The sequence below is a fragment of the Trichomycterus rosablanca genome, chromosome 22, assembly GCF_030014385.1.
Source record: "Trichomycterus rosablanca isolate fTriRos1 chromosome 22, fTriRos1.hap1, whole genome shotgun sequence".
Lineage (NCBI taxonomy): Eukaryota > Metazoa > Chordata > Actinopteri > Siluriformes > Trichomycteridae > Trichomycterus > Trichomycterus rosablanca.
Genome location: NC_086009.1, coordinates 8382501 through 8656271, shown reverse-complemented (window position 1 = coordinate 8656271; position 273771 = coordinate 8382501). Strand labels below are relative to the sequence as shown.

Genomic DNA, 273771 nt, shown 5'->3' with positions numbered 1-273771 from the left:
TTTCTTACTAACAATTAAAATCAGAAGGTCTGATTGGCTCAGAAAGCGGTTCTTACAATCATTAGCGCCAATTCTGTAGGAGCGTTTCATTCACATTATCTGTTACTGTGAAGTGCACTACGTAGGGTATTCCACCATATTGAGTAGGGAGCGACGCTTCATCACTAAGCCGGTTTAGCCATTGCGTGCGTTGTGGGTTAAGACGACCGGAGCGTTATTAGAGAGCAGAAAATGACAATCAGAATGATGTCGGATCGTATACACATATATATAACTGTCACACGTAACTAATGCTGCTGACTTTTGTTGTCCACAAGTCATTTTATGCGAGTCACGAGTCGAGTCCGAGTCATTTGAAACGAGTCCGAGTCGAGTCTGAAGTCGCTTTGTGTGCTCCACACTATCCCAGATATAACCAACAGCATGTTTCAAAAATAGGCAAAGGGCGGCACGGTGGCTCAGTGGCTACCCTAATTGGATAAGCGGTTAAGAGAGTGAGTGAGTGAGTGTATTCAAATATTCAAGAAAAATCTAAATTGGGAGTTTTAAACTTATAAAGAGAACAGAATGACACAAACCCATGTCATCAAGCACAAAAACACATTTTAACCACTTAAGTCACTGATTAATCTTAAATAACCAGCGTACTAGCACGTGTCCTCTTAACATTATTTGACATGTAAGGAAAATCTGTCCTGCTCGACTTTGTAATGAATGGGAGATAAAAGAAGTGCAGGCAAGTATTTCCAGGAAACACTCTTAAAACAGACAAGTTCTTAATTAAAAACAGGAAAAACAAAGAAAAAAAAAGCCCAAAACAGCTGGAATAAAGACTTGCAGACTAAACACAGAGCGTAGAAGAAGGGTATCTTTCAGTTATACTAGTGATGCAAGACCTTACAAAGCACTGAAAAAAATATATGTAAATGACTTCATGAATCAAGAAAGAAGAAACGGATGCAGGTGGAAATAATTAAGCTCATCCAGGACGGATCTGGATTTGGTCTAGACCGAAATAGAAGGGAAAACTGTTGTGGAGTCCACCAATCTCAAACAGATTAATGTATTTTTATTTATTAAGTATTAAGTAATTGCGGTTTATTCAGATATATAGACTGATCAGCCATAACATTAAAACCACCTCCTTGTTTCTACACACAGTTCCACTTACCATATAGAAGCACTTTGTAGTTCTACAATTACTGACTGTAGTCCATCTATTTCTCTACATACCTTTTTAGCCTGCTTTCACCCTGTTCTTCAATGGTCAGGTATTTTTTAGGTGGTGGATCATTCTCAGCACTGCAGTGACACTGACATGGTGGTGGTGTGTTATTGAGTGTTGTGCTGGTATGAGTGGATCAGACACAGCAACACTGCTGGAGTTTTTAAATACTGTGTCCACTCACTGTCCACTTTATTAGACACTCCTACCTAGTTGCTCATCTATTGCTGCTGTTTGAGTTGGTCATCTTATAGACCTTCTAGACCACGGGGCACTGTTGGCTGGAAATTTTTTTTAGATTGGTGGACTATTCTCAATCCAGCAGTGATAGTGAGGTGTTTAAAAACTCCATTAGCTATGCTGTCTTATCCACTCATACCAGCACAACACACACTAACACACCACCACCATGTCAGTGTCACTGCAGTGCTGAGAATGATCCACCACCCAAATAATACCTGCTCTGTAGTGATCCTGAGAGTCCTGACCATTGAAGAACAGCATGAAAGGGGGCTAACAAAGCATGCAGAGAAACGGATGGACTACAGTCAGTAATTGTAGAACTACAAAGTGGACAGTGTAAAATGGACAGTTAGTGTAGAAACAAGGAGGTTTTTATGTTATGGCTGATCAGTGTATATTGTTATAGATCCTAATAGCATTGTTAAAAAAAATTGCCATTCACATCTGAAACCTGTGCCTCCAACTTTACATTTTACATTTCAGCCTGTAAACAACAATAAAAAATATATAATATAATATATAAAACACTATATAGATACTATAAGATAAAATGAATGTATGCTTGATATGAATTTGATGCCTGCATAATTTCTGCAAAGCTGTGACAACTTTACCACTGTGTTACATCACATTTTTATTCTTCTTTTAGCAACAGTAATCATTTAGGGACTGGAGATACCAATAAATGAGGTTTTAAAAGTTGTTTTAGTCATTGTTACGCTGAATAACTAATGTCTTAGCAACAACAACAACAATAATAGTAATAATAATAATTTCATTTTTTATGTTTTACCACTGCTTTTTCCAGATCAGAGTCACAGCGGCTCCAGCCACCCCTATTCCCACCTCAGATATAGTCAATCGTGTCTGTATGCAGATACCCGACTGGCCAATAGCAATAGTAATATAATAATAGTAATGATAATAATAATAATGATAATAATAATAATGATAATAATAATAATAATAACAACAATAATAATAGTAATATAATAATAATAATAATAACAACAATAATAATAGTAATATAATAATAATAATAATGATAATAGTAATAACAACAATAATAATAATAATGATGATAACAACAATAATAATAGTAATAATAATAATAATGATAATGATAATAGTAATAACAACAATAATAATAATAGTAATAATAATAATAATAATGATAATAGTAATAACAACAATAATAATAATAATGATGATAACAACAATAATAATAGTAATAATAATAATAACAATAATAATAATGATAATAATAATAGTAATAATAATAATAACAACAACAATAATAATAGTAATATAATAATAGTAATAATAATAATAATAATGATAATAGTAATAACAATAATAATAATAATAGTTATAATAATAATAATAATAATAACAATAATAATAATGATAATAGTAATAACAATAATAATAATAATGATAACAATAATAATAGTAATAATAATAATAACAATAATAATAATGATAATAATAATAGTAACAATAATAATAGTCAGAGCGGCTCCAGCCACCGCTATTCCCATCTCATATATAATCAATCATGTCTGTATGCAGATGCCCAACCGGCTGATAGCCATGTCGGGTATTTGAACACTTTGTCCTAGCAGTAGTGGGTTAGCGTAATTCAGCAATGCTCTACCCAGTTGCCATAATAATAATAAAGTCTTTAAAGTCTTTAATAAAGTCTTCTTTAAATGGTTGGATCATCTTGTTTTGTCTAAGTAGGAGTTATAAATTTGTGCTGACTGTCAAACTATCTACATTACATTTAATTTTAAATGGATGTGATGGATGTCTTGTGTCCATTTTTCCTGCTCATACATATCTGCAGATTTAATCAAAACTCAAACACAGGGAATTAACAATTAGAAAAAGCAGATGGCGGGTGTAACAAAGTAATCACACAAATGAGAACAAGTACTGTAATGTGTCATGTCCAGTTAGAAAAATAAAACATTGCTAATTATTATTTATTTAACATTTTTTATTTATTTATTATTTATTAACATTGCTAATTAATTTATTAATTAATAAACGTGCTAATTATTTAGTTATTATATTCTAGCTAGTACATATTGGATTTCAAATACATTTGGTTTTACAGGCAAAAAACAGGTGGGCTAACTGATAGCCGAGGAGAAATAATGCCCCAGCAAAAAAAAAAAAGAATAAATAAATAATTTGCTCTAAAGCAACATCAATTCATTAATTATACATGCAATGAAAAAGAGGCCACAGCCATCAGGGATACTGTTTCCATGAAAGGGTGTACGTGGTCTGCAACAATGCTTAGGTAGGTGGTACGTGTCAAAGTAACATCAACATGGATGGCAGGACCCAAGGTTTCCCAGCAGAACATTGCCCAAAGCTTCACACTGCCTCCGCCGGCTTGCCTTCTTCCCATAGTGCATCCTGGTGCCATGTGTTCCACCCGCCATCCACGTGATGTAAAAGAAAACGAGATTCATCAGACCATTGCTCCTTGGTCCAGTTCTGTTGCTCACATGCCCATTGTTGGCGCTTTCGACAGTAGACGGGTCAGCCTGGGCACCCTGACTGATCTGCGTCTATGCAGCCCCATACACAACAAACTGTGATGCACTGTGTATACTGACACCATTCTATCAGAACCAGCATTAACTTCCTCAGCGATTTGAGCTACAGTAGATCGTCTGTTGGATCGGACCACATGGGCCAGCCTTCGCTCCCCACGTGCATCAGTGAGCCTTGGCCGCCCATGACCCTGTCGCTGGTTAGACGACTTTTGATAGATACTGACCACTGCAGAATGGGAACACCCCACAGGAGCTGCAGTTTTGAGATGCTGCGACCCAGTCGTCTAGCTATCACAATTTGGCCCTTGTCAAACTCACTCAAATCCTTCCTACTTGTATTATGATGCCACCTCAGTCTAATTAAAATTTCACTGACCTGCTCAGAGCCCTGACCTCAGCCCCAGTGAACATGTTGAATGTACTGGAACATCAACTGAGGCTTTCTTGGCCCACATAATTGCCCAGCCATATAAAATCAGTTTTGAATAAATGGGCACAAATTCCCACAGACAAAATAAGTCTCATGAGAAGCTATTTTGATCTATGTTAAGTGTTTTTCTGGCTGTTAAAGCTGCCTCATAATACCCAACTTACTGAAACACTCTAGATAGGTTGTGTTAGTGCATCCTGTGGGAACTTTGATGTCTTTGAATGTCCTAAATCTACCCTGAACCAATGGCATTGCAGCCCTCTCTCCTTCTCTCTCTCTGTGTATGTGTGTGTTTTGATTCTTTATCTGCTGTTGCTTTGTTGCCAACATGGGACGTCATAGAGTCTGTGGAACAGGATGTGGTCAGATTTTAACCAGTACCACTGACCATGCGAGGTTGGCACCGCATCAGATTTTTGATTAAATTATTCTCACCAGCTCCGTGCTTGAGTAATGTTCTCTGGCTTGCACACACTGCCACATTCATTCTGGTGTCTATAAAAGAATAAGCCATAAAAAAGCTAGGCACAAATATAACACAAAGTCAAGTCCAAAGGGCATGTTGGTAAAGGGAATAGAACTGATGTGGAGGTTGTGGGTAGATACAGGTGTTAAGGAAAGGAATACAATGTGACATATACACCGACTAGGCATAACATTATGACCGTCTTCCTAATATTGTGTTGGTTCCCCTTTTGCTGCCAAAACAGCCCTGCAACTGTGATGCACTGTGTATTCTGACACCTTTCTATCAAAACCAGCATTAACATCTTCAGCAATTTGAGCTACAGTAGCGGGTCTGTTGGATTGGACCACACGGGCCAGCCTTCGCTGCCCACGTGCATCAATGAGCCTTGGCAGCCCATGACCCTGTTGCCGGGTCACCACTGTTCCTTCCTTGGACCACTGCAGACCCGGGACTGCGGGAACACCCCACAAGAGCTGCAGATTTGGAGATGCTCTGACCCAGTCGTCTAGCCACCACAATTTGGCCCTTGCCGTGATGAAGAGATAATCAGTGTTATTCACTTCACCTGTCAGTGGTCATAATGTTATGCCTGCAGGAAGGTGCACACATATCGACTATATCCTATGCAGAAGACACACACAAATAGACTAGAGATTGTAAGATGGTGGCAAAGGAGAGTGGAGTTAGACAGCAGTGGACACCTCACTGTCACTGCTGGACTGAGAATAGTCCACCAACCAAAAATATCCAGCCAACAGCGCCCTGTGGGCAGCGTCTTGTGAACACTGATGAAGGTCTAGAGGATGACCAACAGCAGTAATAGATGAGCGATCATCTCTGACTTTACATCTAGAAGGTGGACCAATTAGGTAGGAGTGTCTAATAGAGTGGACAGTGAGTGGACACAAACCTCCATCAGCATTGCTGTGTCTCCACCCATACCAGCACAACACACACCAACACACACACCCCCATCAGTCCAATAAATAAAATTAATTACAAGTGTAAGGATCCACAGACACATTATTAAGTTACAGATGTTTATTTAAAATTTTAACTTTAATTTAAATTCCACACACCAAAAAACAAACAAACGCAAATAACAACAAATGGATCATGGGGGTGGGGACAAGGAGGGGGGAGAGGGGGTGGACTCACCAATCAGATGGGTATAATAACGGGTCAAGGGTTCAAAGGGGATGGTCAACAACAAATTGCCATGGTAACTTGACCCAGTCAGGCAGCCACAGTGGCACCAAAACAAACAGTCAATACATTACCATGGGGGAGAGGCTATGATACTCCTTAAGTGGTACAGTCCTAAAGTAGCCTATAAGCAGCAGTTTATTAATAATAATAATAATAATAATAATAACTATATTTTGTTGTTGTTTTGCTTACAAGAAAATATGCTGCATTACTAATCTATACCACAACTACTGATAATAATAATAATAATAATAATAATAGCATGTCCATAAAATCAGCTACATAACGAACACCAGTGTGTAAACCCGCTTGTTTATTGGAATATTTAACTATTACTTAGATTCATGGACTGGAGTGAAGCCGGTTTAGCCAAATCATCTGAGTCCATGGTGTTTCCAGTGAGTCTGCTCACTCGTCTTGTGTACTTAGCAGCAGCCAGTCAGAGGACTCATAGAATCCGGGTTAATTGAGACCTCGGACTCGTGATTTCTGATTCAGTGCGAAGATTCGAATCATTTATCCAGGTGATTCAGGAACCGCCCAGCTCTAATATGCCCCACACAGTTTAACTCTCAGACTAGCCACTACTCCATCATGCATCACTGCATCACAGAGTAAATAAAGCATACACAAGCTATGCATTTTTGAGATTTTCCCCATCGTGTGAAAGCCCTCGGCCCAATGATATCCCAACCGAACTATGTGCGACATCTCACAGGAAGCTAAGAATATCCAATAAAGGAAGTAAATGCAAGGCATGTAAATCTCACTAGACAACTGTGACAGACCATGACCAACAGCAACAGACTGTAATAAACCAAACAGTCCTCCAGCACTGAGGCTACTAATAGGCTTGCTGTCAGAGAAGAAGGCTTACAGTGTATTGGGAAAACAAATACAGTAGTGAGCTCCAAAATACACAAAAAGCCAAAAGTATGCGGACACTTCACCATGAGATAATTGGAAATAAAATACACTGATCAGCCATGACATTAAAACCACCTCCTTGATTCTACACTGACTGTCCATTTTATCAGCTCCACTTACCATATAGAAGCACTTTGTAGTTCTACACTTACTGACTGTTTTTCAATGGTCAGGACCCCCACAGGACTACCACAGAGCAGGTATTATTTAGGTGGTGGATTATTCTCAGCACTGCAGTGACACTGACATGGTGGTGGTGGTGTGTTAGTGTGTGTTGTGCTGGTATGAGTGGATCAGACATAGCAGCGCTGCTGGAGTTTTTAAACACCATGTCCACTCACTGTCCACTAGACACTCCTACCTAGTTGGTCCACCTTGTAGATGTAAAGTCAGAGACGATCGCTCATCTATTGCTGCTGTTTAAGTTGGTCAGCTTCGAGATCTTCATCAGTGGTCACAGGACGCTGCCCACGTGGCGCTGTTGGCTGTCCAGCAGTGCTGCTGTGTCTTATACACTCATACCAGCACAACACACACTAACACACCACCACCATGTCAGTGTCACTGCAGTTCTGAGAATGACCCACCACCCAAATAATACCTGCTCTGTAGTGATCTTGTGGGGGTCCTGAACATTAAAGAACAGCATGAAAGGGGGCTAACAAAGCATGCAGAGAAACAGATGGACTACAGTCAGTAATTGTAGAACTACAAAGTGCTTCTATGTGGTAAGTGGAGCTGATAACATGGACATCTGCCATCACAGGACATCCAAGGAAAATTAGCCTAGATCTCCAGCAGATCAAGTCTGATCCCTTACAGATCTCACATCTCACCATCACAAGCAGAGGACGCCAAGTTGAAACATTCAGTGCAGGTCAATCTCCACTGAATAACCAGTGAACAAAGAAAGTCACTATTAATCCCCAGGATTGTAGACTCCACAAAGGCCAAGGCTGACATGAATTGCGGCTTGGCTAAGCTCTATGCAATATGCACATGGACCGCTGTGAACCGAGTCGTAACGCTTTCTATGAAGACTAAACAAGCAGACTGCCGTAATGACATAGCCAGTTACAGATTATGTATGAGATGGACAAACATTGTCAGATACAAATCCAAAAAAGTTGGGACAGCATTAAAAATGCAAATAATAAAAAAACACAGAGTTTCTTACATTTACTTTGACTTTTATTTGATTGCAGACAGGATGAACCTGAGATATTTCATGTTTTATCTGCTCAACTTCATTTCATTCATTAATAAACATCCATTCCTGCATTTCAGGCCTGCAACATATTCCAAAAAAAGTTGAGACAGTAAAGCATTTACCACTTTGTAATGTTGCCATTCCTTTTCACCACATTTAAGACGTTTTGGCACCGAGGAGACCAAGTGATTTAGTGTTTCAGCTTTTATTTTGTCTCATTCTTCATGCAAACACGTCGTCGTTGTCGCATTTTTCCTTTCAAAATTCTCCACACATTCTCTATTAGGGACAGGTCAGGACTGCAGGCAGGCCAGTCCAGTACCCGTACCCTCTTCTTCTGCAGACATGCCTTTGTAATGTGTGCAGCATCTTGTTGAAAAATGCATGAACGTCCCTGGAAAAGATGATGTCTTAAAGGCAGCATGTCTTCAAGGGCAATGACACAGCTCCATACCAGGACAGACCCTGGCTTTTGGATGGTTCTTTTGGTTTTTGGCCCAAAAAAGATTTAGAATGCTGATTCATTTGTCCACAATACACGTTTCGACTGTGTGATGGTCCATCCTAGACGCCTTAGAGCCCAGAGAAGTTGACACCGCTTCTGGACATGGTTAACATAAGGCTTCTTTTTCGCATAGTAAAGTTTTAAGTGGCATTTGTGCATGTAACTCTGTATTGTAGTGCTCGACAAAGGTTTGCCAAAGTAATCCCTCACCCATGTGGTTATATCAGCTATTGTTGAGTGGCGGTTCTTGATGCAGTGCCGTCTGAGGGTTCAAAGATCACGGGTTTTCAGCTTAAGCTTGCGCTCTTGGCCTTTATGCACTGAAATTCCTTTCGATTCCTTGAATGGTTTAATGATATTATGCACTGTAGAGGGAGAAATATGCAAATCCCTTCCAATCTTTCTTTGAGGTACATTGTTTTTAAACATTTCAATCATTTTCTCACACATTTGTTGACAAACTGGAGATCCTCTGATCATCTTTGCTCAGTAAAGACTCAGTCTTTCCTGAATGCTGCTCATTATTTAGTTTTTTCACCTCATTACTAGCCCTAAATTGCCTCCGTCCCAACTTTTTTTGGAATGTGTTGCAGGCCTGAAATGCAGGAATGGAGGTATATTTACATCTTATATTGGGTTCAAACTGTCTTCAATCAAATCACACTATTCAAAATGAATCAATACCGGTGTATTTAATGTTATTTTTGAGTTTTTCTTTTTTTTTAATAACACTTACATCATGACTCCCAGTGGTTTCCAAACAGCTCTGTGTGCCAGCATTGGAACTGTGAAAGGTAAGTCTTACTTTGCGAAGGCTACGTAAGCTACTAGAGCAGTAAAAGGGTGCATTTGTTATACATGTTAAATAGACCCCATGGGATAATATCTTTCTGCTAATGGCCTGTGTGACACACCAACATTGCTGCAATGCGGTAATGGAAACTGAGTAACCAAAACATAGACTTTGTTTGCTAATTGTTTTTAACTTGTAATGGCTCGCTGGGATTTTTTTTTTGGAAGCAAAGAATAAAGATGCCATTGTATGTTTTCTATTCCATTTTAGCTGAAATGCTATTGGTAGGAGAGACGGTTCACTGGGTTAGATACAAAAGGGATAACAAAACCAAACTATTAGTGACTGTAGTAATAGTACTGTATACTATGTGTGGTGTATTACATCTCTTAAGGACACCCCCCATACACACACTTATCTTTAGTAACTCATTTACAGTGTATATAAATCACTCATATATTCACAGACCCTTACTTACTATTCACAGACCCTCACTCACACCAACAGTATGGGCACATGACAACAAGAGTCTTGGGGACTACCTTAAAATCATCCCCTGCAGACACCGAGAAAACATGAGAGTCCAGAATTGAACCCAGGTTCCCAAGACTCTTGTTGTCATGTGCCACCCACACTACCAGCTGTGTCACTAAGATGGCCAACATTTCATGCATGGCAAACCACCTCCTTGTTTCTACACTCACTGTCCATTTTATCAGCTCTACTTACCATATAGAAGCTTTGTAGGTCTACAATTACTGACTGTAGTCCATCTGTTTCTCTGCATGCTTTGTTAACCCCCTTTCATGCTGTTCTTCAATGGTCAGGACCCCCACAGGACCACTACAGAGCGGGTATTATTTGGGTGGTGGATCATTCTCAGCATTGCAGTGACACACATGGGGGTGGTGTGTTAGTGTGTGTTGTGCCGGTATGAGTGGATCAGACACAGCAGCGATGATGAAGTTTTTAAACACCTCACTGTCACTGCTGGACTGAGAATAGTCCACCAACCAAATATATCCAGCCAACAGCGCCCCGTGGGCAGCATCCTGTGACCACTGATGAAGGTCTAGAAGATGGTCACCTCAAACAGCAGCAATAGATGAGTGATCTCTTACAAGGTGGACCAACTAGGTAGGAGTGTCTAATAGAGTGGACAGTGAGTGGACACGGTATTTAAAAACTCCAGCAGCATTGCTGTGTCTGATCCACTCATACCAGCACAACACACACTAACACACCACCACCATGTCAGTGTCATGTCAATGTCAGGGCTGAGAATGATCCACCACCTAAATAATACCTGCTCTGTGGTGATCCTGTGGGAGTCCTGACCATTAAAGAACAGCATGAAAGGGGGCTAACAGAGCATGCAGAGAAACAGATGGACTACAGTCAGTAATTGTAGAACTACAAAGTGCTTCTATATGGTAAGTGGAGCTGATAAGTGTATTTCATTCATTTAGTTATTATAAATAATTATTTAAACATCAAAACTGCCATAATAGGCATAAGGCACCACCTACACCCATTAATCATTAATCACTGTAGACGTAGGTGGAAAACCAGATCAGGTGGAACTGCTGAGACTCGAACCCGTGCCGTAAACATGACCATGTAATGAGGTGTTTGCAGTGACAGCTCTGCATGGTCATTTGTTGTCTGGCAAACAACTGTGCCAGCTAATGGCCATTAGTGCCAGTCATTGGTGCCATACCACTATAGTTTTCAGTGCTTATTAGGTGCTTATTTTCACCTATGTACAGTGTCACTGTGGGTCTGATTCATCTGGCATGAGCATCACCCCCATCATGGGGGTGTTTCTCATCAGCAAGGGCAAACAGACTGTTTAGAATTTAGAATTACTATCAAAGGAAACATAGACTGTGTTGACAGTTCCCCTTTTAACACACTGACAATTACCCAAAACGTACACCCAAATGGCCCAAAAAGCGGGCACATTATGAGAAAAGCCAATACATTGGAAAAGACAATTATGCTTGGACGAGGTGAAAATAAAAGGAGGAGAAGTAAGATAGATGGCTACAATTAGAGGGATCATTAAGAAGCCAGAAGACCCAAACAAAGGACATAACGTTCTGGAAAACCTTATCTATTAGGTCAACAGGAGTTGTAATTATGATAATACTATACAGCCAAAACAACACAAGGAATTTGGGTGACCCAGCCAAAGCCCTTAAGACTTAAACCAAACCGAATATCTATGGTAAGACCTAAAGATGGTGGTTTACAGATCCTCATCCTCATAATGTGGATCCTAATTGTTGCTTAATACAATACTTTAGCTGCTAAACAATCTGTGGTCACAGTTGTCTAACTGCCCTCTTCATGATTTACCATTCATATTCAAAAGAAGATCTGAACTGCAGGCAGGCCAGTCAAGCACATGCACTCAATCTACAAAGCCATGCAGAATGAGGTCTGGTGTTGTCCTGCTGCAATAAACATGGACAACACATAACATTAAAACCATCTCCTTGTTTCTACACTCACTGTCCATTTTATCAGCTCCACTTACCATATAGAAGCACTTTGTAGTTCTACAATTACTGACTGTAGTCCATCTGTTTCTCTGTATGCTTTGTTAGCCCCCTTTCATGCTGTTCTTCAATGGTCAGGACTCTCCCAGGACCACTACAAAGCAGGTATTATTTGGGTGGTGGGTCATTCTCAGCACTGCAGTGACACTGACATGGTGGTGGTGTGTTAGTGTGTGTTGTGCTGGTATAAGTGGATAAGACACAGCAATGCTGATATAGTTTTAAACACCTCACTGTCACTGCTGGACTGAGAATAGTCCACCAACCAAAAATATATCCAGCCAACAGCGCCCCGTGGGCAGCGTCCTGTGACCACTGATGAAGGTCTACAAGAAGGCCAACTCAAACAGCAGCAATAGTTGAGCGATGGTCTCTGACTTTACATCTACAAGGTGGACCAACTAGGTAGGAGTGTCTAATAGAGTGGACAGTGAGTGGACAAGGTATTTAAGAACTCCAGCAGTGCTGCTGTGTCTGATCCACTCATACCAGCACAACACACACTAACACACCACCACCACGTGCTGAGAATGATCCACCACCTAAATAAACTACAATTTTGACTGAATACAGTGCAAGCAATCGCAGGTCAGTGGCCTTGCTCAAGGGCCCAACAGTGGCAATTTGGTAGTGGTGGGAACCTTCAACCTTCCAATGACTAGACCAGTACCCTAAACTCTGAACTGTCACTGCCATACCATTGCCAGACTCTAAAGCAATAGAAATAAGGCAGTTTAATCAACAAATCTCTGATTGACAGATGCCAGGTGAATGCCACCTTCCCAAATATGCAATACAATTGTAGTCCTTTTTAAGGTCAGGGCTCTGTGGGTGCCCGTCAAGTGCCTATTACTTTTGATCAACCGATTTCAAAAGAGCAACTTCAGTATAGAAAGTAAAATGTACCACCTAAACACAGTGGTTCTCACCCAGCGTCTGTTAGCTCAGTACCTTAGTTAATCACAACAACGATTGAGGTGAGTATTTATAGTGTCTCCCTGCTGATTGAATCCTCGCCCACTGCACCACCTATTCATCATCCATCACTCCTGCTGGTGGGCTGTAAAAGTAGCTGATGCAAAATTCAGGATTAGATTTACAAACCCTACAAAAAATAAGAAAAAATGAAAACCTTTCTATATTTAGCAAGGGTGTAAAAGAGGGGGTAGGTGTGGGTAGGTATGAAATCATTCTTCATGAGGTATAAAATCTGTTAAACTCGTCCATCAATAGAATGTGAGTTTTAATAGGGGAACATTGACCTTCCTTTCTGATTCTCAATAATGGCTAATAAACTTGAGTTTATAATACAGATTGAAGGTTAATAGTGTCTGATTCTTACCCTGGACCCTCAGTGAGGCAGATTTATCTAAATGAAAAATGGGACTATGGGGGATCATGTGAAAGGGTTCCTCTAATGAGTTTCTGTTTAATGGTGACCTTAGTTTGGTGGGTTTAGCTCCACATACAGCAAAGCAGGTTTGATACAAACACACAAAATAGTCAAATTAATCATACAGAAGAGCTCAGACTATTAGGTTGGAACTGTCAGATGAAAAAAAACACACCCTTCAAAGGGCAAGGCCAAAAAACTATATTTACCTTAAATTAAATAATGCAATATCACTGTTGTGTTTAAAATGTAAAAAATATTACTAAAATAGGTGCTAGTGTCTTTGAATTATGGACACGAGGAAGAATATGTGCCATGTGTATACTGACAAACTAAGTTTGAGCAAAGTGAACAAAGTTTTCATCCTTATATTGTAATATAATAGAAATAATAAAAAAATAATAATAATAGTAACAACAACAACAACAATAATAATAACAATAATATTAACAATAAAATAACAATAATAAAAAAATTAATAATAACAATAATAATAATAACAATAATAATAACAACAAAACAACAACAATATTAATATAATAACAATTGTACTACTACTACTACTACTACTAATAATAATAAATAACAATAATACTAATAATAATAACAATAAAAATTATAATAATAACAACAACAACAATAATAATACTACTAATAATAACAACAACAACAACAACAACAATAATAATAATAACAATACTAATAATACTAATAACAAAACAATAATAATAATAGTAGCAATTGTACTACTACTACTACTACTACTACTACTACTACTACTAATAATAATACAATAATAACAATAATAACAATAATAATAATAACAATAATACTAATAATAATAATAACAACAATAATAATGATAACAATAATAACAATAACAACAATAATAATAACAATAACAACAACAATAATAACAATAATAACAATAATAATAATAATAGACTCCCCCCAAAACTCAAATTTTTTATTTACCAGCGCAGTCAGCTACTCGGCTGATTGATTCATTAGTGGTAGGCACCCGCCATAAAAACTCTGATTAAAGGGCAAGCGCCTTATTAGAAAGCTCTATGCAGGTCCTTTGGTAGACCTGCCCTAGACGTTAAAATCAGGGCTTCACAAGTCGCTAGGGTAAGAAGTTTTTATAATGGATGTTAATGGGAGGCTTAGATAAGTCAAACCTCCCTACAGTAATTTTCTACTGCGGTTAAAAGGTGCTTTTGTTATATTAACACGGGGAGATGCTTTTTGTAACTTTAAACTAATAAAATAGCATTTTTTTATTAGATTAACAGATTACTTTAGTACACTTCTGTGTGTATATTTTTCTTGGTAATTTTAGAGAGGATTTTTGCTCAATGGATGAGCCTCCTCTGGAAGAAAACAAGGCTTAGTAATGTTGGAAAATGCACTGAAAAGTAAACAATGAGACTCTAATCAAGTCAACAAGACACAGGTGTGCACAATCAACAGGACAAACGTGAGTTGCAACATAAAGAGGGAAGAATGTGACACTATTAAAACTAAACTAAATAACAAGAACCTAGGATTCATTTATTTATTTACTATTTTTTTACCAGGGTAAAAATCCTGCCCTGCACATATTCAGCTCTCCTGCCAGCCCGCGTGAACATGTGTCAGTTTTTCATGTTTACCTTCAGAGTACCTCATCACAAATCAAACCAAGGCATCAAGCTATCAATCAGGACAAGCGGTCTGAATGATGGTCAGTTCCACTTCACTGGTTTCTGGAGAGGCAGGCAACTAATCAAAAGCTGCAGTCAAGAAGAGAGTGCTGAGAGTGGAGGAGGGGAAACACCGAATCCAGGAGTGTACCACTTTCAAACCAAAATGCTTATTATTATGACTGAGACTAGTTATATGATGTCTTTATTCTCTTAACGATATTTGACATCTGGCGTGGGTGATTAAAAAAATAAAATGTCAATGTGTCTTTAACAAATCTAATGCCATTATCTTCATAATTACTATAAGTGGTTTAAACGTCGTAACTGATACTGGTTTCATTTATGAAAATAAATTTGATTGAATCATGTAGTAGGTAAATTAAGGTAGGCAATATGTCTGACTCTGAGGTGTGATAGCACAATCTGTGAAGGTTTTAAGGACCACCCCAGTGTCCAACTGAGTATAAAATTACAGAATGTAATTAGCCTGTCAGTAAGAGGTCCAATTTACTGCCATTTAGGCTCCACATCGAATTAGGTGCCTGGATCTCTAAGGCAAAAACACATTCTGGTGACTTCTAGTAAAACACAAAACAACAAGAGACAATACAGAATACAGTAAAATGTAATACAATACAATGTAGTACAATACAGCAGAAGTACATATTACATAAAGAGTAGAACAACACAGGAACTGGACAGAAAAAGAACAAGTAATTGTAAAAAATAAAGAAATAAGTATAAAATAAAATATAAAAAACAAAACAGATCAGAACAAAATAAGACATGACATGAAAACACTGGGGGAATAGTCAGAAGGGGAAAGCATAAAAAAAAAATAATAATGAAAAAGAAATAAATAAAAAATAAATTAATTAAACAAACGAACCATAAAACAATAAAAGGACCAACTAAAATAGAATCCATTACTTATGATTCTGTATTCCAGGGGTTTAAATTTGTGGATGACACTGTATATAAGAAAATCACACCAGACAAAAAAAATTAATAAATAAAATAAACAAAATAAAAATATAAAACACTTTTATAATACATTAAATAAAATAAGGGAAAAAAAATAAAATTGCAATAAAAAAACTCCATTGTGTAGTCAATAGTCTGTCACATTCTCAATTATTGAACATAATAGAACAATATGGAAAAATATAAAACATATTTGAATAAAATGTAATAGAAAAGAATAGAATTAAATAGAATAGAAAAGCACATGACACTGTAGTTTAGATCAGACTTAAAAAATTGAAATACATGAATAGTATTGAACATAACAGAACAATACTGAATAATAAAAAGCACATTTGAATAGAATAAAATTGAATAAAATTAAAAATATCAGACACAGCAGTGCTGCTAGAGTTTTTAAACACCGTGTTCACTCACTGTCCACTCTATTAGACAATCCTACCTAGTTGGTCCACCTTGTAGATGTAAAGTCAGAAACGATCGCTCATCTATTGCTGCTGTTTGAGTTGGTCATCTTCTAGATCTTCATCAGTGCTCACAGGACGCTGCCCACGGGGCGCTGTTGGCTGGATGTATTTTAGGTTGGTGGACTATTCTCAGTCCAGCAGTGACAGTGAGGTGTTTAAAACCTCCATCAGCGCTGCTGTGTCTGATCCACTCATACCAGCACAACACACACTAACACACCACCACCATGTCAGTGTTAATGCAGTGCTGAGAATGATCCACCACCTAAATAATACCTGCTCTGTAGTGGTCCTGGGAGATTCCTGACCATTGAAGAATAGGATGAAAGGGGGCTAACAAAGCACGCAGAGAAACAGATGGACTAAAGTCAGTAATCAGCTTCTATATGGTAAATGAAGCCGATAAAATGGACAGTGAGTGTAGAAACAAGGAAGTGGTTTTAATGTTATGGCTGGTCAGTGTATATATGTAATAATAAAGAAAGGTTTAGTTTTTCTATGTCGTTCATTTAATTCATTAAACCACATTAAGCTTTTTTTTTAATGCTTCACCCAGAGCTACAACACAAGTTTAAAAGTGAAACAGTGAGGAAAATCCAGCTAAACATAAATATACTGTATGTGGACGCTTTCAGAGTGGATTTGACGGTACGTTTTACCACACCGTTCGAACCAAGCACTGAGCAATGTGAATGTGCCCTAAAAGTTAATAGTTTGAATAGTGAATGTTAACGATTGTTGTTTAATATCAAACCATTCATTTAACATTCAAATCGAGCTTGCATTGTGCAGAAGAGACCATCGGGTCATTTGCGTCCGATTGCCGACACGACAAGGTGTTCATTACCTGGACGTTTCCTCTGTCTTTGATCTCTTCCTTCTCTAACAGAACACATTGTGTTCATTAAAAAGCCATTCGGAATTGATTAACATTTGAAAAATAGTTTCATTACGCTCAGTGACAGGGCCGTGCACGGACGATGGGTCATTTCGGAAAAAAAGTGAGTCATCCCTGGGTGTCCACATTTTAACAGAACTTCACCTTTGATTATTGAGCTATTTAATCATTTCTAGTTGAAGTGACCTCTCAAAGCTTCATCAGCAAGGACGATGCTGATAGCTTGTGAGTGCTGACACTTGCTACTGGCCCGGTAAGTGTAAATGAATCGAATCATACTTTTAAAGTGCTGACGCCGAGCTCTCTTGGCTGCAAATCGCCTGATTTACTCCACGCCGGGATGCGAAGTCACATTCTTCCACTCCGAATGAAGCCTTTTTATATAAACAGTTGCTGCATAATAAGACTAAACAGTGCTTATTGAATCCAGTGACTTGGCCCGTGTGGTCCTGCCAGCTGTGATGGAGCTACTTCATGCATTTACATGCCTAGTGCACGGTAAAAGACCGCGTTTGTACTGCGTGTATTGATCATTCCTCCAGCTTTTTTTTTTGGAGTGTGCATAAAGATAATTGAGTTCCTGAAGACGGCGCGAGGGAGGCTATAACTCACAGGCCGTGTATAGCATAGTTATGTTCCCGCCATCAGCCAGCTAGTATTTATGACAGGATCTGTTTCCCAGGGCCAGTGGAGACCTTGCAAATTGACTTTAGTGTGTCTGCAAGCTGTGTGCTATTTTTGTTCTATTCTATTAACGTTCTATTTAATTCTATTCTATTCAAATGTCTTTTATATCATTCCGTATTGCTTAGTTATGTTTAATACTATTCATTTATACACACTGATCAGCCATAACATTAAAACCACCTCCTTGATTCTACACTCACTGTCCATTTTATCAGCTCCACTTACCATGTAGAAGCAATTTGTAGTTCTACAATTACTGACTGTAGTCCATCTGTTTCTCTGCATGCTTTGTTAGCCCCCTTTCATTTTATATATATTGAGTTTCATTTTATATACGTATATGTATATCAGTTTTCATTCCATATATATCGAGTTATATGTGTGTGTTTTCATTCCATATATATCAAGTTTCATTTTGTATATATATCAGTTTTCATCCCATACACATCGAGTTTCATGTTATATATATATACTGTATATATACTGTATATATATACTGTATATATACACATATACATACAGTTAAAAAAAATAATATATATATGTTTATGTACTTTCTCCCCTTTTCCCCCCGACTTTGTGCATTATGCTTTCTCTCTACTGATGCCGATCCCCGCTCTGCTTGAGGAGAACGAAACTAGCACCCTCCCCCCCCGACACGTGTGCAGTAACCAACTGCATCTTTTCACCTGCATGCGGTGAGTTCATATGTGGATCGGAGAGCCACACCCTGATCAACGCATTCTTCCTCGACTCTGTGCCATCAATCAGCCAGCAGAGGTCATAATTGCATCAGTTATGAGAGAGTCCCTATTTGGCTCTCATCTTTATGAACAACAGACACTTCAGCCAGATGGCAAAGCTGAGTTTTGAACCGATAAGTTTGAAATTTCAGCTCTGGTGTGCTACCGTGTTTTACCACTGCACCACCTGAGCGCCTAAACCTCTCTTAATTATCACTGCTCATAAGTTCTCTCCACTAATGGAATTCCTTGGTTGTTGGTTTTCTCCCCTTTTTCTCCCTTTTAGCACGTCCAATTGCCCGATTGCATCATGCTTCATCTCCACCAATGCCGATCCCCGCTCTGATTGAGGAGAACAAAGCTAACCCAGGCCCCCTCCGTCACGTGGGCAGCAGCCGTATGCATCTTATCGCCTACACTTTGACGAGTGCAGTGCAGCTCAGCGTTGTGTACAGAGAGACACACCCTGGGAGCACTCTTTTCTCATCTCTGTGCAGGCGCCATCAATCAGCCAGCAGAGGTCGTAATTGCACCAGTCATGAGAGAGAGACCCCATCCGGCTTAATCCCGCCCATATCTGAACAACAGGTCAATCGTTGTTCATGTGGCCGCTCAGCCTAGCCGGCAGGCAGAGCTGATATTCGATACGATGTATTCGAGATCCCAGCTCTGGTTCCAGCGTGTGTTTTTACTGCTGCGCCACCTGAGCTGCCCCTTGGTTGTTGTTTTAATATAATAAGTCACGTTACGTGTTGTTCGTACCGCCTGAGTCGCTTTTACCTTGTCATATCAAACAGTTCGTCTCATTAGAGGCGCTTTGAAAAGGTCAGCGGCAAACTGGGTCAAAGTCTAATCAGATAAAATCACGAATTGGGATTGCACAGTATTAGACATGAATGCTCTTCAGTCTCAACGAGATGACCGCCTTACTTCGACTCTCGGTGCTAGGTGGAACCGCAACCATGGCCAGCAAGCTAGATACTCTGTCCCCCAACCCACTGACACACAAAGTCCCAAAGCTTCTCTCTCAAAGTTACTCAAAGAATCAGGGAGCAAGAATCAGTAATCGTTTGCACACTGAAGATTTTAAATGAGTAAGCAATGGCTTCCAGATAATGCGGAAACGATTTGCAGTGTTTACAATAAGCACCTGGAACAGCCAAAGTAAAAAGTGCAAACGCACACCGGCCATCTACCTTACGGGCTGAGTATAGTTAATAACTCAGCACTTTACTGCTCTCTGGGGCTTGCTTAAGTAGCTCAGATTTTAGGTGTGGTGCATTACTGCTGATTAGTGCTGCAGGTCCGGGGAACAGTGGTTTGTTTTATACTATAAAAGGCTGACCTGTGCTTCTGCCACAAGATGAGGTAACTAAGGTAATGGACTTATTACAAAGGGCACACGTATTCAACACTTGTTTCTGTGTGAACCTTGATTTAACGGACTACATATACACCGATCAGCCATAACATTAAAACCACCTCCTTGTTTCTACACTCACTGTCCATTCTATCAGCTACACTTACCATATAGAAGCACTTTGTAGTTCTACAATTACTGACTGTAGTCCATCTGTTTCTCTATATGCCTTGTTAGCCCCCTTTCATGCTGTTCTTCAATGGTCAGGACTCTACCAGGACCACCACAGAGTAGGTATTATTTGGGTGGTGGGTCATTCTCAGCACTAAGTGTGTTTCTAAACACCTCACTGTCACTGCTGGACTGAAAATAGTCCACCAACCAAAAATATCCAGCCAACAGCGCTCCATGGGTAGCGTCCTGTGACCACTGATGAAAGTCTACAAGATGACCAACTCAAACAGCAGCAATAGATGAGCGATCATCTCTGACTTTACATCTACAAGGTGGACTAACTAGGTAGGTGTGTCTAATAGAGTGGACAGTGAGTGGACACGGTATTTAAAAACTCCAGCAGCGCTGCTGTGTCTGATCCACTCATACCAGCACAACACACACTAACACACCACCACCATGTCAGTGTCAGTGCAGTGCTGAGAATGACCCACCACCTAAATAATACCTGCTCTGTGGTGGTCCTGTGGGGGTCCTGATCATTAAAGAACAGGGTGAAAAGGGGGCTAACAAAGCATACAGAGAAACAGATGGTCAGTAATTGTAGAACTTTAAAGTGTTTCTATATGGTAAGTGGAGCTGATACAATGGACAATGAGTGTAGAAACAAGAAGGTGGTATATATATACATATACAGTGTATCACAAAAGTGAGTACACCCCTCACATTTCTGCAGATATTTAAGTATATCTTTTCATGGGACAACACTGACAAAATGACACTTTGACACAATGAAAAGTAGTCTGTGTGCAGCTTATATAACAGTGTAAATTTATTCTTCCCTCAAAATAACTCAATATACAGCCATTGATGTCTAAACCACCGGCAACAAAAGTGAGTACACCCTTTACTGAAAGTTCCTGAAGTGTTAATATTTTGTGTGGCCACCATTATTTCCCAGAACTGCCTTAACTCTCCTGGGCATGGAGTTTACCAGAGCTTCACAGGTTGCCACTGGAATGCTTTTCCACTCCTCCATGACGACATCACGGAGCTGGCGGATATTCCAGACTTTGCGCTCCTCCACCTTCCGCTTGAGGATGCCCCAAAGATGTTCTATTGGGTTTAGGTCTGGAGACATGCTTGGCCAGTCCATCACCTTTACCCTCAGCCTCTTCAATAAAGCAGTGGTCGTCTTAGAGGTGTGTTTGGGGTCATTATCATGCTGGAACACTGCCCTGCGACCCAGTTTCCGGAGGGAGGGGATCATGCTCTGCTTCAGTATTTCACAGTACATATTGGAGTGTGGATATGTGTCCCTCAATGAAATGTAACTCCCCAACACCTGCTGCACTCATGCAGCCCCAGACCATGGCATTCCCACCACCATGCTTGACTGTAGGCATGACACACTTATCTTTGTACTCCTCACCTGATTGCCGCCACACATGCTTGAGACCATCGGAACCAAACAAATTAATCTTGGTCTCATCAGACCATAGGACATGGTTCCAGTAATCCATGTCCTTTGTTGACATGTCTTCAGCAAACTGTTTGCGGGCTTTCTTGTGTAGAGACTTCAGAAGAGGCTTCCTTCTGGGGTGACGGCCATGCAGACCAATTTGATGTAGTGTGCGGCGTATGGTCTGAGCACTGACAGGCTGACCTCCCACCTTTTCAATCTCTGCAGCAATGCTGACAGCACTCCTGCGTCTATCTTTCAAAGACAACAGTTGGATGTGACGCTGAGCACGTGCACTCAGCTTCTTTGGACGACCAACGCGTCTGTTCTGAGTGGATCCTGCTCTTTTAAAACGCTGGATGATCTTGGCCACTGTGCTGCAGCTCAGTTTCAGGGTGTTGGCAATCTTCTTGTAGCCTTGGCCATCTTCATGTAGCGCAACAATTCGTCTTTTAAGATCCTCAGAGAGTTCTTTGCCATGAGGTGCCATGTTGGAACTTTCAGTGACCAGTATGAGAGAGTGTGAGAGCTGTACTACTAAATTGAACACACCTGCTCCCTATGCACACCTGAGACCTAGTAACACTAACGAGTCACATGACATTTTGGAAGGAAAATGACAAGCAGTGCTCATTTTGGACATTTAGGGGTGTAGTCTCTTAGGGGTGTACTCACTTTTGTTGCCGGTGGTTTAGACATTAATGGCTGTATATTGAGTTATTTTGAGGGAAGAATAAATTTACACTGTTATATAAGCTGCACACAGACTACTTTTCATTGTGTCAAAGTTTCATTTTGTCAGTGTTGTCCCATGAAAAGATATACTTAAATATCTGCAGAAATGTGAGTGGGGTACTCACTTTTGTGATACACAGTATATATACAGTGTATCACAAAAATGAGTACACCCCTCACATTTCTGCAAATATTTTATTATATCTTTTCATGGGACAACACTATAGAAATAAAACTTGGATATAACTTGGAGTAGTCAGTGTACAACTTGTATAGCAGTGTAGATTTACTGTCTTCTGAAAATAACTCAACACACAGCCATTAATGTCTAAATGGCTGGCAACATAAGTGAGTACACCCCACAGTGAACATGTCCAAACTGTACCCAAAGTGTCAATATTTTGTGTGACCACCATTATTATCCAGCACTGCCTTAACCCTCCTGGGCATGGAATTCACCAGAGCTGCACAGGTTGCTACTGGAATCCTCTTCCACTCCTCCATGATGACATCACGGAGCTGGTGGATGTTAGACACCTTGAACTCCTCCACCTTCCGCTTGAGGATGCGCCACAGGTGCTCAATTGGGTTTAGTCCATCACCTTTACCTTCAGCTTCCTCAGCAAGGCAGTTGTCATCTTGGAGGTTGTGTTTGGGGTCGTTATCCTGTTGGAAAACTGCCATGAGGCCCAGTTTTCGAAGGGAGGGGATCATGCTCTGTTTCAGAATGTCACAGTACATGTTGGAAATCATGTTTCCCTCAATGAACTGCAGCTCCCCAGTGCCAGCAACACTCATGCAGCCCAAGACCATGATGCTACCACCACCATGCTTGACTGTAGGCAAGATACAGTTGTCTCGGTACTTCTCACCAGGGCGCCGCCACACATGCTGGACACCATCTGAGCCAAACAAGTTTATCTTGGTCTCGTCAGACCACAGGGCATTCCAGTAATCCATGTTCTTGGACTGCTTGTTTTCAGCAAACTGTTTGCTGGCTTTCTTGTGCGTCAGCTTCCTTCTGGGATGACGACCATGCAGACCGAGTTGATGCAGTGTGCGGCGTATGGTCTGAGCACTGACAGGCTGACCTCCCACGTCTTCAACCTCTGCAGCAATGCTGGCAGCACTCATGTGTCTATTTTTTAAAGCCAACCTCTGGATATGACGCCGAACACGTGGACTCGACTTCTTTGGTCGACCCTGGTGAAGCCTGTTCCGAGTGGAACCTGTCCTGGAAAACCGCTGTATGACCTTGGCCACCGTGCTGTAGCTCAGTTTCAGGGTGTTAGCAATCTTCTTATAGCCCAGGCCATCTTTGTGGAGAGCAACAATTCTATTTCTCACATCCTCAGAGAGTTCTATGCCATGAGGTGCCATGTTGAATATCCAGTGGCCAGTATGAGAGAATTGTACCCAAAACACCAAATTTAACAGCCCTGCTCCCCATTTACACCTGAGACCTTGACACATGACACCAGGGAGGGACAACGACACATTTGGGCACAATTTGGACATGTTCACTGTGGGGTGTACTCACTTATGTTGCCAGCTATTTAGACATTAATGGCTGTGTGTTGAGTTATTTTCAGAAGACAGTAAATCTACACTGCTATACAAGCTGTACACTGACTACTCTAAGTTATATCCAAGTTTCATGTCTATAGTGTTGTCCCATAAAAAGATATAATGAAATATTTGCAGAAATGTGAGGGGTGTACTCACTTTTGTGATACACTGTATATAGGGATTTGAGTGTTCTTCACAAATCAGTATAATTTTGTAATTATTTATTTCCTTTTTATTACAGTAGGGTTTACTGCAGTTTAAAAAGGAATTGGATGCCCACTACTGTATCACAGTCCAATAGATGACTGCACATTCAGCTTGAAAGCCACAAGTCGATACATTTCTGGCAGATCCAGATTCTTTTGTTTGAACTAGAAGCTTCATCATTGTAAGATGACGCCATTTGGAATCCCAAAAATATGCATTTAAAATTCTACCCCAATTCCAGGCACCAGACTTACTACTATTTTATGAATTCCGTTTCTGCCAAGCTCAACTCAACCATCACATGCGTTACAAACACTAACAAGGGAGAAGGATCTGTTTTCATGAAAGTGGTCCATTTTTTTTAGATTTCGAGCTAATGCTTTGTTCTTATTCTTAATAATTCCTTTTCTTGTTTGTCTAAAGAAGTCTTTGACATGGTAACTGTCAAAGTATGCAAAGTGTGCTCAGTTATTGGCACCTTTTGTGTCAAATAAACCAGTATATTTTAAACATGTGCACTGGCAGGACACTATGCCCCTAATCTGGACAAATGGTTCATCATGGTTTTTTTTTCATCATTCACTTTTATGACTTCTTTATTTCTTTTTAAGAAAAATAGTGAAAGGTAGTGAAGGTGTGCTGTGGTATCTGGCACCAAGATGTTAGCAGCAGATCCTTTAACTCCTCTAAGTTGTGAGGTGGGGCCTCCATGGATCTGACTTGTTTGTCCAGCACATCCCACAGATGCTCGATTTAATTGAGATCTGGGGAATTTGGAGGCTGAGTCAACACCTCAAACTCGTTGTGCTCCTCAAACCATTCCTGAATCAGTTTTGCTTCCTGCTGAAAGAGGCCACAGTCGGGTGTACATGGTCTGCAACAATGCTTAGGTAGGTGATATGTGTCAAAGTAACATCCACATGGATGGCAGGACACAAGGTTTCCCAGCAGAACACTGCCCAAAGCATCACACTGCCTCCGCCGGCTTGCCTTCTTCCCATAGTGCATCCTGGTGCCATGTGTTCCCCAGGTAAGCGACGCACACACACCTGGCCATCCACGTGATGTAATAGAAAACGTGATTCATCAGACCAGGCCACCTTCTTCAATTGCTCCGTGGTCCAGTTCCGATCCTCACGTGCCCACTGTTGGTGCTTTCGGCGGTGGACAGGGGTCAGCATGGGCACCCTGACTGGTCTGCGGCTATGCAGCTCCATACGCAACAAACTGTGATGCACTGTGTATTCTGACACCTTTTTATCAGAACCAGCATTAACGTCTTCAGCAATCTGAGCTACAGTAGCTCGTCTGTTGAGCCTTCGCTCCCAAAGTGCATCAATGAGCCTTGGCAGCCCATACCACTGTTCCTTCCTTGGACCACTTTTGATAGATACTGACCACTGCAGAGCGGGAACACCCCACAAGAGCTGCAGTTTTGGAGATGCTCTGACCCAGTCGTCTAGCCATCACAATTTGGCCCTTGTCAAGTTTGGCAGTGGCAATCAATACAAGTCTGTGGAGAGTGTAGCTTGGTTTTAACAGCTTTTAATTTATGACAGCTTGGTGCGTTACCATAATTGACAAAACCATTCATTTTGCTCTTTACTATAAAATCTGAAAGGACAAGGACAATGTCCAGTGGTCAGTCCAATTCCTGAAGCTATAGAAAACTTGAGTTTAAAGACCCTCACTCACTTTCTATGCCGCTTATAGGGGGCTATGGCGGGTGCTGGAGTCTATTTCAGCTCTCAGTGGGCACAAGGCCCATTGCAGGAACTTTAAATACCCTCTGAAGTGTATTTTTCTATGAACCTCTACAGCACTTCTTCTATAGCACTATCCTAAAGATATCAAACATCAGTCACCCATCCTTTGAGACCTACTCACCTCAACTTGTCTTTGACAAACCACTATGATGTTCATATCTTTCTTAAAAAAAAAAGAACATCTAAAGTTTGGTCCTTGTTGACAGTTTGTACCTAGCTGACCTTCACTGATTGGTGCACGACTGCATAAACACACACAGCACACACAGCATCATGTGGGAAGGTTAGTAGCACTTTCAAAAAGTAAAAAAACACACAACCCTAATATGTTACTAATATGAATGAGGGGTGGTGAGTGTTTTTTTACAATACTTGAATGTTAATCTGCATTCACGCTCACCGGTGAGTTCAATGCCGAGGTTTCGCAGTCGGCGTCGTGTTCTGCGTGTCTGACGTGGGTTCAGAGGTAGGTGGTGCGTTTGTCCACGTTTCAAAGGTTGAGTAGCTCTTTACAGCTCTTTACAAAGTGTTTGCTGTCATTCATTCATAGCACAGTGAAGCCACAATGAAATGCATTGAATTATACACCGTACATGGTGTTTGAGCGAAGGCTGTAGCAAATGGATCGTAGCTATGGGAAAATATGGACATAAATAGCTTTAATCTATGGATGCAAACTACCTTCTACTGTATATACCTATTAATTATCATTCAAATGTCTAAGCCAGTTAAAATACAGCCAGTCATAGGAATGCAAAAAGCACTGGGCTCAAGCTCATCTAAAATAGACTAATGCAAAGTGGAAACAAGTGCTATGATCTGACCTGTTCCAAGGAAGGAACGGTGGTAAACAGCCAAGGCTCATTTATGCACGTGAGGAGCAAAGGCTGGCCCGTGTGGTCTGATCCAACAGCTCAAATTGCTGTAAAAGTTAATGCTGGTTCTAATAGAAAGGTGTCAGAATAAACAGTGCATCACAGTTTGTTGCGTATGGGGCTGCATAGCTGCAGACCAGTCAGGGTGCCCATGCTGACCCCTGTCCGCCACCGAAAGCACCAACAATGGGCACGTGAGCATCGGAACTGGACCACGGAGCAATGGAAGAAGGTGCGTGTGTGTCGCTTACCTGGGAACACATGGCACCAGGATGCACTATGGGAAGAAGGCAAGACGGCGGAGGCAGTGTGATGCTTTGGGCAATGTTCTGCTGGGAAACCTTGGGTCCTGCCTATCCATGTGGATGTTACTTTGACACGTACCACCTAACTAAGCATTGTTGCAGACCATGTACACCCTTTCATGGAGACGGTATTCCCTGATGGCTGTGGCCTCTTTCAGCAGGAAGCAAAAATGGTTCAGGAATGGTTTGAGGAGCACAACGAGGTTGAGGTGTTGACTTGGCCTCCAAATTCCACAGATCTCGATCCAGTCGAGCATCTCTGGGATGTGCTGGACAAACAGATCTGATCCATGGAGCCACACCTTGCAGAGTTGAAGGATCTGCTGCTAACATCTTGGTGCAGGGGTCTAGTGGAGTCCATGCCCTGACGGGTCAGGGCTGTTTTGGCAGTAAACGGGAGACCAAGACAATATTAGGAAGGTGATCTCACCCCTATTAAACCCATATATGGAATGCACTAGAATGTGTCGTGTCCAACATCAACACCCCACCTTACAAACGCTGTTTTGACCGAATGGGCACAAATTCCAACAGACACACAGTGCAAAATCTAGTACTCAGGTGTCCACATAGTGTATCTTTACAGGTTTTTAGTCAATAAGTTGTACATATCATGGCCGATCTCCAGTAAATCAAGCCCCTGTTAATCAATCAGACATTATCAGGTTTACGATGCTCAGCTGTCATTCTAGGAAGGAAGGTTCAGGGAAGCGCATATATCAAAGGCTTTAAAAACAGGCGTCTGGTAGGGGAATAGTCAGGTTTGAGGTGACATTTACAACCGATGCAACCTTGTTAAACCCTGTCATGCTTCTGCTTACAGGCCCTTTTACTCCATGTTCCATTCATCACATGTAAAGGTCAAACAAGCCCCAGGAATGTGAACATACCTATAATCATAAATGAAGTGATGTTTATATGACATATGGGCAGCATTAACCTAGGTCGTTTAAAGACGTGTATACTGTATGGCCGTAAGTATTTGGACACCTGATCATACTACTTCTCACAGGACTTTTAAGTATGTCTGTGGGTCAAAGACCACTGATGCTGGTCCAGAAAGCCATTCCAAAGCTGTTCAGTGGGGCTGATGTCAGGGTTCCAGGGCAGGCCACTGGAGTTTCTATAAACCAAGCTTTTCTTCATGCCTTTATAGGCCTTGCTAAGTTGAGAGCATACACCGATCATGCATAACATTATGACCACCTTCCTAATATTGTGTTGGGGCCCCTTTTGCTGCCAAAACAGCCCTGCAACTGTGATGCACTGTGTATTCTGACACCTTTCTATCAGAACCAGCATTAACTTCATCAGCAATTTGAGCCTTCGCTCCCCACGTGCATCAATGAGTCTTGGCCGCCCTTGACCCTGTCGCCGGTTTACCACTGTTTCTTTTTCCTTAGACCCCTTTTGATAGATACTGACCACTGCAGACCAGGAAAACCCCACAAGAGCTGCAGTTTCGGAGATGCTCTGACCCAGTCGTCTAGCCATCACAATTTGGCCCCGTCAAACTCACTCAAATCCTTACGCTCGCCCATTTTTACTGCTTCTAACACGTCAACTTTGAGGATAAAATGTTCACTTGGTGCCTAATATATCCCACCCACTAACAGGTGCAGTGATGAAGAGATAATCAGTGTTATTCACTTCAGTGGTCATAATGTTATGCCTGGTTGGTATATAACTTCCTTAATATAACTGATTTATTACACGGGTTGGCCATTGATGTGGAATTAAATGTAAGGGGGTGTCCCAATACTTTAATCCATTTAGTGCATTTCTATCTTTCTGTAAATACCTTTTGCATTTTGGAGAATACTGTGGTACCTTGTAACTCAATGTCCCCTAAACTCAAACACTTAAACACTTAAATTTTAAATTAACAATTGCTTGAGAGGTGCCTGAGAATAATTTGGCAGTGTTTGCTGAAGGGCGAGTGCACTCGACTAATTGAAGCTGTGCCCATGATTCGTCTAAAAGGGCTTTCAATGTCTCTGTAACTGGAACTCTGCCGAGCACCACCGCTACAAGCAGCAGCACTATTGGTGGGCCTGGCATGCAAAAGCAGTTCTGCTAGGTCCAAAAGCCTTGGGAACACTGCAATCCTGCAATCTATATATATATGTGGTCTGGAAGGAGCGTTTTTAGGAGCATTTTTAAAACTGAATATCCAAGGGCATTCACATCAGGCTTTGGGCGATGCTGGTAGTGCAAGACATCAGGTAGTCGGTGAAGGATAGAAGTTAAGTGTGTTCTTAGAGATGTGCACTTTTATCCATTGGTTCACCCTAAATTTAAATATATGAGGGACAAACACATAGTGTAAAGGTAGAGGTAAGTCCCCACCTTTACCCACTTAGTGATGTTGGTGACCAGTTGGCCAGGGTTCAGCCAACTGATGACCAACATTAGACTTGGTGGGTCCTAGCAGGCAAATAGGTGTGTGGCTATAGTCATGGCTTGCCTTCTTCCTATAGTGCATCCTGACGCCATGTGTTCCCCAGGTAAGCGTTGCACACGCTCCCGGCCATCCACGTGATGTAAAAGACAACGTGATTCATCAGACCAGGCCACCTTCTTCCATTGCTCCGTGGTCCAGTTCCAATTTGCCCATTGTTGGCGCTTTCGGCAGTGGACAGGGGTCAGCATGGGCACCCTGACTGGTCTGCGGCTATTCAGTCCCATACGCAACAAACTGAGATGCACTGTGTATTCTGACACTTTTCTATGAATGAGCCTTGGCCGCCCATGACCCTGTCTCCAGTTTATTACTGTTCCTTCCTTTTCTCCCCTAATCTAGTCGTGTCCAATCACCCCGATTGCGTCCTCTATACTGTTTCGACCCTTCACCGCTGACTGAGGACGCCTCTCAACTGACATACGCCCCCTCCGGCACGTACAGTCAGTACAGACTGCATTTTTCACCTGCACGAGTCGAGTTCATACACTGACGGGCACTGTGTACGGAGGGCCACACCCCCATCAGCATTATTCTTTAGCCCTGTTCAGGCGCCATCAGTCAGCCAGCAGGGGCCGCAGTTGCACCAGTTATGAGGACCTACGATCCGACTTTTTTACCCCCATGAACAACAGCCAATCGTTGTTAATGCAGCCGCCCAGCCCAGTCGGAAAGGCAGAGCTGAGATTCGATACGATGTATTCGAAACCCCAACTCTGGTGAGCTAGCATTCTCTAATTTGATTTTTTATATATGTACAGAGCTCTTTAGACATTCCTATTATAATAATTGTGACAGTGTTATAAGTACAGGCAAACTGGCCATATTATTAGGAAAACCTAATAGTGGTAGCAGCTTATTGCATTAAAATTATATCCACATGGCCTAAGAGCTTTAGTTCATGTTTATTAGGTCTTTCGATTCTCACTGTGTCATGGTTGTTGGTGCCAGGCAGGTTTGTTTTGAGTGTGTCAGAACCCGCTGAATCTTTGTGATTCCCACAATATCTATCAATCCACGTATTGTTACTGACCATGTGTTTCACCTTATGCGTACCATGTCATAAAACACTGCCTTCAGCATGTTAATTGAGCACAACAGAACACAAGTCATCCTAAACAGGTCTCATAAACTTTACAATGCGTTTGTTGTACTTTAATGACCTCTCTGGTCACAAGATCATAATATAACAGAGCACTTTTGAGATGTAAAATAATGGGGGATTCTCAGCATGAATGTGCAGCTGACCAATTTACCAAAGGGTTACATGATGTAAATGATTTCAGCATGAACCCAAACCTTAAGGGAATGTTTCCGACCACCTTATCAACAAATCTATAAACTGCTCTGAGAGCAGAAGAGATCCACCCAGTATTAGCATGCTGTTCTTAATAAATAGGAAGGCGAGTGGATATAGACACAGAGAAGTCATCAACTGTAGTCAATTATATTCTGAAATTTGGTATCATGACAAGTTAAATAACTAAAAAACAACACCCAATAATTAACTAGAGAGGTGCATTTCCTAAAGAAAATGTGAGTCTGATTGCAGTTTAGCAGTGGTAAAGTATATGGTGTTTGAATACTTAGCTCAGGCAGGTAAGTGTGTGTGTATGTGCAAGCATGCAGTTGGTGGTGTCTGAATACTTTTGGTCATGCAGTTGGTAGTGAATTTTGGGCAATAAAAATAAAAAACTACCACTACTACAATTACACTAATAATAATAATAATAGAAATAATAATAATAATAATAATAATACAATAATAATACAATAATAATAATAATAATAATAATAATAATAATAATAATAATAATAATAATAATAAATAAAACTACCACTACGGCAATCACACTAAATAATAATAACACTAATGACAATAAAAGTGTCATTGCCTTCTACAATCACACATAATATCATTAATAATAATAAAAATACGAATAATAATAATAATACTAATAAGACTAACAAGACTGCAATTACATGCAATTAAGAATAATATTAATAATAACAACAATAATAATTATAATAATAACAATAATGATAACAATAATAATACAACTAACAGATACCAATAGTGTGATTACCTACTTCAATCACACTAATAATAATAATAATAATAATTATAATAAGACTAACAGACAACAGTGTTATTGCCTACTGCAATCACACTGCTACTACTACTACTACTAATAATAATAATAAAATTAATAATAATAATAATAATAACACTAACGAATAACAATAGTGTGATTGCCTACTTCTATCACACTAATAATAATAATAATAATAATAATAAAATAATAATAATAATAAGACTAACAGATAACAAGTACATAATAATAATAATTATAACAATAATTATAATGATAATAAGACTAACGGATAACAATTGTGTGATTACCTACTGCAATCATACTAATAAATAAAGTTGCTTTATGTACGTATATTTTGTAACCAGTCAAAAAGGGTTATGATATTGGTGTGCAATGTCTATTTGTTCTACACATACTGCATTGAGCATATCTATTTTCCCCCAGTTTGGTCATTTGTCATTTTAAATGTACTATTTTTAATTCCTCAGCCACATACAATACACCCATGCTGGAACACCAACTGCTGAACATTCTACAGTACATATGAAGAAGCATGATATGCTCTCTGTATTCCTCCACCACTTGTGCTGGTGCATTAACCGGGCAGAATGACTTACTCACGCAGCAGCAGGGAGGTGGTTTCTCATCCGACCTCTCCAGACATGGCTGATTGTTTCTGTAGCGTGCTCAACCAGGCCAGTCGGGGCACTGAGATTCGAATTAGGGTGTTTACTGTGCTTTACTAGCAAAATAGACTGCTGAGTGTCGCTGCACTACACTTTCTATCTAAGTTTTATTGTTTTTCATACCTAGCAAATGTGGTTCTTGACAACTGCTTTTGTCACTACCCCTTATATCATATTTAGCTCTCACATCAGAGCTAGCTTCCCTGTGGAGACACTGTCATTTGTCATAATCGTTTGTGCTCGCTTCGACGGCACCCACTCAGAGACGCTCTTTCAGCTCTGAACTTGATCATAATTGATGGCTCACATGACAGCTAATTGGTCATTAGTGCAGTCTGTTAGTCTGATCATCAGTGAAGTCGCTTCAGATTATACGTACATCATGCCAGGTCACACGGAGTTAAACAACTGCACATAGACACACTGTGGATTTAGTACAGGTTTAGGGCCAGTGAGCTCTCTACATAGGCATCTAGTGTTTGGATTCCCAATTGCTTGCTTGTAAATGCAATGTCTTTATTAGACTTAGATAGATCTGCAGATAAAGTTAAGGCATATAGTAAGAGTGTACTGGCCAGGCAACCTATTATACAGCAAAATAATGTTTTACGTGCACTGATCACCCATAACATTAAAACCACCTCCTTGTTTAGAAGCACTTTGTAGTTCTACAATTACTGACTGTAGTCCATCTGTTTTTCTGCATGCTTTGTTAGCCCCCTTTAATGCTGTGTTTCAATATTCACAGAGCAGGTATTATTTAGGTGGTGGATCATTCTCAGCACTGCACTGACACTGACATGGTGGTGGTGTGTTAGTGTGTGTTGTGCTGGTATGAGTGGATCAGACACAGCAGCGCTGCTGGAGTTTTTAACCACCGTGTCCACTCACTGTCCACTCTATTAGACACTCCTACCTAGTTGGTCCACCTTGTAGATGTAAAGTCAGAGACAATCGCTCATCTATTGCTGCTGTTTGACTTGGTCATCTTCTAGACCTTCATCAGTGGTCACAGGACGCTGCCCATGGGGCGATGTTGTCTGGTTATTTTAGGTTGGTGGACTATTCTCAGTCCAGCAGTGACAGTGATGTGTTTAAAAACTCCAGCAGCGCTGCTGTGTCTGATCCACTCATACCAGCACAACACACACTAACACACCACCATCATGTCAGTGTCACTGCAGTGCTGAGAATGATCCACCACCCAAATAATACCTGCTCTGTAATGGTCCTGGGAGAGTCCTGACCATTGGAGAACAGCCTGAAAGGGGGCTAACAAAGCATGTAGAGAAACAGATGGACTACAGTCAGTAATTGTAGAACTACAAAGTGCTCCTGTATGGTAAGTGGAGCTGATAAAATGGACAGTGAGTGTAGAAACAAGGAGGTGGTTTTAAGGTTATGGCTGATCAGCGTATCGAATCACTGTCACCTTACAGCAAAGATGTAAAAACATACAGTTTGCATGTTCTCACTGTGTCTGTGTGGGTTTCCTCTGGATGCTCAGGTTTCCTCCAACAGTCCAAAGACATGCAGTCAGGTAAATTGGAAATTTTAAAGTCCCCCTAGGTGTGTGTGTGTGTTTACCCTGTAATGGACTGGTGACCTTTCCAGGCCTTTCGCCCAGCGAATCGCACCCACTGTGCCCCTGAATAGGATAAAGCAGTGGTAAAAGAGTCAAAGAATGAATGAATGCTGTAAGCCAAAATATTTACAGCATTGAACCAGTGATCTGTCCATATATCTGTGTTTCTGAATGGCACGCCAAGTCACCACATCTGGAATCCAATAGCGCACCTTTGAAATGCAGTTAAACAGGAAATTAAAGTAATGTTTCCATGCTGCAAAGATAGACTGTTATTAGAGCAAATGAGGGTCTTAACTAGTATAATTATGGAAAGTAAGTGTACATGCTCCTTGCTGTGTTTACTCCTTGAAGGTAAACAATGACTGTGGGGAGTTTTGCATGTTTTAGAAAGGGCTATATGTGTAAATACACTGATCAGCCATAACATTAAAACCACCTCCTTGTTTCTACACTCACTGTCCATTTTATCAGCTCCACTAACCATATAGGAGCATTTTGTAGTTCTACAATTACTGACTGTAGTCCATCTGTTTCTCTGCATTCTTTGTTAGCCTCCTTTCATGCTGTTCTTCAATGATCAGGACCCCAAGGTGGATCATTCTTAGCACTGCACTGACACTGACATGGTGGTGGTGTGTTAGTGTGTGTTGTGCTGGTAAGAGTAAATAAGACACAGCAGTGCTGATGGAGTTTTTAAACACCTCACTGTCACTGCTGGACTGAGAATAGTCCACCAACCAAAAACATCCAGCCAACAACGCCCCATGGGCAGCGTCCTGTGCCCACTGATGAAGGTCTGGAAGATGATTAACTCAAACAGCAGCAATAGATGAGCGATCATCTCTGACTTTACATCTACAAGGTTAACCAACGAGGTAGGAGTGTCTAATAGAGTGGACAGTGAGTGGACACGGCCATTAAAGAACAGGGTGAAAGCAGATGAATTACAGTAAGTAATTGTAGAACTACAAAGTGCTCCTGTATGGTAAGTGGAGCTGATAAATTGGACAGTGAGTGTAGAAACAAGGAGGTGGTTTTAATATTATGGCTGATCCTGTGGTAGCCACCTTGCGTCAAGTGTTCTGAGCATGTGTGTGTGTGTGTGTTGTGCAGAAACCTCAGCTACACAAAATCATATATTCTAAAAGGGCAGCTCACATAATCAGCCTCATCAGTGCAAAATTACTGCCGGTCAAGTGTTCGACATTATCCAGAAGACAGAGATGTGATTATATGGCACATTATCACCCATCAAGAAATTAACAATAATAGAAAAAAGACTTTAATGCATCAAGATAGAGCAACGCGGTGTACGAAGTGCTGCTCCAAAAATAGAGGCGCTATTTTTGGATCGTCGCCCTAATGCCTGTCTGAAAAGGTCCCTGTATGATTTTGCATTCAGAATATGAGCTCAGCATAACTGATGCAGAATGTTGGCAGCCACCCTTGGGCAATTCTTGATAATTAATGGGCAGGACGTAAAACCAGATATTATATGCTATATGGCCGAAAGTATGTAGACACCCCTTCTATTCTTTCGCCAGTACATCACAGGGCAGACATACACAAACACATTCACGCTCACACTTAGGGCAATTTAAGAAGCTCCAGTTGGCATGACTGCATGTCTTTGGACGTGTGGAAGGAAACCAGAGCACCTGGAAGAAACCCACAAGTGCAAATTCCACACATAAAGGAACCTGGCTGCCAGGACGGAAATGCCAACCAAGGCCCTTTTGCTATGAGGCAACAGTGCTACCCACTGTGCCACTATGCTGCCCCGCTTAGAACGTCCCCAAATCAGAAAACTAAATGGCACTGTAGTAACGTGACGGCTGCTGAATCAGTTCGGCAATGTACTTCATTAAGATTTTGTCCTTTTGCATTGCCGTTTTGCGCCTTGTAAGCAGTATATCACTCCAGGTGAAAGTTTTTCTATATATCATGGTTTCTCATTCTCACACTTGTCAGCTCATTTGTTGGCACATCTGCTTTTCTCTGAAGTTGTGATACTGAGACACTCATAGCATTTTTGTAGCTTTTTGGGAGCTCCTCCTGGTCCTGTGGCACAACAGAACTGTCCTGGGAGAGGCGATTGTCCCAGAGGTGGCATAATGTAAATGTAAAAATCTAAGTTTTCGGTCTCTTGTTGTACCATCCCTGTTGCAAATTGTGTATATTAACTTTATATTGTTCTTGTGCATAAACACAAAGCATGTGTCTCTGAGACTCACGTATCATCACAGCCTTTTGTTTTGATAATTGCAGACTGAAAAATCACAAAATACAGTGTTGTTGTGGCTGGGGGCCAGGAGCTGATTGCCGAAATGATTTAGCAGCTGCCACATTACAAAACAGGACCAATATTCCACACTAAGATTTGCATCCTTTTGCTTTGCTGATTTGCGCCTTGTAAGCATTATATCACTCCAGGTGGAAGTTTTTCTATACATCATGGTTTTTCATTCTCACACTTGCCAGCTCATTTGTTGGCACGTCTGCTTTTCTTTGAAGCTTTGTAGCTTTTTGGAAACTCCTTCTGGTGTTGTGGCATTTTGGGCATCATGTCAGAACTGCCCTAGGGAAAAATATTACCCCAGAAGTGATGTGATGTGATGTCCATTACCGAAACCAGTCGAACCGGCAAAGTTCTAGTATTGGTGGATAGATTCCCTGTTAATGAGATCTGGGTCAGATAAAAACAGGGTTATAAATGAGCCATAAATAAAACAATAATGAGGAATAGAGTAACAAATAAGCTAATCTGAGAAGTAATGATTCATGTAGAAACAAATTTATTAAATGGAGATCTGTTTTGTAAACATGCCTATTATCTCCTCTCAAATGACATTTTCCAAATCTGCATAAACAAAGCTTGAGGCTAAAGCCAGCAAATTAAATATGAGCAATTTCATCATGAATGTCTATTCTATTATTTAAGATTTGAGGGAAAATATACTTGTATTTATAACATAAAAGACCATTTAAGACATTAGAGAGGTTAGGTAAGGGGGTGGTTTGGGGGGTCTGGCACGGATTAATTCTGTTTACATTATTTCTTATGGGAAAAATAGGTTTAACTAACGAACATTTTGACATAAGAACAGCTCTTTGGAACCAATTAAATTCGTAAGTCAGGGGTCTACTGTACTGTAATGCGGGTGAGTACTAGGGTCACGCACACTGGGCACTAATTGGACAGTTGTCTCAATATGCAAAGAGTTCCACATGCGAGGTTTAAGGGTAGTCTAGCTTCACCAGGGTATACAGTGAATTCGGTGGGTTTAACTAATGAGTGTCTTTGTAAGGTTGTGAATGTATTGTGATGCATAAAACAACTTTATTAATGCCACACTAGGTATCTTTTCATATTTCCTTACTTCGGTATTTGTAGTACATTTCATTTATTTATTTATTTATTTATTTTACATTAGGAACTTGTGCTATTTTGTACCCTATACCCATACCAATATAAGTGTATAACTGTTACCCACTCTCACCCCCAACCACTTCCAAAGACGTAAGTGAAATGTAATGTATTTTCTCTAGGTTAATTTAGCTGCAAGCTTTAGTATACGTTTACCGATAAGGCATAACATTATGACCACCTTCCTAATATTGTGTTGGTCCCCATTTTTCTGCCAAAACAGCCCTGGCCCATTGAGGCATGGACTTCACTAGACCCCTGAAGGTGTGCTGTGGTATCTGGCACCAAGATGTCAGCAGCAGATCCTTTAACTCCTGTAAGTTGCGAGGTGGGGCCTCCGTGGATCGGACTTGTTTGTCCAGCACATCCCACAGATGTAACCAGTGTAAACTGATTTCACCTATGACGTAATGTACAAAACGTAGGGTTCCTAGTTAGAATCCTTAGTTTGTTGACCCATTGGCTTCCTAGTACTATCTATGCTTACAAAATACAGTATGTTACCATATACATGAAGAACATTGTATACATTAGATAGCTATAAATACTTATTAAAAACTATTCATCCCAGCCCTGCATATAGGTCTAGCGATATAACATCGATGTCTGCAGAATGACCCTGTTAATATGAAGGTAAATTGTAGATACCCAGATTCATTAATTTTTTTTAAAAGGCACATTCGGATCCTGTCAGCACAGAAAGCTGAAGTCCTAAAAAAAAGCATCAGCTCAGCTCCTCAGAATTGATTCAATATTCTCGTGATTGATGCACCAGCCTTGCTGAAAACTGTGGAAAATGAGGTCCAGGGTATTGAGCCAGAAGAGTAATGACTACCCAGTATTCCTGTTTTTGTGCAGAGAGAGGCAGAACGACAGGAACCCAACATCCCTGACCACCACAAATCTGTATGACCCTGAACCTCCAAGCTTTGTTCCATTGGGGTGGACAGTTTCGGTCATAGGGGTCGTAGCCAGGTGACCCAACGTATTATAACTGGCCGGCAATAATGACAGAACCCGAGACCACTAGACCGCCCGGAGCGCCAGGATTGCAAGATACCAATTTTGTAGAGTAGAATGAGACTCCAGCACCCCTAATTATTACAGCATAACTAAAAGGGAGAACTATCATGTAATACAGCCATGAGGGCTTCAACAAACTTGAGTGATCGCTCGAGAGGGGCAGAACAACATCCCTGACCACCACAAATCCCTATGACCTTGAACCCCCAAGATCTGCGCCTTTATAGGTAGGGTGGTCAGTCATGATCCTAGGGGTCAAAACTAGGTGTAGCCAGGTGAATATATTATAACTGGCCATCAATAGTCTTCCTTCACATGCTTTTTCATGATTTCCGTTAAGCACCAGTGTAAAGACATGCTTACCAGTAGGTGTATTGTTGTTAGGGTCAAATGTCTCACCTTCACCTGTTTAAACATACACTGATCAGCCATAACATTAAAAAATGAGTAAATTGAGTAAATGGGTAATTTGACACATTATATTTATTTAAAATCAATTCCACAACACAATAGGGTTCACAAAGCTATGGGGTCTGTACACTTTGTGTCAATGTGTTTGTGTGTCTGTGTGGGTGTGTATATTTGTAGAAGCCAGGCCACGAGCATGTCCCTGAATAGGACATTTCTGTTACGCACAGGACACTCATAAACTAAAAAAGTTACCCTGGTTGTAAATATAGTCCAATAGCATTTGCTACGAGCCAGGGTAGAAAGCACGGTGCTTTCTCGCCTCTCCCCCCACCCCGTGTTTCAGGGAGAATAAGTGCACCCAGCAGGACTCTAAAATCAAAGGGGCATGCTCAATAGAATCAAGGAGCTCAATAGAATCAACAAATTGAATTGTAGTCAATAGTGCATTTGAGCTTTGATAATCTAAATTGCTGTTGGTTGTTGAGATCTGTACCTGGACTGAGCCTTTAAAGCAAAGAGCTCCTCAAACCAAGATGATTTTCAGTAGCAGTAGATTGGCATCATATTTTTGGGTGGCATTAGCCCTAATGTGACATTACATTGAAGTACAGTATAATTAACTTAAAAGGATTGCTTAAAATGTATGAGCTTTGTTCCTGTGATGGACTGGCAACCTGTCTGGGATGCTTCCTACCTTTCACTTTGTAGTTCTACAATTAATGACTGTAGTCCATCTGTTTCTCTGCATGCTTTGTTAGCCCCCTTTCATGCTGTTCTTTAATGGTCAGGACCCCCACAGGACCACTACAGAGTAGGTATTTTTTGGGTGGTGGATCATTCTCAGTACTGCAGCGACACTGACATGGTGGTGGTGTGTTAGTTTGTGTTGTGCTGGTATGAGTGGATAAGACACAGCAGCACTGATGGAGTATTAAAACACAAAATATTTCCAGCCAACAGCGCCCCGTGGGCAGCGTCCTGTGTCCACTGATGAAAGTCTAGAAGATGACCAACTCAAACAGCAGCAACAGATGAGCGATCGTCTCTGACTTTACATCTACAAGGTGGACCAACTAGGTAGGAGTGTCTAATAGAGTGGACAGTGAGTGGACACGGTATTAAAAACTCCAGCAGCGCTGCTGTGTCTGATCCACTCATACCAGCACAACACACACTAACACACCACCACCATGTCAGTGTCATGCCAATGTCAGGGCTGAGAATGATCCACCACCTAAATAATACCTGCTCTGTGGGGGTCCTGACCATTGAAGAACAGGGTGTAAGCAGGCTAAAACAGTATGTAAAGAAATAGATGGACTACAGTCAGTAGTTGTAGAACTACAAAGTGTTTCTATATGGTAAAATGGACAGTGTGTAGAAACAAGGAGGTGGTTTTAATAGTATGGCTGATCAGCGTATATGTGTTTAGACCAATTAAATTCACTTTCCATACATCCCAGCTTGTTTGGAAGCTGGGGTCAGAGCACAGGGTCAGCCACTGTAGGGCACTATAGGGCTGCATGGCTGCATGAACGGTACTTGTCTGACTGCATTGTGCCAAGTGTAAAGTTTGGTGGAGGGGGGATTATGGTGTGGGGTTGTTTATCAGGAGTTGGGCTCGGCCCCTTAGTTCCAGTGAAAGGAACTCTTAATGCTACAGCATACCAAGAGATTTTGGACAATTTCATGCTCCCAACTTTGTGGGAACAGATTGGGGCCGTCCCCTTCCTGTTCCAACATGACTGCGCACCAGTACACAAAGCAAGGTCCATAAAGACATGGATGAGCCAGTTTGGCGTGGAAGAACTTGACTGGCCTGCACCTCAACCCGATAGAACACCTTTGGGATGAATTAGAGCGGAGACTGCGAGCCAGGTCTTCTCGTCCAACATCAGTGTCTGACCTCATAAACGCACTCCTAAACCTTGTGGAAATCCTTCTCAGAGGAGTTGAAGCTGTTATAGCTGCAAAGGGTGGGCAGACACCATATTAAACCCTATGGATTAAGAATGGGACGTCACTCAAGTCCATATGCGTGTGAAGGCAGACGAGCGAATACTTTTGGCAATATAGTGTATAATAACAGTGGTTCCCTTGAAATAAAAGAATGCTCTCTGTTGCTTGCATCTTTGTGTCACGCAATCCAGTGGCAGCAAGCAGCATAAAAGTAAACTCTTTCCCAGTGAATTCCCAGTTCGACTTTGTGCTTTCGGCTGGACAGGTGTAGAGGGTCGAGTCAGAAAGAACCAGAAAAGCAAAGTCACCTGCCCGAGAATAGATGCCAGCCCGCAATGCGATGCTATTCCAAAGGGTGCAGCGGGCATGAGGGGGGTGCTGTGGAGAATTCTCCTGTAATGAGCACTTCTGTGACAGCGGATTTGCCGGGGGTGCGAATGCAGAAATAGTCTCTACTGTAGGATGTGACAAAACACTGACAAACTCTGACAGTGTGATTGGAACAAGTACACTAGATGGCCAAAAGTATATAGACACCTGACCATAACCCATAAAACCCCGGGCAATGATACGGCATTGATAGGTGCACATTCAGTCAGACACCGGTGTTGGATGAGAAGGTCTGACTGACAGTTGACGTTCCAATCTATCCTAAATGTGAGGTCAGGTAAGGGGTTTGTGAAGGTCATCCGAGTTCCTCCACACCAAACTAATTAAGCAACGTCCTTTTGAGCAATGTCATGCTAAAACAGGAAAGGAGGGGTGGTCCTAAAACTGTTCTCAGTAATGTAAAATCATCTAATGAGCAATTTTTGCACATCAATCAATTGGTTGGGTTCCGAACCTGCTGTGCTAAAGAGCAGATCTAATTAGCAATCTACTGCTGGTATGGGTACACACTGTGTTGATGTACGTGTATGACACCGATCAGCCATAACACTCCTTGTGTCTACACTCACTGTCCATTTTATCAGCTCCACTTTGTAGTTCTACAATTACGGACTGTAGTCCATCTATTTCTCAACATACCTTTTCAGCCTGCTTTTACCCTGTTCATTCTCAGCACTGCAGTGACACTGACATGGTGGTGGTGTGTTAGTGTGTGTTGTGCTGGTGTTACAGGATAGCCCATCGGTGATGGAAAAACTAAGTCCGAATCAGGAACTTCAAAAACAGGTGCAAAATATTAAAGATAAAAATAAATTTTACCGAGATATTCCAACACTCAAACACGGCCTAAACTACTAAACAAACTTTAAACTAAACTTCAGTGCTTCTCAATTACAGCACCACCATTACAACTCCCACATGCCCAACCAAACCCCCCCCCCCCCCCTTCCTTAAATACTCATGAGGGATTGGACCAAACCAATTACAGGTAACATAGCATTTCCTAAGTTCACCACTATCAAAAAGTCATTGGTCTATGACAAACAAAGACATGCCATTATTATACCGTTAAACCAGTTTATATTAATTACATTGAGACAATGTCACAATCACAATTATATAACAACACCAAACAAATAATAAAAAGACTTCCCCCCCCCATAGGTACAAAATAGTCCATTCCCAAAATGGTGCAGTCCAAGGACTTCAAATCCCATCAACCGTCAGTGCTCGGGTCCTTCAACTCCCAGCACAGCTGCCTGCATGCCTGGTGCAAACCTGTAAGTAAACTTAACACTGCTAACCCTACAAACACTAACCTCACTTCTTACCATCATCCCCCTTCAATTAAATAACCAGTAAATGATTTAAAAGGTAAATGATTGTGGTGTTTGTACATTACAGTACCTCAAAAAAAAGTGTACCAAACTTTTACATGTAACCCTTGAAACGACATTATCTTCATTACAGCTGGTACTGTGCCCACTCTATTACACATTCCTACCTAGTTGGTCCACCTTGTAGATGGGAAGTCAGAGACGATCGCTCATCTATTGTTGCTGTTCGAGTTGGTCATCTTGTAGACCTTCATCAGTGGTCACAGGACGCTGCCCACGGGGCGCTGTTGGCTGGTTATGTTTGGTTGGTGGACTATTCTCAGTCCAGCAGTGACAGTGAGGTGCTTCATCAGCACTGCTGTGTTTTATCCACTCATACCAGCACAACACACACTAACACACCACCACCATGTCAGTGTCACTGCAGTGCTGTGAATGACCCACCACCCAAATAATTCCTGCTCTGTAGTGGTCCTGGGAGAGTCTTGAACATTGAAGAACAGCATGAAAGGGGGCTAACAAAGCATGCAAGTCAGTAATTGTAGAACTACAAAGTGCTTCTATATGGTAAGTGGAGCTAGAAGGTCTCAAAAAGCAGCACATGATTTACAGATGTAAATCAAAGCTATTGCTAAGGTTATGGGATTCCAGTGAACCACAGTCAAAGCCATTGTCTACAAAAGGAGAAAAATTTGAAAATGTTACCAAGAATGGATCAATGACTCAAGCTGAACATCTGTTGAACCATAAGCCTCACTTGCCTCATTTATAGTTAATGTATACAATTCCACAATAATAAAGACACACGGCAAAATGCCATCCATTGGCGAGTTGCAAGGCCAAACCCCAGCTGACATCTAGATGACCTCCAAGACCTTTGGTATAAGGATGAACGTTTTAGAAGACATGGGTCTTCAACACCATATTCCACCATTATGGTCATGGTAGTGTGACTGTCCTTGCTTCTGTTGAACCTGTTTGACTTGGTCTAATTGATGAAATCACAAATTCTACTCTCAAGGGAGGTTCAAGGATATGCTAAGCTCCTTGCATGTCTAAATTATTGACACCACTGTTGTCTTGGGAACGCTCCGAGCCTGATTGTTCTACGTCCTTGGTGCAAATTGATCACGTAGATCCACAGACAGTTCCTTGGACTTTGGCCCTTATAGACCCAGGTGTGTGTACGACTATGTCCAATTAATTTAAATTGCAACAGGTGGACTCAAGTGAGTTGTTGACACATTGCATGGATAATTGAATATTGAGAACAAAATAAGGTCAAGGGGTCTGGATGCTTGATATCATTAAAATGTATTCACACCATTGCCTGTTGTTGTAAATTGAAGCAACTTGAAACAGTTGTAAGGTCAGATAGTTTGTTAGGAAAATAATAGATTCTCGAGTGCCCATTGTTTTGGCGCTTTCGGCGGTGGACAGGGGTCAGAATGGGCACCCTGACTGGTCTGCGGCTATGCAGCCCCGTGCGCAACAAACTGCGATGCACTGTGTATTCTGACACCTTTCTATCAGAACCAGCATTAACTTCTTCAGCAATCTAAGCTCCCCGCCCCTGTCGCTGGTTTACCACTGTTCCTTCCTTGGACCACTTTTGATAGAAACTGATCACTGCAGACTGATCAGCCATAACATTAAAACCACCTCCTTGTTTCTACACTCACTGTCCATTTTATCAGCTCCACTTGCCATATAGAAACATTCTAGACCTTCATCAGTGTTCACAGGACGCTGCCCACAGGGCGCTGTTGGCTGGATATATTTTTGGTTGGTGGACTATTCTCAGTCCAGCAGTGACAGTGAGGTTTTTAAAAACTCCATCAGCGCCGCTGTGTCTTATCCATTCATACCAGCACCATGTAATTGTCCCTGCAGTGCTGAGAATGATCCACCACCCAAATAATACCTACTCTGTAGTGGCCCTGTGGGGGTCCTGACCATTGAAGAACAGCATGAAAGGGGGCTAACAAAGCATGCAGAGAAACAGATGGACTTCTATATGGTAAGTGGAGCTAATAAAATGAACAGTGAGCGTAGAAACGAGTCGTGTGGCATCTAACAGTCTGACTGCAATGTAATGTCATGTAAATTAGCTTCCCAAGCCACTTTATATTCTGAGAACAATTGCCTCAAATATATGCTATATTTACATTTACATTTATATTCATAAAGGGGAGGTTAGATTAAGAAATAAGCAAAGAGCTACAACCAAAATGCAACTTGCCATTACTACATTAAATCAGTAGTAGCTTAGTGGATAAGATACTGAACTATTAATCAGAAGGTCACTGGTTTAAGCCCCACCACTGCCAAGTTGCCACTGTTTCCACAGTTAGATCCCGAGAAGGCTCTGATAGCTCTTAACCCTTAAACCCTTGCTCAACAACAGTAGACAGATATGATAAATGAGTAAAGCTGGCCAGTGGTTCTGTTTTAGCACGGCTTTTTTTCAGCACTTCCCTCACAAATCCATCCTCCAGGAATGCATTTAAATCAGGATGTTCAGGAAGGACAGTAGATACTTCACAAGGATTTACAATGCTGTCACTAAGCTGGGGGCAGGTGGCTATTTAATCAATACTGACCTCTAATGCACTTGGGAAAAACAGCTGTTAACACTTACAAAGAATAAACCCGGTTGTATCTTGCATTAGCTACTAGCATGTAGTCTGAATAAACTCGTTAGGCTTGCTGTGAAGTAAAATAAACTTTTTGGAAATGATTCCAGTCTGGACAAATATACAGACAATGATTTAAATGGGCTGTGCTTAAAACTGCACCTTAGTGTTCTTAGGTCATAATGTTATGCCTGGTCAGTGTATAATAAATAACTGCTGTACTCATAAAAATCTGAACACAACTTTGCTTTTACTCATTAATAATGATCTGTATTTGATGACAGGGATTTCCTAAAGTATTTTCAAGCATATGTGGTTATATTTATAACAGAGGCTTTCTGAATCTTTTGATAATATTAAGGACTGTAGATGAGGAATTTGCTAAAGAATTCTATTGCAATATTTTATTAGTGCAATGTTGCACTATTTCCTTAAACAGCATATGGATGTAGTCAGATTGCACCCAATAAAAAGTAAGCAGGTGTCTTTTGTCAAAGTGGAATTTTTTTTTTATTTTTTTGAATATTTAGATGTAAATAAAAAAAACACTTTAAAATACATGCTAGGGTAACAAGTCCACAGCCAAGCAAGCTTTAGATCAATTATAGTTACTATAATTATAATAATAATTATTATTATTTTTAGATTAAATATTTTTTAGTTTTATTATTATATTATATATTCTAATATAATATATTTTATTATATTATTAATATATTATTATATTATATTATATTATTATATTTTTTTCTTCTTTCTTTTGTTATTATTATATTTTTATTATTATTATTTTTTATTATTCTATTATATACTTTTATATTATATATTTTTTATTATTTTGTTTTATTATTTTAAATTTTATATTATTATTATTTCTTTCTTCTTCCTGTTTTTGAATAAATTTATTTAAATAATTATTTATTTGTTATTGCGATCAGCAACAAACTTTAGCCATGCTTAAGGATGCTGATTTTTGAGGTGAAGATTTCCTTTCTTCTTTCCTTCCTTATTTATTTATTACTATTATTATTTTATTAGATTATTAATATATTATTATTATTATTCTTTCTTTCTTTTTCCTCTTTATCTTTTCTTCTTCTTTTTTTGTTAGTATTATTATTATATTTTTATTATTATTTTATTTTATTATTATATATTTTATTATAATTATTACTATTATTAGTATTTTTTTTATTATTCGTTCTTTTTCTTTCTCTCTCTTCTTTCTCTGTTTTTTATTCTTTTTCTTCTTATTATTATTATTATGGTGAATTCTTCTTTCTTTTTGTCTTTCTTTATTATTATTATTTTTAATAATTATTATTATTATTGTTGGTTTGGGTATCATTATTAATCTGGGTTTGAATCCCAGCATGCTATCAGCATGATTGGCTATGTCTGAGTGGGTGTGGCTGAAGCACTGTGATGGATTAGCGCCCTGTCCAGGGTATTTCTGCCTTGCACCCAGCGTTTCTAGGTAAAATAGATCCACCGTGACCCTAACCAGGATAAAGTGGTTCATAATAAATAAATGAGTATTAAGTGCTACAGTCCAAAAATAAATGTAAACATGTGTAGAACGTTGGCTATGACACAATTTATAATCACATTATTTTGCCCCATCCCTGACGCATCATAAATAAAATGAAAATTCAAGGATTCATTTCATACATAGTTAATTGGTGCAGATGGTAAGGGTACCTTAGGCGGTAACCTGTAGCTTTTATTACAGGGAAGGGTGAAATAGACTGTGCCTCTCAATCTGTGCTAATGGGGCATACAGTCAAAGCAGATAATTAATTTTCAACCCTCAAAACATCTCATAATGATAGTTAGAGAGAAATAAACTGCTGAAAATTCTGCTGTAAGCTTTACCAAGCAGCACGGTGCAGAGTAATTCATTTTATAGGGTAGATTATAATATCCTGTATGATTTTTTTTTATTGGCGTGGTGTTTATACTGTTTATACATCGATTGTCAGGTCCACATTTTGGCGATGACCTGGCAGTGGTGGGGTTTGAACCAGCAGCCTTCTGATTACGAGGCCAGTACCTTAACCACTAGGCTACGACTTGCAAGATACTCCAATGGACTTAGATTTGATTACTTGGAAAGTCATTTAAGCACACAACTATACCATCCTGTTACTATCATGTGCAAGAAGCAGCGAGTGAGTTTGACGAGGGCCAGATTGTCATGGCTAGACGACTGGGTCAGAGCATCTCCAAAACTGCAGCTCTTGTGGGGTGTTCCCGGTCTGCAGTGGTCAGCATCTATTAAAAAGTGGTCCAGGGAAGGAACAGGGGTTAAACCGACGACAGGGTCATGGGCTGCCAAGGCTCATTGATGCACGTGGCGAGCGAAGGCTGGCTCGTGTGGTCCGATCCAAGTTAATGCTGGTTCTGATAGAAAGGTGTCAGAGTACACAGTGCAACACAATATTAGGAAGGTGGTCATAATGTTATCCTCGAACCAGGATGTTCAGAATCTCAGCGCTGGCGTGCTAGTGGAATATCCCGCTGTGCCACCTGGGCAAAGGTTAGTCTTTTTGTAAGGCTTCTCTCATCAACAAGGCTTTTCTGCCGGAGAAACCTTTGCACATTTGATGTTGTTATTATTATTTCTTTTTTACTTTCTTCATAAACTTTGGCTATTATTATTATTAATCATGTCAGAATCTTTATTTTCACCAAGTACCACATGTACCAGATGTCTCAGCACTGCAGTGACACTGACATAGTGGTGATGTGTTAGTGTGCTGCTGTGTCTGTTCCACTCATTCCAGCACAACACACACTGATCCACCACCCAAATAATACCTGCTCTGTAGTGGTCCTGTGGGGGTCCTGACCATTGAAAAACAGGGTGAAAGCAGGATAAAAAAGTATGTAGAGAAACAGATGGACTACATTCAATAATTGTAGAACTACAAAGTGCTCCTATATGGTAAGTGGAGCTGATAAAATGGACAGTGAGTGTAGAAACAAGGAGGTGGTTTTAATGTTATGTCTGATCTGTGTATATACCCCACCCACATAGTCTGGTCATCCCGCCCTAGCAGAACCATGTCTGCTGCAGGCACTGCCAATTATGCCTGCCAGATGGTGCCCAGCCGACCGGTAGCAGAGCCGAGATTCGAACCAGGGTGTTCAGAACTCGGAGCTGGTGTGCTAAGGTGCATTGGCTAATGAGCGGAGGGATGTGGGTATAGTCCTTGTTATGTATGGTAATGGCCTGGGGAGAGAAGCAGTAGAGGTGGTGGTTGGTTCGAGTCTTAAAGGCTCTCACACACTGTCTCTGCTGGGATGAAAACCACTGGAAAACAGAGTGACCAGGGTGTGAAGAGTCAGCCATGATCTTCCCTGCCCTCTTTCTCATCCTAGATTAATGAGGAAGTCCAAGTAGTCCTATTACAGAAGTCCAAAAATGTATTGGACTAATGTAATGTTTACTGTGTTTGATAAGTTAAGAATTAAGTGTAATGTGATAGTATTTTTTACATCACATCAAAGTGACAGTGTTTCATTTAGTTTGAGCCTATATTATAAATTTTTTGGGGTATATATATATATATATATATATATACACACACTTCTATTATTTATGTTTAAAAATCACTTTTTGTTGATTAGAATGTTCAAGAGTTCTAATTTTACCTTAAATTTGGATTTATTTATACTTCAGGATGTACAGACTTGACCCCAACTATACTATTGCCTCCCAATTTATCCCACCAAAGACTAAAACTACCTAAAAGTAATTTATTTTATAATTATAACATTAATAATTTTTGTACTTTTTCAACCAGTAGCTTTACTATATGCTGGCATAAACATGCCCTCTCTAACTTGGTGCCCTTAACTTAAAGAAAAACCTTTAAATGCTACATTTATTTCAAATAAAAATTGAAGACTACTAACAAACCTTGAATAAACACAAGCCACACTTAAAAGACAATAAAATCATAAATAAAAGACTGTAATTTAATGGTATAATCAGAGTAAATAACATCAACCTAATACAATATTTAAATATTTATTTTTAAAGGACTGTGGTGACGTTATTATTCATGAAGACAACTACTGTGTTGATATACAGTATACTAAAACATGTTAAGTTGGTGGGTTTCTCTGGGTTTCTAAGAATTAAAAATAAGCTTAGGTGATTTAATACTGCAATTGTCCGATTACTTTTGTCCCTTGTGTTTATGACAAAGTGAGTGTACAGAAGATTAGATGCTGCTCGGCCGTTGTTTTGGTACATCAATCCACATTAGAGGATTAGTATTAGTTACAACTATTTATAAATTTTTTGGGGTAAAGTGAACTACAGTGAACTTCGGAGACTGAAGATGAGACCTTGTACCTTGAAATCACTTTGCCAATGTACTACTTTAATAATTGTTATTTAAAGTATTAAATAAATTATTTAATACTTTAATAATTTAATAATTGCACCACAATTGCTGTTGTATACCTTATACATTTTAAAATTAGGTTCTTTTTAAAGCAAAAATCTATAAACATCAGGAGAACATGCATTCTATTTTCTATTCAGCGAGCAATCCAGGGTCCTTACACAGCGTTTGAAGACCCCACCTACATAGTCGACCCTTTCCCACCCAGCAGCTGCCAATCAGGGTGTTCAGAATCTCAGCACTGGTGTGCTAGAGTAATATCCCGCTGTGTAACCTTTGCACCTGGGCAAAGGTTAGTATATTTGTAAGGCTTCTCTCATCAACAAGGCTTTTCTGCCAAAGAAACCTTCTGCATAAACTATGGCTATTATCTGTATTATTATTAGACTAATTTAATGTTTTACAGTGTTTTAAGTGTAATTGCATGGTATTTTTACATCCCATCAAAGTGATAGTGTTTCATTTAGTTTAAGTCTATATTATCAATTTTTAGGTAAACTATAGTGAACTTTGCATGGTACAAAACTGTCTAATCTTCAGTTTCCAATCACTTTGCCAATGTACTACTTCAATAATTTAAAGCAAAATCTATAAACATCAGGAAAACATGAATTCTATTTTCTATTCAGTGAGCAATCTTTATTGTAACAATGAAGGTAAAGTATAAAGCTTACTGCAGTGATTATGCCCCCCCCTTCCCACCCAGCTGTGGCTGTGAATCTTTAAGCAGCTGGGACACTTTCCAAAGTCATAGTCAGGTTGTAAGGCTCTATACAAACCTTGGTTTTTGGATGTATCTATTTGGATGCTGGTGTGTATCTAATATGCATAAATTTAGCAAGATATGTTGCTTGGTTATTGAATTTTACTTCAACAATAGAAATGGCACCAATCCATCGCATGGTTATTTATCTATTTAGACCATGTACTACATACTTTTTAGAAGCCTCTCTACAAACGTTGTACATACACTAATCAGCCATAACATTAAAACCACATCCTGGTTTCTACTCTCACTTTCACTGTCCATTGACTGTAGTCCATCTGTTTCTCTGCATGCTTTGTTAGCCCCCTTTCATGCTGTTCTTCAATGGTCAGGACTCTCCCAGGACCTCTACAGAGTAGGTATTACAGTATTTGGGTGGTGGATCATTCTTAGCACTGCAGTGACACTGGCATGGTGGTGGTGTGTCAGTGTGTGTTGTGCTGGTATGAGTGGATACGTTTTTAAACACCTCACTGTCACTGCTGGACTGAGAATAATCCACCAACCAAAAATATCCAGCCAACAGCGCCTTGTGGGCAGCGTCCTGTGACCACTCATGAAGGTCTAGAAGATGACCAACTCAAACAGCAGCAATAGATGAGCGATCGTCTCTGACTTTACGTCTACAAGGTGGACCAACTACGTAGGAGTGTCTAATAGAGTGGACAGTGAGTGGACGCAGTATTTAAAAACTCCAGCAGCGCTGCTGTGTCTGATCCACTCATACCAGTTTAATTATAGATTAAAGATTAATCACTGTCACTGCTGGACTGAGAATAGTCCACCAACCAACCCTTGTGGGCAGCATCCTGTGACCACGGGCTAGAAGATGACCAACTCAAACAGCAGCAATAGATGAGCGATCGTCTCTGACTTTACGTCTACAAGGTGGACCAACTAGGTAGGAGTGTCTAATATTTAAAAACTCCAGCAGCACTGCTGTGTGTGTGTGATCCACTCATACCAGCACAACACGCACTAACACACTACCGCCATGTCATTGTAACTGCAGGGCTGAGAATGATCCACTACCCAAATAATATACTCTGTGGTGGTCCTGTAAAGGTCTAAAAAGATATGTAGAGAAACAGATGGACTACAGTCAGTAATTGTAGAACTACAAAGTGCTTCTGTATGGTAAGTGGGGCTGATCGGTGCAGCTGATACATGTTTTTATTGTTTTTCTATATCCACCCTGTGTGTATGTTGTGCAGAAGTGATGTGATGACGGTGAGAGAGAGGGTGGTGGGATGTATCTCAGCGCACAAGTTAACACAGCACAAACCACAGAGCTCTCCAACTGCACACGGACCGCTGGAGATACAGCTGAACCGGTTATTCCAGAGAAAAGCGCTTTAACTTAACAAAATATGTGCACGGATCTTGCGTTTTTACTGACCAGGTATAATTGTTTTGTTTACGCATCTCCTGCTTTTTGCGCATCGGGTCGGTCGGGTGTCGGTGGTGCGTTTGCACACATGCGGTGCGTCGTTGCTTGTGTACGCGGTGGAAAAGCTCATGCGGTGTGAGGAATCCTTGATGGTGCGACACGTTACTGGGAAAAAAGGAAAACAAGCCAAACTGGAACGGAATCAGGGACTAAAAGTTTAACTGAACTAAACCGGTTCAAGAGAGAAGCTCCACTGGTGGAACTGGGCGCATTAATTGCGCTCTCAATTCAATCACGGATACTGATTTCCATCGGAGAGAGATTTTGGAAGCCTTAAATTTTATTTAGAACATGTATTTTAATTTAAAAGCACTATTTTGTACTGTACTGGGGTCTTTTTGAGCAGAAAAACATGTGGAACTGACTAAAGGACGAGGAGCGGCGTTTCTTCTGGAGAGTTTCGTGCGGATAAGCGCAGCTAGTGGACCGATTTCAGGCACCATGCATTACATCCTGCGCCCTCAAGTAAGTCTGCTGGGTCTTAAATATTATATATATATATATATATATATATATATATATATATATATATATATATATATATATATATATATATATATATATATATATACATATTGTTCATCTATTTAGGCTTTGCTTTGCTGTGCATACTGTGTACAACATACCACGCACGCGCAATTAAAACCAGTGAGCGCGTGAACAGTCGCGCGCGTGTAGCCGCTACATATTTACAATGCTAAGAAAAACAAATATTTTAAACACTTTATTTTAACACTTTATTAACATTTCATCTTTTTCTAAAACTCATAATCAAATCTAAAGGTTTTATAATCAGAAATGACATAAAGTGGGAGATGTTTGAATCGAAAAACGCCTCAATGTTACACGAACACTAATTAGCAATTTTTTGCTAATTATTAAAACAAAAACAAGTCTAACTTCTATTATTTATGTTTAAAAATAACTTTTTATCGATTAGAAAGTTCCACAGTTCTATTTTCACATTAAATTTTTTTTTTTTTTAAGCTTTAAGCTGTAGAGACATGACCCCAACTTCAATATTGCCTCCCAATTCATCCCACCAAAGGCTAAAACTACCTAAAAGTAATTTTTTTGATGATTATAACGATTATAACGTTAATAATTTGTACTTTTTAAACCTCAATATTTGTACTATTTAATACATTTGTACTTTTTAATCCTCAATATTGCACGAACACTAATTAGCAAATTTTTGCTGATTATTAAAAATAAAAACTTCTATTATTTAAGTTTAAAAATCACTTTTTTTTCTATTTTCACATTAAATTTGGATTTATTTGTACTTCAGGATGTAGAGACATGACCCCAACTTCAATATTGCCTCCCAATTTATCCCACCAAAGGCTAAAACTACCTAAAAGTATTATTTGTTTTATGATTATAACGATTGAAACGTTAATAATTTGTACTTTTTAAATCAGTAGCTTTACTATATGCTGGCATAAACATGCCCTTTCTAACTTGGTGCCCTTAACTTAAAGAAAAGCCTTAAAATGCTACATTTATTTCAAATAAAAATTGAAGACTACTAACAAACCTTGAATAAACACAAGCCACACTTAAAATACAATAAAATCATAAACAAAAGACTGTAATTTACAGTCTTTAATGGTATAATCAGAGTAAATAACATCAACCTAATACAATATTTAAATTTTTATTTTTTTATTTTTTTATTAAGGACTGTGGTAAAGTTATTATTCATGAACTACTGTGCTGATATATATTAAACCAGGTTAAGTTGTTGGGTTTCTTTGGGTTTCTAAGAAGAAAAAATAAGCTTTTTAGAAAGGTAATTTAATACTTCAATTTTCCGATTACTAATTTGTCCCTTGTGTTCATGACAAAGTGAATGTACAGAAGATTATATGCTGCTCGCTCATTGTTTTGGTACATCAATCCACATTAGAGGATTAGTATTAGTTACAACAAGTTTGAACACTGTGATAGTTGAGGATCCTCCAGGTGGTAATCCAGATAAACATGATGAATGTGCTGCCTGGGAAATGTAATAATTAAAATTTATAAACACTTCATCATAATTAAAAGGAACAGATGGTTGAAAATAACAATGCCATCTTCGATGCATTAGAGACAACTGTGCAGGATGATGCATAGCCATGCTACATTTGGTTTTATTTCTAAGCTTTGCATCAAAAATGTGCAAAAAAGTGGCAAAAATTAGTGATTTACAAACCCTGTTTGCAGAAGGGTTGGGACATTTTGTAAAACGTGAAAAACAAGAATCTTTTATACTTTTGAACCTTTATTTAAATGACAGAAGTACAAAGAAATGACTTGACAAATGTATTAGTTGACCAACGTATTATAATTTTTTTACATTTTGCCTGTAACAAACACAGAAAAGTTGGGACAAGGGCAAAATTAGGAGTAAACAGTTTGTAGTAGAATATTCAGTGTACACATGGGGTGGGGCGTTCCGGGTCCTTTCAGTGTGGAGTTTGCATGTTCTCTCCGTGTCTGCGTGGGTTTACTCCGGGAGCTCGGGTTTCCTTACTGAACTTTATAGTCATCACTGTCCACACAGGCTAGTATGAATGTGTGTCTGTGTGTTGTGCTGAGGATTTGGTTAATTCACTGGTGGAACTTGCTTGCTAGTAATTGTCAGCATGTCGGTTAATTGTTTGATGTCTAAGGTCCTGGTGTTCAATACATTTTTATTGATCTCTTTTTTGGGCGGCACAGTGGCTCGATGGGTAGCACTGTCACCTCACAGCAAGAAGGTCCTGGGCTCGATTCCCAGGCAGGGCGGTCTGGGTCCTTTCTGTGCGGAGTTTGCATGTTCTCCCTGTGTCTGGCGCTCCGGTTTTCTCCCACAGTCCAAAAACGTGCAGTCAGGTTAATTGGAGACACTGAATTGCCCTATAGGTGAATGGGTGTGTGTATATATATGTGTGTGAGTGTGTCTGCCCTGCGATGGACTGGCGGGTCCAGGGTGTTACTGTGTGCCTTGCGCCCATTGAAAAGCTGCGCGACCCTGATTGGGTAAGCGGTTAAGAAAGTGAGTGAGTGATCTCTTTTTTTGACCAGTTACATTATACATGCAGAGGGGCGTTACTTTAAACACCTTTATTTGCCATATATACTGTACATATACAGGTGTACAGTATTCTTTCCTCGCATATCTACTGTCCCTACTTTGTTCATTCTCAATGCTGCCACAAGTATGATCAGGATAAACAGTTATTAAAAAAATGAATTAATAAGCCAATGGTTAATAACACAGATATCTCTAAGCATGCAGCTAAATGAAACACTATGTCATATTTACATTAGTGATCACAGCCGGTGGTTCATATCAGAACTGATGCTTGTCCTTACTTGCTATCTTGCTTTTAAACAGCACCAATTTGTCAGTAAGCTACAAGGGATGCCAGCTATGTCTGACAAAAAATCTAGACCAATGAACCACTGTTGCGGTTTTGCCCTCATATTTAATCAAACGTCTAAGTGAGCATTTGGAACAGGTAGCAGAAAGTGAATCACCTAGGGCTGGCTTTGTACTTTTTATCCAGTCATTACTAAAGTAAAATGAATGTTTTATTCTTTTGGACTGGCCTGGTCTGTCAGATTCAGTACACAAGTCTCATCCTGGTCCTCCGTCTCGCATCCCATGTTAATGGACTTTCTTCGAGGATAACGTTACCATTAATTAGTAGATTTAGCGCAATTAGCTATGCGTAAGGGTCCTTGTGGGTTAAGGAGTTGGGCATCAAAGCAGATGATTTTGTGCATGATTAAAAATGTAGGAAGCAACAACACTGTGCAACAGAAATTTTAGCCCATAAAAAAACAGGACATTAAGTGTCCTGGAAGAGAGCTAAAATATTTCGGGACTGACATTTAAAAAGAAGGACAATCCTGGACAAATCAGGACAGGTGGCATGTCTATAAGCTACAAATTATAAAACTGTATTTCACTTTAATTTTAAATTGCCAGAAATATGTAAACAAGTTTTATAAACATTTGGAACATGCCACTTAGGTGGCGCAGCAGTAAAATACCAGAGCTGGGATTTCGAATACATCATATCGATTCTCAGCTCTGCCATCCTGATGGGCTGGGCGGCTACATGAACAACGTTTGGATATTGTTCACTGGGTGGGTAAGCCGGACCAGGGTTCCTCATAACTGGTGCAATTACGACCTCTGCTGGCTGATTGATGTGTGCCTGCGCAGAGTTGGGGAATAATGCTGATCAGGGTGTGGCTCTCCATGCACAAGGCTGATCCGCATATAAATTTGCGGATCAAATATGTGCAGGTGAAAAGATGCATCGGTACTGCACACGTGTCGGAGGGGGCGTGTGTCAGTTGCGAAAGCGCCTCAGTCAGAAGTGGAGGGTAAAGTCAGAAGAGGGGAACATGATCATGTGTTCTATTTTTTATTTTTTATTTTGCTTGTCTGATAGTATAGTTAATTGTTAGTTGCCATTTCATGTTTCAGAAAGATTGTTCTGCATTACATAAAGATGAATGTTGAAAATAATTAGAATGCTGATTGCCTCCTACGCCAATACAGTAAACCCGAACATTGCCAATCATTTCTCAAGTCAAGTCAAATTTATTTGTATAGCACTTTTTAAGCAACTTTACAGAATCCAGGACCAACAGACCAAAAACCAAATTTCTGTATGTAGACGCCCAACTGGGCGATATTACCATTGCGAATTGGGTTTTTGAATCCTTGGCTAGCTATTGTAATTTACTGCTGCACCATCTGAACACCTGATCCTGTTTCGAAAGCACAATACTTTACCATTCGTATGTTATGGAAATAAAGGCTTAGCAACCATTAAGCACATTTGTTGTTGTACTTGGTGACTTCTTATGAATCAGATGTTTTCAATAGTAAACAGATCTGGACTTTATTTAGGCCAGTCTAATGCCGCATTTACATGAGAAGCGGCAAATCCGCGAATCTTTGCTTAGCGTTTGGCTTGTGCGGTGCAGTAAAACATCATCAAAGTACGACCACAACATGAATAGGCATTTGTGTGGAATAACCGTCAAATCCACTCTGAAAGCATCCACATACATCTGTGTATCTGTTTCACTTTTAAACTTGTGTTATAGCTTGGGGTGCTGAGAAATTGCAAGAATCAGCTTTTCCGAGAGAGTCTAAAATGCTTATTGTTAAAAAAAAAAAAGCTTAACGTGGTTTAAAAGAACGACACAGGAACACTAAACTTCTCTCAGTTATTACTGGTCATAAGTTCTCTCCCTAAATTGAATTTCTTGGTCGTTGTTTTAATACAGTAAGTCATGTTAAGTGTTGTTCAGTTCGTCTCATTGGAGGTGCTTTGGAAAGGTCAGCGGCAAACTGGGTCAAAGTTTATTCAGGTGAACTTTGAGCGCCGCAGCAAGCGCAAAAATCGCAAACCCAACACTGCAATAGTGCCACACTCTACAGGAAAAACGGTTTTGCCGCTTCTCATGTGAAAGCGCACTAATACTTAAATATCTGCACGTGCTGTTTTACTATGCAAAATGTGGCATCATGTTGTCATGTTAGAATAAGCATTAATACACGACTAGATGTATACTTGAAAGTAGTAGATGTTGCACCAACAGACAGTCAACATACCCTTGCATTAGCAGTAATGGTGGTAAATTTGATTCATTTTATGGACTCGGGTTAATCTGAGTCAGTCAGTAATGTGATCCGGTTCACTTGAGTAACTTGCACTGACATCTTGATTGCAATTGATTTACTGCATGAATTTACTGCATGCATCCGAATATCACTTGTCTTCGGTGCACTCATCTTCTGTAAATAAATCCTTCTCTCTTAATTCTCTTGGCACCTCACACTTCTCTTCTCAGTGACAAGTTGACACTTTTTTCTAAGTGGAATCTTGATCATGGGGGAGAAGGGGGTGGACTCACCTACCAATCAGATGGGTATATTAATGGGCCAAGGGTTCAAGGGGGATGGTCAACAACAAATGGCCATGGTAACTTCACCCAGTTAGGCAGCCACAGTGGCACCAAAACAGCCAATAAATGACCATGGGGGAGAGGCTATGATACTCCTTAAGTGGTACAGTCCTTAAGTAGCCTGTAAGCATTTGCATTTTAATAATAACAATAATAACTATATTCTGTTGTTGTTTTGCTTACGAGAAAATATGCTGCATTACTAATCTATACCACCACTACTACTGATAATAATAATAATAATAATAATAGCGTGTGCATAAAATGAGCCACATAACAAACACCAGTGTGTTTAACCTCTTGTTTATTGGAATATTTAACTTATTACTTAGATTGACGGACTGGAGTAAAGTCGGTTTAGCCAAATCTTTTGAGTCTGCGGAGTTTCAAGTGAGTCTGCTCACTCGCCTTGTGTACTTAGCAGCAGCCAGTCAGAGGACTTATAGGATCCGGGTTAATTGAGATTTCTGACTCGTGATTCCTGATTCAGTACAAAGATTCGAATCATTAACCCGGGTGATTCAGGAACCGGCCAGCTCTAATTAGCAGTAATACACAGCCCTACTTTGATAGACCCTGTCCTCCAGATCTTATGTATTTTGGTTAATGAGTCAAACCAAAAAACACATTTCATAGGACGTTGGTGGCATTTCTGGACGTTGTTGATGCATGGCTTCAGCTTTGTTTAGTACAGTTTTAATTTGCATTAGCAGTGACGATGTTTAATGGAAATCCATGCCTTATGTCATACAGTATTATACCATAAAGACGAACATAAATTAGGTTAAACTTTTTCCAGCTTTATTTACACATTATAACCCTCATCATGGAATATTTAAAAAATCTACATTTAGAAATCTGATTAATTATGTAATTTAATGCCCAGGTATGACCGATCACTGTCCAAATAACACATTAGTCTAACTGGCTCCCACCTCACATAAATTGTAGTTTTTTATTACATCAGGATCAAAAACAGCTGTTCCTTAAGGATTCCACTACTAGTAGTGCCTGGTAACACAAAAAGTCACCATATTTCAAAAGGTTCCTTTAAAAGAAGAAGAAAGCCTTTATTTGTCATGTATACATGTACATACATACAGTACAATGAAATGCTTATTCCGGCACCCCTGGAGCTGAGAGGATAAAGGGCCTTGCTCAGGGACCAAACAGTGGTTGCATGGCATCCCTGGATTTAAACTGCCAATCTTCTGATTGATAGCCCAAAGCTCTATCCACTAGACTACCACTGTCCCTCTAAAGTGCTCAGTGATAAAGATGTGCAAAGGCAAATACACCAACCAGGCATAACATTATGACCACTGACAGGTGAAGTGAATAACACTGATTATCTCTTCATCACGGCACCTGTTAATAGGTGGGATATATTAGGCAGCAAGTGAACATTTTATCCTAAAAGTTGATGTGTTAGGAGCAGGAAAAATGGGCGAGCGTAAGGATTTGAGCGAGTTTGACAAGGGCCAAATTGTGATGCTAGACGACTGGGTCAGAGAATCTCTAAAACTGCAGCTCTTGTGGGGTGTTCCCAGTCTGTAGTGGTCAGTATCTATCAAAAGTGGTCCAAGGTAGGAACAGTGGTAAACCGGCGACAGGATCATTTATGCACGTGGGGCGCCAAGGCCCATCCAACAGACGAGCTACTGTAGCTCAAACTGGTTTCTCGCTACGCCTTTGACTAATGCCAAGTTCACAATACAGTACAGTTAACACTACACGACTGGATCTCTCGCAATCGGGAGTCTTTTAAGTCATTGTTTATTTCACACTACACAACAGATCTGCGATAGGGGGTTTCACACTACCCGATCTACCATCAGGAGGAATCACAGGCGAGTCTATCTGGTCTCCCGAACTACGTTTTGTCACGAAAACACACGTGAGAAGTGACAAGGGGTTTAATGATACCACGTCCAAAAATGCACGTCAACAATAAGCGAGCGATCAAAGTTGTTGGTGCACTGATGTGCAGCGTAAAATCAAGGAGAAAAATAGATGAATCTGAGTGGATTGGGCAACGTGTCCAGCATGGATCGTCTGTTCTGTAGTGAGTTGGAGGTTAATAAATATTTTTTGCAATGCAGCGTTGGTATTAGGTCAGAAATACTGTAAAACTGGCTATTGCACAGGTATTCTCCCCTTTTTCTCCCTTTTAGCACGTCCATTTACCCGATGGCGTCATGCTTCCTCTCCACCAATGCCGATCCCTGCTGTGATTGAGGAGAACGAAGCTACCCCACGCCTCCTCCGACACGTGGGCAGCAGCCGTATGCATTTTATCACCAGCACTTTGACGAGTGCAGTGCAGCTCAGTGTTGTGTACAGAGAGACACACCCTGACAGCACTCTTTTCTCATCTCTGTGCAGGCGCCACCAATCAGCCAGCAGAGGTCGTAATTGCACCAGTCATGGGAGAGAGACCCCAACTGGCTTAGGCCCGCCCATATCTGAACAACAGGCCAATCGTTGTTCATGTGGCCGCTCAGCCTTAGCCGGTAGGCAGAGCTGAGATTCGATACAATGTATTCGAGATCCCAGCTCTGGTTCCAGCGTGTGTTTTTACCGCTGCGCCACCTGAGCAGCCGAGTGCACATGTATTCTGATATAAACTATATCATGCCCCTGTCTCACTCCCCTGCGTTTCCCCTCACCCCGTATCTTGCATTCTCATTGGATATAGTTCAACACCGCACTTATTGCCAGTCGCCCGACTGATCCAGATATTTAACATGCTAGATATTTTTCTCGAGTCTGCTGAGCGCTCAGCGTTGAACAGTCCACACAAAGCGATCGAGAGCCGAGTTTCGATCCCCGAGCGAACGCCGAGTTGCTCCCGAACTGCCACATCTAGCGGCGACCAGTCGGCGTGTAGTGTGAACTAGGCATTAATCTGTCCTTAATAGGTGGAAGATCTTTCTGTGCTGTTGCTCCTAAGCTCTGGAACTCTCTGCCACAATCCCTATTCAAGTCACATTTTGTGAGTGTGTAAATACACACTAAGTGTGTGATTGTTCTGGCAAAACGTCAAACTCCAATCCAACCTTGTTCAAACAGGTGAAGGACTGAATTGAAACATATCCCAGCGTAAGAGAATCATCTGTTCAAGATTCTGAATTTTAGCCCTAAATCGTCCCTTGAGGAAGATGTCTATGCATAGGCTGTTTCACCGTGCTTCTGTCACTTATCTATTCCCTCAGGTGTACAGAACTGACACAGAAATATGACAGGATTCGTGGGGAGGAAAAAAAAAGCTTAGTAAGAGCATAAACAAACAGACATATGTGATCAAATGTGATCTTCAAGTCCTGTAGGATCTGTTATAGATTATTAACTTTATATGGATGGCTAAAAGCGTTAGAACTTCTCACCAGTTTCATGAGATTAAGTGATTGACCGGTGAAATCAATATACACCGAATAGGCAGAACATTATGACACTTTCCTAATGTTGTATTGGTCCGCCTTTTGCTAGACCACTAGACTCCTGAAGGTGAGCTGTGGTATCTGGCACCAAGATGTCCTGTAAGTTGCAAGTTGGGGCTTCCATGGATGGGATTTGTTTGTCCAGCACATCCCACAGATGCTCGATTGGAGTGAGATCTGTGGAAACCATTCCTGAACCATTTTTGCTTTGTGGCATGGGCACCCTGACTGGTCTGCTGCCATGCTCCTTTCTATCAGAACCAGCATTAACTTCTTCAGCAATCTGAGCTACTGTATCTCGTCTGTTGGATGGGACCACACGGGCCAGCCTTCGCTCCCCACGTGCATCAGTGAACCTTGGCCGCCCATGACCCTGTCGTCGGTAAAAGTGCACCATTTTTGATAGATACTGACCACTGCAGACCGGGAACACCCCACAAGAGCTGCAGTTTTGGAGATGCTCTGACCCAGTCGTCTAGCCAAATCCTTACGCTTGCCCACTTTTCCTGCTTCTAACACGTTTACATTTTAACAGACGCTTTTATCCAAAGCGACTTACAGTACTGTGACAGTATACAATCTAAGCAATTGAGGGTTAAGGGCCTTGCTCAAGGGCTCAACAGTGGCAACCTGGCAGTTGTGGGGCTTGAACCGGCAACCTTCTGATTACTAGTGTAGTATCTTAACCACTAGGCTACAACTGCCCTAACACATCAACTTTGAGGATAAAATGTTCACTTGCTGCCTAATATATCCCACCCACTAACAGTTGCCGTGATGAAGAGATAATTAGTGTCGCCTGTCAGTGGTCATAATGTTATGCCTGGTCGGTGTATATGATTATTATATTAATTTAATAAATAAATAAAAACACAAAATGGGAACGAAAACACGAAGGCACTGACATTTGTGCCCGCTCGGGGGCGCCCAGCCGACCAGTTGCAGAGCTGGAATTCTAAAAGTAAAAGTAGACGCAAGTAAAAGTGCAAGAGAAACCCTCGCTCCAGGTGGACTGTAGTTATCCTCCTGAGCTCATCTTTCACCTAAGACAAAGATAAAAAAAATAACATAAGTATTTAAAAAAGTAGTTATAAAGTTTATGTAGAGCTCAGAATGTTATGTTACATATTACAAATCAATTTTACTTTCTCAAGGTTTGCTCACAGGTCGCCTAATAATGCACATTTGTATTTGAAAGACCCGGGACTACAGCCTCAGACAGATTTATTTTTAAGTAGCAAAATGGACTTTCATAATCATGAGACAAAATAACTATTTTAGAACCAACATTTTACATTAAACAGAACAAGTTATCACGATTATCATGAATATAACTACATAACATTAATTCTGCCATGCTAACAGACGCTTATTTGGAGTCAATAGTGTAGAAAGTTAAACGACTTTTTAAATATTTATAATATTAACTGGCACGGTAATATAATTTCTTAAAAAATGACAACTTACCATAAAACAGTCCACTTTGGCCAAAGTATGTCCTCAACAACCGAAAAACTTTGTGGTGAGAAGACTTCAGAAGATTCAAAAATCAGCAGCTCCTTACTTTGCACTTTGTGTGTGAAACTAGTGATGGGTCGTTCACGAACGATCCGGCTCTAAGAGCCGGCTCTTTAAAGTGAACGACGGGATCCGGCTTCTGATTGGGAGCCGATTAGTTTTTTGCCGGTTTTTTTTCTGTCACACACACACACACACACACACACACACACACACACACACACACACACACACACACAGCATGCACATGAACAGGAGGGAGAGAGAGAGAACTCAGCGCTTTACAGAGCCAGACATTACATGCTGGAAAGGTGAGGAAAATGAGTGAGAGGAAACATAGTAAAGTTTGGACACGAGAAGCCCCTTTTACAGAGAAGTTCAGACCCACTTGGGAGACCAAGTGTTCAGTCTAACCACATCTTATACATGTGATGGCACATAGACTGTGTATCTGTCCCCTCTGAGAGAATCTTTTTTAACAGGCAGATCATAACAGAAAGGAGAAACAGGATCAACCCATCAAAGATGAGCTCCTTGGTTTTTCTGAATGCCAATCTTCACTAAATACTTACAAATACTGTCACCTGGATGCTGCTTTTTCTTTTTGTTTTGCACATTTTCATTTATATTTTGTTGAGTGTGAGTGAGTGATGCTTCGTTGATGTTGTGTTGTTTCACTCTAGATGCTTGTTTATTTTGTTTTGTTTATTAGGATTTTAACGTCACATTTTACACTTTGGGTACATTCATGACAGGAACATTCACCTCACTTGCATGTCTTTGGACTGTGGGAGGAAACCGGAGCACCCGAAGGAAACCCACGTGGACACGGGAAAGACATGCAAACTCCACACAGAAAGGACCCGGGCTCTTCACCTGGGGATCGAACCCAGGACCTTCTTGCCGTGAGGTGACAGTGCCAACCACTTAGCCACCGTGCCGTCCCACTCTAGATGCAAATGTACAAATAATATACACAATCAGACCTTTTTGTCTAATTGAGATGGGTCTTTGTTTTTGTATTTTATAATTTATTGTTGGAGCACTCCGTTCCATGTTGAGTATATAAATAAAGCAATTTAAATAATAAACATTTGATACAATGTTTTTTTACATTAGTAATTCATTTTACATGTAATTTGGTAATAAATTAATTTAAGCAACAAAAAAAATCTAAGGAGCCACTTGGGAGCCGAAAGAGCCGGCTCTTTTTAGTGAGCCGAGCCAAAAGAACCGGCTCTCTAAAAGGAGCCGAAATTCCCATCACTATGTGAAACGTCCGGACTTGCCAGGCAATGCGCATGCGTGGAACATAAAGTAATATTTACTAGGAGTTTTCAGTTTTGCTTTGCTTCAATCCAAGAAATAAAAAACATAGTTAATTTTACTTGGTATTTAGAATAAAATTTACTAATGTATTTGATAACAAATAATTACAAAGAAACACCAAGTGACTCACTAAATTATATGTGAAATTCTTAAGTAGCAAGACTGTACTAGAATATTCTTGTATAAAGTACTTTAAAAATCTTCACTCTATTTACTAAGTGAAAAAATCATTTTTTGCAGTGTACCCACTGCGACCCTGAATAGGATAAAGCGGTAGTAAAACACACAATGAAGAAATTAATGAATGAATATTTAAGATGACTGCATTAGACTTTACATTTACATTTACACAACTGCCAAACAGACATGTTATTAATGCTTTTTCGGGTGGCACGGTGGCCCAGTGGGTTCAATCCCAAGGTGGAGCGGTCCGGGTCCTTTCTGTGTGGAGTTGGCATGTTCTCCCCGTGTCTGCGTGGGTTTACTCTGGGTGCTCCAGTTTCCAGTTTTCAGGCCTGCAACACATTCCAAAAAAAGTTGGGACAATAAAGCATTTACCACTTTGAAATGTTGCCATATTTTTTTTACCACACTTAAACAACGTTTTGGCACCGAGGATACCAAGGGCGCAAGCTTAAGCTGAACGCCCGTGATCTTCGATCCCTCAGACGGCACTGCATCAAGAACCGCCACTCAACAATAACTGATATAACCACATGGGTGAGGGATTACTTTGGCAAACCTTTGTCAAGCACTACAATACAGAGTTACATGCACAAATGCCACTTAAAACTTTACTGTGCAAAAAAAAAGCCTCATGTTAACCATGTCCAGAAGCGGTGTCAACTTCTCTGGGCTCGGAGGCATCAAAGATGGACCATCACACAGTGGAAACGTGTATTGTGATCAGATAAATCAGCATTCCGGGTCTTTTTTTTTGGAAAAAATGGACGCCTTGTGCTTCGGACCACAGACGAAAGACGAAGTCCAAAAGCCAGGGTCTGTCATGGTATGGGGCTGTGTCAGTGCCCTTGGCAAAGGTCATTTACACTTATGAAACATTAAATCACTTGGTATCCTCGGTGCCAAAACGTCTTTTAAGTGTGGTGAAAAGGAATTAAACATTACAAAGTGGTTAATGCTTTACTGTCCCAACTTTGTTTGGAATGTGTTGCAGGGATGAAATGCAGGAATGGATGTTTATTAATAAATGAAATTAAGTTGAGCAGATAAAACATGAAATATCTCAGGTTCGTTCTCTCTGGAATCAAATAAAGTCAAAGTAAATGTAAGAATGTTTTTTTTTTTTATTATTATTTGCATTTTCCATACTGTCCCAACTTTTTCTGATTTGGCCTTGTAAATATACGTATATTTGTGATGCCCTATGATGATGTTTTTGACTGGAAGGTTCTGTATAGAATCTGTAATGACCTCGAAAAAGCCACTTCATACGCAAGCATTGGGATTTAATAATGTGGAAAACAAGCAGGGTTATTGAGGCACAGAACGAAAACACAGGGGACTGGATGTCACGCTGAACGTCAGAGTACAAACAAGCTCTCGGAGACGCGGAATGCAAACAGGATCCGACGCAAATTAGCCAGACAGGAAATAAGCAAAGTTCAGCCTGCACAAAGGCCATGACAATCCTGAGACGCTCTTTATATCGAGTCGGAATATGTGAAGCAGGTGCCAGCTGTTCTGAGGTGGGTGATCGTGAATGCTGATTGGTTGTTAAGGAAGGAGGCATACTCATGGGGCGTGACACAGATCGTCATTGGCTTCTGAATAACCGAGCGGCGTTGGTCTCGGTGTGGGAGAGAATACACCATGCCTCATTAAAATCTCAAGTGGGTGGTGAGGCGGGAGTATCCGACCACACTCATAACTGCTCGGTTTATATCTCTGTACCAGAGATGTTCACAAATCACAAAATACAAGTCAGAGTCGAGTCACGAGTCTTTAGGCTAGAGTCCGAGTCGAGTCACGAGTCTTTAGGCTAGAGTCCGAGTCGAGTCACGAGTCTTTAGGCTAGAGTCCGAGTCGAGTCACGAGTCTTTAGGCTAGAGTCAGAGTCGAGTCACGAGTCTTTAGGCCAGAGTCCGAGTCGAGTCACGAGTCTTTAGGCCAGAGTCCGAGTCGAGTCACGAGTCTTTAGGCCAGAGTCCGAGTCGAGTCACGAGTCTTTAGGCCAGAGTCCGAGTCGAGTCACGAGTCTTTATGCTAGAGTCCGAGTCGAGTCACGAGTCTTTAGGCTAGAGTCTGAGTCAAGTCACAAGTCTTTAGGCTAGAGTCATGAGTCTTTAGGCTAGAGTCACGTGTCTTTAGGCTAGAGTCCGAGTCGAGTCATGAGTCTTTAGACTAGAGTCCAAGTCAAGTCACGAGTCTGTTGGCTAGAGTCTGAGTCGAGTCACGAGTCTTTAGGCCAGAGTCCGAGTCGAGTCACGAGTCTTTAGGCTAGAGTCGGAGTCGAGTCATGAGTCTTTAGACTAGAGTCCAAGTCAAGTCACGAGTCTTTAGACTAGAGTCCAAGTCAAGTCATGAGTCTTTAGGCTAGAGTCCAAGTCAAGTCACGAGTCTGTTGGCTAGAGTCTGAGTCAAGTCACGAGTCTTTAGGTTAGAGTCACGAGTCTTTAGGCTAGAGTCCAAGTCAAGTCACGAGTCTTTAGGCTAGAGTCCAAGTCAAGTTACGAGTCAATATAATCTACACAAAACATATATTGGAAATGTAGCATAGAAATAAAAATAATATGAAAGTTCAGATAAAAAACAACAACAGATTAGCGACTGTATTTTGCCGTTTTACTTTGTGCCTTTACTTTTCTAGGTACCAGTTAAAAGCTTAAACTGACGGTTTTTTTCCATTGCAAATTACGGCACAGCGGCCAAAATCCAAAACAAAACAAAAAATCCATAACCACTGCTTACCTTAGCTTATGTTCTTCCAGATGCTATTAAATGTATAACCGTGTGTTGTCCCATTAGGAATATAATCCGTTATTTTGTAAATGTGCTTAAAATTCAAAACCTCCAAACTTTTCTCGGTTGTGAAGTAAAACACGAACTCGTTAGAAAGCCAATCAAACGTTTGATTGACAATCATCTGTGTGACGCAAACTGAATAAATATGCATTTCTTACAAAATATTTACATCAGAAGGTCTGATTGGTTCAGAAAGCGGTTCTTACAATCGTTAGCGCCAATTCTGTAGGAGCGTTCCATTCACATCATCTGTTACTGTGAAGTGCACTACGTAGGGTATTCCACCATTTTAAGTATGGAGCTTAAGTATGGAGCTTCATCACTACGCCAGAAGCTGGCTGGAGCATTTAGCATTGCGTGCGTTGTGGGTTAAGACGGATGGAGCGTTATTAGAGAGCAGAAAGTGACAAGATCAGATCAATGACAGATCATATATACAGTGTATCACAAAAGTGAGTACACCCCTCACATTTCTGCAGATATTTAAGTATATCTTTTCATGGGACAACACTGACAAAATGACACTTTGACACAATCAAAAGTAGTCTGTGTGCAGCTTATATAACAGTGTAAATTTATTCTTCCCTCAAAATAACTCAATATACAGCCATTAATGTCTAAACCACCGGCAACAAAAGTGAGTACACCCCTTAGTGAAAGTTCCTGAAGTGTCAATATTTTGTGTGGCCACCATTATTTCCCAGAACTGCCTTAACTCTCCTGGGCATGGAGTTTACCAGAGCTTCACAGGTTGCCACTGGAATGCTTTTCCACTCCTCCATGACGACATCACGGAGCTGGCGGATATTCGAGACTTTGCGCTCCTCCACCTTCCGTTTGAGGATGCCCCAAAGATGTTCTATTGGGTTTAGGTCTGGAGACATGCTTGGCCAGTCCATCACCTTTACCCTCAGCCTCTTCAATAAAGCAGTGGTCGTCTTAGAGGTGTGTTTGGGGTCATTATCATGCTGGAACACTGCTCTGCGACCCAGTTTCCGGAGGGAGGGGATCATGCTCTGCTTCAGTATTTCACAGTACATATTGGAGTTCATGTGTCCCTCAATGAAATGTAACTCCCCAACACCTGCTGCACTCATGCAGCCCCAGACCATGGCATTCCCACCACCATGCTTGACTGTAGGCATGACACACTTATCTTTGTACTCCTCACCTGATTGCCGCCACACATGCTTGAGACCATCTGAACCAAACAAATTAACCTTGGTCTCATCAGACCATAGGACATGGTTCCAGTAATCCATGTCCTTTGTTGACATGTCTTCAGCAAACTGTTTGCGGGCTTTCTAGTGTAGAGACTTCAGAAGAGGCTTCCTTCTGGGGTGACAGCCATGCAGACCAATTTGATGTAGTGTGCGGCGTATGGTCTGAGCCCTGACAGGCTGACCCCCCACCTTTTCAATCTCTGCAGCAATGCTGACAGCACTCCTGCGCCTATCTTTCAAAGACAGCAGTTGGATGTGACGCTGAGCACGTGCACTCAGCTTCTTTGGACGACCGACGCGAGGTCTGTTCTGAGTGGACCCTGCTCTTTTAAAACGCTGGATGATCTTGGCCACTGTGCTGCAGCTCAGTTTCAGGGTGTTGGCAATCTTCTTGTAGCCTTGGCCATCTTCATGTAGCGCAACAATTCGTCTTTTAAGATCCTCAGAGAGTTCTTTGCCATGAGGTGCCATGTTGGAGCTTTCAGTGACCAGTATGAGAGAGTGTGAGAGCTGTACTACTAAATTGAACACACCTGCTCCCTATGCACACCTGAGACCTAGTAACACTAACAAATCACATGACATTTTGGAGGGAAAATGACAAGCAGTGCTCAATTTGGACATTTAGGGGTGTAGTCTCTTAGGGGTGTACTCACTTTTGTTGCCGGTGGTTTAGACATTAATGGCTGTATATTGAGTTATTTTGAGGGAAGAATAAATTTACACTGTTATATAAGCTGCACACAGACTACTTTTGATTGTGTCAAAGTGTCATTTTGTCAGTGTTGTCCCATGAAAAGATATACTTAAATATCTGCAGAAATGTGAGGGGTGTACTCACTTTTGTGATACACTGTATATATATAATTGTCACACGTAACTCATGTTGCTGACTTTTGTTGTCCACAAGTCATTTTTTGCGAGTCACGAGTCAACTCCGAGTCATTTGAAACGAGTCCGAGTCGAGTCTGAAGTCGCTGTGTGTGCGACTTACGTGCAAACCCATCTCTGCTCTGTACTGTCAACTTTCTTAGTACTGTTTTTGCTACGGCTTGCCACCAGTATGGGCCTATTTTGTATCGCTACAATAACAATTCATAAATTATGCAGCATTTGCAAATAACGTGTGCAATACGGCATAAAAACCATGATTGTTATGATATCTTCATTCCCCCAGTGACCTCAGTGTAAATTCCATGTTTTGTTCTGATCTGCTTGGTTTATCAGAGGTAATTGAAGAAGCATTTTATGGCACTGGAGTGTCACAGGCAATTTCAAAAGGAGAATAAAAACCTCAAATTATTTAGACAGGCGAATAAAAAATAGCATTTTTATAGCACAATTATGATAATATACACTGATCAGCCATAACATTAAAACCACCTCCTTGTTTCTACACTCACTGTCCATTTTGTCAGCTCCACTTATCATATAGAAGCATTTTGTAGTTCTACAATTACTGACTGTAGTCCATCTGTTTCTCTACATACTTTTTTAGCCCCCTTTCATGCTGTTCTTCAATGGTCAGGACCTCTAAGGACCACCACAGAGCAGGTATTATTTAGGTGGTGGATCATTCTCAGCACTGCTGTTACAATGACATGGTGGTGGTGTGTTAGTGTGTGTTGTGCTGGTATGAGTGGATATAAATACCGTGTCCACTCACTGTCCACTTTATTAGACACTCCTACCTAGTAGGTCCACCTTGTAGATGTAAAGTCAGAGATGATCGCTCATCTATTGCTGCTGTTTGAGTTGGTCATCTTCTAGACCTTCATCAGTGGTCACAAGACGCTGCACACAGGGGTGCTGTTGGCTGGATATTTTTGCAGAGAGGTCAAGAAGGATGAGGACCGATGACAGTTTGGCTGCTTTGGCTGCATGAAGCTTCTCAGTAACTGCCACAGGAGCTGTTTCTGTAGAATGTGCTGCCTTGAAGCCAGACTGATACAGATCGTGAAGGTCATTCTGAGTGAGAAAGAGAGATAGTTGGTTGTAGACAAAGAAGACACATTTTAGTTTTAATTAAAATAGAACAAATATGGCCGCTCAGGTGGCGCAGCGGTAAAAAGACACGCTGCAACCAGAGTACATCGTATCGAATCCAGCTCTGCTTTACTGGTTCGAGGCTGAGTGGCTGTATGAGCAACGATTGGTCGGTTGCTCAGTTGGGGGGCGGGACAAAGAACCGGATGTGGGTCTCTCTCTGTCAGAATGCGATTACGACCTATGTCGGCTGATTAGAGGCGCCTGCACAGAGATGAGGAAGAGTGCCCTTAGGGTGTGTCTCTCCGCATGCAACGCTAGGTGGAGCCACACTCATCAATGTGTGGGTGGCAAAAATGCATCCGGCTGCTGCCCATGTTTTGGAGGGGATATGGGTTAGCTTCGATCTCCTCGGTCAGGGCAGGGTTTGGCATAAACAGAGAGGAAGCACGATGCAAATTGAACAACTGGATGCGCTAAAGGGGGAGAAAAAGGGGAAAAAAAAAAAAAAATAGAACAAATATAACGATTTGTGAACAAGATTTGGAAGCATATCAATGTCTTTGATGCTGGAGAAGCGATTTGAGAGAATCAAATCAAATAGTTCCTTAGTTAATTCGAACCTAAACTCTCAGTCGAAGCCCTGATAACTTGACTTGCTTTGGACAAATTAAGAGAAGACTATAACAGCCTCTATTTTTTTAGAATGGCTCTTCTACGAGTGTCTGAGTGTCTTTAGTCAAAAGAGCTTGACAAGAGCTCTTAAGATTTTGGACAAGTGGGCTGGCTTGCAATCACCAATCCAATTCTTTCCAAAGGTGTTAAGTGGGATTAAGGTCAAAGCACTGTGGGACATTGGAGTTCCTCCACATACACTTGCTTTTTGGACAACAGGGGCACAGTCTGGATGCCGGAACACTAAAGTACTTTTCCCACAAAGTTGAAAACATGAGTGTTTCTGAGACATATTAAGTCAATATATTAAGCAGAGATGTCAAAGACCAGCCGATCTATGTTACCCCTTTTCCACCGACGCGGAACGGAGCCCGTTCTGGTTCCCAAACTTGACTTTGTTTCCACCGAAAAAAAGAGGTTCCAGACAGCAAACTAGCGGGCCAATCTGGCACCACAGAATACTTGGTTTTTCAGCACGAACCATGACGTCACCTGTGGGCGTGTCATGTTGTACAGCATAGCGACAGCAACAATGGCGTCCGCTGGTGTCTCGTATGGAGCTTATCGCTGCATTTTTATCTTTTAAACTTCACCTGATTAAACTTTGAGCCAGTTTGTCGCTGATATTTTCAAAGCGCCTTTAAAAAGGTGAATTGTGTTATACGACGTGGTAAAAGTGACCCGGACAGAACGAACAACGCTTAACGTGAAAAATAAAGCGTGAAGCTTTTTCAACTCCCCGAGCTGCACAAACACCACACGTGAAGTAAATCCAGCTAACACAGATATATGTTGTTTTTTAGAGTAGATTTGATGGTTATTTCACACAGATGGATGTTCGTGTCGTGGAACTTTAGTCTTTCACCGCGCAAACCGAGCGCTGAGCAAATCGGCTATTTGCGCCGAGAGTCGCGGTGAGAGCGAAGCGCAAAACGCTTCTCACGTCAACAAACTAAAGAAAACAACAATGATGTCGGATCATATACATGTGTATATATAATTGTCACACGTAACTCATGTTGCTGACTTTTGTTGTCCACAAGTCATTTTTCGCGAGTCACGAGTCAACTCCGAGTCATTTCAAACGAGTCCGAGTCGAGTCTGAAGTCGCTGTGTGTGCGACTTACGTGCAAACCCATCTCTGCTCTGTACTGTCAACTGTCTTAGTACTGTTTTTGCTACGGCTTGCCACCAGTATGGGCCTATTTTGTATCACTACAATAACAATTAATAAATTATGCAGCATTTGCAAATAACGTGTGCAATACGGCATAAAAACCATGATTGTTATGATATCTTCGTTCCCCCAGTGACCTCAGTGTAAATTCCATGTTTTGTTCTGATCTGCTTGGTTTATCAGAGGTAATTGAAGAAGCATTTTTATGGCACTGGAGTGTCACAGGCAATTTCAAAAGGAGAATAAAAACCTCAAATTATTTAGACAGGCGAATAAAAAATAGCATTTTTATAGCACAATTATGATAATATACACTGATCAGCCATAACATTAAAATCACCTCCTTGTTTCTACACTCACTGTCCATTTTATCAGCTCCACTTATCATATAGAAGCACTTTGTAGTTCTACAGTTACTGACTGTAGTCCATCTGTTTCTCTGCATACTTTGTTAGAACCCTTTCATGCTGTTCTTCAATGGTCAAGACCTCCAAGGACCACCACAGAGCAGGTATTATTTAGATGGTGGATCATTCTCAGGATCAGAAACAGCAGCACTGATGGAGTTTTTAAATACAGTGTCCCACTCACTGTCCACTCTATTAGACACTCCTACCTAGTTGGTCCACCTTGTAGATGTAAAGTCAGAGACGATCGCTCATCTATTGCTGCTGTTTTAGTTGGTCATCTTCTAGACCTTCATCAGTGGTCACAGGATGCTGCACACGGGGCACTTTTGGCTGGATATTTTTGCAGAGAGGTCAAGAAGGATGAGGACCGATGACAGTTTGGCTGCTTTGGCTGCAGGAAGCTTCTCAGTAACTGCCAAAGGAGCTGTTTCTGTAGAATGTGCTGCCTTGAAGCCAGACATACAGATAGTGAAGGTCATTCTAAGTGAGAAAGAGAGATAGTTGGTTGTAGACAAAGAAGACACATTTTAGTTTTAATTAAAATAGAAGAAATATAATGATTTGTGAACAAGATTTGGAAGCATATCAATGTCTTTATGCTAGAGAAGTGATTCTGTCTGTCTGTCTGTCTGTCTGTCTGTCTGTCTATCTATCTATCTATCTATCTATCTATCTATCTATCTATCTATCTATCTATCTATCTATCTATCTATCTATCTATCTATCTATCTATCTATCTAATCTTATGCTCACCAATTTTTCCTGCTTCTAACACATCAAGTTTGAGGATAAAATGTTCACTTGCTGCCTAATATATCCCACCCACTAACAGTTGCCATGATGAAAATATCAGTGTTATTCACTTCACCTGTCAGTGGTCATAATGTTATGCCTAGTGGGAGTATATTGTAGGTTTGCCAAAGAATCTCACAGAAGGGGCCTACCAAGTGCTGAGGCATGTAAAATATCTGTCCGTAGTAGTGGAACTAACTACCGTATGTGGGGTCCATATGTCCATTGGGTCCATATGTGGGCTCCTCTCCGGAAAGGGTGGTCATGCTGTACTTGGGGCAATTTGCTCTTCCAAGAGGTTTCATCTTGATGTATGTGCCACACAAATGATAACAGTATGCTGGCAAACCACATTAGCAGTGTAGTTATGATTGACTACAACTGATGAGTTCTCTGTGCCCGTATATCGTGTATTGACTGCACTCGTTAAAAAGTACATAAAACAGCCGCTTCTTTGCCAAGACTGGATAGTAAAACACAGTCACCTCAGAATCAAATGGCGAATTAAATTAGGTGCCAGTGTTTAGAAGCTACTGGAACATACACCGACCTGGCATAACATTATGACCACTGACAGGTGAAGTTAATAATATATTAGGCAGCAAGTGTGAACATTTTATCCTCAAACTTGATGTGTTAGAGCCGCTCAGGTGGCGCAGTGGTAAAAAGACACGCTGCAACCGGAGCTGGATCTCGAATACATCGTATCGAGTCCAGCTCTGCCTTACCGACCGAGCCTGAGTGGCTATATGAACAACGATTGGCCTGTTGTTCAGATGGGCGGGACTAAGGTCGGAAGTGGGTCTCTCTCTGTCAGAATGGTGCGGTTACGACCTCTGCTGGCTGATTAGAGGCGCCTACACGGAGATGAGGAAGGAGTGCTCTTAGGATGTGTCTCTCCGCACGCAACGCTAGGTGGCACCACACTCGCCAATGTGTGGGTGGCAAGATGCATACGGCTTGCTGCTCACGTGTCGGAGAGGATGTGGGTTAGCTTCGATCTCCTCGGTCAGGGCAGGGATCGGCAGTGGCAAAATTGGGCAATTGGACGGGCTAAAGGGGGAGAAAAAGGAGTCCAAGAAAGGAACAGTGGTAAACCAGCGACAGGGTCATGGCGGCCAAGGCTTATTTATGCATGTGGGGAGTGCAGGCTGGCCCGTGTGGTCCGATCCAACAGACGAGCTACTGTAGCTCAAATTGCTAAAGAAGTTAATGCTGGTTCTGATAGAAAGACCTCAGAATACACAGTGCATCCCAGTTGCGGGGCTGTTTTGGCAGCGTAAGGGGGACTGTAATGACACTGAAGCAGGAAAAACCCCCTGCTTTAAAATTAGGATCTTAATTAAAGCATGTTGTTGCTGTTGTTGTAAAGTCGTAACATTTAGTAGCAATGACACCTCAGTCTGAAAGCAGACAACCTTACAAGCAAGCAAAATTGTACTGCTGAAGCATGTTGTTGTCCAAACTGTCTCTGTAAGCAACATCAGCATAAAAAATGATTTTTATTAAATGCTTTTAATTCCAGAACAGTCATGTAGAACAGTAAGATCACCTCACACAACATCAAGCATGAACGAGAGCGCTAGAACAAGCTATTTTGTAGTCATAAATCATGCTCTTCATCTGGCAGTCTGAAGGATGAATCTGGTTCATGGATGCCAGAAAACACTTTTTTTTTTATCCTAAATGCTGAACAGCTGACATGTTTCTATATTAAGGGTTTGACCCTACCACCAGATGTCACTGTAGAGCAGTGCACATCAATCAACAATTCAGTAATTCAGTAACGAGTTACTCGCTGTCCGATACAGTCCAAAAATCCTCCTGTACCTCTTATGTAAAGGACAATACATCTCAAGGGCACTGACACAGCCCCATACCATGACAAACCCTGGCTTTTGGACTTTTGGTTGCTAATTAAAGTCTGGATGGTGCTTTTCGTCTTTGGTCCAGAGCACACGGAGTCTATTCTTTCCAAAAAAGACCTGGAATGCTGATTCATCTGACCACAATGCACGTTTGATGGTCCATCCTAGATGCCTCCGAGCCCAGAGAAGTCGAGGCCGCTCCTGGACATGGTTAACATAAGGCTTCTTTTTTGCACAGTAAAGTTTTAAGTGGCATTTGTGCATGTAACTTGTAGCTCTTGTTGTGCTTGACAAAGGTTTGCCAGAGTAATCCCTCACCCATGTGGTTATATCAGCTATTGTTGAGTGGCGGTTCTTGATGCAGTGCCGTCTGAGGGATGAAAGATCACATCACAAATTTATTTTATTTGCATTTTCCATACTGTCCCAACTTTTTCTGACTTGGGTTTGTAGTATCGTAACTGCTGTGCTATCACTGCCACATCAAGCATTAGCTGTTAAAAATGAACATACTTGTGTTTTTAACTTAAATACTGAATGAGTGAACAATGTGCATTAATCTTACATTTACATTTTCAGCATTTAGCAGACGCTTTTATCCAAAGCGACTTACACAGTGAGCGGAACACGATGAGCAATTGAGGGTTAAGGGCCTTGCTCAGGGACCCAACAGTGGCAACTTGGTGGTGGTGGGGCTTGAACCGGCAACCTTTTGTTTACTAGTCCAGTACCTTAACCACTGAGCTATCTTCTGCACATTAGTGCTTTATCTGAACGTTAGCAAATGGAGCTTGGGTGCTGAATTAGTCGGATGATGTACACCAACAGTCCTCGCGACCCGGCATCTTGGAGACAAATGATCACCTCTGGTTTTATGAGTCATAAACACGAGTCTACTGTGAAACTATGGCATATTTGTAAGAAGCAGTTGTACATCGTTGGGCAGGCAAGTGGCACTAATGGGGTGGAGGCAGTTAAGCCTGTTTTGCAGCCGGTCTGGGGAGAGGAGGATGTTTTATCTGCAATGGATCATAGCCGTTTATAAACTCATACGGACTTCATAGCAGGAGGACAGCAACTCCTTCTCCTTGTCTATACACACTGTCCATGTTATCAGCTCCACTTACCATATACTACCCCTGGCAAAAATTATGGAATCACCACTCTTGGAAGATGTTCTTTCAATTGTTTAATTTTGTAGAAAAAAAATTAATCACAGACATGCCACAAAACTATCATTTCTCAAACTGTCAACCCTCTGGCATTAAGAAACAATAAAAAAAGAAACAAATATAATAGTTGTGGTCAGTCACAATTGCTTTTTTTAGATCAAGTAGAGGAAAAAAATATGGAATCACTCAAATCTGAGGAAAAAATTATGGAATCATTAGAAAACACTGCACCATTATTACTTTGTTGCACCACCTCTGGCTTTTATAATGGTTTAAACTCTCTGAGGCATGGAGTTAACTAATGACAAACAGTATTCTTCATCAATCTGCCTTCAACTGTCTCTTGCTGTTGCCAGATCAGCTTTGCAGGTTGGAACCTTGTCATTGACCATTTTCTTCAATTTCCACCAGAGATTTTCAAATGGATTGAGATCCGGACTATTTGCAGGCCATGCCATTGACATTATATGTTTTCTTGAAGGAAAGTTTTCACGTCTTTTGCCCTATGGCAAGATGCATTATCATCTTGAAAAATGAAGTCATCATCACCAAACATCCTTTCAACTGATGGAATAAGAAAAGCGTCCAAAATTTCAATGTGGACTTTGGCATTTATTGAAGACCATCTCCCCTGTGCCTTTACCCGACATGCAGGCCCATATCATCAACAACTGTGGAAATTAACATGTTTTCTTTAGGCAGTTATCTTCATAAATTTCATTGGACAGACACCAAACAAAAGTTCCAGCATCATCACCTTGCCCAATGCAGATTCGCGATTCATCACTGAAGATCACTTTTATCCAGTCACCCACAGTCCACGATTGCTTTTCTTTAGCCTACTTTAACCTTGTTCTTTTCTTTTTAGGTGTTAATGATGGCTTTTGTTTGGCTTTTCTGTATGTAAATCCCATTTCTTTTAGGTGATTTCTTACAGTTCAGTCACAGACAGGGATGGACTGGCCATCGGGAGGGTCGGGAGTTTTCCCGGTGGGCCGCTCTGTATTTGGGCCGCTGAGGGAGTGAAAAATAAATTCAGTTTTAAATATTCCTGAATAATAATCCTGAAGTGTGCATTGGCCCACCACAGTATCCTCACTGCATGTCCATTGGCCAATCACAGAAATGTCCCTCCCCCAGGATAAACCGTAATCACAACCACCAGTACAAAAACTATGAATGAGTGCGAGATAGAGATAGGGTCGAAAAAGCGTAAAGGAGGTGCAGAAAAAGCCCGTGATAAAAAAACAGAAAAAGCTGCAAGCAGATGCAGAAAAGTGCAGGAAACTGGACAACCTGTTTGGCAGTGAGGAACTACAGCATAGCCAGAGAGCAGAAAAGGAAAAGTTAGAGTTCAGAGCCTCTGCTTTGTTAGTAACGATGTTTAAGAAGAGACTGTGGGCCCATCTCAAATGTCGCCTATGCCCTACTTAGGGTACTTCCTAACAGTACAAAACATTTCTTTTAACAGTCGCTGAATGATTAATAAGTAGTTATCTAAGCTACTGTTGGATATCAGGGGCTTTAAACCAGCCGTTTTAAGGACGATTTTTGTAAAAGTTCTATGATATCATGTCCAACATAGTGCACTACATAGGGCGGTGGATATAATTTGAGACGGTACCATTAGTCTCTGCTCTTCAGAAAAAAGTAAACACTATCTTGTCCTCTATAATACAGAAAGGACAATGCAGTTGTTCAGGACATTTTTTAGAGTGATTATGTGCAGAGCTCACATGGTTCATTTCCCTTGTCAACATATAAAGTATTTATTTCTTTGCTCATCGGAGCAATGCACTAATTTGGAACAAACGTGAATCACGTGTGAATAAAAGTGCGAAAAAAAGCATATTTACCAGTGTTGAAGGTTTAATGAAAGAAAGGTTTAATTTTATTTCTTGCGGTTTAATGAGACAGGATGGGGAAATCCAATAGAACCATCTAAGAAATTGTAAATTTTATGTGTGTGATAGATGGATAGAACTATTAATCCCAAAGGAAAGTGTTGGAAATATATATATTTGTTTGTAGTTATTTTTTTATTATTTTAATTTTTATTATAGTGAGTTAACTTTAGTGGTAAGATAAATGAAAACTATTAATATCAATCATCTAACATTTGATTAGGGTGTGATATGTGTGGCGCGATGTGCTTGTAGTGGGCTGGTCAAGAAAAAAGTCCAGGGCTGAATTTTGTTCCCAGTCCAGCCCTGGTCACAGACATTGACTCCACTTTCCGGCCACTTGTTTCTCATTTGTTTTGTTGTGCATTTTCTGTTTTCAAGACATATTGCTTTAAGTTTTCTATCTTGATGCTTTGATGTCTTACTTGGTCTACCAGTGCTTCCCTTTTACAACCTTCCCATTTTGTTTGTACTTGGTCCAGATTTTAAACACAGCTTACTGGGAAACAACCAACATCTTTTGCGACATTCCACAATGATTTATCTTCTTGAAGGAGTTTTATAATCCTCTCATTTGTTTCAACTGACATATCTTGTGTTGGAACCATGATTCATGACAATCTGCTTTGTGCAACAGCTCTCCGAGGTGTGAGCACTCTTTTTAAACTGAAGAATAATTAGCAAATCTAATCTGCTGCAGATGTTTTGTTTTTAAACTGCAAATTACAGAGTGATTCCATAATTTTTTCCTCAGATTTGAGTGATTCCATATTTTTTTCCTCTACTTGATCTAAAAAAAGCAATTGTGACTGACCACAACTATTATATTTGTTTCTTTTTTTTATTGTTTCTTAATGCCAGAAGGTTGACATTTTGAAAAATGATAGTTTTGTGGCATGTCTGTGATTAATTTTTTTTCTACAAAATTAAACAATTGACAGAACATCTTCCAAGAGTGGTGATTCCATAATTTTTGCCAGGGGTTGTAGAAGCACTTTGTAGTTCTACAATTACTGACTGTAGTCCATCTGTTTCTCTGCATGCTTTCTTTGCCCCCTTTCATGCTGTTCTTCAATGGACAATACAGTATCTAGTGCTCTATGTAAGGAACACAAATCATCATCTAGTTATACTTTCTAGTGCACTATGTAGGGAACATAAATCCATTATCTGATATACAATTTAGTGCACTATGTAGGGAACATGAATCCATTATCTGATATACAATTTAGTGCACTATGTAGGGAACATGAATCCGTTATCTGATATACAATTTAGTGCACTATGTAGGGAACATAAATCCGTTATCTGACATACAATTTAGTGCACTATGTAGGGAACATAATTAATTATGTAATACACTATCTAGTGCACTATGTAAGGAACACAAATCATTGTCTAGTTATACTTTCTAGTGCACTATGTAGTGAACATGAATGCATTATCTAATACACTATCTAGTGCACTATGTAGGGAACATAAATCCGTGATCTAATATACAATCTAGTGCACTGTGTAGGGAACATAAACCAATTGTCTAATTCACTATCTAGTGCACTATGTAGGGAACATAAATTCATATCTAAAATACTATCTAGTGCACTATGTAGGGAACATAAATCCCTTATCTGATATACAATTTAGTGCACTATGTAGGGAACCTAAATCCATTAACTAATATGCTACCTAAAGCATTATGTAAGAAACATAAGTGTATTATCTAGTACACTATCTAGTGCACTAAGTAAGGAACATAAATATTTTTCTAATATACAATCTAGTGCACTATGTAGGGAACATAAATCTAGTATCTTTCACACTATGTAGTGCACTATGTAGTACACATTAATGTGTTTGTGACGCGAAACAGTTAGCTTAGTAGCTCAGTTAGCAGCTCCTAGAAGTTCTGTTATCACCCATATCCTTTGGTGTGTGCGAGAGGTTTTCTTTGCTTTTCTTTGGGTTTTTTTTGGGGCTTGGGGGGTCGGGGTCGACGTCCGGGTCTGGAGGTACCTCCTTGAAATGAGTTTTTGCAACTTGGGATGTCTGCATTCATCATAACACAGCCTGGCTAACGTTACCCTGATGGGAATTGCTAATAGACACATACCATTTTTTTTTTTTTTTTTTAATGACAAAATGCATTAACAGTGTAAAAGGGTTTATAATGCATTAAGCACTTAAGATAATATATGCAAATAGGGTTCTCATCCAGATGGCTTTAGTAGATATTCATTCTAATCACAAACAATAGAGCCAATTAAAATATACTGCTTACTCATCCCCTCACGTCTGAGCGCAGAATTAATCCTTACTTATTCACACATGAAGTGACACTCTTTATCCACACACATCGACCCCCGCATGCATTATACCGAGGGTTTACTGCGTCAGAAGTACGGCCTAGCGACAAGACGGGCGCCTCCGCATCGCGCCCCCGAATCCTCATTAATTATGTCCCTACTCTTCGAGAATGCCGGATAAAATATATCGACCCTCGGTGCTCCCTCAACAGCAAATGTCATCCCTAATTTATCACAATTAGCGACTCGGTTTTAAAGCTACCCCCGCGGCACTGCCTCAAGGTCAGGAAACGACACGGAACCCGACGGATTCGGAGCCAAGTGCGTTGAGTTCAGATCAAGGTTGAAATCAAAGTTTGGAATCAAAAACAGGGCATGTTTAGCTCTAGGCATAGCCTGTGTCATAGGTCAAGGGCAGAGCATGGCATGTCTTAGATAGATAGATAGACAGATAGACAGATAGACAGATAGATAGATAGATAGATAGATAGATACAGTGTATCACAAAAGTGAGTACACCCTTCACATTTCTGCAAATATTTTATTATATCTTTTCATGGGACAACACTATAGAAATAAAACTTGGATATAACTTAGAGTAGTCAGTGTACAACTTGTATAGCAGTGTAGATTTACTGTCTTCTGAAAATAACTCAACACACAGCCATTAATGTCTAAATGGCTGGCAACATAAGTGAGTACACCCCACAGTGAACATGTCCAAATTGTGCGAAAGTGTCAATATTTTGTGTGACCACCATTATTATCCAGCACTGCCTTAACCCTCCTGGGCATGGAATTCACCAGAGCTGCACAGGTTGCTACTGGAATCCTCTTCCACTCCTCCATGATGACATCACGGAGCTGGTGGATGTTAGACACCTTGAACTCCTCCACCTTCCACTTGAGGATGCGCCACAGGTGCTCAATTGGGTTTAGTCCATCACCTTTACCTTCAGCTTCCTCAGCAAGGCAGTTGTCATCTTGGAGGTTGTGTTTGGGGTCGTTATCCTGTTGGAAAACTGCCATGAGGCCCAGTTTTCGAAGGGAGGGGATCATGCTCTGTTTCAGAATGTCACAGTACATGTTGGAATTCATGTTTCCCTCAATGAACTGCAACTCCCCAGTGCCAGCAACACTCATGCAGCCCAAGACCATGATGCTACCACCACCATGCTTGACTGTAGGCAAGATACAGTTGTCTTGGTACTTCTCACCAGGGCGCCGCCACACATGCTGGACACCATCTGAGCCAAACAAGTTTATCTTGGTCTCGTCAGACCACAGGGCATTCCAGTAATCCATGTTCTTGGACTGCTTGTCTTCAGCAAACTGTTTGTGGGCTTTCTTGTGCGTCAGCTTCCTTCTGGGATGACGACCATGCAGACCGAGTTGATGCAGTGTGCGGCGTATGGTCTGAGCACTGACAGGCTGACCTCCCACGTCTTCAACCTCTGCAGCAATGCTGGCAGCACTCATGTGTCTATTTTTTAAAGCCAACCTCTGGATATGATGCCGAACACGTGGACTCAACTTCTTTGGTCGACCCTGGCGAAGCCTGTTCCGAGTGGAACCTGTCCTGGAAAACCGCTGTATGACCTTGGCCACCATGCTGTAGCTCAGTTTCAGGGTGTTAGCAATCTTCTTATAGCCCAGGCCATCTTTGTGGAGAGCAACAATTCTATTTCTCACATCCTCAGAGAGTTCTTTGCCATGAGGTGCCATGTTGAATATCCAGTGGCCAGTATGAGAGAATTGTACCCAAAACACCAAATTTAACAGCCCTGCTCCCCATTTACACCTGGGACCTTGACACATGACACCAGGGAGGGACAACGACACATTTGGGCACAATTTGGACATGTTCACTGTGGGGTGTACTCAATTATGTTGCCAGCTATTTAGACATTAATGGCTGTGTGTTGAGTTATTTTCAGAAGACAGTAAATCTACACTGCTATACAAGTTGTACACTGACTACTCTAAGTTATATCCAAGTTTCATGTCTATAGTGTTGTCCCATGAAAAGATATAATGAAATATTTGCAGAAATGTGAGGGGTGTACTCACTTTTGTGATACACTGTAGATAGATAGATAGATAGATAGATAGATAGATAGATAGATAGATTAGATAGATAGTTAGATAGATAGATAGATAGATAGATAGATAGATAGATAGATACTTTATTGATCCCGAAGGAAATTAAAGCCCCAGTAGCATAATACAACAAATAATTAACAGTACAAAACAAAACAAAAGCAAACAGAAAAGTAAAAATAGAACCGAGTCTTTCTTGTGATTAACATAAAATAAATAACTGGTAACTGTAATGATGCATGAGGTATATTGCTAGTGTAAAAATTGAATAGTAATTAAATTATTAAATTGTTAAATAGTAAAGTGACATGTGACAATATTGCACAATGAGGCCAATATAGCCAAATATATACATACACATATACACTCATATACATACATATACACACATGCAAATACATACACATATATACTCATGTACACATATGCAAATACATACAGTGTATCACAAAAGTGAGTACACCCCTCACATTTCTGCAGATATTTAAGTATATCTTTTCATGGGACAACACTGACAAAATGACACTTTGACACAATGAAAAGTAGTCTGTGTGCAGCTTATATAACAGTGTAAATTTATTCTTCCCTCAAAATAACTCAATATACAGCCATTAATGTATAAACCACCGGCAACAAAAGTGAGTACACCCCTTAGTGAATGTTCCTGAAGTGTCAATATTTTGTGTGGCCACCATTATTTCCCAGAACTGCCTTAACTCTCCTGGGCATGGAGTTTACCAGAGCTTCACAGGTTGCCACTGGAATGCTTTTCCACTCCTCCATGACGACATCACAGAGCTGGCGGATATTCGAGACTTTGCGCTCCTCCACCTTCCGCTTGAGGATGCCCCAAAGATGTTCTATTGGGTTTAGGTCTGGAGACATGCTTGGCCAGTCCATCACCTTTACCCTCAGCCTCTTCAATAAAGCAGTGGTCGTCTTAGAGGTGTGTTTGGGGTCATTATCATGCTGGAACACTGCCCTGCGACCCAGTTTCCGGAGGGAGGGGATCATGCTCTGCTTCAGTATTTCACAGTACATATTGGAGTTCATGTGTCCCTCAATGAAATGTAACTCCCCAACACCTGCTGCACTCATGCAGCCCCAGACCATGGCATTCCCACCACCATGCTTGACTGTAGGCATGACACACTTATCTTTGTACTCCTCACCTGATTGCCGCCACACATGCTTGAGACCATCTGAACCAAACAAATTAATCTTGGTCTCATCAGACCATAGGACATGGTTCCAGTAATCCATGTCCTTTGTTGACATGTCTTCAGCAAACTGTTTGCGGGCTTTCTTGTGTAGAGACTTCAGAAGAGGCTTCCTTCTGGGGTGACAGCCATGCAGACCAATTTGATGTAGTGTGCGGCGTATGGTCTGAGCACTGACAGGCTGACCCCCCACCTTTTCAATCTCTGCAGCAATGCTGACAGCACTCCTGCGCCTATCTTTCAAAGACAGCAGTTGGATGTGACGCTGAGCACGTGCACTCAGCTTCTTTGGACGACCAACGCGAGGTCTGTTTTGAGTGGACCCTGCTCTTTTAAAACGCTGGATGATCTTGGCCACTGTGCTGCAGCTCAGTTTGAGGGTGTTGGCAATCTTCTTGTAGCCTTGGCCATCTTCATGTAGCGCAACAATTCGTCTTTTAAGATCCTCAGAGAGTTCTTTGCCATGAGATGCCATGTTGGAACTTTCAGTGACCAGTATGAGAGTGTGAGAGCTGTACTACTAAATTGAACACACCTGCTCCCTATGCACACCTGAGACCTAGTAACACTAACGAGTCACATGACATTTTGCAAGGAAAATGACAAGCAGTGCTCAATTTGGACATTTAGGGGTGTAGTCTCTTAGGGGTGTACTCACTTTTGTTGCCGGTGGTTTAGACATTAATGGCTGTATATTAAGTTATTTTGAGGGAAGAATAAATTTACACTGTTATATAAGCTGCACACAGACTACTTTTCATTGTGTCAAAGTGTCATTTTGTCAGTGTTGTCCCATGAAAAGATATACTTAAATATCTGCAGAAATGTGAGGGTTGTACTCACTTTTGTGATACACTGTATATATATACACCTGCACACAAGTGCATACAAGTACATACACACATGGCTACACTAGAAACCCTCACTACAGTCAGCCGTCCCTACCTGGTAGAGTTGTAGAGCCTAATGGCTCTGGGTACGAATGACTTTCTAAGCCTGTCCGTGGAGCAGCTCTGAGACAGCAGCCTGTCACTGAACATGCTCCTCTGTTTAATAATCACTGTATACAGTGGGTGACTGACATTGTCCATGATAGAACAGAGTTTACACAGTGTCCTCTTTTCTGCCACTGTTACCAGTGGTTCCAGTTCAATGCCTACCACTGCACCAGCTCGTCTAATCAGTTTGTCCAGTCTTGCTTCGTCTTTCTTTTTAATGCTGCCACCCCAGCACAGCACCGCATAAAAAAGAACACTGGCCACAACAGATTGGTAGAACATATTCAGGAGTTTGTTGCATACATTAAAGGACCTTAACCTTCTAAGAAAATAGAGCCGGCTCTGTCCCTTTTTGTATAGAGTGTCAGTATTCACTGACCAGTCCAGTTTGTCATCCAGTTGCACCCCTAGGTATCTGTAGCTTCTGACAACTTCCACAGCATTCCCTTCGATGGATACTGGTTGCGTTGGCCAATCTGACCTGCGAAAGTCCACTACCATCTCCTTTGTCTTTGATGCATTGAGTTGTAGATGATTCACATCGCACCATCCAACAAAGTCTCTTACCAGGTTAATGTATTCCTCTTCCTGTCCATCTCTAACACACCCAACAATAACAGTATCTTCCGAGAACTTCTGCATATGGCAGGTTTCCGAGTTGTAGTTAAAGTCTGATGTGTAGATTGTGAAAAGGAAAGGGGAAAGTACAGTCCCCTGTGGTACTCCTGTGTTGTCTCTCAGTCAAAATGCATTTCATTCACAGTAAGGCAATCATTCCAAGTTGTTCAATTTGCATCGTGCTTCCTCTCTGTCTATGCCGAACCCTGCCCTGACCGAGGAGATCGAAGCTAACCCATATCCCCTCCAAAACATGGGCAGCAGCCGGATGCATTTTTGCCACCCACACATTCATGAGTGTTGTGCCACCTAGCGTTGCATGCGGAGAGACACACCCTAAGGGCACTCTTCCTCATTTCTGTGCAGGCGCCTCTAATCAGCCGGCAGAGGTCGTAATCGCATTCTGACAGAGAGAGACCCACATCCGGTTCTTTGTCCCACCCCCCCCCAACTGAGCAACCGGCCAATCATTGCTCATACAGCCACTCAGCCTCGAACCGGGGAGGCAGAGCTGGATTCGATACGAGGTACTCACAATCCAGCTCTGGTTGCAGCGTGTCTTTTTACCGCTGCGCCACCTGAGCGGCTTAAAACCACCTTCTTTCTACACTCACTGTCTGTTTTATCAGCTCCACTTACCATATAGAAGCACCTTGTAGTTCTACAATTACTGTCTGTAGTCCATCTGTTTCTCTGCATGCTTTGTTAGCCCCCTTTCATGCTGTTCTTCAATGGTCAGGACCACTACAGAGCGGGCGGGTATTATTTGGGTGGTGGATCATTCTTAGCACTGCAGTGACACTGACACTCATGGTGGTGGTGTGGTAGTGTGTGTTGTGCTGGTATGAGTGGATCAGACACAGCAGCACTGATGGAGTTTTTAAACACCTTACTGTCACTGCTGGACTGAGAATAGTCCACCGACCAAAAAAAAATAAAAAATAAAAAAAATCCAGCCCACAGTGCCCCATGGTAGCGTCCTGTGAACACTGATGAAGGTCTAGAAGATGACCATCTGAAACAGCAGCAATAGATGAGCAATCATCTCTGACTTTACATCTACAAGGTGGACCAAGGTAGGAGTGTCTAATAGAGTGGACAGTGAGTGGACACGGCATTTAAAAACTCCAGCAGCGCTGCTGTGTCTGATCCACTCATACCAGCTTAATTATAGATTAAAGATTAATTATTAAACTTTGCATCTAGAGGACCTACTGTACATGTGTACACATTTCTATTGCCTATGTTTTGCTTTACATGTCAAGTTGAACACATATTAGTTTCAGCTGTAGTGTTGTGTTAAAAATACCATGCTGCATCATACCAGCTTAGTTTCCATGGCATCCCGCTGCCAGGCCAACAGCGTACGGAGGATTACAACATGAAATGTGAGCTGATTGATGAGCTGCTCTTTAACGTACCATGTAATTAGAGCTTATCATGACATCCTGATCACCTCAGTTTCACTGATCAAGCGTCTGTGCTGAAGTCGGGGCTTATTCAGGGAGCCCTCATGTTTGGGAACCAGTTTATGTTTCATTTTCCACCAGTTCAGAAGCTCAGTCATTGTACATTGTACAACCGCAAATCAGAAAAAGTTGGGACAGCATGGAAAATGCAAATAATAACAGGATGAACCTGAGATATTTCATGTTTTGTCTGGTCAACTTCATTTCATTTATTAATAAACATCCTTTCCTGCATTTCCGGCCTGCAACACATTCCAAAAAAAGTTTGGACAGTAAAGCATTTACCACTTTGTAATGTTGCCATTCCTTTTCACCACACTTAAAAGACGTTTTGGCACCGAGGAGACCAAGTGATTTAGTGTTTCGGATTTTATTTTGTCCCATTCTTTCTGTAAACACGTCTTAACATGTGCAACTCGTCAAATTTAAGGAAGACGTTGAGTTCAAGGGTACAAGTTTCTCGACGGAAGGCGTTAAGTCTCAAATATTTCGAGTTTAGGGGACGTCGAGTTACAAGGTACCACTGTATTACATTATGAGCTTTTAAGTCAATAGAAAAGTGTGCTTCTCTACACATGTGATCATCTCTGTGTAGTCTGTGCTGCACCTTAAAAAAACAAGCCAGTAGAGTATTATGCTCCTGATTGTTTGTCTATGTACGGTTTACACCTCCTTGTTTCTACACACACTGTCCTTTTTATCAGCTCCACTTACCATATAGATGCACTTTGTAGTTCTACAATTACTGACTGTAGTCCATCTGTTTATCTGCATGCTTTGTTAGCCCCCTTTCATGCTGTTCTTCAATGGTCAGGACTCTCCCAGGACCACCACAGAGCAGGTATTATTTGGATTATTGGTGGATCATTCTCAGCACTGCAGTTACAATGACATACATGGTGGTGATGTGTTAGTGTGTGTTGTGCTGGTATGAGTGGATAAAACACAGCAATGCTGATGGAGTTTTCAAACACCTGACTGTCACTGCTGAACTGAGAATAGTCCACCAACCACCAAAAATATCCAGCCAACAGCGCCCTGTGGGCAGCATCCTGTGACCACTGATGAAGGTCTAGAAGATGAGCGATCATCTCTGACTTTACATCTACATTTACATTTTCTGCATTTAGCAGACGCTCTTATCCAGAGCGACTTACAGAAGTTCTTCCATAGTAAACATTTCATTTCTCTAGTTTAAGTAAACAACAGTCGAAGAACACAAATCTGCTGAAACCTGTTAGAACCAAAGTGTTTTTTTTTTATTTTGGAAATGGAAAAATAATGTTTGTAAATAAGTACAAGTCAGCTTAAGTGCTTAGTAAAAAGGTGGGGTTTTAATCGTTTTTTAAAGACAGCAAGAGACTTGTATGAGGAAATTCGTTCCACCACTTGGGTACCAGAACAGAGAAGAGCCTTGATGCTTGTCTTCCTCTAGTCCTGGGTGGAGGATCAAGTCGAGCGAGACTAGTGGCTCGGAGGTTGCGCGGTACAGAGCGGGGTTTGATTAGACCGCGAAGGTAGCTTGGGGCTAGTCCATTTTTGGCTTTGTAGGCGAGCATCAGTGTTTTAAACTGAATGCGTGCAGCTACAGGAAGCCAGTGCAGAGAACGCAGCAGTGGGGTGACGTGGCAGTGTTTAGGTTGGTTAAAAACCAGACGGCAGCTGCATTTTGAATGAGCTGCAAGGGTTTAATAGTGGACATAGGAGCTCCTGCCAGGAGGGAGTTGCAGTAGTCCAACCATGAGATTACAAGTGATTGGACCAGAATCTGGGTAGCTTCCATGGAGAGAAATGGTCGAATCTTCCTGATGTTGTAGAGGAGGAACCGGCACGATCTTGTCATGTTGGCTATATGAGGAGAGAAGGTCAGCTGGTTATCCAGGACAACACCAAGGCTTCTTACCTTATCAGATGGTCTGATCTGGGAGTTATCAAGAGAAATGACTTGGGTTGGAGACTGATCTCCGGGATCATTTACAAGGTTACATTTACGGGATCATTCCAACTAGGTAGGAGTGTCTAATAGAGTGCACAGTGAGTGGATCCACTCATACCAGCACAACACACACTAACACACTACCACCATGTCAGTGCAGTGCTGAGAATGATCCACCACCTAAATAATACCTGATCTGTGGGGGTCCTGACCATTGAAGAACGCAGGTTAAAAAAGTATGTAGAGAAACAGATGGACTACAGTCAGTAATTGTAGAACTACAAAGGGCTTCTATATGGTAGGTGGAGCTGATAAAATGGACAGTTCAAAACGGTCCCTCCTTTCTATAAAGCGACCATGCCTGGCGGGACAGTCCCACCACTCAGATGTAAAAATCAATTATCAAGTCCTGTGTTTACTCAAATCTTAACAGCGAATAAGACAACCTGTGTTTCAAAAGCTTCGCGTACAGTTCACCATGTTTACTCTTGGCATTAGAGCTCACATTATTCACCAGATGGTTTCTCAGCATGCCCGATGACACTCGCAAGTGGCATCCCATTTCATTCTTACACTATCTGACTGCTCTTGGAACAACCTGCTGGCCTGAGAATGCAAAAGTTATTTCAGTCTAAGTGGCACGTATTACCATGCTGCAACGCAAGTCTTTTCTGCTATGCTTTAATTTCTTTTTAATGATTTGTTTGTGTCATGCTGAAACAAAATAATTCGGAGCGAACGCGGCTGAGCCACGAGGCTGAACGTCAGATCGTCAGATCGTCAGATAAAATCAACGCTCACAGTGGATGCATTATCTCGTCTTAAACGCTTGTTTGTTTCATTTCCAGTACTTATTTCCAGTTTCCCATGCTATTTCCAGTTTCCCATGCTTATAGCTTGTGTTATCACGAAAAGCCTGAAGCATGAAAATAAATGAGTAAAAAGTTACAACGTTAAATAATTCATGTTTTTCTTTTCCCCCAAGATGTTACGTTTAGCAAGTAAATAAAAACCGAAATAAGTAGTTTATATATACGTACGTATATACACCAATCAGCCATAACATTAAAACCACCTCCTTGTTTCTACACACATTTGTAGTTCTTTGTAGCACTTTGTAGTTCTACAATTACTGACTGTACTCCATCTGTTTATCCACATACCTTTTTAGCCTGCTTTCACCCTGTTCTTCAATGGTCAGGACCCCCACAGGCCAACACAGAGCAGGTATTATTTAGGTGGTGGATCATTCTCAGCACTGCAGTGACACTGACATGGTGGTGGTGTGTTAGTGTGTGTTGCGCTGGTATGAGTTTTTAAATACCGTGTCCACTCACTGTCCACTCTATTAGACACTCCTACCTGGTTGGTCCACCTTGTAGATGTAAAGTCAGAGACGATCGCTCATCTATTGCTGCTGTTTGAGTTGGTCATCTTGTAGACCTTCATCAGTGGTCGGGGCGGCACGGCGGCTAAGTGGGTAGCGCTGTCGCCTCACAGCAAGAAGGTCCTGGGTTCGATTCCCAGGTAGTGCGGTCCAGGTCCTCTCTGTGTGGAGTTTGCATGTTCTCCCCCGTGCCTGCGTGGGTTTACTCCGTGTGCTCCGGTTTCCTCCCACAGTCCAAAGACATGCAAGTGAGGTAAATTGGAGACACTAAATTGTCCATGAGTGTGTTCGATATAACCTTGTGAACTGATGAACCTTGTGTAATGAGTAACTACCGTTCCTGTCATGAATGTAACCAAAGTGTAAAACATGACGTTAAAATCCTAATAAACAAATAAATCATTAGTGGTCACAGGATGCTGCCCATGGGGCGCTGTTGGCTGGGTATTTTTGGTTGGTGGACTATTCTCAGTCCATCAGTGACAGTAAAGGTGTTTAAAAACTCCAGCAGCGCTGCTGTGTCTGATCCACACACTAACACACCACCACCATGTCAGTGTCACTGCAGGGCTGAAAGATCCACCATCCAAGTAATACCTAAGTAATGCAGAGAAACAGATGGACTACAGTCAGTAATTGTGGAACTACAAAGTGCTTCTATATGATAAGTGGAGCTGATAAAATGGACAGTGTGTAGAAACAAGGAGGTGGCTTTAATGTTATGGTTGATCGTGTATATACTGTATATATACAGTGTATCACGAAAGTGAGTACACCCCTCACATTTCTGCAAATATTTCATTATATCTTTTCATGGGACAACACTATAGACATGAAACTTGGATATAACTTAGAGTAGTCAGTGTACAGCTTGTATAGGAGTGTAGATTTACTGTCTTCTGAAAATAACTCAACACACAGCCATTAATGTCTAAATGGCTGGCAACATAAGTGAGTACACCCCACAGTGAACATGTCCAAATTGTGCCCAAAGTGTCAATATTTTGTCTGACCACCATTATTATCCAGCACTGCCTTAACCCTCCTGGGCATGGAATTCACCAGAGCTGCACAGGTTGCTACTGGAATCCTCTTCCACTCCTCCATGATGACATCACGGAGCTGGTGGATGTTAGACACCTTGAACTCCTCCACCTTCCACTTGAGGATGCGCCACAGGTGCTCAATTGGGTTTAGTCCATCACCTTTACCTTCAGCTTCCTCAGCAAGGCAGTTGTCATCTTGGAGGTTGTGTTTGGGGTCGTTATCCTGTTGGAAAACTGCCATGAGGCCCAGTTTTTGAAGGGAGGGGATCATGCTCTGTTTCAGAATGTCACAGTACATGTTGGAATTCATGTTTCCCTCAATGAACTGCAGCTCCCCAGTGCCAGCAACACTCATGCAGCCCAAGACCATGATGCTACCACCACCATGCTTGACTGTAGGCAAGATACAGTTGTCTTGGTACTTCTCACCAGGGCGCCGCCACACATGCTGGACACCATCTGAGCCAAACAAGTTTATCTTGGTCTCGTCAGACCACAGGGCATTTCAGTAATCCATGTTCTTGGACTGCTTGTCTTCAGCAAACTGTTTGCGGGCTTTCTTGTGCATCAGCTTCCTTCTGGGATGACGACCATGCAGACCGAGTTGATGCAGTGTGCGGCGTATGGTCTGAGCACTGACAGGCTGACCTCCCACGTCTTCAACCTCTGCAGCAATGCTGGCAGCACTCATGTGTCTATTTTTTAAAGCCAACCTCTGGATATGACGCCGAACACGTGGACTCAACTTCTTTGGTCGACCCTGGCGAAGCCTGTTCCGAGTGGAACCTGTCCTGGAAAACCGCTGTATGACCTTGGCCACCATGCTGCAGCTCAGTTTCAGGGTGTTAGCAATCTTCTTATAGCCCAGGCCATCTTTGTGGAGAGCAACAATTCTATTTCTCACATCCTCAGAGAGTTCTTTGCCATGAGGTGCCATGTTGAATATCCAGTGGCCAGTATGAGAGAATTGTACCCAAAACACCTAATTTAACAGCCCTGCTCCCCATTTACACCTGGGACCTTGACACATGACACCAGGGAGGGACAACGACACATTTGGGCACAATTTGGACATGTTCACTGTGGGGTGTACTCACTTATGTTGCCAGCTATTTAGACATTAATGGCTGTGTGTTGAGTTATTTTCAGAAGACAGTAAATCTACACTGCTATACAAGCTGTACACTGACTACTCTAAGTTATATCCAAGTTTCATGTCTATAGTGTTGTCCCATGAAAAGATATAATGAAATATCTGCAGAAATGTGAGGGGTGTACTCACTTTTGTGATACACTGTATATTACACACATACACAGTATAGAATATGCCAATGAATCTAATCAGAACAAATTCATGATGATGTTAGTTTTATTCATTGTTTTTACTGGTATCCAAGAAATCTGGATTATTGGTTGCATGAACCTGTCCAAAATCTTTCTTAATGTAAATTGCTTTAGACAGAACGTTTTTTTTAAACTTTTTAAAAGTATTACAGGGTGCTTGAAAGACTACCAAGTGCCTGTCAACACCATACTTAGGATTCTTGTGCTCGGGCTAAACATTGACTTTGTTGTTTATTAAATTACGTTTTATCTTTTTTTTAGATGTCTATGGTTAAAATATCCCAAGTATTACAATACCAATTTTGTTTCTGTACTGATTGACAAGGTCAGAGAGTGGACAGGAATGTTAGTGGATTTGTCTTGAACAAACTTTCCCTGTGATGGGTTTCTCCTACCGAGTCCAAACACTCAATACAGAGCAGCCTGACGCCAACTGATAAGTGAGCTCCAGAGAGTACGGGTAAAGCAACTCTTTGTTCTGACCTGTTCCTGGACTGCAATTTCTCTGCCCTAAACTGGGTTTCATAATTTATTAGGGTTCGGTGGACCATTTTATATGAGGAATGAAGCTATTTTTATCGCGCTTTTGAACCGCCAATATATTTCTTGCTTTAGGCGCATCAGCAGGTCAGCAAATCATAGGACAGTTCAGATATGATATATGAGCTATATATGACCTGGATAAGGTGAGAAGAAGCCTTATTTATAAAGTTTTATAAACTTTTATGATTCGATTGTATTAAAGAAACACTCCAAAATCTTGTAGAAAGCCTTCCCAAAGGAGTGGAAGCTGTTATAGCTGTAAAGATGGAAATAATGACATATTAATACCTATGGATTTACCCTATATTCGGATTGGGAGAAATTTTTCGCCTCCTGTCGCCCGAACTGCTGATCACTCATAACCCTGTGTTCACACCAGAAGCGTCATTATTGCATGTGTGTTTGGTTGCCATGGTTTAACTGATACAAGCAAAAAAAGCAAATGTTATGGCATTACAGCAGCTTTACTAGCTAGTATCTACAGTTTTTTTTTTTGTGATCACTCCTGTCTAGTTGACGAAGTTTGTTACCCCAACAATCAGTTTGTCTTCCATCTTTAGGAGGAAATGCTATCTAGGTACCAAAAAGACCTAGAGCGTATTACCTACCGGTAATCGCCACATTGCTTTGCTCTTAATGTGCACATAGTTAAACTTGCTCAACTCTTTTGCATTGCTGACATCGCCCACTTTGCGTCCTTAACTTTAGCTCAAGCACTAATTGAAAATCAATAACGGTCGGTCGCTTTGACGCATTGGATCGCTGATGGTTTGATCGTAGGGTTAGAATGGAATTAGGGCTGCCGCGATTGGTCAACCTAGTCGAATATTTTAAGTCGATGCATCATTTTTAAAACTATGCTTATAAATTATCCTTTAATTTCTACAGCGTTTGCATATGATTTCCCTCAGCGCTACTTGCTGCGTGCATGACCTAAGACGTATTTGGCCAAGTCACTGGTTGCCGGCATTAAGCGCAGTCTTTAAAAAAATGCCGTCTGCACAGTGGCGTAACTACCGGGGGTGCAGGGGGGCAGGTGCACTGGGGCCCGTGGCGTGGGGCCACTCAACCCCCACCGCACTCATTGGCTGCACTCGCTAGGTTGTTATTATTATATTACAATATTGTAGCGGCGTTATGCGAATGACTTTCAGCTCAGCCAATCAGAATGCAGCACCCGGTTTACACATGTGCGTTCGGACGTTCTGCAGTTAGTTTTGTATATGACCCTCTAGTAGCAAGTGGCTAATGCTAGCGGTAAAGTGCGGCGATAAGGAAAGTAAAAACACGACAATAATTTCGTTAAGTAAAATATTTAAATAACAGAAAGACAATATCAGAATACTGATATCAAAATATACAGTGAGTGCACAGCAAGGGATTTTGGGAATCTGTGTAACCTGCTTAACGTTACTAGACCAATATACAGTGTATCACAAAAGTGAGTACACCCCTCACATTTCTGCAAATATTTTATTATATCTTTTCATGGGACAACACTATAGAAATAAAACTTGGATATAACTTAGAGTAGTCAGTGTACAACTTGTATAGCAGTGTAGATTTACTGTCTTCTGAAAATAACTCAACACACAGCCATTAATGTCTAAATAGCTGGCAACATAAGTGAGTACACCCCACAGTGAACATGTCCAAATTGTGCCCAAAGTGTCAATATTTTGTGTGACCACCATTATTATCCAGCACTGCCTTAACCCTCCTGGGCATGGAATTCACCAGAGCTGCACAGGTTGTTACTGGAATCCTCTTCCACTCCTCCATGATGACATCACAGAGCTGGTGGATGTTAGACACCTTGAACTCCTCCACCTTCCACTTGAGGATGCGCCACAGGTGCTCAATTGGGTTTAGTCCATCACCTTTACCTTCAGCTTCCTCAGCAAGGCAGTTGTCATCTTGGAGGTTGTGTTTGGGGTCGTTATCCTGTTGGAAAACTGCCATGAGGCCCAGTTTTCGAAGGGAGGGGATCATGCTCTGTTTCAAAATGTCACAGTACATGTTGGAATTCATGTTTCCCTCAATGAACTGCAGCTCCCCAGTGCCAGCAACACTCATGCAGCCCAAGACCATGATGCTACCACCACCATGCTTGACTGTAGGCAAGATACAGTTGTCTTGGTACTTCTCACCAGGGCGCCGCCACACATGCTGGACACCATCTGAGCCAAACAAGTTGATCTTGGTCTCGTCAGACCACAGGGCATTCCAGTAATCCATGTTCTTGGACTGCTTGTCTTCAGCAAACTGTTTGCTGGCTTTCTTGTGCGTCAGCTTCCTTCTGGGATGACGACCATGCAGACCGAGTTGATGCAGTGTGCGGCGTATGGTCTGAGCACTGACAGGCTGACCTCCCACGTCTTCAACCTCTGCAGCAATGCTGGCAGCACTCATGTGTCTATTTTTTAAAGCCAACCTCTGGATATGACGCCGAACACGTGGACTCAACTTCTTTGGTCGACCCTGGCGAAGCCTTTTCCGAGTGGAACCTGTCCTGGAAAACCGCTGTATGACCTTGGCCACCATGCTGTAGCTCAGTTTCAGGGTGTTAGCAATCTTCTTATAGCCCAGGCCATCTTTGTGGAGAGCAACAATTCTATTTCTCACATCCTCAGAGAGTTCTTTGCCATGAGGTGCCATGTTGAATATCCAGTGGCCAGTATGAGAGAATTGTACCCAAAACACCAAATTTAACAGCCCTGCTCCCCATTCACACCTGGGACCTTGACACATGACACCAGGGAGGGACAACGACACATTTGGGCACAATTTGGACATGTTCACTGTGGGGTGTACTCACTTATGTTGCCAGCTATTTAGACATTAATGGCTGTGTGTTGAGTTATTTTCAGAAGACAGCAAATCTACACTGCTATACAAGCTGGACACTGACTACTCTAAGTTATATCCAAGTTTCATGTCTATAGTGTTGTCCCATGAAAAGATATAATGAAATATTTGTAGAAATGTGAGGGGTGTACTCACTTTTGTGATACACTGTATATTTGGACCAAAAAAAAAGGATTTAAATCACCACCTGGATTTAACTAAGCAAATAATAGGTAAGAGTATAATTGGATAATTACTGCATGGGTGATTATGTTTCAGCTGGCAACAAGTTATTTAACCCTAACTGATGCAGTGAGTAGCTTCTCATTTGTTAAACAACCATGTCGAAAGACACATCCTGCGGTCATGGAAAAGATGTTCATCTGTTTTAGAAGGGTCAAATTATTGGCACGCGTCAAGTAGAGAAAACATCTAAGGAGATTGCTGAAACTACTAAAATCAGGTTGAGAACTGTCCAACACATTATTAAAAAGTGGAAGGACGGTGGGGAAACATCATCTTCGAGGAAGGAATGTGGTCAGAAAAAAATCTCGAATGATCGTGATCGGCGATCACTTAAACGTTTGGTGAAATCAAATGGTAGAAAAACTCCAGTAGAACTCAGGGAAATGTTTAATAGTGAAAGTAAGAGCATTTCCACATGCACAATGCGAAGGGAACTCGAGGGATTGGGACTAAACAGCTGTGTAGCCTTAAGAAAAACACTTGTCAGTGAGACTAACCGGCAAAAACGGCTTCAATTTGCTAGGGAGCATAAAGATTGGACTCTGGAGCAATGGAAGAAGGTCATGTGGTCTGATGAGTCCAGATTTACCCTGTTCCAGAGTGATGGGCGCATCAGGGTAAGAAGAGAGGCGGCTGAAGTGATGCACCCATCATGCCTAGTGCCTACCGTACAAGCCTGTGGGGGCAGTGCTATGATCTGGGGTTGCTGCAGTCGGTCAGGTCTAGGTTCAGCAACGTTATGTGCCCAAAGAATGAGGTCAGCTGACTACCTGAATATACTGAACCACCAGGTTATTCCATCAATGGATTTTTTTTCTTCCCTGATGGCATGGGCATATTCCAAGATGACAATGCCAGGATTCATTGGGCTCAGATTGTGAACGAGTGGTTCAGGGAGCATGAATCATCACATTGGCCACCACAGAGTCCAGACCTGAACCCCATTGAGAATCTTTGGGATGTGCTGGAGAAGACTTTGCGCAGTGGTCCAAATCTTCCATCATCAATACAAGATCTTGGGGAAAAATTTGTTGAGGGGGCCCCCAATTTTTTTTTTTTGCACTGGGGCCCATGAGCTCCTAGTTACGCCACTGCGTCTACAGCAGTCAGAGATCCTAGAATGCCATATTCAGATGGACTACAGTCAGTAATTGTAGAACTACAGAAAGTGCTTCTATATGGTAAGTGGAGCTGATTAAATGGACAGTAAGTGTAGAAACAAGAAGGTGGTTTTAACGTTATGGCTGATGTACAGATGTGTGTGTGGGAAATGCTAGCAAATCCAGTACGTTCGCAGAACTTTTACACACATCACCGAAGTACAAAACTGCAATTAATTATATTTCCTGGTGAGAACATGGGAAGAATATACTTTCAGCACAGCACACTGGGCCACCACCTCCACCATTAAATCTGTGGTGAGGTGCAAAGGCCACGTCTGCCGAACGTGGGCGGCCTGCATCACTTTCATCAGAAGAAAAAGTCTCACACAGACCTCTCCCCCAGATTTCTAGGCATTCTTACATCAATCCCTAATAGATTGTGAAGAAACCAGTGTCTGTAACTTTGCTGTATGGGTTTGAGAGATCGTAGGTAGACAATCACCATTATATTTGACTTTTCTTACAGACACACAGTAAATACCAAGACTCAAAGCTCGCAGATCTCATTTCTCAACATCTGTATCTCTGAATTTGACGTGCTGTGGCTTGTCTCTTGACACTGACAGCACAGGGAGCATTTTATTCAAAATATTTGTTAATCCTGTTTAAGAATGTTTGCCTTTTAGCTCCCCTGGACCATCATGTGGTAGACCATTCACAGGGCTGTAATGACACTAATGCAAATAATGACTTTTATTACATTGCAGACAGGATGAACCTGAGATATTAAATTTTTTGTCTGGTCAACTTCATTTCATTTCAGGCCTGCAACACATTCCAAAAGTTGGGACAGTAAAGCATATACCACTTTGTAATGCTGCCATTCCTTTTCACCACACTTAAGACGTTTTGGCACCGAGGATACCAAGCGATTTAGTGTTTCAGCTTTTATTTGGTCCCAAAATAGATGTGCAACAGTACGGGGTCGTCGTTGTGACTTTTTGGTTTGAAAATTCTCCTCACATTCTCTTTTGGGGACAGGTCAGGACTGCAGGCGGGCCAGTCCAGTACCCGTACTCTCTTCTTCCTCAGCCATGTCTTTGTAATGTGTGCAGCATGTGGTTTTGCATTGTCTTGAAAAATGCATGGACGTCCCTGGAACAGACGACGTCTTGAAGGCAGCACATGTTGCTCTAAGATCTCAATGTACTTTTCTGCATTAATGCTGCCATCACAGAAGTGTAAATGACCTTTGCCAAGGGCACTGAAACACCCCATACCGTGACAGACCCTGGCTTTTGGACTTGTTGCAGATAACAGTCTGGATGGTCCTTTTCATCTCTGGTCCGGAGCACACGGCATCCACTTTATCCAAAAAAGACCTGGAATGCTGATTCATCTGACCACAATACACGTTTCCACTGTGTAATGGTCCATCCTAGATGCCTCCGAGCCCAGAGAAGTTGACGCCGCTTCTGGTTAACATAAGGCTTCTTTTTTGTACAGTAAAGTTTTAAGTGGTATTTGTGCATGTAACTCTGTATTGTAGTGCTTGACAAAGGTTTGCCAAAGTAATCCCTCACCCATGTGGTTATATCAGCTATTGTTGAGTGGCGGTTCTTGATGCAGTGCCGTCTGAGGGATGGAAGATCACGGGCGTTCAGCTTAAGCTTGCGCTCTTGGCCTTTATGCACTGAAATTCCTCTTGATTCCTTGAATCATTTATTGATATTATGCACTGTAGAGGGAGAAACATGCAAATACCTTCCAATCTTTCTCTGAGGTACATTGTTTTTAAACATTTCAATCATTTTCTCACACATTTGTTAGGAAAGGTATTCAGTCACTACATTAAAAATGTAGATACTCTATAAATCTTAGAGTTACATAATAAATCAACTTCAGATATTGATTAAAACAAATCGTATGCAAATTGCACATGTATCCACTGGTTGGGAACGATCTACGTTATGAATAGCACTTATGGTATAAGAGCTTTCAGAAAGTCTCAGGGACAGAATGATTAAGCAACACTTGAACAGTAAGAGCTTAAAACATTCTCGTCAGTACAAATGATGTAATAATTTGTAAGTGGGAAGTTCACAGAACTACAAATTATCCCGGGGGTGGGTGCACCCACACGGTATCACAACATACTCTCAAATTAACAGTATGGAATGTAAGACAGAAGTGATAATTATCTTCATTTCTAGACCATTCAAAAAAAAATGTTTTCTGCTAGACCAGAAAAAAAGATGCACAAAGATGTGTGTGGGACGTATCAAAACAACAGTCAGATTATACTTTGATTTAATTGAAACAAAAATGGAGTGATGTACCAGAACATAGTGTACTAGTGGCGTATGTATTCTCATCTGTTTAGCATCTTAATGAAAGAAGAAAGAAAGTTAAAACAGATAAGATCAAAGTGTTTTCCCTCCTAGTCTAGTCAATTACTGATGCTGATCTCCACTCCTGATTGAGGAGAGCGAGACTGACTTAGTGGCCGACTGCATCTTTTCACTTGCACGAGGCGAGTTCATATGCGGATCAGCTTTGTGTACGGAGAGCCACACCCTGATCAACGCATTATTCCTCGACTCTGTGCAGGCACCATCAGCCAGCCAGCAGAGGTCGTAATTGCATCAATTCTGAGGTCCAATTACCTGATTGCATTACGCTTCCTCTACTGATGCTGATCTCCACTCCTGATTGAGGAGAGCGAGACTGTTTGAGGAGCACAACAATGAGTTTGAGGTGTTGACTTGGCCTCCAAATTCCCCAGATCTCAATCCAAACGAGCATCTGTGGGATGTGCTGGATAAGCAAGTCTTATCCATGGAGACCCCACATCACTACTTACAGGAGTTAAAGGATCACACCACAGCACATATTTAAGGGTCTAGTGAAGTCCATGCCTCGACGGGTCAGTTTTGGGAGCAAAAGGGGGACCAACACAATATTAGGAAGGTGATCATAATGTTATAATTGCCTTGGAAATATATTTTATCACAAAAACAAAAGCAGCATACTTGTTTTACCCTGCATTGTACCATACAGTTTTACTGCAGTATTTAAAAACCAGTAACATTTCTTCTTTCTTTGTGAGCTTCTCGAAAGCAATATTTTCTAAACTAATAAAGTCTCCAATTGTGCAAAGTTCTCGGCACTTTTTAAACACTGTCTGCACACCATCATATCGGCTGGCTGGAGAACCCGCAGTTAGGATACATTCCAACGTGTGTAATGAGCTGAATCAGCCCCCCAGAATGCAATTTACCCCGCAAATAGCTGAATTAGAACAGAACTGGCATTAACACCGAGATGAGGTGAGGATAATTTACTAGCTTTCATATCTTTTTAAGTCTGAAGCCGAGGCTTTTCCTCATCATGGTAAATGGATAAAACCCTCCAGAGGAAAGGAGGCTGCACACAGATGCTGTGTGGTTGGCAGGGCAGGCCTGGAGGAGCTGCTGATGTATGGGGGGAAGGGGGGGTATGCTATGCTCTCCCTACAGTTTTGATAGTCTGTTTGACTTAACTCCATCCAACATGAACGGTATTGTCAGATGACCCTAAGCGATTGTGACAGCTTTTATGCCAGGGGTTCAAAACCAAATTCTTAGCAGTTCTGCCTCTTGGATGCCAGGCTCTTTACTGGAAGCCCTAGCCCAGTAGAATAATCCAGACCCTGATGTGTTATAACTTTAGAACTAAGAGCCCCGGGCTTCTGCCAATCACTCTTTTTTTCTCCCAGAAGCAGGCTAAGCTAGCGGCTCTGGCATGTTTGTGGTGTGCTTGCATGTTAGGGCCTATTGTAAGGGAAGGATTAAACATTAAAAAGCTGCTGGCAGGATCATTTTTTCTGCACGTCCTCAAAAGCTGACCACACACCAGTGTCTGTCTTTACCCAATTAGAATAAGTGTACCATGGCTTTTTTGTGGGGGGTGGGTCCGGCTTTATTGTAGCTTTACTACAATCATTGGGTGCAATGCAGTAACACATCCAGTAGAACAGGATGCCAATCTATCGCAGGGACTGGGCCACCCCTTCTGATTTTAGTCAATCATGTGTGTATGTAGACGTGCAACCGACAGCACAGCTGGGGATTCTAACCCTAGATCCCAGCGGCGCACCTTTGGCAGCAATAACAGCTTCATTGCGTCTTGGGAAAGAAGCTATGAGCTTGGCACACTTGTTTCTGGACATTTTGCCCATTCCACTTGGCATATCCTTGCAAGCTCCGTCAGGTTGGATGTGGAACGTAGGTACACAGCCATTTTCAGCTCCTTCCACAGATGGTCTGTCGGATTCAGGTCTGGGCTCTGGCTGGGCCACTCCAGGACATTTACAGACCTTTGTTCTCTTGGCTGTGTGCTTCGGTCGTTGTCATGTTGGAAGGTAAACCTTCACCACAGTCTGAGGTCCAGAGTGCTCTGGAGCAGGTTTTCTTCAAGGATCTTGGTGTACTTAGCTGCATTCATCTTTCCCTCTATCAGGACTAGTCGCCCCGGTCCCGCTGCTGAAAAACATCCCCACATCATGATGCTGCCACCACCATGCTTCACTGTAGGGATGGCATTAGCCAGGTGATGAGCAGTGCCTGGTTTCCTCCAGATGTGACGCTTGGGATCAATTTTGGTTTAATCAGACCAAAGAATCTTGTTTCTTCTGGTTTGAGAGTCCTCAAGCGGGCTGTCATGTGCCTTTTACTAAGGAGTGCCTTCCGTCTGGCCACTCTACCATAAGACGTGATTTGTGGAGTGCTGCCTGGATAGTTGATCTTCTGATAGCTTCTCCCATCTCCACAAGGATACGCTGGAGCTCTGTCAGAGTGACCCTCGGGTTCCTGCTCACCTCCCTGGCCAAGGCCCGTCTTCCCCGATGGCTCAGTTTGGCCGGGCGACCAGGTCAAGGAAGATTTTTGGTGGTTCCAAACTTCTTCCATTTATGAATGATGGTGGCCACTGTGCTCTTTGGGACCTGTAAAGCTGCAGCAATTTTTCAGTACCCTTCTCCAGATCTGTGCCTTGACACCATGAGTCTGTAATGTAATAAAACGTGGAGAAGGTGAAAGGGGTGTGCAGACTTTCCATCTGTGAGAATTTGCAGCCATTTAGTCTGTGCAGATTGTCTTAGGTTAGGCACTGATGTATCCCAAAGGTGTTCACTGTGTTTGAGATCAAGGTTCTTTGAAGTCCAAGCCAACGTTGTTAAACTTTGCTGAATTGGAAAATGATCTTCCCCAAATTGTTGCTATGGACTGTAAAGAACATCTAATGAACTTCAGGCCTCATTTGCCTCAGTTAAGGTCAATATACACGATTCCGCAATAACAAAGACATTGTTCAAAAATTTTATCTATGGGACAGTTGCAAGGCACAAACTACTGCCGACCAAAAATAACACAAAGGTTCATCTTGCATTTTTCGGAAAACATCTAGATGACCCCTAAGAGTGTTTTATATAACAGTATGTGGACTGATGAGTCAAAGCTGGAACTTTTTAGAAGACATCTGGCGTAAAGTCCCAGAGTTTTTTAGTTTCTACCGGTTTACTTGTCAAGTACCACAGTTCTTAAGTTGTTACCTGTTTACTTAGTGTCCCTGAGTTCTTTAGTTGCTACTTGTTCAGGTACTGAGTACTTGAGTTCTTTAGTTGCTACCTGTTTACTTAGAGTTCTCAAGTACTCTAGTTGCTACTTGTTTTCTTGCCAAGTCCCTGAGTTCTTTAGTTGCTACTTGTTTTCTTGCAGAGTCCCTGAGTTCTTTAGTTGCTACTTGTTTTTTTGCAGAGTCCCTGAGTTCTTTAGTTGCTACTTGTTTTCTTGCAGAGTCCCTGAGTTCTTTAGTTGCTACTTGTTTTCTTGCAGAGTCCCAGAGTTCTTAAGTTGTTACCTGTTTTCTTGCCTAGTTCTTTAGTTCTTTGGTTGCTACCTGTCTTCTTGCCTTTTTCTTGAGTTATTTAGTTGCTACCTGTTTACTTACTGAGTTCTCAAGTTCTTTAGTTGCTACCTGTTTACTTGCAGAGTCCCTGAGTTCTTTAGATGCTACCGGTTTACTTGCCGAGTCCCTGAGTTATTTAGTTGCTACTGCTTTTTCTGTAGTTTCTCCATGTTTACTTGCCGAGTCCTTGAGTTCTTAAGCTGCTACCTGTTTATTTGCTGAGTCCCAGAGTTCTCTAGTTGCTACCTGTTTACTTGCCGAGTCCCTGAGTTCTTTAGTTTCTACCTGTTTACTTGCCGAGTCCTTGACTTCTTAAGCTGCTACCTGTTTACTTGCCAAGTCCTTGAGTTCTTAAGCTGCTACCTGTTTACTTGCCGAGTCCCTGACTTCTTTGGTTGCTACCCGTTTCTTGCAGCATCTCTGAGTTCTCTAGTTGCTACCTGTTTACTTGCAGAGTCCTCAAGTACTCCCGTTGCTACCTGTTTACTTGCTAAGTCTAAAGAACCTCACTTGCTGTGTCCCGGAGTTCTTTAGTTGCTACCGGTTACTTACAGAGTCCTCAAATTCTTTAGTTCCTATGTGTTACTTGCAGAGTCCCTGAGTCCTTTAGTTACTACCTGTTTACTTGCAGAATCCCCGAGTTTTTAGTTGCTACCTGTTTTCTTAGAGAGTTCTCAAGCTCTTTAGTTGCTACTTCCAGAAAGCTTCTAGGCTGTAACTTGCCAGTGGACTGAGTAGTTGTTTAAATTACACCCAAGTGTTCTTTTGCTTCTTTTTTGAGTCTTCCTGTGCTTTCAGATTTTTTCTCTTTGTGCTCTCATTCCTGGGGCTTAGGCAAGTGTCTCATGCTTTTACCATTTGTCAGCTAGTGCCTCATATCTTTATTGATCTATAACTGCTGCTCCAGCTTTGATGTGGGTTGCTTGTTTTTTATTTCTTTGGTTTCTTGTTTCTTACTCATTTCTTAAGCTTTAAGCGTATTTATTTTAGTTTCTTTTCATGGTTTTCTCAAGAAAATGATTTATCTTGGTCAGTGGTCTTAGTGCAGCAGCCTCTAAGTACCAATGCTTGCTCAATATCTGACACCTTTGATCCCTTTGCCCCAACAGCTTCTTGTTTAGCAAACGATGACTACAATGGGTCTTGGCAAAGGGACCAGTGTTCCATGTATTTAATTCTTACAAACAACAGTTTGTTGAACAGACATAAGGGACCTGAGATTTCTAAGTAAAATAACATTTATTCTTGAAAATCCATGATCTATTTTCTAATAAGTGTAAAGCATTACCCAGAACGCCATGTACTTTGTGCATTCTGTACAAAAAACCTTTTTATTTCTTAGACGTCTGTGCAAAAAAGGAATAAATAAAAGATTGAAGTGTTGAAAGTGCAGCTTATTATGTACTCCATTTGATTTAATTTAGAATCAGAACACGGTGTGATGTGATGCTTTCACTTCCAAAAGATCAAAAATTCATGTTTAAATGCAGCTTATCTTTAAATGCAGACTTAAAACATTGTATTAAAAGTTGCTTTTCAATTTCTTAAGGACGTTTGCTGCTCTTTAAGCAGCAAATTTCAATTCTTTTAAGTTTATAATGTACCAATGCTAGCTGAATTTATTAATAATAATAATAATAATAATGTTTTATTTATATAGCGCCTTTCTTATACCCAAGGTCACTTTACATGCATATCGTAATACAAATCAAATTAAAAGGGGGGGGGGGGGGGGGGGGGGACACTTAGGACAAAGGGGGAGAGAGGAAGTACTAAGACAAAAGGTAGGTTTTTAGCTGAGTTTTAAATGAAGTAAATGAATAGCAGAGGTGGAGAGTTTGTGGTAAGGCATTCCAAAGTTTTGTGGCCATGACACTGAATGATCTACCACCAACAGTAACTAATCTAAATTTTGGAGCAGACAAGAGACCAGTATCCGAGCACCTAAGTGTTCGTAAAGGGGAATATGCGTGTAGTAGTTCTGATAAGTAAACCGGGGCCAGACCATTGAGGGATTTGTATGTTAGCAGTAAAACTAAAAATTGAATACGAAGTGGGACAGGTAGCCAGTGTAGTTGATAAAGAATTGGGGTGATAGGAGCTGGTATGAGTGGATCAAACACAGCAGCACTGCTGGAGTTTTTAAATACCGTGTCCACTCACTGTCCACTCTATTAGACACACCTACCTAGATGGTCCACCTTGTAGATGTAAAGTCAGAGACGATCGCTTATTTATTGCTGCTGATTGAGTTGGTCATCTTCTAGATCTTCATCAGTGGTCACATGACGCTGCCCACGGGGCGCTGTTGGCTGGATATTTTTGGTTGGTGGACTGTTCTCAGTCCAGCAGTGACAGTGAGGTGTTTAAAACTCCAGCAGCGCTGCTGTGTCTTATCCACTCATACCAGTACAACACACACTAACACGAATGATCCACCACACAAATAATACCTGCTCTGTAGTGGTCCTGGGAGAGTCCTGACCGTTGGAGAACAGCATGAAAGCGGGCTAACAAAGCATGCAGAGAAACAGATGGACTACAGTCAGTAATTGTAGGACTACAAAGTGCTTCTATATGGTAAGTGGAGCTGATAAAATGGACAGTGAGTGTAGAAACAAGGAGGTGGTTTTAATGTTATGGCTGATCAGTGTATATGAATCATTGTCTTATTTACAATGCAAAGGGGTCGTTGGGGGTGCACGTTTGCTCAACCAAAGATGCTGGTGCTGCAATCTGGTCATGTTGCACATCATGAATTAGTACACAGTGCTGACAAACTGTTAATATGTTGAGGAGTCCAGCACAGCAGAGTACAGATCACAGTTGACATTCGATCGCTCAGGAGCCCTGAAAATACTGATATGTCAATTTATCACGCCAGGTTTGCCCTTGTAGAGCAAATTATAGGGCTCAGTGCTTCTGGAAGTTTTATTACATTAAGAGTGACATATCAGGTTCTGTCAGACACCCATAAAAACGCCCTTTATTTTATGAAGATGCTGACATCTCAGGGACACGGACCACATCAAACATCAAACTGCTGAACTATTAAAGGTCTGCTGTTAAACTTTTGAAAGTTCTTGCTAATGTATGACTGGAATTCAAAATAAATAAGACGGAAGGTAAAATGTGAATAAAAACAGAAAGTAGAGATGCTGTGAAATGCTTATTACATGTAGTTCATTTAAAACAGGGCGTGTTTGTATTCAGTGTATTCGTAAATAGATGCTAATTACTAATTTTATGCTTGTAGAACTCTGCCGTACGGCTGAGCTGGGCGGCTACATGAACAACGATTGGCTTGTTGTTCATACAGGGTGGGAGCCAGACAGGGATTCGTCATAACTGATGCAAGTACGACCTCTGCTGGCTGATTGAGGAAATATCGCATTAATCAGGGTGTGGCTCTCGGTACACAAAGCTGATCCGCATATGAACTCGCCTCGTGCAGGTGAAAAGATGCAGTCGGCTACTGCACACGTGTCGGAGGGGGCGTGTGTCAGTCTCGCTCTCCTCAAGCAGCAGTGGAGATCAACATCGGTAGAGAGGAAGCGTAATGCAAACGGGTAATTGGATACGACTAGATTGGGAGGGAAAAAAAAATATGCAAACAAATTTACAGTCCATAACATTAATAAAAGATTTAGAGTATTCCAAATAATTCTATACTATTAAAAAATAAATAAATAAAAATAAAAGGAGACATAACACAGTGATAAACACACCAGTGTAATTTTTGGGGACTGGGATGTGTAAAAAAATAAACCAAAGATAAATAAATAAATAAAAAATTATGTCTTTATATTGTTTTTATTTGTGAATAACTGACGTTTGTTTTGGATTTTTATTTGTAATTAAATATCTTGATTAAAAACAGTTTAATCAAATCAGCTGTATCATGTCACAAATTAGACCGCTGTGCTTCTGGAGAATGTTTGTGTGCCATGCCCCTTTCTCCAGGAGCACATGGTGAAGAGTTTCAAGCGTCAGGCTGACCCCCTTCATCATGATAGGTCTTCTGCTGATTATCCACAGCTGCACCTCATCCCAGGTAGATTGCTCATGGCATATAAGGGTGCAGCTGTGGATCAGTCAGCGGAGACTATTTTAATTTGGCGTGGTTTGACTTTGTCAGGATTTTGATGCTCATGCTCATGCTCATGCTCATGCTCATGCTCATGCTCATGCTCATGCTCATGCTCATGCTCATGCTCATGCTCATGCTCAGAAGCCTCATTTAGTGTTAGTCTTGTTCATGTTTTGTTGATGTTCTGGTTTATGTTTCTAGTATAAAGTCTTGTTTAGTGAGGATTGTCTAGTTCCTGTTTTGTTAGTTTTTGTGTTAGTGTGTACGGCTTAGCTTAGCTTAGGGTTTAGTATAGTCTAGTCAGATTCCATGTGTGTTTAGTTTAGCATTAGCAGTAAGCTTAGCATTTAGCATAGGTTGTGTGTTTGTGTCTCGTCTTGTGTACCCTTTCTTGTGTTTTGTTTATCATTAAACTTTGTTTATACATCTCTGCGCGTGTCCACCCCTCTTGTCTCGTCCTAGCGCAATACGCTACATATCACAAGTATGAATAAACAGCATTCGAAAGACTCAACAGTTTGCTAGTTTGCTCGCTAACAAAAAATAGATGTTGTTGCCGCTCAGGTGGCGCACTGCTGAAGTACGCTAGCGCACCAGAGTTGGGGTTTCGAATACATCGTATCGAATCCCAGCTCTGCCTTTCCGACTGGGCTGGGCGGCAGCATGAACAACGATTGCCGGATCATGGGTCCCCATAACTGGTGCGACTGCGGCCCCTGCTGGCTGACTGATGGCGCCTGCACAGGGCTGAGGAATAATGCCGATGGGGGTGTGGCCCTCCATACACGGTGCCCGTCAAGTGTATGAACTCGACTCGCGTGGGTGAAAAATGCAGTCTGTACTGACTGTACGTGCCGGAGGGGGCGTACAGTGTATCACAAAAGTGAGTACACCCCTCACATTTCTGCAAATATTTTATTATATCTTTTCATGGGACGACACTATAGACATGAAACTTGGATATAAGTTAGAGTAGTCAGTGTACAGCTTGTATAGCAGTGTAGATTTACTGTCTTCTGAAAATAACTCAACACACAGCCATTAATGTCTAAATGGCTGGCAACATAAGTGAGTACACCCCACAGTGAACATGTCCAAATTGTGCCCAAAGTGTCAATATTTTGTGTGACCACCATTATTATCTAGCACTGCCTTAACCCTCCTGGGCATGGAATCACCAGAGCTGCACAGGTTGCTACTGGAATCCTCTTCCACTCCTCCATGATGACATCACGGAGCTGGTGGATGTTAGACACCTTGAACTCCTCCACCTTCCACTTGAGGATGCGCCACAGGTGCTCAATTGGGTTTAGTCCATCACCTTTACCTTCAGCTTCCTCAGCAAGGCAGTTGTCATCTTGGAGGTTGTGTTTGGGGTCATTATCCTGTTGGAAAACTGCAATGAGGCCCAGTTTTCGAAGGGAGGGGATCATGCTCTGTTTCAGAATGTCACAGTACATGTTGGAATTCATGTTTCCCTCAATGAACTGCAGCTCCCCAGTGCCAGCAACACTCATGCAGCCCAAGACCATGATGCTACCACCACCTCCTTGACTGTAGGCAAGATACAGTTGTCTTGGTACTTCTCACCAGGGTGCCGCCACACATGCTGGACACCATCTGAGCCAAACAAGTTTATCTTGGTCTCGTCAGACCACAGGGCATTCCAGTAATCCATGTTCTTGGACTGCTTGTCTTCAGCAAACTGTTTGCTGGCTTTCTTGTGCGTCAGCTTCCTTCTGGGATGACGACCATGCAGACCGAGTCGATGCAGTGTGCGGCGTATGGTCTGAGCACTGACAGGCTGACCTCCCACGTCTTCAACCTCTGCAGCAATGCTGGCAGCACTCATGTGTCTATTTTTTAAAGCCAACCTCTGGATATGACGCCGAACACGTGGACTCAACTTCTTTGGTCGACCCTGGCGAAGCCTGTTCCGAGTGGAACCTGTCCTGGAAAACCGCTGTATGACCTTGGGCACCATGCTGTAGCTCAGTTTCAGGGTGTTAGCAATCTTCTTATAGCCCACGCCATCTTTGTGGAGAGCAACAATTCTATTTCTCACATCCTCAGAGAGTTCTTTGCCATGAGGTGCCATGTTGAATATCCAGTGGCCAGTATGAGAGAATTGTACCCAAAACACCAAATTTAACAGCCCTGCTCCCCATTTACACCTGGGACCTTGACACATGACACCAGGGAGGGACAACGACACATTTGGGCACAATTTGGACATGTTCACTGTGGGGTGTACTCACTTATGTTGCAGCTATTTAGACATTAATGGCTGTGTGTTGAGTTATTTTCAGAAGACAGTAAATCTACACTGCTATACAAGCTGTACACTGACTACTCTAAGTTATATCCAAGTTTCATGTCTATAGTGTTGTCCCATGAAAAGATATAATGAAATATTTGCAGAAATGTGAGGGGTGTACTCACTTTCGTGATACACTGTATGTCAGTTGAGAGGCGTCCTCAGTCAGCGGTGAGGGGTCGAATCAGTATACAGTATGACTGCGTAGTCAGGGTAATTTTACATGACTAGATTAGGGGAGAAAAATTGGGGGAAAATAGAAAAAAAAAAAAAAAAGATGTTCTTAACTAAATAAAAAAAATTTATGAATAAATAAAACACAGAAATGAAAGAAAAAAGAAAAAAAGAGTATGTATATACAGTAAGTAATATAAGCAGTGTTTGGAGTGTGACGTAATCTTAATAGCATTATCTGTTGATGCATGCTCAATAATCCAGGTACACAAATCCACAAAGTTGAATCAGTTCATCTGGACACAAGTTTGTTGTAGAGATACGTTCCGTCACTCAATCTGAATGACTTCTTGAAGTCATTCAGATTGAGTGACGGAACGTATCTCTACAACAAACTTGTGTCCAGATGAACTGATTCAACTTTGTGGACTTAATAGCATTACTTTTTACGTTAAACACCTACCAATTTAATCATAACGTCCTGCTCATTGTGCTTTTTCCTGCATACAGGTGTTCTCCATCTGGATTACACTTATCTCTGGAGCCACGGCCGAGCTGACATGTGACACCCTGCTGTTGCTCACCACCAACCTCACAGGTAAGTGTGCACTCTTGCTGCTTACCTCCAACCTGTTTCCCTTCTTTAATATTTATGTTAACTAAATCATAGAGGCTGGGAGAAACATTTTGCACAGTATATACACTGATCAGCCATAACATTAAAACAACCTCCTTGTTTCTACACTCACTGTCCATTTCATCAGCTCCACTTACCATATAGAAGCATTTTGTAGTTCTACAATTACTGACTGTAGTCCATCTGTTTCTCTACATACCTTTTTAACCTGCTTTCAACCTGTTCTTCAATGGTCAGGACCCCCACAGAGCAGGTATTATTTAGGTGGTGGATCATTCTCAGCACTGCAGTGACACTGACATGGTGGTGGTGTGTTAGTGTGTGTTGTGCTGGTACGAGTGGATCAGACACAGCAGCGCTCCTGGAGTTTTTAAATACCGTGTCCACTCACTGTCCACTCTATTAGACACTCCTACCTAGCTGGTCCACCTTGTAGATGTAAAGTCAGATGTAGAGACGATCGCACATCTATTGCTGCTGTTTGAGTTGGTCATCTTCTAGACCTTCTGGCTGAATATATTTTTGGTTGGTGGACTGTTCTCAAGCCAGCAGGGACAGTGAGGTGTTTAAAAACTCCAGCAGCATTGCTGTGTCTTATCCACTCATACCAGAGTCCTGACCATTGAAGAACAGGGTGAAAGCAGGTTAAAAAAGTATGTAGAGAACCAGATGGACTACAGTCAGTAGTGTTTCTATATGGTAAGTGGAGCTGATAATATGGACAGTGAGTGTAGAAACAAGGAGGTGGTTTTAATGTTATGACTGATCTGTGTATGCTTTACATTTGATGAATGACACATTGATGCCACATAAATCTATTTGATTACTACCTAAAACTCTATTATCTCTATAAATCAAAGCAGTAATAGGTTCCAAAACTAATGTGTACTTATGACTGCAGTCTTATCATGGATGATGCATCACAACATAAGGTGCCAGCATCTCCCTGAAAACACAGCTGTCTTCCAAATGTCAGCTGACAGAAAAAGAGCTGATGTTACACTTTACACACACATGTACGGGTGTGCAAAGCTAGACGACTGTGTAAAAGTGAAGTTAATTACAATCTGTTTGCAGCTACTACAATCCGCCAGGCAAGATGTTTTATGTGGCGGGTTAAGGGGCTGCCAAGTGAAACTATACGTGTGAAATAATGAGTACACACACACACACACACACACACACACACACACACACACACACACACACACACACACACAGAGGGGATGAAAATAAATAACTCAAACGAGCAGTAACTACTTGCCAGCAATGTTAACAACAAAACTATGAACTTTCTCCTAGCTGCTTTACAGGTGCTGAATAATCAAACCCTCATTGTACAGCCGCAGTGTTTTAGTAACTTCATGTCCTACCTCATGAGTTTCTTACATTTACTTTGACTTTTATTTGATTACAGACAGATTTATTAATAAACATTCATTCCTGCATTTCAGGCCTGCAACACATTCCAAAAAAAGTTGGGACAGTAAAGCATTTACCACTTTGTAATGTTGCTATTCCTTTTCACCACACTTAAAAGACGTTTTGGCACCGAGGATACCAAGCGACGTTCCACACGTTCTCTATTGGGGACAGGTCCGGACTGCAGGCAGGCCAGTCCAGTACCCGTACCCTGTGTGCAGCATATAGAAAATGCATAGACGTCCTGGAAAAGATGACGTCTTGAAGGCAGCACATGTTGCTCTAAGATCTCAATGTACTTTTCTGCATTAATGCTGCATCACAGAAGAGTAAATTACCTTTACCAAGGGCACTGACACAGCCCCATACCATGACAGACCCTGACTTTTGGATTTGTCACTGATCCTTTTCGTCTTTGGCATCCATTTTTTTTTTCAAAAAAGACCTGGAATGCTGATTCATCTGACCACAATACACGTTTCCACTGTGTGATGGTCCATCCTAGATGCCTCCGAGCCCAGAGAAGTCGACGCCGCTTCTGGACATGGTTAACATAAGGCTTCTTTTTTGTACAGTAAAGTTTTAAGTGGCATTTGTGCATGTAACTCTGTATTGTAGTGCCTGACAAAGGTTTGTCAAAGTAATCCCTCACCCATGTGGTTTTATCAGCTATTGTTGAGTGGCGGTTCTTGATGCAGTGCCGTCTGAGGGATCGAATCCTCCATAAACCTTGAATTGTTTAATGATATTATGCACTGTAGAGGGAGAAATATGCAAATCCCTTCCAATCTTTCTTTGAGGAACATTGTTTTCAAACATTTCAATCATTTTCTCACACATTTGTGGACAAACTGGAGATCCTCTGATCATCTTTGCTCTTCAAAGACTCAGCCTTTCCTGGATGCTGCTTTTGTACCAAACCATGATTACAATCACCTGTTTGGAATCACATCATTATTTCGTTTTTTTCACTTCATTAATAGCCCTAAATTGCCCCCGTCCCAACTTTTTATCTGTATGGTCAGATCTAATCCCTAGCAGAACTGTTTATTTTATTTATTTATCTATTTTCATTATTTATTTATTTGTATTTTTTATTAAACCACCATGTGCTTAGAGAGAATCCTTGTAGAAAAGAATTCCTGCTGATGTTCTTTTTTCCATGTCCTCACTAACAAACGATCAGAAGTATGTGGTTGCCTTTCCAAATGATTGTTTTATCCACAAAATGTATTATATACAATAAATTATATATATGTATTTGTCATGATTTCAGCTTCATCTGGCTTTCTGAACACATAACTCCTGTGCTTTGTTTATGTGCCATGACCCCTCTGTCTCCGCCCCTGCTTTCTGATTTGCCCTCTTGGTTATGATCACCACCTGTTCACGGCTATCCAATGATTGTCATGTGTATAAGTTTCTCCTGTTTGTCAGCCACTTTGATTAGCCTAGCCATAACCTAGTGAACCTGTTCTAGCCTAGCCATGGTAAAACCTTGAGATCCTGGTTTTAGCGTAGCCATGGTACATCCTTGAGATCCTTGTTTTAGCGTAGCCATGGTACAACTTTGGGATAATTGTTTTAGCCTAACCAGAGTATACCTTTGAGCTCCTTGTTCTAGTCTAGCCTTGGTATAACATTGAGCTCCTTGTTCTAGCCTAGCCACAGTATAACCTTGAGAACCTTGTGATATATAACATTTAGATCCTTGTTTTACCCTAGCCATTGTGTGTGTGTATACCTTTAGATCCACTGTATACCTTCATCCTTGTCTTAGCCTAGCCTTTGTATAACCTTGATTCTTGTTCTAGCCCAGCATTGGTATAACCCTAGTCCTTGTTGACTCAGACAAAATAGACAACACATTGACTATGTCCTGGTTTTCCTACAGTTCCTTGCCCTGTGTATCCTTGTTAGCCATTAGCTTAGCTTTAGCTTAGAGGTTAGCATTCTTGGTTTCATCTAGTTTAGTGTTCTGATAGTTTAGGGATACGAGTGTTTCCAAGTCATGGTTGGTTTTAAGCATTAGTTTAGCTGGTAGCCTAGCATAGCTTTAGCCTAGAGATCTATGCTCATAGTGTGTCTCTTTGTGTGTTAGCCTTGTCCCAGCATAAACAGTTTGGCGTTTAGGACCAAACCATCATCTCCCTACTACATAATTCCAGTGAGGGTTCACTAAAAATGCACCAGTCTGCTCTTTTACTCTTCTGTTCTGTACATCCTGACAGGCAATGACACTGCGGTGGTTTCCTTTACTTTATGTGCTCACTGTGTCAGTGTTCAGTCATCTGCACCATCACCATCTGTTCCTGCTGCTCGCCACTCATCCATAATACCGTGGCCCAAACTACAGCATTTGGAGAAAGCGGTGGCATGCAGGGTTCTGAATTACCTGATGTTTCGGGTTTCCTGTGGATCGGGGTTCTGTTTAATAGTATTCCTGCCTGAATATGAATGAAAGAATAAATGAATGAATGTTTTAAAGTCATGGCTCAAGGCATGACAAAGAGGGGCAATGCCAATCTGTCCAAAATGCTAGTGTGAAGTTATTAAAATGGTAAATTAAGGAGGGTAAATTGCTTCTCACACGCCCTCTGACGTGTGCTCACATGAGGCTCATTCACTTTCTACACAGGTGCCTCGGTCTGCTAATCAGGGTCCTTACACAGCGTTTGCAGACCCCACCCACTTAGTCCGGTCTTTTCCACACCCAGCAGACATGGCGACAAATTGTGCCCACTAGATGGCGCCCAGTCGACCAGTAGCAGAGCCGCATTTGGAACCGGTGTTGCGGAATATCCCTCTGACTTTTACTGCAACCCTGGCAACACAAACAATGGATCAAAACGAAACACAATACTAATATACAGTGGGGCCAAAAAGTATTTAGTCAGCCACTGATTGTGCAAGTTCTCCTACTTAGAAAGATGAGAGAGGGGACAGGACGACTGATTCGTGTTAAGGAAAGAATGAACAGGGCCATGTATCGTGAGATTTTAAGCCAAAACCTCCTTCCATCAGTGAGAGCATTGAAGATGGAACGTGGCTGGGTCTTCCAGCATGACAATGATCCCAAACACACCACTCGGGCAATGAAGCAGTGGCTCCGTAAAAAGCATTTCAAGGTCCTGGAGAGGCCTAGCCAGTCTCCAGACCTCAACCCCATAGAATATTTGTGGAGTCCGTGTTGCCCAGCGACAGCCCCAAAACATCACTGCTCTAGAGGAGATCTGCATGGAGGAATGGGCCAAAATACCAGCTACAGTGTGTGCAAACCTGGTGAAGACTTACAGGAAACGTTTGACCTCTGTCATTGCCAACAAAGGTTATGTTACAAAGTATTGAGTTGAACTTTTGTTATTGACCAAATACTTATTTTCCACCATAATTTACAAAAAAATTCTTTAAAAATCCCACAATGTGATTTCCTGGATTTTTTTTCTCATTTTGTCTCTCATAGTTGAAGTGTACCTATGATGAAAATTACAGACCTCTCTCATCTTTCTAAGTAGGAGAACCTGCACAATCAGTGGCTGACTAAATACTTTTTGGCCCCACTGTAGTTACTTAATAAAAATGGCAATCTGTTCCCTGTGTGGTCTACAAGATGTATCGTAAAGCCTCCACAAGGGGGCGTTTGTGTACAAGTTCATTTTGTGTTAATGTACCTTTAAAATTCAACTATTTTTTAATATGATATACACCAATTAGCCATAACATTAAAACCACCTCCTTGTTTCTACACTCACTGTCCATTTTATCAGCTCCACTTACCATATAGATGCACTTTGTAGTTCTACAATTACTGACTGTTGTCCATCTGTTTCTCCACATACTTTTTTAACCTGCTTTCACCATTCTTCAATGGTCAGGACTTTCCGAGGACCACTACAGAGCAGGTATTATTTGGGTGGTGGATCATTCTCAGCACTGCAGTGACACTGACATGGTGGTGGTGTGTTAGTGTGTGTTGTGCTGGTATGAGTGGTCCTGGGAGAGTCCTTCCCATTTAAGAACAGCATGAAAGGGGGCTAACAAAGCATGCAGAGAAACAGATGGACTACAGTCAGTAATTGTAGAACTACAAAGTGCTTCTATATGGTAAGTGGAGCTGATAAAATAGACAGTGTGTGTAGAAACAAGGAGGTGGTTTTAATGTTATGGCTGATATATGTGTAAAATATATATGTGGCTCAGTGGGTAGCACTGACGCCTCTCAGCAAGAAGGTCCTGGGTCACATTCCCAGGTGGAGCGGTCCGGGTCCTCTCTGTGTGGAGTTTGCATGTTCTCCCCATGTATGCCTGTGTTTTCTTTCCAGGAGCTCGGGTTTCCTCCCACATTAAAAACTTGAAGTGATATAATATTGTGTAACCAGTAACTACCTGCCCTGTCATGAATGTTACCAAAGTGTGTAAAACATGACATTAAAATCCTAATAAATAAATAAATAAATATATACTTTTGTTTTCTTTTGCAGCACGCACTTTAATACTGTGGAACCAGACCAGCTTCAGCTCTAGTAATACAACAGGTAAGACCTCCCCCTTCCCCCCCATCTAACATCCTTGCTATTAAAAGTGTATTTAAGTGAAAAATAACCTAACATTAAAACCAGTTTTATTAAAATATTACCTTGTTTAATTTTTAAAGTTGACAATTACTCTTGATAAAGTACTATAATCTTTGTCAAACAGGTAACATTATCTCCCATGCTTTATTATTTATAAAAATATATATATTTATTATACAACCCCAAATCAGAAAAAAGTTGGAACAGTATGGGAAAAGTAAATAATAAAAAAAACATTACATTTACTTTGACTTTTATTTCATTGCAGACAGGATGAACCTGAGATATTTTATGTTTTATCTGCTCATCTTCATTTCATTAATGTGTTTGTTTGTTGGAATTTGTGTTTATTCATACTGTATTTATAGGCAATTTAGAATTTATGAAGTCCTGCACTGACATTCTAATTCACCCCAAAGTTGGTTAGTGTAATCTAAATACCAATCAGCCAAAACATTAGGGCTACCTCAATGCCCATTTGGTAGCAATAGTGCATATATGAAATGTTGGGCTGGAAGTTATTCATAGTACACAGGTTAAATGCAACAAATATGGACAGGCCTGAGTTACTATAATAAGGGCCAAATTGTAATGACCAAACTAGTTGAAGTATCTATGAAACAGCTATGGTGTGTAGCCACCAACAATGGTCCGATTGGTTGATCAGGTTGTTGGGTAACCAAGGCCCAGTTATGCCAGAGGGCGTACAGGCTTTGGCGTCTCATACAAACCAACAGAAGGGCTACCGTACCTCAGATCGCACAACTTAAATACTGGTTATGAGGTGAATTGGTTATAACACACGGTGCGCTGAACCCTTCTGTATATGGGGCTGTGTAGTGGCAGGCCAGAGTGCCCATGCTAGCTCCGGTCATCCATTATAAGTAGCTACAATGGACACACTGACGTTGGAACCAGACATCAGAGCAGTAGAAGAATAAAGACCCATCACCAAACCTACACTTTAATTTACAGTTTACAGTTTAATTTACAGGCACAATGCAGTCAGGCAGGTGGTGCTTTCCTGGCATATTCTTGTCTCAAGAATAAGAATAAAAAAAAATGTCTGAACAACTGAACTACAACTAAAATTCATTAAAATATGTGTAAACTAGAATGCATTCACTAAAACATACTATTTATTTATTCGTGTATTTATTAATTTATGCATTTATTTGAGGTATTTAATTGAAAAACTGAACTACAACTAAAATTTATTAAAAATATTAAAATATTAAATAAAATATTAAAAACATTTAAATATTAAAATTATAAAATATTAAGCATATTAAAATATTAAAAACATTTGTAAATTAGCACCAAAACATTTATTTATTTATTTGTTTGTTTTAGAGGGTCCCAATTCATTTTAAGAATAAGAATTGAAAGCATTTCTGAAATACTGAACTACAGCTAAACTTCATTAAAATATGTGTAAACTAACATGCATTCACTAAAACATTATTATTTATTTATGTATTTATTTATGTATTCATTTAAGGGCTATTTAATTTGTTTTAAGACTGAAACTGCAACTTCGATTAATTAAAAAAATGTGTGAACTAGCATGCATTCATTAAAATACACTGTCATGCTAAACTAACTAAAAATAAACTAAAATGCAAAGAAAATTTAAATTAAATGTAAAAATCTAAAAATGCAACAATCATTAATTATTTAAAAGAACTCAATATTATACTGACATGGAATGTATGCATATCGTTTATTTCAATGGCTTATGGATGCATTTTTTACCAGACGTACTACATCAGTAGTAAGTAATTTGCAATATGTGTGTGGTTATGCTATTTACAGATTACACATTTGCCATCAACACATCCATTGAGGGTAAATAATGAGAAAATTAATAGGCACATAGAATCATAATTAATGCTCAAACTGGGTCATGCATCTCTCTCTCTCTCTTTCTTTCTCTCTCTCTTTCAGGTTTGTTCTGTAATATATCAGTTGATGGCATTGGGACTTGTTGGCCCAGAAGCAGCGCAGGTGAGGTAGTAGCCCGGCCGTGTCCTGAGACCTTCCTGGGTGTCCGCTACAACACCACCAGTAAGTCCATCTCTGATTAACAGCACCATTAAATAGGTATACTGTACTGCCAAAAGTATTTAGACAACTAACCAGGAGGCTGTATTTAATACAGAGTTGTCATTTTGTTTGTAGCTTCTCTGGAAAGGCTTGTCCCAAGATTTAGGAGTGTGTTTGTTTGAATGTGTGCCTATTTAGTTAAATCATTACTAACGTTCAGTAAGAACACCAGGTTTGCGATTGACATTCTGATAAACTCCATAGATTTTCAGAAGGGTTAATATCAGGGCTCTGTGAGCCATTCGATTCTCTGCACATGAAACTTGTCAGCTTGCTTCATCAGGGAAAAAGCCATACTGGAACAAGAAAGGACCTTCCCAAACTGTTGGCTCAATTCTACGTACATATCCAAGGGTCAAAATAATGTAAACCTGTTTTAATTGTTGAATTCAGGTATTTTGGGTACATGAATTGCAAACAGATATATGATACACTATATTGCCAAAAGTATTCGCTCGTCTACCTTCACACGCATATGAACTTGAGTGACGTCCCATTCTTAATCCATAGGGTTTAATATGATGTCGGCCCACCCTTTGCAGCTATAACAGCTTCAACTTTTCTGGGAAGGCCATTTTGACCATTCTTCCAGAAGCGCATTTGTGAGGTCAGACACTGATGTTGGACGAGAAGGCCTGGCTCGCAGTCTCCGCTCTAATTCATCCCAAAGGTGTTCTATCAGGTTGAGGTCAGGACTGGTGCGCAGTCATGTTGGAACAGGAAGGGGCCATCCCTAAACTGTTCCCACAAAGTTGGGAGCATGAAATTGTCCAAAATCTCTTGGTATGCTAAAGCATTAAGAGTTCCTTTCACTGGAACTAAGGGGCCGAGCCCAGCTCCTGAAAAACAACCCCACACCATAATCCCCCTCCACCAAACTTTACACTTGGCACAATGCAGTCAGACGAGTACCGTTCTCCTGGCAACCGCCAAACCAAGACTCGTCCATCGGATTGCCAGACGGAGAAGCGTGATTCGTCACTCCAGAGAACACGTCTCCACTGATCTAGAGTCCAGTGGTGGCGTGCTTTACACCACTGCATCCGACGCTTTGCATTGCGCTTGGTGATGTAAGGCTTGGATGCAGCTGCTCGGCCATGGAAACCCATTCCATGAAGCTCTCTATGCGCTGTTCTTGAGCTAATCTGAAGGCCACATGAAGTTTGGAGGTCTGTAACGATCGACTCTGCAGAAAGTTGCCGACCTCTGCGCACTATGTGCCTCAGCATCCGCTGACCCCGCTCTGTCATTTTACGTGGTACCACTTTGTGACTGTGTTGCTGTCGTTCCCAATCGCTTCCACTTTTTTATAATACCACTGACAGTCGACTGTGGAATATTTAGTAGCGAGGAAATTTCACGACTGGACTTGTTGCACAGGTGGCATCCTATCACAGAACCACGCTGGAATTCACTGAGCTTCTGAGAGTGACCCATTCTTTCACTAATGTTTGTATAAGTAGTCTGCATGCCTAGGTGCTTGGTTTTATACATACGTGGCAATGGAAGTGATAGGAACACCTGAATTCAATGATTTGGATGGGTGAGTGAATACTTTTGACAATATAAAATCAGATAGATTTGTGAGGCCAATCAAGACCTGGTTTGATGAGTTTCAATGAACCTAACAGACCACTTAACTCAACCCCATTAAACACCTGTTAGTTAAACTGGAACATCAACCATGAGGTCTTCTCGTGAAACATTAGTGTTTGACCACAGAGAGCAAGAAGGTCCTGGGTTCTCCCAGAAAGGGTTGCACAACAAGCTCATGCCTGGGCGACCGCATACTTTTGCCTATATAGTGCTTTCCCCCCCCCAGAGTCCTCTATACCCCCTGTTCCAACAGCTGTATAACAGCAGTAGAGAAAGTAGCACACACCTGCTCCCTAGGGAACACATGCGGATGCCTATTTAGCCAGTACCGTGCTTAGCGCCAACAGAAGAGCCAGACCTTTCTTTTGACCTTTCGATTGCATCAGAAGTCAAACAGCCAGAGCAGTTAGAGGCAGGCGAGCATTCTGGGTAGTTACGCACGCCATTGTAGACACCGGTGTCCCTGGCGCGGGGAGATAAAGACGGAAATAGCGGGCCACGGCTTGTGTAATCTGACAGACAAGAAGCAGGTGGGGAAGCTTTACATACGTGTGTACCGGACTCAGTATTTATACATGTGATGTAAACAAAGAGCAACAATCGATCATACGTCACTGAGACTGAAGTACTTTCTTTTACGAGGCAATAATAACAAAGAAAATGAGTTTTCCGCAGTAGATGCATCTTGAACTTCTGTTATTTTTTAGATAAGGGATCTCCACGCATTCACAGGCGTAATTCCAACTCTAAACTATGATAATGACTATTATCCAGAGCTGGCACTGTGTTATTAGACTGCTACACTGCTGGAAATGGTGCTAAACATTCTCTCGGATATATAGTGCAGGGGATAATGTGTAAACACAAGTTGGGCAGTTAAATTTGAGACCAGGGATACAAAATTTAGAAAGAAGCCTTTATTTGTCATATACTCTGACCAGGCACAACATTCTGACCACTAATAGGTAAAGTGAATGGCATTGATTATCTCTTCATCACGGCACCTGTTAGTGGGTGGGATATATTACTCAATTGTATTAAAAGCCAAACAGCCAATGGGTTGATGAGCCTTTATGTCATTTAACTTTGTCCCATTGAGTTCTAAATGATCATTGATGACTATAATTTACTCTAACTGATGACTTTCCTGTGCCTATAGTTAAATAGATTGACTGACCTGTAATTATTGGACTTGTTGGCCAAAAGCACCACAATTGGAGAGTATAGAACGCTGTTAGAGATCTCAGAAAGCAGATTATATTAAAAGCCATGTCAAAGCAAGTTAAGGTTCCAAGAACATCTGTACAAGCAATTAAATGAAGACAGAAATTTAATGGAATAGTGGAATTTTTTGCCAAGGTTGGGATGATGTGTAGTGAGTAAAAATATCCTAATGCTCGGATGTAATACAAGAACAAAGCCATTTGTTACCAACCCAAATGTGTCCCAGAAATACCTGAAACTCACTCTAGTATGGAAAAAGACTATTCAATTCTACGCAGAAACGGCACCAAGTTCTATCAGCACAAAATGATCTGAAGTGGTTTGAAAGATGGAACCAGACCTTGAAAGGAACCAGACTCAGCAGGGACCCTCATCCTCCTTGGGTGGCAATTATTTAGTCCAGTCTGTATGAGTTCTGGAAATTTTTTGGTGCAGCTCGCCAGGGTTCCGTCACATCTAGGAGGAGCAGCACTGTTGGCACAACAGTCTTGACTTGCAGGCTTCAACCTCAGATGAAAGTGAGCTTTACATCAATATGTATCATCAACTGTACGTCTTTGGACTGTGGGAGGAAACCGTAGCTCCCGGAGGAAACCCACACAGACACGGGGAGAACATACCAACTCCACACAGAAAGTACCCGGACCGCCCCACCTGGAGATCGAAATATATGTAAAATAAATTCTATATATTTTTTAACTTTGTGGCAACAGTTTGGTGAATGCTCTTGCTCGCTCCAGCATAATGACTTTAATGTGAACTCCAGTTGCCTGCACAAAGCCCAGATCTCATTTCCACTCAGAACCTTTGGGATGAAATGGATTATTGATTGCTAGGCAGGGCTTCGTGTCAAGCATCTGTGCCTATCCTCACAAATGCTGTATTAACTAAATGGGCACAAAATCTCTCAAGAAATAATGTAGAAGCAAAGGCAGTCGGTACAGAAGCAATAACTTTTTTACAACAATGTATTTGTTTAGGGCTTTATTTATTTATTTTATTCATTCATTTATTCATTTGTTTTATTTATTCATTTATTTATTTATTTTATTTATGTATTCATTTATTTTATGTATGTATTAATCAATGTATTTATTATGTATTTATTTATTCATTCATTCATTTATTTAATGTATTTTATTTATTTTATTCATTCATTTTATTTATTTATTTTATTTATTTATTTATTCATTTATTTCATTTATTTATTCATTCATTCATTTTTTCATTTATTTTATTTATTGTATTAATTTATTCATTTAATTATTTTAATAGAAAGATTGTGTTTATCATACAAGTAAAAGTTTTTTTTTTTTTTTTTTTTTATAAATACATTTATTATCCATTAAAATCTATTTTTATAGGACCATTAAATAATTAAACAAACCTTTTACACATATTTAAAGTCGAGTGTCTTGTTAACAGTAATGGATATTAAGGCAGGAGGGTCAGAAGAAACAAGGGCATATGGGAGAATTTAAACAGAAATATGGTTGTTTACTTGGTTATGACTTAAGTTCTACTTTCCCCATCCCAATTCCCAATCTGCCCCATCCCAATACCTTCTATTTTTGTATATTTGTCACATTTGTATGTTAAAGATCAACAAAAAAATGTTATTATAAGATTAAAAAAACATGAGCAAACACAGAATGCAATTTTTAAAATATCAGTTTATTCATTAAAGATCACCCATGTAAAAAAGTTATCGCCCCCCTTGAACCTAATAACTGGCTTTGCCTTCTTTGGTAGTAAACAACAATCAAACGTCTGCGTTAACTTGCACTGAGTCTCTTCTTCACAGAATTGTTTATCAATTGTTTACCTGTATATTTTTAGGATGAACTGCCCATTTAAGGTCTTTCCACAGCATCTGAATAGCATTCAAATCAGGACATTGACTCTGCCACCTTAAAAACTTTAAGTTTTTTAAGCTTTAAGCTGTTTAAAGTTGGACCTTGTATGTATTGGAATACTGGTGGTTCAGTGGGTAGCACTGTCGCCTCACAGCAAGAAGGTCCTGGGTCCGATCCCCATGAGGAGTGGTCCGGGTCCACAGTCCAAGGACGTGCAAGTGAGGTGAATTGAAGACACTAAATTATCCATGACTGTGTTTGACATTAAACATGTGAACTGATGAACCTTGTGTAATGAGTAACTACCGTTTCTGTCATGAATGTAACCAAAGTGTAAAACATGACATTAAAATCCTAATAAATGAATAAATAATACATTTTGGAACACTGTACTGGTGCATAACCCAACTGCTCTTGAGGTCACAAACTGAGGAGTAAATTCAGGATTCCTTGATACATGTAGTAAAACTCATCATCCAAGTCCTGCGGAAACGTTCATGGTGAAATTTTGATAGGCCAGCCATTACTGGCAAGGTTCATAATTGCTCAAAGTTTCCTGCATTTGGGGATAATAGCTCTCAGTGCGCTTGCTGAAGTCCTAGAGCAGGGGTGTCAAACTCATTTTCACCATGGGCCACATCTGCATTAAGGGCTGATGTGTGTCCACTCTATTAGACACTCCTACCTAGTTGGGCCACCTTGTAGATGTAAAGTCAGAGACGATCACTCATCTGTTGCTGTTGTTTGAGTTGGTCATCTTCTAGACCTTCATCAGTGGTCACAGGATGCTGCCCACGGGGCACTGTTGCCTGGATATTTTTGGTTGGTGGACTATTCTCAGTCCAGCAGTGGCAGTGAGGTGTTTAAAAACTTCATCAGCATTGCTGTGTCTTATCCACTCACAGTCTTAACACACCACCACCATGTCAGTGTCACTGCAGTGCTGAGAATGACCCATCACCCAAATAATACCTACTCTGTGGTGGTCCTGTGGGGGTCCTGACCATTGAGGAACAGCATGAAAGGGGGCTAAAAAAGCATGCAGAGAAACAGATGGACTACAGTCAGTAATTGTAGAACTACAAAGTGTTTCTATATGGTAAGTGGAGCTGATAAAATGGACAGTGAGTGTAGAAACAAGGAGGTGGTTTTGATGTTATGGCTGATCGGTGTATATGTGTAACAGGACTAGAAGAAATTGGGAATACTGTCTGTAATAGAAGCATAATTTACATTTTTGGATGTTTTCCCCCTCAATAACTGCAAACTCTTCATGCCCGGGGGCAGCCAAGCAGCTGCAAACACTTAACAGCTGGGATGAGATTTTGAAAAATGATTCTTTCCTTTCAAAGAAGTGTTGTGAAACATCAAGGTGGTCTTGAACAAACTTGGAAATGTAGGCGTACCCCCCCATTGGAATTTTTGCAGGATGGCCATGTTTTAGGGAATGAACATGCACACTTTCCCAATTCAGGTAGTCTTTATCTCCTTTTTATGCTTTGCTTCCCCCGTTTTCTTCCAAATTAGCATAGCAAATCTGCTGCTGGAGACCCCAGTGGCATCCAGGGAGGGTGTATATTCGCCTGAAGCACACTCCCTCCTTCATATTTCTACTCACAAAGAGGAGCTGCTTACTAAAGAGCTTTAACATTCACACACGTATCCTTCACAGATAAGAAAAAAGGACGTATTGAAGATGGGGTTTGTTAGTGCAACCTTGAATTCTCTTACGGCAGCTCTAAACATGTTGCGACGATAATCGTAAACGACACATATGAACTTGAGTGACGTCCCATTCTTAATCCATAGTGTTTAATATGATGTCGGCCCACCCTTTGCAGCTATAACAGCTTCAACTCTTCTGGGAAGGCTTTCCACAAGGTTTAGGAGTGTGTTTATGGGGATTTTTGACCATTCTTCCAGAAGTGCATTTGTGAGGTCAGACACTGATGTTGGACGAGATGGCCTGGCTCACAGTCTCCGCTCTAATTAATCCCAAAGGTGTTCTATCGGGTTGCAGTCAGGACTTTGTGCAGGCCAGTCAAGTTCTTCCACACCAAACTGGCTCATCCATGTCTTTATGGACCTTGCTTTGTGCACTGGTGCGCAGTCATGTTGGAACAGGAAGGGGCCATCCCCAAACTGTTCCCACAAAGTTGGGAGCATGAAATTGCCCAAAATCTCTTGGTATGCTGAAGCATTAAGAGTTCCTTTCACTGGAACTAAGGGCCCGAACCCAACCTGATACACAACCCCACACCATAATCCCCCCTCCACCAAAATTTACACTTGGCACAATGCAGTCAGACAAGTACCGTCCTCCTGGCAACCACCAAACCCAGACGGAGATGCGTGATTCGTCACTCCAGAGAACTTGTACATGAGTAGATCTAAGTCAGGCGTTATGTGCTATTTTATAAAGCAGGGCAACCCCAGATCACACTCTTACTGTGAATAACACTGATTATCTCTTCATCATGGTACCTGTTAGTGGGTGGGATATATTAGGCAGCAAGTGAACATTTTATCCTCAAAGTTGATGTGTTAGATGCAGGAAAAATGGACAAGCGTAAGGATTTGAGCGAGTTTGACAAGGGCCGAATTGTGATGGCTAGACGACTGGGTCAGAGCATTTCCAAAACTGCAGCTCTTGTGGGGTGTTCCCGGTCTGCAGTGGTCAGTATCTATCAAAAGGAAGGAACAGGCGACGGAACTGGACCACGGAGCAATGGAAGAAGGTGGCCTGGTCTGATGAATCACGTTTTCTTTTACATCACACGGATGGCCGGGTGTGTGTGCTTTGCTTACCTGGGGAACACGTCACCAGGATGCACCATTATAAGAAGGCAAGCCGACAGAGGCGGTATGATGCTTTGGGCAGTGTTCTGCTGGGAGACCTTGGGTCCTGCCATCCATGTGGATGTTACTTTGACACGTATCACCTACCTAAGTATTGTTACAGACCATGTACACCCTTTCATGGAAACAATATTCCCTGATGGCTGTGGCCTCTTTGGTGGTGGATGGTTTGAGGAGCACAACAACGAGTTTGAGGTGTTGACTTGGCCAAATTCCCGTCAAATTCCCCAGATCTCAATCCAATCGAGCATCTGTGGGATGTGCTGGACAAACAAGTCCGATCCATGGAGGCCCCATATCACAACTTACAGGAGTTAAAGGATCTGCTGCTGACATCTTGGTGCCAGATACCACAGCACACCTACAGAGGTCTAGTGGAGTCCGTGCCTCAATGGGTCAGGGCTGTTTTGGCAGCAAAAGGGGGACCAACACAATATTAGGAAGGTGGTCATAATGATCCAAAGCGATGTACAATTATGACTGATACCATTTTGAGCAATTAAGGAGTGAAGGGCCTTGCTCAGGGGCCCAACAGATGTTGCATAACTAATTAATGCATCAATCCAGGTAATTCTAAAGGTTCACAAACTGCATTTAAATTGTTATTTAGATGATCGTGTATATTATTGCGTCGTTTATCACGAAGCTGAACTGTGATGCATAATTTATCGGCATTTTTACCTAATGGTGCATTCCTGACGACTGTAATACGCACTTTAGTGATTATTCAATGATTCTCAGAGTGTGTGCTGGCATTCTGGCATGTGTGTGTGTGTGTGTGTGTGTGTGCGCGTATCGAGCAAGATGAAAGAAAGTTGTGTGGGCGTCCACAATCGGCAGAGCACCCAAAGTCACGCTGCTGATGAATGCACGGTGGCTAATGCAGCACTTTAATCAACAGCTCATATTTCTACTCACAAAGAGGAGCTGCTTACTAAAGAACATTTACATTCTCAAAAGACGGTCATAAAAGATGATTCACACACGTATCCTTCACAGATTAAAAAAAAAATGGGACGTACTGAAGATGGGGTTTGTTAGTGCAACCTTGAATTCATTTAGTGCAGCTCTAAACATGTTGCTATGATAATCGTGAACCTGGCTGATTGAAAATGACTGATTGAAAGTGAGTGCACTTATATTATATATTATACTTACCATATACAACCCCTGGCAAAAATTATGGAATCACCACTCTTGGAAGATGTTCTGTCAATTGTTTAATTTTGTAGAAAAAAAAGAAATCACAGACATGCCACAAAACTATCATTTTTCAAAATGTCAACCTTCTGGCATTAAGAAACAATAAAAAAAAAGAAACAAATATAATAGTTGTGGTCAGTCACAATTGCTTTTTTTAGATCAAGTAGAGGAAAAAAATATGGAATCACTCAAATCTGAGGAAAAAATTATGGAATCACTCTGTAATTTGCAGTTTAAAAACAAAACATCTGCAGCAGATTAGATTTGCTAATTATTCTTCAGTTTAAAAAGAGTGCTTACATCTCGGAGAGCTGTTGCACAAAGCAGATTGTCATGAATCATGGTTCCAACACAAGATATGTCAGTTGAAACAAATGAGAGGATTATAAAACTCCTTCAAGAAGATAAATCATTGTGGAATGTCGCAAAAGATGTTGGTTGTTCCCAGTAAGCTGTGTTTAAAATCTGGACCAAGTACAAACAAAATGGGAAGGTTGTAAAAGGGAAGCACTGGTAGACCAAGTAAGACATCAAAGCATCAAGATAGAAAACTTAAAGCAATATGTCTTGAAAACAGAAAATGCACAACAAAACAAATGAGAAACAAGTGGCCGGAAAGTGGAGTCAATGTCTGTGACTGAACTGTAAGAAATCACCTAAAAGAAATGGGATTTACATACAGAAAAGCCAAACAAAAGCCATCATTAACACCTAAAAAGAAAAGAACAAGGTTAAAGTAGGCTAAAGAAAAGCAATCGTGGACTGTGGGTGACTGGATAAAAGTGATCTTCAGTGATGAATCGCGAATCTGCATTGGGCAAGGTGATGATGCTGGAACTTTTGTTTGGTGTCTGTCCAATGAAATTTATGAAGATAACTGCCTAAAGAAAACATGTTAATTTCCACAGTTGTTGATGATATGGGCCTGCATGTCGGGTAAAGGCACAGGGGAGATGGTCTTCAATAAATGCCAAAGTCCACATTGAAATTTTGGACGCTTTTCTTATTCCATCAGTTGAAAGGATGTTTGGTGATGATGACTTCATTTTTCAAGATGATAATGCATCTTGCCATAGGGCAAAGGATGTGAAAACTTTCCTTCAAGAAAACATATAATATCAATGGCATGGCCTGCAAATAGTCCGGATCTCAATCCATTTGAAAATCTCTGGTGGAAATTGAAGAAAATGGTCAATGACAAGGTTCCATCCTGCAAAGCTGATCTGGCAACAGCAAGAGACAGTTGAAGGCAGATTGATGAAGAATACTGTTTGTCATTAGTTAACTCCATGCCTCAGAGAGTTTAAACCATTATAAAAGCCAGAGGTGGTGCAACAAAGTAATAATGGTGCAGTGTTTTCTAATGATTCCATAATTTTTTCCTCAGATTTGAGTGATTCCATATTTTTTTCCTCTACTTGATCTAAAAAAAAGCAATTGTGACTGACCACAACTATTATATTTGTTTCTTTTTTTATTGTTTCTTAATGCCAGAGGGTTGACAGTTTGAGAAATGATAGTTTTGTGGCATGTCTGTGATTTCTTTTTTTTCTACAAAATTAAACAATTGAAAGAACATCTTCCAAGAGTGGTGATTCCATAATTTTTGCCAGGGGTTGTAGAAGCACTTTGTAGTTCTACAATTACTGACTGTAGTCCATCTGTTTCTCTACATACTTTGTTAGCTCCATTCACTTTGTTCTTCAATGGTCAGGACCTTCACAGGACCACCACAGAGCAGGTATTATTTAGATGGTGGATGATTCTCAGCACTGCAGTGACACTGTTTGTTGTGCTGGTATGCGTGGATCAGACACAGCAGTGCTGCTGGAGTTGTTAAATACAGTGTCCACTCACTGTCCACTCTATTAGACACTCCTACCTAGTTGGTCCACCTTGTAGATGTAAAGTCAGAGACGATCGCTCATCTATTGCTGCTGTTTGAGTTGGTCATCTTCTAGACCTTCAGCAGTGGTCACAGGGCGCTGTTGGCTGGATATTTTTGGTTGGTGGACTATTCTCAGTCCAACAGTGACAGTTAGGTGTTTAAAAACCCCATCAGTGCTAATGTGTTTGATCCACTCATACCAGCACAACACACACTAACACACCACCACCATGTCAGTGTCACTGCAGGGCTGAGAATGATCCACCACCTAAATAATACCTGCTCTGTAGTGATCCTGTGGGGGTCCTGACCATTGAAGAACAGCATGAAAGGGGGCTAACAAAGCATGCAGAGAAACAGATGGACTTCATTCAGTAACTGTAGAACTACAAAGTGCTTCTATATAGTAAGTGGAGCTAATAAAATAGACAGTGAGTGTAGAAACAAGGTGGTTATAATGTGTTATATATATATATATATATATATATATATACAGTGTATCACAAAAGTGAGTACACCCCTCACATTTCTGCAAATATTTTATTATATCTTTTCATGGGACAACACTATAGAAATAAAACTTGGATATAAGTTAGAGTAGTCAGTGTACAGCTTGTATAGCAGTGTAGATTTACTGTCTTCTGAAAATAACTCAACACACAGCCATTAATGTCTAAATAGCTGGCAACATAAGTGAGTACACCCCACAGTGAACATGTCCAAATTGTGCCCAAAGTGTCAATATTTTGTGTGACCACCATTATTATCCAGCACTGCCTTAACCCTCCTGGGCATGGAGTTCACCAGAGCTGCACAGGTTGCTACTGGAATCCTCTTCCACTCCTCCATGATGACATCACGGAGCTGGTGGATGTTAGACACCTTGAACTCCTCCACCTTCCACTTGAGGATGCGACACAGGTGCTCAATTGGGTTTAGTCCATCACCTTTACCTTCAGCTTCCTCAGCAAGGCAGTTGTCATCTTGGAGGTTGTGTTTGGGGTCGTTATCCTGTTGGAAAACTGCCATGAGGCCCAGTTTTCGAAGGGAGGGGATCATGCTCTGTTTCAGAATGTCACAGTACATGTTGGAATTCATGTTTCCCTCAATGAACTGCAGCTCCCCAGTGCCAGCAACACTCATGCAGCCCAAGACCATGATGCTACCACCACCATGCTTGACTGTAGGCAAGATACAGTTGTCTTGGTACTTCTCACCAGGGCGCCGCCACACATGCTGGACACCATCTGAGCCAAACAAGTTTATCTTGGTCTCGTCAGACCACAGGGCATTCCCGTAATCCATGTTCTTGGACTGCTTGTCTTCAGCAAACTGTTTGCGGGCTTTCTTGTGTGTCAGCTTCCTTCTGGGATGACGACCATGCAGACCGAGTTGATGCAGTGTGCGGCGTATGGTCTGAGCACTGACAAGCTGACCTCCCACGTCTTCAACCTCTGCAGCAATGCTGGCAGCACTCGTGTCTATTTTTTAAAGCCAACCTCTGGATATGACGCCGAACACGTGGACTCAACTTCTTTGGTCGACCCTGGCGAAGCCTGTTCCGAGTGGAACCTGTCCTGGAAAACCGCTGTATGACCTTGGCCACCATGCTGTAGCTCAGTTTCAGGGTGTTAGCAATCTTTTTATAGCCCAGGCCATCTTTGTGGACAGCAACAATTCTATTTCTCACATCCTCAGAGAATTATTTGCCATGAGGTGCCATGTTGAATATCCAGTGGCCAGTATGAGAGAATTGTACCCAAAACACCAAATTTAACAGCCCTGCTCCTCATTTACACCTGGGACCTTGACACATGACACCAGTTAGGGACAACGACACATTTGGGCACAATTTGGACATGTTCACTGTGGGGTGTACTCACTTATGTTGCCAGCTATTTAGACATTAATGGCTGTGTGTTGAGTTATTTTCAGAAGACAGTAAATCTACACTGCTATACAAGCTGTACACTGACTACTCTAAGTTATATCCAAGTTTCATGTCTATAGTGTTGTCCAATGAAAAGATATAATGAAATATTTGCAGAAATGTGAGGGGTGTACTCACTTTTGTGATACACTGTATATATATATGTTTGTGTGTGTGTGTGTGTGTGTGTGTGTGTGTGTTTGTGTGTGTGTTTTGGTGTGTGTTTTATTCATGTTACAATGTAACAACTGGACTATTTACCTTAAATGTGACCTATAATCCTATAATCTATGCAATTCAATGTATAATTTTTATTTTATTTGTATTTATTTTTTGTTGGGGTGGGTTAACAAATACAGTTAATTGGTTGCATAAATACTCACACCCGTAAACCAATACTTTTTTGAAGCACCTTTTGCTTTGTAACAGCATTCAGTCTTTTCAGCATGGCATGTCCTGATTTGACACATCTTTGCCCATTCTTCCTTGCAAAAGTGCTCCAATCTCATGGCATCTCCTGTGCACAGCCCTCTTCAGCTCACCCCACAGATTTTCATCTGGATTCAGGTCTAGGCTCTAGCCAAAATTCATTCCAGAATTCTGATCTTCCTCTGATGAAGCTATTCTTTTGTTGATTTGGAGGTATGCTTTGGGTTGTTGTGCTGAAAGATGAAATTCAGCAAAGGCTTGAAGGTTTTGTGACAAATTTGAATGAAAAACAGCCCCAAAGCATAATGCTGCCACCACAATGCTTTACTGTGTGTATGCTGTTCTTTTGGTGATGCACCAAACATACCTTTTGAAATTATGGCCAAAAAGTTTAACCTTTGTCTTATCAGACCATAACATATGTTCCCTCATGAGATCCCTTTGATACTTTGTAATCTCTTTGCAGACTGTGGTGTCTGCTGTAAGATGCAACTAAGTCAATGTCAGGAAAATCCAACTAGAACAGTTGAACTTTATATGGGGTTCATTAGGGTAACTTTAACTAACTGGAGATGTCACTGACTAATATTTCTCTCCAGATTCCAATCATAAGAGGTGTCTGGTTTTTTTTTTTGAAATAATGTAATACCTCTAATGTGACAAATTAAAAGTTGCATAGCTGCATATAAGTAGTTACTATTTAGTATTTAAATGCACTATTACAGACTGAATGAACACCAGTAGCACTACACTGACTACTAAATATATAAATATATTTTAATTCCCAATAAAGATGGATGGACGGACAGACGGATGGATGAATGGACGGATGAATGGATGGATGAATGGATGGATGGATGGACTGATGGATGGATGGATGGATGGACTGATGGATGGATGGATGGACTGATGGATGGATGGATGGATGGATGGAAGGAAGGAAGGAAGGAAGGAAGGAAGGAAGGAAGGAAGGATGGATGGGTGGGTGGGTGGATAAATGGATGGATGGACGGATGGACGGATGGACGGATGGAAGGAAGGAAGGAAGGAAGGAAGGAAGGAAGGAAGGAAGGAAGGGTGGGTGGGTGGGTGGATAAACAGATAGATGGATGGATGGATGAACAGACAGATGAATAGATGGACAGATAGATGGATAGATGGTTGGATTAATGGATGGATAAACGGATGGATGGATGGATGCATAAACAGACAGATGAATAGATGGACGGATGGATGAATGGATAAACGGATGAATGGATAAACAAATGAATGGATAAACGGATGGATAGATGGATGAACGATAGACAGACGGATGGATGAATAAAAGAGACAGATGGACTGACCGATGGATAAAGGCATTAATAATTACATATATTGCAACTAAACAGTTAGCAAGAAAAGACAAACAGGCCAACTTACTTTAAGAACAAAATGTATTATCGCAAATAAACACATTTAAGGTGTGTGTATGATCAGGGCTAAATTGTGAAGGTGTGAATAAACAAACTGTTAACAAAATAACATGAGCAACATGAACAGGATAAGTCAAGCTTATTACAGTGCTAGATAAAGTCTTATGAAGGGGGTTAATGTGATGTCCCTACTTTCTACTAACAAAATGAACAGCATTCCCAACTGCGTCCCAATGGTACCAAAATAAACGAAGTGCCAAATTAGTACATTAACACTGGTTTCGCATGCATAGATAAATAAATAGATTATTATATGGAGGAGAGGGTAATAAAAGGATAACTGAGGGGATAATATTGGGAAAGATTGTTGACACTCTGGTTCTCATCCACATGTGCATCATTAAAAGTCTCAATGGAAAATTATACATATGTAGAGACTCTAGGAGGTGGAGCTCATGGGTATTTTATCGCAGTTCTACCTGCACTGGCATAGGAAGCTCTAGCTTGCTTTGTTTAACACTATTTATAGTGTTAGAGGTCGAATATTGATGCATTGTCCAACGTGAGCTAAGAATATCATCAGGTCACATATTGAACGTGGCTCAGGAAGAATGTCCGCTGAAGCAATTCATAGTCATAAATCTGCTAGGTGGACAGAATGCCAGTGCAGTTTACAGCTGTGCCATGGTTTAAACTTAGTATTATCTCAGAAATGAAAAACAGAGGCCAATTTTAGTCACAGCATTGATCTCACATACTTGTGACATTGTTAACGTGTGATATATTTGTCCTATATTTGTGTTCATGGATTATAGATAGTCTTGGGCAAGAGTATTTGTAGTGTGATGAGAACTGCCATATATGGTGGTGGTCATTGTGTTTTTATCAGTATTTAACTAACATTTCTTCTTTGTGGTTTGCTTTTTAGATAATGTCTACAGAGAATGTCTCTCAAATGGAACGTGGGCAAAGAAAGGGAACTATTCTCAGTGTCAGGAAATCCTCAATGAAGAGGTAAGAGCGTTCGCTTACAATATGACTCCAATGACTCTTGTTTATAATATAAAGATACATTCCTGAATTTCAGGCCTGCAACACATTCCAAAAAAAGTTGGGACGGGGCCAATTTAGGGCTACTAATGAGGTGAAAAAATGAAATAATGATGTGATCCCAAACAGGTGATTGTAATTATGGTTTGGTACAAAAGCAGCGTCCATCCGATTGCCTGGCGGAGAAGCGTGATTCGTCACTCCAGAGAACACGTCTCCACTGCTCTGAGTCCAGTGGCAGCGTGCTTTACACCACTGCATCCAACGCTTGGTGATGTAAGGCTTGGATGCAGCTTCTCGGCCATGGAAACCCATTCCATGAAGCTCTCTACACACTCTTCTTCAGCTAATCTGAAGGCCACATTAAGTTTGGAGGTCTGTAGCGATTGACTCTGCGGAAAGTTGGTGACCTCTGCGCACTATGCGACCCCACTCTGTCATTTTACGTGGCCTATCACTTCATGACTGAGTTGCTGTTGTTCCCAATCGCTTCCTGTGAAATATTTAGTAGCGAGGAAATTTCATGACTGGACTTGTTGCACAGGTGGCATCCTATCACGGTACCACGCTGGAATTCACTGAGCTCCTGAGAGCGACCCATTCTTTCACTAATGTTTGTAGAAGCAGTCTGCATGCCTAGGTGCTTGATTTTATACACCTGTGGCCGTGGAAGTGATTGGAACACCCGAATTCAATTATTTGGATGGGTGAGTGAATACCTTTGGCAATATAGTGTACAGTGTATCACAAAAGTGAGTACACCCCTCACATTTCTGCAAATATTTTATTATATCTTTTCATGGGACAACACTATAGACATGAAACTTGGATATAACTTAGAGTAGTCAGTGTACAACTTGTATAGCAGTGTAGATTTACTGTCTTCTGAAAATAACTCAACACACAGCCATTAATGTCTAAATAGCTGGCAACATAAGTGAGTACACCCCACAGTGAACATGTCCAAATTGTGCCCAAAGTGTCAATATTTTGTGTGACCACCATTATTATCCAGCACTGCCTTAACCCTCCTGGGCATGGAATTCACCAGAGCTGCACAGGTTGCTACTGGAATCCTCTTCCACTCCTCCATGATGACATCACGGAGCTGGTGGATGTTAGACACCTTGAACTCCTCCACCTTCCACTTGAGGATGCGCCACAGGTGCTCAATTGGGTTTAGTCCATCACCTTTACCTTCAGCTTCCTCAGCAAGGCAGTTGTCATCTTGGAGGTTGTGTTTGGGGTCGTTATCCTGTTGGAAAACTGCCATGAGGCCCAGTTTTCGAAGGGAGGGGATCATGCTCTGTTTCAGAATGTCACAGTACATGTTGGAATTCATGTTTCCCTCAATGAACTGCAGCTCCCCAGTGCCAGCAACACTCATGCAGCCCAAGACCATGATGCTACCACCACCATGCTTGACTGTAGGCAAGATACAGTTGTCTTGGTACTTCTCACCAGGGCGCCGCCACACATGCTGGACACCATCTGAGCCAAACAAGTTTATCTTGGTCTCGTCAGACCACAGGGCATTCCAGTAATCCATGTTCTTGGACTGCTTGTCTTCAGCAAACTGTTTGCGGGCTTTCTTGTGCGTCAGCTTCCTTCTGGGATGACGACCATGCAGACCGAGTTGATGCAGTGTGCGGCGTATGGTCTGAGCACTGACAGGCTGACCTCCCACGTCTTCAATCTCTGCAGCAATGCTGGCAGCACTCATGTGTCTATTTTTTAAAGCCAACCTCTGGATATGACGCCAAACACGTGGACTCAACTTCTTTGGTCGACCCTGGCGAAGCCTGTTCCGAGTGGAACCTGTCCTGGAAAACCGCTGTATGACCTTGGCCACCATGCTGTAGCTCAGTTTCAGGGTGTTAGCAATCTTCTTATAGCCCAGGCCATCTTTGTGGAGAGCAACAATTCTATTTCTCACATCCTCAGAGAGTTCTTTGCCATGAGGTGCCATGTTGAATATCCAGTGGTCAGTATGAGAGAATTGTACCCAAAACACCAAATTTAACAGCCCTGCTCCCCATTTACACCTGGGACCTTGACACATGACACCAGGGAGGGACAACGACACATTTGGGCACAATTTGGACATGTTCACTGTGGGGTGTACTCACTTATGTTGCCAGCTATTTAGACATTAATGGCTGTGTGTTGAGTTATTTTCAGAAGACAGTAAATCTATACTGCTATACAAGCTGTACACTGACTACTCTAAGTTATATCCAAGTTTCATGTCTATAGTGTTGTCCCATGAAAAGATATAATGAAATATTTGCAGAAATGTGAGGGGTGTACTCACTTTTGTGATACACTGTATGTGTAACGCATGGAGACCACTCCTGGCAGCACAGTGGTGGAATTTTTTGTGGAACCCTACCAATTTTCCAGGAGCTTCCCTCATTTGCAGAGCAGTATTTGAAATATAAGCTCCACAAATGGTGTTCTTATGCACTTCAAGTGTTCACAACATGCAGACCACAATGTCCTTGGAAGGTGGATGGACTGGCTGAGTTGGGGTGAAAGATTTATCAACTGTCATCTATTACACCAGTGGTTAGAGGAAGAGCAGATAAATAATGGATGACTTCTCAGCTTTCTCCTGTCTGTTGTCTGCTAAGTAAGCATTTAACCAGGCACAGTGGGAGTCCGTCTGCAAGGAGGCTTTCAGAAACGGCTGATAGGATGATATCGTGTAAGGTTCAATAATACATGCGCCGACAGTTATACAGCAGGGGGGTATGAAGGTCTTGTAGGTCATCACATCATGTACTGTTTTACTCCTTCTGATCTCATTTGTGGAACAGTTGGTGGGTATTTGTGGGTTCAGGAAATCAGGATATGATTTATAGAGCTTCAGAGAGCAGGAAGCAGTTGTAGCCTTTGAAGTAGTGAATTTTTTGGGAGTGCCGTTTGTTGTGATGAACAGAACACTTTGCCAGCCTATGTAAGGTATATTGTTTAGACAGACAGACAGATAGCAGACAGACAGACAGACAGACAGATAGAAGACAGGTAGATAGATAGACAGACAGACAGACAGACAGACAGATAGAAGACGGACGGACGGACGGACGGACGGACGGACGGACAGACAGACAGACAGACAGATAGATAAAAGGCAGACAGATAGAAGACAGACAGACATACAGACAGATAAAAGGCAGACAGATAGAAGACATCGATAGATAGATAGATAGATCAATAAGGACAGACAGACAGATAGAAGACAGATAGATAGACAGACAGACAGATAAAAGACAGACAGAAGATAGAAGACAGACAGAAGATAGAAGACAGACAGAAGATAGAAGACAGATAGATAAATGACAGGTAGATAGATGACAGGTAGATAGATAGATAGATAGATAGATAGATAGATAGATAGATAGATAGATAGATAGATAGATAGATAGATAGATAGATAGATAGATCAATAAGGACAGACAGACAGATAGAAGACAGATAGATAGACAGACAGACAGATAAAAGACAGACAGAAGATAGAAGACAGACAGAAGATAGAAGACAGACAGAAGATAGAAGACAGATAGATAAATGACAGGTAGATAGATGACAGGTAGATAGATAGATAGATAGATAGATAGATAGATAGATAGATAGATAGATAGATAGATAGATAGATAGATAGATAGATAGATCAATAAGGACAGACAGACAGATAGAAGACAGATAGATAGACAGACAGACAGATAAAAGACAGACAGAAGATAGAAGACAGACAGAAGATAGAAGACAGACAGAAGATAGAAGACAGATAGATAAATGACAGGTAGATAGATGACAGGTAGATAGATAGATAGATAGATAGATAGATAGATAGATAGATAGATAGATAGATAGATAGATAGATAGATAGATAGATAGACAGACAGACAGATAGACAGACAGATAGAAGACAGACAGAAGATAGAAGACAGACAGACAGAAGATAGAAGACAGACAGACAGAAGATAGAAGACAGACAGATAGATAGACAGATAGATAGATAGATGACAGGTAGATAGATAGATAGATAGATAGATAGATAGATAGATAGATAGATAGATAGATAGATAGATAGATCAATAAGGACAGACAGACAGATAGAAGACAGATAGATAGACAGACAGACAGATAAAAGACAGACAGAAGATAGAAGACAGACAGAAGATAGAAGACAGACAGAAGATAGAAGACAGACAGATAGATAGATGACAGGTAGATAGATGACAGATAGATAGATAGATAGATAGATAGATAGATAGATAGATAGATAGATAGACAGACAGACAGACAGACAGACAGACAGACAGACAGACAGACAGATAGGCATAGCATTATGACCACCTTCCTAATATTGTGTTGGTCCCCATTTTGCTGCCAAAACAGCCCTGACCTTGCCTTCTTCCCATAGTGCACAGGGAATAGCGTTTCCATGAAATGGTGTACATGGTCTGCAACAATGCTTAGGTAGGTGGTACATGTCAAAGTAACATCCACATGGATGGCAGGACCCAAGGTTTCCCAGCAGAACATTGCCCAAAGCATCACACTGGCTCCACCAGCTTGCTTTCTTCCCATAGTGCATCCTGGTGCCACGTGTTCCAAAGTTGTTGTACTTAATAAAATCCCCCATTAAAATTGGTGATTTAATTTTGGGGAGTTGGTAAAGATTACAGTACATGACATTTCCACCAGGCAGTGCAGCAGGATATTTGAATCTCAGCTCTGCTACCGGTCGGCTGGGCGCCCTCTAGCAGGCAGTACCTGCAGCAGACAAAATTGGTCACTAATCTGCTGAGTGGGAAAACCCCAGACTTAAAAAGGGTCTAGGGTCTTCAATGCCGTGCAAAGGCCCTGGTTAGTAGCCTGAGGCATCTGTGCAGAAGTGGATGATGGGGATGGGGGTCAGTGCATGACTCTCCTTGCGCATGACTGGCCTCACACGCATAACCTATGAAGTATGGGCAGATTAAAAAGGGTTGGTGGACTGCACAAGCGTCAGAGAGAACGTGTTAGGCAAATATACCCTCCTCGGATGCGCTCCCCAACATCAGAACACCAATTGGCTATGTTAAATTGGAAGGACAAGGAAGAAAATGCATAGAAAAATCATAGACAATATGATAGAGTTGTCCTGTGGAAAGGCTTGTGGGAATTGTCCATAGTCCATAGCAAAGCTCAATTCACAAGTAGTCAGAGTACTCAGACACACGTCCATGCACAGGTTAGACGCTGGGAGATCCAAGGAACGGAACAGGAAACCAGAACCATGAATACAAAACAGAACACTGATCAGTATCAGGACATGGATTAGAAACAGGATGTAGAGAAACAAGATACCAAATATTAGAATCACTTCTTAATGCATGGATAGACCCGACTAAACTTCACACAGGACGAAAGGAAACAAAAGGTATAAATACACATGCTAATTAAGGGCTGATGGGGAACAGGTGGTGGCAGTAAACAAACCAATAACTCATAGAAGTGGGACATGGACACAGACACGGAAAAACAAAACAAGGTACACATCAGCATTGTAATGGAAATGGCAATGCTAGAGGAAAGCATGGTTTGTGGTAGTGTATCATGGCACGAACAAAGGAGATTTCCGAGGACCTCAGAAAAAGAATTGTTGATGCTCATCAGGCTGGAAAAGGTTACAAAACCATCTCTAAAGAGTTTGGACTCCACCAATCCACAGTCAGACAGATTGTGTACAAATGGAGGAAATTCAAGACCATCGTTACCCTGCCCAGGAGTGGTCGACCAACAAAGATCACTCCAAGAGCAAGGCGTGTAATAGTCGGCAAGGTCACAAAGGACCCCAGGGTAACTTCTAAGCAACTGAAGGCCTCTCTCACATTGGCTAATGTTAATGTTCATGAGTCCACCATCAGGAGAACACTGAACAACAATGGTGTGCATGGCAGGGTTGCAAGGAGAAAGCCACTGCTCTCCAAAAAGAACATTGCTGCTCATCTGCAGTTTGCTACAGATCACGTGGACAAGCCAGAAGGCTACTGGAAGAATGTTTTGTGGACGGATGAGACCAAAATAGAACTTTTGGTTTCAATGAAAAGCGTTATGTTTGGAGAAAGGAAAACACTGCATTCCAGCATAAGAACCCTATCCCATCTGTGAAACATGGTGGAGGTATCATGGTTTGGGCCTGTTTTGCTGCATCTGGGCCAGGACGGCTTGCCATCATTGATGGAACAATGGATTCTGAATTATATCAGAGAATTCTTAAGGAAAATGTCAGGACATCTGTCCATGAACTGAATCTCAAGAGAAGATGGGCCATGCAGCAAGACAACGACCCTAAGCACACAAGTCATTCTACTAAGAATGGTTAAAGAAGAATAAAATGTTTTGGAATGGCCAAGTCAATGTCCTGACCTTAATCCAATCGAAATGTTGTGGAAGGACCTAAAGTGAGCAGTTAATGTGAGGAAACCCACCAACATCCCAGAGTTGAAGCTGTTCTGTACGGAGGAATGGGCTAAAATTCCTCCAAGCCGGACACGTTTAGTTGCAGTTATTGCTGCAAAGTTACACCAGATACTCACAAATATGTAATATTGGATCATTTTCCTTAATAAATAAATGACCAAGTATAATATTTTTGTCTCATTTGTTTAACTGGGTTCTCTTTATCTACTTTTAGAACTTGTGTGAAAATCTGAAGGGTTCACAAACTTTCAAGCACCACTGTAAAATAATATAATATATTATAATATAATATAATATAATATAATGTAATATAATATAAGTATTATTACTATTATTATTATAACTATTGTTATTATTACTATTATTACTATTACTATTACTGTTAGTACTATTATTATTATTACTATTATTATTACTATTATTACTATTACTATTATTATTATTATTATTACTATCATTATTATTACCATTATTATTATTATTATTATTATTGTTATTATTATTATTGTTAGTTTATGCTTTGTAGTTACTAGCCAGAAAAGTACACCGTACTGCCATGGCATTTCTTTGTTTCTTTTTTTCTTGGCTTGGCATCAGTTAAACCATGGCAACCTAATGCCCACATGGCAAATAAACACCCACAAATGAAATATTATTTTTATTATTATCAGTATTTTATTTGCTCTGTAGATACTAGCCAGAAAAGTATGCCATACTGCCATGGCATTTTTCTTTCTTTTTTTTTTTTTTCTTTCTTTTTTTTGGCTTGGTATCCGTTAAATCATGGCAACCGAATGCCCACATGGCAACCAAATGCCCACAAATGAAATATTATTTTTATTATTATCATTATTTGCTCTGTAGATACTAGCCAGAAAAGTACACTGTACTGCCATGGCATTTTTTTTAGCTTCGCATCAGTTAAACCATGCCAACCAGACACCCACAAATTAGATGTGTTCCCACTAAAACAATCTTTAGTAAGAACTATTATCTAGAAACTAAAAACAGAGCATAGCGTTTCAAGATGGCGGAGATAAAGTGCGTACTATTGGCCACATTGCTCCTATTTTCATACAGTTAAACCTTGCTCAACTTTCCATTTTGCCAACTCCGCCCACTTCATGTCGATCATGTTTGCTCCGCCCCCTGTCACTCTGCTGCAGCTCTGTACATAGGGCTTCACTAAACTCACCAAACCATGTCTTATAGATTTTACGTTGTACACTGGGGCACAGTCATGCTGTAAGAGCCTTCCCTAAACTGTTAGTATGACATTGGAACCATATACATGACTTCAGACTTTATTTGAGTACTGGCATTTAGGCACACTGCAGGAATCCTTAACTCCCAATCCTCCCCATACCCTCCTACAGACACACCTCAAAAGAAAACAAAATTAGGCAGATGGGTGTTAGCAACCAACCTTTTCTGCCATCTGTTCCTGCCGGACTGCAGATTTAATAATTAATAAGTAAACTCACATGGGAGCATGTGATAACATATGTGTGAATGTGGAACTCAAACCAGCGGTACAAACCACGCTGTCATAGTTAGGCCAAAAAAACATTAATAAATAATTAAATCACCAAGCAGGACATAGGGTCTGTCTGAAAACCTAGTGATCTCTCTACATAGACACAATTTACGTCAGCCTATGTGCTCCCGAGAAGAAGCTGTCTAAATTCTTAGATGCCTTAAAATTCCGCATACTGAGGTGCCTTATTTCAAAACTATAATCTGACTGAATAACGAGGGAGCATCCAATGCTTCCTTAGCCTTAGTGAAGGCAATCCCAGCATTCATTGCCTCATGACTTTTCCACAGAAAATGGTGGAAGATGTTTGCTGGCATGCTAGCAAGTTGTGCCACCTCAGCCTATTCATTTGCATAACCTGAGGCTAACTGTGTTAGCTTAGTAAGCGAAACTGCTGTGACATAATCGCCATAATCGCTGTCTAAGTAGTGCGTCTAAATAATTTGTCTTATGAGTTTGATGTCTTAGTAGAATCTTTTTTCTACTGCATAGGTAAGCAGTAGGCAGCAAGGCAGCTCACTGGGTTTATAGACCCAGACACAAAGTATCCAGACAGCCCTTCTACTAATTGAGTTCAGGTGTTTTAGCCTTACTCTTTCTTAACAGGTATAGGAAATCAATTAGTATTATAGTATTAAATGCATTATTAGCTTTGAACAGTTAAATAGAAACAGAAAACAGTTGGGGAAGGTGCTTTCCAGTTGCAACAGATGGATGGATAGATGGATGGATGGATGGATGGATGGATGGATAAAAGGGTGGGTGGATGGATTGATGGAAGGAAGGAAGAAAGGAAGGAAGGATGGGTGGATGGAAAGGAAGGGAAGGAAAGGAATGAAAGGATGGATGGATGGATGCTGTTGCCTGTTGCAGCGTCTCTGGTGATTGTATTCAATGGATGGATGGATGGATAAATAAAGGATGGGTGGATGGAAAGGAAGGGAAGGAAAGGAATGAAAGGATGGATGGATGGAAGGAAGGGTGGATGGATGGATAGATGGATGCTGTTGCCTGTTGCAGCATCTCTGGTGATTGTATTCGAAGGATGGATGGAAGGAAGGGTGGATGGATGGAAGGAAGAGTGGATGGATGGATTCTGTTGCCTGTTGCAGCATCTCTGGTGATTGTATTCGAAGGATGGATGGAAGGAAGGGTGGATGGATGGAAGGGTGGGATGGATGGATGGATGGATGGATAGATGGATGCTGTTGCCTGTTGCAGCATCTCTGGTGATTGTATTCAATGGATGGATGGAAGGAAGGGTGGATGGATGGAAGGAAGGGTGGATGGATGGATGGATGGAAGGAAGGGTGGATGGATGGATGGATGGATTCTGTTGCCTGTTGCAGCATCTCTGGTGATTGTATTCAATAGATGGATGGATGGATGCTGTTGCAGTGTCTCTGGTGATTGTATTCAATGGATAGATGGGATGATGGATGGATGGATGGATGCTGTTGCCTGTTGCAGCGTCTCTAGTGATTGTATTCAATGGATGGATGGATGGATGGATGGATGGATGCTGTTGCACCATCTCTGGTGATTGTATTCAATAGATGGATGGATGGATGCTGTTGCATGTTGCAGTGTCTCTGGTGATTGTATTCAATGGATAGATGGGATGATGGATGGATGGATGCTGTTGCAGCATCTCTGGTGATTGTATTCAATGGATGGATGGATGGATGGATGCTGTTGCCTGTTGCAGTGTCTCTGGTGATTGTATTTAATGGATGTGTGGATGGATGGATGGATGGATGGATGCTGTTGCCTCTTTCAGTGTCTCTGGTGATTGTATTTAATGGATGTGTGGATGGATGCTGTTGCCTGTTGCAGTGTCTCTGGTGATTGTATTCGAAGGATGGGTGGATGGATGGATGACGAGGATGGATGAATACTGACCACAAGCTTTGTTTTGTAATTAAGCTAAATATGGGTAGATGAAGCTCAGCACACAAGGTACTAGTAAATTTAAGGTCTCTGGTTTTATTCCCACCACCATCGCCAAGCTGTCACTGACGGGCCCTTGAGCAAGACCCTTAACCCTAAATTACTAAAGGTGCATCAGTGCTACATCTCATATTATCTAGAAGTAATGTACACTCTATGGTCAAAAGTATGTGGACATCTGTCCATGAGCTTGTTGGACATCCCACAGCCTTAACAGGTTTAACTTTTCTGGAATGGATTTTGGAAAGCATCTCTTGGAATTTCCTATTCAGTCAAAGAGCATGTGTGATGTCAGGTACTGCTGTTATCAATCAAGGGCTGTGACAAACACCTGAACTCAATAGTTGGGATGGATCATCAATGAGTTTACGGATTAGCATTTTATAGGCAGTTATTATTTTATTTTATTATTTAATATAGATGCTTCTACCCTGGAGTAGTAAAAACATTGTTGTGGCTATATTCAGCAGTGGCTGAGTCACCGTCATTATTATTTAATCCTTGTGAGAGTTCTGAGACACAGAGTACACACCGAGAGGTCAATAGACCCACTGAAAGATTAATTAAAATGAACTAAATTTGTCAAAACTGCAATTTCATTTGTATGGACGTGGATTTCAGTCTCGCTTTCTGGGGTTATATGAGGACACAGCCTAAGGTGTGTGTAATTTTAACTCAAGAAACCATTCCATTCTCATTCTTTACTGATTTTACCGGTTCTAAGGTCCCATAGGTGTGAAAACTCACTTAGCTCGACTCTCCAAGCTCTCCAAACACAAAAGTTTCCTTTCACAGATCACAGAAGTGGTAAATGTGATGCTCTCTTAGGGAAAAAAAGCATTCATGCAAAAGCAATAACAATGCAGCTACTGGAATTCACTTGTTCCCAAAAGAGGCTTAATGTGCTCTAGTGCGAATGCAAGACTGGAGTAAATGTATTCCCAGCTAAGTATCAATCAGCTACATACACTGATCAGCCATAACATTAAAACCACCTCCTTGTTAAGCCCATATATTCCATATATTCTTTAATGGTCAGGACCCCCACAGGACCACTACAGAGTAGGTATTATTTATGTAGTGGATCATTCTCAGCACTGTAGTGAGACTGACATGGTGGTGGTGTGTTAGTGGTCTACTGTCCACTCTATTAGACACTCCTACCTACTTGGTCCACCTTGTAGATGTAAAGTCAGAGACGATCTCTCATCTATTGCTGCTGTTTGAGTTGGTCATCTTCTAGACCTTCATCAGTGGTCACAGGACGCTGCCCATGGGGCGCTGTTGGCTAGATGGTTTTGGTTGATGGACTATTATCAGTCCAGCATTGACAGTGAGGTGTTTAAAAACTGTTGTGTCTGATCCACTCATACCAGCACAACACACACTAACGCCCCACCACCACCATGTCAGTGTCACTGCAGTGCTGAGAATGATCCACCACCTAAATAATACCTGCTCTGTAGTGGTCCTGTGGGGGTCCTGACCATTGAAGAACAGCATGAAAGGGGGCTAACAAAGCATGCAGAGAAACAGATGGACTACAGTCGGTAATTGTAGAACTACAAAGTGCTTCTATATGGTAAGTGGAGCTGATAAAATGGACAGTGAGCGTTTCGTAGATAGAGTGTGTGTGCTTGACTGGCCTGCCTGCAGTCCAGATCTGTCTCTTATTGAGAAGATCTATTATATATTCATTTGTTTTATTACAAAAGAGTTTGTGGCCCATGTTTGTATCTTTTCTACCCCATCTGGCCCCCAACAAGAAAAGTTTGGACACCCCTGCAGTAAACAAGACACAAAAAAAGAGGTAATAAGAGAAAAACAATATCTGAGGAGACCAATGACCAACAAGTATTCCGCTACAAAAATACTCTCCAGTCCAACACCAGACTGTTCAAGGTGTTGCTTACCTGATTAGTTACAGCATTAGTAAATTATTCATCTATTTTTTACACCTTCAAATCGTATGTTGTAGCCAAATCAAATCACACTATGCTCATTCTCACCTCTGTACACCAAGCCTCGATTCCAAGTCAGCCAAACCTCAAATGCAAATATTTGATGTCGAGAAAGTCAATAGAGAAGCTATGACTGTTAATCCCCGCCTTAAGCCTAAAATCACTCATTCACAACTTTGCTTATGAGCTGACGTCCTCGTGAGACGAGGCTGACATTTCCACTGACAGATGGAGAAGGATTAGGCGGAGGTTTTAAAAAACCTTCGGAAAATCTGTGCATTTGGACAGTGGAGACACAAAGAGGTCAAAAACACGTCTACATGTTTATCGACTATCTGCTGTACTGATGAACTCCTGGATTTGTTGTTTTTTAGATACATTTATGACCATATTTATTAATCATAATTTATTCCACACAAAATCATGTTTCATAGATGATAAAAACTGAGCGACTTTGACCCGCCTACATGTTTAATCATGAAATCATGCGTCAGGCAGCTATCCATATGATTAAAGAAGATATTTGCTTTTTTCTAAGAATTTAATGCAGGGTATTTTCTTTTAATATTGGATCCCTGTGCGCTCTGACGATCTCTGCCGACTGCACAGCACTGACACTTCTTTGCACCAGCCAGCGACAGATTCTCACAGACAGCTTCAGCACATACAGAGGACCACACTGTCCTCTCTGGGTCTGTCCAAAAACATATTGAGCTGATTATTTAGATGCACTACTTAGACAACGATTATGGCTATTACGGCAACGCATTTTTCGCTCACTAAGCGAACACAGTTAGCCTCACTAGGCACAACCCCCCAACATGCAAGCTAATACACTGATCAGCCATAACATTAAAACCACTTCCTTGTTTCTCCACTTACCATATAGGAGCACTTTGTAGTTCTACAATTACTGACTGTAGTCCATCTGTTTCTGTACATATTGTTTTTGCCTTCTTTCACCCTGTTCTTTAATGGTCAGGACCCCCACAGGACCACAGAGTAGATATTATTTAGGTGGTGGATCATTCTCAGCACTGCAGTGACACTGACATGGTGGTGGTGTGTTAGTGTGTGTTGTGCTGGTATGAGTGGATCAGACACAGCAGCGCTGCTGGAGTTTTTATTTATTTGTGTTCACAAATAAATAAATGTGAGGTGGGGAAACAGCCCAGAGCCCTGAATTCAACCTCATTAAACTTCTTTTGGATAAATAAGAATTTAAAATTTGAGCCAGACCTTCTTGTCCAGAATCAGTGACTGTGCTTACAAAAGCACTTTTGGCTAAATAGGTTCAGATTTACAGACATACTCGCAAATCTTGTGGATTGCCATCCTAGAAAGGTTGAGACTGTTATAGCTTCAATGAAAGGCAAATGTACAATAAAGTCCTTGCTTTTGGTTCTAAATTTGATCTTATTCATTTCAGGGATTTATTTATTTTAATTAATTTTTTTTTTTTTTAATTATTTATTTAATTTGTTTATTTTAATTTATTTTTTATTTTTTTAGGTTTTAAAGGTGATAAAGCACCACCATAAAGTATAAATTTTGTTTTTAATCTACATATTTATTTATTTATTATTTATTTATTGTTTCTAAAGCCTGTAAGCTCTAAATTATAACACCCTTCACCATGCTTTACAGTTTTTTTTTCTCAAACAATAACACTCTTCAATTCTGTTTCAGAATAGCTTACCAAAAGTGTTTTAAAAAAAAAAAAAAAAAACAGTGGCTTGGTGGATAGCACTGTCACTTCACAGCAAGAAGGTCTTGGGTTTGATTCCCAGATTTGGGTTTGCATGTTCTCATCACGCCTTCTCCAACAGCTTTCATCCAACAGTCCAAAGATATGCAGTCAGGTTAATTGAAGCTACTAAAATTGCCCTAGGTGTGAAATTGTGTGTGTGTCTGCCCTGTAATGAACTGGCAACCTGTCCAAGGTGTTTTCCTACCTTTCGCCCAGTGAATTGTACCCACTGCGACCCTAAATAGGATAAAACAAGGTGGTAAAATGGGCAATGAATGAATGAATGTTCTGATACTACACGTAGAACGGTTTATTCCAAAACATCAGTCTGACTCACACATTTAATCCCAGCCTCAGGCTCCTGTCTTTATGATTAAAGGCCAGTATTTTTAGAATTGCTGACTGACTGAAAATCCATTACTTTAACAGCTGGCAATTCACTGAGCATTTACAATGGCAGCAGATTCCACTGATCTACGACCGAGTAGCTCAAAGCTTACAGATCCGAAATGCCCCATCATGCCCAGTCTGCATCAGAAATACCAGCTGGCTCCAACCCATAGAATCCACAGGAACAAATAACAGATTTGTGCACGTCTGGAGGATCCTGGTGGTGTCGCTGGGCCATGTGGATAGGGACCCTATGATACGATACCCCCTGCATACTCACTTACGTCCATGCACACGCAGAAACCTGGTTATTACAGGGTCAGCATATGGTCCCAAATATGTCATTTATACATTACTGCAGAGCAAGAATCAAGTAATGGATTAGCGTCATGTCGTAGTGTTCCTATCTTGCGGCCAATGTTTTCCTTATGACCCAGATCAACACACAGACCCTGACCAGAATAAAATGGTTAATGAAAAATGAATATTTACCTGGGCATTTTATTGTATATTATAAATAATTACAATAAATTAAGAGATATTTCATAGCTGTGAAACGTTTCTTATGTTTGTTTTATTCTTTTTTATTCTTTCAGAAAAAAAGCAAGTTGCACTACCACATTGCAGTGATCATAAACTACCTTGGTCATTGCATTTCTCTCGCAGCGCTTCTAGTTGCCTTTATTCTCTTCATGAGGCTGAGGTGAGTAACACTTCATTCATTACATACTTTGTTTTAGGTACCTCTATTTAGGTACCATACTATTGGCTATGTATTAAATGACTATGCGTGATGTTAACAGGTGATTGATGTTTACATAGTATTAGCTTATAACATGAAGAACTGACTTGTTTTATATATATATATATATATATATATATATATATACTGTATATACACTGATCAGCCATAACATTAAAACCACCTTCTTATTTCTACACTCACTGTCCACTTTATCAGCTCCACTTACCTTATAAGAGCACCTTGTAGTTCTACAATTACTGACTGTAGTCCATCTGTTGTTTTTCAATGGTCAGAACCCCCACAGGTTGTGTTGGTATGAGTGGATAAGACACAGCAATGCTGATGGACACCTCATTGTCACTGCTGGACTGAGAATAGTCCACCAACCAAAAATATCCAGCCTACAGTGACTTGTGGGCAGCGTCCTGTGGCCACAGATGAAGGTCTAGAAAATGACCAACTCAAACAGCAGCAATAGACGAGCGATCATCTCTGACTTTACATCTACAAGGTGGACCAACTAGGTAGGAGTGTCTAATAGAGTGGCCAGTGAGTGGACACCGTATTTAAAAAATCCAGCAGCGCTGCTGTGTCTGATCCACTCATACCAGCACAACACACACTAACACACCACCACCATGTCAGTGTCACTGCAGTGCTGAGAATGATCCAACACCTAAACAATACCTGCTCTGTAGTGGTCCTGTGGGGGTCCTGACCATTGAAAAACAGCATGAAAGGGGACTGACAAAGCATGCAGAGAAACAGATGGTCTACAGTCAGTAATTGTAGAACTACAAAGTGCTTCTATATGGTCAGTGAAGCCAATAAAATGGACAGTGTGTGTAGAAACAAGGAGGTGGTTTTATTGTTATGGCTGATCAGTGTGTATATGGATGTCTCAGTGATGACAGATCGAGTTCTGTGAGAATTAAATGCAACTTTGAATTCTTTAGGCCAGATTATATCCGGATTAAGCTACGCTGATTAATCTGGTCCCTTCTGATCTTTCTAACCAATCAATGCAACTCAAACTCAGATGAGCTGACACAGAATTACTTGCGTCAGTTCTCATAATCGCTGTCTGTACGTGATATAGAACGGGGTCGTGACATCCATAAAGCCCATCACACTTCTGGATAACCTTTGCCTCTACTAGCAAATGTTTTAAAGCTGTTGTAGCCGGAAAGAATGAGATTGAGTAGAGTAAACAGAAAACGGTGGTCATAAAGTCTTCCCTGGGGCGGATGGGACCTTCCGGCAGGACAATGCAACATGTCACATGGCTATAAATGTCCGACATTGGTTGGAAGAGCATGACCAAGACTTCCAAGTACTACTCTAATTCCCCAGACCTGAACCATCTGTGGGACCACCTTGATCGTCATGTTCGCTCTATGGATCCTCCCCTACACCCCCTCCAGAAGCTGTGGGATGCACTGCAGTCAGCATGGCTCCAGAAACCTGTGACAACCTACCAGGATCTTATTGAGTCACTCCCAGCCTGTCTAGCTGCTGTCCGTTCTGCACACGGCGGTTACTCTGGATATTAGCTGGTGGTCATAATAATGTGACTCGACTGTGTGTTATAAATTATACCTTTTGATACTATTATTTTTGTTGTTATTATTGTTATACCCTGATTGCGTTACGGTTCACCTCCACCGATACCACTGCTGACTGAGGAGCTTCGCAACTGACACACGCCCCCTCCGACACGTGATCAGTACCGACTGCATCTTTTCACCTGCACGGGGCGAGTTCGTATGCCGACCAGCCTTGTGCACGGAGAGCCACACCCTGATCAGCATTATTCCCCAACTCAGCCAGCAGAGGTCGTAATTGCACCAGTTGCAATCGTTGTTCATGTGGCCTCCCAGCCCAGCCGGTTGGCAGAGCTGATATTCGATACGATGTATTTACCACTGCGCCACCTCTACAGAGCTTTCTTGACTTTTGCAGTAAAATGCTTGTGGCAGTCTAATAGATGCATTGTTCATATGGGCACAGAGAAGTGTCCAGCTGGTGTCAATCATAACATTTACATTATTTAGTAGACCTTTTTTGTATAGGATACTAAGGGTCAATCGCCTTGCTTAAGGGCCCAACACTGGCAACCAGGCAGTGTCACCAGTCCATCACAGGGCAGACACACATTCACACACACTCATACTTAAAGCAATTTTTTGTAGTTCCACTTGGCCTGACTGCATGTCTTTGGACTTGTGGGAGAAAACCTGGACCCTTGGAGGAAACCCAGACCTACTTGCTGTGAGGCAACAGTACTACCCACTCAACCAGCCGTGATAATTGTGTTAATGACACGGTGTGTATCTAAAGGTCCAGACATGATTCCAGTAAATTCAATTATAAATCATTAAGATTGCATTTATAAAGGTTAATAAAGGTTAATATCATCATCCTGCCACTTTCTGTATCTGGTACAAGGAGGTCCTCAATACTGCTATTTGTGGCTGTGCTGACGTAAGTAAGGGCTACAGGGTGTGACAGCTAGCACACCTCGAAGCACATGGCCACTGTGTGAGTTGCTGGCACACTTCCAGCCTCCTGCCGAGCAACGTGTGTATTTAGGCCACCATCCCCAACAAAGCCTCGGTAGGAGGTGTTACCAGTACATCTGCACACCATTTGGGTTGTCAGGTGCTCCGGGAGGCCGTTCCGTATGTTCTTCAGTGCTGTAGGAGTTGCATAAAGAAGACAGGGTGCTCTAAATTTAGACTCCCCTCAGAGGGCACAAACTGAACCCTTGTTTATGCGCTTCTTTTGTTTGTGCCATTTTTAACCTGCTTGAAGCCTCTGTTTTTGCTTTTTTGCTGCCTTTTTTTTCCCATTTAGCTCAGCCAATCCATCTACCGCTGCTGGGGACCCTAACGGTGTCCAAGGAGGGTGTGTATTCGCCTGACACACACTCCCTCTGATGCGTGTGCAGTCCACCAATCCCATCTTATTATCCAATCGTGAGGGTTCCATACCAATATTTGCGCTCCTCTACTTCTGTACAGGCACCCTGGGCAACCAGGAAGACTCCACACCCCACTTTTAGTCCGTTTTTTCCCACCCAGCAGACTAGACGGCAATTTTGTCTGCTAGGGGACGCCCAGCCGGCCGGTAGCAGAGCTGAGATTCGAACTCTGGATGTTCAGAATCCCAGCACTGGTGTTCTAGCGGAAAAATAGGTTGCAACCCAAATGCAACCCAGTAATCCAGTTTGGGTTTTTTTTTTTTTTAGTTTTGTTATTGCATTACTTTGTTTGTTGTCATTATTTTTCTATTTCATCCACCTGGACGCCAGTACTGACTGTTTTTAAGATTTTGAAAGGACCGAACTATGAAAGGACAGAACTGCTTGTTTACTGCATTAGTGGGTTGCATTTGTGTTGCAGCTCGCTGGTGGATTGAGTAGCTGGCAGGGTTGAATCCTACTCAGGTTTGTCACTTAGTTCTTTGTTTTTCAGGTTTTCTGATTCAGTGATTCAGCCACATAATATAAGCTGAGGCTTATGGTTTGGTCTTGTTAATTTCTCAAGTTTTTTATTGCATTGTTCGTCCGTTGTCATTATTTTTTTGTTTTTCTTTTTAGTGGCCACCTGGAACCTGGACCCAGATACTAACTGTTTTTAAGATTTTGGTATGGATAATATACAGCTATGAAAGGACAGCACTGCTGGTTTACTGGATTACTGGGTTGCATTTGGGTTGAATCCAAATGTGTCTTTGTTTCTGAGGTTTATCAGTTAGCTTTTTGTGCTTTATGTTTTCTGTTCCAGTTCTACAGTCACCTGTTTTTTTTTTTTTTTATGGTTTTGCTCTGGTTCAGCCACCCGCAATAAGGTTCAGCGCTCTCTTTTTTGATTCTCTTGAGATGCTGATTCAGAACCCCGAGCTGCATAAACACCACACGTAAAGTTAATACGGCTAAACACAGATACATGTGGAACTTTAGTGATGTTTTATCGCTCAAGCCGAGCGCTCAGCAAATCGGTTATTTGCACTGAAGGTGGCGGTGAGAGCGAAGCACAAGACGCTTCTCACATCAATGAACTGAAGAAAACAACAACTGCAACAAACATGTCTACTTCTTCTTATCACCAATAGTTAGTTGAGCGATTCTTTTTGCGTAAAAACGAACATCTGTAACAACAGCACAAATTCTCGCATGTAATCTACACACTCAGCCATCATGTTACTACTAGTATAATGCCAGGTGCTCACTATCCCATTACATCCATTATAATTTTGTAACATTATCATAACACATGGATTAAATACGGCTATAAAAGGACAGCGCTCAAACAGATGAAGGTTGATGCAGTGACATTTGGGTAATAGTGAAGCGGTCTGCATCCAACAGCTGCACTAATGTACTCCTTTAACATGGGGGTGGGCATTGTTCTCAGTCGGGCCGTGATGAAGGCTGGCTTATCAGATTAGAGACAGAAACAAGCAGAAAGAAATAGCAGGTGACATTTAAAAATGATGGCTTTCTGTGTCCTTTTGAACAGCCAAGGAATGGTTAGATAGGCTTGCTTTAAATCGGACACAGTTTTATTTTTAGCAGGTCTTACCACATACACACTCCAAAGCCCCTTTTTTGTTTATTTTAAGCTACTCACATATGGTTTTATTTTGTATTTTTGTCCTATAGTAAAATACGCTAGCACACCAGAGCTGGGATTTCAAATACATCGTATCGAATCTCAGCTCTGCCATCCGGCTACATGAACGACGATTGGCTGTTGTTCACAGGGTGGGATGGACCGGACCATAACTGATGAAATTACGACTTCTGCTGGCTGATTGAGTTGGGGAATAATGCTGATCACGGTGTGGCTCTCCGTGCACAAAGCTGATCCGCATATGAACTCGCCTTGAAACGTAGTGGCTATTCCTGGAACCAGACACACCATGACCCTGATATATGACTGATATAGTGTTATGAACACTACAGGCATTTTAGTTCTTTATATGCTTTCAATAGATCTTTGGTGGCTTTGTAGATGTATGTATTCACTGGTGGGTTTTTGGATTTTATTGATTTCTTGATTCTAGATTTTAAATGTGTTTCTTTTTTAAATGTACATACAGCGACATAGATTGAGAATTTGGGAATAAAGAGAGTTTTGTGTTATTTAACTAGATGGTATTGCTTTTATTCTTCATTAGTAATTAGAACTACCTACTACTGGTGACTTTATGCCCATATAAACAACAAAACTATTAAAATGTACATTAGACAGTGGTCTCTTCCAAGATCCACTGGAATAGCATCATGTTGCCTTGCAAGAAAGTAGCCAACACTCTACAATCAGCAAAAGCTCTCCTTAAAGCCCTGTTACTAAGTCTGTTACTAATCACATGGATAAAGAATTATGCACAGCAGCCTCTAGGCCCATGACGATATGAAGTTTGATTAACTGTTGACCGTATCACCCTTATCTTTTATTCATAGCGGATCTGTTGCTTGGTGGCTCCTAGACCACATTTGACCCATGTCTTATTAATATGGATACAGTCACCAGCAGTAGCAAAACAAACTGACTAAGGAAGTAGGAAGCAATGTCAAATACAAATGAAATTTTTCATGCTGTCCCAACTTTTTCTGATTTGGGTTTGTAAATTAGCAGCATTCATGCATTCACAATTGTTCTTTTTAAACTGATTGACAATTCTCTTATAAGGTTTGGTACAAAGTAGTGAGCCACAACCCATCTCCGTTGGCAAAGACTGAGCCTTTGGTGGATCGTACTTTTATACCCAGTCCTTATACATTCTTCTGTTACCAGTTCAACCGCTTGTTGTAGAAAAGTTGGTTTATACACTGATCAGCCATAACATTAAAACCACCTCCTTTATTCAACACACACTGTCCATTTTATCAGCTCCACTTACCATATAGAAGCACTTTGTTGTTCTACAATTACTGACTGTAGTCCATCTGTTTCTCTGCATGCTTTGTTACCCCCCTTTCATGCTGTTCTTCAATGGTCAGGATCCCAACAGGACCACTACAGAGCAGGTATTATTTGGGTGGTGGATCATTCTCAGCACTGCAGTGACACTGACATGGTGGTGGTGTGTTAGTGTGTGTTGTGCTGGTATGAGTGGATCAGACACAGCAGCGCTGCTGATGGAGTTTTTAAACACATCACTGTCACTGCTGGACTGAGAATAGTCCACCAACCAAAAACATCCAGCCAACAGCGCCACGTGGGCAGAATCCTGTGACCACTGATGAAGGTCTAGAAGATGACCAACTCAAACAGCAGCAATAGATGTGCGAGCGATCGTCTCTGACTTTACATCTACAAGGTGGACCAATTGGTAGGAGTGTCTAAAAGAGTGGACAGTGAGTGGATACCAGCAGTGCTGCTGTGTCTGATCCACCACCATGTCAGTGTCACTGCAGTGCTGAGAATGATCCACCACCTAAATAATACCTGCTCTGTGGGGGTCCTGACCACTGAAGAACAGGGTAGAAGCAGGTTAAAAAGGTATGTAGAGAAACAGATGGACTAGTCAGTAATTGTAGAACTACAAAGTGCTTCTATATGGTAAGTGGAGCTGATAAAATGGACAAAAAGTTTATTATATCATACAAAAGTTACATCGTAAAACCTTTAATTTTAATAAAGTATCGATCAGAATAAAAGCCCCCAGCAAAAACATTAACATTCAGCTCTGATATACCATCGACCCTCGAGTGCAGCCCAATCCCAGAATCCAATTCTCCTGTATATAAGTATTAGTAATGACTGCACTTCCCAATTTCTCATTTACTGTAAGTAGTCAACATTTCCCTCTATTCATAATCATCGATCTGGACCAGTTTGCTCCGTCCTGCATTATAATCCTGACATTTCCCCACATAGATCTGAATAGATTTCCCATGGCTTGATCCATGCTGATCCATGTCGGATTTGCTGATGAGCAATTTAGTTATTTGTTACAAATGAATGCATTCACACTGACAACATCTGTGTTTCAGTACAGATACATTATGGGTCTGTGTGAAAACCTAGTGAGCTCTTTACATAGATGCATTTGATGTCATGCTGCACGCTCCTGAGAAGAAGGCAGTCTGAATTCTTGGATACCTTAAAATCATGCCTACTGAGGCGTCTTAAGTCTAACAGATATTCTGACTGAATAATGAGGGAGCGTCTAATGCTTTCTTGGGGGTGAAGGCAATCCCAGCATTCAGTGCCACACAACTTTTCTCACAAAAAAATGACAAATATGAGTTCCTTTTAAATGTAAATAAATTCTCATCATGTTTGTCATTGACAATTTAACCGTTTTAAGTAAATGGAGGGAAATGTTAGCTGGCATTCTAGCCGGCTCCACCTGGGAATTGAACCCAGGACCTTTTTGCTGTGAGACAACTACTAGTGCTACCCACCAAGCTACCGTGCCGCCAATATTAGTTCACTTACTCACTCACTTTGTTAACCGCTTATCCAATTAGGGTCGGCGGATGGAGTGGTGATGGGGCTGAAGCCTATCCCAGCTTTTCAATGGGCCTTGCGCCCACAGTAACACCCTGGATGGGGCGCCAGGCCATTACAGGGCAGACACACACACATACACACACCCATTCACCTATAGGGCAATTCACTGTCTCCAATTAACCTGACTGCATGTTTTTTCGACTGTGGGAGGAAACCGGAGCTCCAGGAGGAAACCCACACAGACACGGGGAGAACATGCAAACTCCACACAGAAAGGACCCGGGCGGCTTCACCTGGGAATTGAACCCAGGACCTTCTTGTTGTGTGGCGACGGTGCTACCCACCAAGCCACCGTGCCACCTATATTAGTTCACTCAGTCTCTCAGTGCTGATGGGGCTGAAGCCTATCCCAGCTTTTCAATGGGCGCAAGGCACACAGTAACACCCTGGACGGGGCGCCAGTCCATCACAGGGCACACACAAATACACCCATTCACCTATAGGGCAATTCAGTGTCTCCAATTAACCTGACTATGTTTTTGGACTATGGGAGGAAACCGGAGCTCCCGGAGGAAACCCACACAGAAAGGCCCACCGAGCCTCCTATATCAGTTATTTGATTACATTTTTTTTAAACACATGTAATTAATGGGTGTGGCTGATTTCAATACATTTGACCATATAGAGGAGGTGTCAATGAATTAGATGCATTTCAATTCCTGATAACCTTATCATTTAATTTATGGCTGAGATCTATGGCTTAGACTAGCCAGTGATCGCCATGTTGGCTTTTACCAACATATCTGTTGACACAATTTTGAGAGATCTCATGTCCCGAAATACAGTCGGGGCTCTTATTCATGAACAGAAACCATCAAATCAGCAGTCAGCAGATTGTGACCTTTATCATTCACAACCACTGCTTATGAACAGAAGTGACACGGCAAATAAGTGCAGATATGTCCTGTCAGCGGTCGTTGCTCCAGATCCATTTGTGCCTGTGATTACAGTCTAGAAGACATGCCAGCTCTCCAGATGTCACCACAGCAATTTACCTTGTCAGATTTCCAACACCATTTCACACTCAGATAGTTATTGCTTTTCTGTGTTATGTATACTGGGTACGGCGTGATCGACAGGGGGTTATTTATAGTACACTGCACTGGATCTAAAAGCTAGTGTTTTCTCAGCTGAATGCATCCCTGGGAGTCAAGTGTTTGGGGTTTAAATTTATGTTATACAAACACCAATTTAAAAAAAGAAATGGGGCAGAAAAATGCATAAAAAACTTCTAAAATAGACATGTAATGTGTGACTTGCTTTGGTGATTATACACACTGCCCAGGCATAGCATTATGACCACTGACAGGTGAAGTTCACGGCACCTGTTAGTGGGTGGGATATATTAGGCAGCAAGTGAACAATTTATCCTCAAAGTTGATGTGTTAGAAGCAGGAAAAATGGGCAAGTGTGATGGCTAGATGACGCTCTTGTGGGGTGTTTCTAGTCTGCAGTGGTCAGTATCTATCAAAAGTGGTCCAAGGAAGGAACAGTGGTAAACCGGCGACAGGGTCATGGGCGCCCAAGGCTCATTGATGCACGTGGGGAGTGAAGGCTGGCCCCTGTGGTCCGATCCAACAAACGAGCTACTGTAGCCCAAATTGCTGAAGTAAGAATACACAGTGCATCGCAGTTTGTTGCGTATGGGGCTGCATAGCCGCAGACCAGTCAGGGTGCCCATGCTGACCCCTGTCCAGTAAGCAAAATCTGCTGTGACATAATCGCCATAATTGCTGCCTAAGTTTTTTTGAGTCGATGACATATTAGAATCCTCTCTACTCCAATAATGGGCATGTGAGCATCAAAACTGGACCACGGACCAATGGAAGAAGGTGGCCTGGTCTGATCAAGCACGTTTTCTTTTACATCATGTGCGTCGCTTTCCTGGGGAACACATGGCACCAGGATGCACTATGGGAAGAAGGCAAGCCGGTGGAGGCAGTGTGACGCTTTGGACAATGTTCTGCTGGGAAACCTTGGGTCCTGCCATCCATGTGGATGTTACTTTGACACGTACCACCTACCTAAGCATTGTTGCAGACCATGTACACCCTCTCATGGAAACGCTATTCCCTGATAACTGTGGACTCTTTCAGCAGGATAATGTGCCCTGCCACAAAGCAAAAATGGTTCAGGAATGGTTTGAGGGGTACAACGTTGAGTTTGAGGTGTTGACTTGGAGTCCAAATTCCCCAGATCTCAATCCAATCGAGCATCTGTGGGACGTGCTGGACAAACAAGTCCGATCCATGGAGGCCCCACCTCACAACTTAGAGGCGTTAAAGGATCTGCTGCTGACATCTTGGTGCCAAATATCACAGAACACCTTCAGGGGCCTAGTGGAGTTCATGCCTCAGCAAAAGGGTGACCAACACAATATTAGGAAGGTGGTCATAATGTTATGCCTGTTGTTTAGTTATGTATGTTATTGATTTATTTAGATGTATTTAGATTATTTGATTAAGTGTTTATGTAACGCAGCTTGTCCGTGCAGCTTGCTCAATTTTGTGTGCCCATTTAGTCCAAGGTCAAGGCTTTGTGCTGATTACTGAAGTTTCTTCACACCAAACTTGTCAAACTTGATAAAGCTTGTTTAGTGCACAGGGCCACGATTTAACATAATAAGTTAGGTCTTCATAATTTTGGCCATATAAGGTATGTTCTGCATTTAGTTGTGCAGTTTGGGGATTTGCACCAGTTTTATGTATCGAATAAAACCAGATTTAAGGCTTAATTACAGCCTGATTTTTTTATTAGTTATTTATTTAGCTTTATTTGTCCCTTTGTGATTTTAGCAGTCAGCTTAATAAAGCACAAAAAACATGAAGGATAGCAAGAACTGGATATCTGCAGTGTTAGCGTCCCGCATCGCTCTGCTCTAATGCATGTAATTGAAAAGCCCCGAACAAACGACTCCTTAATGGACTGAGCAGTTGTGCTATTTCTGTGTTTGTGTTAAAGCTGGGAGCAAATATTTTATGCATAGCCTTTACTGTGTGGAGTTCCATTATCAGAATCATGCATTTTAATGGCCTTTGTTTTTCTTCAAAGCTTATGCCTTTCTTGCTCATAGTCTTTGTCTTTTTATGAATACATTAATATTATATTTATTTTCTTTCATTTTAACCTAATTATCCATCCCAAAATCATTTATTTATTTATTTCCGCTGTCTGATTCGTCCTGGTTAGGTTCGTTGTACTGTGGGGATTGTGCCTTCCAGAAACACAAAACAAAGGCACAAACACACATTAGGACAGGGTGCCAATCCATTTGTGAAATACAGTAAAATATTCACTCACATAGGCGCTCAGGTGGTGCAGCGGTGAATTACGTTAGCGCACCAGAGCTGGGATTTCGAATGCATCGAATATTTCGAATGTCAGCTTTGCCATCCGGCTGGGCTGGGAGCCTACATGAACGATTGGCTGTTGTTCAAAGTGTGGGAAAAGCCAGACCGGGTTCCTCATAACTGGTGCAATTACGACCTCTGCTGGCTGATTGAGTTGGGGAATAATGCTGATCAGGGTGTGACTCTCTGGACACAAGGCTGATCTGCATATGAACTCGCTTCGTGCAGGTGAAAAGAGGCATTTGGTACTGATCAGGTGTTGCCCTTGAGCAAGGCCCTTAACCCTGTCTGCTCCAGGGGCGGCGTACAATGGCTGACCCTGCGCTCTGACCCCAGCTTCCAATCAAGCTGGGGTGTGCAAAGAAATAATTTAATTGTACTGTACATCTGTATATGTATATATGACAAATAAAGGCATTTTATTCTATTCTATTTTTATGGATCCTGCTTTTTGCACAGGGCCACAGTGATACTGGAATAGTCGTACTAGAAAGGTAACTGAAAATAGGCCGCTCAGGTGGCGCAGTGGTAAAAACACATGCTGGAACCAGAGCTGGGATCTCGAATATATCGTATTGAGTCTCAGCTCTGTCTGTCTGCTGGCTAGGCTGAGCGGCCACATGAACAACGATTGGCCTGTTGTTCAGATAGAGGTGGGATATTAAAAAAAAAAAAAAAAAAAAAAAAAAAAAAAAAAAAAGAAGCTGGACAGGGTCTGTCTCATGGGAAAAGAGTGCTGTCAGGGTGTGTCTCTCCATACACAGTGCTGATCTGCACTGCACTCGTCAAAGTGTAGGTGACGAGATGCATACGGCTGCTGCCCATGTGTGCCCCCACGTGTGCCCCCTTGTCAGGGTGTGTCTCTCCATACACAGTGCTGATCCGCATTGCACTCGTCAAAGTGTAGGTGACAGAATGCATACCGCTGCTGCCCACATGTGCCCCCTTGTCAGGGTGTGTCTCTCCGTACACAGTGCTGATCTGCACTGCACTCGTCAAAGTGAAGGTGACGAAATGCATACGGCTGCTGCCCACGTGTGCCCCCACGTGTGCCCCCTTGTCAGGGTGTGTCTCTCCGTACACAGTGCTGATCTGCACTGCACTCGTCAAAGTGTAGGTGACGAGATGCATACGGCTGCTGCCCACGTGTGCCCCCTTGTCAGGGTGTGTCTCTCCGTACACAGTGCTGATCTGCATTGCACTCGTCAAAGTGTAGGTGACGAGATGCATACGGCTGCTGCCCACGTGTGCCCCCTTGTCAGGGTGTGTCTCTCCGTACACAGTGCTGATCTGCACTGCACTCGTCAAAGTGTAGGTGACGAGATGCATACGGCTGCTGCCCACGTGTGCCCCCTTGTCAGGGTGTGTCTCTCCGTACACAGTGCTGATCTGCATTGCACTCGTCAAAGTGTAGGTGACAAGATGCATACGGCTGCTGCCCACGTGTGCCCCCTTGTCAGGGTGTGTCTCTCCGTACACAGTGCTGATCTGCACTGCACTCGTTAAAGTGTAGGTGACGAGATGCATACGGCTGCTGCCCACGTGTGCCCCCTGACTGTCTCTGCACCGCTTTATAAGCTTTCTCTAGATCTACAAACACACAATGTACCTCATTTTGGCCTTCCCTATACTTATGCATCAGCAATCTCAAAGCAAACATCACATCCATGGTGCACTTTGCTGGCATGAAACCATATTGCTGCTCACAAATCCTCACCTCTATTCTCAACCAAGCTTCCACATGCTGTGCCTGATCAACTTTATGCACCATTAATTGCTGCAGCTCTGCACATCACCCCTACTCGTAAAAATCAGAACCATTACTCTTCTTTACTCCACTACATAAGATTGATTTTATACAGCTTTACACCTATACATAGTGTGACAAAGCACCTGCACTCAGTAAATAGGAGGGTGTCCACATATTTATGACAATATACTGTAGTACACAGTGTTAATACATATAGCAATGGCATGTAATGGTTCCACATTTGCTCATTTACTCATGTTCTTCTATCTGTGTATGTAGGAGCATCCGATGCCTGAGAAACATCATTCACTGGAACCTGATTACAGCATTCATACTGCGCAATGCAACCTGGTTTGTAGTGCAGCTCACTATGAACCCAGAAGTCCACGAGAGCAATGTGGTGAGTGGGAGTACACACACACACACACACACACGAATATAAAACTGTGGCCACATTTGCGCCTTGCCTTGTAGTGCACTTATTTTAACTGAAAGACTGAATGATGTAGACCCAGGTGCATGTTTTAGAGTAATTGAACATCCAACAGGTCCATATATGGCATAAGCATGTTATGACTATAAAACAAAATAGCTATCCAGATCCAATTTCAATGTACAACCCCAAATCAGAAAAAGTTGGGACGGTATGGAAAATGCAAATAAATAAAGATGCAGAGTTCCTTACATTTACAGTTTGAACCTAAGATCATGTTTTGTCTGCTCAACTTCATTTCATTTATTAATAAACCTCCATTCCTGCATTTCAGGCCTGCAACACATTCCAAAAAAGTTGGAACGGGGGCAATTTAAGGCTAGTAATGAGGTGATTACAAACAGGTGATTGTAATCATGGTTTGGTACAAAAGCAGCATCCAGGAAAGGCTGAGTCTTTGATCACCAAATATGATCAAATGATCTCCAGTTTATCAATAAATGTGTGAGAAAATGATTGAAATGTTTTAAAACAATGAACCTCAAAGCAAGATTGGAAGGGATTTGCATATTTCTCCCTCTACAGTGCATAATATCATTAAACCATTCAAGAAATCTGGAAGAATTTCAGTGTGTAAAGGCCAAGGGTGCAAGTTTAAGCTGAACGCCCGTGATCTTTGATCCCTCAGACGGCACTGCATCAAGAACCACCACTCAACAATAGCTGATATAACCACATGGGTGAGGGATTACTTTGTCAAGCACTACAATACAGAGTTACATGCACAAATACCACTTAAAACTTTACTGTGCAAAAAAAGAAGCCTTATGTTAACCATGTCCAGAAGCGGCGTCGACTTCTCTGGGCTCGGAGGCATCTAGGATGGACCATCACACAGTGGAAACGTGTATTGTGGTCAGATGAATCAGCATTCCTGGTCTTCTTTTGGAAAAAATGGACACTGTGTGCTCCGGATCAAAGACGAAAAGGACCATCCAGACTGTTATCAGCAACAAGTCCAAAAGGCAGGGTCTGTCATGGTATGGGGCTGTGTCAGTGCCCTTGGCAAAGGTCGTTTACACTTCTGTGATGCAGAATTAATGCAGAAATGTACATTGAGATCTTAGAGCAACATGTGCTGCCTTCAAGACGTCATTCCAAGTACACTCTTCTCATTTGTCAGCACATTCCCATCTGCATCCTTCATCATTCTAACCTTCTGTACTGTATATCCTTACCAGCTTTGTTCCTATTGGCTTTTGGCCTATTGGCTAACTTGCTGTGCACCTTATCTCTTTGCCTTACACCCCATCTCAGAGACAGGGGCTGCACATTGCACTCTTCATGATTACCAAGAAAAGATGATCACCCTACAAACTCTACAAACTCATCCTACAAACTAAGTAAAAGCAGTAAAAGCAGTAGCAGTATAAAACACAAGCACTGCCATGCCATTGCTGGACACAGCTCACGTCACGGGTGGGTCTCTTGTGGCAGCTAAACACAGAAATGCCATTATAAAAAAGAGCAGTTCCCAGAAACAAGATCAAAACAACGCTGGCAAAAGGGGCCGGTGGGAGAAGCAGGGCAGGTTGTTGTGTCTAAATCCAAGAAGCAGAAAACAAGAGGTCCCAGCAATGACCTGGTACAGGAGGCTGATCATAAAGAGCCGATCCTTGCTGAAGTGATTCACGCTTAACTAAGCACAAAGACCTATACACTGATCAGCCATAACATTAAAACCATCACTGTCCATTTTATCAGCTCCACTTACCATGTAGAAGCATTTTGTAGTCCTACAATTACTGACTATAGTCCATCTGTTTCTCTGCATACTTTTTTAGCCGGCTTTCACCCTGTTCTTCAATGGTCAGGACCCCCACAGGATCATTCTCAGCACTGCAGTGACTCTGACATGATGCTGGTGTGTTAGTGTGTGTTGTGCTGGTATGAGTGGATCAGACACAGCAGCGCTGCTGGAGTTTTTGAATACTGTGTCCACTCACTGTCCACTCTATTAGACACTCCTACCTAGTTGGTCCACCTTGTAGATGTAAAGTCAGAGACGATCGCTCATCTATTGCTGCTGTTTGAGTCGGTCATCTTCTAGACCTTCAGCAGTGGTCACAGGACGCTGCCCACGGGGCGCTGTCGGCTGGATATAGTTGGGTGGTGGACTATTCTCAGTCCAGCAGTGACGGTGAGGTGCAGCGATGCTGTGTCTTATACACTCATACCAGCACAACACACACTAACACACCACCACCATGTCAGTGTCACTTCAGTGCTGAGAATGATCCACCACCCAAATAATACCTGCTCTGTAGTGGTCCTGTGGGGGTCCTGACCATTAAAGAACAGCATGAAAGGGGGCTAACAAAGCATGCAGAGAAACAGATGGACTACAGTCAGTAAAATCTGGTAAATATATTTAGAAATATGAAATATAACATGATAATACAGTAAAATATCTTATTTAAACATACATTTTAGAATGAATGAGATACTGTGATACTATTGCTGACCTCAGACTTAAGTAATCGTTTTTTCCTGTCTTCTGGGCCTCAGATCTGGTGCAGGCTGGTCACTGCGGCGTATAATTACTTCCATGTGACCAACTTCTTCTGGATGTTTGGTGAGGGATGCTATCTGCACACAGCCATAGTCCTGACCTACTCCACTGATAAACTCAGGAAGTGGATGTTCATCTGCATCGGCTGGTGTGAGTACAGTTTCTAAATTTCATATGAGATTTATTATTACAGAGCCTATTACAGAGCACTTAAGCTGTGTGTGGCATTAAAAACATGAGTAACATACGCCGATCAGGCATAACATTATGACCACCTTCCTAATATTGTGTTGGTCCCCCTTTTGCTGCCAAAACAGCCCTGACCCATAAAGGCATGAACTCCACTAGACCCCTGAAGGTGTGCTGTGGTATCTGGCACCAAGATGTCAGCAGCAGATCCTTTAACTCCTCTAAGTTGTGATGTGGGGCCTCCATGGATCGGACTCGTTTGTCCAGCACATCTCACAGATGTTCGATTGGATTGAGACCTGTGAAATTTGGAGGCCAAGTCAACACCTCAAACTCGTTGTGCTCCTCAAACCATTCCTGACCACTGCAGACCAGGAACACCCGACCAGAGCTGCAGTTTTGGAGATGCTCTGACCCAGTCGTCTAGCCATCACAATTTGGCCCTTGTCAAACTTGCTCAAATCCTTACGCTTGCCCATTGTGTGATTAAGGCACTGGCTTGAGTGGTCGAGGAATACAGAAAGCCTAGCAGGTTCCTACAAATGACATTCTCACCCTCAAAAGAGCTCACCATTGTTCAAATGGGCATCCGACCTGTCAGTAGCAGACCTGAGGTTCGAACACACGAGCCCAAGATGTCTAGATACAATTAATATTCATCCTTTGTTGCTGGCCGTCCCCTTTCTTTTTTACCTTTACCTTTAACTTTTGTAAGACTGCTTTAGCTTATCAAGCCCACCTTCTTGGAAACCTAAGTGCAAGTCTCAGACGTTACATGGGCTTTGCATAATCATCAGTGTTGTTGCAACAGCATCTGCTATTGTCTGATTAAGGCACTGGCTTGAGTGGTAGAGGAATACAGTAAGCTTAGCAGGTTCCTCCAAATGTTACAGTGTTAAATTAAAGACATAAGTTCACTCTGAGTTTTTAATATATATATATACAGTATATATACAGTGTATCACAAAAGTGAGTACACCCCTCACATTTCTGCAGATATTTAAGTATATCTTTTCATGGGACAACACTGACAAAATGACACTTTGACACAATGAAAAGTAGTCTGTGTGCAGCTTATATAACAGTGTAAATTTATTCTTCCCTCAAAATAACTCAATATACAGCCATTAATGTCTAAACCACCGGCAACAAAAGTGAGTACACCCCTAAGAGACTACACCCCTAAATGTCCAAATTGAGCACTGCTTGTCATTTTCCCTCCAAAATGTCATGTGATTTGTTAGTGTTACTAGGTCTCAGGTGTGCATAGGGAGCAGGTGTGTTCAATTTAGTAGTACAGCTCTCACACTCTCTCATACTGGTCACTGAAAGTTCCAACTTGGCACCTCATGGCAAAGAACTCTCTGAGGATCTTAAAAGACGAATTGTTGCGCTACATGAAGATGGCCAAGGCTACAAGAAGATTGCCAACACCCTGAAACTGAGCTGCAGCACAGTGGCCAAGATCATCCAGCGTTTTAAAAGAGCAGGGTCCACTCAGAACAGACCTCGCGTTGGTCGTCCAAAGAAGCTGAGTGCACGTGCTCAGCGTCACATCCAACTGCTGTCTTTGAAAGATAGGCGCAGGAGTGCTGTCAGCATTGCTGCAGAGATTGAAAAGGTGGGGGGTCAGCCTGTCAGTGCTCAGACCATACGCCGCACACTACATCAAATTGGTCTGCATGGCTGTCACCCCAGAAGGAAGCCTCTTCTGAAGTCTCTACACAAGAAAGCCCGCAAACAGTTTGCTGAAGACATGTCAACAAAGGACATGGATTACTGGAACCATGTCCTATGGTCTGATGAGACCAAGATTAATTTGTTTGGTTCAGATGGTCTCAAGCATGTGTGGCGGCAATCAGGTGAGGAGTACAAAGATAAGTGTGTCATGCCTACAGTCAAGCATGGTGGTGGGAATGCCATGGTCTGGGGCTGCATGGGTGCAGCAGGTGTTGGGGAGTTACATTTCATTGAGGGACACATGAACTCCAATATGTACTGTGAAATACTGAAGCAGAGCATGATCCCCTCCCTCCGGAAACTGGGTCGCAGGGCAGTGTTCCAGCATGATAATGACCCCAAACACACCTCTAAGACGACCACTGCTTTATTGAAGAGGCTGAGGGTAAAGGTGATGGACTGGCCAAGCATGTCTCCAGACCTAAACCCAATAGAACATCTTTGGGGCATCCTCAAGCGGAAGGTGGAGGAGTGCAAAGTCTCAAATATCCGCCAGCTCCGTGATGTCGTCATGGAGGAGTGGAAAAGCATTCCAGTGGCAACCTGTGAAGCTCTGGTAAACTCCATGCCCAGGAGAGTTAAGGCAGTTCTGGGAAATAATGGTGGCCACACAAAATATTGACACTTCAGGAACTTTCACTAAGGGGTGTACTCACTTTTGTTGCCGGTGGTTTAGACATTAATGGCTGTATATTGAGTTATTTTGAGGGAAGAATAAATTTACACTGTTATATAAGCTGCACACAGACTACTTTTCATTGTGTCAAAGTGTCATTTTGTCAGTGTTGTCCCATGAAAAGATATACTTAAATATCTGCAGAAATGTGAGGGGTGTACTCACTTTTGTGATACACTGTATATATAAAATATAGTGAGCTAATGCATTAGACTTCTTTGCTACCTGAGTAGCCTGAATGTTTAATTTTATTGAACAACGTGCAAAAGAAAGGTACTACCAAGCTAATCATGATAATCTTATTACAGTTATTACAGCTATTGTATTATTGATTTTTGAAAGGTTGCCGTGACAATGGATGGCGTTTTTTTTTTTTTTCAGGTATTCCGTTTCCCATTATCGTCGCATGGGCCATTGGTAAGCTCTACTACGACAATGAAAAGTAAGTACCTCCCATGATTAATGTTTTCTAGCCCGTTATGATGATAATAAAAATACAAAGCAGGGATTTGTAAGTCCAGTTAATCTGTATATAATTGGAAACCTTAATATAACACAACTGGGACTTTTAACAATTTTATTGTTAATTTAATGACAGTGATTCAGTTTTGTGCTCAGTGAATGCAATCACGACCTCTGCTAGCTGATTGATAGTGCCTGCACAGAGTCGAGGGATAACGTATTGATCAGGGTGTGGCTCTCCGTACACAAAACTGATCCGCATATGAAAATGTGTCGGAGGGGGCGTGGGTTAGTTTCGTATATATACACCGATCAGCAATAACATTAAAACCACCTCCTTGTTTCTACACTTACTGTCTATGTTATCAGCTCCACTTACCAAATAGGAGCACTTTGCAGTTCTACAATTACTGACTGTAGTACATCTGTTTCTCTGCATGCTTTGTTAGCCCCTGATAAAATGGACAGTAAGTGTAGAAACAAGGAGGTGGTTTTAATGTTATGGCTGATCAGTGTACTGTATATTTCCATGTCAGTATAGATTTACAAATCAGTGCTTTCTTTTATAGCATTTCACACCCTGTCACAACGTTTTATAGATTGAGGTCCGTACATTAGACAGACATTTTCCTGTGGGATATATTTATCTTAACCAGCTTTCTACCAAACCTTTTTATCTTTTCCACGTCCCATGCATAATAATCGATTCCATTTGTCATGTTTGTCATCACTCACTTAAACATCTCCACATTTGTCTAAAATGCTGTCATCTTTTCACACGATCGTCATCTCGTATTTGCATGGAAATGATGTGAGAATTGAGGATCTGAAGCCACGGCAGACTGCTGGCTTTCATTTATCTCTTCAAACAGACTGACACGGTCCACACTAAAGTGGATGGAGATTAAATTCCCACACAAAAGTCATCGGCTAAAGTCTATCAGCGCTTAAAGACGCTGTCTAATTCAGTGCGACAGTCAACATACATGGCTCCTTGGAGTCTCAGTTTTTTGAATTTTTGCTGGAGACTTAAAACAACACTCACAGATGCCAGATCTGCGCATGAATGAGCCTGTTAGAATATGAATATGATCTAGGGTTGTAAACTGCATAAACAACCACCATATTTTGGCGGTATTTCTTTTGACTTGTGTCCCCTTACCCTAACCTATTACCCAGTCCTTAAACCTGATACCTAATGCCTAGTTCACACTACACGATTTTTGCCCTGGTTGTCGCTCGCCGACTGGTCGCCGCTAGGTGTGCCGGCTCTCGATTGCAACGTGTGAACCGTTCAACAGCTCGATCCGAGTGGCTCGCTGAACGCTCGGCGACTGAAGAAAAATATCTAGCATGTTAAATATCTGGATCAGCCGCTCAGGTGGCGCAGTGGTAAAAACACGCTGTTCACCAGAGCTGAGATCTCAAATACATCGTATCGAATCTCGGCTCTGCCTGCCGGCTGAGTGGCCACACGAACAACGATCGGCCTGTTGTTCACACAGGGGCGGGATTAAGCCGGATAGGGACTCTCTCTCAGACTAGTGCGATTCCGACCTCTGCTGGCTGGTTGGTGGAGCCTGCACGGAGATGGGAACGGAGTGTGGTAGAGGGTGTGGCTTTCCGTACACAGAGCTGTACTGCACTGCACTCGTCAAGTGTAGGTGATGAGATGTTCGATTGCTGTGCACGTGTCGGAGGGGGCGTGGAGCAGCCTCGTCCTCCCTGATTAGTAGCAGGGACCAGAATTAGTGAGAGGATGATTGATGGGCAGACATTGGATGCGCCGGGCGTGGAGTGTAAAACCGCGAGACGGGCATAATACAGTTTCTATCAAAATATATCAGCATACACACAAGCTTTACAGTATTTGTGACCTTATCGTCCACACCAAACCATAACACCAACAACGCATTGCAAAAAAAAATTTATTAACCTCCAACTCACTACAGAACAAACAATCCCTGCTGGTCATGTTGCCAAATCCACTCAGATTCATTTATATTTCCTCTTTCCTCAGATCGCTCGATTATTGTTGACGTGCATTTTTGGACACGGTATCATTAACCCCCTCGTCACTTCTTGTGTGTGTTTTCGTGACACAACGTAGTTTGGGAGACCAGACCGACTCATCCTGGTGATAGATGTAGGGTGTAGTGTGAAACCCCCTATCGCCGAACAGTCGTGTAGTGTGAAATACACAGCGACTTAAAAGATTCCCAAGTGCAAGAGATCTGGTCGTGTAGTGTGAACTGTACAGCGATCCGCCACCTCCGAAAGTCGTGTAGTGGGAACTTGGCATAAAGTGACATTCATAGGCCAGTTGTAGCCTAGAGGTTAAGGTACAGGACTTGTAATCAAAAGGTTGCTGATTCAATCCCCACCGCTGCGAGCACACATGGATTTGCATATACGGCTAATTGAATAGAGATTTATTTAATTTTATTATTATTATTATTATTGAAGAATTAAATTTTCTTTCATTTGGTTGTAATGACAGGTGCTGGTTTGGGAAGCGAGCTGGTGTTTATACTGACTACATCTACCAGGGGCCGATGATCCTCGTTCTTCTGGTGAGATGGAGTCCGCTTCTGCTTCTAATATACTTAGATTTCCAGATGCATTAAAAAAGTTATTAATATATTAATTAACAAAATATGAACGTTTCAGTAGCAGTTTTACATAATGCAAGTCTAGCCTTTTAAATAGCACCTACAAAATATATATACCGACCAGGCATAACATTATGACAGGTAAAGTGAATAACACTGATTATCCCCTGTTAGTGGGTGGGCTATATTATTAGGCAGCAAGCGAACATTTTATCCTCAAAGTTGATGTGTTAGAAGCAGGAAAAATGGGCAAGCATAAAGATTTGAGTGAGTTTGACAAGGGTTCTCGGTCTGCAGTGGTCAGTATCTATCAAAAGTGGTCCAAGGAAGGAACAGTGGTAAACCAGCGACAGGGTCATGGGCGGCCAAGGCTCATTGATGCACGTGGGGAGCGAAGGCTGGCCCGTGTGGTCCGATCCAACAGACGAGCTACTGTAGCTCAAATTGCTGAAGAAGTGAATGCTGGTTCTGATAGAAAGGTGTCAGAATACACAGCGCATTGCATTTTGTTGTGTATGGGGCTGCGTAGCCGAAGACCAGTCAGTTAGGAGAGTGGTCATAATGGTATGCCTGATCGATGTGTGTGTATATACAGTGTATCACAAAAGTGAGTACACCCCTCACATTTCTGCAGATATTTAAGTATATCTTTTCATGGGACAACACTGACAAAATGACACTTTGGCACAATGAAAAGTAGTCTGTGTGCAGCTTATATAACAGTGTATATTTATTCTTCCCTCAAAATAACTCAATATACAGCCATTAATGTCTAAACCACCGGCAACAAAAGTGAGTACACCCCTAAGAGACTACACCCCTAAATGTCCAAATTGAGCACTGCTTGTCATTTTCCCTCCAAAATGTCATGTGATTTGTTAGTGTTACTAGGTCTCAGGTGTGCATAGGGAGCAGGTGTGTTCAATTTAGTAGTACAGCTCTCACACTCTCTCATACTGGTCACTGAAAGTTCCAACATGGCACCTCATGGCAAAGAACTCTCTGAGGATCTTAAAAGACGAATTGTTGCGCTACATGAAGATGGCCAAGGCTACAAGAAGATTGCCAACACCCTGAAACTGAGCTGCAGCACAGTGGCCAAGATCATCCAGCGTTTTAAAAGAGCAGGGTCCACTCAGAACAGACCTCGCGTCGGTCGTCCAAAGAAGCTGAGTGCACGTGCTCAGCGTCACATCCAACTGCTGTCTTTGAAAGATAGGCGCAGGAGTGCTGTCAGCATTGCTGCAGAGATTGAAAAGGTGGGGGGTCAGCCTGTCAGTGCTCAGACCATACGCCGCACACTACATCAAATTGGTCTGCATGGCTGTCACCCCAGAAGGAAGCCTCTTCTGAAGTCTCTACACAAGAAAGCCCGCAAACAGTTTGCTGAAGACATGTCAACAAAGGACATGGATTACTGGAACCATGTCCTATGGTCTGATGAGACCAAGATTAATTTGTTTGGTTCAGATGGTCTCAAGCATGTGTGGCGGCAGTCGGGTGAGGAGTACAAAGATAAGTGTGTCATGCCTACAGTCAAGCATGGTGGTGGGAATGCCATGGTCTGGGGCTGCATGAGTGCAGCAGGTGTTGGGGAGTTACATTTCATTGAGGGACACATGAACTCCAATATGTACTGTGAAATACTGAAGCAGAGCATGATCCCCTCCCTCCGGAAACTGGGTCGCAGGGCAGTGTTCCAGCATGATAATGACCCCAAACACACCTCTAAGACGACCACTGCTTTATTGAAGAGGCTGAGGGTAAAGGTGATGGACTGGCCAAGCATGTCTCCAGACCTAAACCCAGTAGAACATCTTTGGGGCATCCTCAAGCGGAAGGTGGAGGAGCGCAAAGTCTCGAATATCCGCCAGCTCCGTGATGTCGTCATGGAGGAGTGGAAAAGCATTCCAGTGGCAACCTGTGAAGCTCTGGTAAACTCCATGCCCAGGAGAGTTAAGGCAGTTCTGGGAAATAATGGTGGCCACACAAAATATTGACAATTCAGGAACTTTCACTAAGGGGTGTACTCACTTTTGTTGCCGGTGGTTTAGACATTAATGGCTGTATATTGAGTTATTTTGAGGGAAGAATAAATTTACACTGTTATATAAGCTGCACACAGACTACTTTTCATTGTGCCAAAGTGTCATTTTGTCAGTGTTGTCCCATGAAAAGATATACTTAAATATCTGCAGAAATGTGAGGGGTGTACTCACTTTTGTGATACACTGTATATATATATATATATATATATATATATATATATAAAGCCACATCCTCTTTAATGTGGATGTCATATCAAATTAATCGTCTTTTTTTTTTGGATTATGACTATTACCCACTACACTCAGGAAGCAATAAATAATGCATAAATATATAAAAAATTAAATACACATGATAACTCACAGTTGTTTTCTTTTAAACCAGTTACATTAAATCTGCTTTCAATCTGGAGATTTATGCTGATTTGTCCTCCAGCTACTGTATTTAACTGTGTTGTTATTTTTCTCTCCATAGATCAACTTTATTTTCCTTTTCAACATAGTAAGGATCCTGATGACAAAATTAAGGGCGTCTACCACGTCAGAAACTATCCAGTACAGGTATAATAATTACTATTACTGTACTATTAATACAGGTAATAAAATACACAGTTGAGTCACATTATTATGACCACCAGCTAATATCCAGAGTAACCGCCGTGTGCAGAACGGACAGCAGCTAGACGGACTGGGAGTGACTCAATAAGATCCTGGTAGGTTGCCACAGGTATGTGGAGCCAGGCTAACTGCAGTGCATCCCACAACTTCTGGAGGGGGTGTAGGGGAGGATCCATAGAGCGAACACGACGATCGAGGTGGTCCAACAGATGCTCAATTGAGTTCAAGTCTGGGGAATTAGGGGGCCAGAGTAGTACTTGGAAGTCTTGGTCATGCTCTTCTAACCAGTGTCGGAGATTTCTAGCCATGTGACATGTCACATTGTCTTGCTGGAAGATCCCATCCACCCCAGGGAAGACAATCCGCATGAATGGGTGTACATGATCTGCAAGGATGGATTCATACCCAAATCGGTTGAGAGTGGCCCAGAGAATGCCACGAAAACATTCCCCAGCTTGTGTTGTTCTAGCAGTGGGTGCAGGGTGTTTGTTCTCTGATGTTTCTCACCTGACACGCCAGCGTCAATCCGTTTGATAAAGCAGAAAATGTGACTCATTGGAGAAGGCAAGCTTTTGCCAATCATCAGAGGTCCAATTCTAGTACTGCCATGAAAATTGAAGCCTTTTCTGCCAGTGCAACTATGTAATCAGAGGTGCAGTGACCACCTCTCTGGAGCCCCGGATGCAGTAGGGTTTGCTGAACCTAAAAACAGGCCAAAGTTGGTTTAGCTGTTCTAAATTGACTTTAGGTTTAAATTAGTAGGCTGTCACTGTGGTACAGTGGGTAGCATCGTCAAGCAAGTATGGCCTGGGTTTGTTTCCCTGGCCGGGCGGAGTTTGCATGTATTCCCTGTGTCCCTGTGGGTTTTCTTGCTCCTGTTTTGTCCAAAGACATGTAGTCAGAGCAAGTAGAGCTACCAAAATTGCCCTAAGAGTGTGTGTGTGTGTGTGTGTGTGTGTATGCCCTGTGGTAGACTGGCAATTTATTTTCTGTGATGAGTAAGTGCAGCAGCATGTGTCCTGGGGACCTGCTTTTGATTCTCACTTCTGGTCACCATGTGAGGAATTTTGCATCTTAAACACGTGTTTTTTCTGTGGGTACTCCAGTTTCTCCTCACTTTCTAAAAATAGATCAAAGATGGTCCTGTTTTTCGCACAGTGTATCAGACCTACCATGACCCTGACTAGAATATAGCAATGGTAAAACAGAACATGAATAAATTAATGAATAATTAAATGATTAAAAGTAAGTGCGTGAACAATTGAATGTGTAATAGCCTGTAATTGACTAGCACCCTTTCTGGAGTGCCTTATGTCCCGTGTTTTTGGGCGTCCCTGAAAAAAACAGGACCATGATCAGTCCATAGCAAGTAGTATAAAGTAATAAATAAAGGACGCTTTAAATATTACTTCGTCTTTTTGTTTTTTTATTGCTTATTCGGTTCGCTGTCAGGTCCACAAAATACATAGCAAGAAGGTCCTGGGTTCAAATCCCAGGTGGACCAGTCTGGGTTTTGTGTGGAGTTCTGTTTGCATTCTCCCAGTGTCAGTGTGGGTTTCCTCCGGGAGGTCCGGTTTCCTCCCACAGTCCAAAGACATGCAATCAGGTTAATTGGAGACACCTAATTACTCTTTTGTGTTTGTGTGTTTGTCTGCTCTGCTATGGACTGGCGACCTGTTTAGGGTGCTTCTGTGTGCCTTGCGCCCATTGAGAGCTGGGACAGGCTTCAGTACACCCCATGACCTTGACTTAACCTGCCATCAATTAAAGTGACTCTGATGAACCCCATGTAAAGTTTCTTTTACTCTGTTCTTCAATGGTCAGGACCCCCACAGGACCACCACAGAGCAGGTATTATTTAGGTGGTGGATCATTCTCAGCACTGCAGTGACACTGACATGGTGGTGGTGTGTTAGTGTGTGTTGTGCTGGTATGAGTGGATCAGACACAGCAGCACTGCTGGAGTTTTTAAATACCGTGTCCATTCACTGTCCACTCTATTAGACACTCCTACCTAGTCGGTCCACCTTGTAGATGTAAAGTCAGAGACGATCGCTCATCTATTGCTGCTGTTTGAGTTCATCAGTGGTCACAGGACGCTGCCCACGGGGTGCTGTCGGCTGGATATATTTGTTTTGTTGGTGGACTATTCTCGGTCCAGCAGTGACAGTGAGGTGTTTAAAACTCCAGCAGCGCTGCTGTGTCTGATCCACTCATACCAGCACAACACACACTAACACACCACCATGCAGTGCTGAGAATGACCCACCACCTAAATAATACCTACTCTGTAGTGGTCCTGTGGGGGTCCTGACCACTGAAGAACAGCATGAAAGGGGGCTAACAAAGCATGCAGAGAAACAGATGGACTACAGTCAGTAATTGTAGAACTACAAAGTGCTTCTATATGGTAAGTGGAGCTGATAAAATGGAGGAGGTGGTTTTAATGTCATGCCTGATCAGTGTGTATATACAGTGCCTTGCAAAAGTATTCAGCCCCCTTGAACTTTTCAACCTTTTGCCACATTTCAGGCTTTAAACATAAAGATATGAAATTGTAATTTTTTGTGAAGAATCAATAACAAGTGCGACACAATTGTGAAGTGGAACGAAATTTATTGGATATTTTAAAATTTTTTTAGAAATAAAAACCTGAAAAGTGGGGCGTGCAATATTATTCAGCCCCTTTACTTTCAGTGCAGCAAACTCACTCCAGAAGTTCAGTGAGGATCTCTGAATGATCCAATGTTGACCTAAATGACTGATGGTGATAAATAGAATCCACCTGTGTGTAATCAAGTCTCTGTATAAATGCACCTGCTCTGTGACGGTCTCAGAGTTCTGTTTAAAGCGCAGAGAGCATCATGAAGACCAAGGAACACACCAGGCAGGTCCGAGATACTGTTGTGGAGAAGTTTAAAGCCGGATTTGGATACAAAAAGATTTCCCAAGCTTTAAACATCTCAAGGAGCACTGTGCAAGCGATCATATTGAAATGAAGGGAGTATCAGACCACTGCAAATCTACCAAGACCCGGCCGTCCCTCTAAACTTTCAGCTCAAACAAGGAGAAGACTGATCAGAGATGCAGCCAAGAGGCCCATGATCACTCTGAATGAACTGCAGAGATCTACAGCTGAGGTGGGAGAATCTGTCCATAGGACACAATCAGTCGTACACTGCACAAATCTGGCCTTTATGGAAGAGTGGCAAGAAGAAAGCCATTTCTCAAAGATATCTATAAAAAAGTCACCTGGGAGACACACCAAGCATGTGGAAGAAGGTGCTCTGGTCAGATGAAACCAAAATCGAACTTTTTGGCCACAATGCAAAACGTTATGTTTGGCGTAAAAGCAACACAGCTCATCACCCTGAACACACCATCCCCACTGTCAAACATGGTGGTGGCAGCATCATGGTTTGGGCCTGCTTTTCTTCAGCAGGGACAGGGAAGATGGTTAAAATTGATGGGAAGATGGATGGAGCCAAATACAGGACCATTCTGGAAGAAAACCTGTTGCAGTCTGCAAAAGACCTGAGACTGGGACGGAGATTTATCTTCCAACAAGACAATGATCCAAAACATAAAGCAAAATCTACAATGGAATGGTTCACAAATAAACTTATCCAGGTGTTAAAATGGCCAAGTCAAAGTCCAGACCTGAATCCCATCGAGAATCTGTGGAAAGAGCTGATAACTGCTGTTCACAAACGCTCTCCATCCAACCTCACTGAGCTCGAGCTGTTTTGCAAGGAAGAATGGGCAAAAATTTCAGTATCTCGATGTGCAAAACTAATAGAGACATACCCCAAGCGACTTGCAGCTGTAATCGCAGCAAAAGGTGGCGCTACAAAGTATTAACGCAAGGGGGCTGAATAATATTGCACGCCCCACTTTTCAGGTTTTATTTCTAAAAAAAGTTTAAAATATCCAATAAATTTCGTTCCACTTCACGATTGTGTCCCACTTGTTGTTGATTCTTCACAAAAAATTACAATTTCATATCTTTATGTTTAAAGCCTGAAATGTGGCAAAAGGTTGAAAAGTTCAAGGGGGCTGAATACTTTTGCAAGGCACTGTATACACTATAATACAGCTGTTTTTAAATGTGACCCTCTTGTTGTGAGAATATTAAGACGTTTACAGTCACTGGTAATTAAAAAAATCCAGGCTAAAGGGTTCCATCATCATCAGGAATATTGCCCCACAATCATTATAAATGACAGTCCTTCATAACAAATGATTCAGTTACCAGTCGGCAAAATGAATCAGATCAGCGCTTGCAAATAAAGATTATAAAGATTAATGCCACATTCTCCACCGAAGACGAATGTCACACTGGCTGATGAACACAGTGACACCAAGATAAATTTGGTTAAAACCTTATAGATTCTTCTGCCGCAGGCCAATGTGGGCTATGAGCCTGTCAGAAACATAAATCATAACTGCCGGGTATTGTGTGATTCATAATACTTACAGTCTGACTGACAGCACTCGTAGTGGTGGATAACCTTCCATTATAGAAACCCAATTCTAAAAAAGTTGGGACAGTTGGAAACGTGAATGGTGTGCAAATTATTTAAATTGCACCCAATTAAAAACAAAGATTATTTTTTATCTAATTAACCTAATAAGTGTTGGTATATTTAGACTCATTTGAAATTTCATAGCTGCAACTTGGTTACCAAGAGAGTTCAAGAGAGGCTTAATTGTCATTTCAGCTATATACACTACGCTCGTCTGCCTTCACACGCATATGAACTTGAGTGACGTCCCATTCTTAATCCATAGGGTTTAATATGATGTTGGCCCACCCTTCGCAGCTATAACAGCTTCAGCTCTTCTGGGAAGGCTTTCCACAAGGTTTAGGAGTGAAATTTTTGACCATTCTTCCAGAATCACATTTGTCAGGTCAGACACTGATGTTACACGAGAAGGCCTGGCTCACAGTCTCCGCTCTAATTCATCCCAAAGGTGTTCTATCGGGTCGATGTCAGGACTCTGTGCAGGCCAGTCAAGTTCTCATCCAGGACTAATCTGAAGGCCACATGAAGTTTGGAGGTCTGTAGCGATTGACTGATTGTCTGTGAGTTGGCGACCTCTGCGCCCTATGCGCCTCAGCATCCGCTGACCCCGCTCTGTCATTTTACGTGGCCTAACTCTTGTGGGGTGTTCCCGGTGTGCAGTGGTACAGGCAAACCGGTGACAGGGTCATGGGCAGCCAAGGCTCATTGATGCACGTGGGGAGCGAAGGCTGTCCCGCGTGGTCCGATCCGATAGACGAGCTACTGTAGGATCAACACAATATTAGGAAGGTGGTCATAATGTTATGTCTGATCGGTGTATAGCAACGCTTTGCTCCACGAACAACTTCATTTATTCCTACAATGCTGTTCTAAAGTACTAAATGGTTTGGTGGTTTGGTTTTGAAGCATTCATCTTCCATAAGAAGGAACATGGTTTAATTTTAAGGTGTAAAAGATTCAGATGGTATTTAGATCCAATTACTTTTTGCATGCACTTTAATTTTACATTTTGTTGTGGACTTATTTAAAAATAATATAATTGGCAGTGTAAACCATCTGTGTTAACCATCTGTCTACACTTAATCTTCATAATGATGAAGGAAAACATGTTTTTCAAATTTAAAAGAAATCAAAAACGCAAAAGTATTCAGACCCTTTATTATTTAATGTATTTATTTTATTAGAATTTTAACATCATGTTTTACACACTTTGGTTACATTCATGATGGGAAAAATTTTAATAAGTTCAAGTTTAATGTCAAACAGTCATGGACAATTTTGTATCTCCAATTCACCTCACTTGCATGCAGACATGCAAACTCCAAACAGAAAGGACCCGCACCGTTCCACCTGAGAATCGAACCCAGGACCCTCTTGCTGTAAGGCATCAGTGCTACTTACCGAGCCATTATGCCCCCCAAATATGCTGCAAATACAACAAAAAGTCTTCCTCAATATGTCTCTACAAGCTTTGCATGGCTGAATTTAGGCAGTTTACCCCATTCTTTATACCAGATCTCTCTCTCTCTCTCTCTCTCTCTCTCTCTCTCTCTCTCTCTCTCTCTCTCTCTCTTTATATATGTATATGTATATATCTATATACAGTGTATCACAAAAGTGAGTACACCCCTCACATTTCTGCAAATATTTCATTATATCTTTTCATGGGACAACACTATAGACATGAAACTTGGATATAACTTAGAGTAGTCAGTGTACAACTTGTATAGCAGTGTAGATTTACTGTCTTCTGAAAATAACTCAACACACAGCCATTAATGTCTAAATGGCTGGCAACATAAGTGAGTACACCCCACAGTGAACATGTCCAAATTGTGCCCAAAGTGTCAATATTTTGTGTGACCACCATTATTATCCAGCACTGCCTTAACCCTCCTGGGCATGGAATTCACCAGAGCTGCACAGGTTGCTACTGTAATCCTCTTCCACTCCTCCATGATGACATCACGGAGCTGGTGGATGTTAGACACCTTGAACTCCTCCACCTTCCACTTGAGGATGCGCCACAGGTGCTCAATTGGGTTTAGTCCATCACCTTTACCTTCAGCTTCCTCAGCAAGGCAGTTGTCATCTTGGAGGTTGTGTTTGGGGTCGTTATCCTGTTGGAAAACTGCCACGAGGCCCAGTTTTCGAAGGGAGGGGATCATGCTCTGTTTCAGAATGTCACAGTACATGTTGGAATTTATGTTTCCCTCAATGAACTGCAGCTCCCCAGTGCCAGCAACACTCATGCAGCCCAAGACCATTATGCTACCACCACCATGCTTGACTGTAGGCAAGATACAGTTGTCTTGGTACTTCTCACCAGGGCGCCGCCACACATGCTGGACACCATCTGAGCCTAACAAGTTTATCTTGGTCTCGTCAGACCACAGGGATTCCAGTAATCCATGTTCTTGGACTGCTTGTCTTCAGCAAACTGTTTGCAGGCTTTCTTGTGCGTCAGCTTTCTTCTGGGATGACGACCATGCAGACCGAGTTGATGCAGTGTGCGGCGTATGGTCTGAGCACTGACAGGCTGACCTCCCACGTCTTCAACCTCTGCAGCAATGCTGGCAGCACTCATGTGTCTATTTTTTAAAGCCAACCTCTGGATATGACGCCGAACACGTGGACTCAACTTCTTTGGTCGACCCTGGCGAAGCCTGTTCCGAGTGGAACCTGTCCTGGAAAACCGCTGTATGACCTTGGCCACCATGCTGTAGCTCAGTTTCAGGGTGTTAGCAATCTTCTTATAGCCCAGGCCATCTTTGTGGAGAGCAACAATTCTATTTCTCACATCCTCAGAGAGTTCTTTGCCATGAGGTGCCATGTTGAATATCCAGTGGCCAGTATGAGAGAATTGTACCCAAAACACCAAATTTAACAGCCCTGCTCCCCATTTACACCTGGGATCTTGACACATGACACCAGGGAGGGACAATGACACATTTGGGCACAATTTGGACATGTTCACTGTGGGGTGTACTCACTTATGTTGCCAGCTATTTAGACATTAATGGCTGTGTGTTGAGTTATTTTCAGAAGACAGTAAATCTACACTGCTATACAAGCTGTACACTGACTACTCTAAGTTATATCCAAGTTTCATGTCTATAGTGTTGTCCCATGAAAAGATATAATGAAATATTTGCAGAAATGTGAGGGGTGTACTCACTTTTGTGATACACTGTGTATCACGAAAGTGAGTACACCCCTCACATTTCTGCAAATATTTCATTATATCTTTTCATGGGACAACACTATAGACATGAAACTTGGATATAACTAAGAGTAGTCAGTGTACAACTTGTATAGCAGTGTAGATTTACTGTCTTCTGAAAATAACTCAACACACAGCCATTAATGTCTAAATAGCTGGCAACATAAGTGAGTACACCCCACAGTGAACATGTCCAAATTGTGCCTAAAGTGTCAATATTTTGTGTGACCACCATTATTATCACTGCCTTAACCCTCCTGGGCATGGAATTCACCAGAGCTGCACAGGTTGCTACTGGAATCCTCTTCCACTCCTCCGTGATGACATCACGGAGCTGGTGGATGTTAGACACCTTAAACTCCTCCACCTTCCACTTGAGGATGCGCCACAGGTGCTCAATTGGGTTTAGTCCATCACCTTTACCTTCAGCTTCCTCAGCAAGGCAGTTGTCATCTTGGAGGTTGTGTTTGGGGTCGTTATCCTGTTGGAAAACTGCCATGAGGCCCAGTTTTCGAAGGGAGGGGATCATGCTCTGTTTCAGAATGTCACAGTACATGTTGGAATTCATGTTTCCCTCAATGAACTGCAGCTCCCCAGTGCCAGCAACACTCATGCAGCCCAAGACCATGATGCTACCACCACCATGCTTGACTGTAGGCAAGATACAGTTGTCTTGGTACTTCTCACCAGGGCGCCGCCACACATGCTGGACACCATCTGAGCCAAACAAGTTTATCTTGGTCTCGTCAGACCACAGGGCATTCCAGTAATCCATGTTCTTGGACTGCTTGTCTTCAGCAAACTGTTTGCGGGCTTTCTTGTGCGTCAGCTTCCTTCTGGGATGACGACCATGCAGACCGAGTTGATGCAGTATGCGGTGTATGGTCTGAGCACTGACAGGCTGACCTCCCACGTCTTCAACCTCTGCAGCAATGCTGGCAGCACTCATGTGTCTATTTTTTAAAGCCAACCTCTGGATATGACGCCGAACACGTGGACTCAACTTCTTTGGTCGACCCTGGCGAAGCCTGTTCCGAGTGGAACCTGTCCTGGAAAACCGCTGTATGACCTTGGCCACCATGCTGTAGCTCAGTTTCAGGGTGTTAGCAATCTTCTTATAGCCCAGGCCATCTTTGTGGAGAGCAACAATTCTATTTCTCACATCCTCAGAGAGTTCTTTGCCATGAGGTGCCATGTTGAATATCCAGTGGCCAGTATGAGAGAATTGTACCCAAAACACCAAATTTAACAGCCCTGCTCCCCATTTACACCTGGGACCTTGACACATGACACCAGGGAGGGACAACGACACATTTGGGCACAATTTGGACATGTTCACTGTGGGGTGTACTCACTTATGTTGCCAGCTATTTAGACATTAATGGCTGTGTGTTGAGTTATTTTCAGAAGACAGTAAATCTACACTGCTATACAAGCTGTACACTGACTACTCTAAGTTATATCCAAGTTTCATGTCTATAGTGTTGTCCCATGAAAAGATATAATGAAATATTTGCAGAAATGTGAGGGGTGTACTCACTTTCGTGATACACTGTATATATACAGTGTATCACAAAAGTGAGTACACCCCTCACATTTCTGCAGATATTTAAGTATATCTTTTCATGGGACAACACTGACAAAATGACACTTTGACACAATGAAAAGTAGTCTGTGTGCAGCTTATATAACAGTGTCAATTTATTCTTCCCTCAAAATAACTCAATATACAGCCATTAATGTCTAAACCACCGGCAACAAAAGTGAGTACACCCCTTAGTGAAAGTTCCTGAAGTGTCAATATTTTGTGTGGCCACCATTATTTCCCAGAACTGCCTTAACTCTCCTGGGCATGGAGTTTACCAGAGCTTCACAGGTTGCCACTGGAATGCTTTTCCACTCCTCCATGACGACATCACGGAGCTGGCGGATATTTGAGACTTTGCACTCCTCCACCTTCCGCTTGAGGATGCCCCAAAGATGTTCTATTGGGTTTAGGTCTGGAGACATGCTTGGCCAGTCCATCACCTTTACCCTCAGCCTCTTCAATAAAGCAGTGGTCGTCTTAGAGGTGTGTTTGGGGTCATTATCATGCTGGAACACTGCCCTGCGACCCAGTTTCCGGAGAGAGGGGATCATGCTCTGCTTCAGTATTTCACAGTACATATTGGAGTTCATGTGTCCCTCAATGAAATGTAACTCCCCAACACCTGCTGCACCCATGCAGCCCCAGACCATGGCATTCCCACCACCATGCTTGACTGTAGGCATGACACACTTATCTTTGTACTCCTCACCTGATTGCCGCCACACATGCTTGAGACCATCTGAACCAAACAAATTAATCTTGGTCTCATCAGACCATAGGACATGGTTCCAGTAATCCATGTCCTTTGTTGACATGTCTTCAGCAAACTGTTTGTGGGCTTTCTTGTGTAGAGACTTCAGAAGAGGCTTCCTTCTGGGGTGACAGCCATGCAGACCAATTTGATGTAGTGTGCGGCGTATGGTCTGAGCACTGACAGGCTGACCCCCAACCTTTTCAATCTCTGCAGCAATGCTGACAGCACTCCTGCGCCTATCTTTCAAAGACAGCAGTTGGATGTGACGCTGAGCACGTGCACTCAGCTTCTTTGGACGACCAACGCGAGGTCTGTTCTGAGCGGACCCTGCTCTTTTAAAACGCTGGATGATCTTGGCCACTGTGCTGCAGCTCAGTTTCAGGGTGTTGGCAATCTTCTTGTAGCCTTGGCCATCTTCATGTAGCGCAACAATTCGTCTTTTAAGATCCTCAGAGAGTTCTTTGCCATGAGGTGTCAAGTTGGAACTTTCAGTGACCAGTATGAGAGAGTGTGAGAGCTGTACTACTAAATTGAACACACCTGCTCCCTATGCACACCTGAGACCTAGTAACACTAACAAATCACATGACATTTTGGAGGGAAAATGACAAGCAGTGCTCAATTTGGACATTTAGGGGTGTAGTCTCTTAGGGGTGTACTCACTTTTGTTGCCGGTGGTTTAGACATTAATGGCTGTATATTGAGTTATTTTGAGGGAAGAATAAATTGACACTGTTATATAAGCTGCACACAGACTACTTTTCATTGTGTCAAAGTGTCATTTTGTCAGTGTTGTCCCATGAAAAGATATACTTAAATATCTGCAGAAATGTGAGGGGTGTACTCACTTTTGTGATACACTGTATATATATATATATGATATTCTATTTGTCCATTAATCCAGAAGAGAATTTGTGAGGTCAGACACTGATGTTGGCTCACAATCTATGTTCTAGTTCATTCCAAAGGTGTTCGATGGGGTTAAGGTCAGGGCTCTGTGTGGGCCAGTCAGGTTCTGCCAGACCAAACTAACCCAACCTTGCCTTTATGCACTTTGTACACCGGGGCACCCTCATGCTGGAGAAAGAAGAATGCCTTTATTTCTCATATATACATATACAGATGTACAGTACAATGAAATTCTTTCTTTACTTATCCCAGCTTGTTTTAGAAGCTGGCGTCAGAGCGCAGGGTCAGCCTTTGTACGGCACTGGACAGTGGTTGCATAGCAGAGACTGGATTTGAACCGGCGATCTTCAGATTGATAGCCCAAAGCTCTGACCACTAGGCTACCACTCTCATACAATTGTCCGAAATGTCTTGGTATGCTGAAGCATTAAAGTTTCCTTTACTGGAACTGAAGGGCCAATGCCAACCCCTGACATACAAACCCATAATATTATTCCTCCTCCACCAGACTTTACAGTTTGCCCAATGTAGCTAGGTGATTGATTTTATACACCTGTGTCCCAAACGTTTGTCCATATAGTGTGTGTGTGTGTGTGTACAGTATATGGGAGCCTATCCCAGCTTTTCAGTGGGCGCAAGGCAAACAGTAACAACCTTGACGGAGCACCAGTCCATCACAGGGCAGACACACATACACACACCCAAAGGGCAATAGTGCAATAGTGTCTCCAATTAACCTGACTGCATGTTTTTGAACTGTGGGTGGAAACCCACGAAGACACGGGGAGACCACACAAACTCCACACAGAAAGAACCCGGACCGCCCCACCTGGGGATCGAACCCAGGACCTTCTCGCTGTGAGGCGACAGTGCTACCCACTTAGCCACCGTGCCGCCCAACTGTACTACAGTGTGAATTATTTACAGAAAAACCAGAACTGAACTAAAACTGCTTTTAATTCATTGCTTTTGTAGGAAGGCAGTAAAAGCCACTCTGGTTCTGCTGCCACTTCTTGGCATCACGTACATGCTGTTCTTCGTCAACCCTGGAGAAGATGAGATATCCCAGATCGTCTTCATCTATTTCAACTCTTTTCTTGAGTCTTTTCAGGTAAGCAGCATCCTCTGTCCTGAATCCTGAATAAACAAACCCTGTTTCCAAAAATGTTGGGACAGAAGTACAAAAGAAATTATGTTTAAAGTTTTGGCTGACCAAGTTGACCACAATAAGAAGGTGACCACAACAATTGGTAACAGGTGTGGGTGTCATGATTGGGTATTAAATGAGGTCCTTGAACCACTTTAGCTTTATCAGTTGGCTGGAAATCACTGTTAAATAAGCAGGGACTTGAAGCTCTAAAATGCTATTGTCTGAAACCATTACACCGATCAGGCATAACATTATGACCGCCTTCCTAATATTGTGTTGGTCCCCCTTTTGCTGCCAATACAGCCCTGACCCATTAAGGCATGGATTCCTGTCGAGCCATGGACAGGTAAGCGACGCACATGCACCCGGCCATCCATCGTGATGTAAAAGAAAACATGATTCATCAGACCAGGCCACCTTCTTCCATTGCTCTGTGGTCGGGCAGCCAAGGCTCACTGATGCAACAGACGAGCTACTGTAGCTCAGATTGCTGAAGAAGTTAATGCTGGTTCTGATAGAAAGGTGTCAGAATACACAGTGCGTCACAGTTTGTTGTGTATGGTGCTGCATAGCCGCAGACCAGTCAGGGTGCCCATGCTGACCCCTGTCAACCGCCGAAAGCACCAACAATGGGCACGTGAGCATCGGAACTGCACCACGAAGCAATGGACAAGGTGGCCTGGTCTGATGAATCACATTTTCTTTTACATCACGTGGATGGCCGGGTGCGTGTGCGTCGCTTACCTGGGGAACACATGGCACCCACGCAGACATGTGGAGAACATGCAAAGTTGTGATGCTTTGGCCAATGTTCTGCTGGAACCTTGGGTCCTGCCATCCATGTGGATGATACTTTGACACGTACAACCTACCTAAGCCTTGTTGCAGACCATTTACACCCTTTCATGGAAATGCTATTCCCTGATGGCTGTGGCCTCTTTCAGCAGGATAATGCACCCTGACACAAAGCAACAATGGTTCAGGAATGGTTTGAGGCACAACGAGTTTGAGGTGTGGACTTGGAGTCCAAATTCCCCAGATCTCAATTGAATCGAGCATCTGTGGGATGTGCTGGACAAACAAGTCCGATCCCTGGAGGCCCCACCTGCTGCTAACATCTTGGTGCCAGAGACCACAGCACACCTTCAGGGTTCTAGTGGAGTCCATGCCTCGACGGGTCAGGGCTATTTTAGCAGCAAAAGTGGGACCAACACAATATGTTATGCATAATGTATTGCTTAAATATGCATATCGAGCACTTACAGTATATTTTCTATAACCTTTTTTCAGTTGGATCTTGCCAGCAATGTCAGATTTTATTGTTAGGATTTAATTGGTGATCAAATTTGTTTATAACAGCTTTCATTCTGTCGAGAGGGTCCACAAAATTTTTGGACTGTGTCTGTAGAAATGCGCATCTATTTTGTCATTTGGATTTACACACCAGCTTATTTGCATGTTGGTTTGCTGAACAATAATTGCATATTAAAAAAAATATGTTTTCCTTTTTTTGCAGGGTTTTTTCGTCTCCGTGTTTTATTGCTTCCTGAACAGTGAAGTAAGTCAATTCTTTTAATCTGGATTTCTTTCTTACTCTTTAGTTTTTGTTTAACAGCTCTTACCCTGATCACACAAGCAACAGGAATGTATTTTCATTGTGTACTTTGGGAATAATAGTATAAAAAAAAATCAATAGAGTCATATGAAGTTCCTTTTTTCCCATTTCCTGAGTCAACCCAATAGTATTTAATACTGTAGAGACCCAACACTGGATTGTCTTAAAATATTTATACATTTAATAGATCTGGTTTGTGTTATACAGATAGTTCCATTCTTTAGGGATTCCAACAGAAACTGGAGCCTGGGCTGCATTTTTATTCAATTTACTTTTACTTCAGCTACAAAATCAGCTAAATAAGGTAGAAAAACAATACAGATGTGAAAATGTAGCACAAAGTGTAAGCTTGAATAAAATATGTTACTCATTTGATACTGTGAAGGCAAACAAAATGATCCTTCAAACAAGACTGATCCTTTTCTGTTACATAGAAACACCACGGTTTGAAATACACTTCTTTGCAAGTTCAACTACTTATTTGAATAAAAATCAGACGAGGCATAACATTATGACCACCTTCCTAATATTGTGTTGGTCCCCCTTTTGCTGCCAAAAGATCCCTGACCCATCGAGGCATGGAGTCTGACACCTTTCTATCAGAACCAGCATTAACGTCTTCAGCAATCTGAGCTACAGTAGCTCGTCTGTTGGAGCCTTTGCTCCCCACGTGCATCAATGAGCCTTGGGCGCCCATGACCCTGTCACCGGTTTACCACTGTTCCCTCCTTGGACCACTTTTAATAGATACTGACCACTGCAGACCGGGAACACCCCACAAGAGCTGCAGTTTTGGAGATGCTCTGACCCAGTCGTCTAGCCATCACAATTTGGCCCTCGTCAAACGCGTGTGTGTGTGTGTAAGTGTGTGTGTGAGTGTGTGTGTAAGTGTGTGTGTGAGTGTGTGTGTTAGTGTGTGTGTTAGTGTGTGTTAGTGTGTGTGTTAGTGTGTTTGTGTGTTTTTGTCTGTGTTTGTCTGTGTGTTTTTGTCTGTGTGTGTTTGAGTTTGTGTTTTTGTCTGTGTGTGTTTGTGTGTCTGTGTTTGAGTGTGTTTGTGTGTGTGATGTGTGTTTGTGTCTGTGTGTCTGTGTGTCTGTGTTTGTGTCTGTGTGTTTTTGTCTATGTGTGTTTGAGTGTGTCTGTGTTTTTGTCTGTGTGTGTTTGTGTGTGTGTGTTTGTGTGTGTTTGTGTCTGTGTTTTTGTCTGTGTTTTTGTCTGTGTTTGTGTCTGTGTTTGAGTGTGTGTGTGTGTGTGTGTGTGATGTGTGTTTTTGTCTGTGTGTGTTTGTGTGTCTGTGTGTGTTTGTGTGTCTGTGTGTGTTTGTGTGTTTTTGTCTGTTTGTGTCTGTGCGTCTGTGTTTGTGTCTGTGTTTGTGTCTGTGTTTGTGTCTGTGTGTTTGTGTGTCTGTGTGTGTTTGTGTGTTTTTGTCTGTGTGTTTGTGTCTGTGTTTGAGTGTGTTTGTGTGATGTGTGTTTGTGTCTGTGTGTTTTTGTCTGTGTGTGTTTGAGTGTGTGTCTGTGTTTTTGTCTGTGTGTTTGAGTGTGTGTTTGTGTTTGTGTGTCTGTGTTTGTGTGTTTGAGTGTGTGTTTGTGTGTGTGTTTGTGTTTGCGTGTGTTTTTGTGTGTGTGTTTGTGTGTGTGTTTGTGTGTGTGTGTGTGTGTGTGTGTGTGTGTGTGTGTGTGTGTGTTTGCCCTATGATGACTGGCAACCTCTCCAGGGTGTTTCCTACCTTTTGCCCAGAGAACTGTATCCACCGCCACCCTGACCAGGATAAATGAATGAAAACAGGGTAAAAACAGCAGATAAGGTACAAAGTGGAAACACTGCCTACAATAAAGAACCTGTGAGCGTGAGATCTGGCCAGGGTGAGAAATTGTGCTCCAGTGTTTGATTGGCAGGGATTATTTGTTTGTGAATAGTCTAAAAGACAAACACCCCAGCGGGCGCATTAGGCAGGGTGAAGACGAAGAGGTGGGTTAATGTTTGTCATGGCAGCCCTTTCATTGATCTGCTGTGATGGAATTCCAGAAAAGAGCCAGAGCATTTCTTTACTAAGCAGCTCATTGATTAGATAAAAAACAGCTTTGCTGTCTGAATGCTGGATGTTAACGTTATATCGGCTCGCTGAGATGTTTAACCACAGCTGCACAGCTGTATGAGTGCAGGTCAATCAGTTCTTCATGCTTAATCTTTCAAAGGCTGATAAACCGTTTAATGTCTGTCAATGATGATGCTAAGTGCATTCGATTTAAACAACTGGAAATATCCAAACACACCCACATTGGTGGGTAGACCAGCTAAAACAAGGTACTCAAGTGCAGTTTCTTGTATTTAAATAAAAGGCAAAGTGGCCACCTAATTAGGACCTTTTTGTACACAGAGTTTCTTACATTTACTTTTACTTTTATTTGATTGCATATTTCATGTTTTATCTGCTCAACTTCATTTCATTTATTAATAAACCTCCATTCCTGCATTTCCGGCCTGCAACACATTCCAAAAGCATTTACCACTTTGTAATGTTGCCATTCCTTTTCACCACACTTAAAAGACGTTTTGGCACCGAGGAGACCAAGTGATTTAGTGTTTCAGCTTTTATTTTGTCTCATTCTTCCTGCAAACACGTCTTAAGATGTGCAACAGTACGGGGTCGTTGTCGCATTTTTCCTTTCAAAATTCTCCACACATTCTCTATTGGGGACAGGTCAGGACTGCAGGCGGGCCAGTCCAGTACCCGTACCTTCTTCTTCCACAGCCATGCCTGTAATGTGTGCAGCATGTGGTTGGGCATTGTCTTGTTGAAAAATGCATGGACGTCCCTGGAAAAGATTACGTCTTGAAGGCAGCACATGTTGCTCTAAGGTCTCAATGTACTTTTCTGCATTAATGCTGCATCACAGAAGTGTAAATGACCTTTTCCAAGGGCACTGACACAGCCCCATACCATTACAGATCCTGTTTTTTGGACTTGTTGCTGATAACAGTTTGGATGGCCCTTTTTGATCACACTGCATCCATTTTTTCCAAAAAAGACCTGGAATGCTGATTCATCTGACCACAATACACGTTTCCACTGTGTGATGGTCCATCCTAGATGCCTCCGAGCCCAGAGAAGTCGACCCCGCTTCTGGACATGGTTAACATAAGACTTCTTTTTTTACACAGTGAAGTTTTAAGTGCTATTTGTGCATGTAACTCTGTATTGTAGTGCTTGACAAAGGTTTGCCAAAGTAATCCCTCACCCATGTGGTTATATCAGCTATTGTTAAGTGGCGGTTCTTGATGCAGTGCCGTCTGAGGGATCAAAGATCACGGGTGTTCAGCTTAAGCTTGCGCTCTTGGCTTTTACGCACTGAAATTCCTCCCGATTCATTGAATGGTTTAATGATATTATGCACTGTAGAGGGAGAAATATGCAAATCCCTTCCAATCTTTTGTTGACAAACTGGAGATCCTCTGGCCATCTTTGCTTGTCTGCAATCAAATAAAAGTCAAAGTAAATGTAAGGAACACTGCATTTTTATTTTATTTGCATTTTCCATACTGTCCCAACTTTTTCTGATTTGGGGTTGTACATGTATTACTCTAAATAAACTAGATTCCACAATCTGTTCAGTGGGGTTGAGGTCTGTGCAGGTTCAGGTGGTTAGCACCAGTAGAGAGGAAGCATAAGTTATTTTTATCTTTCATGCTGTTAAAATGCTTCATGCTGTTTATTTTTGTATTTTGTTGACTGGATCAAGCTTATTAGCAGCGCCAACGAAATATCTCTCCGTCTTTCCACAGGTGCGTTCCGCTGTCCGGAAACGCTGGCACCGCTGGCAGGACAAGCACTCGATCCGGGCACGGGTCGCACGCGCAATGTCCATTCCCACCTCACCCACCAGGGTCAGCTTCCACAGCATAAAGCAATCGTCTGCTGTCTGATCCGGATGAAACTCGTCCGCTCCCTCTACCCCCACTCACGGAATTCCCCGTCCAAACCCAGGGTACAGGGTACAGCTACGGTCCAAACAGGGTACGAGACCTGCAACTGAACAACACCCCTAACCGGGGTTACAGTGTATATCAAGACTTACCTTCCGGACAGTCGAAACGAGAGGAAGAATCGAGGATGTGGTTTTGAATCAGATTCAACCCACCTTCTGCAGAATCAGAGACAGCGACATGCAGCTAAAAGAAGTCGTTTGGTACTTCGTTCGATTTTTGAGAGTTTTCCCGGGTGGGGTATACTCCCAGTGGGAGACTCCGACAACAAAATCGGCGTGGACGTTTGGAGAAGTGTGAATTTACTTCAGGTTCAAATTATTATATGGCAAACTGTGATTGTGGCAACATATACATACACCGATAAACCATAACATTAAAAGCACCTCCTTGTTGCTACACTCACTGTCCATTTTATCAGCTCCACTTACCATATAGAAGCACTTTGTAGTTCTACAATTACTGTCTGTAGTCCATCTGTTTCTCTACATGCTTTTTTTAGCCCCCTTTCATGCTGTTCTTCAATGGTCAGGACCCCCACAGGATCACTACAGAGCAGGTATTATCTGGGTGGTGGGTCATTCTCAGCACTGCATTGACACTGACATGGTGGTGGTGTGTTAGTGTGTGTTGTGCTGGTATGACTGGATAAGACACAGCAGCGCTGCTGGAGTTAATAAATAAAGTAATAAATAAATGAATAAAATCAATCAATAAATAAATAAAATAAATAAATAAAATAAATAAATAGATAAATAAATAAATAAGTAACAGCACATGATGGTGGTGTGTTAGTGTGTGTTGTGCTGGTATGAGTGGATATGACACAGCAGCGCTGCTGGAGTTTTTAAACACCTCACTGTCCCTGCTGGACTGAGAATAGTCCACCAACCAAAACTATCCAGCCAACAGCGCCCCGTGGGCAGCGTCCTTTGACCACTGATGAAGGTCTACAAGATGACCAACTCAAACAGCAGCAATAGATGAGCGATCGTCTCTGACTTCACATCTACAAGGTGGACCAACTAGGTAGGAGTGTCTAATAGTGTGGACAGTGAGTGGACACGGTATTTAAAAACTCCAGCAGCACAACACACACTAACACACCACCACCATGTCATTGTCACTGCAGTGATGAGAATGATCCACCTAAATAATACCTGCTCTGTACTGGTCCTAGGAGAGTCCTGACCAGTGAAGAACAGCATGAAAGTGGGCTAACAAAGCATGCAGAGAAACAGATGGACTACAGTCAGTAATTGTAGAACTACAAAGTGCTTCTATATGGTAAGTGAAGCTGATAAAATGGACAGTGAATGTAGAAACAAGGAGGTGGTTTTAATGTTATGGTTGATCATGTATATATATATATTGTAATAAATGGCAAACTTTTGTTGTTCTGTTGTGAATAGAATAAATATTTTACTTCTAGTACGTCTAATTAGTATGTCAGAATATCCAAAAGGTTGGACATATAAAGTGTGTAGGGAGGAAATGTATTATTTTTTATACTGTTAGTGCATATACTTGATTAGCATTTACACACAATTTATTTTGACTCTGTCCATAAATATAAAAAAGGAATACACCGATCATGCATAACATTATGACCACCTTCCTAATATTGTGTTGGTCCCCCTTTTGCTGCCAAAACAGCCCTACGTCAGCCTTGAGGCATTGACTCCACTAGACCCCTGAAGGTGTGCTGTGGTATCTGGCACCAAGATGTCAGCAGCAGATCCTTTAACTCCTGTAAGTTGTGAGGTGGGGCCTCCATGGCTCGTACTTGTTTGTCCAGCACGTCCCACAGATGCTCGATTGGATTGAGATTTGGGGAATTTGGACTCCAAGTCAACACCTCAAACTCATCGTTGTGCTGCTCAAACCATTCCTGAACCATTGTTGTTTTGTGGCAGGGCGCATCATCCTGCTGAAAGAGGCCACAGCCATCAGGGAATACTGTCTCCATGAAAGAGTGTACATGGTCCAACAATGCTTAGGTAGGTGGTACGTGTCAAAGTAACATCCACATGGATGGCAGGACCCAAGGTTTCCCAGCAGAACGTTGCCCAAAGTGTCACACTGCCTCCGCCGGCTTGCCTTGTTCCCATAGTGCATCCTGGTGCCATGTGTTCCCCAGGTAAGCGACGCACACACCCCCGGCCATCCACGTGATGTAAAAGAAAACATGATTCATCAGACCAGACCACCTTCTTCTATTGCTCCGTGGTCCAGTTCCGATGCTCACGTGTCCATTGTTGGCGGACAGGGGTCAGCATGGGCACCCTGACTGGTCTGCGGCTATGCAGCCCCATACGCAACAAACTGTGATGCACTGTGTATTCTGACACCTTTCTATCAGAACCAGCATTAACTTCTTCAGCAATCTGAGCTACAGTAGCTCGTCTGTTGGATTGGACCACACGGGCCAGCCTTCGCTCCCCACGTGCATCAATGAGCCTTGGCCGGCCATGACCCTGTCGCCAGTTTACTGACCGCTACAGACCGGGAACACCCCACAAGAGCTGCAGTTTTGGAGATGCTCTGACCTAGTCGTCTAGCCATCACAATTTGGCCCTTGTCAAACTCACTCAAGTCCTGCTTCTAACACATCAACTTTGAGGATAAAATGTTCACTTGCTGCCTAATATATCCCACCCACTAACAGGTGCCGTGATGAAGTAATAATCAGTGTTATTCACTTTACCTCTCAGTGGTCATAATGTTATGCCTTGTTGGTGTATGTTTGCCAAAATTTATCCATATGGGGGGATTATGTAGATCTACACCTAGAGTCATAACTTTAAGACCTGTACAGTACCTTTAGAATTACCTTGCTTTTGCAGCATCGTGGTACAATTTATTTCCCATGGTAAAGCATTGGCGTTAGCCATGTAAGCTCTTTGTTATTGTCGTCTTGTTGAAACAACCAGATTTCGTTGTTTGATCTGTGAAATTAAACTGTTCTCCCATATTTCCCGGTACGTTGCTTCATTCATGTTTTGTCATCTATATACATATAATGATGCTCCCACCACCATACTTCACTGTCGCTTTAGTGTTCATGCAGTAATACACACAATCTTGTGTTTTCTGAATTATAAGGGGTTTTCTATCTATCTATCTATCTATCTATCTATCTATCTATCTATCTATCTATCTATCTATCTATCTATCTATCTATCTATCTATCTATCTATCTATCTTTTCACCTGCACGAGGCGAGTTCATATGCAGATCAGCCTTGTGCACGGAGAGCCACACCCTGGCCACCAGCAGAGGTCATAATTCGCTCAGTTATGAAGAGTCCCTATCCGGCTTATCCTACCCTATGAACAACAGCCAATCGTTGTTCATGCAGCCACCCAGCCCAGCCGGATGGCAGAGCTGAGATTCGATACGATGTAGCTGATGATTTTTCTGATAATGAGGACATATGAAAAGAGATATTTATGGTACTTTTTAATGCTAATTGTTAACTATTATTAACTGTTGTTCCTGCTGCTTAAGGTCACTTTGCGAACCTTCCTTCCTTAAGAGAACATAATGAAATCTTGTGTGGTGCACCAGTCCAGTGATGATTTATGGACTTTTGCTTTCGCAGATCATTAAACCAGAGATGTTTGAGGTGTTTGCCATGGCTGAACAACCTGTTGACGTTTCGTGGTTAGTGGGCTTCTCAGACCAACCCAATAATCTGGCCATAACGATTCAGCTCTAATTAAAGTCACTTTTTTTTTTTACTCTATCCCTATAAACATAAAAAAAAGAAGGAATATGTTTGCCAAAATTGGACCCCTGAGTCCTGCTGGTGATTCTAATGAAATACATCTGGTGTTTTTTATGCAATAAATAGGGCTGGAAATAAGAACCACAAGAACTCCAAAGGAAGTCCACAGAGTTCTGTACAAATCTCAGAAAGTGGATCATGGATAGAGTCATTTGGAGCCATTTCTAGGCAACTCCAGGTTGATCTTCTGTATAAACAATTTTCCACAAGTACACAGATGTGCTACATGTGTGTTGCTGATCGAGCAGAAGCAGAAGAGGTTGCTTTGCAGCCTCCAAGTCGATGATGATGTAAAACTGTCTCGATTCTGGACAGTATCACTGTGTTTTGGCAGCTGATTCCTGGCAGACCTTGTAATTCATGGCAGATTTTTAGTGGTTCATTAATTATATCTAATCATTCAGACAAATTGTCATTTTGCATTAGGTAAAAGTTTGGAACATATTTCTGACCTTGGAAAGAGACAATTAACAACAATTTTCCAATTATTTAGTCAAAAGAATGTTGGCAGATGTCATTGAAATCCTCCTGGTTTCTTAATGTGGCACTTCAAGGGCAGTCTTTGTGCCTCATTAGGTGATAATACCCTGTACTTAGAGGGGTCCCTTTTTAAAACCTGCACCTCATCTGTTGACCTGCACTTTCTTTCTCTTTAAAGCCATCATGCCTGGTTCAGTCCAGCCTGGCTTTTCCTACCATTCACCATTCTTTATCTTCTTCCTGGGGAACTCAGTTGGGGGTGAGGTGCCTTTTTGGCTACAGCTCTTTTTTTTTGCCATTACAAGGATACTGCTCTGAACTGAGTTGCCTTCAGGGGCAGCATAATAGCACTCCTATATCCTGACCCTACGAGAGACCCTCTGTTTCATCAGTCACACCATTATAGCCACATGTTTTTCAATTTTGTTATTGGTGTTCTAATTTCCTATGTCACTTTTTAGCCACATGATTGTTCTTCCCTCAACTGGATTCATTTTTTCCATCCCTACAAGGGTAGGGTTTTACTTGGTGCCTCCGTGGCAAGGCGAGCTCCACCTTATTACAACAGGACAAGCTTGCCATTACGAAGACCATGATCCATGTTTAATGGATTGTGGAGTAAAAGAGTGTTTGGTGTCCCACAAGGCTCTGTCCTAGGCCAACTTTATCCTTCTTTCAGGTACAGTCCTGTGTCAAGTTCACAAACCCAATATTGGCTTTTATTTCTATGATGATAGTGCACAGTTATTAGTTTATGTCTACATATGGGCCACAGTGAGTTACTGTACACTTAAAAATTCACCTAAAATAGCAATTAAATCTAAGTATACAGTGGGTGCACTTTATAAACCAGCAGCTGAGTATGATTTATGAACAGATTAGGTTATTAGGTTTCTTTAAATACCATTAGAGAGCACAAAACTGCTATAAAATCTACCAGTTCTGCAGTTACCACTATATAACCCCATAGTAATTGAATAGAAGATGCTGCAAACATGCTGCAATGTTTTTCCAGAACTTTCACAGTTTGGTTGCATTGTTCTTTGCTCTGAAATATATAATCATGGAACAAGTGCCGGCTGTCAACACGCATGAAAGGCAGGAATTTACATCAAGTGTTTAAACAGCAAAGCATATTCAAGCATTTTAATTCAATGTGATGTTTAACATTAAAAAAACATGAAAACAAGAAATGAAACTGATTGCCTTATACTGTGATTCCATAGATGTGATTTATATACATCCTGGTAAATAAATACTGCTGAATGCTAAATCTACAACCCCAAATAAGAAAAAGTTGGGACAGCATGCAAATAATAATAAAAAACACAGAGTTTCTTACATTTACTTTGACGTCTTGAAGGCAGCATATGTTGCTCTAAGATCTCAATGTACTTTTCTGCATTAATGCTGCATCACAGAAGTGTAAATGAGCTTTGCCAAGGGCACTGACACAGCCCCATACCAGGACAGACCCTGACTTTTGAACTTGTTGCTGATAACAGTCTGGATGGTCCTTTCCACAATACACGTTTCCACTGTGTGATGGTCCATCCTAGATGCCTCCGAGCCCAGAGAAGTCCACGCCGCTTCTGGACATGGTTAACATAAGGCTTCTTTTTTGAACAGTAAAGTTTTAAGTGGCATTTGTGCACGTAACACTGTATTGTAGTGCTTGACAAAGGTTTGCCAAAGTAATCCCTCACCCATTTATTTATATCAGCTATTGTTGAGTGGTGGTTCTTGATGCAGTGCCGTCTGAGGGATCGAAGATCACAGGCGTTCAGCTTAAGCTTGCGCCCTTGGCCTTTGCGCACTGAAATTCCTCCAGATTCCTTGAATCGTTTAATAATATTATGCACTGTAGAGGGAGAAATATGCAAATCCCTTCCAATCTTTCTTTGAGGTACATTGTTTTTAAACATTTCAATCATTTTCTCACACATTTGTGGACAAACTGGAGATCCTCTGATCATCTTTGCTCATCAAAGACTCACTCACTATCACCTGTTTGGAATCACATCATTATTTAGTTTTTTCACCTCATTACTAGCTCTAAATTGCCCCTGTCCCAGCTTTTTTGGAATGTGTTGCAGGCCTGAAATGCAGGAATGGATATATGTTAACAAATGAAATGAAGTTGAGCAGATAAAACATGAAATATCTTGGGTTCATTAAAGTAAATGTAAGGAACATTGCATTTTTATTTGCATTTTCCATACTGTCCCAACTTTTTCTGATTTGGGGTTGTATTATGTTCTGAGGAAACAGTCCCCAGACTGTGACAGGTACAATTTGTTGGGGGGTGCTGGAGCCTATCCCAGCTTTTTAATGGGCGCAAGGCACACAGTAACACCCTGGACAAAGCGGCAGTCCATCACAGGGCAGACACACACACACACCCACACTCACCTATAGGGCAATTCAGTGTCTCCAATTAACCTGACTGTGGGTAGCACTGTCGCCTCACAGCAAGAAGGTCCTGGGTTCAATCCCCAGGCGCGGTGGTCCGGGTCCTTTCTGTGCGGAGTTTGCATGTTCTCCCCGTGTCTGTGTGGGTTTCCCCCGGGAGCTCCTGTTTCCTCCCACAGTCCAAAAACATGCAGTCAGGTTAATTGGAGACGCTGAATTGCCCTGTAGGTGAATGGGTGTGTATATGTGTGTCTGCCCTGCGATGGACTGGCGCCCCGTCCAGGGTGTTACTGTGTGCCTTGCGCCCATTGCAAAGCTGGGATAGGCTCCAGCACAAACACCCAATTTCCCCGCGATCCTAACTGGATTGTGTTGTACTATTGTCCAATTGTCCTATTGAATTCATTTGTTTCAGCCATATCAATTATATAAAGGAGACTATATGTTTCCAACTTTGCAGCAACAGTTTAGGGAAGGCCTTTTCCTGGTCCAGCACTGGACTGTGCCTCAATATACAAAGCAAATCCTATAACTATGGGATGAAAAGCTCAGTTTAAAGACACTGACATTAATTGAGGCTTTCTTGACTAACATTAGTCCTCCAAATGCTCTACAAATGCTCTTTTGACTGAATGGGCACAAATTCCCACAGACATACTTAAAAGACTTGTGAGAAGCCTGCTCAGAGATGCATTCTACACAACAAAATGCCAGATGTGTTTCCATTTATAAGTATGAAGAAGGAGCCTGACTGAGTCTTGTATATGTTTACAAATTTCATCACCCCCCCCCCCCCCCCCCCAAAATGTTAGAATATTATCCTAGATTCTGTCATAACAAAATGTTGCAATATGTGAAAAACTGATTATTTTGTTGGTAGAGATTATGACATACAATTTGCTATGCATTCTTTCAACTTAAGCTGTTTAGTCATTGTTTAACTGCAAAAGTGGCACAAGGGCACTGCAGACTTTTATTTACAATCACAGCACTAAGCTCTCTTTTTAAATGCTTATAAAAGACCAGCAGTATGCCAACAAATACAAACACTGTAGGCTGCTGAAGCACATCCCAGCTCCAAATGAGACACCCTGGACAGGGTGCCAGTCCATCACAGGGCAGACATACACACACAATACAGTATAAGGGCAATTTTGTATCTCCAATTAACCCGGAACACCCGAAGGAAACCCACACAGACACGGGGAGAACATGCAAACTCCACACAGAAAGGAGCCAGACTGCTCCACCTGGGAATCAAACCCAGGACCTTCTTACTGTGAGGTGACAGTGCTACCCACCAATCAGCTGATAAAGGAGCACTTTATAGTTCTACAATTACTGACTGTAGTCCATCTGTTTCTCCGCATGCTTTGTTAGCCCCCTTTCATGCTGTTCTTCAATGGTCAGGACCCCCACAGGACCACTACAGAGCAGGTATTATTTAGGTGGTGGGTCATTCTCAGCACTGCAGACACTGACATGGTGGTGGTGGTGGTGGTGTGTTAGTGTGTGTTGCTCTGGTATGAGACACAGAAATGCTGATAGAGTTTTTAAAAACACCTCACTGTCACTGCTGGACTGAGAATAGTCCACCAACCAAATATATCCAGGCAACAGCGCCCCGTGGGCAGCGTCCTGTGAAAACTGATGAAGGTCTAGAAGATGACCAACTCAAACAGCAGCAATAGATGAGCGATCATCTCTGACTTTACATCTACAAGGTGGACCAACTAGGTACGAGTGTCTAACAGAGTGGACAGTGAGTGGACACGGTATTTAAAAACTCCAGCAGCACTGCTGTGTCTGATCGACTTACACCAGCACCATGTCAGTGTCACTGCAGTGCTGAGAATCATCCACCACCTAAATAATACCTGCTCTGTTCAAAGACAGATGTTACTGTTAGACCACTGATTGGACACTAAATGTCACTGTGGTGCGATGATTCGAACGTTCACATGCTCAAATCTTTTTCCGAATCATTTGTTTCATTTGCTTCGATCTCTCAAAAGCCTCACCTATGCCATCACTACTAGTTACACTAACTAGATGAGAACTATGCAGGCTATATTACAGGACCTGGCCCAAGGATCTCTTCTAGTATGGACTGCTTCGTCTGTGGCCTAAACAGACCAAACCCCCTTTGGCTGTAGGTGTCCCCTACTTGAATAGCCTCAGCCCCACCTTTGTGCCAATCCAACTACACTAATTTTGACCACACTTAAGATTCATCGAAAATGAAAAATATTTAATACACCCTCAACACTATAACTTCTAAACACAATCCATTAGTGTTCATAGTAATCCATGGGAGGAAACCATGACAGGACAATACTATACTAACCCCCTGCTGTAGCTCCAGGAATAGTACTTCCCTTCCAAATGGCGGAAAACACCCCTATGAATGAGCTGAATGGTACAACCTCTTCTGTTTGTGAGTTCCACCAAGACAACAATCAAATGTAAGATCTCAAGATAAGAGAGGAGAGGTTGGTACCAGTTGCTTCTATCTTTCCTACAGTTATCTTATAAACATTTAATGGTTGTTTATATGCAAGCATCCAATCACAGCACAGGCAATACTAAACTGGCACACACACGTACTATGTTTGTATTGTATAATGTTTTTTTTTAAAGAATAAGGAGCTCATGGAATGCTGTAGAAGGTGAAAAGGTCCAAAGTACCAGCAAAGAGCAGCATCAATTTCTAGAACTTGCTTTAGTATTTGTACGTGTGTGTGTGTGTGTGTGTGTGTGTGTGTGTGTGTGTGTGTGTGTGTGTGTAAGACAAACAATACACTATAATGGTTTTAATTATGGGCAACACTGGGGAAAAGAACAATGCATTCCTTTGAGACGATGTTCTGTACACTGCAAAAAATGTGTAGTAAGATTTACTTAAAAAAACTTAGGAAAGTTTTTCCACGTACAAACTGCTAGTAAATTTAACAGACCATATATTCAAGTAAATGTTACTCACACTTCTATCTGGATTTCACTAGAAATTCTCCAGTAAAGGTTACCTTGCAACACCCTGCTTCAAGTATATTTTAATAGCTGTATCTTAGTAGATTTTACTCAAACAATGCAGCACTATGTTAATATTATAAATATTTTACATTATATAATTCATTCAATTCAACATCAATAATAATAATAATAATACATTTTATTTATATAGCGCTTTTCAAGATACTCAAAGACGCTTTACATAAGACAAATAATCAAAACAAATACATACACCATACAAATCATAGTACAAAATCAAAATAGTACATCAACATCAAGAATAATTAAGATAAAAACAAAGAGAGCAGCATAAGACAGTTCATTAAAAATTAGCTAAATTATGAGAGAGAACAACAAATATAGAACAATTTCTTAAAATTAGACAGAAACAGGACAGATTCACATGCAATCAGGAAACTGAAAACTTTAAGTTTTAGGATCTAGGACTTCACATTTCTGTCGTGATCTAAGTATAAAAACTATTAAAAAGAATAGCTTGATTGATTACCATATACAAAGCCACAAAAAAAATTGACACAACATTTTTTGTCCAACTTTTTTAATTGTTTTGCTCAATTAATGGAAATACATTTACACTTAAACAGTATAGTGGACAAAATGTCTTTCAACCTGCGTGTTTGTAAAGTCTCACTTACTACACAAAAGTAAAAAATGGAAAACAAATAAGTGTCACAGTGTAAGGACAAAATAAATTATATCAATCTTTCAAACTTTTTTCTGAAGTCTTACAGAAAAAATAAAAATAGATGCAAGTAAAAGTGCAAGAGAAACACTCGCTGAAGGTGGACTGTAGTTATCCTCCTGAACTCATCTTTCACCTAAGACAAAAATTAAAAAATAACATTATAAGTTAGTAATTATGAAGTTTATGTAGAGCTCAGAATGTTATGTTACATATTATCATTTAATTTTACTTTCTCAAGGTTTGCGCAAAGGTCGCTTAATAAAGCACATTAATATATGAAAGACCAAAGACTACATCCTAATACAGATTTATTTTCAAGTGGCAATATGAGCTTTCATGATCATGAGACAAAAGAAGTATTTTAGAACCAACATTTTAGGTCCACATTCATTAAAAGGAACATGTTATCACTATTAACATAACATTAATTCTGCGATGCTAACAGATGCTAATTTGGCGCCATGTGTGTAGAAAGTTAAACAACTTTTTAAATATGAATAACTGGCACGGTAATATAATTTCTTAAGAAATGACAACTTACCATAAAACAGTCCCCTTTAGCCAAAGCATGTCCTCAACAACCGAAAAACTTTGTGGTGAGAAGATCCAAAAATCAGTAGCTCCTTACTTTGCACTCCGTGTGTGAAACATGTCCGGACTTGCCAGCCAAGCAATCGCAATGCGCATGCGTGAAACGTATAGTAATATTTACTAGTAGTTTTAAGTTTTGCTTTGCTTCAATCCAAGAAATAAAAAAAACATAGTAAATTTTACTTGGTATTTAGATTAAAATTTACGAATGTATTTGATGACAAATAGTTACAAAGAAACACCAAGTAACTCACTGAATTATATGTGAAATTCTTAAGTAGCAAGACTGTACTAGAATATTCTTGTATAAAGTACTTTAAAAATCTATTTACCAAGTCAAAAAAATCATTTTTTGCAGTGTAGATGAATTATACACATTGAAGCTGAATGACGCAACAAGACAATTAGCAAAAACAGATCACTGTTGAGTCAAACTGGTGAGTCCTGTACCAACTCCATGTGGTCTGTTGTGTGTGCTTTTTACTAAACAGTAGCTTCCATCCTGCCAATCTGCTACAAAGGCCTGATTTGTTGAGTAATACTTATATGGTTGTCCAGCCAATAGATTCTCCCATGTCTGAACATGACTATTGAGGCACTTCTAGAGAGGCCACTGGGTTCTTCTTTGCTTCCCTGACCAAGGCTCTTCTTGCCTGAATGCTCACTGTAGTAAGTTTCAGGGTTGTTCCCAGTTTTATCCATTAAAAATCATTGAGGCCACTGTTATCCTGAGAACACAATGTATTACAAATGGTATTATTACCTTAACCAATCACAATTTGATTATTGAGGTACACACGCAGTTTCTTGGACTTCATGGCTTGGTTTTGGTTCTGACAGTGCAATGAAATTTGATGTGTGCCTTTCCAAACTATGTTCAGTCGATTCACATTGCAACAGGTGGACTTCAGTTTAGTTCTAGACAATTCTTAGGTGTAAATAAAAAAGGATGCATCTCCACAATCTGAAGTGATACAGCAAATACTGAGAATTTGTTTTTATTTTTAATTAAGTTGTAATGAACTTAAATCTCTTTTACTGGATGATTGAGAGACCAAAACTGTAAATGCACAAAGTCCAGGGGTCTGAATAATTTCATAATTTCCAGAAAGGTTTACCTTTAATGTTTTTTACTATCCAACTAGATTGTATTTTGTACATATAAACAATTGTATTTGGTACCTGCAACAAAGTCCTGGATCTCAACATTAGTAAACTACCATATTTTACCACCATACTAAATACAGTGTATCACAAAAGTGAGTACACCCCTCACATTTCTGCAAATATTTTATTATATCTTTTCATGGGACAACACTATAGAAATAAAACTTGGATATAACTTAGAGTAGTCAGTGTACAGCTTGTATAGCAGTGTAGATTTACTGTCTTCTGAAAATAACTCAACACACAGCCATTAATGTCTAAATGGCTGGCAACATAAGTGAGTACACCCCACAGTGAACATGTCTAAATTGTGCCCAAAGTGTCACTATTTTGTGTGACCACCATTATTATCCAGCACTGCCTTAACCCTCCTGGGCATGGAATTCACCAGAGCTGCACAGGTTGCTACTGGAATCCTCTTCCACTCCTCCATGATGACATCACGGAGCTGGTGGATGTTAGACACCTTGAACTCCTCCACCTTCCACTTGAGGATGCGCCACAGGTGCTCAATTGGGTTTAGTCCATCACCTTTACCTTCAGCTTCCTCAGCAAGGCAGTTGTCATCTTGGAGGTTGTGTTTGGGGTCGTTATCCTGTTGGAAAACTGCCATGAGGCCCAGTTTTCGAAGGGAGGGGATCATGCTCCGTTTCGGAATGTCACAGTACATGTTGGAATTCATGTTTCCCTCAATGAACTGCAGCTCCCCAGTGCCAGCAACACTCATGCAGCCCAAGACCATGATGCTACCACCACCATGCTTGACTGTAGGCAAGATACAGTTGTCTTGGTACTTCTCACCAGGGCGCCGCCACACATGCTGGACACCATCTGAGCCAAACAAGTTTATCTTGGTCTCGTCAGACCACAGGGCATTCCAGTAATCCATGTTCCTGGACTGCTTGTCTTCAGCAAACTGTTTGCGGGCTTTCTTGTGCGTCAGCTTCCTTCTGGGATGACGACCATGCAGACCGAGTTGATGCAGTGTGCGGCGTATGGTCTGAGCACTGACAGGCTGACCTCCCACGTCTTCAACCTCTGCAGCAATGCTGGCAGCACTCATGTGTCTATTTTTTAAAGCCAACCTCTGGATATGACACCGAACACGTGGACTCAACTTCTTTGGTCGACCCTGGCGAAGCCTGTTCCGAGTGGAACCTGTCCTGGAAAACCGCTATATGACCTTGGCCACCATGCTGTAGCTCAGTTTCAGGGTGTTAGCAATCTTCTTATAGCCCAGGCCATCTTTGTGGAGAGCAACAATTCTATTTCTCACATCCTCAGAGAGTTCTTTGCCATGAGGTGCCATGTTGAATATCCAGTGGCCAGGATCAGAGAATTGTACCCAAAACACCAAATTTAACAGTCCTGCTCCCCATTTATACCTGGGACCTTGACACATGACACCAGGGAGGGACAACGACACATTTGGGCACAATTTGGACATGTTCACTGTGGGGTGTACTCACTTATGTTGCCAGCTATTTAGACATTAATGGCTGTGTGTTGAGTTATTTTCAGAAGACAGTAAATCTACACTGCTATACAAGCTGTACACTGACTACTCTAAGTTATATCCAAGTTTCATGTCTATAGTGTTGTCCCATGAAAAGATATAATGAAATATTTGCAGAAATGTGAGGGGTGTACTCACTTTTGTGATACACTGTACGTACAAAATAATAATAATTCACTGTTTATTATTACTTCTCAATTATTAATTTATTTGTTTATTATATATGCATTTTCTCCCCATTTTCCTCCCGATTTAGCACACTCAATTTGTCTTCCGCTGTTGAGGGATACCCGATTGCATTCAAGGAGAGCACGTCGCTGTACGCGCCTCTTCCGACACATGCACAGCCCTCCTCTTCTTGTTAATACAGTAGGTCCTCGTCTTACGTCGGAGATCCGTTCCTATGGACGCTATGTAACACAGTCTTCCTCGTATAGTGCTGCGTGACGACGTATTAATCCGCTCCGCTCGCCAACTGGTTCCCGTGCGAACTCTGTATTTATGTCGCAAACGCCGTATGTCGGAATGACGGAACAAGACTTTCTTAATAAATGTATGGGAGATGGCGACGTAACCACGAAACGCCGTATGTCGAGTCCGCCGCAACCCGAGGACTTACTGTACATTCTATACAGGCGACGCTTCCGCTTCCTTACACAGCATATGAAGACCCACACCTCCACACATATTCCAGCCCCAACCGTGCAGATACGGTGGCCAGTTAGTATCCGCTGCAGGCACTGCCAATTATGCCCGCCAGATGGTGCCCAGCCGACCGGTGGCAACACCGAGTTTCAATTATGTTTGAAGTTTCAAGGTAAAATAAAGTCTAAAAAATATAAAATTCATTCAATATTAATACCAATCTTATTTTAGAAAGAAATCCAGCAGTCAAATAGAGGAAGATGTTAGTTGTCTACATACTTTTGGTAACACAGTATATATTGCACATAGCCAGATAATTAAGAAACACTTCATTTCTTGTGGGTGTAGTTAAGTCTTAAGACTGAAGAACTGAATCTGTGTAAGTTACTGGTTCTTCATTGGGAAGAAAATAGATAGTCGCATAAAAAAGAAAGAAACCTACAAATTAAAGACAATGCTGTTTTAATTGGCTAAGAGAAGCACTAATTGTCTTCGCTTTGGAATTAGAAAATCTGATCAGATCATTTTCAGCAGATTTGATTATATGTCCTACATCAATGTCAACGTTTCAATCTGGATAGCATCTGTTCTTCCATCTAAAGCATCTATTCTTCTCTTTTGTGTTCCATGAATCACAGCTTGGCTAAATTAAAGTATCGACTTAATGGAACAGATTTCTTTGTGCTTTTTCATGTAGACACATTTTACTGGTAGCACAGCAGGCATCCCATAGATGCTTTTTTTTGTTTGTTTAATCAAGTGCAAATTTGACTCAGATTTTTATGGAAACATGACATCATTTGTTCCTATAACAGCCTTCACTCTTTTGAGAAGGATTACAATAAGATTTTGGAATGTGACTGCTGTGATTATAATCAGCTACCGGACGTGGCCGTAAGGTCTGACAAACGATTCGATTCTTAATTCATTTTAGAATTAAATGCCTTTATTTGTCATTTATACAGATATGGATTAGTCATTGTATGGCGCCCCTGAAGCTGATAGAGTTAAGGACCTTGCTCAAGGGCCCAACAGTGGCTTGGATACAAAGCTTTACCCACTAGTTAGCACAGTAGTGCAGTGGGTGGTACTGTTGCATCACAGTAAGAAGGGCTTGGGTTCTATTCCCCAGCCAGACTGCCAGGGTTCTTTTGTTTCTACACTCACTGTCCATTTTATCAGCTCGCCAACTGGCCATATAAAAGCACTTTGTAGTTCTACAATTACTGACTGTAGTCCATCTGTTTCTCTACATACTTTTTTAGCCTGCTTTTACCCGGTTCTTTAATTGTCAGGACCCCCACAGGACCACCACAGAGCAGGTATTATTTAGGTGGTGGATCATTCTCAGCACTGCAGTGACACTCACATGGTGGTGGTGTGTTAGTGTGTGTTGTGCTGGTATGAGTGGATCAGACACAGCAGCGCTGCTGGAGTTCGTGTCCATATATCAAGTCCACTCACTGTCCCCTCTATTAGGCCCGCCTACCTAGTTGGTCCATCTTGTAGATGTAAAGTCAGAGACGATCGCTCACCTATTGCTGCTGTTTGAGTTGGTCATCTTCTAGATTGCTGTTGACTGGATATTTTTGGTTGGTGGACTATTCTCAGTCCAGCAGTGACAGTGAGGTGTTTAAAACTTCATCAGCACTGCTGTGTCTGATCCACTCATACCAGCACAACACACACTAACACACCACCACCATGTCAGTGTCACTGCAGTGCTGAGAATGATCCACCTCCTAAATAATACCCGCTCTGTAGTGGTCCTGTAGGGGTCCTGACCATTAAAGAACAGCATGAAAGGGGGCTAACAAAGCATGCAGAGAAACAGATGGACTACAGTCAGTAATTGTAGAACTACAAAGTGCTTCTATATGGTAAAATGTATGCTTGAGAAGGGTTCTATTCGATGGTTGGTATACTACCTTAGCAGTAAACCTGTCTACCTAAAATAGCCTCCTAATAAAAAGCCACTAAAATAACTATTTGTGGTCATCTGATCCTTTCAGTGAGAGAGCCTATGCTACAATTTACTATGATTGTAGGCTTTTATGAAAACAAGGAACGACCTCGATAAAATTTGAGGCTTTTCTTAGACTTTAAAATCATTTCTGAGTATATGGCCGGAACAGAGCAGTCATCAATCCTTTTAAACATAATTAGGATGAATTGCCAGCCCTTCTCATCCACATTGGGTCAGATTCTCTCAGATTCGGAGAGACTCCGCTTTTAAAGCAGGTGACCAGCCGGCTCTGAGAACAGCGAGAGCCAGACTGTCCCGGGCGATCCGAGAAGCAAAGCGCGCACACGGCCAGAACATCCACAGCCACTTCCAGAACAGCGGTGACACACGGCGCTTGTGGCAGGGCATCCAGGCCATCACCAACTACAGGACGACTCCACCCGTCTGTGACAGTGATGCCTCCCTTCCAGATGCGCTGAATGACTTCTACGCTCGGTTCGAGGCGCAGAACAACATGTTGGCGAGGAAGATGATCCCACCTTGTGACGACCAGGTGCTTCGTCTCACCACAGCGGACGTGAGGAGAACTCTGCACAGAGTCAACCCACGGAAGGCTTCTGGACCAGACAACATTCCTGGCCGAGTGCTCAAGGGATGTGCAGACCAGCTGGCAGATGTATTCACTGACATCTTCAACATCTCCCTGAGCAGCGCCATCGTTCCAACGTGCCTCAAGACGATCACCATCGTACCCGTGCCAAAGAAGTCATCTGTGTCATGCTTCAACGACTATCGTCCCGTAGCACTCACGCCTATCATCACAAAGTGCTTCGAGAAACTAGTCATGAGGCATATTAAGACACTACTGCCTCCCACCATGGACCCACTGCAGTTTGCGTACCGTCCTAACCGCTCAACGGACAACGCCATATCCACCACACTTCACCTGGCTTCTACACACCTGGACAGAAAGAACACTTACGTCAGGATGCTGTTCATAGACTTTAGCTCAGCATTCAACACCATCATTCCTCAGCATCTAATTGGAAAGCTGAGCACGCTGGGCCTGAACACCTCTCTCTGCAACTGGATCCTGGACTTCTTGACTGAGAGACCTCAGTCCGTCCGGATCGGTAAGAACACCTCCAGCACCACCACACTGAGCACCGGCGCTCCCCAAGGCTGTGTGCTCAGTCCACTGCTGTTTACTCTGCTTACGCACGACTGTACAGCAATGCACAGCTCGAATTCCATCGTTAAGTTTGCAGACGACACAACTGTGGTGGGACTCATCAGCAACAACGATGAGTCAGCGTACAGAGAGGAGGTACAACATCTAACGGACTGGTGCCAAGTCAACAACCTGTCTCTGAATGTGGATAAAACCAAAGAGATGGTCATTGACTTTAGAAAGACACTAAGGGACCACTCCCCACTGCACATCGACGGCTCATCTGTTGAGATCGTCAAGAGCACCAAATTTCTCGGTGTTCATCTGGAGGAGAATCTCACTTGGACCCTTAACACCAGTTCCATCACCAAGAAAGCCCAGCAGCGTCTCTACTTTTTGAGAAGACTGAGGAAAGCTCATCTGCCACCCCCCATTCTCACCACGTTCTACAGAGGAACAATCGAGAGCATCCTGAGCGGCTGCATCACTGTCTGGTTCGGAAATTGTACTGCGTCGGACCGCAAGACTCTCCAGCGAGTAGTGAGGACAGCTGAAAAGATCATCGGGGTCGCTCTTCCATCTCTCACGGACATTTTTAACACCCGCTGCATCCGCAAAGCTCTCAGCATTGTGGACGATCCAACCCATCCATCACATGGACTTTTTACTCTGCTCCCGTCTGGGAGACGATACCGCAGCATCCGGACTAACACAACCAGACTGTGTAACAGTTTTATCCCTCAAGCAATCAGACTTCTAAACTCAGGACTGTAACGATTTCCTCCGGAAATTTTCTGCTGCCACACACTGATCTGTATTGACTGTTACTTGCATTTTTGACTATGTTACTTGCATTTTTGACTGTTACTTGCATTTTTGACTGTTACTTGCATTTTTGACTGTTACTTGCATTTTTGCACACCTCCTGGAAATGCACAATAATTTCTGCACCTTACTTGTATTTTGCACCATATTTACTTTTTAGGCACCTTATCTGCATTGCCAATTTTACGCTGCTAATGTACAACATGTCACTACCTCATGAACCATTGTACCATCTATTCACCATCATGTACTAACACTTGTCTTTAGTCCTGTCTTCTAATTACTTGTTTAGATTAGGGATAATTAGGAATATTTTTTGTATTATTGTTGTATTTGCACTGTTTTGTATTGTCTTGCACTTTTTGTACCGTGTTACACCGTGATCCTAGAGGAACGCTGTTTCGTTTCAATATGTACTTGTATGTAGCTGAAATGACAATAAAACCTCTCTGACTCTGACTCTGACTCTGACTGACTCTCTCTGATTTTACCAATGCTGTTTTGACTCTATGGGCACATATTGCGAATGCAGGCTGTTTATATATAGTCACAAGGGGGGAAGTCAATTCAATATAAAAGCACATGATAGGGTGCTACGGTGGTGCAGTGGTGCAGTGGTCTGCTGGAATAACCCACCATTGGTGGGATATTAATCTCCCATGTTTCAATCTAGGACGATGCTATCAACCTGGTCAGGTGCTCATATGGGCATACAGTGACGATATACTGTATATATGATGTGTATATTTTTACATTTTTACAACCCCAAATCAGAAGTTGGGACAGCATGACGTCTTGAAGGCAGCATATGTTGCTCAATGTACTGCATTTCTGCATTAATGCTGCCATCACAGAAGTGTAAATGACTTTCCAAGGCAGCGACAGAGCTGGCCATCTTAGCCATGCAGTCGTCTATGCTGTCCAGTTTGGATCTAAATTCTCCAAACTCTGAACGGAATGACTTTAATCCAGCTAATACCGTTGCTAGGTCTGCCATGCTGTTAGTAGTTTTCTTGTCCGATGGAGTGTTGGTATTTGGCTTTTGAGAAGAGCGTTTTCGAGTGAAAATATCACAGTTTTGACATAATCCCAATTCAGTTGGTATTGTTAACTTGGGGTTTTCAGGTTGTTTAGTGCGAGTTTGTTCGAAGCTCCTACGCTAAGCCAATGGCCCCCCTGGACATAATTAACATAAGGCTTCTGTTTTGCACAGTAAAGTTTTAAGTGGTATTTGTGCATGTAACTCTGTATTGTAGTGCTCGACAAAGGTTTGCCAAAGTAATCCCTCACCCATGTGGTTATATCAGCTATTGTTGAGTGGCGGTTCTTGATGCAGTGCCGTCTGAGGGATCAAAGACCACAGGTGTTTAGCTTGCGCTCTTGGCCTTTATGTACTGAAATTCCTCCCGATTCCTTGGATCGTTTAATGATATTATGCACTGTAGAGGGAGAAATATGCTAAGTGGAGATCCTCTGTCCATCTTTGCTCATCAAAGACTCTGGCTTTCCTGGATGCTTGTATGGCTTTTGTACCAAACCATGATTACAATCACATCATTATTTAGTTTTTTTCACCACATTACCAGCCCTAAATTGCCCCGTCCCAACTTTTTTTGGAATGTGTTGCAGGCCTAAAATGCAGGAATGGAGGTACATTAACAAATGAGATGAAGTTGACTAGACAAAACATGAAATATCTCGGGTTCATCCTGTCTGCAATCAAGTAAAAGTCCAACTGTATGTAAATGTCTGGCTGTCTAATTCACATTCTGTTCAGTTAAAAATGCAGATAGGATTCTTCATGCTGAGATTTATTTATTGTAATTAATCCAGTGCTTCATTAAGAACTCAAACGAGTGGAACATGAACTGAGTGGCTTAATGTTGTAATAGTAAAATTAGCATTCCTCTTCAGAGGCTGCATACAAACCACAACGCACGTTTATTTCTACTTATTTCTTTCAGCACAGTGGAAATAATGGATTTATCTATCTGTTATAATATTTATCTTCTGTTTTTGTGGTGCAGAAACATCTTAAACCTCTCCTAAATATTCTGGAAAGGTAAAAATAAGAGGTATTTACGATTGTATTCTGATATCGTACTAGCTGTTGACCTTGAATCACACCAGCGTACACATAAATACACACATAGACAGCAGGGAAAGTACCGTCCAGTCTAACGTTGCTTTTCCATCCTGGTCCTATTCACTCAACTCAACAAATATTTCTCAATACGAGCAGTAAATAATGCTAGCACACTATACGGCTGGGATCCAGGGTTCGAATATCCTGCTGTGTTATAGGCCAGTCGAGGATGTACGTACAAACACGATTGGCTACATCTGAGAATGGGGGAAGGAGAGGGTGGATGAGGGTTTACGATGGATTGGTGTCCTGGACGGGATGTGTTAATACATTGCGCCCAGTAAATTTAGGAAAACCAGACCCGCCGGGACCCTGATCGTGATAACACGGTGGTAAATTACTCTGGGTCAGTTGAGACCAGCAAACACCAAAGCAAGACCAATATTTAAGACCAAGACCAAGAAAACAAGCACCCATTCCAACGAACACCAAGGCAAGACTAAGATTTTAATATTTAAGACCAAGACTAAGACGATTTAATAGTCACAGATTCTTGTTTTTATTGCACTTTACAAAATATAGTCAGCGAAACTGTGACATCATAACATTTGTTTTGTTCAGATATTGTTATTTTAATAATACAACATATGTCCGAAAGTATCTGGACACCTGACCATAAGCTTTATCATAAACCATAGAATATGAGAACCTATTAACTGTCAATTTTGAAGTCAGCATCTCCTCCTTTATACACTGCATACCTTTCTAACCTGCTTTCACCCTGTTCTTCAATGGTCAGGACCCCCACAGGACCACCACAGAGCAGGTATTATTTAGATGGTGGATCATTCTCAGCACTGCAGTGACACTGACATGGTGGTGGTGTGTTAGTGTGTGTTGTGCTGGTATGAGTGGATCAGACACAGCAATGCTGCTGGAGTTTTTACATACCGTGTCCACTCACTGTCCACTCCAACCTTGTAGATCCACCTTGTAGATGTAAAGTCAGAGACGATCACTCATCTATTGCTGCTGTTTGAGTTGGTCATCTTCTAGACCTTCATCAGTGGTCACAGGATGCTGCCCATGGGGTGCTGTTGGCTGGATGTTTTTGGTTGGTGGACTATTCTCAGTCCAGCAGTGACAGTGAGGTGTTAAAAAACATACAGGCACAACACACACTAACACACCACCATCATGTCAGTGTCACTGCAGTGCTGAGAATGATCCACCACCCAAATAATACCTGCTCTGTAGTGGTTCTGTGGGGGTCCTGACTAATAAAGAACAGCATGAAAGTGGCATGTAGAGAAATAGATGGACTACAGTCAGTAATTGTAGAACTACAAAGTGCTTCTATGTGGTAAGTGGAGCTGATAAAATGGACAGTGAGTGTAGAAACAAGGAGGTGGTTTTAATGTTATGGCTGATCAGTGTATTATACATAGTTTGACATTCAAATTCAAATTAGTATACTAGTACACAAATACTTCCACAAAGAGCCATTTATTTATCTCATAATAGAATAAACTTTAATGCAAAATAACTTTTTTAATGAATGCCAGTTTTCACCTTTATTAAATAACGGAGGAAGAATAAAAGAGACAAATGCATTATTGGGTAATAACTGTAACTGATGATGTATCCGGCTCTTCAAATGAAAAGAAAAGACGCTTAGTAAGAACACATTAACATAAAAGGCATTAAAGAAAAGCCCACACCGGTGCCAGAGAAGCAATTTGCCATTGTCACTCGGAGGAACGATAAGCGTTTTCTTTTTCCCGTTCAGCTAAGTGATGTCCGGGCCACTGAGTTCGCACGCTTGATCTGAATACAAATATTTCATCTGCACTGTCCTAATGTGCACTGTCACTACTGTTTAGTAAACAGAACTGCAGGGTTTACAGGTAAAAATGTGTTCTGTTATTCAGTTCCGTCCACTATTATTGGCACCCCTGGTAAATATACACCGATCAGCCATAACATTAAAACCACCTCCTTGTTTCTACACTCACTGTCCATTTTATCAGCTCCACTACAATTACTGACTGTAGTCCATCTGTTTCTCTGCATGCTTTGTTAGCCCCATTTCATGCTGTTCTTCAATGGTCAGGACCCCCACAGGACCACCACAGAGCAGGTATTATTTGGGTCGTGGATCATTCTCAGCACTGCACTGACACTGACACGGTGGTGGTGTGTTAGTGTGTGTTGAGCTGGTATGAGTGGATCAGACACAGCAGCGCTGCTGGAGTTTTTAAACACATCACTGTTACTACTGGACTAAGAATAAACCACCAGCCAACAGTGTCCCATAGGCAGCGTCCTGTGACCACTGATGAAGGTCTAGAAGATGACCAACTCAAATAGCAGCAATAGATGAGCGATCGTCTCTGACTTTACATCTACAAGGTGGACCAACTAGGTAGGAGTGTCTAATAGAGTGGACAGTGAGTGGACACGGTATTTAATACCAGCACAACACACACTAACACACCACCACCATGTCAGTGTCACTGCAGTGCTGAGAATGATCCACCACCTAAGTAATACCTGCTCTGTAGTGGTCCTGTGGGGGTCCTGACCATTGAAGAACAGGGTGAAAGCAGGCTAAAACAGTATGTATAGAAACATATGGACTACAGTCAGTAATTGTAGATCTACAAAGTGCTTCTATATGGTAAGTGGAGCTGATAAAATGGACAGTGAGTGTAGAAACAAGGAGGTGGTTTTAATGTTATGGCTGATTGGTGTATATATGTATATATTTATTTAGTGTGGCATGGTGCTTTAGTGGGTAGCTAAACAGCTCTCCTCACAGCAAGAAGGTCCTGGGTTCAGTGAAGCGGTCTGGGTCCTGGAGTTTGCATGTTCTCCCCGTGTCTGCGTGGGTGTCCTCCAGGAGCTCTGGTTTCCTCCCACAGTCCATCCTGTTGGATGGTCTCTCAGCAGGCATTTTGGCAAAGCGGCAAGAAGGAAGGCCATTATTGAGTAGAAGGATGGTACAATGCTTGGACTTTGCCAAATGACATGTAAAGAACAAAGAAAGAACTGTGGTGTAATGAAATGGACTAGCAATCATAAGGTCGTCGGTTCAAGCCCCACCATTGCCAAGTTGCCACTGTTGGGTGCCTGAGCAAGGCCGTTAACCCTCAAAGCGTCTGCTGAATGCCACAAATGTTATGTAAATGTAGCCTGGAGAAAACTGTCCTTGAACATCTGCTGGTTGATACCATCCCTAGAGTGAAACATGGTGGTGGTAGCATCATGCGATGGGATGCTTCACAGTGGCAAGGACAGAGAGACTGGTAGGATTCGAAGTATAGATAAATGCAACCATGACAAGAACATTACAAGTTAATTATTGGGAAAGGTAAAGTAACAGTGGTAAACATGCCCCTGTTGGGCCCTTGAGCAAGGCCCTCAACCCGCAAATGTCGAATTGTGTTTACATTTACATTGTCAGCATTTAGCAGACGCTTTTATCCCAAGCGACTTACAGTACAGTTACAGTATATTGTCTGAGCAATTGAGGGTTAAGGGCCTTGCTCAAGGATCCAACAGTGGCGACCTGGCTGTGGTGGGGCTTGAACTGGGAACCTTCTGATTACTGGACCAGTACCTACTAGGCTACAACTGTGTTCATTCATAATTGTAAGTGTGCTTAATGCCACAAATGTTATGTAAATGTACCTGAAGAAAACTTGCCTTGAACATCTCCTGGTTGATACCATCCCTAGAGTGAAACATGGTGGTGGTAGCATCATGCTGTGGGACGCTTCTCAGTGGCAGGGACAGAGAGACTGTTAGGAATTAAAGGATACATGAATGCAACCAATTTTTTTCATCCAAAGCGACTTACAGTTAAGAGTATACATTGCAAAGCAACTAAGGGTTGAGAGCCTTGCTCAAGGGCCCAACAGTGGCAAGCTGGCAGATGTAGGGCTTGAACCAGCGACCTTCTAAATACTAGTCCTGTACCTATTAAATATTTATTACATTTCACAAAATGTCCCAACTTTTTTTGAAAATAGGCTTTGTACCATATGGGTGCAGCTCAGATGCATTTGTACCACATTGTACATTGACCCCTCAATCACCCCCACCACCCACCTCAGCCCCACAAAGTCCTTTACTTCCTCACTGAAGGGCATCTCTTCTCCGACTATTTCAGGATTCCCCCGACCTAACCAAGAACAGGAAACTATAAATATCTCGTTCCTTCAGTGCGCCTGTATTAACACCAACCTTGACGTCCTGCGCACATGACAAAGCCGACAAGATCGATTCTCAGCTTACGGCTCGTGACCTTGGGGCAGGTTTCACTCCGTGTTTAGTGGAAATCCTACCCACTGACTGAAGATTTGAATTACAGGGGGTGTCCACATGCTGTTGGTTAAGTGTATTAAAAATAGCCCACATATGATTAGAGAAGACCCTGTTCTGGACTAGAATGACAGTGCCCCTGTGCACAAAGCGAGGTCTATAGAGACAGGACTAAGGACAGTGGTAGCCTAGTGGATAGAACACAGTGGTGGTCCTACAGGGGTCCTTTTTTTAAAGAAGCATTTAAGTTGTGGATTCCATATTAATAAATACTCCGACCAGGCATAACATTATGACCACTGGCAGGTGAAGTGAATAACACTGATTATCTCATCACGGCACCTGTTAGTAGGTGGGATATATTAGGCAACAAGTGAACATTTTATCCTCAAAGTTGATGTTAGAAGCAGGACAAATGGACAAGCGTAAGGATTTGAGCTATTAAAAGTGGTCCAAGAACGGAACAGTGGTAAACCAACGACAGGGTCATGGGCGGCCAAGGCTCATTGATGCACGTGGGGACCGAATGCTGACCCGTGTGGTCCGATCCAACAGACGAGCTACTGTAACGCTGGTTCTGATAGAAAGGTGTCAGAATACAGGGTGTATAACTGAACATTTTACTTATCATTCCAGACCTAATTAGTCATAAGCCACAAGCTTTGCACATCTGGATTTGGGCAGTTTATTTCATTCGTCATGGCAGACCTCTCAAGCTTTGTCAAATTAGAAGGTAAGCATCTGTTAATCTTCAGCATCTGCCATCGTTAGGTCTCTACACAGATGTTTGATTAGGTTTAAGTGTAGTTTGATTAATAAAATGGCAATTATATCCACCATGTGTGCCATATGTGCCTGCTACTTATTGTATAAAAAGGCAGTGGCTCTCAACCTTGGAAGTGCAAACCACCTCCTTGTTTCTACACTCACTGTACATTTTATCAGCTCCACTTACCATATAGAAGCACTTTGTAGTTCTACAATTACTGACTGTAGTCCATCTGTTTTTCTGCATGCTTTGTTAGCCCCCATTAATGCTGTTCTTCAATGGTCAGGACTCTCCCAGGACCACTACAGAGCAGGTATTATTTGGGTGGTGGATCATTCTCAGCACTGGAGTGACACTGACATGGTGGTGGTGTGTTAGTGTGTGTTGTGCTGGTAGTTTTTAAACACCTCGCTGTCACTGCTGGACTGGCAATAGTCCACCAACCAAATAGATCCAGCCAACAGCACCCAGTGGGCAGCATCCTGTGACCACCGATGAAAGTCTAGAAGATGACCAACTCAAACAGCAGCAATAGATGAGCGATCGTCTCTGACTTTACATCTACAAGGTGGACCAACTAGGTAGGAGTGTCTAATAGAGTGGACAGTGAGTGGACACGGTATTTTAAAAACTCCAGCAGCACTGCTGAGTCATTTTGTACCCACAGGCCCTGTTGTTGTAGTGTGTTGTGATTATACAGATACTTGTTTGTATAATGTGAATCTTTATAGTGTATACTATTACTTTTGATCCATTAATAGATTAAAATCTATTAAATTGTTTGGGATGAATCAGGACCTGGGTTATGACCCTTGGGTTGGTCGAGATTGGTAATGAACTCGTACACGGATGCCCTTTTGTGAGGGCTTTACGTTACACTTTGTAAACCGCAGTGGGACCAGATTGCCACCAATTTTATTAATTAAGTATATTTCTTTTCGTGTTTTGTTTTGATGCATTGTTTGTGTTGCCTGGGTCACGGTAAAAATCATGGACAAAATGTGGGTCGCTTAAAATTACAATACTGATCGAAAACCAGGCTCTTTATGGCATTAGTGGCTGATTTCCAAAATGCTCTTTTTACCAAATGGGCAAATAAGTTGTAACACTGGGCATTAATAAGTCAGCCCTGACTTATTAATGCCCAGTGTTTTGGATTAAGATGTCCAACAAGCTCATGGTCAGGTGTCCACATACTTTCGGCCATATGGTGTATGATATAGGTATTGATCATCAGAAGTACTGGTGTGTGGTCATTTTTTTATCATATTCATCACAAATTATGCAACTTTTCGATCAGGAGAGGGAAAAACGCACATCCTTACATCCTTACCATGCACCTTACCACCCACGGTCTAGAGCGCCCAACCACTGACCTATAAAATCACAGTGTTTAAGTCAAAATGCCCAGACTTCTGGAATAACCTTGAGTCATTGTACTTCTCATGCAGTGAACTTTATAGGAATGAGGGAAATCACTCATGGATGATTCACACACAATATTTTTTAAGAGCCTGCAACAGTCTGAAGGTGTGAACTTAGAAGGTTAGAAGGTTTAAAGATTAGCTTTTCATCATCTTGGTATCATTCCTGTATGGGAAAGCATGTCTGGAACAATCTGACAGAGTTTAGTTTGCAGGGGAATGAAAACAAAGTCCTTTTATGAGGACGTTTATGAGCCAATCCGGCACCTCATAAAGGCAGAGCTTATAATAATGAGAGTCAAAATTGCCAACCATGCTCTAATTATTATGTCTGCTTTAGTTTTACTTAATTTTCTGGCTGAAACAGTTCAATAATTATAGGGGGTGTCCACATACTCTTGGTCATTAAGTGTATAAGCAATAGCCCTGATAATATGATTAGTCAAGGCCCTGTTCTGTCCCAGCATGACTGTTCCCTGTGCACAAAGCAAGGTCTGTAGAACCCTGACCTCACCCCCACTGAACCGATTGGAATTAATTGAGTTTTTCTTGACCAACATCAGTGCCCAGCCATATAATGCTCTTTTGATGGAATGGTTGGCCACAAATTCTCACAGCACCTCATTAAGGCAGTGCTCATAATATATACCATTTCTGAAATGGTACAGTACACTATGTATTCAAATCCTACTGATGCACTTTGGGATGTTGCAGTATGTGAATGGTATGGAGAACATTATAGACCCAGGTTGAGTTTGCCTTCTTCTCCTTTTGCACTGTCCCAATTAGAATAAGCTTAATTATCCTGTGCTTAAGCTTAATAAACACCAACAGAAGAACAGTTATACAGTTAAAAATCTAAAACCTATGAAAGAGCTTTGATTAGACTGTGATCATAGTGAAAGATTCCATCAATAACATAGATTTTTAAGCTAGAACAAAGGAACTGGTCTAAACCGGCTTGAACTGGGTTTTAGAGGTCATACAATGCAGTTGATGCTCTTCTTCTTGAAGTATTCTTGGAACATTGGAATATAACAATTGGCAATCATGCTCTAAATATATCTACACATTCTAAGAATCAATAATACTTCTAGTGTAAATTTACATTTTCTCCCACAGCACCAGTAAACATTAATAAAAGAAGCTATTATTGCTCTAATAGCAGCCAGAGATGTGCCCAGGAATTGTGCCCATGATAATCAAGTAGCTGAAGTCATTCTGTCTTCCCTTTGCTATGGTAGTCCAAATTGTGCTTAAGTGACTCTTTGCTGTGATTATCCAGATTATACAGTGCATAGGCACACAACAATTTACAATTTACACTTTGTCAGGACAAAAACTAGATCATGAAGTCCAAGAAACTGTCTGGGGCTCTTCAGGGATTAAAGGATTAAAATATACACCGACCAGGCATAACACTAAGAACACTGACGGGTAAAGTGAATAACACTGATTCTTTAACACGGTCTGCAGTGGTCAGTATCTATCAAAAGTGGTCCTAGGAAGGAATAGTTGTAAACTGGTGACAGGGTCATGGGCGGCCAAGGCTCTTTGATTGCACGTGGGGAGCGAACAGTCAAGCTACTGTAGCTCAAATTGCTGAAGAAGTTAATGCTGGTTCTGATAGAAAGGTGTCAGAATACACAGTGCATCACAGTTGCAGGGCTGTTTTGGCAGCAAAAGAAGGACCAACACAATATAAGGAAGGTGGTCATAATGTTATTTACATTTTTGGCATTTAGCAGACGCTGTTATCCAAAGCGACTTACAGTACTGTAACAATTGTGGGTCAAGGGCCTTGCTCAAGGGTTCAACAGTGGCAACCTAGCAGTTGTGGGACTCAAACCAGTGGCTTTTGGATTACTAGTCCAGTACCTTAACCACTAGGCTACAACTGCCCTAATTTTAAAATGAAACAAGCTTGGCACAATCAAGAAAACCTTACTAGAGTCGGCACATCTGGCATCTTGGTTATTGGAGCCAGAAGGGCCTTGGTCAGTAAGGTAAGAACCCAATGGTCACTCCTGACCAGTGTCTGTTGGATGGACAAGCCCCTGGGGTTTGGGGCCAAGTGGTAAGATGGAAGTGTCTCTAAATGTCCTTCAGTGGTCCAGCCAAAGCCCAGATTTAAACACCATTGAAACTCTATCAGAGCTTAGAGACCTGAGGAATCTGATTATTTGGTCTAGTGAGTTTAAAAAATGAACTTTTAGGGCAAAAAGGCAAGTGAAGGCAAACAAATGCAGCTAAATCATTGAAGAAAACCTCATATAGAGTTCACAAACTTGGACTGTGGTAACATTTCACCTTTCAACAGCCAAACAAGACTTCAGATCAAGTCTCTAAAAGTCCTTGAGTGGCCCAGTCAGAGCCTAGATTTAAACACCATTTAAACTCCATGAAACATTTGTTAAGGGACCTGAGGAAGCAGTTCATAGATGCGAGCTTGAAAGGATTTGCCATAGGAATGGGATAAACTGCTCAAATCCAGCTAGGGAAGGTTTTAAATATCCATTAAGACCTGAAGCTGAGGTTTCTACAAAGCATTAAATAAAAGGTAGTTAATTTTAGAAAGAAACTCTACAAGTGTGTTAGTCAGAATGGGCGATTAAGTGTAAATTGATAAAAGTGGCCAAATATACCACCTCATTTCCTCATCCCAGGCCATCATCAGCTAAAAAGAACAGATTTGCAACCTTAGAGATGGGTGAGAATGGTTTTTAAGTATTTCACAAGGTTTGTGTAGCATTTCACATACGCTTTGAGTAAAAGCATTGGCAGGTCCGGTGGTGCGCTGGTGAAGCCATTAGTAACGGCTGATCATGGGCTGGGGAAGCTTGTATATCTGGAGGAATGCCAGATCAGGAGTGAAGCCAGCAGTTATAATGGCAAGCATAAGGCCATCTGCTCAGCCTTTGCACACCACACATGAAAAACCTTTCCCCGAAATTAAGTGAGGAGCCATGCTAATAGGAATAACTTGCCACTTTATTGGTTTCAGCTGGTTTCTAATGTGTCCCTTACACACATGTTGGCATTGTATGCAAAATGGTTACAGAATTCAAGACAGCACACAAGCAAAAAACAATGAGCAGAATAAGCACGGTGTAAAACAACTAAATACTAAAGGTCGTACCAGAAACTCAACATCAGTTGGTTTTGGGAATGGCATCGAGTTTTAAGGTATTTTTTTCTCATAAGGATGTATGGGAAACCTGTTAATGCATTTCATGGTCCCATGGAACTGCATACATCCTGCTAAACACAGATACATGTGGATGTTTTCAGGTATGCCTCTGTCCCAACTTTTTTGTGAATGTTGCAAAGCAATTGCACCAGCATTTTACGACTTAACTGTCTGTAATTGATAAGGTAGTTACTGAGATTTGGTAAAGATTTAGACAATGTGTCTGTCTGAAAACCTAGTGAGCTGTCTTGCTAACCACTGCCTACCTAGGCAGCTGCCTAAGTAGAGAGGATTCTAACTGATGTTTAACTTTCGAAGGTAGTTTATACAGACACACAACTTAAACAGCGTCTAAGCTTATTAAGCAGAGTTAGCCTCAGGCCATTCAAACCAAAAGGCTAAGGTGACACAACCTGCTAGCATGTCTGCTAAAATCCCCCATGAACAAAAAACTGTTATAATAATTTGTCGTGTCTCCCTATTGTGTCTAGTCCATGGTGTTATTCTTAGAATTAGTCTATGAATTTTTAGTGTTAGCATTTAGCAGTATTATATACTAAAGACTTCACCTTTAGTCTAGAGATTCATGTTCATAGTGTCTCACCAATGTGCCTAATTCCTCGCTCACAGTTCTTGATTCACCTGTTTGGTGTTTAATACAATACCCTGCCAACTGTCCTAAATTGGCAGTTTTACCAGCAGAAATTGGGGCGTCCTTCTTACAGTGCAGCCTGTAAGCCCATGACAGGCATTTTTTTCTATGCATGTGGTATCAGTTTGGACTGTCTTTCCAACCCTATTTTCAAGTGTGTGTAAACTTTTGACTTTAGCTTCTAGCAAATAGATTACTATTATATTCTAATATTCTATATTATATACTATTAATGTTTTTTACAGTTATAAAAATGCCTCACCTGGTTTTATTGCAGCAGCATAGTTTGCATTGTCAATGTTTTGTTTTGTTCGGCAAGCAAACCATGCGAAACCATGAGAAAATTGCCACTCATGCATATTTCAAGAAAGTGTATAGATGATTCTGATTATTAAATACCACAGTTTGGGTTTTATTAACAAAAGCCGTATTGTGTCTTTGTAACTGAAAATTCTCAGTTACTATAACACTTACTGTGAAGCTCACAGTAGCACAGTAGCAGTATTGTCTGTGAAATTACTCAAGTGTAATTTACCAAACTAGTTTTCATTTAAAGAAGATAATTATCCAAAACATGACCCAAAGAGGAGCGGTCAACTAACTCCTTTCAAACAGTAAAGGATATGAGACAAGTGCTGCTGGGTTCACCATGTGTATACAAAACAGGTGTTCTGATGTTGCGTTTAGATCTCTACCTAGGAAATATAAAAGAAAAAATGTGTACCATTGTTGTGAAAGTGTTTCCTTCATTCTAGTTTGATATAACACTTCAGCTGTTCAGCAGTCCTTGACTGGTCTAAACTGCAGACAGGTCATTCTAGCACCTGTATTCTAACTTTAAATGCACACTCTTGTAACACATGCAGAATGCCTTGCCATTGTATATATCAGGGGTGCCCAATACATCAATGAAAAATGCAAAAATGGCACAAACTGGCTACTGATGAATGAAAACGTTCTAGATTTGTGGTGCTTTAGGTGGGCTGAGACATAGCTATGGTCATCTTTGCTCATCGTAACCTGTTTAAAATCACGTCATTATTTAGTTTTTTCACCTCATTACTAGCCCCCAATTGCCCCAACTTTTTTTGGAATGTGTTGCAGGCCTGAAATGCAGGAATGGATGTTTATTAATAAATGAAATTAAGTTGATCTCAGGTTGATTTTGTCTGCAATCAAATAAAAGTCAAAGTAAATGTAAGGAACACTGCATTTTTATTTTATTTGCATTTCCATACTCTCCCAACTTCTTCTGATTTGGGGTTGTAGATCGCTATGACCTGTCGACTGAAATAGTAAATCACAAGCCAAAAAGTATGGGCACCCCAAGCAGGGATATCCCTGAAAAGACGTAGTCTAAATAATAAAACGTTTTTGCTCTAAAATGAATATGTACCCCCTAGATAAATGTTTAAAGCTGCTGGAACATGAATAACATTGTTTCAAGTTAAAAGAGCTTCAAATGAGCATGAGGTCTGAGGCTGCCATCCAAATAGTCCCCTAAAAGCCTGACCAAATTTGCTGCTGATTGCATGGACAAAGGAAAACCAGGAGCAGGGGCGTTTTTCTAACAAATCAGCCTCTAAGCTCATACCAATGCAAACCATCTGGAGAAATTTCTGAATAGTTCTCCAGGGCTGTGACCGATTATTTACTTGGTGTCCAACGGTCTAGAATGTCCTCTGTATGTATTATGTGGTCCACAATTGATTTTAATGTGTTCCAATCATTCTGTCAGAGAAATCAAATCCAAGACTGTCATGGCATACTTAACATGGTAAATATTTGACCTCAATTGTAATCAAGACAAGCATCTGGGGGTCTCTCATTCAGCCCAGAACAGATGGTCCTACTTGCATCTTTGCAATTAATAAGTGTTGCATTTATTGTAAATCACTGAATGAAAAGCGACAATGGGTCTGTCTGAAAACTTAGTGAGCTGCCTAAGCAGAGAGTTCTAATTAGACATCGAACTTATAAGGCAGGTTATATAGACGCTCTACTTAGACAGCGATTAAGTCTGAGGCGACACAATACACCAGCATTCCAGCTAACATCTCCCTGTAGTCATATCCAAGTACCTGATTGCATTATGCTTTCTTTCTACTGATGTTGATCTTCACCCTGACTGAGGAGAGCCGTGACTAACACACGCCCCCTTTGACATCTTTTCACCCACATGAGACGACTTAATATCTGAATCAGTTTTGTGTACACAGAGACACGCCCTGATCCTCATTATCCCTCCTTTGTTCAGACGCCATCAATCTGCCAGCAGAGGTCATAATTGAATCAGTTATGAGGAAAAAAAAAAAGCAGCCAATCGTTGTTCCTGTAGGAGGCCAGTTTGCCCGATGGCAGAGCTGAGTTTCAAACCGACGAGTTCGAGATGTCGGCTTTTGTGTGCTAGCATATTTTTATGTCTATGTAAAGAGCTTACTAGGTTTTCAACATTTTGATCAAAAGATATATGAGAACAATTAATAAACATATGCTCCAAGTTGCAGCAGATGCCAAAAGCAACATCTGTCATGTGCATGGGTGACCTGCATATGTTGAAAGAAACCAATGACATGGAATTTTATTTATAGTTAATATTTAGTTAGTATTCATATTTAGTAAATGATTATTTCAACAAGATAATGCTAAGTGCTCAGTTTATTTATATATATATACAGTGTATCACAAAAGTGAGTACACCCCTCACATTTCTGCAGATATTTAAGTATATCTTTTCATGGGACAACACTGACAAAATGACACTTTGACACAATGAAAAGTAGTCTGTGTGCAGCTTATATAACAGTGTAAATTTATTCTTCCCTCAAAATAACTCAATATACAGCCATTAATGTCTAAACCACCGGCAACAAAAGTGAGTACACCCCTTAGTGAAAGTTCCTGAAGTGTCAATATTTTGTGTGGCCACCATTATTTCCCAGAACTGCCTTAACTCTCCTGGGCATGGAGTTTACCAGAGCTTCACAGGTTGCCACTGGAATGCTTTTCCACTCCTCCATGACGACATCACGGAGCTGGTGGATATTCGAGACTTTTCGCTCCTCCACCTTCCGCTTGAGGATGCCCCAAAGATGTTCTATTGGGTTTAGGTCTGGAGACATGCTTGGCCAGTCCATCACCTTTACCCTCAGCCTCTTCAATAAAGCAGTGGTCGTCTTAGAGGTGTGTTTGGGGTCATTATCATGCTGGAACACTGCCCTGCGACCCAGTTTCCGGAGGGAGGGGATCATGCTCTGCTTCAGTATTTCACAGTACATATTGGAGTTCGTGTGTCCCTCAATGAAATGTAACTCCCCAACACCTGCTGCACTCATGCAGCCCCAGACCATGGCATTCCCACCACCATGCTTGACTGTAGGCATGACACACTTATCTTTGTACTCCTCACCTGATTGCCGCCACACATGCTTGAGACCATCTGAACCAAACAAATTAATCTTGGTCTCATCAGACCATAGGACATGGTTCCAGTAATCCATGTCCTTTGTTGACATGTCTTCAGCAAACTGTTTGCGGGCTTTCTTGTGTAGAGACTTCAGAAGAGGCTTCCTTCTGGGGTGACAGCCATGCAGACCAATTTGATGTAGTGTGCGGCGTATGGTCTGAGCACTGACAGGCTGACCCCCCACCTTTTCAATCTCTGCAGCAATGCTGACAGCACTCCTGCGCCTATCTTTCAAAGACAGCAGTTGGATGTGACGCTGAGCACGTGCACTCAGCTTCTTTGGACGACCAACTGAGTGTCTGTTCTGAGTGGACCCTGCTCTTTTAAAACGCTGGATGATCTTGGCCACTGTGCTGCAGCTCAGTTTCAGGGTGTTGGCAATCTTCTTGTAGCCTTGGCCATCTTCATGTAGCGCAACAATTCGTCTTTTAAGATCCTCAGAGAGTTCTTTGCCATGAGGTGCCATGTTGGAACTTTCAGTGACCAGTATGAGAGAGTGTGAGAGCTGTACTACTAAATTGAACACACCTGCTCCCTATGCACACCTGAGACCTAGTAACACTAACAAATCACATGACATTTTGGAGGGAAAATGACAAGCAGTGCTCAATTTGGACATTTAGGGGTGTAGTCTCTTAGGGGTGTACTCACTTTTGTTGCCGGTGGTTTAGACATTAATGGCTGTATATTGAGTTATTTTGAGGGAAGAATAAATTTACACTGTTATATAAGCTGCACACAGACTACTTTTCATTGTGTCAAAGTGTAATTTTGTCAATGTTGTCCCATGAAAAGATATACTTAAATATCTGCAGAAATGTGAGGGGTGTACTCACTTTTGTGATACACTGTATATATATATATATATATATATACAGTGTATCACAAAAGTAAGTACACCCCTCACATTTCTGCAAATATTTCATTATATCTTTTCATGGGACAACCCTATAGACATGAAACTTGGATATAACTTAGAGTAGTCAGTGTACAGCTTGTATAGCAGTGTAGATTTACTGTCTTCTGAAAATAACTCAACACACAGCCATTAATGTCTAAATAGCTGGCAACATAAGTGAGTACACCCCACAGTGAACATGTCCAAATTGTGCCCAAATGTGTCGTTGTCCCTCCCTGGTGTCATGTGTCAAGGTCCCAGGTGTAAATGGGGAGCAGGGCTGTTAAATTTGGTGTTTTGGGTACAATTCTCTCATACTGGCCACTGGATATTCAACATGGCACCTCATGGCAAAGAACTCTCTGAGGATGTGAGAAATATAATTGTTGCTCTCCACAAAGATGGCCTGGGCTATAAGAAGATTTCTAACACCCTGAAACTGAGCTACAGCATGGTGGCCAAGGTCATACAGCGGTTTTCCAGGACAGGTTCCACTCGGAACAGGCTTCGCCAGGGTCGACCAAAGAAGTTGAGTCCACGTGTTCGGCGTCATATCCAGAGGTTGGCTTTAAAAAATAGACACATGAGTGCTGCCAGCATTGCTGCAGAGGTTGAAGACGTGGGAGGTCAGCCTGTCAGTGCTCAGACCATACGTCGCACACTGCATCAACTCGGTCTGCATGGTCGTCATCCCAGAAGGAAGCTGACGCACAAGAAAGCTCGCAAACAGTTTGCTGAAGACAAGCAGTCCAAGAACATGGATTACTGGAATTCCCTGTGGTCTGACGAGACCAAGATAAACTTGTTTGGCTCAGATGGTGTCCAGCATGTGTGGCGGCGCCCTGGTGAGAAGTACCAAGACAACTGTATCTTGCCTACAGTCAAGCATGGTGGTGGTAGCATCATGGTCTTGGGCTGCATGAGTGTTGCTGGCGCTGGGGAGCTGCAGTTCATTGAGGGAAACATGAATTCCAACATGTACTGTGACATTCTGAAACAGAGCATGATCCCCTCCCTTCGAAAACTGGGCCTTATGGCAGTTTTCCAACAGGATAACGACCCCAAACACAACCTCCAAGATGACAACTGCCTTGCTGAGGAAGCTGAAGGTAAAGGTGATGGACTAAACCCAATTGAGCACCTGTGGCGCATCCTCAAGTGGAAGGTGGAGGAGTTCAAGGTGTCTAACATCCACCAGCTCCGTGATGTCATCATGGAGGAGTGGAAGAGGATTCCAGTAGCAACCTGTGCAGCTCTGGTGAATTCCATGCCCAGGAGGGTTAAGGCAGTGCTGGATAATAATGGTGGTCACACAAAATTGACACTTTGGGCACAATTTGGACATGTTCACTGTGGGGTGTACTCACTTATGTTGCCAGCCATTTAGACATTAATGGCTGTGTGTTGAGTTATTTTCAGAAGACAGTAAATCTACACTGCTATACAAGCTGTACACTGACTACTCTAAGTTATATCCAAGTTTCATGTCTATAGTGTTGTCCCATGAAAAGATATAATGAAATATTTGCAGAAATGTGAGGGGTGTACTCACTTTTGTGATACACTGTATATATATATATATATATTCTTTTTCTTTAATGAGTACAGATTACTGGTTGCACCTACAGGGGTTAAATATCACACTTGGAAGCATTTTCTCCCATTTTATTATTTTTGTGCACCTTAATTAATTGTGTGGCTAAAACCGGTGTTCACAATAATTAGAAAGGAGCTCAATGCCATATTTGGACATAATGCCATTTTCTCCACATTGTTTCCAATGTTCTACTTTCTCACTTCTGTGTAGCTTAGTCTCACTTCACTGTTGAGAACAAGCCCCAGAGATAAGAGACTAATTATAATTAGTAGAGAGCTGGACAGAATGACAGAAGTAGTGATCAGTAGATTAGTAATGGGAAATCATTGATTAAAGCCTATTATGCTGTTCTCAATTAACCATTCTACCAGGGACTGACTACAGAACTTAATCCTAAATGCCCAAAATGATCCTCTAAGCACATTTATTTACCATGTTAAATGTGTGGTGTAATGCAGTACTAAATTACACAGTCAAACTGGGGTCATATTATAAACATTAGTCTTATAAACACCAACAATAATGGTTTTAATGTTATAAAATCTTTTTTTAATACAGTGTTGCTGATGTTTACTCAATTCTAATCGGGTCATAAGTTATTTTTTAGTTCTTTAAGGAGCAAAGTGAATCACAGGTATTCAGTAATACACTCATGTTGATGTTCCTTACTTAGAATTCCATTAATGGTTCTAAATGTATCATACTTAGTATGAATATACCCGTATATATACACTGATCAGACATAACATTAAAACCACCTCCTTGTTTCTACACTCACTGTCCATTTTATCAGCTCCACTTACCATATAGAAGCACTTATTTAGGTGGTGGATCATTCTCAGCACTGCAGTGACACTGACATGGTGGTGGTGTGTTAGTGTGTGTTGTGCTGGTATGAGTGGTATGAGTGGATAATACCTACTCTGTAGTGGTCCTGACCATTAAAGAACAGGATGAAAGGGGGCTAACAAAGCATGCAGAGAAACAGATGGACTACAGTCAGTAATTGTAGAACTACAAAGTGCATCTATATGGTAAGTGGAGCTGATAAAATGGACAGTGAGTGTAGAAACAAGGAGGTGGTTTTAATGTTATGGCTGATCAGTGTATAACTATCGGGGATAATCCCGCTGTCTGAGCTGCCTCATAATTGTCTCTTTAAAACAGTCTAGCTTAACCTTTAATTGTAGCTTATCAGTCTTGTGCATGATTTTATGACATAGGAGGAACTTGAAGTACCTGGAGAGCAAGTAAACCAGAAATAAGGATTTGTGTAACTGTGCGGCACCCAGTCTGTGTTTCATTGTATTAGTTAGTTGACTCGCCACAGCCTACTAATTGTAAACAAGCGCCATGCTGGTTTCTAGGATGCATTCTGTCGATTCGGGTTTACTGAAGGGTTTGGGCGTCGGTCAAACGAGCGGACAGAAACGTGAATAAATCTGTGTAATAAAAGTGGCTTGTGATGAATCGATTCTTCTCATTTTGTAGATTACACTGATCGTGTTTGTTTGTTGTATGCTGTTAGGTGTGTTTTTGTGTAGTTACCCAGTTTCGTGTAGCTGCGTATATCTGTGGACCCTACCCCACTTTCTCATGAAAAAAAGCCTCAGTGTAAGGTACTTCTATGCTTGTTCTCCTGCCCACTGATTCACATCAGTGAGTGAATCATTCTTTTTAATAAGAACAGCAAAAATGATTCCTGCTGATTAATTACAGTATTGCACACACATTTAAATCTAATGTACGGCGCAATAGTAGACAAACACACACAGGCACTCTAGTTGTCTCAGTGATATATTTCTGGTGGCTTGTCTCAGCATTTTCATGGACCCCAACTGTACCATGATAATCACTACGCTTCCAAGCATTTGATCCACACGGCTATTATGTGTCAGCTTTAATCACCGTTAAGCACATGAGGGACTCTTCCAGAGTGTACTAGATGCCATCTATGTGCTTTCTCTGTGATTAAAGACTGCTCACTGTGTAGAGATCATGGTACACGTCTCCATAGGGGGAACATTGCTTGCAATTAAACTGTAAATGTAATGTAACAACCACTAAATTGGAATTGAAGTTTGACCTGAGACATATCATGTCTATATTCTGACTTAAATATCTGTATTCAGTGTAGCTATAGTTGTTGGCCACAATAATTTGAATTTACATTTGCAGCATTTAGCAGATGCTTTTTATCCAAAGCGACTTTGCTCAGGGGACCAACAGTGGCAACTTGGTGATGGTGGGGCTTGAGCTACCACTGGCCCAAATGTAGACACCTGAACTGTATACAATATACTGTCACAGTACTGTAAGTCACTTTGGATATAAGCGTCTTCTAAAACCTGAAAATGTCAATGTAGTATTTATAATAAAATGTAACAAGACCTCCGTTTGGGCTCACCGAGGCCCCCTTGTGGGCCACAGTCCCCCTGTTGATATAACCACTGTTCTAAAACATGGTGCTGCCTATTACCAAAGGTTGTGACTTTGATTAAATGGGCCAAATAACTGCTGTTGTTTTAGTGTGTTTTTCTCACTGCAGTTCAACCCAGAAACTGAGCCAAACAACCAACAGAAGCTTACGTACGTTCTAGTTTATAGAGACTAGCAACAGTTACAAGTGACCACCCAATAATTTCAGCACAGTGATCTTATTCATTGAAGCTACATAAAAAAAGCACAGATTTAAGTGTCCCTAATGACATATTCACCGATCAGCCATAACATTAAAACCACCTTCTTGTTTCTACACTCACGGTCCATTTTATCAGCTACAATTACCATACAGGAGCACTTTGTAGTTCTACAATTTCTGACTGTAGTCCATCTGTTTCTCTACATATCTTTTTTTTTTTTTTTAGCCTGCTTTCACCCTGTTCTTCAATGGTCAGGGCCACCACAGAGCAGGTATTATTTATATGGTGGATCATTCTCAGCACTGCAGTGACACTGACATGGTAGTGTGTGTTGTGCTGGTATGAGTGGATCAGACACAGCAGCGCTGCTGGAGTTTTTAAATACCGTGTCCACTCGCTGTCCACTCTATTCGACACTCCTACCTAGTTGGTCCACCTTGTAGATGTAAAGTCAGAGACGATCGCTCATCTATTGCTGCTGTTTGAGTTGGTCATCTTCTAGACCTTCATCAGTGGACACAGGACTCTCCCCAAGGGGCGCTGTTGGCTGGATGTTTTTGGTTGGTGGACTATTCTCAGTCCAGCAGTGACAGTGAGGTGTTTAAAAACTCTATCAGCATTGCTGTGTCTGATCCACTCATACCAGCACAACACACACTAACACACCACCACCATGTCAGTGTCACTGCAGTGCTACTCTGTGGTGGTCCTGACCATTGAAGAACAAGGTGAAAGCAGGTTAAAAAGGTATGCAGAGAAACAGATGGACTACAGTCAGTAATTGTAGAACTATAAAGTGCTTCTATATGGTAAGTGGAGCTGATAAATCTGAATTGGGACATTGCAATAAGGTAAAAATAAATAAATCAATAAAGAAACACGGTCTCTAAAAAGGTTGTAAACCAATATGTTTGCCCTTAACCAAATAATGATTTTCTATATCAACCCAAATGCACAGCTTGGCTTTCATTACAGCCCTTGACTCAGACAAGGACAACTCATAGCTTAGAAAGCTTGTATATGCTTATTTTAGTAGCATTTCCTTTTGATTCTGTTTCTTTACCACATTTTTACACCTGCAGGTAAAATTATTAAGTAGGTCTATCCTACATGATATGCTAAAATATGTTTAAAACAGTGCTAGTACAATAGACAGGTTGGAATGTTGGAAGCAAGTCACCTAAACTGTAAGTTCTGAGTCAAAGCTGTCTTCTGTTTGCAAGATCAGCATATTCCATTCATATCGGTCAATGTCAAAATCAGTTTCAGGCTCAACAGCAACACAATAATAGCCTGATTTCTCTTATGTTTTATTTATATACAGAAAGAGGCTACAAGGAGAACCCAACTGAGACCTGTTTACTGGATGTTTTTGGGTGGTGCAAGTGACAGTGATATAGTAATCATCGTAAAGTTTGAAGGAGATGGTAAGTAATGGACAGTAGTATTAATAAACAATACCTAAAGTCATTTAACAAAATAGTCTGTGCAAAGAATGCAAACATGGATGAAGTGGTCAACACTGTTGGGTAGAGTAACACATTGACATCCATTTTTGCATCACTTTTGTATCAAAATTAAACTTTCTAAGAATCTAATGTCATAAGTGAGCTTTCCTTAGTTCCCTCATGAAGTAGAGACACTGTTTACAGTGGTGCTGTGACTTTAACGTTTAAAAACCACTGGTCCATGTGACTGACTAGGAGCAACTTGTCTTTTTTGGTAAATAATAAATACGTATTTTTATTTTTATGACTTTCTTGGGTTAGCGGTGCATTCCGGGCGAGTTGGGGCCTGTAAAGAAAACCCAATCCATCCAATCCACTCCGCAGCTTTAAACACTGAGGTCATAATCAGTCACCCGTGATGGAAAATGGATCAAAGCCTAAAGCAAAACACAAACAAATCTATCAGCTCACCAGAGGGTTCCTATGTTTATTCAATAAAAAGGAAAGTAAATGTCAAAAACAGCTGAATGATTCGAACCATGCACAATAAAGGAAATGTCAGTACGGATACGGTGAATAAATGCTGTTTTTACTTCAGACTTTATGATATGACGGTGTGCTGAAGTGTTCAGGTCTCAGCCAAGCTTGGATTACACAATGTGCAGCTAAATCATCAGGTTATAATCCAACTAACAGCAAAAAGCAAGTACAGTGGTACCTCGAAACTCAACGTCAACTGGTTCTGGGAGTGGCGTCGAGTTTAAAAGATGTTGAGTTTCAAGGTATTTTTTTCCCATAATGATGTATGGAAAACCTGTTAATGGACGGCATAGGACCCATACCTACTTGCTAAAAGGAGACCAGGTCCCCACTTTCCCCCTCTGTGGATCAAGAACATCTATTAAACGCATCCTCTATTCATGCCAACAGTAACCCCACAACACCCCCACCTCCCAAACTGCTTAAATTCTTAAAAGCACTTGCACTTAAAAACACCATATAAGTTAGGAAATAAACAATTAAAACTCTACACTGACATTTAAAGACTTATACAACAACAACTTCTACAGTAATGCGAGATATTTTCCTCTTCTGCTCAGCACGATCACTTTTCACCTTATTAGGAGCCATGATAAAGATGAACCCTTGTGTGGTGTTCATAGTTTTGTTACTCGGTCAATGTTTGCGGGTCTGGTGGACCCACCGCATTATTGTGTTTATAAATCAATGCAGCCATAACTGCTTTAACATACAAAATATCAGATATTTACTTTAAGCAATAAAGACAGCATATCTGGTTAACATTTACTATTTACCTATGTTGGATCATATTTATAAATATCCGTGCTATGGATTTGTTATGATAACATGATAAAGATACAGTATCTATATCAGTCTACACATCAGCCCCATTGAACACAGTCTATTCATGCTATAGCCTATACAACACATGAGGGTCAGATTTACTGTGTGTGTGTGTGTGTTGCATACATTCATTTGATGCATGTATGCATGTATGGATGTAGATTAATGAGACATACTGATACAGACAGAGAGACAGACAGACACAGCAAACATGCATGTATGGCAAGCCGTAACCTAGTGGTTAAGGTACTGGACTAGTAATCAGAAGGTTGCTGGTTCAAGCCCCACCCCTGCCTGGTTGCTGCTGTTGGGCCCTTGAGCAAGGCCCTTAACCCTCAATTGCTCAGACTGTAACTGTAATGTAAGTCGCTTTGGATAAAGGCGTCTGCTAAATGCCAAAAATGTAAATGTAATGTAAATGTAAATGTCTCTCTGTATGTCTGTCTCTCTCTCTCTCTGACTGCCTTCCTGTCTGTATCTGCCCGTCTGTCTGTTTCCTTCTCTATCTGTCTTTGCCTGTCTGTCTGTTTTTATGTATCTGTCTGTCTGTCTTTCTGTTTGTCTGTTTCTCTTTCGATCTTTCTGCCTGTCTCTCTGTCGGGCACTCTGTCTGTCTGGGTGGAGTGTACAGTGTGAACTCATTAAAAACGTGTTATTTTATATGTTCTTCATACAAAATGAACCAAAGGCAAAGAGTTTGAGGTTAAAATAATAATAAATATGATTTTTCTTTTGGTAAACATTGAAAACGGGTCCCACAGACCCAAACACCACACAAGGGTTAAGGGCAATAAATGCACAAAAACTCGAAGCTTTGGAACAATTGGGAGAATTGCACTGAGACATTCACTGGGCAAGAGCCACCACATTTCCCCCCTTGTTTACATCACTCACTTCTTCCACTTCAAGCAAGTTCTCGCACGCACGTTGAGTTTAAGGGTACAAATTTCTCGAAGAAGGTCGTCAAGTTTCAAAGAGTTCGTGTTTAGGGGACGTCGAGTTACAAAGTATGAAAAGCACCTGAAAGAATTGAACAAGAATTTAAACAAAACATTTAATTTTCTTAAGGCACTTATGATGTTGTGTTTGAACAGCTCAGTTGGAATATAGTGAAAGATCTAATGGTTTAACTGGCCCCTAATCTGAAGTGGGAAAGTCAGGACTTAAAAAAGGAGGTGGGGTCTTCATTGGTGTGTAGTAGCCCAAGGTTTAACATTTATTTAACTGACAGAAGTGCAAAGACTTAAAATGACTTTTAATATTTCGGCTGACCTAAATGATTTAATGTGGTAAATAAACACAAGAAATAAAATGCATTGCAAAGTGGTCAGGCAGCCTTAAGAGATTAAGTGTTCTTCTGGATCGGATGGTAGATCAAAATGTACTTTGACAAACCTTTCTGATCATGTGACCTCCAAGCCAGGTTTATCTTTCTGGCTTCAGCTCCTTTAAGGTACCTGAATATAAACTTCAGAGCTGCAGGTCCTTCCAGACTTTACTTTGAAGAAGGAACGTAACAACAAGCAATTCACTTTTGGAGATGTAAATGGGCCGTGTCTGGTTTGAAAGGTTCAGTGAACCGCGATGATATGAAGTCTCTGTGTTGTACTTTTTTGAGCATTGGTATGCTGATGGTGCAGCTCTTTGAGATATTGAAGAGCAGAAATATGGTATTTATGATCCATGTAGTTGAGAGGTGCAGGGGTCTGTTTGAGGCCTGATTTATAATCTTTTTGCATAGTTTTACTATTGGATTTTGCTCTGTCATCAGGCCACACTACATACAAAACACTGACAGACCTCTTAGCACCAGAGCTTATGCTGCTCTACATTTTTCTCTATGAAAGCTAAGTTTGACTCATAAAGGATGTTTTACTGACATTTGTCTCATTTACTCTTGCTTAATTTCTTATATAGTTGCCTGTGGAAAGTTCATCGCCTTGCCAAAACGATCTCTTTATTCAGTCTCGGGGTAATTTATTTTTTTGTTAAGCGTGCTTGTTTGTGATTCAGGCTTTCGGTTTAAATCTATGCTGATCTGGCCTTTGGCTACCGAACACAGAGCTCCTGAATTTGCAGCGATGCCAGAGATCATTAAGAGCAGAACAACATGTAGAGAACAAAACAAACAATTACCTCCACTTACCTCCAGAGACTCTTAGTGGGAAACATCTTAGACTGTTGCATCTTAGGTTTACAGATTTAAATCCGGTGCTTTACTTTAGATCAGCTTGGATAGGAAGGCTGCGGTGTTCACTGCCTTAGTCAGCAGGCATCTCTGGTTCATTTCATTTTAGTATGTGTGTTAGTTAGTTGAATGTCATTTGGTGGAATGTTCAGGGGGTTGTTGAACTTGAGTGACGTCCCATTCTTAATCCATAGGGATTAATATGATGTCGGCCCACCATTTGCAGCTATAACAGCTTCAACTCTTCTGGGAAGGTTTAGGAGTGTGTTTATGGGAATTTTGACCATTCTTCCAGACTGATGTTGGACGAGAAGGCCTGGCTCACAGTCTCCACTCTAATTCATCCCAAAGGTGTTCTATCAGGTTGAGGTCAGTCAAGTTCTTCCACACCAAACTCGCTCATCCATGTCTTTATGGGACCTTGCTTTGTGCACTGGTGTGCAAAATCTCTTGGTATGCTGAAGCATTAAGAGTTACTTTCAATGGAACTAAGTGGCCGAGCCCAACTCCTGAAAGGCAACCCCACACCATAATCCCCCCTCCACCAAACTTTACACTCGGCACAATACTGCTCTAGAGTCCAGTGGCGGCGTGCTTTACACCACTGCACCCGACGCTTTACATTGCGCTTGGTGATGTAAGGCTTGGATGCACCTGCTCGGCCATGGAAACCCATTCCATGAAGCTCTCTACACACTGTTCCTGAGCTAATCTGAAAGCCACATCTGCTGACCTCGCTCTATCATTTTACATGACTACCACTTCGTGGATAAGTTGCTGTCGTTCCCAATCGCTTCCACTTCGTAATAATACCACTGACTGTTGACTGTGGAATATTTAGTAGTGAGGAAATTTCATGACTGGACTTGTTGCACAGGTGGCATCCTATCACAGTACCACACTGGAATTCACTGATCTCCTGAGAGCGACCCATTCTTTCACTAATGTTTGTATAAGTAGTCTGCACGCCTAGGTGCTTGTTTTTATACACCTGTGGCCATGGAAGTGATTGGAACACCTGAATTCAATGATTTGGATGGGTGAGTGAATACTTTTGGTGATATAGTGTATTTTAGGCTTATGTAAAATAATGGGGTTGTTTTTGACACTTTTACACTGATAATAACACAAATATAATATAAAAACACTGAAATAAAAAGCTGATTCTTACAATTTCTCAGAACCCCGAGCTGTAAAAGTGAAACACGGACTGCAGATAAACAGACTCATGTGGAGCTTTCAGAGTAAATCTGTAAAAGCCAAACGCCGAACAAAGCGACTGTTCATTGTTAATTTGAAATTAGATAAATACATTTAAAAAATAAACAAACAAGCTGAACATGTTGAGTTTAACAGTAATGTTCAGTTTAAGGATACAAATTTCTCGACAAAGGGCGTTGAGTTTAGGGAACGTTGGGTTTGAAATGTAATTATGGATTTTATTTTGTTTAAAAATATAAGAAATAATAAGCGAAGGAGCTTGGGTGGTGCATCCTTCTACTACAAGTGTCCTCAGCTGGTTGTAACCTACGTTTCTGGTAGGTCTGGCTTGAGTGGTCACGGACTCTCCTTTGTGAGGTTTCATTGTGTTACAGTGGGTGGGTACTCGCTGAAGACATGGGTGGTATATGTGACAAAGTAAGGAAAAAGGGGGGACATTGGCTAAAAAAGGGGAATACATAAATGAATACAGGGCACTTTTATAGCAACCTTTATTCCATTTAATTTTGTCTTGTTTATGGCAAATACATGTCAAGAAGTGAAAAGGAAGAAAGGAAGTGGTGGAAAAACATCACATCAGCTTCTGAATAGAAAATGCACATGACAGACCATGTCATAGACCCACCCTGGAGGATTCAGTGTATCCGGTCTATGCAGCCACCATTCAGTAATCTTCAGCCTGCTGTCTCTTAACCTTTAGATTTCTAAAGCATGAGGTCACGACCTTCATTTCATCATGTGAAGACAGATGTTTTATGACCTTTGTGTTAGTGCATTATTCATTGACCAAAGCATCACGTGATGCTCATGTGCTTTCAGCAGAGATGGGGACACACAGCGACTTCAGACTCGACTCGGACTCGTTTGAAATGACTCGGACTTGACTCATGACTCGCAAAAAAATGACTCGTAAACAACAAGAGTCCCTATTTGTGTTTTTGCACGCAATGGGTAAATGTTACAGCCAGCTTCCGGCGTAGGGATGAAGCGTCGCTCCCTACTCCCTACACAGTTTGAAGTTCACTTCATTTGAACATTTTTTTTACCTTTGGATTGGGGGCGGCACGGTGGCTCGCCTCGCAGCAAGAAGGTCCTGGGTTCCATCCCCAGGTGGGACGGTCCAGGTTCTTTCTGTGTGGAGTTTGCATCTTCTCCCCGTGTCCATGTGGGTTTTCTCTGGGTGCTCCGTTTTTTTCCCACAGTCCAAAGACATGCAAGTGAGGTGAATTGGAGACACTAGATTGTCCAGGACGGTGTTCGATATGACCTTGTGAACTGATGGCCCTTGTGTGGTGAGTGGCTACCGTTCCTGTCATGAATGTGGCCAGGGTGTAGAACATGACGTTAAAAGTTGGATTGGAATCCCACTTAAAATGGTGAAATACCCTACGTAGTGCACTTCACAGGAACAACTGGGGTGAATGGAACGCTCCTACAGAATTGGCGCTAATGGTTGAACCAATCAGACCTTCTGAATTAAATTTTTAGTAAGAAATGCATATTTTTATTTGCATTTATTCAGTTTGCGTCACACAGATGATGTGTCAATGAAATGCTTGATTGGCTTTCTAACGAGTTCGTGTTTTACTTCACAACCGGGAAAAGTTTGGAGGTTTTTAATTATAAGCACATTTACAAAATAACGGATTATATCCCTAATGGGGGACACAGTTATACATTTAATAGCATCTGGAAGAACATAAGCTAAGGTAAGCAGTGGTTATGATTTTTTTTTTGCTGTGTTTTGGATTTTGGCCGCTGTGCCGTAATTTATCGTGCGCTTTTGTTTTGCAATGAAAACAAAACGTATAAGTTTCAGCTTTTAACTGGTACCTTCTTGTTATGGAAATTACGTTTATTTGCACAATGACTAGGAAAGTAAAGGCACTAAGTAAAACGGCAAAATACAGTTGCTAATCTGTTGTTGTTTTTTATCTGAACTTACATATTATTTGTTTATTTATTATTTGTTTTGTGTATATTACATTGACTCATGACTTGACTCGAACACTAGCCTAAAGACTCGAGACTTGACTTAGACTCTAGTCTAAAGACCTTTGACCCGACTCGGACTCTAGTCTAAAGACTTGTGACCCGACTCGGACTCTAGTTTAAAGACTTGTGAGTTGACTCGGACTCTAGCCTAAAGACTCGAGACTTGACTTAGACTCTAGTCTAAAGACTTGTGACCCGACTCGGTCTCTAGTTTAAAGACTCGTGACTTGAATCGGACTCTAGCCTAAAGACTCGTGACTTGACTCGGACTCTAGCCTAAAGACTCGTGACTTGACTCGGACTCTAGCCTAAAGACTCGTGACTTGACTCGGACTCTAGCCTAAAGGCTCGTGACTTGACTCGGACTCTAGCCTAAAGGCTCGTGACTTGACTCGGACTCTAGCCTAAAGGCTCGGGACTTGACTCGGACTCTACCCTAAGGCTCGTGATTTGACTCGGACTCTAGCCTAAAGGCTCGTGACTTGACTCGGACTCTAGCCTAAAGGCTCGTGACTTGACTCGGACTCTAGCCTAAAGGCTCGGGACTTGACTCGGACTCTACCCTAAGGCTCGTGATTTGACTCGGACTCTAGCCTAAAGGCTCGTGACTCGACTCGGACTCTAGCCTAAAGACTCGCGACTTGACTCGGACTCTAGTCTAAAGACTCGTGACTTGACTCGGACTCGTATTTTGTGACTTGTAAACATCTCTGGCTTTCACATTTAGTATTTTGTGCTTCTTTCTGGAAACAAAACAGCTTGTTGTGAAGTGTATACGATGCCACCGCTGTAAAGCGCATTCGTGGGTCAAGTAGGATGTCGGCTGATCTGATGAACCATCAGTTTCCTCTGGCGTCTCCTCAGCTGCATCAGATTTGCATTCATTATGTACAGTGTGTGCAATATTTGCCGCCTCAAGGTCATTTTCTCACTAAAATGTGGTGATTTATTAGAAGACTAGACTAACTCAAGTGAGAGCTATTTCAGTTAGACACCCTGCTCACCCAGCCAATTCATCTGCTGATATTTGCAATTAACCACCCACTAGCTGTGGGATCATCGGCGATAATGGACCTAATTTGCAACTGTCTCATCTTTTAATCAAATCTACAGCTTTCCCAGCTGAAATCCACCAACAGGAGGATAGCAGAGAATGATGCAAACCTAATCTATGAAACACTGTGACTTCAATGGTCAGGACTCTCTCAGGATTACCACAGAGCAGGTATTATTTAGGTGGTGGTCAGTTATGGCAGAAATATTTTAGACACCCCCCTTCCAAGGGTTTAATTCAGGCTACAGCCTTGGAAAATATCCTTCCTACCTCACATTCCTTTTAAAGTATGGACGTATCATCATTTTCTATTTACTTATGCATTTTCTCCCATTTTAGCGTAGTCAAGGTGCAGTCGAGGTGGGTATATTGTTGCCCACGCCTCCTCCGACCCACATGCAGTCCTTAGCGGAACCCGTTTTTTGCATATGGCACTCTACACAGGCACCTCTCTACCTGCCAATCAGGGTCCTTACACAGCGTTTAAAGACCCCACCTACATAGTCCGGTCATCCCGCCCTAGCAGAACCGTGTCTGCTGCAGGCACTCCCAATTATGCCCGCTAGATTGCGCCCAGCCGACAGGTGGCAATGCCAAGTCTCGAACCGAGGAGTTCAGAATCTCGGCGCTGGTGTGCTAGCGGAATACCCCGCTGCGCCACCTGGGCGCCCTTCCTTTCTAATTAAATGGTGTTTTATTTAGCTATATTTTGCCGCCTTTATGCCAACGTGATTGACGTCGTATTCACAGGTTTACGTTAGAGATTCTAGGATATAATCTGACACTGAGTACATCATAAAGCACTGCGACCCATTTAATATAATTATATATAATTATATATAAATTATTAATATATAAATATCACAATTTAAGTTCTCCATTCTGCAGGTTGTTGGGAGGTTGGAAACCAGATGACCTAAAAGAAACCCACATGAATACAGGACAAACATACCAAACACTTGACACTGACCAGAGGAAAGATTTGAACCTGGTTCATGTGTTGTTTGGTGAAATGCCACCTACTCACAGTCTTTCATTTCTTACAACACATGTTCCAGTTACAGTGTAAACAGAATCTGGTTTTGTTTGAGCCTGACCTTATATTGGATACTTTTTGGGGTTTGGATTAGTGTGGCGGTTTAGACATGCTTTAAACTGATTTAGTTTGGTCGGTTATTGAATTTGTACTCGTGTATTTCTTAAAATAGATTTAGGTTGGAGAATACAAATGGAAAAGCTTCAAATCTGTTTTGATCCAACCTGAAATAGGCAGAAAAGCCACTTATCAGTTTTATATTGCAATTCTATTAGTGCCTGCAGGCCAACAAGACTGCCTATGTGAAACATACATCACTTCTACGCCATACAGCATTACAGTTGCTGCAGTGCCAATAAGGAACCCCATCATCTTCCCTCCCTTAGGGAGGAATCACATGAAAAGCGGCAAAAATAGTAGATAGAAAAATAGCGGTTTGCATCTGACCTTTTCAAAGCGCCTCCAATGAGACGAACTGTTTGATATGACATGGTAAAATTTAGTCGGGCAGTACAAACAACGTTTAACGTGACTTATTGTGTTAAAACAACTACTGAGAAATGTAATTAGTGGAGAGAACTTATGACCAGTAATAATTAAGAGAGGTTTAGTGTTCCTATGTCATTCTTTTAGCGCATTACATTAACATTAAAACCACCTCCTTGTTTCTACTCTCACTGTCCATTTTATCAGCTCCACTTACCATATAGGAGCACTTTGTAGTTCTACAATTACTGACTGTAGTCGATCTGTTTCTCTGCATGCTTTGTTAGCCCCCTTTCATGCTGTTCTTCAATGGTCAGGACCCCCACAGAGTAGGTATTATTTGGGTGGTGGATCATTCTCAGCACTGCAGTGACACTGACATGGTGGTGGTGTGTTAGTGTGTGTTGTGCTGGAATGAGTGGATCAGACACAGCAGCACTGCTGGAGTTTTTAAATACCGTGTCCACTCACTGTCCACTCTGTTAGACACGCCTACATAGTTGGTCCACCTTGTAGATGTAAAGTAAGACACGATCGCTCATCTGTTGCTACTGTTTGAGTTGGTCATCTTCTAGACCATCATCAGTGGTCACTGGACGTTGCCCATGAGGCGCTGTTGGCCACTCATACCAGCACAACACACACTAACCATGTCAGTGTCACTGCAGTGCTGAGAATGACCCACCACCCAAATAATACCTCTTCTGTAGTGGTCCTGTGGGGGTTTACAAAGTGCTTCTATATGGAAAGTGGAGCAGATAGGATAGACAGTAAGTGTAGAAACAAGGAGGTGGTTTTAATGTTATGGCTGATCAGTGTATATTCATTATTTAATATTGTTTGCATGCATTATTACTCAGGGACACTCTTGAGTGCTGCAATCTCTTTCCTTCACCCTCTTCAGTTACAGAGTCGTCTCAGAGCTAACTAGTCAGATAATTAGATCCGTCTGACTTATTTTCAGAACTGTACGTCAATTCGAGACCGAGATAACAGGAGCAGATTATTACATCAAAATGGGAAAATACTAGAGCTTCTGGAATGTGCATTAATCATAAATATACTGTAGATGTATAATCGGATTATTTCGTGCAGAGGGATGGTGCGCAGTTGAGATTTGTATATTAATGGCATTTAGTCGCTTTTATTCAAAGCAATTTACAGTTCTGAATACAGTTCAAGCAGTTGAGTTTTGAGGGTCTTGCTCAGGGGTCCAACAGTGGAAACTTGGCAGTGGAGGGCTAAACCTCTTAGCTACCACTGTCTATGAATCTCCAAAATCTACTGCTTTAATACATAGATGTATGTGATAACAGTCATAGCACTGTTTGGATTTTATGTTTATTAAACTTTGTAGTTATCAATCAGGATACATACTTCTTTGCCCAAAAAGGACATTTAGAAATATACAATATCAATTTTAAGCAGCAAATCTGATTAATAATTTGTTGGTGTAGAAAGTTCCATAATACACAAACCTCTTGTTAGTGGTGGTTATTAGTTTATTAGGATTTTGACGTCATGTTTTACACTTTGGTTACAATTATGACAGGAATGAAGGTTCATCAGTTCACAAGATTATATTGAACACAGTCATGGACAATTTAGTGTCTTCGATTCACCTCACTTGCATGTTTTTGGACTGTGGGAGGAAACCGGAGCACCCGGAGGAAACCCACGCGGACACTGGGAGAACATGCAAACCCCACACAGAAAGGACCCGGACCGCCCCACCTGGGGATCAAACCCAGGACCTTCTTGCTGTGAGGTGACGGTGCTACCCACTTACATTACATGAGCTTTACAAGCCCTTGCTCCTTACTCTGTACATCAGTGGTTCTCAACCAGCGAACCGAGGCCCCCCCCCCCCCCCCCCCCATATACGATAAATTATGATTTAGTTAATGCAGATCTTCCAGAAGCTGTCTTAATGTTTTTCTTTGTCACCTGTGACTGCAGCCTCGATTTCATGGCACGTCTTTTGGTCACTGTCTTCGTTTTGTGTCCATGTGGGTTTAATCACTTTCCTAAAATATCCAGCATGTGGATAGAGATTGGTGTTTGACTCCCCACAATGGACCCATTTGATGTTTAAAGTTGTCTCAAGACCTATTGTAACCCTAATTGGCTTGTTGACTTTGTATTTACATTTTACATTTGCAGCATTTAGCAGATGCTTTTATCCAAAGTGACTTGCAGTTATGACTGAATACAGTTCAAGCAATTGAGGGTAAAGGGCCTTGTTCAGGGGGCCCAAAAGTGGCAACTTGGGGCTGGTGATGCTTGAACTGGCAACCTTTAATTACATTTACATTTTACATTTACATTTTCAGCATTTAGCAGACGCTTTTATCCAAAGCGACTTACACAATGAGCGGAACACGATGAGCAATTGAGGGTTAAGGGCCTTGCTCAGTGGCAACTTGGTGGTGGCGGGGTTTGAACCGGCAACCTTCTGTTTACTAGTCCAGTACCTTAACCACTGAGCTATCACTGGCCCTTTCATTTTAATTACTGGCCCTTTAATTACTAACCCTGTGCCTTAACTGCTGAGCTACCACTTCTCCACCTATAAGAATCAAAATACTTTATTGATCCCAGAGGGAAATTGCAGTTCTTACAGTAGCACCCATTTATGTAGAAAAAATAAACACTCTACTAGCTTAAAAACAAAGAAAAAAGAAGAAAAATTTGCAAATAGAAGTTAAAAAAGTTATTTACACATAATTAAATAGTTAAAATGCTTACATTATTATTGCACATATGAATGAGGAATTATAGAGTTTGATGGCCACAGGTAGAAAAGACTTGCACTGAATGTGCTCCTTTGTCTCATCACCGTGTCATAAAGTGGGTGGGAGCCATTGTTCATGATAACCTGCAGCTTAGACAGCGTCCTCCTCTCCGACACTGCCGTCAGAGAGTCCAGCTCCACACCCACATCATCACCGGCCTTGCGGATCAATTTGTTAAGTCTGTTGGCATCTGCCACCCTCGGCCTGCTTCCCCAGCATGCAACAGCATAGAGGATAGCACTCGCGTCCACAGACTCATAGAAGATCTTGAGCATAGTGTAGTTTGCTTAAAGTAGCAAGTACATTGACAAGGCATAACATTATGACGACCTTCCTAATATACCATATAGAAGCACTTTGTAGTTCTACAGTTACTGACTGTAGTCCATCTGTTTCTCTACATACCTTTTTAGCCTGCTTTCACCTTGTTCTTTAATGGTCAGGACCCACACAGGACCACCACAGAGCAGGTATTATGTTGGTCCCCCTTTTGCTGCCAAAACAGCCCTGCAACTGTGATGCACTGTGTATTCTGACACCTGTAATCTGACTCTCGAGAAGTCACAGAAGCAAGAAAACTTACGCAGCCACCCTACCACATTTCATTAATGAGCAACTAGGTGTCAAAACAACCCTCTCCTATGTGCTCTCCTCCTGTTTATCTCACAGAATCTCTAAGTACTGACAAACGAACCCGTTCCTCCTTCATTTACCAAGGAAAAAGTCCGGCAATGAGCCTCAGGGACACAAAGTCACGCCAGAACACTTACGATGGAACACCTTGGTAATGAACTAAGATATCTCATTAACCCACAGGCTTTAATGCTGAAAAGAGCTCTGTTGAGACACGGCTGCATCAGGACCAGTGTTGTATGGAGTATTAAACGCTCACGCTTGGGGGTATTGATAGCTTTCTGATAAATGACTCGAGTAAAAACAACCATGGAAATGTTATTCGGGGTACCAACAGTGAGTATCAAAAGTGTAAAGAGTCTAACATGCTTAAATTATTCCTTTTAAATACACTATATTGCCAAAAGTATTCACTCGTCTGCATTTACACTCATATGAACTTGAGTGACGTCCCATTCTTAATCCATAGAGTTTAATATTATGTCGGCCCACCCCTATAACAGCTTAAACTCTTCTGGGAAGGCTTTCCACAAGGTTTAGGAGTGTGTTTATGGGAGTTTTTGACCATTCTTCCAGAAGCGCATTTGTGAGGTCAGACACCGATGTTGGACCAGAAGGCCTGGCTCGCAGTCTCCGCTCTAATTCATCCCAAAGGTGTTCTATCGGGTTGAGGTCAGGACTCTGTGCAGGACAGTCAAGTTCTTCCACACCAAACTCGCTCATCCATGTCTTTATGAACCTTGCTTTGTGCACTGGTGCGCAGTCATGTTGGAACAGGAAGGGGCCATCCCCAAAGAATTAAGCATTAAGGGGCACACCATAATCCCCCCTCCACCAAACTTTACACTTGGCACAATGCAGTCAGACAAGTACCGTTCTCCTGGCAACCGCCAAATCCTCTTGGTGATGTAAAGCTTGGATGCAGCTGCTCGGCCATGGAAACCCATTCCATGAAGCTCTCTACTAAAGCAATAAGCCACGAGAGACTGTGCGTTACTGTGATTTTAGCACGGGGATGACGTTTTTGTTAAAACTTCTTTCCCCGTGCTAAAATCATAGCAGTAACGCACGGTCTCGAGTGGCTTATTGCTTTTATAAAACGGCGGTCAACATAAAATACAATAAATACAACAATGTTTAATTCATAAATGTATTTATTGTGTATAAACTTACAATAAAGCGTTCTTCCGCGACGCCAGGTAGTTCGATTAACATTGTTGCTAGGCAACATAAGGGCGAAAATAACATTAACTTTTTCTTTTCAGTGGCGTATTAATATGGAATGATGTGAGGTGGTCATAGGTGTGCGTTTATCGGGGATTTTACAACGGCTTCGAACGCGGCTCAGCCAATCAGATTTCAGGACCGGAAGTATCCGTTTTATAAACACTGTTTTGTAGTGCCTGACAAAGGTTTGCCAAAGTAATCCCTCACCCATGTGGTTATATCAGCTATTTGGCGGTTCTTGATGCAGTGCTGTCTGAGGGATGGATGATCACGGGCGTTCAGCTTAAGCTTGCGCACTGAAATTCCTTGAATCATTTAATAATATTATGCACTGTAGAGGGAGAAATATGCAAATCCAATGATCCTTTGATCATCTTTGCTCATCAAAGACTCAGCCTTTCCTGGATGCTGCTTTTGTACCAAACCATGATTACAATCACCTGTTTGGAATCACATCATTATTTTGTTTTTTCACCTCATTACTAGCCCTAAATTGCCCCCGTCCCAACTTTTTTATAATGTGTTGCAAGCCTGAAATGCAGGAATGGAGGCATATTAACAAATGAAATGAAGTTGAGCAGATAAAACATAAAGTATCTTGGGTTCAAACTGTCTGCCTTTCTGATTTGGAATTGTATTATAAAATATCAGATAAAAGAACAAGTCTGTGGGAAACATTAATTATATTTTTTTATTTAATAGGTTTAATATAATTAAATATAATTACAGCACAGCAACCTTCAATTAGCTTTTATTTAAAACCTTTAGGGTGCCATCATTACGAAATGATTTTGTACCATGTTCACATCATTCTGAAATGGATTTATTGTGTGTGTTCATTCAAATTATCCCTGTAATGTTTAATAATTTTAATATTAAAGAACTCCAAAGCTTTGTAATGGTTTTCCTAAATTAAATTGAATAAAATGTTTATCCCAGTATTGATCTTAGAGATCTTAGAGGTAGTGGACCAGTGTAATAGATGGCTTACATATTTATTATACATTATATTGCCAAATGTATTCACTCACCCATCCCAATCATGGCCACAGGTGTATAAAACCAAGCACCTAGGCATGCAGACTGCTTCTACAAACATTAGTGAAAGAATGGGTCGCTCTCAGGAGCTCAGTGAATTCCAGCGTGGTACCGTGATAGGATGCCACCTGTGCAACAAGTCCAGTCGTGAATTTTCCTTACTACTAAATATTCCACAGTCAACTGTCAGTGGTATTATAAGAAAGTGGAAGCGATTGGGAATGACAGCAACTCAGCCACAAATTGGTAGGCCACGTATAATGACAGAGCGGGGTCAGCGGATGCAGTGGAGTCAATCACTACAGACCTCCAAACTTCATGTGGCCTTCAGATTAGCTCAAGTACAGAGTTACATGCACAAATGCCACTTAAAACTTTACTGTGCAAAAAAGAAGCCTTACGTCAACCATGTCCAGAAGCGGCGTCGACTTCTCTGGGCTCGGAGGCATCTAGGATGGACCATCACACAGTAGAAACGTGTATTGTGGTCAGATGAATCAGCATTCCAGGTGTCTTTGGATTAAAATGGACGTTGTGTGCTCAGGACCAAAGACGAAAAGGACCATCCAGACTGTTATCAACAACAAGTCCAAAATCCAGGATCGGTCATGGTATGGTATGGCACTTCTGTGATGGCAGCATTAATACAGAAAAGTACATTGAGATCTTAGAGCAACGTATGCTGCCTTCAAGACGTCATCTTTTCTAGGAACGTCCAGCATTTTTCAACAAGACGATGCAAAACCACATGCTGCACACATTACAAAGGCATGTCTGCGGAAGAAAATGGTACAAGTCCTGGACTGGCCTGCCTGCAGTCCTGACCTGTCCCCAATAGAGAATGTGTGGAGACTTTCGACCCCGTACTGTTGCACACCTTAAGACGTGTTTGCAGGAAGAATGGGACAAAATAGAACCTGAAACACTAAATCACTTGGTCTCCTCGGTGCCAAAACGTCTTTTAAGTGTGGTGAAAAGGAATGGCAACATTACAAAGTGGTAAATGCTGGTGATCCCAACTTCTTTTGGAATGTGTTGCAGGCCTGAAATGCAGGAATGGATGTTTATTATTAAATGAAATGAATGTGAGCAGATAAAGCATGAAATATCTCAGGTTCATCTTGTCTGCAATAAAACCAAAGTCAAAGTAAATGTAAGAAACTCTTTTCTGATTTGGGGTTGTAGATATCAGACATTCTTAAAGGCATTCTCATACTAGAAGTTTCATTGTGGGAAGAAACCAGGCTGGTTTTATTGCCCTCTAAAATAGCCCACAGTGACAGCATATGGATTTTAGATTAATAACCCTTTCCCATGTAAGGTTGCCAACCTAGTTTACTAGACAATGTTAAAAATAAACCAAAAGCAATACTGGGCTTAACAAAACAAAGCACTATGCTTGGTATTAGCATGAATCAACTGATGTCTGTGATCATTTAATTTAATAATTGCATCTTTCCGTCTCGTTTTTTATGTACACTCACTCTTTGTACAAAATACCAAATTGCTTAACTCACAAATTGAGTTAGCGCTGTCTGAATTGAGCAAAATAAGCATACTGTAAGCCTGCGGAACATGAAAGTACAACTAATATCTGCATAAATCACCCTGACAGAAACCCAGCTAACAAGTAAAGCATGTATAGTCTGTTCAGAAAGAATTCCGACCCTGTGTGTGGGTTTTAAATGAATATAATAGCAATCGTTCCATTAGTCTACACCTAATCACCCGTTATAATAAAGTCAATACTTTGTAGAAGCCTGTGGCAGCACTTACAGCTGCAAGTCTTGGCTTTACACACCTGGATTTACACAGTATGTCCCATTATTTATGGCAAATCGTCTTATACTCTATTAGATTATATAGCAAGTATGTGTAAACTGCCATCTTCAGGTCTCACCACACTCAAAAACAGTGAAATACTTGCCTTAAAAACCATGGCAGTGTTGTTTTGGCTGTATGCACTGGGTCATTGTTGTGCAGAAAAGGTAAACGGTTGCCCCAGTCTGGTCTGGGTTTGCATGCCCTCTAAATGAGGTTTGCTTCAAAGATGTTCCTGTATTTTGTAGCACCCATGTAGCATGATGCTGCCTCCATCATCACCAGACATATTGCTTGCTGTCTGTCCAAAGTGGTTAAGGTACTAGATTAGTGATCAGAAGTAGGTTCAAACTCCACCACTGCCAAGTTGCCACTGTTGGGCACTTTAAGCAAGGCCCTTAAATACAAATTGCGTGCACTGTTTTGGTCACAATTGTAAGATGTTTTGGTTAAAAGTGTTTGTTAAATACAGTGGAACTTCAATTTAACGGACCTCCATTTCACAGATTTATCAGACATGTCTACTACGAGAAGTGTACCAAGACCAGTAGTTCAGAGGGCGGTAGTGGTAGTGGGTAGCACCGTCGCCTCTCTTTTACACAGTATGTCCCATTATTTATGGCAAATCTTCTTATACTCCTTTAGATTATATAGCAAGTATGTGTAAACTGCCATCTTCAGGTCTCACCACACTCAAAAACAGTGAAATACTTGCCTTGAAAACCATGGCAGTGTTGTTTTGGCTGTATGCATTGGGTCATTGTTGTGCAGAAAAGGTAAACTGTTGCCCCAGTCTGGTCTGCCAAGTTTCAAGACTTCAAATAATAGCTACTATACGATCACGGCAAAAAAAATAAACTCCTGCTCCACCACACAAGTGAAATGAAATTTATCCCTAGTAGTACTGTAAACCAATTTTAATATTTATTTACAAGTTTAACATTACATATTTACATATCTATTTACATTGTTCATTTTACTGTTTACCATATGTGCATGTTTAGCACTTCTGTGGACCTTAGTGCTGTGTAAAAAAATCTGGGAAAAAAATCACTGTTTTGGACAATTACGTTTTAGGGACCGGTGCCTAAAACGGTGCCCCCCCCCCCCCCCCTTTTAGTCCATTAAAGGTTCCACTGTACTGTAAAATGTAAAAAAAAAAAAAAAAAAGCCATTCTTCCATGATTCTTCAATGACAGCAATGATTGTCCATTCAAAAGTGTTTCCATCTCTGAACAGACTTTTGGAGCCCTTTTATAGGGACCATTGGGTTCTTGCTTGCTTTCCTGACAATGCAGTGTCAAAGGTCAGCTCTTATATAGACCCAGGTTTGTGCATTTCCAAAAGAGGTGGACTTCAGTTAAGTTCTGGACTAGTCTTTAGAACAGTTGAAGCAACCAGATTACAATTTGGAGTGCCACATCAAAGGCTTTTTGTAAGAGGTCTGAGTACTAGGGTGCGGACAAAATATCAGAAACAGGTAACACAATATATTGTTTAGTGATCTGACAGAGAATATGCTTTCTATATGCTAGCTAAGCTTTACATCTAATCTATATAATATTGTATGGTTTGGGATGACGCTCAGGTGGTGGAGCGGTATAGTACGCTAGCACACCAGAGCTGGGTTTTCGAATACATCGTATGGAATCTCAGCTCTGCCATCCGACTGGGCTGGGCTGGGCGGCTGCATGAACAACAATTGGCTGTTGTTCATAGGGTTAGGGACAAGTCGGATCATGGGTCCTCATAACTGGTGCAATTACGACCCCTGCTGGCTGATTGATGGCGCCTGCACAGGGCTAAGGGCTAATGCTGATCAGGGTGTGGCTCTCCGTGCACAATGCTGATTGGTATATATGAATTCGACTTGTGCAGGTGGAAAATGCAGTCTGTACCGGGCACGTGTCGGAGAGGGCATGTGTCAGTTGAGAAGCGTCCTAAGTCAGCGGTGGAGGGTTGAATCAGGGTAATTGGACACAAGACTAGGCCAGTGATAGCTTAGTAGGCCAGTGATAGCTTAGTGGTGAAGGTACTGGACTAGTAAACAGAAGGTTGCCGGTTCAAGCCCCGCCACCACCAAGTTGCCACTGTTGGGTCCCTGAGCAAGGCCCTTAACCCTCAATTGCTCATCGTGTAAGTCGCTTTGGATAAAAGCGTCTGCTAAATGCTGAAAATGTAAATGTAAAGATTAGGGGAGAAAATTGGGGGGGAAATGTTGGAAAAAAATGGTTTGGGATGAAATTTTAACAATTATTTCAGTGCTTCAAGAGATTAATGTGTTGGCAATCTACTTTACAGTCTACCAACACTTTATTTGAAGAATAAATGATAAGTCTGGTAAATAAAGAAGCCATGGCTGGTATTCAAAGTGTTCATTAAACCACTTTACCAATAGGCCTATGCAACCTTTATAGGACGATGTATCTCTTCAAAATCATCATGGAATATGGGAACATCATCAGGAAGGAGTTTTTGCATCATATTGTACACTGAAGCATAGGTTTGATGTCCATATTGGTAAAGACTACAGGTCCAGCCTGGACATAGCTGCCAGTAACCCTTTAGAATTTTGTGAGGTGGTAAAAGCCACAATGTGACATGGTTTTGGAACAGGATGTCCAAATAATTGCTGCTTTTTGTCAACAGAACATTAATTTTTTTGCCTTTTGTAGGCATATTGCTGTACAATATAAAGAATTTACAAAATAACATTACATTACATTTGGGCAGGGAAAATAACTAATTTACATCTTAACAAAGCTTTCCACCAGCCATTTACCGCGTTACGCTGGCTCACTCTTATGCCTTGTATTTTCCTTCAGTAAGAGTACGAGAGGGGGTCAAAGAGTGTGTTCTTCTTTAAGCTCAGTAAACAAATTCAATTCGGAGGCACACTGGCCTCAGATTAGTAACAATTGAAAGGTGATGAGTGACAGGAGGAGCAGTGAACATGCATTCATATTACATCAGAGACAGGACTGTTCTGGAGATAGAAATAACAAATGAACACACAGCAACCATCAACAAATCTCCACTAGTGGCCAACCAGGCACAAATTACATCTGTACTGCATAGAGATAATTACAGTGCCAGTTTGTAAATCACTAAAATTTTGCTAGGGACAATTCATTGAGGTCAGTAGGCCAATGTTATCCTAACCCAAATTTATTTACATGTCTGGTTTTGTAAATCTGACATATTAGATGACTTATGAAACCACCTCCTTGTTTCTACACTCACTGTCCATTTTATCAGCTCCACTTACCATATAGGAGCACTTTGTAGTGACTGTAGTCCATCTGTTTCTATACATACTTTTTTAGCCTGCTTTCACCCTGTTGTTCAGTGATCAGGACCCCCACAGGACCACTACAGAGTAGGTATTATTTAGGTGGTGGAACATTCTCAGCACTGCACTGACACTGACATGGTGGTGGTGTGTTAGTGTTGTTAGTGTTGTGCTGGTATGAGTGGATCAGACACAGCAGCGCTGCTGGAGTTTTTAACTACCGTGTCCACTTACTGTCCACTCTATTAGACACTCCTACCTAGTTGGTCCACCTTGTAGATGTAAAGTCAGAGACGATCGCTCATCTATTGCGGCTGTTTGAGTTGGTCTTCTTGTAGACCTTTATCAGTGGTCACAGGACGCTGCCCACTGGGTGCTGTTGGTTGGACGGATATTTTAGCTCGGTGGACTATTCTCAGTCCAGCAGTGACAGTGGTGTGTTTATAAACTCCATCAGCGCTGCTGTGTTTGATTCACTCATACCAGCACAACACACACTAACACACCACCACCATGTCAGTGTCAGTGCAGTGCTGAGAATGATCCACCACCCAAATAATACATATATATTATGGCAAGCCAAACAGGAAATATATAGCAAACATATACAGTGTATCACGAAAGTGAGTACACCCCTCACATTTCTGCAAATATTTCATTATATCTTTTCATGGGACAACACTATAGACATGAAACTTGGATATAACTTAGAGTAGTCAGTGTACAGCTTGTATAGCAGTGTAGATTTACTGTCTTCTGAAAATAACTCAACACACAGCCATTAATGTCTAAATAGCTGGCAACATAAGTGAGTACACCCCACAGTGAACATGTCCAAATTGTGCCTAAAGTGTCAATATTTTGTGTGACCACCATTATTATCCAGCACTGCCTTAACCCTCCTGGGCATGGAATTCACCAGAGCTGCACAGGTTGCTACTGGAATCCTCTTCCACTCCTCCATGATGACATCACGGAGCTGGTGGATGTTAGACACCTTAAACTCCTCCACCTTCCACTTGAGGATGCGCCACAGGTGCTCAATTGGGTTTAGTCCATCACCTTTACCTTCAGCTTCCTCAGCAAGGCAGTTGTCATAATTCCATTCAAAAAGTGAAACTTGTATATTATATTCATTCATTACACACAGACTGATATATTTCAAATGTTTATTTCTTTTAATGTTGAGGATTATAACTGACAACTAATGAAAAGCCCAAATTCAGTATCTTTAAAAAATTAGAATATTACTTAAGACCAATACAAACAAAGGATTTTTAGAAATGTTGGCCAACTGAAAAGTATGAACATGAAAAGTATGAGCATGTACAGCACTCAATACTTAGTTGGGGCTCCTTTTGCCTGGATTACTGCAGCAATGCGGCGTGGCATGGAGTCCATCAGTCTGTGGCACTGCTCAGGTGTTATGAGAGCCCAGGTTGCTCTGATAGTGGCCTTCAGCTCTTCTGAATTGTTGGGTCTGGCGTATCGCATCTCCCTCTTCACAATACCCCATAGATTTTCTATGGGGTTAAGGTCAGGCGAGTTTGCTGGCCAATTAAGAACAGGGATACCATGGTCCTTAAACCAGGTACTGGTAGCTTTGGCACTGTGTGCAGGTGCCAAGGCCTGTTGGAAAATGAAATCTGCATTTCCATAAAGTTGGTCAGCAGCAGGAAGCATGAAGTGCTCTAAAACTTCCTGGTAGATGGCTGCGTTGACCTTGGACCTCAGAAAACACAATGGACCAACACCAGCAGATGACATGGCACTCCAAACCATCACTGACTGTGGAAACTTTACACTGGACCTCCAGCAACGTGGCTTCTGTGCCTCTCCTCTCTTCCTCCAGACTCTGGGACCTTGATTTCCAAAGGTAATGCAAAATTGACTTTCATCAGAGAACATAACTTTGGACCACTCAGCAGTCCTTTTTGTCTTTAGCCCAGGCGAGACGCTTCTGATGCTGTCTCTTGTTCAAGAGTGACTTGACACAAGGAATGCGACAGCTGAAACCCATGTCTTGAATACATCTGTGCGTGGTGGTTCTTGAAGCACTGACTCCAGCTGCAGTCCACTCTTTGTGAATCTCCCCCACATTTTTGAATGGGTTTTGTTTTACAATCCTCTCCAGGGTGCGGTTATCCCTATTGCTTGTACACTTTTTTCTACCACATCTTTTCCTTCCCTTCGCCTCTCTATTAATGTGCTTGGACACAGAGCTCTGTGAACAGCCAGCCTCTTTAGCAATGACCTTTTGTGTCTTGCCCTCCTTGTGCAAGGTGTCAATGGTCGTCTTTTGGACAACTGTCAAGTCAGCAGTCTTCCCAATGATTGTGTAGCCTACAGAACTAGACTGAGAGACCATTTAAAGGCCTTTGCAGATGTTTTGAGTTAATTAGCTGATTAGAATGTGGCACCAGGTGTCTTCAATATTGTACCTTGTCACAATATTCTAATTTTCTGAGATACTGAATTTGGGGTTTTCATTAGTTGTCAGTTATAATCATCAACATTAAAAGAAATAAACATTTGAAATATATCAGTCTGTGTGTAATGAATGAATATAATATACAAGTTTCACTTTTTGAATGGAATTACTGAAATAAATCAACTTTTTCATGATATTCTAATTTTATGACCAGCACCAGTATATACTGTATATACTGTATATCTATATATATATATATATATATATATATACAGTATATATATATATATATATATATATATATATATATATATATATATATATATATATAAATATATATACAATGAATTACTCTTTTTAGATGGCAGCTTTTATATGTCATGTTAATTGTGCTATTTATCCCGGCTTGGGACTGGAACTGATGTGCCGCCCCCCCCATTGGCTGGCTTTAGTAACGCCACACGCCTTCTGGATCTGTAAGCCAAGTAATTTAAAGCAATTCAACCACCTGGAGCGCAGACTCGGGCACTGCTGTTTCACACCAAACACCAAACCATTACAGCTCACTACGTTTACTATAGTGTGTATCTTATTTACCTTGTTTTGGTAATCTTGGCACCTTGGCTTGAATGTTACATTTGTAAATGCATGTGAGCTGTATTTTAAAATTTGTGGTGATTTGTGGTAAAATTTGTGGTAAAATGCCATGAGGAGGGGTATAAGGTGGCATGGATTTTGGGAATTTATTGCAGGCTGGCATGTACAATTGTGCCCAATCTAACACAATCCAGCCCTGCAGATCAAATGCCAATAAGTTAAGAATCATGGGTGTACAGACAACATCGATTCCTATTCCTTTGATCCGAAAAAGGTCAAGCTTTGTCCCAGTATAGATAGATAGGTTGCACACAGGGTAATGGGTAACTAACTGCTTAGGGACCATGTCAGGGATCTATTCTGCTTCTGCAGTGCCATCTAATGCTCTCAAATAAACACATCCCTGACTGTTGGAAATCAGACAACTGCTAAATTACTTATTGACCCAAGATCATTTTTGTAAATTAGAGAACCACCCTATTTCACTGCTTCCTGCTTTCCCTATAGTTCTGTCACTTCATATCCTTTTCCATTTATCAGTATGAAGAAACGGTTGATCAGAAGACTGAGCTTGATGATTAAAGAACTTGGCTGTGTATATATTCACAAATTTAACCCAAAACACTTGCTTGTACACCCACTATCCATTTTATCATCTCCACTTACTATATAGAACCACTTTGTAGTTCTACAATTACTGACTGTAGTCCATCTGTTTCTCTATATAATTTTTTAGCCTGCTTTCACCCTGTTCTTCAATGGTCAGGACCCCCACAGAGTAGGTATTATTTGGGTGGTGGACCATGGAACACATTAACAGGTTTCCCATACATCCTTATAGGATAAAAATACCTTGGACACCACTCCCAGAACCAATTGACGTCGAGTTTAAAGGTACCGCTGTTACTATTATTTTTAAGTGTTACACCGCCATCTAGTGGTTCTTTATAGAAAGCGCAGTTTGGGGAGCTGTGCCAATGCCATTAAAACTTACTACACGTACAACACTGCCACATATCCGCTTATTCAATTAGGGTTGCGGGGGTGTGGGTGGGTGCTGCAGCCTATCCCAGCTTTTCAATGGGCGCAAGGCACACAGTAACACCCTGGATGGGATGCCAGTCCATCACAGGGCAGACACACACACACACACACACACAAAACCATTCACATATGGGGCAGTTCAGTGTCTTCAATTAACCACACAGACACGGGGAGAACATGCAAACTCCACATAGAAAGGACCCGGAGCCGCCCGGCCTGAGGATCGAACCCGGGACCTTCTTGCTGTGAGGTGACAGTGCTACCCACTAAGCCACCGTCAGCGCAAATTAGACCAGCTAATATAAAATAACCAATTATAGCCGCTCAGGTGGCGCAGTGGTAAAAACACACGCTGCAACCGGAGCTGGATCTCGAGTACGTCGTATCGAATCCAGCTCCGCCTTACCGGCCGAGGCTGAGCGGCTATATGAACAACGATTGGCCTGTTGTTCAGATGGGCGGGACTTAGGTCGGAAATGGGTCTCTCTCTGTCAGAATGGTGCGGTTACGACCTCTGCTGGCTGATTAGAGGCGCCTACACGGAGATAAGGAAGGAGTGCTCTTGAGGGTGCGTCTCTCCGCACGCAACGCTAGGTGGCGCAACACTCGTCAATGTGCGGGTGGCAAGATGCATACGGCTTGCTGCTCACGTGTCAGAGGGGATGTGGGTTAGCTTCGATCTCCTTGGCCAGGGCAGGGATCGGCAGAGGCAGAGAGGAGGCGTGATGCAAAATTGGGCAATTGGACGCGCTAAAGGGGGAGAAAATAACCAATTATAAAATGTGCTACAATATGCAGACTCCAAATTACCCTCAAATGCCTCTTTTTCACTACACAGTGTCCTACAGTATGGTATGTTTTTAAATCCATGATCCTACAATAAGAGGTTGCTCCCATTGCCAAGTGACCCTTACTGTCCCTTTGTACCAGAGCTATATTTGGTTACCGTACCTGACCTAGAACAAAGTGTCCCAAAGCTGGGTTTATGGGTGAGGTGAGAAACATTGCAGACCACTGACTGGCCATACAAAAACCACGGTAGGACACATCATCCTGTGTTGTACTAAGTTTGGTGGAGAATGTCGTTACAGCCCCACATTCCGTCCTTCTGCTGTCATGAGTACCCTCGTGATTTATAGAATGTACATTAGCACATGATGGTACAACAGACATCCCAAGTTGCAAAAACTCATTTCAGGGAGGTACCCCCAAGCCCCCAAATAGTGTAAAAGATAATAGATTTATGTTCCCTACATAGTGCACTAGATTGTATATTAGAAAAGAAGTTATGTTCCTTACTTGGTGCACTAGATAGTGTACTAGATAATAGACTTATGTTTCTTACATAATGCTTTAGGTAGTGTAATGGTTAACAGATTTAGGTTTCCTACATAGTGCACTAAATTGTATATCAGATAAAGGATTTATGTTCCCCACATAGTGCACTAGATAGTATTTTAGATATGAATTTATGTTCCCTACGTAGTGCACTAGATAGTGAATTAGACAATTGGTTTATGTTCCCTACACAGTGCACTAGATTGTATATTAGATAACGCATTCATGTTCATTACAAAGTGCACTAGAAAGTATAACTAGATGATGATTTGTGTTCCTTACATAGTGCACTAGATAGTGTGTTACATTATTAATTATGTTCCCTACATAGGCACTAGATTGTATATTTGATCAGAGAATTATGTTCCCAACTTAGTGCACTAGACAGTATATTAGACAATTGATTTATGTTCCCTACGTAGTGCACTAGATTGTAGATCAGATAACGGATTTAATACACGATGGGAAAAAAAAAAGTCTGTGTCGCCTGCGTGTGTGTGTGTATACGAATGTCCTTATTTGTCATGCCAATAAAGCGTCTTTTGAGTTTGTGTGTGTGTGTGTGTCGCTCTTGGCCGCTCGTTCTAGATTCCGGGAGATTTTATCTGACCTGCGGGCATCAGGGAGCCGCTCTGTATATGCGGGAGACTCCCGGAACTTCCGGGAGACTTGGGAATGTCTGGTACAAATAGTTCTGAATTTGAATGCAGACCTTATTGTACTGGCCTAACAGGCACTTAATGCAATGTATATTTGCACTATTTGTTCTAGGCTGAAGAGAGCTTCGACCATCCAAGATTGTCCATTACCAAGAGAGGATGTTATTCTGCTCTCTGGGTTGATGGAGTAGCCTTCATTTGCTTTGTGTCATTCAATAAGATGTTCAATAAATGTTCTCCATTAGCTCGCTTACACGCCTAAACGTTAATGTTACCTGATTAATGAAGTCAGCCTGTACAACCTATTCAATTGTAAGAACATACTGGATAGCGTAAGACACAACATTAAAACCACCTCCTTGTTTCTACACTCACTGTCCATTTTATCAGCTCCACTTACCATATAGAAGCACTTTGTAGTTCTACAATTACTGACTGTAGTCCATCTGTTTCTCTGCATGCTTTGTTAGCCCCCTTTCACCATGTTCTTCAATGGTCAGGACTCCTCCAGGACCACTACAGAGCAGGTATTATTTGAGTAGTGGGTCATTCTCAGCACTGTGCGTTAGTGTGTGTTGTGCTGGTATGAGTGGATCAGACACAGCAATGCTGATGGACTTTTTAAACACCTTACTGTCAGTGCTAGACTGAGAATAGTCCACCAATCAAAAATATCCAGCCAACAGAAGGTCTAGAAGATGACTAACTCAAACAGCAGCAATAGATGAGCGATCGTCTCCGACTTTACATCTACAAGGTGGACCAACTAGGTAGGAGTGTCTAATAGAGTGGACAGTGGAGTGGACACGGTATTAAAAACTCCAGCAGCGCTGCTGTGTTTGATCCACTCATACCAGCACAACACACAGTGTCACTGCAGTGCTGAGAATCATGTCCCAACTTTTTTGGAGTGCGTTGCAGGCATCAAATTTGAAATGTGCTTATTTAACAAAATACAATGAAGGTGAGAATTAACGAATCAGGTTCTTCTTTTTATTGCATTTTACAAAACGTCCCACCTTTTTTTGGAACAGGATTTGTCATTTAACACATGATCAGGACTACAATGTAATGGATCAAATTAAAACAGTTTACACAATAAATAAAACCAAAAACTGAAAGCAGGAGGACTGTTCCAGCATGCATGCAATAAGTTAAACAGCTATAAATGACATAAATAACAAAATGTTTGTTATTTTAACAGGTAACACTTGCTGTATACAGAGCAGAGAAGAAAAGCTTTATTTGGCTGGTATCTCATACCACCAACGTTTAAAACAGTAAGCTCATCATAGGGCGGCACACTGGCTGAGTGGGTAGCACTGTCGCCTCACAGCAAGAAGGTCCTGGGTTCGATCCCCAGGTGGGGCGGTCGGGGTCCTTTCTGTGCGGAGTTTGCATGTTCTCCCCGTGTCTGTGTGGGTATCCTCCGGGAGCTTGGCTTTCCTCCCACAGTCCAAAGACATGCAGTCAGGTTAACTGAAGACACTGAATTGCCCTATAGATGAATGTGTGTGTGTCTGCCCGTCTGACGCCCCGTCCAGGGTGTTATTGTGTGCCTTGCGCCCATTGAAAAAAGCTGGGATAGGATCCAGCATCCCTCCGCAACCCTGATTGGTTAAGTGAGTGAGTGAGTGAGTGAATTTAGTTGATACTGTTATTTGGGACACAGCATCTCAGTGACAAGGCACTGGACTAGTAACTGCAAGGTTGTTGGTTTAAGCCCTACCACTGACCTGCCATATTGCCACTGTTGGGCCCTTTATTAAGGCGTTTTAATGTATTTGGTCCCTATTGCAGGTTTTCTTCTTAATTATTAATTAATTGTCTTAGATTGTTGGGCTCAGAGCAAGTCACTGAGTAGTGTGCACTACATTGTGCACTGGTTGCTTATACCGTCAAGCAAGCTAAAAATTGGCACCCCAGTGACCCCATTTGCTGGTGCATGCTACTGTAGGACATAGCATCCAGTCCTCGATTACATAGATATTTGAACACCTCCTCATTTTGAGTTGGACATAAATAATGTGGCTTAAATTAGCGTACTGTGTCAGATAGGCAGTTAGGACGACTGGCTCTAGTGAACACACACACGAACACACAATGATTACAGAACAGACAGCATTAGATAATCATCACAACTCGTTACCATAATGAGGATGAATACAGTCCTTTGCATTGATGGACAGCTACTGAATTTGTAATTGGAGAGGATTCATTAGTCCAGCAAGCCAAATAAGACTTGCTGGAATTATGTATGTATGGTTTGTTGATTTACACTTTGGTTACATTCATGACAGGACAGGTAGATACAGGTTACACATGATTCATCAGTTCAAATCATTCATAACAATGTTGAGGTCAGGAGACAGTCTAGGCCAGTGTTTCCCAAAACTTTTTGAGCCACGGCACATAGTTCACATTAAAAAAATCACAAGGCACACCACCAAGAAGTTGTACTGCCCTCTATTGGAAGAGAATGTAATTGTTCTGCCTGTAACTACACGCCGCAGTACCACTCAGGTGAAATTGGATAATCTTCCACGGCACACCTGATGATTTCTCATGGCACATTTATGTGCTGCGGCACAGTGGTTGGGAAACACTGGTCTAGGCTAAGGAACTTGTTCTAAGACTCTTACTTAGAAAATGGTGTTTGACCAAGGGTGTCCACATTTTACTGGGATGCCCACGCTAGCCAGTTCTCTTTAAACTACACTTCATAGTAATTATACACTATATTGCCAAAAGTATTCACTCACCCATGTAAATCATTGAATTCAGGTGTTCCAATCACTTCCATGGCCACAGTTGTATAAAACCAAGCACCTAGGCATGCAGGCTGCTTCTACTGAATACTACAGACCTCCAAACTTCACGTGGCCTTCAGATTAGCTCAAGAACAGCACGTAGAGAGCTTCATGGAATGGGTTTCCATGGCCCAGCAGCTGCATCCAAGCCTTACATCACCAAGCGCAATGCAAAGCGTCGGATGCAGTGGTGTAAAGCACGCCGCTACTGGACTCTGGAGCAGTGGAGACGTGTTCTCTGGCATGACGAATCACGCTTCTCTGTCTGGCAATCCGACGGATGAGTCTGGGTTTGGCGGTTGCCAGGAGAACGGTACTTGTCTGACTGCATTGTGCCAAGTGTAAAGTTTGGTGGAGGGGGGATTATGGTGTGGGGTTGTTTTTCAGGAGTTGGGCTCGACCCCTTAGTTCCAGTGAAAGGAACTCTTAATGCTTCAGCATACCAAGAGATTTTGGACCATTTTATGCTTCCCTTCCTGTTCCAACATGACTGCGCACCAGTGCACAAAGCAAGCTCAATAAAGACATGGATGAGCGAGTTTGGTGTGGAAGAACTTGACTGGCCTGCACAGAGTCCTGACCACAACCAGATAGAACACCTTTGGGATGAATTAGAGCGAAGACTGTGAGCCAGGCCTTCTCGTCCAACATCAGTGTCTGACCTCACAAACACGCTTCTGGAAGAATGGTCAAAAATTTCCATAAACACACTCCTAAACCTCGTGGAAAGCCTTCCCAGAAGAGTTGAAGCTGTTATGTTAAGGGTGGGCCGACATCATATTAAACCCTATGGATTAAGAATGGGATGTCAGCCAAGTTCATATGTGTGTGAAGGCAGATGAGCGAATACTTTTGGCAATATACAGTGGGGCCAAAAAGTATTTAGTCAGCCACTGATTGTGCAAGTTCTCCTACTTAGAAAGATGAGAGAGGTCTGTAATTTTCATCATAGGTACACTTCAACTATGAGAGACAAAATGAGAAGAAAAAAAATCAAGGAAATCACATTGTAGGATTTTTAAAGAATTTATTTGTAAATTGTGGTGGAAAATAAGTATTTGGTCAGTAACAAAAGTTCAACTCAATACTTTGTAACATAACCTTTGTTGACAATGACAGAGGTCAAACGTTTCCTGTAAGTCTTCACCAGGTTTGCACACACTGTAGCTGGTATTTTGGCCCATTCCTCCATGCAGGGCTGTCGCTGGGCAACACGGACTTCAACTCCCTCCACAAATTTTCTATGTGGTTGAGGTCTGGAGACTGGCTAGGCCATTCCAGGACCTTGAAATGCTTTTTACGTAAGGCAAGGCAAGGCAAGTTTATTTGTATAGCACCTTTCATACACAGTGGCAATTCAAAGTGCTTTACATAAGGAAAAATTAAAAATTAAAAGCATTAAAACATTCCTGAGATCTAGAACCTCAGAAAGACTTCTTGCAAACGTAGCCACTTCTTCGTTGCCCGAGCGGTGTGTTTGGGATCATTGTCATGCTGGAAGACCCAGCCACGTTCCATCTTCAATGCTCTCACTGATGAAAGGAGGTTTTGGCTTAAAATCTCACGATACATGGCCCCGTTAATTCTTCCCTTAACAGTCGTCCTGTCCCCTTTGCAGAAAAACAGCCCCAAAGCATGATGTTTCCACCCCCATGCTTCACAGTAGGTATGGTGTTCTTGGGATGCAACTCAGCATTCTTCTTCCTCCAAACACGACGAGTTGAGTTTTTACCAAAAAGTTCCATTTTGGTTTCATCTGACCACATGATATTCTCCCAGTCCTCTTCTGGATCATCCATATGCTCTCTGGCAAACTTCAGACGGGCCTGGACATGTACTGGCTTAAGCAGGGGGACACGCCTGGCACTGCAGGATTTGAGTCCCTCTCGGCGTAGTGTGTTACTGATGGTAGCCTTTGTTACTTTGGTCCCAGCTTTCTGCAGGTCATTCATCAGGTCCCTCCGTGTAGTTCTGGGATTTTTGCTCACCGTTCTCATGATCATTTTGACCCCACGGGATGAGATCTTGCGTGGGGCCCCAGATCGAGGGAGATTATCAATGGTCTTGTATGTCTTCCATTTTCTTACAATTGCTCCCACAGTTGATTTATTCACACCAACCTGCTTGCCTATTGTAGATTCACTCTTCCCAGCCTGGTGCAGGTCTACAATTTTCTTCCTGGTGTCCTTCGACAGCTCTTTGGTCTTGGCCATGGTTGAGTTTGGAGTCTGACTGTTTGAGGCTGTGGACAGGTGTCTTTTATACAGATAACGAGGTCAAACAGGTGCCATTAATACAGGTAACGAGTGGAGGACAGAAGAGCTTCTTAAAGATACAGGTCTGTGAGAGCCAGAAATCTTGCTTGTTTGTGGGTGACCAAATACTTATTTTCCACCATAATTTACAAATAAATTCTTTAAAAATCCTACAATGTGATTTCCTGGATTTTTTTTTCTCATTTTGTCTCTCATAGTTAAAGTGTACCTATGATGAAAATTACAGACCTCTCTCATCTTTCTAAGTAGGAGAACTTGCACAATCAGTGGCTGACTAAATACTTTTTGGCCCCACTGTAGTGTACATTAATCACTACACCTGGAGGCATCGCTCTAAAACGATATCAGTGGAATGGCAGGTTTCTTGAGTTTTTGTTAGTCATGTTAGGTGGTTGATCTCAGCTTAGAATTGAGGGACATGTCTCTGATTGTCCTTGATTGGCCTAGCCAAAGCCCAGACTTTGTATCTGTCATGAAGGATGGGATAAACTACCTAACAATGCTATGTAGAAGTCGCTTCGGAAGCAATTGAACTGCAGGTCTTCTTGGATATGCACCTTCATGCTTTGCACATCTGGATTTAGGCAAATTAATGGTCTGAATATGTTCATCAATAAAATCTTAATACTTATAGTTTTCATTTCATTATGATTGATAGGTTAAAATAGGGAAATCCATTAAAATAAAATCTTCAACACAATAAAGTGTGCAACAAGTCAATAGGTTGGCAACAACAGTGCTGTGTAGCTCTATCAGCACAAACCATGTGAGGTAGACCAGGGTCCATCCTGCTAGCTATTCAAAGGGAAAGAAGATAAACTGCGATACTCTAGGCATAAACCTACTACTACAGAAGCACCATGAGGTCAAACAAGACAGCGAAATCAGTCTGAATCCCAACGCCAAGGGAGCCTGTCAACGCTCAGATCAAAAGATGAGCAGACATACCTATCATGGTTTTACCATGACCGGTCATCTTGACACTTCTGTGCATTTCAGCATTAGTCAATAAATGTCCAGTTTTGATTTCCAGTCTGATCTCTTCCCCAGTAACATTCATGACAGACCTCCTTTACAGCTCCGTGTCATCCTCCTCGTCCTCCTCCCCGTCTTCCTGTTGTGGAAGGAGTCTGTAGTGATCCACGGCCACGTGCAGAAAGTTAGCTAGGGGCTGGCTAGCGTCCTCATCCAGTGAGGGGTGGTGGTTGTTGAGTTCGGGTTCGGCGGAATTGCATTTGGAGTATCTTTCTCTGTGGTGCTCGCTCATGCCCTCTGTCTCTGATGGGTCACGCTTACGGGTTAACAAGGAGTGAACAACTCCGATAGGCACTGGGAGAGAGGCGACGATAATGAGTAAAGAAAGCATTGCCAACGCCCAGCCTGGGTACTCCAAGGCATTTTCGGATCCCTTAGGACAAAAGAAAGAATCAAAACGAATGGATTAAGTCGGGTAAATTTAGTGGGTATATATACACCAAGCAGTTTATTAGGTACATCTATCTGCTACATACATTAATTGCTTATTTTTAGGGATGCATCGATACAATTTTTTCCCAACCGAGTACAAGTACATGTATTTTTGTACTTGCTGATACCGATACCAATACCTATTTAGAATGATGGAGTTAATGAGTTGGAGGTTAATAAATATTTTTGCAATGTTGGTGTTTTGTTGTTATGTTTTGTAGAGAACGATCAGGTCAGAAATACTGTAAAACGTGTGTGTGTGCCGGTGTATTCTGATATAAACTATATTATCCCCCTGTCCCACCTGTTTACACTCCTCTCCTGCGTTTCCCCTCACACCGTATCCTGCGTTCTCATTGGCTGTTCGACATAGCACTCATTCCCAGTCGCACATCTCAGATCAGATATCTGACGTGCTAGAAAACTCGAGCCGGTCGGATCGAGTTGTTGGATAGTTCACACTTAGCGATCGAGAGCCGAGTTTTGAACGCCGAGTTGCTCCCGAGCCGGCAAATCTAGCGCCGACCAGTCGCCGAGCGAAAATCAGGGCAAAAATCGTGTAGTGTGAACCAGGCATAACGCAGCAACGTGCACTAGGCACACGGTATCGGATGTTTAGTATCGGAGCCTCGTTTGCGAGTACGAGTACAAGTTAACGAGCGCGGTATCGGGCAAATACCCGATACCAGTATCGGTACTCATGCATCTCTACTTAATTTAGAAGCTAAGTGTAGGTGTACAGTTACTGACTTGCCTGTTACTTATCTGATGCTTTGTACACCTTGTCACCACCCTGTCCCGCATTTTGTAATAAAGAAAGTATCCTCACATAAATACATTTGGCTGGAAAATGAATAGCGCCAGTGCCCTCTGCTGTTTAAGTGAATATCGAATTATTATACATGTAAAGTGATTTGAATCATTACACATGTGAATCGATTTTTAACTGTCTTGTGGTGTATCGTTACATCCCTGTTCAACAGCGTTGAGCAACTGTTTTTTTTTAACCAGCCATTGGTTGACCCAAGTCAAGCTTGTCAACCATAAACCAACATGAAAATTGTCTGAAAATCTAGTCCCCGTCCCCCATACTGAACCCCATTTACAAGCCCCGGAAGCGTATGATATAAAAGTGTGGCATTGCAGTGGGGTTATATTACAAGGCTTCTTGGCCTTTGAGCTTTAGCCATCACATTTTTCAAAATGTGGCCCATTCTGCATCCTTAATGGAAAACCAACCAGTGCTGTGAACCTCTTTCAACTTGAGGTGAACAATTGATAACCCAGTTGGTGGCAGGGATGCAGCACCGTACTAGGTTGCCCAATGACAGACTATGCCATTGAGTTTCATACTCAGGTGGCTGGGAATGGTTGGAACTCAGGGATGCTAATGTCCCTTTTCCGACTGTCCAAAGAGCTCAAGAACAAACTAACAACCTAAGACCCATTGTGTTCCATAGAGACCTTGTATGACCTGGCCATACAGCTAGATAAGCACCTTCGTGAGTTGCAGAAAGATTGTAAAGCTAGAGCGAAAGCTTCCCTGTGCCAACACATGACTTTTCCTGACTATCCACTGCTTCTTCCATGTCCACTGACGCATGTCTCTCATCCACCCATGAAGGGGAACCTGTGATGGAACAGAACTGTTCACCTTAAACATTAGAGATCATTCCCATGACACCAATTCTATGGGGGCACCATCATAAGAAAACACTGAGGGCTATTGTAGACTCCAGGGCTGTGGGTAAATGTATTGACACCAAACACGAGCACCCAGTGCCTGCTTCTGCCATCAATGGCTGGTCTCTTGTTTCTCAGGTGGTACATACTGGCCAGCATGTGATATCATGAGACGTCATTGCTAATAAGGCTCCAGAGATTCAGCTATTTCTGTTTCCTTAGCTACAATGCCATGACCATTACATTTATTGGTTGGGTTGTTCGGTGTCAGACTGGGTGCTTATGGTCCGCCTAAACCTCTTGCAGGGGTTTATGACCGTGCTATCAACCTGGTAACAGGTACTACTTCCACAGAGACCAGGTCTTCTCTTATTCTGGACCAGAACAAGCAGCAGGGGATGAGTATATCTGGCATACAGTGTATCACAAAAGTGAGTACACCCTTCACATTTCTGCAGATATTTAAGTATATCTTTTCATGGGACAACACTGACAAAATGACACTTTGACACAATGAAAAGTAGTCTGTGTGCAGCTTATATAACAGTGTAAATTTATTCTTCCCTCAAAATAACTCAATATACAGCCATTAATGTCTAAACCACCGGCAACAAAAGTGAGTACACCCCTAAATGTCCAAATTGAGCACTGCTTGTCATTTTCCCTCCAAAATGTCATGTGACTCGTTAGTGTTACTAGGTCTCAGGTGTGCATAGGGAGCAGGTGTGTTCAATTTAGTAGTACAGCTCTCACACTCTCTCATACTGGTCACTGAAAGTTCCAACATGGCACCTCATGGCAAAGAACTCTCTGAGGATCTTAAAAGACGAATTGTTGCGCTACATGAAGATGGCCAAGGCTACAAGAAGATTGCCAACACCCTGAAACTGAGCTGCAGCACAGTGGCCAAGATCATCCAGCGTTTTAAAAGAGCAGGGTCCACTCAGAACAGACCTCGTGTTGGTCGTCCAAAGAAGCTGAGTGCACGTGCTCAGCGTCACATCCAACTGCTGTCTTTGAAATATAGGCGCAGGAGTGCTGTCAGCATTGCTGCAGAGATTGAAAAGGTGGGGGGTCAGCCTGTCAGTGCTCAGACCATACGCCGCACACTACATCAAATTGGTCTGCATGGCTGTCACCCCAGAAGGAAGACTCTTCTGAAGTCTCTACACAAGAAAGCCCGCAAACAGTTTGCTGAAGACATGTCAACAAAGGACATGGATTACTGAAACCATGTCCTATGGTCTGATGAGACCAAGATTAATTTGTTTGGTTCAGATGGTCTCAAGCATGTGTGGCGGCAATCAGGTGAGGAGTACAAAGATAAGTGTGTCATGCCTACAGTCAAGCATGGTGGTGGGAATGCCATGGTCTGGGGCTGCATGAGTGCAGCAGGTGTTGGGGAGTTACATTTCATTGAGGGACACATGAACTCCAATATGTACTGTGAAATACTGAAGCAGAGCATGATCCCCTCCCTCCGGAAACTGGGTCGCAGGGCAGTGTTCCAGCATGATAATGACCCCAAACACACCTCTAAGACGACCACTGCTTTATTGAAGAGGCTGAGGGTAAAGGTGATGGACTGGCCAAGCATGTCTCCAGACCTAAACCCAATAGAACATCTTTGGGGCATCCTCAAGCGGAAGGTGGAGGAGCGCAAAGTCTCGAATATCCGCCAGCTCCGTGATGTCGTCATGGAAAAGCATTCCAGTGGCAACCTGTGAAGCTCTGGTAAACTCCATGCCCAGGAGAGTTAAGGCAGTTCTGGGAAATAATGGTGGCCACACAAAATATTGACACTTCAGGAACTTTCACTAAGGGGTGTACTCACTTTTGTTGCCGGTGGTTTAGACATTAATGGCTGTATATTGAGTTATTTTGAGGGAAGAATAAATTTACACTGTTATATAAGCTGCACACAGACTACTTTTCATTGTGTCAAAGTGTCATTTTGTCAGTGTTGTCCCATGAAAAGATATACTTAAATATCTGCAGAAATGTGAGGGGTGTACTCACTTTTGTGATACACTGTATGTCTATATTTGACAGAAATAAGGATGGGACCTTGTTCCCCTGCATTGACTTCCAGGTCTCTTCAAGGAAGGCAACCCATTTACCCTCATGAACCGGGCTTTCGAGTCACTGCAGCTGACCATTAGCTCTGATCCATGTAAGTTAGGGGGGATCGCAACGCTGCCTCATGTAGGTGTCTAATGTCTGACCAATATCTGTGTCTACTATGAAGTTTCCAAAATATATCATCGCAATTGACCAATTAAACACTTAGCACATGTAATGTTAGTTGTGTTTATTACCGTGGTGTGGTTCCATGCCGTGTAGGTGGGCCATTTGAAGAACATGCGTATCAGACTAGCAGTCAGGAGACCCACCATAGCCAGCAGACACACATACTTCCACATGTACTTGTAGATCACTGGGGGGCGCCATTTCAACATCACCTCCACGTCATCCAAAAACCTGTCAGCCATAATGTGTGCAGTTAGGATCACAAAAAATGTGTATTTAAGTATAAATACAGCCGGAGAAGTACAACAGACTCACCGATCAGCACCGTAGATCCACGCCACACTGACTGTCTCGAAGATGACGACGATCATTAGGGGCAGAGTGGCGGAATAATCATCGAACATGGTCACGAAGTAGTTGCCGCTCCGCTGAGTGAAGAGCAGTCCGATCAGGAAGCCTAGGACGCAGCTTACCACTGTAACATTGATAAATAAGATTTTATCAGCTCCACTTACCACATAGAAGCACTTTGTAGTTCTACAATTACTGACTGTAGTCCATCTATTTCTCTACATACTTTTTTAGCCTGTTTTCATCCTGTTTTTTAATGGTCAGGACCCACACAGGACCACTACAGAGCAGGTATTATTTAGGTGGTGGATCATTCTCAGCACTGCAGTGACACTGACATGGTGGTGGTGTGTTAGTGTGTGTTGTGCTGGTATGAGTGGATCAGGCACAGCAGCGCTACTGGAGTTTGTTTTAATACCGTGTCCACTCACTGTCCACTCTATTAGACACTCCTACCTAGTTGGTCCACCTTGTAGATGTAAAGTCAGAGACGGTCGCTCATCTATTGCTGCTGTTTAAGTTGGTCAGCTTCGAGACCTTCATCAGTGGTCACAGGACGCTGCCCACGGGGCACTGTTGGCTAGATATTTTTGGTTGGTGGACTATTCTCAGTCCAGTAGTGACAGTGAGGTGTTTAAAAACTCCATCAGCGCTGCTGTGTCTGATCCACTCATACCAGCACAACACACACTAACACACCACCACCATGTCAGTGTCACTGCAGTGCTGAGAATCATCCACCACCCAAATAATACCTGCTCTGTAGTGGTCCTGGAAGAGTCCTGACCATTGAAGAACAGCATGAAAGGGGGCTAACAAAGCATGCAGAGAAATAGATGGACTACAGTCAGTAATTGTATGGGTGATGGCTGATTGGAAATATGAATCAAATATGAATCTTAGAGCATCACTCAAGCACAGCATCTTTGTACCTGTAAGTATCGTTTTGTGGCGACCCAGCAGTTTAAAGTTGTCCATGAGGGGGGTGAGGATACCCTGCATGGTGCCGAACATGGTGGACAGGCCGAGGTTCAGCAGCATGAGGAAAAACAGCGCCGACCAAAACGGGCTGGCTGGAAACGATGCCATGGCTTCCGTGAATGCTATGAATGCTAGACCGGTCCCTTCCACTCCCTGGATAAGAGAAACAAAAGTTGAACAGTAAGGCTGTTGTAGATTATTAAATGATACAGAGCATACAAGCAGTCTTAAAGAACTCATGGTAGACTGGTGTTGGAAGACTTGTTTGATGCCGCCACCACCACGTTTCACAGTAGGGATGATATTATGGTAATATGCAGTGCCTGTTTTTCACCAGTGCTTCCAGACTGGGTGCCTACATGGACACAGTGATGGGCTCGTCCGTTGGGTTTGATGTAAGAGGGGATTCCTTTTGAGGCAGTTATGACCTCTGCTGGCACGATCAGACGGGGGATAATGGAGATCAGTGCGTGACTGTCCATATGCGATACTAGGTGCCTACTGCACACGTATGTTAGTCAGTTGGATTGGTGGTCAGTATCAATAGAGAGGAAGCGAAATACAATCAGGTAATTGGATACGACTAAATTAGGAGGAAAAAAATTTAACTGCAGACCCCCTAAAAAGGCACATCACGTCTTTGTACCTTGTTCATTTCTCTCTCTACGTTACAGTCAGTGACGTTTGGCCCCAGCAGGCTTCCATAATGTCTGTACCACTCCCTGTAGTCCTGCAGATCCACAGATTTCGGGTCAGACATGTTGAACCACGGCCACCAGTGATCAGCCGAACCCGACGCCGCCATCTCGGCCATTTTACCCACGTTCCTGCACAAAACAATGTCAGTAAGTCATGCTACCAACAACAACACACACACACACACACGCCCTCACGTGCACTTACGTCACTACACACTTCAGAGCAATGCCCTTGGCCCGGAAGCCGAGGACGGCAAAGACGACGAGCGAGGCGAGCACCGAGGTCGTGAAGTTGATGGCGGAAACCATGAGGGCGTCGCGGTGGCAGTTGTTGTTCACGGGGTTGTAAGACGAGTAAGCGATCACGGAGCCGTAGCCCAAACCGAGAGCGAAGAAAACCTGGGTGGCGGCTTGTCGCCATACCTGGACCTCTCCCCAGATCTCTATCTGAGACATAGACAGAATTAGTTGTATGTCTTTATTTATAGAGCAGCTACGTTATCTGGTATGTGGAAGGTCTTCTGCTATACACTGCTTTACTTCTGTGTTTAATCGCTACTCACTTTAGGGAAAATCAGGTAGGAAAGTCCGTCCATGGCTCCATCCAACATCAGTCCTCTAATCAGAAAGCAGAAGAGAACAGCATATGGGAAAACTGAGGAGAAGTACATTACCTGGAAAAAGAAAGTACGAATTATAAATTGTACTGTATGTTTGACCGCTCATTTTTCATTTCTAATTAAGCCACAAAACGAACAAGTTTATATACAGTACAGATCTTAGTAATGCCAAGTTCACACTACACGATCTTTGGCCAGATTTCGCTCGGCGACTGGTCGGCGCTAGATTTGTCGGCTCGGGAGCAACTCGGCGTTCACTCTACGATCGAAACTCGGCACTCAGTCGCTATGTGTGAACTATCCAACAACTCGATCCGACCGGCTCGCCGAGCGCTCGGCGACCGGATTGAGATATCTAGCACGTCAGATATCTGATCTCAGTTGCACGTCTGGCAATAAGTGCTCTGTCGAACAGCCAATGAGAACGCAAGATACGGTGTGAGGGGAAACGCAGGAGAGGAGTGTAAACAGGTGGGACAGGGGTGTAATATAGTTTATATCAGAATACACCGGAACACACACACGTCTTACAGTATTTCTGACTTGATCGTTCTCTACAAAACATAACACCAACGTTGCATTGCAAAAATATTAATTAACCTCCAACTCACAACAGAACAATCCATACTGTTCGTGTTGCCAAATCCACTCAGATTCATTTATTTTTCCTCCTTGATTTTACGCTGCACATCAGCGCACAAACACTTTGATCACTCGCTACTTGTTGACGTGCATTTATGGACGTGGTATCATTAAACCCCTCGTCACTTCTCGCGTTTGTTTTCGTGACAAAACGTAGTTTGGGAGACCAGAGAAGCTCGCCTGTGAATCCAGTTGGTGATAGGTCGTGTAGTGTGAGACCCCCTATCGACGATCAGTCGTGTAGTGTGAAATATACACCGCCTGAAAACTCCCGAGTGCAAAACATTCAGTCGTGTAGTGTGAACTGTACAGCGACCCGACAAATCAGAAAGTCGTGTAGTGTGAACTGGGCATAAGAGATTCCTAAGTTAAGGATGTCACTTGTAGCCATTTCCAACCAACTTCAGGAAGATTTTTTTGTACAGACAGTCTGTACCAAGGCTGTAGTCATTAACTGGGCTTTAAAACACAGCATTATGCACTTGGGTTGTGGTGGTGTCATTTAAATTTTGAGACCTAAAAATGAGGTTAATGACCAAAAGATTTTGAGAAAGCCTGAAAAGAACAGCCAACAACAAGATAAATGGATACAATTAGAGGAATAAAAACAAGTCATTAAGAATCCTCAAGACCCTGAAGACAGAATGTTCTGGAAAAACACTCTGCATTTGGTCGCTAAGACTCACAAAAACAGACCCACACAAGGCAGATGCCATGCCCCCACTGGAAAAAACTCAAGCCACACCCTGGTGTGTGTGTGGTTCCTGTGACACTTACAAACATGAACGCCGACAAAAAACACAAGAAATCTGACACACCACCGTTTACGAGCTGTGCTTTCGAAGAGCAGAACTAACAAACAGAAAATTAAGTCACAAACAGGGTCACCTTAAAAGCGTTCGTAAACCTTTGACCTCAACTGTATACACCGATCAGCCATAACATTAAAACCACCTCCTTGTTTCTACACTCACTGTCCATTTTATCATCTCCACATACCAGATAGAAGCACTTTGTAGTTCTACAATTACTGACTGTAGTCCATCTGTTTCTCTACATACTTTTTAGCCCCCTTTCATGCTGTTCTTCAATGGTCAGGACCACCACAGAGTAGGTATTATTTGAATGGTGGATCATTCTCAGCACTGCATTGACACTGACATGGTGGTGGTGTGTTAGTGTGTGTTGTGCTGGTATAAGTGGATCAGACACAGCAGCGCTGATGGAGTTTTTAAACACCTCACTGTCCCTGCTGGACTAATAATAGTCCACCAACCAAGGCAGCGTCCTGACCACTGATGAAGGTCTAGAAGATGACCAACTCAAACAACAGCAATAGCAATAAATTAGCGATCGTCTCTGACTTTATATCTACAAGGTGGACCAACTAGGTAGGAGTGTCTAATAGAGTGGACAGTGAGTGGACACGGTATTTAAAAACTCCAGCAGCACTGCTGTGTCTGATCCACTCATACCAGCACCATGTCAGTGTAATTGCAGTACTGAGAATGATCCACCACCTAAATAAAACCTGCTCTGTAGTGGTCCTGTGGGGGTCCTGACCATTGAGGAACAGGGTGAAAGCAGGCTAAAAAAGTATGTAAGTATGTAGGGAAACAGATGGACTACAGTCAGTAATTGTAGAACTACAAAGTGCTTCTATATGGTAAGTGGAGCTGATAAAAAGGACAGCATGTGTAGAAACAAGAAAGGTGGTTTTAATGTTATGGTTGATCAGTGTATATGTATATTGGACTAAATTCAAATCTTAATTACTTGTGTTATATTACTGGTAATAATGCAGTGTACATAATGTACTGCACAATCCAAGGACACGGGTCTGATGTTTGATCATGCAAAATTTGGTTGACATGATCGAATCAGTGTGTGTGCGTGCATGTGTGTGTGTGTTTACTTTTCATCAGCTGGCTGTAATACAAGCATGTTGACACTAGATAATCCAAGGGCAGAAGCATAAAGGTGTTTTACATGTGATAACTGTAAACAGACGAATGAGTCGGTATGTGTGTGTGT

At 41.8% G+C, this 273771-nt stretch overlaps 2 protein-coding genes across 2 annotated transcripts in view; one reads left to right on the top strand and one right to left on the bottom strand.

Annotated features, from left to right (window-relative positions):
• Positions 1-52501: 52501 nt before the first annotated feature.
• Positions 52502-190900, top strand: crhr1 (corticotropin releasing hormone receptor 1). Its single transcript, XM_063018456.1, has 14 exons — positions 52502-52574; positions 110750-110837; positions 116780-116833; positions 118820-118939; positions 134304-134389; positions 149084-149190; positions 162141-162261; positions 164863-165016; positions 167853-167913; positions 170434-170506; positions 173066-173151; positions 185184-185319; positions 186875-186916; positions 190760-190900. The coding sequence occupies exons 1-14, from the start codon at positions 52551-52553 to the stop codon at positions 190898-190900; spliced, it is 1293 nt and encodes a 430-aa protein (XP_062874526.1). The 5' UTR covers positions 52502-52550.
• Positions 190901-264099: 73199 nt separating this feature from the next.
• Positions 264100-273771, bottom strand: part of slc6a16a (solute carrier family 6 member 16a) — a 24511-nt gene continuing 14839 nt past the window's right edge. Inside the window, exons 7-13 of the mRNA XM_063018582.1 lie at positions 271039-271149; positions 270681-270922; positions 270424-270604; positions 269729-269930; positions 268761-268920; positions 268514-268676; positions 264100-264453 (exon numbers count right to left, since the gene is read on the bottom strand). Coding sequence (XP_062874652.1) covers positions 264118-264453; positions 268514-268676; positions 268761-268920; positions 269729-269930; positions 270424-270604; positions 270681-270922; positions 271039-271149 — 1395 coding nt within the window. The 3' untranslated portion in view covers positions 264100-264117. The remainder of the gene's footprint in view (positions 264454-268513; positions 268677-268760; positions 268921-269728; positions 269931-270423; positions 270605-270680; positions 270923-271038; positions 271150-273771) is intronic.

What these genes read in the sequence shown, in the direction of transcription:
- crhr1 (XM_063018456.1), top strand. Translation starts at nt 52,551, where the DNA reads ATGCATTACATCCTGCGCCCTCAA. An exon ending in TCAGAAACTATCCAGTACAG is followed by an intron (nt 173,152 to 185,183) that starts GTATAATAATTA and finishes TTGCTTTTGTAG; the next exon opens with GAAGGCAGTAAAAGCCACTC. An exon ending in CTTTTCTTGAGTCTTTTCAG is followed by an intron (nt 185,320 to 186,874) that starts GTAAGCAGCATC and finishes CTTTTTTTGCAG; the next exon opens with GGTTTTTTCGTCTCCGTGTT.